Raw genomic sequence first — 287,533 nt, forward strand, 5'->3', positions numbered from 1 at the left:
GATGGAACTAGAGGGTATTATGGTAAGAGAAATAAGTCAGTCAGAGAAAGATAATTATCATATGATCTCTCTGATATGAGGAATTTGAAAGGCAAGGCAGGGAGAGGTCATAGGCGTAAGGAGGGAAAAAATGAAACAAGATGGGATCAGGAGGGAGACAAACCATAAGAGACTTAATCTCAGGAAACAAACTGAGGGTTGCTGGGGGTGGGGTGGGGAGGAGTGATAGGATAGGTGTTATGGTGAGTGTGGCGAATTGTCTAAGACCAATGATTCACAGTCCTGTACCCTTGAAGCAAATAATACATTATATGTTAATAAAAAAATTTTTTTTAAGTAAAAATGAAAACAAAACAAACAAAAAACTCTATCATATGTTAGAAGTCAGGATAATGATTACCTTGGGGGAAAGGAGGAGGGTAGTGACTGGGATAGGAAAGGAAGGGGACTTCAGAGTTACTATCATGTTCTATCCACTGCGTTACTTTAGCACAATCACCAGTTGATCATTTACTGAGCTATATACCAGTAATCAGTGAACTTTCTGAATGCGCTACACCCCATCATTATTTGATCAAGCAGGAAGTTATAAGCATTCAGAGACTGCCGTTGAAAATAATTAACGGGGTGCCTGGTTGTCTCAGGGGGTGGCACATACAACACTTGATCTCAGGGTCATAAGTTCAAGCCACAAGTTGGGCATGGAGGCTTCTTTTAAAAATAATAATAATTAACAGACATTGTTTCTGAACATATAAAGTTAAACTTTAAGAACCAAAATGTTTGTTTATGTCAGAAAATGCAGCCTTGGCCATGGAAACTAACCAGAAGTACACTGCACCAGTTGCAATGGCAATGATTCATTGAGGGGATGTATATAAAGTTCTTACAACAATGCTAAGTACATAGTGCTATATGTTAGCTATTATTACACTTTTTAACATGTAAAAGCATTTCCAGATGAATGAAGACTTCAGTTTAGGTCACAGCAAATTTCCTTCATTTCCTTTGCCCTTAACCTTTTCAAAATAGTTATGGAGTCCACATCACCACCTGGTTTGTTTAAGTCATGCCTGAGGAATTCAGAACTCCCAGGCTAAGAATCATGGAACATCTGCACTGAAAGAGAACACAGCCTCTGGTCCAATGATTCTCCAGTATGTGTCACTGGGGCACTTGTTAAAAGTTCAAGATTCGTGTTCACTTAGTGTGCGAGCAGCACCTAGGAATTTGCATTTTTTTAACCAGCTCAAGTGATTCTGAAGGTGGTCTACAAGAAACAAGGAACTTCTTGTCTTGTAGATGAATAAAATAGAGGTCAGGGAGGGAAGGGACCTGCCCAGAGTCTTCTTTCTGGTTAGTGAGTATGCCAGGACTAGAACAAAGGTAGCCTTTTACCAGTCCAGTGTTATTTCCATGAATCCATGCCCCAATAACGTATGACCCAGAATGAATCTGTCCTAAGTCTTGGTGTCTTATTCCACTGAGCCCTCTGTCTTTTCACCCATGCGTTTCGTTAACTAGACAGACAAGAACACCCATCTATACATTCTTAGGTATACAGAAACAGTTACTTTAGAAACCTAGTTTCTAAATCAATCATTGCTCTGATATTTTTACACACTGTGTGACACTGAGATAGTTATTTGATTTCTACCTGCTTTAGTTTCTTCCTTTATAAAGCAACAAAATAACACCTATGGTTTGCAGGATATTGTGAAGACTTATGTAAAATACTAGCACAGAGCTTGGTAAATAATGAGGTTCCAGTAAACAGTAGCTATCATTAATGCCATCTTAAAACATGGCCCTACAGCCACATTCTTCAGACTAGAGGAGTATTCTCAAGTGTGGTTCCCTATAAACAGAACCATCAAGAAGTCCTCATTGTTTTTAAAATACAGACTTCTGATACTCACCCCTCACAAGACCTGGTGAATCAGAATCATGGGGGCGAGACCCAGAAGTCTGCATTAACAAGCAAAGTACCCCAGGTTCTTCCTCTATATACCAAAGTTTGAGTAACACTGGACTAGGGCTGTGGACCAAATGCTTCTTGTCAGTGAAAACCCTCCTTATCAATGAGAGCCAGCAAGCGCGGGGAACATACACTCTAATACTAACAATTTTGTTAATAAGAGGTAAGTGAGTGCCACCTACTGTCTTATTTTAGAATGCAACCCTCAGACTGGTTCAATTCTCTCAGTAATTGAATTCACTGAAAAATAAATCAATCCAGAACAAGATATCCAAACAATAGAAAGCATTGTTGGAAGGAGACATGAAAACAGTCTTTATTTAACTAGAAGAAAACTTTCTCAGTTAAAGGGTTCTTGGAGTTCTAGATTAATGTATCTAATAAACTTCTGTAATTCTAAGTTACTGCTAAAACAGTAAAGGAAAATACAGAATGCCTTACCCATTGGCCTATGCCAACAGTGAAAGCAAAAACGCAACTACAGAATGCCCTAAAATACATGTATCTATGCTCACCTCCACCACCACCTCCCCAGTCTCAAGAAAAAAATCAAAGGAAACAAGGACAAGCTTTCTTACTCTGCAACATTCTACTCAACGCCAGTATCGACACTGCCACCTGCAGGTGGCAAGCTTACATCCCCTTCCAAAGGTACTCAGAAAAGCCTTCTGAATTATACTGTTTAAAGCTGATTTCCCCTTCCAAGTTGCAAATGCATAAATAAACCCAAAGGTTCAAAAGGGACGGGCAAAGCCTTATAAATATTCATATAAAATTAGCACTTTTACTTCATATTGCACTAACTCAGTACAAACCATAAAAAGCATTTGTCTTTAATTTCTGGTTGATAAGAAATAAATGGCAAAATAGATACACTGCGGAGTCTGAAAGCCCATCACAGAGTGTGAATAATCGTCCGGTTGCGGAGCTCCTGAATATACTCTTTGGCGTGGGTGACTGCCGTCTTCGGTGCCTCACGTGGAGGTGGGGGACCTTCCACCAACTTCACAAAATAATGGCAAAAAACCTTCTCCATGATCCCGAAGCGACCTCTGCCATGGTATCGGATACGTTTCAGGTACTGGCCTCGCCCTGACGTCGACTCAGCTAGACAGGGAAGACAGAGAGAGTTACAGGAAATGACTGCATCCCCAAGACTATAGCTCATCACCTGAGCAGTATCTGTCCTTTCCTTGACCGGATTCTAAGACTCCATGAGTTCGCTGGCGGATGAGAGCAGATCGGTCTCAAAACAAGTATCTCTGGAGTGCTTATTAAGGACCAGCCTCTATTCTAGGTGTGGAGAGAAAAGAGTGAACAAGACTAGCCAGGGTCTTGCCTCCACACAGTGTACATTCTAGAGGAAAAAAAAAATAAACATGATCATTCCAGTTAGTGACAAGTACCATGAATTAAACTGTGATGTGGGAGGGGCACCTAGGTGGCTGGGTACTTAAGTGTCTGCCTTCAGCTCAGGTCATGATCCCAGTGCCCTGGGCTTGCACCCCATTGGGCTCAGCAGGGAGCCTGCTTCTCCCTCTCCAGCTCCCTGTGCTTGTGTTCCCTCTCTCACTCTCTGTCCCTGTCATAAATAAACTTAAAAAAAAAATCTTTAAACAGTGATGTGAGAGAGACTGATGGGGTGCTGGAGGCAACATCAGACCAGTGGGTGTCAAGAAGCATCTCTGAGGGGGTGCCTGAGTGGCTCAGTGGGTTAAACCCTTTGCCTTCTCCTCAGGTCATGATCTCAGGATCCTGGGATCGAGTCCCACATAGGGCTCTCTGCTCAGCAGGGAGCCTGCTTCCCTCTCTCTCTCTGCCTGCCTCTCTGCCTACTTGTGATCTCTGTCTGTCAAATAAATAAATAAAATCTTTAAAAAAAAAAAAAAAAAAGAAGCATCTGTGAGGAAGAGACATTCGATCTAACTAAAAAGCATCTCTGAGGAGGAGACATTCAATCTAACTAAGACCAGAATCCATGCAAATATCTACGGGCATGGTATTCCAGGTAGAGGGAAAAGCAAATGCAAAGACGCAATGGTGGGCTTAATTTTTTATTTAATATCTAATATCTAATGTGCTTGGCTTGTTTTATTTTTTATTTAAATTTGATTTAATTAACATATAGTATATTATTAGTTTTAGAGGCAGAATTCAGTGATTAATCATTTGCATATAACACTCAGTGTGTATTACATCACGTGCGCTCCTTAATGCCCATCTCCCCCGTTACCCTATCCACCACCCACCTCCCCTCCGCAACCCTCAGTTTGTTCCCTACAGTTAAGAGTCTCTCATGGCTGTCTCCCTCTCTGTTTTCATCTTATTCTTCCTTCCCTTCCTCTATGTTCCTCTGTTTTATTTCTTAAATTCCACATAAGAATGAAATCATGTGATACTTGTCTTTCTTTGACTCATTTTGCTTAGCACAATACCCCCTAGTTCCATCCATGTCATTGCAAATGGTAAGATTTCATTTTGATGGCTGAATAAAAATGGCATTGTATATATGTATATATATATATATTTTTTCTTTATCTATTCATTTGTTGATGGACATCTGAGATATTTCCATAGTTTGACTATTGTCAACACTGCTGCTGTAACACTGGGGTACAGGTGCCCCTTCAAATCCCTATCTTTGTATTCTCTGGATAAATACATGGTAGTGCAACTGCTGAGTCTAGGGTAGCTCTATTTTTAGCTTTTTTTTTTTTTTTTAAGATTTTATTTATTTATTTGACAGAGAGAGATCACAAGCAGGCAGAGAGGCAGGCAGAGTGAGAGGGGGGAAGCAGGCTCGCCGCTGAGCAGAGAGCCCGATGTGGGGCTCGATCCCAGGACCCTGAGATCATGAGCTGAGCTGAAGGCAAAGGCTTTAATCCACCGAGCCACCGAGGCGTCCCTATTTTTAGCTTTTTGACAAACTACTCCATACTGTTTTCCAGAGTGGCTGCACCAGTTTGCATTCCCACCAGCAGTGTAAGAGGGTTCTCCTTTCTCTGCATCCTTGCCAACATCTGTCATTTCCCGACTTGTTAATTTTAGCCATTCTAACTGGTGTGCTGACTTGTTTTAGAAACAGAAAGAATACCACCCTGCGAAAGCACAGTAAACAAGGCAAAGAGTGGTACAAACAGGGGAAAGAAATCAGTGGTGAAGACAAGGTTACCAAGAGCCCTAAAGGCTGAGGTAAGGAGTTTTTATTTCATTCCAACTATGGTGAGAAGGCCCCTGGAACCAAAAGTTCCCAAATGCTGGTCCTCTGGCTACATCAGACTAACCTATGAAACATATTTTAAATGCAGCTGCTGAAACCCCATCTCTGAAGATTCTAATTTACTGTATTTGGGGTGTACCTTGGAAACTACCTTTGAACAAACACCAATCCTCTTCCCCCAGTAACTCTGATTTATGGCCAGTTTTAGGAACTCCCACATCACAACTGCTCCCTCATCTCCCCTCCCCAATTCTGCGCATCAAAGTCTGACCCTGTAAAATTAAAAAAAAAATTTCAAATACTAGTTAAGAAGAAATCTATTCACCAATTTTCACCCACAGTGAATCAGAGGAATATCCACCTTCTGCTGTTTTCTGAGTTTACTCAGTCAGTTACTCCTTGAGTTAATAAAGCCTTTTAAAAAGCCAAAACCTATAGAAGACATATCAAAATAATCCACTTCAATACTCACCATTCTTATATTCTTACTGTGAAATAACTTTATAAATACAGGGACAGTGTCAAAGTATACGCTTGATAACCCTCTAACTACAGTCCTCTCGTGAAATGGGATTCGGCAGAACCATCCTAGCTTGACCAGAGAGAAAACTAAGGATGAGAGTGGTTAAGAAAATTGCCTAGGGCCTCTGTGAGATAAGGAAAGAGCACCTGTCCTTACACCAACTTCATCACTGGGCAGTAAAGAAATGTGTTTGAGGAATTACCAAAGAAAAGGCCAAATTACACAAATCACTTTAGAATGAAGTACCATTAGTTCCTCTGGATCCACCTGTCAGGAAGAAACCCACAAATAAGCACAATGACACTAGAAAAAGTGTAGAAATCCTCTAAAAGGCATTTTACAAACACAATGGCTGCTTCTATCCAAAATTGCAACTCTACTCAATTTGAGCCCCATTTCCAAATAGCCTGAGGAAAAGGAACACTACTCCAGTGAAAATAGTATCTGAATTAGCTAACTATGCAGTATCACATAACCTATCCAAGCACAATGATCGGCCTACCAGGGTCTGTGTTAACCACCATTTTCCATCTCCCCCAAATAAGTAAGAGCAAACTTCAATAACTGCTAATTGCCAGTCATGATTTCATCATAAAGCCATGAAATACCATGTGCTTATCTTGGAGCACATAATGCCACATTTTCTTATGTCAATTCTTCTGAACCACCAGGATTCTTTAATACACTGTAATGGTAATGTGCAACACAGCCACCATGAGGTCAGAATGAAATCAGGACTTAGAAGTCTAGTTTGCAAATTGGTTTCTGGTCTACCCTCCTCCAGTCTCTTTTACGAATTCTGTATGTGAGGAGTTTAAGTGCATTTATATAGAACCATTTCAATGAAAATGAAACAATAAATAGAAGCCCACCGTGCTGTGGCTCTATTCTAACCGAAACATGAGTGGGGAGAGATCCAAAACTGTGCCATTCACTCACTCACCAAATATTTCTAAGTTCCTGCCGGGTGCCAGGCTCCACCCTGGGCTGCACCCTTGCCCACAGCACAATTTAAAAATCTCTGCTTTAGAGTTAATAGTCTTAAAACATTGCCTTAGTAACGTAAATCTCCGACCCCAAAACTTTCTGTGCATCCTCTTCACTATCATGTGAACCAAATTCCACAACCTGCCATGCTCAGCCCTCTGGATCTAGGCCCAATACACCTTTCAGTTTTATCTACTCAAGGTCAACCCTCTGCTTCCTTCAACTATTCTATTCACTGGACCACACAATTACTGCTCATTCCAACCTATGTGCCTTAGCTCCTGTGCTTACTCCACTCTGAAAATCTTTCTCTTTCGGATACCCAAACACTTATCTTCAAAAGCTAAACTCTTCTAGAAAATTACCATCACTTTTCTAACCAATACTGCCCTCCTTTTCTCTACTCCTACTATTTACCATTATTACTCTTTTTGGTCTCAAACCATATGCTACCTTATCTGACTGTTCATGGCTAATCTGTGAAAGTCACTTCTTCAACCAAACTTTTGTATGTCTTTTATATTTCCCCTAAAGTTCATATACAACAAGGAATAGTAATGATTTTGAAAATTACAACCTCTGCTAATTAATATTTTTTCAGTATAGCTATCTGATAAATTTGCTCAAATTCTAAAATAAAGTTTCAAAGTTTTCCAAGTACATATAGTACTAGTGACATGTATCATTTGTTCCAACACAGAAACACAATTTATAGATCCTTCCAAAGGACTAGTACTGTCAAAGAACAAAACTATATAAACTAAATGTCTTAAGTTGCTTTAATAAGATACACCATCACCTAACTGTATGGACAGTATGCACGTGGAAGGTACTCAAAAACTTTCTGAATCAGAGAAAAAACATTAAGACCCCTCAGAAATGGGAACAGCCTATAGATTATGCCAACTCCCTGCTCAGCAGAGAGGCTGCTTCTCACTCTCCCACTCCCCCTGCTTGTGCTCTTTCTCACTCAATCTCTCTCAAATAAATGAATGAAATCTTAAAAAAAAAAAAATTATGCCCAAGATAATGCTCATCTAAAGATGATGCCCCATAGGTATCAAGAATATTTAAAATACTGTCAATATTTTCTATATACTAGTATATGTATATACACATATACTAGGTAAATGTGAATCTTGACATTTTAAAATTGGAAACCCTCTTCCCCCTTCATCACTCTTCGCCCAGAAGACTGATTTACAAAGTCAGTCAATCACTTTCCCTAAAGTAAATCACTTTAGATACCATGAATCACTAAGCAGTGACATTTTATTAGTCCATGTCCACTTGTTAAGGTCTATTCACAGTGCCATTAGTCATCATTATAAGTTTGAAAAGGAAATGAATTTTCAAAATCTGTGGTTATGCTACACCAGGTATTAACTTTAGACTGATGACAGGCATTTGAAGGAATTACCATATAATGAGACACACACTACCAAAAAACCACTTCCCTTAAAAAGCCTATACTTACTTATGTCAAGAGACTGAGGAGCCACTGCTGAGCTGAAATCGTAGCCAACAAGTGACTACTCTTTCAAAACTCTAGAAGACATTTATCCATGGAATGAAATGTCTAGGCCTTTTCCAAGAATACGATGAGAAAAATCATTTTCTTGTATTTTATGGTACAAATCACTGGGATTTTCATTCAACAAATAGCTCTCCAAGCCTCTCCCCTGAGGTTTCAGACCCAGTGGGTCTGCGGTGTATCCTGGGAATCTGTATATATTTTTTTTTACTAAGAACCTCACATGATTCTTATGAGGACAGTTTGACAAAACCAAAGATAAAATGACTGACACGTCACGGTAAGATACTTCATCTTCCTAAGGGTACTCCTCTCTTTTACCTTCATAAAAGAATTAGGCAGCAAAATACTTAGCAAATGAGTTTTTACAATCTTAAGACAAATCAAAATTTATCAGCCCTACTCGAGAAGAGATTTTTACACAAAACTAGATGAAAAAAGGGCACAGGTACAGTAGAGATTTTTCAGCAGAAACATGCATAAGGAGACGGATGAATTAAAGGCCCATTCACGTAGGACTGGTTAAGTTTACTTTTGAGGACTTTGCTTCATTTGGGAAGACAAGATTAAGCTCCTCACCTTTTCTCACTTTACTAAAATTACTGAAAAGGATTTAAAGACAAATTCTATTTCATTTGTATCTGAGTTCCATTACAAAGTTTGTCTGTCAGCTAAGAAGACCATATTCCTATGGAAATGAATAAAAGTAATTAAGTCGGATTTGATATGCAGTCATAAAGCAGGAAAAATCACCAAGAGGTTTTAAGCAAATGGTCTTGCTCTTCATCCATTTCATCTCTTACAAGTGATTCTGGGCCCTCCCTGCATTATTTATTCATGCTATTCTCAGAAGAAAAGGCTTATGAGTAACTACTATGGCCCTGCATCTTCTGAGATGCCATTTTGATTTCTCTCTATATCTATTCATGTATCAGAATATCATCAGTTATACAACATTCAGCTTTAAAATAAGATATTTCAGTTGAAAATCATAACTCATTTGAATTTCAGGAGTAGGTGTGGTTGCCAGCATCAATTCCAGGTGAGCTGAGGTTAAGATTTTAACTTCACCAGAATAAACATCTCCAGTAAGGTGGAATTGCAACAAAACAGAAAATTAGATGATTTGTTTTTACCCTAATTGTTAAAAAATCATAATGTACAACTAATTTCTCCCATAATGATTCAGCTTTTTTCCCTCTATTTGGAGAGTAGCAGTAACCCCTATCTTCAATTTAAACTATCTTCAGTTCTCCTTACACATAGGTTTGGCAGACTGCGAAAATTTTGCTTCGACATCAACATTACTGTTTGATTACAAAATTGCTGAGGTTAGGAGTAATTGCTGCTGAAGTGAGAGGAAAACAGCAACTCCACTCACCGCTTCGCTTCACTCTGGTGCTGAGAGGAGGGCAAGGGAGCTTTGTAATAAGCTTTGTAATAAGCATTCATCTCTTTCTAGAAAGAGCTGTACGAAGGTATGCGACAAAAAAAATCCCTCACATTTGTATGGTGCATCATGCTCCCCAAAGCATTTTCACTTACATTAATTTAATTTGATATGGAACAAGTACACAAAACCTGAGATAATGCTTCAGAATGTGGTAACAAAGGGAACCAAACACATCTGGATCATCTGAGCCTTGGGTTTTACAATTCAACAGATTTCCCATTCTGGTGATTGGAAGGTTAAATTATGGGACACCTTTATGGATTAGGCACCTGGCTTGGCCCATCATAAATAAATACTCTTTAAAATCCACCTGTGATTCTTTATTTACCTCCTTCAGGATTGACAAAGAATTTATTTTTTAAAAAATTACTCTGGGGAGCCTGGGTGGCTCAGTCATTTAGTGTCTGCCTTCCGCTCAAGTCGTGACCTCAGGGTCCTGGGATAGAGTCCCAGGTCAGACTCTGCTCAGCGGGAAGTCTGCTTCTCCCTCTTACTCTCCCCCTCTGCTCTCTCTCTCTGCTCTCCCTCTCTCACCCAAATAAATAAATAAAAATCTTTTAAATAAATAAATAGTCAGTTCTGTTCCTTCTTCGTTTTATCATGATTTTTTTTTTAAAGATTTTATTTATTTATTTGACAGACGGAGATCACAAGTAGGCAGAGAGGCAGACAGAGAGAGAGAGAGGAGGAAGCAGGCTCCCCGCTGAGCAGAGAGCCCGATGCGGGGCTCGATCCCAGGATCCTGGGATCATGACCTGAGCCAAAGGCAGAGGCTTTAACCCACTGAGCCACCCAGGCGCCCTCGTTTTATCATGATTAAAGGACCACTCCATGTACCATCATCTTGGTACCCATTATTAAGTAATTATTGGCAATAAGTTTCATGGTCTCATTCACATTACAGGACAGGTAACAATAAAGCAGTGAGGTTATTACCATTTGTAATAGACTAACATTAGCATGCTGAAGGCGGAAGAATAAGCTATTACCAGCAATTTTCACTGGCAAACCCAGTCCTAAATAGTTAGGTATCAAAGACTATTGTTAGATAATGAACTCAGCCTCACTATTGGAAGACATTTCCCAATGCTAAGAATATTAAACATCTTACCTATATATAAATTGGATCTGAATTCCACATTGTGGTCTCTCACTGCCATATCTTGTGCTTCTAAGAGAACCTTAAACAAAGGAAAGACAGGCATTGATAGGCTGACCCTGAACTAAAATGGAATTAAATTTCTCATCTCTTACTGTTATCTCTATAATATGATCGCTAATCACATGCCTCTGTTTTATAGCCAATTTAAAAAAAAGAATATTAAATGATAACAGTACTAAGGAGAAGGGATACATTGAGCTTTCCTTCTTCAGACAAGAACCGCAAATGCAGACAACACGGTCCATCCTGCTAAGTGTACAATGGAATGTATGAGCTGGAAAAGAGGAAACAGCAGCACTGATAGCAGTACTGTTGGTGATAAGCATTATGCCTCTGAGTCAGAGATTGTCAAAAAGTTCAAGAAGCTTAAGAGTTAAATCATATGGAAAATTCTTAAACTTTGGATCCAAAATAACCATTAAACATCAAACAAGTAGAGAAAATCATACTTGAAAATCTTAAGAATTATTAAATTTACAATTTTTAATTAAGTTAACCTGCTCCAGAACACTTTTTTTTTTTTTTTAAGATTTTATTTATTTGACAGAGAAATCACAAGTAGGCAGAGAGGCAGGCAGAGAGAAAGCTGGAAGCAAGCTCTGCTGAGGAGAGCCAGATGCGGGGCTCCATCCTAGGACCCTGAGATCATGACCTGAGCCAAAGGCAGAGGCTTAACCCACTGAGCCACCCAGGCACCCCATCCAGAACACATTTTTAAAAATAACAGAAACCATGGGGCGCCTGGGTGGCTTAGCTGGTTAGGCAACAACTCTTGATTTCAGCTTAGGTCATGATCTCAGGGTCATGAGATCTCAGGAGACTCGGTGCTCAGCAGAGTCTGCTTGGGATTCTTTCTCCCTCTGCCACTCCCCTTGCTCGCTCATATACGCAAGGGCTCTATTTCTCTCTCTCTCTCTCTCTCTCTCTCAAATAAATACATAAATCTTTAAAAAAATCAAAACCTAGATCTTTCACTCATTTAAAGATAATGCAATACAAAGCTGAGTACACACACAAAAATACTTAATCATTGCATTCTGAACTACATTAAATATAGGCATTACAATGGAACCCCTTGAAGTCTGAACCAATCGATCTCAACTGCTGAACTACTAAACTAAAAAGATCTCATTTTAAGTGAGAACTAACTGATATGGAGAAAATACTGCTGATATCCCCAGATGTCCTCAACCCAGCATTTTGAAATAAAAACATCATGTATCCACACTGAGGAACGTAAGAAGTGCAGGGACATGATTTAGGGGAGAAATGGATTACAGGTGCTGCAGAGGAGAGGGAGCCATTGCTGCAAATAAGAGTGAGAGAAGAGTACATGGGAATGCACAAGAATGTTTCCCCACAGCCACTGGCTTGGAAAACAAGAGGGGCTGAATTCTGTGAGTTCTTACAAACAGTGGGGCTTAATGCCTGGAGTTTTAATGGTCATCAGGGTTGGCTGGGAATAGACCCCAGAGGGTACTGTACCATCCCTGGAGAGAAGGCAGGTAAACAACCCAGGGGAAGACATGATGGAAATAATGATCTCAAGAGCACCCGGGGCACACAGTGGGGAGATTATTCACTCTTCTCAGAGCACTTCCCTGAGAGGCAGCATTCATAGAAAAATCTGTGAACAAAGGAGTGGGTAGTGCCATTTCCCTCCCCAACCCTCAGGACAAAATCAGAACCACCTCAGGGAAGCACTCAGCACCAACAATGACGGCCTAATTTGCCTCCACCAAGCTTCAACCCCCTGTGATCTGGTGGGACTGCCCCTCTCAGTGAAGCTTGCCTCAGACCCAGTGGGGCAAGCCCTTCCCCCAGAAGACCAATACAAACCCCTGTCTACACCATGTCTCCCTGTTTTGCAGGGACTTAGTTCCAGTGGAGATTGTGACACGTCTCATTTCACAAGCAGATCTGAGCACATCTAGTCAAAACTTGCCACATTCAGGCAAGGGACCAAACACTGCCCACAACAGGCAAGGAGAACCTCTGCAGAAGACCCAAAGACTAGGACAGCCAGAGCACAACAGAAGAAGACACAAAGCACACACCAAAGACACTCCCTGAAGCACCAAGCCATGGGCACTACTTCATCTCTTCTTCATAAAGTCATTACTTTTAGGAACAGGAGACATAACTAGCTTTTCTTACACATAAGAAACCAGAGAACTAAACAGAATTCAAGATGGAGGAATTTATTCCAAATGAAAGAACTAGATAAGGCCATAGCCAGAGATCTAAGCAAAACAGATGTAAGTAACATGCCTGACAAAGAATTTAAAACAACGATCATAAGGAAACCCGCTGCACTTGAAGAAAGAATGGAAGATATCAATGAGACCTGTAGCACAGAGATAAGAGTTAAAAAAAAAAAAATCAGAGATGAAGAAGATAAAGGAGATTGGAAACAGGCTTGATGCAATGAACAGCAGGCTGGAAAAATCAGAGAAATGAATTAGTGACATAGAAGACAAAACAATGGAAAATAATGAACCTGAACAAAAGAAAAAAAGCATAATTACAGGACATGAGAACCAACTTAGGGAACTCGGAAACTTCATCGAACATAGTAACATTCATATTGTAGAAGTCCCAGGAGAAAAGAAAAAAGAGGGGGAAGAAAATTTACTTCAAGAAATGACAGCAGGGGCGCCTGGGTGGCTCAGTGGGTTAAGCCGCTGCCTTCGGTCATGATCTCAGGGTCCTGGGATCAAGTCCCGCATCGGGCTCTCTGCTCAGCAGGGAGCCTGCTTCCTCCTCTCTCTCTCTCTCTGCCTGCCTCTCTGCCTACTTGTGATCTATCTCTGTCAAATAAATAAATAAATAATCTTTAAAAAAAAGAAAAGAAAAGAAATGACAACAGAAAACCTCCTTTATCTGGAGAAGGAAACAGACGTCCAGATCCGTTGATTTGTTGATGAAAGTCAACAAAAGGTGGCCAATACCAACACATATTATAATTTAATTCACAAAATATAGTGATAAAGAAAAAAATGTCAAAAGCAGCGGGACAAAAGAAGCCCTTAACCTACATGGGAAAACCCATAAGGTTAGCTGGAGATCTCAACAGAAACTTAGCAAGCCAGAAGAGAATGACATGATATATTCGATGTGCTGCATAAGAAAAATCTTTAGCCAGGAATACCCTATCCAGCAAGGGTATCATTCAAAATAGGAGAGACAGGTTCCCAAACAAACAAAAACTAAAGGAGTTCATGACCACTAAACGAGCCCTGCAAAAAATAGTAAAGGGGACTCTTTGAGTGCAAAGGAAAGATCAGAAGTAACAAAGCAAGAAAGGATCAGAGAAAATCTCCAGAAACAACAACAAAACAAGTAATAAAATAGCAATAAATATACATTTATCAATAATTACTTTAAAAGAATAAATTATGGGCTCTCTGCTCGGCAGGGAGCCTGCTTCCTCCTCTCTCTCTCTCTCTCTCTCTCTGCCTGCCTCTATGCCTACTTGTGATCTCTCTCTGTCAAATAAATAAATAAAATCTTTAAAAAAAAAGAAAGAAAGAAAGAAAGAATAAATTATTACTTTGAATATAAATGGACTAAACGCTCCAATCAAAGACAGAGTGTCAGAATGGATTAAAAAAAAAAAAATCCCATTTATATGCTGCCTACAAGAGACCCATTTTAGTCCTAAAAACATCTGCAGTTGAAAGTGAAGGGTGAGGGCACCTGGGTGGCTCTGTGGGTTAAGCCTCAGGTCATGATCTCAGGGTCCTGGGATTGAGCCCTCTATTGGGCTCTCTGCTCAGCGGGGAGCCTGCTTCTCCCCCTCTCTCTGCCTGCCTCTCTTCCTACTTGCGATCTCTCTTCTGTCAAATAAGTAAAATCTTTAAAAAAAGAAAGAAAAGAAGAAGAAAATGAGGGGTGGAGAAACAATTATCACACAAATGAATTTCAAAAGAAAGCCAGAGTAGCAATTCTTCTATTGGACAAACTGGAATTTAAAACAAAGACTATAAAAAGAGACAAACAAAGGCATTATATAATCACAATCCATCCAACAAGAAGATATAACAATTGTAAATATTTATGGACTGAATATGGGAGCACCCAAACACACAAAACAATTAATAACAAACATAAAAAAACCAATGGATAATAATACAATAATACTAGGAGACTTTAACAGCCCTCTTACACCAATGGATAGATCATTTAAACAGAAAATCAACATGGAAAAACAGTTTTGGATGACACACTAGAATAGATGGACTTCACAGGTACATTCCAAACACTCCATCTTAAAGCAGCAAAATATACATTCTTTTCAAGTGCACATGGAACATTCTCCAAGAACAGATCATATATGAGGTCACAAAACAGGTCTCAACAAACGAAAAAGACTGAAATCATACCATGCACCTTTTCTAAAGACTGTAACACTATGAAACTAGAAGTCAACCACAAGAAAAGATTTGGAAAGACCACAAATACGTGGAAGTTAAACAACATGCTACTAAACAATGAATGGGTCAATCAGAAAATCAAAGAAGAAATTTAAAAAACACAGGGAGAGAAATGAAAATGAACACACAACAGTCCAAAAACTTTGGGATGCAGCAAAAGCAGTCTTCAGAGAAAAGTATATAGCAATATAGGCCTACCTCAAGAAGCAAGAAAAATCCCCAATAAACAACTTAACCTTATACCTAAAGGAGTTAGAAAAAGAACAAACAATGACTAAAGCCAACAGAAGGAAGGGGATAATAGAAATCAGAGCAGAAACAAATGATACAGAAACTAAAAAAATAATAGAACAGATCAAAGAAACCAATAACTGGTTCTTGGAAAAATCAACATGACTGAACCTCAACAGAAAACAAAAAAACAAACCAACAAATGCCATGTGTCTAAAATGAGTCAGCACAAATGCCATTAGCACATTTGCACAAACTGATTCAGCTACATTCAGGTACATTCAGAGATGGAAGGGTCTTCAGAAATCTTTTAATCCAATTCCACCCAGTTTACAAATAAGAAAAATGGAACCAGACAGGTTAAGTGCTTTGCCCATCATCACATTAGAAACTGTCACAGAAAAGACAAGAATAGGTCTCCTGAGTCCCAAAAAGTGCTCTTTCCATCCAATTACGTATAAAATCATACGCTCTCAGTTATGGAACTGGCCAAAACAAACAAAAAATCAATCTTCTAAAAAAATCTATCAAGTCCCAAATCACTAAAACAAAGATTTATCATACAGATACAGTAAAAAATGAATGAATGTCTGGTGCAAATAAAAGCATCTCCAGAAAAAAAAAAAAAATATTTAAGGTACAACATTCCTAAGGTACAAGGACACTAATAAAACTGAGTGCCCTGAATCTGTATTATATGAACTATGCATTTACACCAAGGAGTTCAGGATTTAGGCTAAGCTTACTAACACCAGCAAGACAGCTATGCACTCCTTCCCCACATATCTTAATTTACCTCTTTAATTATCTGGGCCCCCTTTTTGTCATTGAATTCTAGTTGAGCCAAAGCCTGGTCAATGGACATTCCTCGTATCTAGAATTAAAGGGTAACAGACAAGAAAAGATAAATTAGTTTACAAAATCAAATCTCCCTTTGCAATGAGAAGAAAAGACTTACATAATACAAACAACTTCTAAGAATAGTTAACTAGTTATATGTCAATTATATCTCAATAAAAGTGGAGGGGGCACGATTTTAAAAATTAGAATAAAAATAGCTAACAAAACATAGGCAGAGAAGAAGAAAACAAGTTTGAGAAGGGATGCCACCCTCTTTAAGTCAAAAATCAAACTTAAATATTATAACCCTAACACCTCGATTATAAATGTTTTAGTAATACTGAGAGAGCAGACATAACAGAAATCACAGAGCGGCGAGCACCACATTAGGTGTGAAAGTCATCTTCTACAGGATAAGTGTATTTTATTTATCTGGGGCTTTGTCTTCTCTCACAGATTAGTTTTATTCTCCGAGGAAAAATCTTAAAAAGCAATGGTTTTGAAATAGGTTGAATTAACTTTTAAGATAAATGAGCTTGCTTCCTAGATTCTCTTGGCTTACAGATTCCTGATGCTTTTGGGCTAAATATCTATGTATCCAATGTGATTCGGTTTCTCAGAAGAAAGGTAAAAATTAAGCAAAATCACTCATCTCTGAGCAATCATTTGTGGATTACCTACCAACTGTCTAAACATGTAATTATATTCCTCACTTTTTGGAGAAATCAGGACAAATTTTTTCAGTTTTTTAAATCCTGGGGGAGAATTCATAGCTTCTTATTTCTTAAGTATTATATGGTAATGTCATTTTGGCTTACCAATTTTGCCAAATACCACATCTTATCTTTGCTGTATTTTATTTGCCTTCGACAATGGTAGATTTCCTTGCAAATAGGGAAAAGAAAAAAAAAAAGAAAAGTTAGCAAATTTATCAAAGTAACAGTAACGTACACTGTTAATAAACCTTTAACTTTTTATGCCTAATGAAAATGCTGCCACAAGAAATAAAAACACTAAGTTGTATTTTTCCCAAGTCTCATTATGTTAAAAAGATCATTAAGGCAGTGAAAATGGCTACTTGGTGCCAATATTTGCAACATTTCTATCCAGAGGAATAATAAAAGATCTAAATGAAAACATTAAGCTAGATAAAAGAACAAAAGAAAAGGTACAAGAAAAAAAGTTTCCTTTCAGTGGGGAAAATAAGAGAATATGGTGAAATGGACAAAATAACTGGTTTCACAGACACTGAGATATTTGGTCAAGAGCACAGGTCCTAGAATCAGACAGCCTGGGTCTAAATTCTAATTCTCTCATCTACTGGCTACAGAACCCAAGCTCTTTAACCTCTCTGCCTAAGTTTCCTCTTCCTTGAAATGAAGATAATAATACCAACCTCATAAAAATACACTGAGAATTAAAGAAAATAATCTATGTAAAGAAAGCATTTTGCAGTGCCTAGTACCTGGTAAGATCCTAGTAAATGCCAGTTTTTATTATCTTCTATTTAGAGTAGTAAGGACATCCCATTTCATTTTTTTAATCAATCATCGATTATACAATTTACAGTTAACAGAGTACTTTTCAAGCCGATTATCTCATTTGATCTAACTCTAGAGTTGGGAAAGAAAACACTTTATGATCCTTTTATAGGGGCACCTGGGTGGCTCAAGCACCAGACTCTTGGTTTCAGCTCAGGTCATGATCTCAAGGGTGGGATGGAGTCCCATGCTCGGCTCCACACTCAGTGCAAAGTCTGCTTGAGATTCTCTCTCTCTCCCTGTTCTTCCTCCCTCCTCTGGTCACTCACTCTCCTACTTTCCCTCAAATAAATAAACACATCTTTAAAAAAAAATCATTGAACATCTTATCAAAAACTAATGATGTACTGTATGTTGGCTAATTGGATTTAAATTAAAAATAATAATAATAATCCTTTCACAAAGTAAAAACCAGAAATAAAAAATCAGAAAAATCAAATGACTTATCTAAGACCACAAAGTTTGTGAGAGACAAAGCTGGAAGTCAAAGTGCCATACCAGAAGTATATGAAGTCTCTAACACAATGTCTGACAAGTGTATCTTTAAAGTTTCCCCATGATTATAAAACCCACATTCCTTCCACTACACCATATCACCCCTTTAAAACAATTAGAAAACATTTGTCATGGCAAACAATAGCAAAGAGACCTCAGAACTTTCTAACATTCTGACTCCTGCTGAAAATTCTCAAATGCCTTAGAAACAGCAGTTTCTCAAGTGGCCATCTTTTAATATGTAGCAGATTTCACTTCAGTTGCAATAGAAGCTGACAGGCTGAAAACTGTAGCAACAGCCCAATTACGTTTTCAGCAATAAAGTGTCCAAGGGAGCACTGGAGAAGAAAGAAGAACTGTCATGACTGATAATATTCATCTGCAAAAATTAATATACACAATAAAATCTTTTATATAGAAACCCTTCAATTCTTGGTTTCCCAAGATGGGCTACCTCCAAACATAAACTGTATATGATTATCTTCAAATTCTGTAAAAAAGATATTGTACTCCTGGAAGGCGCATGGGGAAAAAAGGAATCAAGTATTTACCCAAAAAGAAGAAAGTTATCCAATCATACTCTTTTAAAACAAAAAAGCTCAACATTTCCTTTAGGCAGGTGCAATGTCTAAAGGCATTTTCTAAAGATAAACCAGACAAACCTGTCATAGCAAATCAATCAAGTGGCAGAGCTGGAGGTCAAGAAATCCAGTTAAATGTCACTATTAACCAACTTATACAATAAATTAGATAAAGTTAGGATACAATATGCAAGGTAGTAATTCAAATGAAATAAAATTAAGCCTAAATTATGAAATGTCTAAACCAGTAAAGTAACCTTTAAAGAAACTTATTTTAAAAAGCATATAATAACTCCAATAATTTAAAAAAAAAAAAAGTGTCACCTAATGACACTAATGACCTAATGAGCTTGGGTGGCTCAGTCAGTTAAGTGTCCAATTTGTGATTTCAGCTCAGGTCACTATCTTAGTGTCAGAAGACTGAGCCTCATATGGGGCTCTGTGCTTGGCGTGGAGCCTGCTTGAGATTCTCTCTCCTCTCTCTGCCCCTTCCCCTACCCCACCTCCCCACTCCCACACTCTCTCTCAAAAAAAAAAGTGTCACCTAGGGGTGCCTAGACTTTAACTCAGTGGGTTAAAGTCTCTGCCTTCAGCTCAGGTCATGATCTCAGGGTCCTGGGATGGAGCCCCACATCCCCTCTCTCTCTGTCTGCCTCTCTGCCTACTTGTGATCTCTGTCAGTCAAATAAATAAATAAATAAATAAAATCTTCAGGGGAAAAGAGTGTCACCTAGTAAGAATCCAAACTAGGGCCTTATGGGATTCACATGACTTATAAGTATGACTTACTATCAGTATGTCAATCCATAAATTAAAAACATGCCTCCTACTGAAAGGGCTGTTCAAACAGTTTTGATATAGGCTCACTATATTTTTAGTTTATTTAACATAGCTTTCTTCATAGATATTGCAAAAGTAAACCCAAGCCCAAACTAACAAGGGCTGACTATTATGAATAAAGCCATTTAATTTCTCTCGGACTCATTTTCTTCACCATGATGAAGCCACAGGTAAGATAAAAGTCTACCTAGGTGGGATGCCTGGGTGGCTCAGTTGGTTAAGCGGCTGCCTTCGGCTCAGGTCATGATCCCAGCATCCTGTCGGGCTCCTTGCTCGGCAGGGAGCCTGCTTCTCCCTCTGCCTCTAGCCTGCCACTCTGTCTGCCTGTGCTTGCTCTCTCTCTCTCTCTCTCTCTAACAAATAAATAAAATCTTAAAAAAAAAAAAAAAAGTCTACATGGGATTCTATATTGTTTGGAAATTGGGGCTAGCTAAGTTGGGAAAATAATCTTAAAGATAATAGGAATGGCCTAAAACATACCTAAACTGGTGACATTCATTTTAACTTACTGCTATAGATTTACTCATGACTGATCCACTGTCCTTCTTTTTTAAAGATTTTATTTATTTACTTGAGAGAGAAATGAGAGAAAGAACATAAGCAGGAAGAGACAAAGGGAAAGGGAGAAGCAGGTCCCCGACAAACAGGGACCCCAATGTGGGGCTCAATTCCAGGACCCTGGGGTCAGGACCTGAGCCAAAGGCAGATGCTTAACCAACTAAGCCACCCAGGCGCCCCTGATCCACTCCACTTTAACTGTATATTTCAATGCTAAAAATCAGAATGAGTTAGAATGGTAAATATTACCTGACTCCTCCTGATTTTTTTTCTAAGATTTTATTTATTCATGAGACAGAGAGCACAAATCATGAAGAGGGGCAGAGGGGGAGAGAGAATCTTAAGCAGACAACTTCTGAGGGCAAAGTCTACTTCTGGGCTCAATCTCACATCCCTGAAGTCATTACCTGAGCCGAAACCAAGTGCTGGACATTTAACCACTGAGCCACCCAGGCGCCCCTGTCTGACCCCCTTCTAAATTAGAGATAAAACTAATTTTTAAAATGTTTGCAGTTAGCAGATTGGCAAGGTCACACTGCACATAATGACAGTATAAGAACCATGTGGCTAGGTGTGCAAACTACTCCATTTTTAAGCTAGTATTTAATGAAAGGCATTAATATTTCAATCGTAAAAGGTATAAATGATGTACCAAGTCAATTTAACAAGCACTATTTAAAGTCAGAAAATGTTAAAGTATTTTCTAAAAGTCAGTTTGTTCCCAAAAGGATTATTCACACAAACAAAATCTGTGATCTACTGTTAACTACCTGAATTTTGCCACTAGAAATTTATCCTGAAGTGCACTTAGTTTAATATTCAAAAAGACTAGTACTATAAATTCAAAAGTTTGCTTTTAGATTCTGGACTTGTCAAATGTTATGATTTCTTTCTCAATTAATATCTAAGTTCAAAGAGCTCAAGCAAGAAATAAAGAAAGCTCGTTAATAATAAATATTTTTCATGGGGCGCCTGGGTGGCTTAGTCGGTTGGGTGGCTCCTTCAGCTCAGATCGTGGTCTCAGGGTCCTGGGATCCAGCCCCGCATCCGGCTCCCTGCTCCGGGGAAAGGTTGCTTCTCCTTCTACCTCTGCCTGCTGCTCTGCCTACGTGTACTCTCTATCTCTGTGTCCAAAAAAAAAAAAAAAAAAAAAACTTAAAAAAATAGTAATAGGAAATATTTTATTTATATTTGTAGAAATGTGTAACTTTTCCTAAACTTTGGTTAATTATAAAATGGAATTAATACCTAACAGCACACATTCTGTCACAAATCTAATTTTTAAGTTCTGATGGAAAAATAAAATATGAAAGTTAGAAAGTTATTTGTTTAAACTATTAGCATCTCTATTCCCCCAATGACGGGGGAGCTCTTTAAATCAATAAATTAACTCCCTAAATAAGAAAAAAAAAAAAGAAAACATAAAACTGTACTAACTCAGACCAATACTTACAAATTGAATCCTAATGAAAGGCAAGCTGTCAAATCCATATAAAAACTAAGCAAATGACATTACTTAGATGATACTGATTATACGCCAGCCTTAAATCCCAAAGGCCTTTAAAAGATGTTTTCTGAAGTGAATGATTTATAATTAACACCACTGAATGTATTAATAAGTTATTAATTGATTAATTATTCTATTTTGAAGCACAATTTATTTTCTTAAGGATTCAAATGCTTCCATCTTGTTTATGGCTAGCATTACTTGTTTAAGCTTTTTAACAGATGCCTTTGTATTCTACAGCAAATTCACATTAAGCTAGAAATTAGTCTTGTATCTCAAACTAGAGCACTCACAAGCAGTTTGGAGAGGGTACAAGAATTCCAAGCAGCTAAAAATGAGATAAAACTCAGTATCTCTGGGGAGCCTCGGTGGCTCAGTGGGTTAAAGCCTCTGCCTTCAGCTCAGGTCATGATCCCAGGGTCCTGGGATGGAGCCCCACATCAGGCTCTCTGCTCAGCGGGGAGCCTGCTTCCTCCTCTCTCTCTGCCTGCTTCTCTGCCTACTTGTGATCTCCATCTGTCAAATAAATAAATAAAATCTTTAAAAAAACAAAACAAAACCTCAGTATCTCTGAAAGGAATCCAATGATTAAATTCAAACTAGACAAAAAAATCACAACTAAGTGTGTCTATATTCAAATTTAAGACTTTGGAAAACCAAATATACAATTTTAAACATAGTCAAGGATTTAAGTCATCTTTGCCAACTCCTCATGGTTCACTACCAATAATGCATTAGCAAGCCTCTTAAGGGTCAAAATCTGTCAGTATGTCTCAAGCTATTTTTTTTTATTCTAATAAAACTTTATTTTTTCAAACACAGCCACAGAGGCAGGACCTCATGTTGAACACACACAGACTTAATGGATTTTTTTTAATATAAAACAAAGTTTACGAAAAAATTTTTTCCACTTTTTGTATTTGTAATCCCATTAGCACAGGGACTTTGGCAGCAGGTGGGAGTGAAGGGCAGCTGGAGCTGCCACTGGGCAGTCACCGGGCACAGGAGGAGAGCACCAGCCTGGGAGTGGCTTCACTCACACACGCAGGAATACTCACCTACTGGTCAGCCACACCACACACACAACACAGATGCAGATGTCTACCCAGCGTCAACCACAGCCCTGTAAAGGTGTGCTCCACTCTGGGTAAGTCCAATATGTGAAAATTGAATAGTCAAAACAGCTAAAGTAGAGGGAGGTTGCTTGCTTTACAAAAGAAGCAATCACACAGGCTGCTTTTAAAATGGTCAGCAGTCCAAATGCATCGCAAAATAGCATCTGGCTTACACAGAACTGTTGGAACAGATCTACTGTGTAAAGCAAAATGAACCATTTCTTGAAAAGGCTTGTACCAGGGTCATGGGTGCTTAGACTGGGAAGCAAGATGACAGTTTCAACTAGTTTAACTTTCCAGATGTTAAAGTAATAGAATTCAAATATGGTATCTGTAGACCCTCTCCTCTAAGGACTGCACCCCTAGGGCTTTGGGGAAGCCAGAGTAGAGGCAGAAACTGCCCTCATTTCTTCAGCTTAGGGCTTGCAGAGATCCCACTGGCCTTGCCAGTGGCCTCCTAGAAGCTAGCACAGCCAATATGCAGCAGAGAGCCCAATGTCTCAAGCTATTAACTTAGTTACAGAGTTAAGGCCCCCAAACAGAGGGTTAAGTCAAGACAAACAAGTAAAACACAGACGATCTTTAAAAACTCCAAGAAGATAAATATAGAACGTCCTCTGCATCAATCTAATGATCACACAAATTGTGGTGTATTTTTTCCCTTTCTTCACGTAGGACAATAAATCAATGCTAGCCACGTAAGAGTAAGTGCTCTAAGAGATAATTTCTTAAAAAAAAAAAAAAGATTTCATTTCTTTTAGAGAGAGAAGGCATGCGCTCGAGGAAGAGAAGGTAGAGGGAAAGGGAGAAAGACTCTGAAGCAGACTCTGTACCACGCTGCACCATGCAGACTCAATCCCACAACCACGAGATTGACCTGAGCTGAAACCAAGAGCTGGATGCCCAAATGACTGAGCCACCCAGGCAACCCAAGAGATTATTTCTACCCACAAACTTACTGCTGGTCTCCGAGGTTCTCCAGGCAACTGTGGAGGATAAACAATTTTATTCTTCTTTTCCCATTTTCGAGAAATATCCAGAGACCCACTTGTATGGATATGTGATTGGGGTAACACATTATGAGATGAAAGAAGCCTGTAAAACAAAAGACACTCAGAGTCTTTTCCACAAATCTCCTGAACCACATCAGCTCCATTTTGATCCAAACTCTTTAAGGATCAAAGTGGAAACAGTCTAGATGTTCATTAACAGAGAACAATTTTACATAAAATACCATAAAGAACTAGTTCACTGAAAGCTAAGAGTAAAAACTTGATAACCAGCATAAGTCAAATAATAAACAGATATTAACTCAAGATCTCTTGCCCTGACTGGCCAAAAAATACCAGCTCTCTAATAAAAGCCAGCTAAGTCCTAAAACAGACTTTTCAGAAGCATACAGTAGATTCCTAACTTAACCTGTGGGATTCCCATTTTGTGGAGTAGGCAAGACAAATCACAGTATTTTGTAAACCCTAAGAAATTAATAGATAAAGCTGGCATCACATGCCTCCTGAGGAAAGAAATCCTTACCCACCATCCACAAAGTAGTCTTTCTGCAAGAAACAAACCTGAATTAATGGAGCTTCTAGATTCAATACAGGAAATGCAGAGACAGGGCGCCTGGGTGGCTCAGTGGGTTAAGCCGCTGCCTTCGGCTCAGGTCATGATCTCAGGATCCTGGGATCGAGTCCCACATCGGGCTCTCTGCTCAGCAGGGAGCCTGCTTCCTCCTCTCTCTCTCTGCCTGCCTCTCTGCCTACTTGTGATCTCTCTCTGTCAAATAAATAAATAAAATCTTTAAAAAAAAAAAAAAAAGGAAATGCAGAGACAGGGAACTTGTTAAACAATATGAGATGCATATACTCAGCAAAATCCAGGCTGTACAAATTCTACATGACAAACAGTCTACTTTCACCAACAAATAAACTACAAGGGGAAAAATAAAGAGCTAAATAAAGAACCTACTGATTAAGAGACTTAAAATATCAACTAATTTCAATATGTTGATTACAATTTTAAAAATACGACAGTTATTTAACCATTGGAAATTTGAACATTAACTGGCTATTTGATACTTTTTAACAAGATATATAGTGAAATATTTATGAATTAAATAATATGGTATCTGGGATTTGTTTCAAAATATGATGGGGGGGTGCCTGGGTGGCTCAGTGGGTTAAAGCCTCTGCCTTCGGCTCAGGTCATGATCTCAGGGTCCTGGGATGGAGCCCCACATCGGGCTCTCTGCTCAGCGGGGAGCCTGCTTCCTCTTCTCTCTCTCTGCCTGCTTGTGATCTGTCAAATAATAAATAAAATCTTAAAATATATACATATATATGGGAGATAGTAGGGGCCATAGATAAAACAAGATTGGCCATGAGTTGAAGCTGGTTGATAAGTTCATCATATTACCTACTTCCCCCAATTGGCAGGGGGCGGTCTTTAAATGTCTGGATATATCCAAATAACACACAGACTTGGGGGTTTCCCTGCTGTGCAGAATACAGAGTCTAAATTCCTAGTAAGACACAGAAGACCTTTTCTAATCTAACCCTGGCCATCTTGGTTCATTCACCTTATGGGCTGGCCACACAAACTTTCCTTGTTCTCTGAACAAACCACATACTTTCATATCTTTTTTTTTTTTTTCATACTTTCATATCTTTATACTTTTTATTATATTGATTTTTCCTCAATCATCATCTCCTGAATGAAACGCTTATCCTGTTTTAAGTTCCAGCTCAAATGTCACCTGAATGCAAGGCATGGACTGATCCCTTCTCCCAGACAACCAACCATTCTCCCCACTAGCTTCGTACTCTGTTCTTGCCAGTCATGCAGCAGCAAGTTGGGACTATGGTACTAGAAGGTGGCTGTAGAAGAATGAGTTCCTGTAGTAAATGTGCATCTGAGCATACTGAGGGCAAGTATACCATCCTCTGTAATCTAGCACGAAGGACAATATCCGGCACATGGATACCAAGTAAATATTCAACCCAGACTTAAATATTCAAAATTGTTGTAAACTAGCAGATTTTCACACAATTTATGCAACTGGATAATACACTTAGCAAGGCCTTTGTTTTTAGTTTTTACAGCATTCAGACTAAAAAGAATTTTTTTATAAGATTTATTTATTTCATAGAGAGAGAGAAGGCAAGCAAGTGTGAGCAGGGGGGAGGAGCAGAGGAAGAGAGAGAATCCCGAAGCAGACACCCCCCTGAGTAGGGAGCAGAATCACCCAGGCTCCCTCACACTAAAGAACTTTAAAGATCTATTTTCCTGGGGCACCTGTGTGGCTCAGTGGGTTAAAGCCTCTGCCTGCAGCTCTAGTCATGATCCCAGGGTCCTGGGATCGAGCCCCACATCCAGCTCTCTGCTCAGCGGGGAACCTGCTTCCCCCCTCTCTCTCTGCCTGCTTCTCTGCCTACTTGTGATCTTTGTCTGTCAAATAAATAAATATAATCTTCTTTAAAAAAATCTATTTTCCTCCTAGCTCATTTCTCCTGCTCTACCTCAAGTTCACCATTTTACATCCTGATATTAAGATCAGTACCATCAAAATACTTGACAAAACCCTTGCCGTCCACATTTAGGTTTCGCTATTTTAACTGAAAAGCACAAGACTAGGATACATGATGTTAGCAGAATTTCCTTAAAAAACAAAACAAAACAAAACTATAAGCCAAGGGATGAGAACAGAGACTGTGGAATCAAGTAAACCGGAGTCTAAATCTTTTTTTTTTTTTAATTTAGTTTCTTTTCAGTGTAACAGATTTCATCGTTTATGCACCACACCCAGTGTTCCATGCAATCCGTGCCCTCCATAATACCCACCAACAGGCTCCCCCAACCTCCCACCTCCCTCCCCTTCAAAACCCTGAGACTGTTTTTCGGAGTCCATAGTCTCTCATGGTTCATCTCCCTCTTCAATTAACCTGAGTCTAAATCTTAACTCTAATATGATATAAATGACCTTAAGGAAGTCACGTAACTTTACAGAGCTCAGTTTTCTCATTGGTAAATGGAATAATAACCATAATTACCTCACAAGCTTCTTAAGGAGCTCAAATAAGATACTTTAAGTAAAATACTTAACCTGACACTTAAAAGGGCTCAATAAAATTGATGTTATTACTTTTAGAATGAGAAGAATAATGCCCACTTTATTCTGTCGCTGGTGGATAAATAATTAATGTACTGCACCCTAGAGTGCCCAGCACATGATAAACGCTGATTAATATTTATTTTAAATTAGACCCTCTGAAGAGTTCCTCTCTCCTGTTCTCTAGAAAACTAAACACTGTAAACTTTATATTACACAATTTCAAACCTTCTTCTCAAGTTTGTAATCATGACTGCTTGCTTCTATGCTGCTGTAATTCAGGGGTACACTAAGTTCATCAACTCTTTGGGCCTCCAGTTTTTTATGAAAAGCGGAATTGGAGTACATCATCTCTAGGGGCTCTCTGAACCTTAATTCTATCTTTTATCTCATGGTTGACACAGGATTACAGGAACACAAATCCCTTGGCTTCTATTTAATTCTTCTTCAATGAAATCAGTTACACCAACCAGTCTGAAAAAATGCTCAAGGGTAAGACCTGTGCTTTCTGTATCCATCATATATAGCACAGTGTCTTATACTCAAATCAATACACATTCAATGAATTAAATATGGTGCTTAATAAATTAAATACATTATGACTAAATAACGACAAAGATGTCTAAATACCTACAATACTTTCAGGGCTCAACTGGCTCATAAAATGAATTATCAAGCAAATACTAAACAACTATAATCAAATTAAAGTATTACTCCAGGGGCACCTGGGTGGCTCAGTGGGTTAAGCCTCTGCCTTCAGCTCAGGTCATGATCTCGGGGTCCTGGGATCAAGCCCGGCATCAAGCGAGTTCTCTGCTCAGCAGGGAGCCTTCTTCCCTTTCCCTCTCTGCCTGCCTCTCTGCCTACTTGTGATCTCTCTCTGTCAAATAAGTAACTAAAATCTTTAAAAAAAAAAAATTACTCCACACACAGCACTTAATTCAGGAGTGTATTAAATCAAAAGCTCTCTCCTGATCGACTGTTGGAATAATACCAATTAAAGCAGAAAATGAAGAAATTATAAAGTATATCAAAAATCTTTAATTCAACGCTTAACTACCTAATTCAAAACCTACAACTTTTAAGACCTTTTTAAGTAAGAAATACCATGAAGACTCACTAGAGAAAATGAACTCACGAAAAGGAAATTTGTGGAATTAACAAAGGAGAACCTGAGTTACTGCTGAAATCCATTTCCTTCTGTAAAATTTTTTCCAACAAATATTAAATTTTAAGTCTGCCTAGCATCCTAGTTCATTGTTGGCATTCTAAAGAATCAAAACTAGTTAAAACATTTTTTAAAAAATGAAAGGCATCCAGGACTAACTTTTAGTTAACTTTCATTTTGAAAGTCAAGTATCATTACTGATATTTATTATATCCTTTCATTTATTGGGAAGTTCAAGTCCTTTTAGCTTCAGGAAGGTAGACCTGAACCAACTCTCCGAAGTCCCTGTATATACATGCTGTGTGTACACATAGGTGCCCACACTGTGATGAGACTGTCAGACCTCAAACAGAAAGTGGTGGTAAAGGTGCCTGGGGGGTTCAGTGAGTTAAAGCCTCTGCCTTCAGCTCGGGTCAAAGATCCCAGGCTCCTGGGATCGAGCCCACATCGGCTCTCTGCTCAGCAGGGAGCCTGCTTCCTTCTCTCTCTCTCTCTCTCTCTCTCTCTCTCTGCCTCTCTGCCTACTTGTGATCTCTATCTGTCAAATAAATGAATAAAATTTAAAAAAATAATAAAGTAGGTGGTATACTGAGACTAGCATATGAGCTTCCTTACTCCTGTTATTCTCATGTCTTCCATCTACCAATATTTAAGGATTCAGTTTGAGTGTCACTTTTCAAATTCTTCCCATAGTCATTAGACATGGAAAAGTTGCAGACACAAAGCCAACTTTAGGATTAAAAATTCAGATAAAACAGTATCTGAGTTTCTAAAGTCACAACATGAGGGGCACCCAGGTGGCTCAATCGCTTAAGCATCTGCTTTCAACTCAGATCATGACCCCAGGGTCCTGGGATCTAGTCCCACATCAGGCTTCCCGCTTGGCACGGAGTCTGCTTCTCCCTCTGCCTGCCACCCCACCACAGCTCATACCCACGTGCTCGCTCTCTCTCTCTCTCTCTCTACCAAATAAATAAAAAAATTTTTTTAAAGTCACAATTTGAGAAATAATACTTCCTATCTATTGCTCAAAGTTCATTTTGAACTTTAGTACAAGGTACACCCAAATCCCAAGTGAAGATAATACTGGTCTCTGGCTCAACATGAGAATATCATGTTATTGTTATTACATGCACCAGGTAAAAAAATTCTTCGTTTTCAATTTACTTCAGCTAACATTAAGTTAATCGCACACTTGAGAGTGAAATAAAAGAACATTCTCTATCTTGCCTCAGTTAGAATCTAAAATAAAGGACTGAAGTGATACATGTATTATCATAACTCAATATAATTTCATTTTGTGAAAGTCAAGGACAAGAGTTTAGCAAACAAACCAAAAAAAAAAAAAGAAAGAAATTCCAGCAACTTTGAACCATGACAAACTCAGAAGTTTCTCAGCCTCTCTAATATTTACATTTTGGGCCAGATCATTCTTTGTTGTGGGGACTGTACTGTGTCTTGGATGTTTAGTAAAATTCCTCACTTCTAGCCACTAAATGTCAATAGCACCCTCTGCCTGAGTTGTGACAACCAAAAATGTCTCCAGACATTGCCAAATGTCTCTGGGGCTGAAGGTAATGGATGGAGGCAAAATTGCCCCCAGATGAAAGTCATTATTAGCTAAAGTGACAGGAAAAAGGGGGGTGGGGAAGGGCAGACAAGGGATTTTGCAGACTAAGGAGCATGAATTCTCTGTTCCAAAAGGTTCTTGTCATGTCATGGTTAATAAGCCAGATTTTCAGGGAGCCTGGGTGGCTCAGTCAGTGAAGTGTCTGACTCTTGATTTAGGCTTAGGTCATGATGTGAAGGTCCTGATATCAAGCCCCACCTCCAGCTCCATGCACCATGGGCAGTCTGCTTGGGATTTACTTTCCTCCTCCCTCTTCCTCTGCCCCTCCCATCTCTCTCTAAAATAAATAAATAAATATTTTAAAAAAGAAAGTCCAGAATACAGATTCATGAAAGTATATAATTTCAGGGCTAAAAAGAGCCTTAGGGATTATTCAGCAAAATCCTGTATTACATAGATAAAAAGACTGAAGACAAAGTGCTTAAGTTGCTTGCTCAGCGCTGCCAAGTGTAAGTCAGTGCAGGACAGTTTAAGCCAACAAACATTAACAAAATATTCACTTTGTGCAAGATCCTAACCTGGAACTATAAAGAGAAACGAGAACTGTTCATACTTATCCAGGGTATACAAGCTGGTAAAGGGCACAAAAACATAACATGAAGCCACTATTCGAGACACATGTGCTAAAAGAAGAGATTTTCTTTCCTTTCCAGTGAGATCTGAGATTATCTACATATGAACAGGGTTTAAATAATTAGAACTCATATTATAGACAGGAAGTGAAGGCACAGCATGAAACCCAAGAAGCAAATAAATAACAGCATATTCAGGTGAAGTATGTAAATTAGCATAGCTAGGATGGAATAATAAGAGACAATCTTAAAAAAAAAAAAAAAAAAAAAAAGCAAAGTATAGACAAATCCTAAGGGGCGCTGCCTCCTATTTTCTTCTCTAGCCCACCTCCTGGGTCTCCTGACCAAATAACTGGAAACAGAGCTAAATATAATGTGAACTCAGTAACAATGTGTAATGATTAAAAACAGTAATGGCAGTTAGAATTTAGAATGGAATTGTTACATGCCATACACAATACTAAACACTTAATATGCATTACCTCATTTAATCCTCATAAAAAATCTTTGACATAGGTACTCATATTACTCTCCTAGCATATGTAAGTACTAAAACTTAGGAGAAGTAACTTTTCCGAAATCATACAGTTTAAAAAGTGGATACACACCCAACTTATCTGTCCCGGAAGCCTATGAACTAAACCAAAATAAATTCCAACAAATGTGCCGATCAGATCATTTATACTCAGAATCAATCTCCAACTATCAATAGCTGTACTGCATAAGAGGGTAAGAGGGACGAGAAGGTGACAGATAAAGACTCCTTGACAGTTCTAACTTAACTGCATTCCCTAACCTTAAAAAAAACGCATTTGTCCTGAGGTCTAAGAATGCTCTAGAGAATACAGTATAAAGCTTTAAAACTTCCAGTGATTCGGGGAGACTTAGGAAAGTCATTTTACTCTTCAATTTCCTTGTCGGAAAAATGGGCCCATCAATACCTACATTATGTAAGATATTATGAGAATGAGATGATGCATAAAAAGCGTTTAACACAATGCCAGAGACGTTGTAAAGCGCGGTGATCTACAGCACAGTCCCTGCTCAGGGAAGCAAGTAACCAGAGAGGTAACTGGAAAGGTCGGACGCTCCCAACACGGTTGGGAGAGTGTAACCATGTTCAGAGATTATTTAGAGATGAGATTTACGACGTCCCCAAACAAGGTATCCTGATTCCCTCAGAGCTACGGCGATGGAATGATGGAGTGACCAAGCAGAGACTGCCTATCTCGTTCGCTTCCCCAGCCCCGGAGCCTCAATGCCGTGGGTGGCACATTGGCGCCCAGTAATTAACTGACAAACTGGGAAGAAGGCCTTGAGCCCTCTGAAACTCCGATGTGAAAGACTTACCCTAAGGCCAGCTTCCCCCTCAGATTCTGCATCCATAATGTACCTGAAACATTAACACAAGTGGTCAATTCAGACTCCCACCTCCACTCCCCTCTACCGCGCCTAAACCACTAAGAAATCCCTACCCATACGTTCCAGCACGGACGCCGCCATCTTTCTGCCCCCGCTCTACGGGAGCCTCCGAGTTCAAGCACTGTCTGGACAAAGCGCATGCGCAGTCCTCAATTTGCCCTCCCCCGCTGGAGAGGCCGCAGTATTTACACCCGGGATGCTGTCATGGAGACCGCGAACACACCGCCTGCGCTTTGGGCGTGATACGGCCAGCCTTGCATGGGAATGAATGACTTTAAGAAAGCCCAAAACTAGTGAGTTTCCGGACATTCATCGAGATGAAGAAAGATTGAGAAACCTCACCTCACAAATGGCCGGAAAGATTATAGAAAAGAGACGGTGAACCAGCCACCTAACCTGGGTGGGCCTCAGTTTTCTTCTCAACAAAACAGAAATAACTATCCCTACAACACAGGCTGGTTGTGAAGATCACTAGAGATCGTGTGGAAAGCTCTACAAAGTACAAACAGCTCAAACACAAAGTATGATTACTAATTCCCATATTAATCTCCAAGCTGACCTCCAAGAGATAAATTAATACTCATCGGCAACTTGCTACCATATATGCCCGGCAGGCGTTTCACTAAATCTATGTATTCCTCGTAGCAATCCAACAAGGCATGGATTATCATCTTCCTTCAAATGAGGAAACAGATTAGGATAGATTAAAGTCTCTCCAACAACTGGCAAAACCACTAATTCAATCTGGGGCTGGATGCCTCCAAAATTGGTGCTCCTACCCACAGCCAAAATACATACTTGACCTCTCTACATAAGGACGGCCATTCACATACCCTATGCAAACAAGCAATACAGGAGTAGGAGAGTGCAAGCGCAAAATCTGAAACTTCCATTCCCTTTCCTCCACTGCAGTTAACCACATACAATTCCCTTCACAGAGTTGGCACTCAATCAACAGTCACTCTGCTCTGCTCCTCTTCGAATAGTAAGACTTCAGAGCCAGAATTTCCACCCAAACTAACTTTCTTTCCTTTTGATTTGATTCGAACTTTTATCTTTTTGTTAACTGGCTTGTTGTAGATGCTTTGAATGAATCTCTAGAGCTGGCAAAGTGCCCTGGCACATAGCGTTCAAAAATAGTTGATGGGATAGTGGTTGAACAGGTCCAAAAATAAAACGTTTGCGCGGGGCGGTGACTCCACTAGTCTAAGCCCTTAATTATGTACTTTGCTGTAGGACCTGAGAATGCCTAACCCCGGGCTAGGCTCAGGTTGCACCAGACCTTCTGGCCGCGGTAGGCTGGGAGGCAGAGCCCAGCGCTCGCGACTGCCTCCCTCCCAGTCAGCCGGCGGCGGGGCGGGGGGACGGAATGGGGGGTAGAGAGAGCGCGCAGAGCTCGCGGTGTGGCCTGGACCTCGGCGCGCGCCGTAGCGGCGGGCCCGGCGAGGCGGGGCTCCGAGCCAACCCCGCCCCCTTCCCGGCTACGGCGTGGGGCTGCGAACGGTCTGTCCCTGTGGTTCATCCTTGGTTCATCTCTACTGGCCTGTGATCATGGGACAGGATCCGCGCACGCTGCCGCCCTCTCCTAACTGGTACTGCGCCCGATGCAGCGATGCCGTGCCCGGGGGCCTCTTCGGCTTCGCAGCGCGGACCTCTGTCTTTCTTGTCCGCGTGGGCCCGAGCGCCGGCGCGATCCCTGGGACGCCCCCATTTCGAGGTAACCCCCCACCTCTGGGCTCCGGCCTTCCTGCCCTTCTGGGTTCGCCTGAGGCGCCCGGTCGGCTTTTCTAGCTACCTTTCTCTACAGATGGGCAAACTGAGGCCCAGGTAGGCAGAATGATCTGCTCACAATCATTACTACGCCGAGGTGCGTCCCCGTCTCCAGGATTGAGCTACACCACGTTGTGGCTGAGCGGTCCCGCCTCCTGGCGCTCTCAACGTAGGATAGATAGCTCGCTCACCGAAGTTACGCCTTTGTAGACTCAGGCATTTAAAACGTCTGTGGCCTCCCTCCCCAACGCAGCGCGCGCGGGCCCCCGCGAGCCTTTCTGGGTTTAGGGGCTGCCTACAGCTTCCAGGCCCTAAAGCAAGATCCTGGAAATACATACTTGTTTCTGTAAGACGAATGAGTTGAGCCAGATGCTTTCATGCTCCAAAGTAGGTTTGATTAAACTTTGGGATATGGCAAGCCAGGTATTTATTCTTTCCCAAATGACCTCTGGCCATATCTAAACAAGAATCACTTTTACATTCTTCATTTGAGCCACTCCTTAGCCTGTGAACTGTGAACATCAAGGGATATCAGCAGCATTTTACGGTTGAAAAGAGTGAGGCTCAAGGAGATAAAATGACTGGGCTGAAGTCTTGTGGCAGAGCCAGAACCAGCACTTGGAATTTCTGATTGTGAGTGCCTGGATACTTTTTGTAATACCACGGGATAAGTGAGGTCCCACTCATCTAACTACAGTATGATTCTGCCAGGAATTATAGGTAGCACTCTAACCTGAATTCTTGTTTTGCTTGAAGTCATAGGGGAGTTGGTGGGACACACCGAAAGGGTCTCTGGCTTCACATTTTCTCATCACCCGGGTCAGTACAACCTCTGTGCCACCAGCTCTGATGATGGAACTGTGAAAATCTGGGATGTAGAGACAAAAGCAGTTGTGACAGAACACGCACTCCATCAGGTATCATGGCTTACTGGTTTCTCAGACCATTACTGTCTATCTGCTGGGGGTTCTCTTGTTTCAAGTATGCTAGCTCATCTGTGCAAGTTAGCTTTTATAATCATGTTCCTTAACTGCATGACAAACGCTATATTGTAAGATGCCTCAAAACTTTTTTGGAAGAAGATACATATAAACCGGAGGTCAGCAAAATACAGTGCTGCCTGTTTTTGCAAACTGCTTTATTGGAATACAGCCACAGTCGTTCTTAAGTATTGGCTGCTTGGATACTAAAACAGCAGAGATGAGTAGAGGTACCAGAGATAGTATGGCTGACAAAATCTAAAATGTCTGCTCTCTGGTTCTTTACGTGAAAAAGACTTCCTGATGTAAACTGTAAATGAGTGAATGAAACTTCTTTTTAAATCAGGCAATTACTTGATAAACCTGCCTTTTGAGAGAATGTAGAAAAGGGAAAGACTCAGTTAATCTTAATAAGAACTTTGCATTAAGCTATTAAAGGAAGGAATGTTTTTAAATGGTTCTTTGATCCTTAGGAGGGTAAATTCTTCTTCCATTTGGTTCATGTACGTTTGGTATTACAAGTGGCATTGGTAGTATTTATTAAGTACCTATCAATGTGCCTAGTATTGTACAGGTTAAAAACAAAGTAAAAATTTAGTACTGACAAATGAGAAGCGAATGTATTTTTTTCTTGTTTTAAAGCATACAATATCAGCATTGCATTGGTCTCCTCAAGTAAAGGATTTAATAGTATCTGGAGATGAAAAGGGAGTAGTTTTCTGTTACTGGCTTAACAGAAATGACAGCCAGCACCACTTTATAGAACCCAGGACAATTTTCTGTCTTACTTGCTCACCTCATCATGAAGATTTAGTAGCCATTGGGTAAGTACTGTATCATCTCTTCCAGTAGTTTATTTTAATGAGCATATTTGCATTTGCTTTATCTTCTCCTGTCCCCTTCATTCCTCAGAGGAAGCCATTTATAGGTATTAACCACTCCCTGAGCCCTTGGTAACATTTATTCCTGTGACTTCCAGGCCCTTACCATCTCTCTCACTTTCTGTTTTTATTTCTTTAGTTTCTACAACAATGTACTTTCCTCATTCTTCACATCTGACTTCTTCAGTCAGCCTCCAAATGTAGGAAATACTCTCATTCCCCCTTTTCCTCCCTCAGATACTTGCTCTTAGAGATAACATTTACTCCCCGAGTGTCAGAGAACTCTGCTCCGTCCCAGTTCTCAGCCCTCCGTCTGGATGGGGAGAACGGTCTGGCATTGGGCTCTCTGCCTCCACCTCCATCACCAAGGGGATGTTTCACATAAACTACCCAAACAAGCACACCCCCCTTTCCCTCACCACTCCATCTACTTCTCTCCCAACGATGTCTTTTCACTCTAGTTTGAAGATTGGACATAAGCTCTAGAATGTTGGAGGAGAAAGTCTGGCTGGAGTGGATTCAAGAAACTGGGGGTACAGTAGTCAAGATACACGTGGAGACTTTTGTTTGTTGTATAAATGTGCATAGACAGGAAGCCAGAGGAGGTACATGGGAGTCCAGGGAATATTAAATAGAAGATAATAAAGGCATGTTTTTATATTGATGGAAGAGGAAGAGCTGGTTGCACAGATAGTGATCAAGACAGCAGTGATATTGAGAAGTCAAGAGGGGACTGGCTCCAGATCACAAGTAGAAAGGACAAGTGAGAATATGGAAACAGGTGCAGGTACGTTTGTTGATCTGATTGTAGGAGGAGGGTGTTTCATTCTGATGGCTTCTGATTTTCTCCATGAGGCATAAATCAGAAAAGGTAGAGTCAAGGTCAAAGTGGGGCTGGGATACATGCAAGAAGATGTGAAAATAATCATCTCAGAGAATAGGAAAACGAGCTTACTGAGGGAGAGTCCAGTGGTCCCTGTTGAGTGTGAAGCTTTATATCAAAGTCATGAATTCAAAATAAACTTCAGACTTCTTGAGAAAGGGTGTGGTTGGATTTGACAAAGTTTGGTGTTTTGTGGAGTAAATACCTCTGAAAGAGACAGGACAAAGGAGCTAAGGGTGTTTTTAAAGGAATGATTATAATGGTGGATGGTGAAATCTGCGGCATGAGGAGAAGGAGAGGAAGACAGGTGTGGGTACGTAACAATGAAAACGGGAGGGGTCGTGGATCAGTGGTCTGCTGGTGAAGTGGGAGTGCTAGAGAGGAAGCAGATTGGGTGGTAGGCAGGGATCAGAGAAGGTTGAATCAAAGTGACCTTGAAACATGAGCAAGAATTCACAAGAAAAGAAGAAATCTTTCAAGTAGAAGGAACTGCACATTCAGACACAGGATGGAATCAGAACGATTTGTTTTTAGAGGATCTTCAAAATGGTGATCATTCCCTGAAGGGCTGATTAAAATTGCAGAACAGCTTGATCACTTGACTGTTAGGTTGCAAAACTTGATGGTTTTTGAAGTCCACTCCTGCAGAGATTGATATATGATTTTATTCCTTTAAATAAAGCTATAATGGGGGGGAAATGTTTTTAATAAAAGGAGAAAAATAAGTAGAGCTGTAATGGTGTGTTTCCCTACAGAACCATCTAGCACGTAGGAAATGTAAATAGGTACAGCCACTTTGGAGAGCACTTGTTCACTTTCTAGGAAAGTGAAGATAGACACATCTTACATTTTGGCACTTCCACTACTGTGCATCAAATCTGAAATTGTCGTAAGTGTGCTTAAGATTATTAATGGCATTTTTGTTTGGTTTTGTTTGTAATAGCCAAAAACAGAACCCCTCCAAAAGAAAAATTGAATAGACTTGTGCCATATTCACACAACGGAGCGCTGTCCAATCGTATAGTGACTGACCGGGAACCAGGGTCACACGCATTAGCGTGGGTGACTAACAATAAGTGAAAAATAACAAGCTACAGAAAAACAGACTGCATGACACCATTTGTATGAAGTTTTAAAATAAACAGAATCATTTTCCATCATCTTTGGGAATGCAGACAAAGAAAGGCTAGGAATGACAGAACAGAAAATTCACAAATTTTCGCAAATAAACAAATTCTCCAGTTTACCTCTGGAGAAGAGAGGGAGCAAGGTTTGATTGGGGTGGGATGTACAAAGGACTTCAACCACAGGGTAATTGGAGGTTTTTTTTTTCCTTAAGCGGGTTGGTGGACTACTTTATGTGTATAAAGTACTTCGTCTTTTTTGTTTAAAAAGCTATTCAAATTTCTCAGTGTCCTCTGAATTAAAAAAAAAAAAAGAAAAAGTGGGGGGGAAGGCAGGGAGAGAGGTGTAAGTGTGTTAGGACAAATTTATTTCTAGTCAGAGGGCTTGCTGGGCGCCACAAATAACCATTCTTCTGGGAGGTCCCTTTGAACACTTTGAACTGTATGCCAGGCAACGTATACATTATTACTTAGTGCCAAGAGTTTGATTGGAGGGGCAGGGAGATCCATGTGTTAGAACCATACCAGGAAACAGAAAATGAACATTTTGGAAAAGGGACAAAACAAGATTATTTCTTGCTTTTTTCCCCTTCTCCCTCACCCAAATACACTTACCTTTTAGAGTGCACAGTGATAGCTCCTAATCCAAAATGTTTACTGTTCTGTCTTCATTTTTCAATGTTTCTAACTCTTGTTTTTTAGCTACAAGGATGGCATAGTGGTTATAATTGACATCAGTAAGAAAGGAGAAGTTATTCACAGGCTTCGAGGCCATGATGATGAGATCCACTCCATAGCCTGGTGTCCCCTGCCTGGTGAAGACTGTTTATCCATAAATCAGGAGGAAAATTCAGGTAGAGATAATTTAAGAAGGTCAAGTACTCCTCAGACTTAAAGAACAATGTGGGTTAAACTGTATCATTTGAATTATATGTAAAACTTCAGGTTTTACAGATCAGATCTATTGACATAATAGCTAAGTTTCAGGAACCTTGCAAACTAGTTTTTCTTTGACAAGTTCACGTTTCATACAAATTAAAAATAAAACGGCCATCTCTACCCTAGAAGAACCTGAAATTCCCAACGGTAAAGTTATAGAACAAACTCCAGTAACAAAAGGCTGCTACTTAGCCACTGGAAGCAAAGATCAGACCATTCGAATCTGGAGCTGCTCTAGAGGCCGAGGTAAGACTGATGTTTGAGATTTCTTTTGTGATATAACCTACAGTGATTGGTAGAAGTAGAAACTTTTTTTACTGTGTCTTGTTATCCTAAGGGTGTGTCATCATCTGCAAGAAGGCAGTTCTTTACTTTTTCTATCCAGAAAGTTGCTCCTCCCAGTCTGACTTTGGTTTTGGAGATGAGGGTTTCTGTCCTAGAAGGGGCACCACAGAGAAGGCAAGATGTCCGTTATAAGGATAGGAATATTCCAACTTAGCATGGTCTGGATCAGAGAAATGGAAAAGAGCTAGAGGTTTTAATGCACAAATTCAGGATAAATAATCTATACCTAGTGTAAAAGCACATGTTTAAATGTTAAGGCTTAGTTTATCCAAACTACAGGGACCTTCAGTCCTTCAGTTTCCCAACCTTCTCTCTTTGAACAGAACTTTCACCTTTAATTTACAAATTGAGAGGAACTCCAGGCAGAGTGGTCTTGACCTTTATAGTGAAAATCGAGCCTTTCTCTTTATAGCAGTCTTCTTTCTCCACTTTATTTAAAAACCATGAAGGTTAGCCAAGTGCACTAATGCATATAAAGCAAACAACACAGTACTGGCACATAGTTATAGCTTAGTCAGTGGTAACGAATAGGGTAATTCTGGAAAACAGAATTTTTTAAAGAATTGTGGGCTGCTTTTGGGCATACTATAGCTGATCCTCCCAAGTGGGGACAACATTAGGCCAGGAATCCCTCCAGAAGGGCCTCTAAGCCTATGGAAATCTTGATACAACGGTTTTCGATTCTAGTCATGCAGCAAAATCACCTGGAGAGTTTTTGGAAAATGTGGGTGCCTGGACCCCACCTCAGATCTACTGAATCAGAATCTCTAGGAGTTGGGCCCTCACATATATATTTTTAGAGGCTCCACCAGTGAGTCGTTCTGATATATAATAGGGATGAAGGACCACTGGTGAGTAGCCTGTTGGGGGTGGAGGGACTTCCCACGTTGACCGCCATATTTGCCCCTTTTGTTGGCTTTCTTGCCAACTAGAAGAAGGAATCCCACTCTCGGTCCTGCCAACTTTGGAGAATCTGGAGTTGTGTTACCCCCTGGGTTCACAGTTCAGTTGAAACCTCATTTTCCCAGACAGACAATATTCTTAATGTGCTTAGGTTGCCAGAACAGCCTGTGAAAGCTTGTCTCACTTAAATTAGACTGTGTTAAAACCCTGTATAACATTTCCATGAGCAAATGAAGTCTGAATTCTAAGTAACCAAACTAACAGACTTCTAAATCGCAAACTATGTTGTGAATTGCTGGGGACTTACGTTGTTTCACTGTTTTGAGCACCCTCTGACCTTCTTTTAATCTGCAGGGGTGATGATTTTGAAATTGCCCTTTCTCAAGAGAAGAGGAGGGGGTATAGACCCGACTGTTAAAGAACGCCTTTGGTTGACACTCCACTGGCCTAAGGACCAACCAACACAGCTGGTATCCAGCTGTTTTGGGTAAGTGTTTTTTTGGTCACACTCTCTGACATACTTTATTTTCCACTCTAGCTTGAGGAATTTGTAGGCTTCTCTTTCTAGACAAGATGGAAAAAGCAATAGTTAAGGCTTTTATTACCATGGGCCATTTGTAATAGAAAAACCATGAGACAAATTCCTATGCCTTCTTTAATAACAGTGCTGAGAAAGAAAATCCAGTAAGCATAGCCTGGTGGTTCAGAGCATGAACTCTGAAGTCAGGCAGAACTACATTTCAGAATCAGTCTCTTATCTTCTATGTGTTCATGAGCATGACCCTTTACTCTGAGCTTCAATTGCTTTATATGAAAAAGAGGGAGCTTACAGGATTTCCTGTCTCTTAGGGTGATTATAAGCCATTCACTGAACAAAACGTTTTGGGTACTGGCTTCTAGCCGCAGACAAGGAAGGGCCCTGCTTTTAAATGAAATGAGTTAAAGCATATAAAAATCCTCCGCCCACCCAAAAAATGTTGGTCTTGGCCCTACTCTCCCACACTGCCCCCCAAAAGAGAGAGTATGTCTTAAAGCTCCAGGGCTGTGTAAATTATGATGGCATTTTACAATTAAAGCTGTTAGGAAAGTCTGCTGCAAAGGTAATACAGTACATTCGTGTCTTTCAGAAGAAACATAGGGAATTACTTACTCTTCCTACCTCAGTCTTCTCAAGTGGCTAGAGTCCCTTCTCCACGGTCAGTGGCTCCTTGTCTTGTGTGGGTTCTTTCTGAGCTATTTTGTGCATATTGCAGGATATGCGGTTTCTTCTCCTTAAAAGAACAGTTAGCAGATCATTTTGCAACAGAGGGCCCCTACGCCCTGTCCCTAAATCACTTGTTTTCAGATCATTTATGAAAGAGAACTCGTGCTTGTTTTTCCTTCACAGAGGCGAGTTGTTACTATGGGATCTCACTCAGTCTTGGAGACGGAAATATACCCTCTTTAGTGCTTCATCAGAAGGGCAGAATCATTCAAGAATTGTATTTAACTTATGCCCTTTACAAACTGAGGATGACAAACAGCTGCTGCTTTCTACATCAATGGACAGAGACGTAAGAACTGCTTATTTTGCATTCAGCATTGTAGAGCAGTGATTTAGGACTTGGATGGGATTAGAGGGCTTTTCAAACCATCCATCAGTTCTCATGCCCCACCTTAGACCCTTCCAGTGTCCAGAGACCACCTTCATTTTTAGTTAGGGTTCGCCAAGTGAGGCAATTACCAATACTATAATACCGTAGAATGGAAACGCCAGTGGATTCTGGGATGTGGGAGCCCTGGGTCTGGTTTATTCATTGTGTGACCCTAAATTCGCTTGACATCACTGGGAATAAATGTATTCTAAGGTCCCTTTGAGCTCTACAACTTACTCCTCTTTTTTTAATCTAAGAGGTACTTTTTCCACTACCTACTGGAATAGTTAAATTACATTATTCTTACCCATTCTTGGAGTCCATCCAATTTGAGATGTTAAGTCTTTTTCCAGTTTCTCTGATCTTTTTTTATATTTAGACCCTAACCCTTGATCTTTTCAGGTAAAATGTTGGGACATGGCCACCCTTGAGTGCTGCTGGACCCTACCTTCCCTCGGTGGGTTTGCCTATAAACTAGCTTTCTCTCCTGTGGACATGGGCTGTTTGGCCATAGGCGTTGGGGATGGCATGATCCGCGTATGGAATACACTGTCCATCAAGAACAACTACGATGTGAAAAATTTTTGGCAGGGTGTCAAGTCCAAGGTTACAGCGGTAAGGGTGATTTCTTTGAGCTTACTCTGAACTTCTTTCAAATAAGTAATTCTTGTAGTAAGAAATTAAAAATGATCTGGATGTGCATTCATAGAAGATATATTTAAGTTATAATACAAAACATATTCAATGGTGTCAAACTATTAAAAATGTTAATGTGGCTCCTTCTTTGATGTGGAAAGGTGTTGATGATTCATGGAAAGTGAAAATTATAAAACATGAATTGCAGATTATACAACTATATATGATTTTTGTTTTCTCTATTTATTTAGTCTAAAAGCAATAAATGTTTGGTTAAAAGGAAAACCATTCAGAATTGTCAAATCACTATGTTGTACACCTGAAGCTAATTATAACATTGTATGTCAACTATACTTCAATAAAAAAATAATAACAGGGACTCCTAGGTGGCATAGTTGGTTAAGTGTCTGACTCTTGGTTTCAGCTCAGGTTGGGATCTCAGGGTCCTGAGATCCAGCCCCATGCAGGCACTCAGCATTCAGTGCAGAATCTGCTTGAGATTCTCTCTCTCTCAAACAAATAAATCTTTAAAAAAATAATAACAACAGAAAAAAAGAAAACCAAACGGTATAGAAGTGTAGATTGCAAAAAATCATCCTACCCTCCACTCTATTCTCCCACTTTTTTTAAAAAAGATTTTATTTATTTATTTGTCAGAGAGACAGAGAGAGTACAGGCAGGCTGAGTGGCAGGCAGAGGCAGAGGGAGAAACAAGCTTCCCACTGAGCAGGGAGCCTGATGTGGGACTCAATCCCAGGACGCTGGGATCATGATCTGAGCTGAAGACAGCCGCTCAACCGACTGAGCCACCCAGGTGTCCCTATTCTTCCACTAGTATAAAGCAGAGAACCACTGTTGCAGATTATATGAATAGAATCCTATTTTCTAAAGTATTATGGAATCTTTTCTCCCCACTCAACAGTGCACATCATTTAAATGTTTGAACCTATTTTTGTTTTTTTCAACTGTATATATTTAACTTTATTCACAAAAAAAAAAAAAAAAAAACCCGGGAAAGATACAAAATTGGCAATGGGATGTTTCAGATGGTGGGCTTACCAGTGACTTGTACTCTGCTTTATTGCTTTGCTTCTTTTAAATAATGAGAATTTGTTACTTTTAAAATTAGAAGATACCAAGAGCAAGAAAGTTGTGCATTTGAATACTGAAAGGATAACCCAATGGTTCCCTTGACAGTTTTGCCCCTCTCCTCCTGTGTTTTGTAGCTGTGCTGGCACCCAGCCAAGGAAGGCTGCTTAGCTTTTGGGACTGATGACGGGAAAGTGGGATTGTATGACACCTACTCCAACAAGTAAGATATAGAGTGTTTGACCCACTGACCATAATGTCATTGATGGAGTTAATTTTGATGCATAAACCTGGATGTACATCAGAATTGGCCTGGGAAACATCTTTAAGATCCTGGCTGTGAGACCTGATGCTTACAACATGGATTTATATTTTTTTTAATTTTTTTCAGGTGATAGTGATTCAGGCTTTCAGACCTGTGGTTACCACAAAAATAAATCATTTGCTTTTGCTCTCCTTCAGCTTTTCTTACAGAAGTTTTTAGGTGTCCATGAACACTGAAAGCCTAGTACAAAGAACAGCTCTGTGCCTTCCACCTAGACTCACAGTTGGTTAACATTTTGCCATACTTGCCTTATCTTTGCACACTTAAAATTAATAGTGATTCCATAATATGATCTAATATCCAGTCCATATGCACTTTTCTTCAGTTGAGCCAAAAATGATTTTCCTAGCTATTTTTTTTTTCAAATTCATTTCAATTAGGGTTCAACCCATTGCATTTTGTTATGTCTCTTTAGTCTCTCTTACTCTAAAAGAGCACCCCCACTTCTTTCCATAACATTGCCTTTTCAGATTGAAGATACCAGATAAGTTTTTGGTGAAAATATTCTACATTTTGGGCTTACCTAGTTATTTCTTTGTGGGGATTTCTAACTCATTTCAGTATTCCCCATATTCCCTGCAAGCTGGAAGTTCTATCTAGAGCTTCATTGTCCATTCCAGTAGTCCTTTTAGCCACAGGTGACTATTGGGCTGTGCTGTAAGTGTAAATACAGTCAAATTCAAAGACAGCCTCCCCCCGCCTCTAAAATGTAAAATATCTCAATAATTATTTTATTTTGATATTTTAAAAGATAATACTTTTGTATATTGAGCTAGATAAAATATACTATTGAAATTTAATTTCACCTATTTCTTCTGCTTCTTTGAATGTGGCTATAAGAAAGCTTTAAGCTGCATATGTGGCTCATCTGTATGGCTCACTCTATGAGTCTGTTAACACACAGCTATCCTAGATGCTTGATTAGATTCCAGACCTACGCTGTTCATTTTGGTAGCCCCAAAATGCTATTTATATTTAAAATAATTAAAATTAAATCAAATTAGCAGTTATGTTCCTGGTTTCTCCTGAGCCACATTTCGGGTGCACAAGGCCCAGCGCTTATTGAACAGCACTATTCTAAACCCAGGATTGGAGAGCCACAGCTCATAACTTAAGAATGGTTCTACCTTGGGGCGCCTGGGTTGCTCAGTGGTTTGAGCCTCTGCCTTCGGCTCGGGTCATGATCTCAGGGTCCTGGGATCGAGCCCCGCGTCGGGCTCTCTGCTCAGCGGGGACCCTGCTTCTCCCCCTCTCTCTCTGCCTGCCTTCTGCCTACTTGTGATCTCTGTCTAGCAAATAAATAAATAAAAATCTTTAAAAAAAAAAAAAAAAAGAATGGTTCTACCTTTTTAAATTATTGGGGGAAAAAACCAAATGACTACTATTTCATGACATGAAAATTACACAGAATTCAGATTTCAATGTCCGCAGATAAAGCGTTATCAGAACCCAGCCAGACTCATTTGTTGACACCTTATTGGAGGCTGCTTTCATAGCACCAGAGCACAGTGAGAGGAGATGGGTACTGGCTGGCCCTTTTCAGGCTAAGTTTGCCAATCCCTATTCTAGATCATTCATTTCTAAGTAGGAATTATTAACTACACTGCAGAGGCAACCTTTTTTATATGCAATTTTTTAAGTATATACATAAACCTATGTGCAGTCAGCTCATTGCATTTTCTGTTCTGCAGTTAACTCCATTTTTTAATTCGCAAAAAATAATAATATACTATCTCAAAGGGGCACTGAAGAAAATAAAACCAGATTTCAATTTAAATAGCTCTGTGTCTTCACAAAATTGTTGACTAATTCTATTAAATTAATATCTTCTGGTTATTACAAGCTGAAGATCCAAACACACACAGGAAGGGTGTATAGTAGGAGGAAGGGTGCTGCTGTAGATATGCTGTTAGGCAGTATTCAGCCAGAATCACTTGTTCTATTTCTTTGAGCCCAAAGAAATTGGGGTTTATTGTCCAGAATGATGATGCTGCATGTGTCAGAAATGTGGAAGTAAATAAGACAACAGCTAGTTCGGTCGTAGGTTCTGGACCCCAGGAATTCACACATCATACAGAGAACACGGTTTATGGTGAAGGTAACAGCCATACCGCCCTTTACTGACACTTCATGTGTCTTTAACCACCCCAGCCTTCCACATGACCCTCAAGAGTAAGATGTCTTCAGTCAAAAACTTTGAAATCAGACTTTTCTAAAATCTTGCCTTAGTTTAAGAATGTGTTATTAATGACAGGGTAAATCTAAAATGACTTCTGATCTTTTACTTGAAAGTGAGGTGGGTCCATCTGTATGATGATAGCAGACACTTAGCAGGAACCTTAGTTCTGGGTTGAACAGTTCACATTTTCTGTCTTGTTCTGTTTTTCTCTAGTTGTCATAACCTTGACCATACTTGTAACTACAGTAACATTAGAATATATGACATTTAAGTGAAGTGGACGGCTGGGGGGAGAGGGGGAAAAAAATCCCAAACTGGTTCCATAGTGGGGAGAGGGGTAGTGGGGAGGGATAATCTGTTTTTCTGGGTAAAGTACTTTTGGGACTTAATCATTTTGGTGGCAGATATCATTCCATGGTATGTTATTTAAGGGTTGGCTTCTCCAAAATCAACTATTTAGAGAAGGATACTGTTAAATTGTTTTTCTCTAGTATCAGCAACTAGTAGGTAGGAACATTTTAAAAAAAGGTGGGTCTGTTTTCCACTGTGCCTTCTTTTTAAATTTCTGTTTGTCATCCCCTTTCCCCCCAGACCTCCACAGATTTCTAGCACATATCATAAGAAGACTGTGTACACTTTAGCCTGGGGGCCACCACTACCCCCCATTTCGCTTGGTAAGTACCTGAGCCATTCTCTAGCAAACACGAGTTCATTCTCTTTCTTTCAGTTTAATTGTAAGATACTCAAGCTAGAAAGTCATAAATATTCTAGTACAGTGACTGCTTAGACAGACTGCTATGTCTCCCCAAGGATCCATAAGGGTAGTCACAGCAGGTAATAAGTTAGAATCCATTCGCCCATAATAAGAATCCCCAAACTCGAAAGCATCATTTGGTCTCTTCAAGCTGAATTTTTTTCATGGTGCATGTAGTTCCCTCATGCTGGCTTCTGGTCCCCAGTCTAATGCTTTCTCACTAAAATTTGCTATTTCTTTTTAATTTTATCAGAATTACCATGAATGTTATTTGAGTACAGAAATGGAGTACTGATAATCTGTTTTCACCTACAGTTAAAGCACACAGAATTCCTCAAATGATCTCTTTGGCATCACTGTAATCTGGCCCTTTACCTCTTCTTGCTTCTCAGCCTTATCTTTATTACCCCTAAAGTGATATCCATAGTAATGGCAGTACACAGAGAAAATAATGTAAATCATCAGAACCCAAGCAGCATTGCAGTTGGAGGTCATTCCTTCATTCAGTCAACAACTGTTTTAGTGGATCCTTGATTTGGTGCCAGGCATATAGTTCTAGCAGTGGTGAAAATAAAACTTGTCCTTAAAGAAACCCACAAGAACCACTGTTTGCTTCTTAAAAGTCAACAAGAGGATTGCCGGAATACTAAACCATTGCTTTGAGGACAGCCCCTTATAGTTAGTCATAGGAAACCCGTATGTTTAAATGTGCTCAGAATGGAGGACTCATTTCTGAAAGGAAAGGTAAATAAATTCTCATAAACATTGCGAACATGTTTTTTTATCCCAGCTTTAATACCCATACTATTTGAATAGGAGAAGAATGGCTAAAACAAATATGCTATATTATAAATATTACTGCAGAATTAGTATATGTTTTTATTTGTCCCAATAACTGTGTTCATATGCAAGGAACAGTGAATTTATTCCAATGTGTTAACAAAATTCTTTTAAAACAACTCATAGTATGCAACAGTATAGCAACAAATAGTTAAGCTGATGAAATGCAAAACTAATAAACTTTCTTATCTTCTATAGGAGGAGAAGGAGACAGACCTTCCCTCACTTTATACAGCTGTGGAGGGGAAGGGATTGTCTTACAGCATAACCCCTGGAAGCTTGGTGGAGAGGCCTATGATATCAACAAACTCATCAGGGACACCAATTCAATCAAAGTGAGTTCTTGTGTTCTTCTCTGAATCTCTACATATTCTTGCTTTCCCATCTTGCATAAAAATGCCATTATTAGAGATATCCATTATGCTAACAGATTTCTTAGATGTTCCTAAAAGCATTAGTGAATTTGTGATTTATAATACGTAATGTAGAAATCTTAATCCCGGAGTAAATCTAGGAACTTAACCACACACACACACACACACACACACACACACATACATACATACAAATAAAAGTTTTGTCTCAGTTGCCATGGTGATAGATGATAAATATTCAGATCTTTTTCTGGCCAGCATCCTTTTCAGGCCAGCCACTATGGAGGTACATAGTGAGACTTTGGTAAAAATTAATATGGTGACCAAGTATGGCTGCAAAGTACTTTGCTCAAGACAGAATAACCATTTTATTTTTAATTTTTTGGTGAAATAATTACAGAATTTACACAAGAATAATACAAATAGTTCCTTATATCCTTGACCCAGAGACCCAAATCACTTTTTAATCACTTTCTTGAATCACTTTTGCCTTCCCATTTTATCAATTTATCTATGCCAGAACTGTCTTTTGAAGGGAAACCGTAAATGTTGAAAGTTCCTTACTCCTGCAAATGAGCATTTTTTTTTAAAGATTTTATTTATTTATTTAACAGACAGAGATCACAAGTAGGCAGAGAGGCAGGCAGAGAGAGAGGAGGGGAAGCAGGCTCCCTGCTGAGCAGAGAGGCCCGATGTGGGGCTCAATCCCAGGACCCTGGGATCATGACCTGAGCCAAAGGCAGAGGCTTCAACCCACTGAGCCACCCAGGCACCCCAAATGAGCATTTTTATTGGCACTCATTATTTTTGAATTTTTTTTTTTAAGATTTTATTTATTCATTTGACAGACAGATCACAAGTAGGCAGAGAGGCAGACAGAGAGAGAGAGGAAGAAGCAGGCTCCCTGCCAAGCAGAGAGCCCAACTCGGGGCTCGATCCCAGGACCCTGGGATCATGACCTAAGCTGAAGGCAGAGGCTTTAACCCACTAAGCCACCCAGGGGCCCCTATTTTTGAATTTTTGAATAACAAGAATAACATTTAATCAAACTGATTTTTATCAACTGTATTCTTTTATTAAATATTATCTCAGTATTAACATTCAGCAGTGAATAAAAGAGATAAAATTTCTGTTCTGAAAGAGCTTTTAGTTTTGTGGTTGAATATGTGCATCTGAATTTCATGCAAGGAGGGGCACCTGGCTGACTCAGTCAGTGGAGCATGTGACTTTATTTTTTTCCAAGACTTATTTTTTCTTTTCTTTTTTTTTTTCAAGATTTATTTTTTCTTTGAGAAAAAATTTTAAAAATAAATAATAATAATAATAATTTAATTAATTATTAGATTATCAATATAAATAAATACAAAACACAAGCAGGGAGAGGCAAAGTCCCCGCTGAGCCAGGGACTCGGTCCCAAGACTCCAGGATCATGAACTGAGCCAAAGGTAGACGCTTAATCAGCTGAGCCACCCAGGCACCCCCCAGAACACGTGCCTCTTGATCTCAGGGTTGTGGTTTCAAGCCCCATGTTGGGTATAAAGATTACCTAAAAATAAAAGCTTAAAAAAAGACTTAACACGGGGCACCTAGGTGGCTCAGTGGGTTGAGCCTCTGCCTTCAGCTCAGGTCATGATCTCAGGGTCCTGGGATCGAGGCCCGCATCAGGCTTTCTGCTCAGCTGGGAGCCTGCTTCTCTCTCTCTCTGCCTAGCTCTCTGCCTACTCGTAATATCTCTCTCTCTGTCAAATAAGTAAGTAAAATCTTCAAAAAAAAAAAAAATAAAGACTTCATACAAGTAGTTTAGGCTGGAGTTAGAAATTTGGAATTCCTGGGGCACCTGGGTGGCTCAGTCGGTTAAGCATCCAACTCTTGATTTTGGCTCAGGTAATGATCTCGAAGTGATGAGATTGAGCCCTGCATCTGGCTCCAAGCTGGGTGTGGAGCCTGCATGGGATTCTCTCTTTCCCTCCCATCTGCCTCTCCCCAAATGCTTGAGAGCTCACTCATTCTTTCTCTCTCTTTTAAAAAGAAAGAAATTTGGAATTCCTTCAGATGAATGGTAGCTGAAGAAGCTGTGGGCATATATGAAATGGTCTAAAGAGATAAGAAGACAAGAGGGTGTCCCTTGGTGAAACACCAACAATTGGGAGAAAAAAAAATGTAGAAGGAAAAGAAACAGAAATCCTTTTGTTAAATGTAGAAGGAAAAGAAACAAATCCTTTTGTTAAGGAGATATGACCCCCCATGTTACCAAGCCAATGGACATGTTACCGTCTCTTCTGTGGCATAAAAATCATTTTAATGAAGTTCAAACATAATGTAAATGAAGTTCATTTAATGAAGGTTAGATACTGTAAACTTTAATATTTACTGACTTCTCTTTTTTGTCCCAACTAAGCAAATTACAATTAGAATGCTTGCCTTTAGTAACACTTGTGGTAACTCTATGTAGGTTATTTACAGGTTGCATAATTAGAACATTTTTAACTCCAGGAATTTTTTTTCTCAAGCTGTCATTGATTTGTAAGATACACAGAGAGAATAACAGTGCTTTTAGTCAAGATCGGTTTGTTTTGCTTTCTAGTACAAATTGCCTGTACACACAGAGATCAGCTGGAAAGCAGATGGCAAAATCATGGCTCTTGGCAATGAAGACGGGTATGTGTTTGTTTCTTTATTAAAAAAATAAAATAAAATAAAATAAAATTATTTTATGCTTCACAAAATGCTCATCTACTGCACTGGACTGTCTAAATCTTCGTTTTTTTAATGTAAGCCTGGGCAGAAATGCTTTTTAGACCTCACTGTGCTCTTTCTGATGTTGATTATAGCACATAGTCCTAATTTAGCCATTGATTCATTAATTCTATTTTAGCTTTTCCATAGCACCATTTGTCACAAGAGGCTGAGAAACACAACTTTACAGAGATTGTTGGGATTTTCTTAAAGCTGAATATACTTGTTGAAAGAACAGCCTTTTGTTTCTAGTTCTCTGTAAGAGAACTTTGCAGTGATAAATAGGGTTACCCTATTCCATTTCACCTTTATTTGAGTGATGGAATGAGGGAGATACCTATTTGCATTAGACTGTAATTTGAGCATCCGTCTTTCTTCTCATGTGTTCGCTATTCCAGATCAATAGAAATATTTCAGGTTCCCAACCTGAAACTGATATGCACCATCCAGCAGCATCACAAGCTTGTGAACACCATCAGCTGGCATCATGAGCATGGCAGTCAGCCGGAGCTGAGCTACCTGATGGCCTCTGGGTCCAACAATGCCGTCATTTATGTGCACAACCTAAAGACTGTCATAGGTACCTTTGGTTTCTTACACTGCTTTGCACTCTTTACAATCCAACTACTTTGCATTCTAAGTTTTTTTGTTTTGTTTTGTTTTTTTACTTGCTTTTTGGTATTAAAATGTTATTCTTGTTTGTTTTTTTCTGCTTTCAAAAGTAACATATTCTTGGGGCGCCTGGTGGTTCAGTCTATTAAGCATCTCCCTTCGGTTCAGGTCATGATCCCGGGGTCCAGGGATCAAGTCCTACATTGGGCTCCCTTCTCAGGGGAGAGCTCCCTTCTCAGAGAGAGCTTCTCCCTCTGCCTGCCTCGCACCCTGCTTGTGCTCTATCTCACTTTCTCTCAAATTAAATAAATAAAATCTTTTAAAAAACAAAACAAAAGTAACATATTCTTCTTCATTAAAGTAAGACAGGTGCCTGGGTGGCTTAGTCGGTTATACATCAGACTCTTGGTTTTGGCTCAGGTCATGATCTTAGGGTGGTGAGAGAGAGTCCGCGTACATGGTTAAAAGAGCCCCTTTTTTATTTTTTTTTTTAAAGATTTTATTAATTTATTTGACAGAGAGATCACAAGCAGACAGAGAGGCAGGCAGAGAGGGAGATAGAGGGAAGCAGGCTCCCTGCTGAGCAGAGAGCCCGATGCGGGACTCGATCCCAGGACCCCGAGATCATGACCTGAGCTGAAGGCAGCGGCTTAACCCACTGAGCCACCCAGGCGCCCAAAAGAGCCCCTTTTTTAAACACAGAAGCAGTGAGATTACTTTTTTCCTAATTTCCTAATATGAAGAAATTATACTCTAATACTGCACTGTTTCCAGAATACTGCCAAGTGTGTGCTGTCAGCCATAGTGAACATAGTTGACATTTTTATTTTCTCTAGAATTTTCCATAGTTTTCTGAGAATCCTTATCTGTAACAACAACAACCCCCAAAAACAAAAAACAAAAAACAAAAAAAAACGATTCTAGCAGTGGTTCCCTCAAGTTAAAAGCAATATAGAAAAACTGTTAGAAGTATAGGGGCGCCTGGGTGGCTCAGTGGGTTAAAGCCTCTGCCTTCGGCTCAGGTCATGATCCCAGGGTTCTGGGATCGAGCCCCGCATCGGGCTCTCTGCTCGGCAGGGAGCCTGCTTCCTCCTCTCTCTCTCTGCCTGCCTACTTGTGATTTCTGTCTGTCAAATAAATAAATAAAATCTTTAAAAAAAAAAAAAAGAAAAACTGTTAAAGTATCGACAGACTTTCCTAACAATAAGTAGTAGACAGTGTATAACTAATGAGCATGACACATTAGACAGCTTTTCCTGGTCCTTATTATTAGTGGGATACCAAATTAAGCATCCACTTTGGCAGAGGGCATTAACTGTTCAGAGCAATCTTTGTCTACACTAACATCTCCATTTGTTTTTTATTTCACATCTACTGAATAACAGAAAAAGACCAAAAAGTGACCAGAATCAATATTACTTTATTTCAGGCTTAGAGGAAAGATGCAAGAATAATACAGAGAACTCTCATACACCCTCTCACACGTTCAGTAACTGTTAACCTTTTGTCATAGTCACGTGGTTCTGTGTATGTGTGTGCCTGAGTACATATTTTTTCCAGACTGTTGATGTTGCATGCATCATGCCCCCATGTCCCTTAATATTTGTGTATTTTGTAATAAGGATATTCCCTTACAATCTACAATTCCATTATGAACTTCAGTTAATTTAACAATATGTATACAGTAGTTTAATCTACCATCCATATTCTAGGGTTTTTTGGTTTGTTTGTTTGTTTTAAGATTTTATTTATTTATTTGTCAGAGAGATAGAGAGAGTACAGGCAGGCAGAGTGGCAGGCAGAGGCAGAGGGAGAAGCAGGCTCCCTGCGGAGCAAAGAGGCCAATGTGGGACTCAATCCCAAGATGCTGAGATCATGATCTGAGCCAAAGGCAGCCACTTAACCCACTGAGCCACCCAGGCATCCCTCATATTCTACTTTTGTCAGTTGATCCAGCCATGTCCTTTATATCTAGAATAGTCTCTAAGCCTTTTCTTTTTTTTTTTTTTTTTAAGCCTTTTCTTTTTTAATCTTTTTAATACTGCCCTGTTATTTTGTAGATGTCCTCTTAGTCTGGGATAGCCTGGTATGAAAATATGATTAAATTCACATTATGTATCTTCAGCTACCTTAAAAATGATGACACATCCTTCTTGATATTATATGCAAAAGATACCATTTTCATTTTGGTGGCTTTTAGAAAGACAGAATGACAGCTGACGCTTCTTGCGGTAAACCCATTTGGGAGGCACTGCTTACGTGCCCATTGTCTTAACCAATAAATAATACTGCCTGCTGAAAGTTGTCTAGAAAGCACATGGCAAAATCTTGACTCTCCATGTTAACTCCGCTGTGTCTTTTTGTTGTTGCTGGTAGAAATGACATCTTCCCCTTGTCTCTTAGAGAGCAATCCTGAAACTCCAGTGACCATTACAGAGCCCTACCGGACCCTGTCAGGGCACACAGCCAAGATTACCAGTGTGGCATGGAGCCCACATCATGATGGAAGGCTGGTATCTGCTTCCTACGATGGTACAGCTCAGGTACTATTGTGTCCTTGATTCTGTAGGTTTTTTACTATATACGCTAACTGGAACTCTTTCCTCTTTTCCCCCAGCTGTGTACATTTCTTCCCTGGCCATTATTTTCTACAGAAAGGGGTATTCTGAGCTTTGGAAGGCATTTTAGTTCATCCCACGTATCTGAGCCCTTGGCAGGCTAAATTGGGTTTTGGGGTTTTGTATTTATTTTTGTTTTATTTAGATGACAGGGAAAGTATTGATAAGAACTGTTTTTTAACATTTCATTCTTATTGTCATATGATGGACTAAATTGATGTGAGAAGTACTTGCTCCTGTTTTTAAACACAGAAACGGGGGCTATAAATCAATAACAGTTTTTAATGATAAACTGGTGAGTCAAAAATCTTCAAACTGAAAAAATAAAGATGAGATGCCAAGCCATAGCTATGAGGTAGGACTTTCAGATAGCAGAACCAGAACGTGAGGAACTGGAGAGCTAACCTCTGATGGATGTCCATCTCAGTGTTGAGTTGTAACCGAGCTATTTGCACAAAGCTAGGAACCAGGAGGGGCTGCCCTCTGTGAAATGGAGATGGGGTAATTCAAGAAACTATAAAGAAATTGATAATCTCACAGAGATGGGGACAAAAGAATCACCTGTGAGAAGTCAGAATCATACACATGCCCTCCACATGCAAGTATAGGCTCTAAATTAAAATTCTCTTCATGAGGGGCGCCTGGGTGGCTCAGTGGATCGGGCTGCTGCCTTCGGCTCAGGTCATGATCTCAGTGTCCTGGGATCGAGCCCCGCATTGGGCCCTCTGCTCAGCAGGGAGCCTGCTTCCCCCTCTGTCTCTGCCTGCCTCTCTGCCTACTTGTGATCTCTCTCTCTGTCAAATAAAATAAATAAAATCTTTAAAAAAAAAAAAAATTCTCTTCATGACATCAGATTCCCCAGCCCAAAAAACATAGAATGCTCATTTAGTACAGTGAAATCCATAGGGGCACCATTAGAAGCCCATTCAGAATCATCTCCATAAGAATGTCTCTATATCCCAGAGTGCATAAGCCTTCTACAAGAAAAAATAATTCTAAAATTTGAACTCCTAAGAGAAAATAATAAATCATAAGGGGAAATAAGAGTATACATATTTTTTTAAAATCTTTTTTAACTTAAATCCCCCAAAGTAACAGATTAACCAGAATTTATCTATGCTATTGTGTGACTTTGGGTTTTAGGTGTGGGATACTCTCCGAGAAGAGCCTCTTTGCAATTTCCGAGGACATCGAGGTCGACTGCTTTGTGTGGCGTGGTCCCCACTGGACCCAGACTGCATCTACTCAGGGGCAGATGACTTCTGTGTGTACAAATGGCTTACTTCCATGCAAGAACATTCCCGGCCTCCTCAAGGTCAGTTGGAACCAGGAGCCTGTAAATGCTTGTCTAATTCCCTTTCTCCCTTCCTCAGTAATTGAGCTGATCAAGGTCAAGAAAAGAGGACATTCCTGTAGAGTCGCAGTGATAGTATGGTATGGGTTGCCTTCCCAACCAAAGAATACAGCCATGAGGACAACATACAAATACTAATGAGTTATACCTAGCACCCAGATCTTGGTTTCTATGTATCATTTTCTGTTAAAAGAGACCAACCAGGGACGCCTGGGTGGCTCAGTTGGTTGGACGACTGCCTTCGGCTCAGGGCGTGATCCTGGAGTCCCGGGATCGAGTCCCGCATCAGGCTCCCAGCTCCATGGGGAGTCTGCTTCACTCTCTGACCTTCTCCTCGCTCATGCTCTCTCTCACTGTCTCTCTCTCTCTCTCAAATAAATAAATAAATAATCTTTAAAAAAAAAAAAAAAAAAAAAAAAGAGACCAACCAGAACTTCTTAGAGAAATGCCTAATTCCAGGTTGGGAAAGGAAAAAATAAGATATGGGCCTCGAACATCATCTGGTGCCACAAAGGAAGGAAGTGCTCAAAAACTGAGATATATCAAGAGGACAAAGAAGCCAGCTCGCAGGGGCTCCCACTAACCAAATCTGGGACAGTCTAAACTTGAAAATAGTGAGAAAAAGAATTCCATTTCTGGCAGTCAAAGATCAAGGTGCCAACTTGCACACCTGCCATATACAGCTAGAAAACTAGACAGAGGGGCAGGGCACCTGGGTGGCTCAGTCAGTTAAGTGTCTGCCTCTGGCCCAGGTCATGATCCCAGAGTCCTGGGATCAAGCCCCACATTGGGCTCCCTGCTCAGCAAGGAGCCTGCTTCTCTCTCTGCTGCTCCCCCTGCTTGTTCTCTCTCTCTCTCTCTCTCTGTCAAATAGATAAATCTTTTTTAAAAAACTAGACAGAATAATATACGAGTAAAAATGATCCAAATAAATGAAAAGATATAGCCATATTAAAAATTTATAAAAGAATGCTTATAGCAGGGGCGCCTGGGTGGCTCAGTCGTTAAGCGTCTGCCTCTGGCTCAGGTCATGATCCCAGGGTCCCAGGATCAAGCCCCACATCAGGCTTTCTGCTCTGTGGGAAGCCTGCTTCTCCCTCTCCCACTCCCCTGCTTGTGTTCCCTCTCTCGCTGTGTCTCTCTTTGTCAAATAAACAAATAAAATCTTTTTAAAAACAAACAAATAAATAAAAGAATGCTTATAGCAGCTTTATCTGTAATCGCCACAAACTAAAAACAACCCACAAGTCCATCAGCTGGTAAATAAACTATGGTCTATCCCTAGAGGGCAGTTCTACTCAGCTATAAAAAAAAAGTAACTACTGATAAAAACAGAATCCCCAGAAATGTTACACTGAGTAGAAGACACTGGGCACAAAAGACTACATGCTGTATAATTCTAATGTATAATAGAAAATACAATCATATATAATACGAAATTCTAAAACAGGTGAAACTATAGTGATAGCAGATGAGTGACTGCCTGGGACTCAGAAAGTGCATCTTCCTGCAAAGAGGCAGGAGGGAATGTTTTGAGATAATAGAAATATTTCGTGTTTTCTTTGTGGTGGTGAGTTACATGATTATACATCTGTCAAAACTCACCAGAGTATTAAAAAGTGGGTATAGTATGTTAAACTATACCTCAATAAAGATGACTTTTAAAAAGCAAAGGATAAAGGGCTTAAAACTTAGAAAGTAGGGGCGCCTTGGGTGGCTCAGTCGGTTGAGCATCTGCCTTGCCTCGGGTACTGATCCCAGGGTCCTCAGATGGAGCCTTGCGTCATCAGGCTCCGGCTCAGTGGGAAGCCTGCTTTTCCCTCTCCCTCTGTCTGCCCTTCCCTCCCGTTCATGTGCTCTCTCTCTCAGAGAAACAAAATCTTAAAAAAAAAAAATACTTAAAAAGTAAGTAAGTAGGGGCGCCTGGGTGGCTCAGTTGTTAATCATCTGCCTTTGGCTCAGGTCCTGATCCCAGGGCTATGGATTGAGCCCTGCATCAGGATTCCTGCTCAGTGGGGAGCCTGCTTCTCCCTCTCCCACTCCCTCTGATTGTATTCCCTTTCTCGCTGTCTCTAGCAAATGAATAAATAAAATCTTTAAAAAAAAAAAAAGTCAAATAAGTAATAACCAATTAAAACAAAATGGGAATCCATGAGTCCATATTGAGGGGGGAAAAAAATGAAGGTCTAAATAAATGGGGAGAAACAAAAGCTCTTGTTCATAATAGAATGCCAACTAATAAATGTAGAATGAATGATGGAATCAGCAAATTACCATTCAGCAGTCATCACAGTAACAGTTTGTGGTCCAGAAACATCAATGGAGGGTGCCTGGGTGGCTCAGTCGATTGAGCATCTGCCTTTGGCTCGGGTCATGATCCCAGGGTCCTGGGATAGAGCCCTGCGTCAGGCTCTCTGCTCATCGGGGAGCCTGCTTCTCCCTCTCCCTCTCCCTTTGCCTGCCACTCTGCCTACTTGCGATTGTGTGTGTGTGTGTCAAATAAGTTAAAAAAAAAAGAAAGAAACATCAATGGATCCTAAAACTAGTGGATGCAAATACTTAGTAATTACAAAGGAAAATGATTTTTCAAAAAGAAACCTGCAAGACACCCCCTTAACCAGGTGGTAAAAGTAAACAATCCAATAATGAGACAAACAAATTTTGTGCTACCTCCAATGTTGTACTGACAGCATCACTCCTATATATGCCAGCCCAAAATGCAAAACCTAAATTTAATCATGACAAACATCTGGCAATCGGGGAAATCAACAAAGTAACCGTCCTGTAATTTTTACAGAACAAGTTTCAAGGCATGAAAGTTAAAGGAAAACAAGCCTGTCTCAGGCTGAGGGAAACTAGAGAGGCATAACAAGCAAGAACATTGTGTAATCCTGGATTGTTTCCTTTTGCTATAAAAGACATTCTCCGTACATTTGGCAGAACTTGAATACAATATGTAGAGTAGACAGTAGTAATGTATTGAAGTTAATTTCCTGATTCTAATGGCTGTGCTGTAGTAATGCAGGAGAATGTCCCTCTGTATAGAATACATACTACAAGTGTTCAAGGATAATTGGGCATCATATTAATGATTTAATGAAATCCCGCAAGGGTTTGGTTACTATGTTGATAATACAGCTCTAAAAATTTTATTGGGAAGGAAGGGAAATGGTGAGAACACTATCAAAAAGAAGAGTGATGAAGTTTTGGAGATTATCTCCTACAGTACTTTTAACCAAGAATATATATTTTATCTACAGCCATCTCACCTTGAATGCACCCCATCTCCTCTGATCTCGGAGGCTAAACGGGGTCGGGCCTGGTTAGTACTGGGATGGGAGAATATATATTTTAGTCTGTCCTTGTCTTAACTGTGATTCCTCTAGGTAAGAAAAGTATTGAATTAGAGAAAAAGAGGCTCTCTCAACCTAAGCCAAAGCCCAAAAAGAAGAAAAAGCCTACCTCGAGAGCCCCCGTAAAGCAGGAAGTATACGATGGAAATGAAGACGAGAGCATCAGGGAGAGCTCAGGACCTGTTGAGAATGGCGTGTCAGACCAGGAGGGTGAAGAGGAAGCCCGGGAGCCAGAGTTCCCCAGTGGCGTTGCCTCAGTGGGTATGTGGCCAAATCCTGTGTTTCCCAGACTCTGGCAGGTAGCAGGCATGAACAGCAAACTAAACCAGGTCCTTACTCAGTTCGAAACTTCACTGCCTTTGACCTACTTACTGTCCCATCCCTTTAACTTAGGTTGTATCTTTGGTGCCGTCAGAAACTGCATTAGTTTCTTATAGAGTTGTTTTAAGCCTGTAAACCTCTGAAGTGTTAAAGGGAATCTGGTGAAGGCCTGGGATAGAAATAGTGAAGGTCTTCAGAAAAAACTTCTTATTGACGAGGACAAGACTTTGGGGCAAAGAGAAACCAGGGCCGTCTATCCATAGACATGCATATGGGAGAAGTTTTCCCAGTCCCAGATGTCTAGGACATCTAGACAGTTACTGAAAGAAACCACTGTGTACAAATATATGGCCTAGAAGCTACCACCACTCTGGAAACTTACAAGTTCTCACCCTTCATAACTGGGTTTGTACCTAGTGTGTCTGTGTTGTTGTTTCTGAAAAAAAATATGAGTTAGGTTCTTCTAGTTTGGTAAGCTATCATGGCAGTTAGATTTCTCACAGAACAGTTTTTCAGGGCTTTGTCCCTAATTTCTAATGTAGTCTGTTTCTAGTTTGAAGAGAAAAAGTGTTACTGGATGAAATTTTAGTACTTTCTTTTTTTATATGTTTACCTTCAAGTTGTGGTGCCTATGACCTATTAAAATGATTAAAGAGCAGAAAGTATAAATAGAAGCAGTGACTCATGTTTAATTCTAAAATGAAATATTTGGATGTGACAGAATTAAAATGGCCAAAGTCTATGGTACAGATACATCCAGACCCTTCCATCCCAAGGAATGGCTGTTGGACTCATAGTTTAGGAAAATAAAGAGCTAAAAGTTTAATGGGTTTATTTGTTTATTTTTTTAAGGCTCATCAAAATACCTCTTTATCACAAAATGGTTGCAAAGTGTCCTTAACCCCTATAGATCAACAGTGGGGCTTTTTTTCTTTTTTAAAGGATTGTGACTCCATATCACATACCCTTAATATTCTCTATTGTAATTAAGCATGCTATTAGTACTTTGTCATCTAAATAGATTAAGAAGTGTTGTGCCATCTGAGCAAAGTTTCAGAACTCCTGGGCCTGTGGTATAAAACTGGGGGGGGCTAGAAACAACAACTTCTTAGCCCAATTAGTCAGAGTTCCTAGGACAGACAGTTTGTGAGATGGGAAAAGGAAGACTACACGTTTCCTTTCCAAAGTATCTTATCTCCTTTTATGGAATACATAAAATCACACTTAATCCTAGTACACTTCTTAATTATTAAAAAGAACAAGATTCTGCATTGTCCTCCAAACTTTTTTTCTTTATCCCCCATGATGTAGCTTCTAGAGAACCAGTTACCTGCACCCCGGTTTCGTTAGGCTTTGAAAAGTCAAAGGTCACTGTTAATAACAAAGTCACTTTACTGAAGAAGGAGCCACCTAAAGAGAAGCCAGGTTGGTGTCTAATGATTAAAATATTTTATGAAAGCACCCTCAAATATCACATGCAACCACAAACTCCATAGTGTTTGGTTCTTATTGTTGTTGGTTTTTTGTTAGGGTTTTTGTTTGTTTTTTTAGGTTTTAAGTATTTGTTTGTTGATTTGATTGTTTCAGTTTTGGATCATGTTTTTAAACAGCTTTAACACTTAAACAACTTTAAACACTTTTTAATGTTTTCCTGGCGAAGTGTCATTTTGCAGCTGTTGATAATGCTTCACAGGGTGTTCACAGCGACGTGTGTGTGTGTGTGTGTGTGTGTGTTGTAAACACTGCCCCCAGCTAATTTAACTTGAAAGCTTTGTAAGCATAGGAATTTTTCTGATGCCCAGCAGTATCCTTTCAGTAGGTTACTGTCACTGATTCTGGTCAGCTCTTCTTCAGGCAGTCTGTATTTTTATTACATTTCAGAATCCTTAACCAAGAAGCGAAAAGCTCGTTCCATGCTTCCACTGACTACCAGCCTGGACCACAGGTCCAAGGAGGAGCTTCATCAGGACTGTTTGGTATTAGCAACTGCAAAACACTCCAAAGGTACTAAAACAGACTTCCTTGGCCCATCTGTAGTCTTCTGGGAACTAGCTCATGAGAGGTGCTTGTATATTTGTTGAATGAATGTGCAAACCAGTGTCTAAAACTGTTTGTATTTCTACATTCCCTTCCAGGTTTCCCTCCCCACCCAGGCCGCAGTGCCAGGCTGCTCCCCATTCTGATCCGCTGTCAGCACTCCCCAGTGACTTTGAGAGGCAGTGCTCTGATTTATTTGTTATAAATTGAGTTGTTACCAGCCATCTATGTGCCAGAATTTGTATGATGGCTTAATTTAGCTCAGCATGAGTCAATTCCTTCAACTGTCTTTTCCCCAGGAAACAGTATCTTCATATGGGGGGAAAAAAAATCTTGCTTATTAGAAATATACCCATAAGATGGCAGCTCCTTTTTTAGAATTTTGATGGAAGTTTTTGTTTAAGGTTTTTTTATTTTACTTTTGCAAAGCCCTCATTCAGTGCCTATTATTTTGATATTTGAGCAACTATTTTTTTTTTACTTTTGCATTTTACATATTAAAACAGGATGCATATGATAAAATGATACTCAAAGATTCAAAAAGAATGTAAATCTTTTTTATATTCTCTGATACCTACTTCTCCCATTTCCCCTTAAGGCCACACTATTACCAGTTTCTGTCTCTCTCCAGGAATATTTTATGCTCTTCTTATATACATAATCCTCTTTGGGGGATTTTTTGATGACTTCCTGTAACTTAAAACATCTAATCATATAGTTTTACATTATTAACCTTACTGGAGAATTGCTCATGTGACTTTTTAAAAAAACAAAATGAATACTGCATCCCTCTGTGGTAGATCCTAGTGAATGTTAAGGACCTTTGTTAGTTTTTTTTGTTTTGTTTTCTACTGCATTCAAAATACATGTTGAATTTGGGATTCGCTTTTTACATCCCTTTTTTCCCCACATCTTTATTTGAGCAATCTGTAAATTAAATTATCTCATTGGATTTTGCCAAGGCTGAGTTTAACAAACTCAAAGTATTCTCCTATTTTGCTACCCTTGTAACCAGCAGGGGTCTCTGTTAGGGTAAATAAGGTCTCAAGACTCTTCTTTTCACTCTCTGAAATGGGTGTTCTGGACATATATTTGGAGAATTGGACAGAAAACAGTAACCTCATTTTCTTTGTCTTTTTGAATTAGCAGAACTAAATAAGGAGGTGTCTGCTGATCTTGAGGAAAGATTTCACCTGGGACTTTTCACAGACCGGGGGGCCCTGTACAGAATGATTGAAGTCGAAGGTGAGGCAGATCCAGTCAGCATAATGCAGTCTGTCTTTATGCTTTCCTAACTCCTTATCCGTATCTCTATTTTGACTGTCTTCCTGGAACATCCTAATGGCTCATTTTACATGTCAGCTAACAAGGTTTTGAGCTCCCTGGTCTGCACATTCCCATATACCCCTCGCATCTGTCATAGGTCCCGGAACATACAGTGTTCACTGTGAACATAAGTGAGCGAGCGGGTGGACAAGGGACTGAGTGGGCCTCACACCACATTATGAACGCTCTGGAAGATGACTCTCCCAGCAGCTGGCAACAGCGTATTCTAGGAGTTTGTTCCTCTTTCATCTGGTCTTTCTTACTCTAGAAGTCTGTGTAGACAGAGGTTTCTGAAACATTTTCCCAACATTCTCTCTCCTCCAAACAGGAAAAGGTCACTTGGAAAATGGCCATCCCGAGTTATTTCACCAGCTAATGCTTTGGAAAGGAGATCTAAAAGGCGTTCTTCAGACTGCAGCAGAAAGAGGGGAGCTGACAGACAGTCTTGTGGCTATGGCGCCAGTTGGTATGTTCTTCTCAACAACAGTTCTTTCACCTTGAGCTTAAGTCCGCTAAAGATGAACACTTCCAGTGCCTGGATGGCTGAGTTGGTTAAGTGTCTGCCTTCAGCTCAGGTCATGATCTTGGGGTACTGGGATAGAGCCCCGCATCAGGCTACCTGCTCCACTGGGTGTCTGCTTCTCCTTCTCCCTCTGCAACCCCACCCCCACCTCTGGGCTCATGCTCTCTCGCAGACACTCTCTCTCAAATAAATAAAATCTTTTAAAAAGATGAACCCTCTCTTGCAGGACAGTTTGGTCATGTCTAATAACCTTAACTTAGCAATTCTAAGTGTGGGAATTAACCATACTCACACATGCAAAATGACAGGTATACACGGGCTATCATTATAGCAGTATTTGTAATAGCAAAAGATCCCAAGAACCTCTCTGTCCATCAGGAAGAGACCAGTTAAATCTCATACCTCTAGACAGTAGGAGCTCCTATGAAAGAATGAGGCAACTCTTTGCATTCTGATATGGAATGGAGCTCCAAAGTGTAGTAAGTAAAAAGAGTCAAAGTGTAGATGCACAACAATATTTACTACTCTGTCATTTTTATTTAAATATGTCTTCACAGACTATTTCAAAAAGGTTAAAAAGAATCTAATAATAATGGTTTTCTTCAGGGAAAGAAATCTGGACGAGCTTGGGTGGGGAGATGCCAGGATAACAAGGAAAGCTTTTATGCCATACCCAGTTTTTAACTGTATTCAAGTATACTATTTATATATAAAGAGAGAGAGGTACACAGGTCATTGTCGTGACTGACAATGAATTTCACAAACTTGAATACACCCTTAAAACCGACACCCATATCCAGAAGAGTAACACTACCAGCACGCTGGAAGCTTCTCTCATGCTGCTTTTCAGTCAGTCTCCACACACCCCAACAAGGGTAATCATTGTCCTGACATCCATACTCTTGTACCTTTTGAATTTTACACTATCTTGTATGTGTTATTTAATCAAAGAAAAAATTGATGTTTTAAAATGTAGAATTTGGGAGAGTAGATGAAGCAGGGGATCTGTAATGGCAACTCAATTAGAATCTAAGTGTACTTAATGCAGTTACTAAAACAAAAGCATTTCCAACCCAGATGTCTGTATGTGCTTTTTTTTCCCCCCTTAACCTGATTTTTATTCAACCACCTTTTTTTTTTTTTTTTTTAAGCCGGCTACCATGTGTGGCTGTGGGCCGTGGAAGCTTTTGCCAAACAGCTGTGTTTTCAAGATCAGTATGTCAAGGCTGCCTCTCACCTACTTTCTATCCACAAAGTATACGAAGCTGTAGAGCTGCTCAAGTCGAATCATTTCTACAGGTTTGTATGACCCTCAGTTGAACCAGTAGCTGGATAAGATGTGAAATTTATCTGCTAAACAGCTCTGCTTACTGATAACCAGCACAAACCTTGTTCTGTAATTAAACATCTCAAACATACAGAAATAGGCATATACTCGTTTAACAAGCATTAATGCACCCACAACCTGTACTCAACAAATGTTAATTTTTATCAGTGTTTGCCACTGATTGTTTTTTCAGAACTTCTTTATCCCTAAAGTAACACAAATAGAGAAAACAGTGTAATACAAATGGGACAGGATCTTGCCATCCACCCCATAAAGCTCCCCGTGCCCCCAGTTTTAAGTATAACATTCCAGATTTGGTTGAATTGCCTTTCTCCAATTCTGTCCTCATCCCTTCTCTAGAAATACCTCTCTCCTGAGACTGGTATGAATCCTTCCTATCCAAGTCATTACACTTCCACCATAATAACATTTGTAAGTAGTGACAAACAAAAGAAATGGAATATTTCTTGTAAACAGCATACAACTGGGTCTTGTTTTTATCCAGTCCAATGGTTTCTGTCTTTTGATTGGAGTGCGTAAGCCATTCACAATTAATGTAAATATTAGTGTGATTAAAATTTATCATCTTGCTACTTGTGCCATCTATTATTTGTTCATTTTGTCTTTTCCTGCTTTCTTTTGAATCAGTAGAATATTTTTTTTTATCTCTGGCTTATTAGCTGTACTCCTATTCATTTATTTTATGGTTGCTTGACAGCTTGTAATGATTAGCATTTTTAATTTATCACAGTTCACTTTCAAATGGTATTTTAGATTTTTTTTTTTTTTTTTTTTTTGACAGAGAGAGATCACAAGTAGGCAGAGAGGCAGGCAGAGAGAGAGAGAGAGAGAGAGAGAGAGAGAGGAGGAAGCAGGCTCCCTGCTGAGCAGAGAGCCCGATGCGGGACTCGATCCCAGGACCCTGAGACCATGACCCGAGCCGAAGGCAGGGGCTTAACCCACTGAGCCACCCATTTTATTACTTCTTATAGACCATGTATTTCTTTCCTTCCTCCCTGTCCTTTCTGCTGTTGTCATGTATTTGACATGTTACAGCCCCACATTACACTATTGGAAGTTTTGCTTTAACCTGTCATCTTTTTTTAACCAATTTTAAAATGCTTTTTTAATATTTGCCCATATATGTATTTCCAGCATTTTTCATTCTCTTATATAGGTCCTCCAAGGTTCTAATTGCTATCAGCTCCTTCTTGACCTGAACAAGATCTTCACTCTTGTAGTGTGATTCTTCTGGCAACCAATTCCATCAACTTGTTTGTCTATAAAAGCCTTTAATTTTGCCTTCATTTTAAAGGATCTTCCTCTGGCAGTTTTTGTCTTTCGCGGCATCAAAGATGACATTGTTTTCTCTTATGTTGGTTTTGACTTGACTACTGCATTTAATCTCATCTTTTTATATAGGAACTATGTCATTTTTCTCTTACTGTTTTTAGGACTTTCTCCATCACTGATTTTCAGTCTTTTAATGTGATGGCTTTAAAGAGACTTTCTTTTTCTTTATTCTGTCTTAGTCTGTCTTCCTTTAGAGTGAGTTGAACTCTGTTTTAGAGAGCATTAAAGTTGCTATGGACCTGGGGAGTCTGGGTGGCTCAGTCGGCTAAGCAGCAGACTTCAGCTCAGGTAGTGATTGTGGGGTCCTGGGATCGAGCCCCATGTCGGGGTTCCCTGCTCAGTGAGGAGCCTGCTTCTCCCTCTCCCTCTGCCCCTCCCACAGCTCGTGCTCGCTCGCTCACTCACTCACTCCTTCAAATGAATAAATAAAATCTTTAAAAGTTGCTCTGGATCAGCTTGATCTTTCCATGGCTTTCTTAGGACAAGTTTAGGGAAATCTGTACTCTAGAATTAGTTTGTCCTTCTACCTTCTGGTGTCTTTACTGAATTGCCTTGTGTATTCAACAAATCAGAACTCAGATGTCCGGCTAGTCAAAACACAAAAGTCCCCAAGGCCCCAAAGTGAGCTCTGGGAATGACTGAGCTTACACTTCCCTGGTTGGTCTTTGTCTAGCCTTGAAGAGTTTCCTACACATGTATGGCCTTTGTGTTTAGCCAAAGACTCCATGGGATCCACAAACAGAGTTCTATAGACCCTTCTCTGGACAGCTTCTTCCTTCCTGTCATCCTGGCCCTCAAATTCCAATTGCTTTGTCTCTCCTCCACTTGATGAGACTGCTGAGGCTCTGCTGGGGTTCTCTATAGGAAGATGGCTGCAGGGGGTCCCTGACAGGGCTCATGTCCTTGGTTCCCCTCTCTCCAGGATGACAGTCCTGCACTAGACACATTTTGTCTAGTTTTGTGGCAGGAGGGTAAGTCTGGTCCCTGTTACTCCATCGTGGCTACAGGTGGTTGTCTTCAAAATACCTCTTGAACATTCCTCTGCCTAGATCAACTTAATCCAAAATATTTCAACTCCAGCTACAACTTGGTTGGTGCAACTCAGAAGTTGTATGTCACCTGGAAGATATTAGCTCACAGAATTATATAGATACTCCAAATGTCAACACATTTCATTATAAAATAACCCCCCAAAAAAGTCACATTCTTTAATATCACCATCAGTGTCTTCAGAAGAATCTTGAACTTTTGGGAATTGATCAGGCCACAGCAGCAGGCACAGATTTCCTAAAATTCTAGTTTTCACTTGAAAGCTCAAATTTTATCACTGGCGACAGTATAGGTGGTGGTTTTCTGTGAAGTGACAGGACTTGGGGACCCCCAGGAATCCACAAACCATACTTTAAAAACTGCTGACCTAGGGAAAGAACTGAGCTCAGCATGTGGTTTTAAATTCTTCCATAACACACTAAAACGGTTTTTCTTAGGCTGTTGGAACTTTTGAACAATACAAGAGGGACAGTTTGTCCTATCTTCTAGCCTTTTCAAATTGGCCAATATCTGTTCTTGCCTCTAGGGAAGCTATTGCAGTTGCCAAGGCCCGACTGCGCCCAGAAGACCCGATCCTAAAGGACCTGTACCTCACCTGGGGAGCCATCCTGGAAAAAGATGGCCATTATGCTGTAGCCGCCAAATGGTAAGCCTGAGGGAACAGGCATGAATCTGAACACAGAGGAACAGGGTAAGAACAGTAAGTGAAGGGTGGGGGGGGTGGCAAAGTGACTAGAAAATAAAAAGGCATATGTGCATTAAACCCAGCTTCGTAAGATTCATCAGGACCTGTCTCCTCAGTATTTATCTGAATCACCCTAACTATTTAGGAAACCTCAGTAGCAGACTCAGGAGGTCCCCTTCTTCTAGTGATGTCTTTACCATCAAACAGAGAAACTGGAAGGGAGTGAAGACTCTTCAGTTCAGTAAATGTTGAGGTTCCTTTATATCCTTATCCCGTGTGATGCTATCACTTAGGCAGTGGAAGAGGGAACAGAGATCTGCTTGTGACACGTTGGGGTTTTCTTCTCTATCACAGCTATTTAGGGGCTGCTTGTGCTTACGATGCAGCCAAAGTTTTGTCCAAGAAGGGGGACGCAGCATCACTTAAGACGGCTGCAGAGTTGGCTTCAATTGTAGGAGAGAATGAGTTGTCCTCTTCCCTGGCTCTCCGCTGTGCCCAGGAGCTGCTTTTGGCCAGGAACTGGGTGGGAGCCCAGGAAGCCCTGAAGCTACATGAAAGTCTAAAGGTCAGTCTGTTACTGTATCTCCTGGTATTTAAGAGGGAAGGGCCCCAAGTCCTTTTCTAGTTCAATTCCGAATTAATAACCCAGTTGAACAAGCTATACCAATTAGGCCGGTCTCCTCAGAGGTGTCTAGCAAGTCCTGGCCCTACTATCCCGTGGAAGTACCGTGACTTGTCAGTTGCCGTATTCAAAGAGAGAACATAATCATTCGCAGTGATTCTCCTCCCTTAGCAGTTTGTGTACAACATGTATGAGTAGACTTGAGTTCGCTCAGCCCTGGGCTCCGGTCTGGTGTTTCTTCGTTGGTGTCATCAGGTCTTCTTTGAAGAAGGAGAGGAAGAGGGATTAACATCTGACCGAAATCATGGCTCTGTCACTGCACTCCATGTTAGCTTTAACCCACAGAGAAGTGTGGTAAAATCAGTATTTTGTTAAGTGTCTACTTTATCCCTTTCTGGTTAAAAATGAGTAATTTATCACTCAAAACCAAGATTACTTTAAAAGCATCAGCACTCTGAATTTCCAAAACATATAAACATTTGATCCATTTTAGACAACTTTGCTGGCCAGATACTAATATGAACTTTGTAAATTCCTCTTTCCCTAGTAGCGTTACTGGGCCTAAAGACAGTTCCTAGCTAAATATTCATAGCCCAAGAAAAACAGTAGCCTTCTGGGAACTGCAAAATAAAAACAGAGGCAAAAGTAGTATACCCTCAAAGATAGTGTCATTTGGTGTATTATTTATAAAGTGACCAAATCTTGAGAGAGTTATTTGTGCATAGCAAAAAAAAAAAAAATTTCCAAAAATGGTTATTTAGCATTTCTTTTTTTCTCTTAAGCAACATCCTCATCAAAGCAAGAGAACCTTCAACTTTATGCTAAGTGCTATTGATAATGATGAGGCTATTTTGGCTCATCAACAGAGGCCTTCCCAAGCCTAACTGAGAAGATATTATAAGGGTACACACGAATCTCGTAGCAACTGAGAGTCTAGCAAAAAGAAAATCTTTCTTTTTGCTAGACAAGGGCTTCTAGCGCTTCTCTCTGAGCTTCTAATCCTCTTCTTCTAGAAGAGCTTCTTCTCTTCTAGCTGACTCCCTCTTAAACCTGCTGAGACAGGCTGCCTTAATACCTACCCCAACCCTCAGAACTACACAGCTTATCTGCTCTAGCACCTTCTGCCCATTACACTTTACTTCTGTATCCTTTAATCTAAAGTTTGGGCAGGGGCTAAGAACTGGATGAATCCAGGCCATCTTTTCTCAAACTGGGCGACAAGTCTTGGGTGGCTGGCCAGCATGTGGTTTACGTTATAGTGGGAAGAGCTACAGTTGGGGTTCTGCATTATAAAAATGTTTGCTTGGGTCCCGGCTACTTCAAGGATCCCTGCAACAGCGTCTGGAAAAGTGTCTATTAGATCACATCATTTTCCCCCCCTCACTCATGACTCACAGTATCCAGAGGCAGCCCACGAAGGGGTTTGGTTGCTGCAGATATAATGGGGAACACACTGAGAAATGGAGAGCTCTCAAGACAATCAGGCACTCCCGCTGCCTAACAGTTCCTGTTCTTTGTTGTTGGGTTCCAGGGACAAAGACTGGTGTTTTGCCTTCTTGAGCTACTGTCCAGGCACCTGGAGGAAAGGCAGCTTTTAGAGGCCAAAAGCTCTTCCTACAACACCTGGGCTACAGGCACTGCGGGGCCCTTCGTGGAGAGGGTGACCGCTGTATGGAAGAGCACCTTCAGCCTGGAGAGCCCAGAGCAGTACCAGGCAGCCCTGCAGCAACTGCAGAGTATCAAGTACCCATCGGCTACAAATAACACTCCCTCCAAACAGGTACCCTGTCTGTACTCTCTAATAAGACTTCCGTAGTCCGTGTCCGGCATAATAAGGAAACAAGCTGAATGCCAGTTTGTGGTTCAGAAAAGACCAAGGCAGGCCAGGCAACCTGGAAAGATCTCTCCAGACTGATTAAAGCCCTTTGGCTTTGAAGTTAGCCTTGCTCAGTCTTCTCTTAAAAAAAAAAAAATTAGAAAAAAAGTCTAAAAATACAGAAAAGTGTAGAGAAAAATAGAATACCCATCAATCAGAATTAACAGATGGTCACATTTTGTCAGTTTTGCTTCATAGTTTTCTGGTTTTGTTTTGTATGTACTAGTTTTTAGTAAAAGAAATGCAGTAAGGTTGAAGTTCCTGGTACCTGTTCCTCTTTGCTAGCTCACCAGAGGCAGCCCCTAAGTCAGGCCATATGTATTTTGTACCTTGCTTCTTTCAGTGAGCAGTTTGTAAAATCACTCCATATTGATGCAAGGAGATACAGTTGATCCCCTGTAACAGCTGTACCCGTGCTATAAATAGATAACCAGTTTATCTGCTTGTTCTTTGGAAAATGAGGGCACAGTATTTATGAGACACAAGACTTCCTCAAATGATACATAGCACTTTGCAAAACAGTCTGGCGTTTTTTATGAAGTTAAACATAGACATGCTCAATGGCCCAGCATTCCCACTGCCTAGATATTTCACTAAAAGACAAGAAATCAGGTATCCGCACATACTTGTACACAAATGTCTGTTGCAGCTTAGTTCACAACAACCAAAAATGAGAAACAACCCAAATGTCCATCAGGTGGTGAATGGATATGCAGACTATGTTATATCCATACAGTAGAACACTATGCAACCCTAAAAACGACCGAACTAGTGACATACAGATACTCTCAGCAAATCCTGAGACTATTATGACAAGTGAAAGAAGGAAGACACAAAAGACTATATACTCTGTGGTTCTATTTATATGAATTCAAGAAAAGACAAAATTCATATGGTCAAAACCAGATCAGTGGTTGTCGGGTTGGGGAGAGGAGAGTGCGTGCAGAGGGGTACACGGGGATATTTTACAATGATGAAAATGTTCTAGGTTTTGATGGTGGTGGTGATTGTAGCATTTATATCTATACAGATAGATGTGTTTATCGAAACTCATCAAATTGCTCCCTATAAATTTTAATTACACTCCAGCTTGGTTGGTTGAATCATAGCTCTTAGTCCAAAACTCAGTTTTTGTTTTAATTAAATACAAATGTCAAGGCATTTTTTTTTTTTTTTTAGCATGAACAGACTTTGACACCAGACAAGGTATGTTACTGTGCAACTAGGTAGGAAAGTTTCTCAGATACGGAAGCAAAAATGGGTGTTGGAGATATCAGGAGCTTTCTTAAACGTACATTGTCTGTACTTGCTCCAGGTGCAGTCAGTAGGAATATTCTGGTATCATCCAAGTGCTTGCTGTGGGAGAATGTTTAACTGAAACTCTGGCTCCTCCCTCCAGCTTCTGCTTCACATTTGCCATGACCTGACGTTGGCAGTGCTGAGCCAGCAAGTGGCCTCCTGGGACGCAGCTGTGGAAGCCCTGCTTCGGGCTGTGGTCCGGAGCTACGACTCGGGAAACTTCACCATCATGCAGGAAGTGCACTCAGCCTTTCTTCCTGAGGGTAAATGACCCCCACTTCTGCTGGGGCATGCCTACTAATGGAGGAGAAAACCACCACCAGTGGTGTGGCACTAGCCGACATACATCACTGCAAGTTAGAGACCAGCCGGCTATGTCATTTAGCACCAAGTTTGAATTCTCTTACCCAAGCTCCTTAAGAGGTAGCCAGAATGACTGAGCTGTCTTCCTTTACCTGGCCCTACCTGCCTTATCTACCACACTGTCGTCTATAAATTCTCCTACTCAGTTTGAGAGAAATAGTAATGTGTTCACCAGTCAGTTAAGAATGGAAAAGCTCATGGGGTGATTGGCTGGCTCAGTTGGAGGAGCAGGCAACTCTTGATCTCAGGATTATAACTTTGAGCCCCACACTGGGTGTAGAGAAACATTTAAAACAAACAAATGAATTTTTAAAAAAATAGAGAAGTACAGCAGAAAGATATTCTTTGAGCTGCATAGTCACTAAACTAAATCACTGTGATTTTTCAGAAACATAGTGAGATACTACCCCCCCCCAGAGCTTTCATAGGAGGATGGATTATTTTTTCTATAATGCTTTGACACATAGACTACAGCAACAAGAATACTGTCCTAGGTCATGAGATGTTTAGCTCTGGTTGACTTTTGGTGAAGGGCATGTGGTCCCATGGATCACGGCTGTCCTTTATTGAGATCCTCTCCGTGGGTGATAGCAAACATAAGGGGAGGGGCCAGATTTCTAGCAGATAAAGAAACACACAACCCTAAATCCTTTTCTTCTTCTTCTAGGCTGTGACCATCTAAAACACAAACTGGGTGAACTTCAGTCCCTCATCACACCAGCTTTCAAAAGTTTGGAGGCCTTTTTTATTTATGGACATCTGTATGAATTTTGGTGGTCTCTCTCCAGGCATTGCCCCAAATCCAGTGTTTGGGTAAGAGCTTCTCACAGAAGGACAGCCTCTGTTGAGCAAAGCCAGCAGATAAACAATGCCACCCCTGAAGAAATGGACTCCGGAGATTCTCAGCCAGAGCCAAACAGGCCTCCAGAATTAGATGTGAGACTCACAGAAGAAAGCAAGCAAATGCTAATCACTTGTAAAGAGCTCTTTTCAGAAAAGCACGCCAGTCTCCAAAACTCACAGAGAACCGTTGCTGAAGTCCAAGAGACCTTGGCAGAAATGATCCGCCAACACCAGAAAAGTCAAGTCTGTAAATCTACAACCAACGGTCCTGATAAGAATGAATCTGAGCAGGCAGCAGAACAGTCCCTTTCTAGTCCTCAGAATGAGTGGTAAGTAATGAATCGGTATAAGGTGGAATTGGAAATACCCTGCTGAGTTCCCACATCATCATCAGATAAAAATCAGCACATGATGAGCCTGATGAGGTCACTTGCCAGCACCATAATGTAGCATGCACCAGCCTCGGAGTCCAACCTGGGGTTCTAATCCTGGCTCTGCCGAGTGACCTCAGGCAAGATTCTTAATGTTCCTGAGCTTTCGTTCCCTCATCTATAATTGGGAGTACCTACTCCTACCTCGCTTGTTGGGGCAATTAAATAAAATCAAGAATAATGTCAGTAACAGTAGGACAGACAATAAAATCCTACCTTTGAGCAAAAAGTAGATCCCCCCACCAAAAAAAAATTAACCATGTAAAATGGGGAGTTGAATTATCACATCGTTAATGAAAACCAGTTTTTCAACCATTCTGTGCTATCCCAGAAAATACACAAAAAGGATAGCGTACAAAAGTGCATGCTGAATTGAGAAAATCCCAAGCGATCAGAATGCTGTAGCACCCTCATTTCTTTTGAACACAGGGGCCAGGTGGATGACGGGCCAATCACCAATCACTGTAAAGCTCATTTGCACTGTTACAGGGCCTTCTGCCTTGGGCATTTATAGTGATTAACAGTTACTGATTGGTTATTATACTGAGTGCCTTTTACATAGACAGTCTCCCAAGCAAGGCTTAAAACATAGTAATTAGTACCATTAATAAATTGATAAGTGATACTTGTGTTAGTAACTGAAAAAAATTAATTGCTGTATAAACACTTATACATTTATTGCTGTATAAACACTCCGATGGGCTGGGGGGGAGGCTCCCACTGAAATCTTGAGTCAGAGTTTTAAGTCACTTCTCCAGTAAGCCACCACATTCTAGGCAGCGTTAGGCTTGGTTTTAGTAACAAGAAAAACACTAAAAAGTTCTCCAGCCCTGCAGCTCTTAACCTCTGAATCGCATGACTCCTTTAACAAGCTTAAGACACTCTTCACAGAAAAATGTGCATCCGTACACCTACGATTAGGAGCCCCAGCTATGTCTAACTGTTCCCCAGAGAAATCCAGGCTTTCTGCACTTGGCTGCAGAACTGAATCCCCTTGAGGTCCTAAACTTTCATTAGAGCTAAGTGTCTAAGAAGTGGGGATTTGGAAAATAGTGAGGAATGGTATTGCATTTTGAAAACTTAACATCACATTAAATTCCCTCCTCTTGACCTCTGTATTAAAGATAAGAGATTAAGAGATAAGACCCAGATGACAAAAGAATTTTACTTATAGGATAAGTTAAGTTATGTGGGGCAAGGCATATGACTTACACTTTTTTTTATTATTACTAGTAAAGAAGAAAAAAATCAGCCACTTTCTCTGCCTGAATTAACCAAAAGGCTTACAGAGGCAAATGAGAAAATAGCTAAATTTCCTGAGAGTGTTAAGGTAAGATTTATAACAATTCACTTGGTAAAACATGATTTTTTATATTATCAATTGACTATACTAAATTATTTAAGGTCATCTGATTCTCTGTACCATTTCTGAAGTCTCTTCACATCTGTATATGCTTAAAAGTTTAGGATCTCATTGTGTCTGTTAACTAAAATGTTTTGTGAGAATAGGATTATTGACAACACAAGCAATTTTATACCTCATTCTTTAGCAAAATGGAACAAATTTTGGAATTGGAAGGTAAAATAAAAATTGGTACCATGTATTTGATAACTTACAGATGGACTGGGTGTATTTGAATGTGGCTGTGCCATTAAAGGAGAACCATGATTTAAATTAACTAAATAGGGCTGTAGAGACAGATTCTTTCATTTGAGAAAGGATATCCCAGTAACCATCCCGGTTTTGATTATCCTCTATCCTTAGAGTAACTGATGAAGAGCCTTATAAGGGAAATGGCTCAGTCATGCCTGAGAAGTATCACTAGATGAGACTTCGAATTGCTGGTACCTCTAAGCAGGTATATGTGGCTCTTTTGTAAATGCTTCCTTCCCATGTCATCTTTCAGATCTGGCCCTTCCCCGATGTGCTGGAGTGCTGTCTTATCCTGCTTCACATTGGGTCCCAGTGTCCTGGCAGCGTGACCCAAGACATGCAGCAACAGGCCCAAGAGCTCCTTCAGAAATACGGCAACACTAAAGTTTACAAAAGATACTGCGAGACCTTCTGCACGTGAATTTTCAAGGACCTCTAAGAAAACTGTGCCAAATTCAAAACGTATGACACCCTTCATCTCTACAGTTATACCATACCAGACATTCACTCTCATCCCTAGGTGTTTTTGCAGTGATCAAAGTAACACAAATGAGGGTCAAGTTTGAATGGACTCTGTTCTACCTTACACATCGTGGAATCAGACTTTGGACTCAACTGTGGTTTCCTCCTGGAGCAAGGATCATGAAAAGCCAGCAGTAGGTTTTCAGAATTAACACCTGCAGTGGAATCGTTGGTCAACTCTAAAGCCTTATGTAGGTTTCACCCAAAGAGGAGAAACTTTTTAATTACCCAAAGTGTTATGTTCTTAAACACAAGCTACCTTTATAAATACTTCACCTGATGGTAAACATGTCATTCTTGTTGGAGACAGAATTGCTACATTTTATGCCTTGGTATCATTTTTCTCACTTTTTTGTTAATATGAGTTCTCCTTTTCTGTTCTTTCGAAGACTTCACTTAGAATGTGAAATAGGCCTTTACACATCATGTTGACTCTACCATCCATCTGAACTTTAGGTCAAAAATTCGGTTTTATTGTTTTTTGTCACTGCTTATTTGAACAGATCATTTACTAAAGCATTAGAAGAACAAATAACTAAAACAATGTGTCTTATCCCTTCAGTTTTATAAAACGAAATGGTGATCAAAAGAGCTCAGGAAGAAATTACTGTTTCAGTGGCTTATAATCTTTTCTGGATCATAGGACCCTTTGAGAATCAAAACCACAGAGAGTCTTTGAAGAAAAATTAATTCTGCACATATAACTTTTGAATCAGTATGTAACTTTTGGATCAGTGGACTCCAATTTCAGCATAATGGGATCCTACATACTATTTAATTATAAAACCTGTTCATTCCCCCCCTTCCATTATTGAGCATCCTCTTGAACAATGTCAGAAATAGATGTTTCTGTAATATCCCAGTTGCTGGGGCATAAAAATCAGACAGATGGTGTAGGCCTGGGAGGGAACACTCTTTTCCAATAGTATAACTATCTTCTTTTGGGATTCATTGTGAAAACTTTTCTGCTTGAGTGTCCGGCTTATTTTCCAATTATTTTCTAAGTTGGGATTGTTGTGGCAGCAAGAATAAAATTCATTAACAGAAACTCTTGGAAGGAAAGAGTTTAAGAGCCCATTATTTAAAGATCTGACTGACCAGGGGTTTTGTTTGTTTTAATTAGACCTAGCTTTAGGGTGCCTGGCTGGCTCAGTGGGTTAATAAGCCTCTGCCTTCGGCTCAGGTCATGATCCCAGGGTCCTGGGATTAAGGCCCACATCGTGCTCTCTGCTCAGCCTCTCTGCCTACTTGTTGATCTCTCTCTCTCTCTCTCTCAAATAAATAAATAAAATCTTTTAAAAAAAAAAATTAGACCTAGCTTTAGAATTTAAAAATGCTAAACCCCAAAAAACAAATATTGTAGAACTTAGATCCTCATGACTCTTTATACAGTTACTTGAACTTGAGGAAGAAGATGCATTGTTACTAGGGATAGAAAATCTTGGTTGCAATGATTATACACAGGCATGGCTATGTGGAGAAGTAGATACCAGCTCTACAGTCTTCACTGAAATGAACAAATGCTTCACTTGCAGAGACAGAAAAATATTTATTCCCTTCCACTTAAAGAACAGTATTATTAAACTAGAAATTCTAAACTCCTTCACAGTTTATTAGAACCATCATCTGTGCTTGGAGGAATCATACACACTCCTCAATTACTGCTTTAGTAAGAACAAGAGTTAGTACTGGACAACTAAGCAATGAAACTACCCAGAACAGAAGTGACAAGATTCCATTTCCTCCCAAATTCTTTCCCATATTAGATAATGTAGTTAAGCCACTTCCAATTTGAATAAATGGTTTTCATTTCTATCTCCCTAATTATCAGAACCACAAAGAGCCAAAGCACTGAGGAGGTGACTCAAGCTAAGTAGATACCAATAGGCAAATGAAGAATTAGTGTTGCTCCTTTACCCGATCCAAACCTTCTAATACAAACCACCGCCTCATTAATCAGATGATTGCTCTCACCTCCCACTGCCTCTCAATCTGCTCTTATTACTGATTCTCCATATACCAATGACAAGTCCAAATTACAAATCAAATCTTATCAACTTCCTGTTTAAAAAAATTATTTCACTACTGTCCCATTGTAAGTGGAATAAAAAAATTATTTCAGCACTTCCCCATTGTTAGTGGGAAAAAGATCACCTTGCAGGGCTTCCAAGGCCCTGCCTGATACTAGCGTTTACCTCTTAGCCTCTTTTTACACACTTTACCTTGTTTCTAGATTCCACCCACACTGCTCTCTTAGGCTGTGGTAACCCACTGGTTTTTCTTGTCATCTCAGTAGTTTTGCCCATGTTGTTCTCTTGCCTGGTCCATTCTTACCCATCTCTTAGATCTCAGCTTAAGTGTTCCTTCTCAAGAGACTGCCCCTGAACCTCAACCTAAAGGACATCAGTGTCCTGTACTTCACAGGTCACAAATTGTACTTTTGTGAATTAAGTACTCTTTGGCTACACAGACTGTAAACTCCATTGAGGGTAGAGATTTTGTCTTCCATGTGCTGTTTTATCCCTAGCTCCTATTTACAGTGTCTAGAAGGTGTACAGTGGAAACTTATGGAGTAAGTTAGGAAATTGAAAGAATATTAACAGCTTAGATTTAAGACTCAAAATGAGCTCATTCATACTGGCACTAGCTGACAATTAGGCTTGTAGTTGATAGTCAGCCTTACTCTAGTTACCAGAAGACAAATTTAATAACTTTTGGCAATTTATGTGGAGGGGCTTGAATTTACCTGTAATTAGCATTCTCTGGTTACCCTCTACAGGACGATCCCTTTCTGAGCATAACCACTAACAAAGTCCTACATGTGATCATATATATGTATATGCCAATTCTACTAGAGGTGTGCCCTTTCTTTAGCAACACTTTAATGAACTGTCTCATCCCTCCCATGCAATGACCAAATCCCCGGCTCAACAATGAGTTAATTCAACCATTCATCTCAACATTTCTCCTGACATACAAATCTGTCAACTGTGGCAAAGATAAATTCCCTATCTGAATCTAAATTTAGGACATGTGGGGGTATCTTGGCTAAGCTGATAAAGTGTATGCTTTCAGCTCGTCATGGTCTCAGGGTCCTAGGATGGAGCTCTGTGTCGGGCCCCCTGCTAAGCAGTTAGTCTTTCTTCCTCTACTCCCCTCCCCAACACTCATCCATACTCTCACTCCCTCAAATAAAATCTTCTCTTTTTAAAAGATTTTATTTATTTGATAGATAGCAAGAGCTGAACACAAACAGGGGGAGAGGGAGAAGCAGCCTTCCTGAGAAGCAGGGAGCCTGATACGGGGCTCGATCCCAATAAATAAATTTTAGGCCATCTGTACAGGCCCCACAATCACCAGCATGCCAAAGAACTTGGCTGAGAATCTCTTCCTGTATGTGAACATCCCAATGAAAACTTAGATCTGCTCGTATACCACACTTCTTAAAACTCCTTGTTTTATGCCAGCTGAAAGGGTGGGAAATAGTCTGGAGCCAGTGCTACAATACCAGAAGTTCAGTTTGTTTTAAAAATCCACTAATTAAAAAGCTAATCCACCAAATGGAATGGAGTGGTCCCAGGACAGAATTAAAACTAGTTTTCCTATTAAGGCTGGACAATCAGTCGGGGCTTGTGAAGTGAGGAGACAATTCCATTTACACAGTTAGCCATTAAAAACTTCCTACAGGGATGCCTGGGTGCCTCAGTCGCTCAAGTGTCTGTCTTTGGGTCATGATCCCAGGGTCTCAGGATGGAGCCCTGCTTCTCCCTTTCCCTCTACCCCTGGTTCGTGGTCTCTTTTCTTTCACTCACACTCTCTCTCAAATAAATAAATAAAATCTTAAAAGAGCAACTTCCAAGAAAGTGAGACATTTTATATGCAAGCCAACTTGTGGGATATGGAGACAAGAGTTTGGGGGCAGGTGAGATGCTTCTAATCACTGATTGCAAACAGCTATCTTCTACAGTCAGCAATTAATAGCTATGAAAGATCAAACCTTCATGCCAGTGGTTAAAAAGAAATCTTTATTTTACAAAATTAAAAACATAAATAATATTTACAAGCATCTTAAATACCAGCTTATAATACTTGACATTTTTGAATCATGTGAAATTGAGTTTTCCATAAGCTTTTAAAATGTAAGACTATTCATCCACTTCAGTGAGTTACCAGTTTTCATATTTCAAAGGGGTTTTTGGTTTTTCTAAATTGTCCGTACTGTAGTCATTCAAAAAACAATATAATGTACTTTTTAAATGACTAGTTTAAGGAAAAAAAAAAAAAATCACAGTCCTGAGCTTCCTACCCCAGTTGTGGGATATTACTCCAAGAGAACTCTAACCAAATTCCTTACTGCCCTGTTTACATGTACCACTATTAACTTTTCAAAGACTCACATTCCTGGTACTCACATAATCAGTCTCCCTAACTTCTCCTCAGGTTTGCCAAAAGGAAAAGCAGGGAGAACAAAGAGACGTGGAAAAATACAAAAGACCATCTGAAATCGCATTACTGAAAATATGAGTTATGGTCCAAAATTCTGATCTTAATTCGTTCAGGAACAAATATAGGATATTTTATTATATTAAGACTTAAAATGATTGCAAATGATAGACATGTGACAGCAAATCTCAGTGGCACAATGGAACACAGACTTAAAGACACATAAAGTGGTTAACTTAATACCCATTATCAATTCTGGAGTTCCTCATGAATAAAGGGTAAACAGATTCAGAAGAATTTTGTTTTTAATAAAAGTTTTCATTATCTGGTCTTCAAAATTTCAGCACTGAGTAATTCATTTCCACATAATAGCATATAATGAAAGACTAACAAAGTGTAAGGAAAGCAAGGACTAGAGAAAGGTTCAAAAAAAAAAAAAGAAGAAGAAGGAAAAGACATCTATAAACCAATTCACAAACCCCCATTTTGTTCCACTTTCCCTGGAAACCCTCAGCTCAGCTGAGAATCCCATCAAAAAGTCTTCATCCTCAGAGAGCAGCAAGACTTAAAAGAAAAAGGATGACAACAGATAAAGAGTTATATATATATATTTTACTAGTCTTTTTTACTTGTCCTGGATATTTAAAAAGGTGTCAAATGAGCCATTGATGCTGGTGGCAGGAAGCAACTGGAGGCAGGCTTGGGGATGAGGAATAGGGAAGACTTGTTTACAAATTCAGAGTCAACTCCCCTCTTCTGGATCTAAAATAAAGACACCTTTTGTCTTCAATACAACAAAAGTCTTTCAACGTGGATGGTAAGTACAGTTTGCTCAAAAGAAGCGTTTTCTCTTGGGGAGGAAGGGAAGTACACAGTCAGCAGAGAAGCACCACTCTGGATCAGGCCCGCCCTACAGAGCCTCGACACCATCACTGTTGCATGTTGTTGATGATAGCCAGAATGCTCATCTTCTCCTGGGCAGAGTCCACATCCTCATTCTGCTTCTGGGCCACTCCTGTGCCTAGGCCATAGAGCCGCCCACAGTATTTGGCATCATCAATACTGTCCTCAAAAAACAACTGCGGGATAGGACAGAGAACCCATGGTGAGAATCCCGCCAGGAGTCATGCCAAGTCTCAACACTACTACGTCAGCACCTCCCAGCCGTCTCCAAGCCCTGACGATCTACCCAACTAGGAAGTAACTTCATAAAGAAAGGCTCCAAATCTCTCCTCTTACATAGTCTTTTCATGCTCCCTTTTTTTTTTTTTAAGATTTTATTTATTTTCATGCTCCCTTCTTAATATATAGGCTCTCCTTTCTGAGCAGACTTCGACTCTCCAAGAGATCTTCTACTGCCAGATCTGTGGGCTGCTGCCACTGTTCAGTACAACCATCTCCATCTCCTCCCTTCTCTTTAACAAGCAGTGCAGTGCTTAGGAGCTTGGGCTCTATACTCTGTGTGATCTTCCAACTCTCCTTCAGCCACAGTTCCCTATCTAGAAAATGGGCCAATAGGAGGCCTTTACAAGTGAGAGAGTGGATATTACACACTTTGGTAGGGTACCTCAACCCTGGCCCTACTGGGCAGGGCGATTCCTTGTTGGGGGCGGGGTGGGGGTGGTGGCATGAAAGGAGCTGTCCAGTGTACTGTAGTACTGAAGAATGTTTAGCGATGTCCCTGGCTGATAGTGGGCCTCCCTTCTGCTTCTCCAGACTGTGACAACCAAAAATGTCTCCAGCCATTGCCTAAGCAACCTCGGGGGAGCATGCCACCAGCTTTGTTCTTCTTTCTCAGGACTTCTATAGTTCCACACAAATTATAAGATCATTGTTCTACTTCTGTGAAAAATGCCACTGGAATTTTGATGGAGACTGCACCGAATCTGTAAGACTGCTTTGTAAAGTACAGACATTTTCAGAATATATATTCTTCCAGGGGCGCCTGGATGGCTCAGTTGGTTAAGCACCTGCTTTCAGCTCAGGTCATGATCCCAGGGTCTGGGACTCCGCCCTACATCGGGCTCCCTGCTCAATCAGTAGTTTCCTTATCCCTCTCTCTCTCTCAAATGGATAAAATCTTTTTTTTAAAAAATGGATATTAATTCTTCCAATTCATGAGCCCTAAGTATCTTTCCGTTTATTGGTGTCTTCTTCAGTTTCTTTCATCAATGCCTTATAATTCTCAGGGTACAGGTCTTTTATCTTCTTGGTTAAAGTGGTTCCTCGGTACTTTATTGTTTTTGATGCAGTTGTAAATGGGATTCTTTCTTAACTTCTTTCTGACAGCTCATTATTAATATACAGAAATACAAGATATTTGTATACTGATTTTGTATCTTGAAATTTTACTGAATTCATTAAGAGCTTCTTGGTGGACTCTTTCGAGTTTTCTATGTATAATATCATGCCATCTGAAAACAGTGACAGTTTTACTTCCTCCATTCTAATTTGGATCCCCTGTATTTCTTGTGCTTGCCTAATTACTCTGACTAGGACTTCCAATACTATGTTGAATAAAAGTGGCAAGAATGAGCATGCTTGTGTTGTTCCTGATTTTAGAGGAAAACCTTTCAGCTTATCATGGAAGATGCTGGTTGCAGACATTTGACAACTCACAGAACTTAAGCATAAAATAAGTGAGTGTACAAATGTGTCCATATTAGAGAAATCAGAAGAAAAGCAAATTACAACAAGAATGAGAACTGCAAAGAACACCAAGTATATGTCTAGGCTTGAATAAGCTGAGGGAGCCTCCACTTCAGGATAACTTTGCCTCCCAAACTGCATATAATATACTGAACATTAACAAACAAAACAACTACTTTCAAAGTGATCAACTTCCATCAGAACTATAAATTTTCAACAAATCTCAGCCCACAAAGATAACCCACCTCCCTTACCTCTTTCATCCTGAAGAACGCCATTCCTGTCAGCAGCGAGTCTGAGCCTGCCTGGTGTTGCCTTCCAATTCTCTGCAAATCCAACTGATCAGCAACTTCCTGAAGACCACCCTGCAAATGTAAAGAAAACAAAGAGAGTATTTCAGACGCACCTCTCCTCTACTGAATCAACAAGTCCACTTTTTAGTTTAATTCTTTTGGTGATGACAAGTGGGAACAGGTCATTTACTATGGCCTTACCCCAGCAATATCCCCTTTTTAACCCTCCAAAAAATACAGTGTTATATTTCACTTTTCATTCCTTCCTTTTACATATCATTAATTGTATCAGACTTCTCCCCCATTTTAAAGTCCTAATGGCTATAAAACAAGATTGAGGAAACAGTAAATACCAATCTAATTCTCAACAGAAAATCTTTTATGTCAACAATTTACTAGGGTGCTGAGTTCTCGAACTACCTAGGGTTAAGAACCTCTGAGTCTGGTACACTACAGACCCCATCCCTAACAAACTACATACACACCTCATGCCGCCAACTATTTCACTAGGTTTGTGAGCCCTACGTGACAAATGCCTCCCCCAGAATAAGAGAAGCAGAGGGCTCCCTTCATCCCTAGATGAATACATTCACCACACAAATCCCTGTGCCAATCAGCTCTACATACACCCACTTCAGTACAATGCTGGCACCTGGAAGGCACTGAAGAATGCGTAAGGAGCAATAAATAATAATAATAATTTAATTTCTAAAAATAGTGATAAAGCAAAATGACAAGCCTGTTTTGTCTTTTTTGTTGCTATTTATATTAAGAAAAATATTGTGTACCTTAAGATTTTTGCAGCTCTTCATCAGGTATTTCACATCATAAATGGATGGGAAAAAAAGGTTCAGAATATGAAAAAATTCATGTTCCTCTTCTGGCAAACGAGAATCCGTAAGTAACTTTACCATGTAGCCAAAATCATAGCCACTACAAGAGAGAATGAGGCAATGAGCTGAAAAAGCAGCAATTACCAGACCCCCAAGTTCAACTGCTTTATTTCTCAAAACTTAATGGTGCTACCTTGTAACTTTCAGTTTTCTATAATCTATCCTACTGTAATCTGAACTTTCCCTCAAATACCAACAAACCAGACTAAGATGAGAGACTTATAAGAGAACCCAAGGGGTTACAAATGTGGGTTTTATTCATCATAAACTGGCCAGCTACTTACAGGACAAGAAAAAGATGATCAAGTGCTTTGATCCTCCCCACCCTCCATCCTTCCACCTGGAATGTACCTACTGATAGCCAGCCACATGACAGAGCCCAGTACTGTGTGAAACAAACCAGTATAAGCTCCAAAGTCTTTTTTGAAACACTGAAACATGGTTAAGTTACCATCTGAACTCCGTAACTACCAATAGGTAGTTTAAAAAAAAAAAAAAATAGCCAATTGAACTACAGCAATAACTTAAGAATGCAATTTCCTATTCCCAAAGCAAGGAAAATACACATTAACTGGGACTGACCTATGAAATGAAAGCCATTTGACGTTGTCACAGAGAACCACCCCTGATGTCATAAGCAGCTCTGCAAAGTGCAATGTGTCAATCCCTTCCTCTTCATGCTTCTGAAATTGCAGTCCTGAGTTAGCGAGGAGATCTATGGAATCCTGGGAGTACATGTCCTCTCTAAAAAAGAAGGTATTCACTTCTTAATCTAAGAGACGTAGAGGGCAGCAATATTAACATCACCTTGTAATTACAGAACGAGTATTCCTGAAATGCTTTCATAATTTAGTAACAGATAAATTCATTCTGTCCAGCATTACAGCAAGCATGCAAAGTAGATAATCTTATCTCTGTGGCCGATAGAAAAGTGAGACTTGCCCCCACAAAATAAATTTCTTTATTATAAAAGACCCACATTTCTCCCATTATTTATAGAAAAAGAGAATCAACCAATACAAAAATACTTAAAATACCAGAAAACTTTTTAAAATGTCCTTGTAATATTATATCATAGAAACAACTGCTAATAACTCAGTTTATATATCCTTGAAGGCTATTTTCTCTACATACACATACACAACTCCAGTCTTATATCTACACAGCACAGACCATCTTTCCAGACCAATGCTCAGAGATATACCACATCCTTTGCAACTCTGGCATAATATTCCCCTGCAAAGATACATCCATCAACTTAAACAGAGGAATATTCATAATACCACATATCACAAAAGTAGGAAAATAAATTATGTAACTCCTTTCCCACTAGATTTCACTGTTATTTCACTTGTTCTTCACATAAACTTAGGAGAGACAACTAGGAAAAGAAAAACACGATCTTAATTTTTTTCTATTAAATTAAAACCAGTGTTGAATCATTCTGTTTTCTTTCACCTAAAATAAGCATTGTTTTAAACACACACATAAACTCTTACACTAACAAACAACTCTTATTTTCCTTTGTGTATTAATTACCATTAAGGCATAAATAACAGGCTTTGAAAATGGACTGGGGAAAAAAACGCAATTAAAGGAGATATCCAGATCATCTCCCCAAATTATTCCTGAAACTGAAATCTCCAAAGCAGATGAACAATCAAAAAATTATTCCTGAGCTATCAAATCCTCCTGGTGCTGCTAAATAAAGCAGTACTTGAGTACTATGACCCAATCAGAATTACACTAAAACTACCTCATATAATCAGCAAAATGACAGTCTCCCCAAAATTCTCCCCTTAAAATATTACATCTTCCCAGGGCACCTGAGTGGCTTTCAGTTAAGCATTCAACTTCTTATTTCGGCTCCGGCCATGATCTCAGGGTCTGAAATCAAGCCTGACATCAGACTATGCACTAACTCCAGACTCCCTCTATTCCTCCCCAATCCTCCCCCGCACTCACATGTACAGTTTCTCGCATGCTCACTCTCTTAAAAAAAAAAAAAAAAAAAAAATTACATCGTCATCAAAATATTAAAAACAGAACTACCAAATGATCCAGCAATCCCACTTCTGGGTCTATATCCCAGAAGAATGAAAAGCGCAGTCATGAATACGTTTGCACATCCGTGTTTATAGCAGCACTACTCCCAACAGTCAAGAGGTGGAAATAACTTAATGTCCATTAGTGAATGAACAGATAAAAAAATGTTAGGGGGCCTGGGTGGCTCACTGGGTTAAGCCTCTGCATTCGGCTCGGGTCATGATCTCAGGGTCCTGGAATCAAGCCCCGCATTGGGCTCTCAGCTCAGTGGGGAGCCTGCTTCCTCCTCTCTCTGCCGCTGCTCTGCCTACTTGTGATATCTCTCGGTCTATCCAATAATAAATAAAAAGTCTTAAAAAAAAATGTGGCCTGCTTCTCTGCCTACTTGTCATCTCTGTCTGTCAGATAAATAAATAAAATCTTTAAAAAAAAAAAAAAATGTGGTCTACTATACAATAGAGTATTATTCAGTCTTTGCTATAGTCTATGCCACAACATGGATGAACCTTAAGGATATCATGCTATGTGAAATACACCAGTCACAAAATGACAAATATTTTATGTTTCCACTTATATGAGGGAGCTAAAATATTCAAATTCATAGAAACAGAAAGCAGTATGGTGGTTCATCAAGATCTGGGGAAGAGGAAAAAATTGTTTAATGGGTAGAGAGTGCCAGATTTGAAGATGAGAAAGTTCTGGGGGTCTCCTTCACAACAATGCCACCATACTTCAACACTACTGAAGTGTGGACTTAAAAATGGTTGAGATGGTAAATTTTGTGTTTTGTGTTTTTTACCACCCTTTTAAAACATCAAAATTCCCTTCAGTTTCAATTACCCTTAATTAACATCAAGTCCTTATTTCCTTTTTTCTTCTATTATGAAAGATAATAATAATCCTGTTTTACACATAAGGAAACTGAATTATAGAAGGTAAAATTACTAACCCCAAATGACCCAGCTAAAAATGGCAGAAACGCCATTTATCTCCTAACTGGAGAATTAACTTTTTCATTTTGAAAAGACTTATTGAACTGTAATTCACATACTAAACATTTACTCATTTAAAGTATACACTTCTGGGATGTCTGGGTGGCTCAGTTAGTTAGGCATCTGCCTTCAGCTCAGGTCATGATTCCAGGTCCTAGGATCAAGCCCTGCATCGCGCTCCCTGCTCAGCGGAGAACCTGCTTCTCCCTCTACCCACCCCTCTACCTATGATTTCTCTCTCTCTCTCTCTCTCCCTCTCTCTCTCTTTCTCGGATAAATAAATAAAACCTTTAAAAAAGAAAATCAAGTAGGGACACCTGCGCAGCTCAGTCCTTGAGCATCCGCCTTCCGCTCAAGTCATGATCCCAAGGTCCTGGGACTGAACAGGCTTCCCTGCTCATCGGGAAGCCTGCTTCTCCCTCTCCCCCTCTCCCTGCTTGTATTCACTTTCTTGCCTTCTCTCTCTGTCAAATAAATAAAAATAAAATCTTAAAAAAATAAATATAAGTAAATAAATAAATAACGTATGCACTTCAGGGTGTCTGGGAAGCAGTCAGTTAAATGACTGACTCTTGATTTCGGCTCAGGTCATGATCTCAGGGTCATGAGATGTGTCAGGTTCTACTCTCTACAGAGTCTGCTTGTGACTTTTTCCCTCTTCTGCTACCCCTCCACCCCCAACTCTATACTCTCTCAAATAAATCTTTTTTAAAAACTTAAAAAATAGGGGCGCCTGGGTGGCTCAGTGGGTTAAGCCGCTGCCTTCGGCTCAGGTCATGATCTCAGGGTCCTGGGATCGAGTCCCGCATCGGGCTCTCTGCTCAGCAGGGAGCCTGCTTCCCTCTCTCTCTCTCTCTCTGCCTGCCTCTCTGCCTACTTGTGATCTCTCTCTGTCAAATAAATAAATAAAATCTTAAAAAAAAAAAAAATAACTTAAAAAAATAACTTAAAAAATAAAGTATGCAATTTAATCACCTTTAGTATTTTCAGAATTGTGCAACAACCACCACAGTCAATTATAAACCATTTCATCACCTCAAACAAAACCCATACCCATTATGCAATCAATCCCCAGTACCCCATAATCTCACCACCACCTACACCCTGGACAACCACTAAACCTATTCTGACTCTACCTGTTTGCCTATTTTTGAACATCTCCTATAAAAAGAATCCTATAATAAGTGGTCTTTTGTGTCTGGCTTCTTTTCCTTAGCATGTTTTCAAAGCACATCAATGTACAACATATATTACTAGCTCTTTCCTTTTACTGTCCAAAAACACAGTATGGATATACCATATTTATTTTATCCATTCATCAGTTCACACACATTTGGACTGTTTCCACTTTGAGACCTTTATAAATAATGCTGTTATGAATACTCCCATACAAGTTTTTGTATAAAAGTGTTTTCATTTCTCTTGGGTATATGCCTAGAAGTGGAATTGCTGGGTCACATGGTAACTCTACATTTAACCTTTTGATAAACTGCCTGTTTTCTAAAGAGGCTACACCATTCTACTTTCCCAACAGCAATATAACAAGGATTCTAATTTATCTACACCCCACATTCGTTGTGTCTTTTTTATTATAGCCATCTAATGGGTATAAAGTGGTATCTCACTGTAGTTTTGATTTGCATTTCCCTCTGACTAGTGATGGTGACCATCTTTTGATGGGTTTATTGGCCATATCTATATGTTCTTGGGAGAAATGTCTATTCAGATCTGATGCCCATTTTCAACTGGATTGTCTTTTTATTGTTGCCCTGTAAGAGTTCTTTAAGAGGGACTTTACTTTCTGAGATTCCTTATTCCATCGTCTACTTGACTGCTGTGTCCAATCCTTACTTGGTTTCAATGGAAATAAAACTTCATATTAATAAAAACAGTCAGAAATCGCAGTCTGCACAAATGTGGTAGATCTAAGAATAACACTGAGAAATGTTTCAGACACTTACGTAAGGTTAAATTTGAAGTTGAACTGCCAAGTGTTGATTCCAGAAGGATATTCTCCCTTTTCATTTGTGAATGTAAGGCCCAGCTGGATAATTTTTAGAAGGTCAACATTACACCGTAAAAGCTGATACTGGTAATCTATGGAACTACGAAATTCACCAATTGGTCGTACCACAACACCTGGAAATTCTGTGTCCTAGAAAAGTAAAAGGTCTCTCATCATAAGGTTTCACAAAAGGATGCTGAGAATTGGTAATTCATAAATAAAAATTTTATCTTAATTTATAAAAGTTATGTGACAAGACCCAAGCTTGGGCACAAGTATTAAAATACTAATCTCATTGATACCTACACAAGGAGTACTAGAATCATGAAGTTTTGGGCAGCAAATTGGAAATCCTAGGCAGGATGTGAGTAAGAATAGATGATAACTATAGATTAAGAACATTCTATATTCATATACAGTGAATTTTTAAAAGTTTAGGTTTAGGGATGCCTGTGTGGCTCAGTAAGTTAAACCACTGCCTTCAGCTAACATCATGATCTCAGGGTCCTGGGATCAAACCCCAGTTCAGGCTCTCTGCTCAGCGGTGAGCCTGCTTCTCTCTCTCATGCTCCCTCTATGCACTCACTCCCTCTCTAATAAATAAATAAAATCTTAAAAAAAAAAAAAAAGTTTTGTTTGAGAACATGTATGAATAAAAATACAAATATAGGGAAAGGAAATAGCTATTCAGAAAAAAACAATAGCTACATTTACCGTGAGTAAAAAGCCTGGAACAAGATCACAGACAGTTTTAAATATGAGGCTAAAGACTTACTGCTTATGAGTAATGCAGATTAGAGCAAACTAGACAGTACATGCCTCCTCTAGAAGAGGCCCTCAATATCACCATGACACACATCTGCCTCTCCAGCCACTCAAAAACACGGAAGAATGTGGATCCTGTAATGCCAGATCTTCCCATCTTTTTCCAGAGATGTCAGAAATCTGGACTTTAAAAGAGATCTCTTAATTTTTACATGGTGATAGTTAATTTTTAAAAACCATTTTTAAATACTGTCAAATTCACCCTATCTGCAGGACAGGACAGACCTGCCCTATGGACTGACATAACTTCTGCCTTAAAAACAATGAAACACAAAGTAACACTTACAAAAAAAAAAAATCTAAGATATTATAGGTTACATCCTTCTCAGACACACTGGCTACCACGTTTTATAAAAGCATCACAACCTTCCACCAAGTTTAATTTACCAAGGGTTAGTATTATCCTTTCTTTCAAAATCTCACATTGAACATTGCCTAAGTCCATAGCAGAAGGTGAGTCAAACACAGCAGAGCTCTTTACCATAGCAATATAACTGTAGCTGAGCACAATTTCTCGGATCTTCCTCATCTCTTCTTCTAGATTGCTGGCCCAGACTTCACAGATAACTTGACTATTCTCCACAAGTGCTGCAGGCATCTTGAAGAAACTTGGTAAGTCACTTTCAGCTGACTCTGTAAGAGGGTAAGCCGTTGGTTGATCTGATCTAGATTCAAAAACATATTTTGAAATCACATAAATTTACACACTGGGATAATGTCAACAAAACAAAGATTTAAAAAAAAATCACTTCATCGGTTTAAGCTAAAACATTAAGACAATTTACATTCATTCTTCAGTTTATAAGGTGGGGAAATTTGCCTTTGTCAAGACAAAGACAGACACACAGACATACAGACACACACACACACACACCCCCCACACAGACATACACACACACACACACACACACATATTTCTTTAACCCAAAGAAACTACAAATAAGAAATCTGAAGAAACTGGGGTGCCTGGCTGGCTCAGTTGGTATAGCATGTGACTCGTGATCTCAGGGTTATAAGTTTCAGACCCATGCTGAATGTAGAGATTACTTAAAAATAAAATCTTTAGGGGCGCCTGGGTGGCTCAGTGGGTTAAAGCCTCTGCCTTCGGCTCAGGTCATGATCCCAGAGTCCTGGGATTGAGTCCCGCATCGGGCTCTCTGCTCGGCAGAAAGCCTGCTTCCCCCCCACCCCGCCTGCCTCTCAGTCTACTTGTGATCTCTCTCTCTCTGTGTCAAATAAATTAATAAAATATTTTTAAAATAAATAAATAAATAAAAATAAAATCTTTTAAAAAAAGGAAAGAAAGAAATCTGAAGAAACTTTTGCCCAAGCTGCCCTTTAGCACAGAAGTGAAACCACTACCCTAAATCAGTATTTGAGTCCTTTTTAGAATACCTAAAGATTAAAATAGGCCCTAGTGACCACAAATATTCCCTCATCTGTGACTTTTACACTTTGCACAGAGACCAAATCATGGAAACATTTTTAAGGAATCACTTTAGCCAGTTTGAATGTCTCAGGAACTCTGAAAGCCCAAAAGAATGTAGACCTAAACTCTCACATGTAAGTGTTAACAACTACATTGTGAATATGGTCATGGGACTCCTCCCTCTGCCCCCGATAAAAGGGGAAATTCTTTTTCTCCACAATCCAAAAGTCATATATAAATTAAAGACAATTAACTAACTTAATATAGTGCCTCTTTAGATCTGTGCAAATAGATCATGAAGTGAGGGATTTAAGTGGTAAAAACCAACCCCACTTGCTAATTTGAAACTTTAACCACCAGAATAAAAGAATTGGAATTATTAGTGTCTACTTTTAAACACATAATAATAGAAAGAAACTAAGGCATTCAACAAAAGGAACAGAGAAGATGGCAAGTATAAATAATTCAACTAGAAAGCATAATATGAGTCTAGTGCATATTCTGGGAGGAAACTATGGAGGGGCACAGTATTCTGCAAGATAAAACTCAACATGATTCAGCTTCAGAGTAATGCTGTTATTATAATAATGAGATACTTAGTTACAAAAAGACCAAAAGGAGTTTATCATAATGGCCTTATTTATAAAGGTGACCCCACCACATGCACCCTCAATATAAGAGTGGGCTCCAGTACACAGATATATATTCAAAGGAAAATTCCTAGAAACAGTAAAATGAATCTTTGCTTCCTACTTTCAAGACAGCCAGATGCCAATGATAAGAATCTAGATCAAAACAAAACTGTCGGGGCGCCTGGGTGGCTTAAGCCGCTGCCTTCGGCTCAGGTCATGATCTCAGGGTCCTGGGATCGAGTCCCGCATCGGGCTCTCTGCTCAGCAGGGAGCCTGCTTCCTCCTCTCTCTCTGTCTGCCTGCCTCTCTGCCTACTTGTGATCTCTCTCTGTCAAATAAATAAATAAAATCTTTAAAAAAAAAAAAAAACTGTCATCCTCAAATGTCATCATTTCTCTGAGAAAATTCTGAGAAACTGATCTTTTGGTTTGTCAGCAACCCTAAAAGATCCCATTTATTTAAGTACCCAACACTTTAACAGATGTTTCTCTGGAATTATAATATACTGACTATAATTACTCTGAAACTTAAGGAGACAGTGGTTAAATTCCTAACAAATATGGGTGGATACTTCTCAAAGACAGAATCCATTTCTTCTCATTTCAGTCCTGTACATGATGGGCATGAATTAAAGGGTGGCAAATGAATAAAGAACATCCAACAAGGGCAAAAGTTCAAACTGAGTATGGAATAAATCCCACGATATAAGCATAATTAAGAAAATGTTAGGACTCTGATTAGATTATAAACTGTGTTTAAGATTTTCCCCTGCAAGAGGGCACAAAGCCATTTCTATGCCCATAAATGTTAAATCAGTACCACTCCACTTCCTTATTTTTCTAACTTAAACAATGCATTTCCTTTTTGGTGTCATTTCAAGCACTACCATAAACTACTTTAGGGGAAGTGGGTATGACTGTGAAGACATTTCCATAAAAGCAAAGCACCAAAAAGGACCCAAGCAAAAAAATGCATTAGGTCTCAAAGCAGAAAAAAGCAGGCTTATAAAGAAGACAATTGGGTATTTACACTAAATTCTTAGAACCAGGCTCCCTAGTTAAGCAGCTCTTAAGGTTGTGTCAAAAGAACTCCGGAAATATCCTGAAGAGGCTCCCTCTGGTCGAAAAAAGATATATAAAAGATAAACATATATAAAAGATTATAGGGGGGCCTGGGTGGCTCAGTGGGTTAAAGCCTCTGCCTTCGGCTCAGGTCATGATCCCAGAGTCCTGGGATCAGGTCCCACATCGGGCTCTCTGCTCAGCAGGGAGCCTGCTTCCCTCTCTCTCTCTCTGCCTGCCTCTCTGTCTACTTGCGATCTCTGTCTGTCAAATAAATAAATAAAATCTTTAAAAAAAAAAAAAAGATTATAATAAACACCATTATGAATAGTTACTACAATCAATGTCTTCAAACTTCTAAGACAGTGCACTATGAACTCATGGATTTTTTTTTAAAGAATTTATTTATTTATTTATTTATTTATTTTAAGATTTTTAATTTATTTATTTGACAGAGAGAGAAATCCTAAAGGAAAGTTTCCTTTAATAGAAGTTATAAAGCTAACAAATACAGAATGATAGAATATCAGTTTTGTAGATCCTGAAGAATTCACAGATCTGGGCAATAATCATAATGGCATCTATAAGGAATATTCAGAAAAGGGAAATCTATAAAGGCAGAAAGTAGACTATAGCAATGGAATGGGAATAGACATTAATTGTAAATGGCATGAGGTTATCTTACCGAGGTGAGGGAAAGGTTACCAAACTCAACTACCTGATTACTGCACAACTCCATAAATCTACTAAAAATCTCTGTACTCTAGTTTTACAGTACTTAAATTATACTTCAATAAAAGTTGTTAAAATATCACAATGGCTGTAATAACCACAGAAAGAGACAACTAGATATTATGTGCCTCCTGACAGAACACACCACCACTATGAATTACACGCGTCCAAAAAAAAAAAAAAAAAATCTAACTTGAGGGGTGCCTGGTTGGCTCAGTCAGTTAAGTGTTCCACTCTTGATTTCGGCTCAGGTCATGATCTCAGGGTCCTGGGATAGAGTCCCGCATCAGGCTCTCTGCTCAGCAGGGAGCCTGCTTCCTCCTCTCTCTCTCTCTGCCTGCCTCTCTGCCTACCTGTAATCTCTCTCTGTCAAATAAATAAATAAAATCTTTAAAAAAAAAAAATCTAACTTGAATCTGATCAAACCTCTAGACCAATTTACAGGAAATAAAGAGGGCAGAAGACATGTTAAATGACACAATAGGAAGGCAATCAGCAAAATCCAGAAACTACTGTGGGAAACTATAGGAAAACCCAGCTTCTTCAACAACTGCAAGAAATAAAAATAAAAGACTCTCAATAGACTTATCAATCAATCAAAATCTACAGACCCTAAATAGATCTTTAAACTGTTAGAAATTTTTTTTTAAAGTGACATTTTCAAGACAAAAGTCTGAACAATGGCTGATTTAGGTTTATTGTATGGGGGTTTTGCTTTTTTGTGTGTGTGTTACATTATCATGGGTTTTTTTTAAAACGAGTCCTTATCTTTTAGAGATGATGTGACACGGATATAGGTGGGCAAGATATGAAATGTGGAGTTCTACTTCAAAATTAACAATGGAGAAATCTTACAACTTTGTACAGTTCCTTCCTCTACATTTTCCAGATAAGTGAAATTCAGAGACATAAATTTTATTTTTTTTAAGATTTTTATTTATTTGACAGAGACAGTGAGAGAAGGAACACAAGCAGGAGAATGGAAAAGGGAGAAGCAGCCTTCCCACTGAGCAGAGTCCCATCCAGGGCTTGATCCCAGAACTCTGGGACCATGTCCTGAGCCGAAGGCAGAAACTTAAAGAACAAGCCATCATCCAGGCGCCCCACAGACATTAATTTGAAAAGGCACTATCATGACTTCCATTTCCAAGAAAAATTTTTTAAAAAGCTAAGCAAGGGGTGCCTGGGTGGCTCAGTGAGTTAAAGCCTCTGCCTTCGGCTGGGGTCATGATCCCAGGGTCCTGGGATTGAGCTGCACATGGGGCTCTCTGCTCAGCCCCTCTCTGTCAATACCTGCCTCTCTGCCTACTTGTGATCTCTATTTGTCAAATAAATAAATAAAATCTTAAAATATGTGTGTGTGTGTATATATATATACATATAAAACATATACATGTACATATAAAATATATACATATTTTATATATATGTATATATATAAATGTGTGTGTGTGTATATATATTAAAAATATATTTAAAAAAAAAACTGGGGCACCTGGGTGACTCAGTGGGTTAGGCCTCTGCCTTCGGCTCAGGTCATGATCTCAGGGTCCTAGGATCAAGCCCCATGTCGGGCTCTCTGCTTGGCAGGGAGCCTGCTTCCCCCTGTCTCTGCCTGCCTCTCTGCCTACTTGTGATCTCTCACTCTTGTCAAATAAATGAATAAAATCTAAAAAAATTATAAATAAATAAACTAAGCCCATGGGTGCCTGAGTGGCTCAACCAGTTGGGCGTCTGCCTTTGGCTCAGGTCCTGATCCCGACGTCCTGGGATCAAGCACCATACTGTCATCAGTCACTGCTCAGCAAGGAGTCTGCTTCTCCCTCTCCCTCTGCCCCTCTTGCAGCTTGTGCACTCTCTCTCTCCTAAATAAAACCTTAAAAAACAAAAATCTAAGCTACTTTCAAAAAGCTAACCCTTGTTACACGTATGTGATAAATAGGGAACACAAGTACAGACCACTGGCAAAAATATATAAAGACATCCTCACACCAAACCCTCATCTAGGAAAATTGTCGGGAAATTGCTTGCAATTTCAAAAGGTAGTGCCACTTAAAAATTAAAAATGTATCACATTATGCACATTTAGCTTAGCATAAACTACTAAATATGCTAGGCAAAAAGGAGAGAAATAATAAATGATACCAGTTTTGCCTGCCACTTTCCACTCAGTGAGCACATGCTCCAGAAGGATCCTAAGACGGGAATCACAAACACATTGTTCTCCTTAGTTATTCTTCCTCCTTTTAAGCCTCTTAGTGCCAGCTGCGCACAGTACACCTCACAATACGAAGGGACTACCCCATTCAAATATGTTTATGTGTGCAATACAGCCCCTAAAGGTAAGCTAATTAATTACCTGAGTTGCAACCAGAGAAACAGTAACAAATTTGAAAGTTGAAGGAAACACTGTGCTAGAATGTCTATCTATAACTTTAAACCTTCCTAAGGAATTTTTAAGGATAACTATGATCACATGCAAAGTTTCCCTCACAGGCTGACATTAAACCTTGACTCCCACTTGAGTTACTCCACTCTATGACAATCTGACTACCACACCAGCTACTCCTCTATATGAAAGCAAAAAACAAGTACTGATACCTATACTGGAGGAGTTACTCCACTGTATGAAAATCTGACTACCACACGAGCTACCCTACTCCACTCCATACGAAAGCAAAAAACAAGCACTGATACCTGCTGTTTCGACTCTTCAAGAAGAAAAGATCACACAGAGGAATTACTAAGGTCCCTGCCTTGTGCTAATCTGCAGTAAAATCTGCAGATCGCTCTGGCTAACCTATAGTGTAAACTCCAAAACAAAGCTCCTATTTACCCAGGAAAGCTCTAAAACGCAACGACGAATAAAGCCAACTGAAAACCTTCTCTGCAAGCAATCCAGAGTACAAGGTCTTGCTTAGGAAAAGAAAGTTGGGGTTTTCTGGGGTTTTTTTAGTTTGAGCCTAAGGATGCAAGGAGACAACATCACTTCCCCATTCCGAGAACTGAACAAAGGCTTTGCCGCGCAATGATAAAATGGAAAAGGAAGTAGGAGCAAGTTAGAAGAAATGGCACAGCAGCTTGAAAGAGGGTCCTCTCTGTACATCGTCGCGGCGGCCCTCGCCGTCCTCCATCACTCCCGCCCCCAAAACAGTGTCCGAGCACAACTACCATGGACTGAACCGCAGTTCAACCAGTTCTTAAAAACCAACCATGTGGTCCAGGCCTCCAGAGCAATAACTATGGTTCATAAACAGAACGGCAAGGAAAAGTTGTGGGGCCAAAAGAACCGAGAAGCGGGAGGCCCGGAAGGATCCAAATTCAGGTCCTCCTCCTTACACAGCCTCCTATCATCATTCTCTTCCCGTTCTAGATCACCCTTCCTCTCCAAACAACACTCATCCCGCCCCTTCCCTTGTAGCCACCTTTATTTCCCCCGAAGAAAAGACATTACAATTGTAGGCTTTCAGGCCAGAAAGACCTACATTCGAACCCATGCCACCAACTAGCTGTGTGGCTTTGCCGAAGTTACTTAACCCCTCTGGTGCCTCAGTTTTCCTATCTTGTAAAATGGGTTCAATAACATAAACCTCGGAGAACTGTAGCGGAGGATAAAAAAATGAAGCATATAAAGTGCTTTATATAAAGTCCTGACACATAACACTAGAATATTATTACTGTGTGCTAGTGATTGGTATTATTACCACTATTCGATGGGCCTCTTCCTCTTCTTACACCCCCTTCCCCTCACTCACGCCCCCAATCCCCTTCTTCCCACAGGTCCCCGATGGCCTCCTACACTCTCATCTCACGCTCCTCTCCGGTAAGCGCAAGCCCGCTTACCCTGAGTAGCTGGGCCCGCAAAGCGCAGGCTTGCGGGCTGGCGGGTAGAGTCCCCCGGGAGCGGCGGCAGCGGCGGCGGCGGCGGCGGCGGCGGCGGCGGCGGCGGCGGCGGCAGCGGCCCCTGACCCGGCGCTCTTTTCCTGCCCCGGATCTGCTCCGGGAATCGAGCGGGCCAGTGAGATGGGCGCCCTCGTGCCCAGAGCGGCCTTACGCACTGCCCACCTAAAAACCTGGCCGAACCACTCTACCCATTGGATCCTCCCGACTCGCCTGCTCCTTTATCGTCACTCCAGACACGCGCGCGCGCGCGCGCGCACCTGGTCAATCCTGCTCCACCCCTTTTGCGCGCCCCGGAGACTCTGTGCGTGTTCGACCAACCCGAGCTCGCGGGAGAAACGCGCAGGCGCAAAACCAAGAGGGCGCCCGGAAAGCAGAGAGGCGGGGCGGCCTCGCAAGACGCAAGTGGAAGGCGACGGGTGCTCGGCTCAGTTCAGTTCGCAAAAACACACTGTTTCGGTTCTCCTTCCGCGCGCCCAAAGGAGGGGCGTGGCCTAGAACAAGCCCCCGCTTGGGGGGCGTGGTCTAGACCCAAAGGCCGAGGATGGGGCGTGGAACTTCAGACCAAATCCCTTAAACTGTAACGTCCTCGCCACCCTGCTTTGATGGGCCGTTAAAGTCGTTGACGGGAAAGGATCCTCACCCCCTTTCCTGTACTAATGCAGCTCCCTGGACCCCTCACTTACAAAACGTTTCTCTCTCGGCTTCCTTTCTGGCAATTAGTTGGGGGTGGGGCAGCACCCCAAACCGAGTCTGGGTGACGTCCGGCGAGGCCCGCCTCCCTCCTGTCCGCCTCACTGAGAAGGCGAGCAGCGTTACCACAGCAACCGGCCCGCCGGGGCCTGCTCGACTTACAAAGGAGACGCGGCCTCGGGTGGGGAAGGAGCCCGGCCTCTGAGGAGCTCGGAGGCGGCGGGCGCTAGGAAGGCTCTGCACGTTTTCCTTGCGAGAGCCCTGGGCTTGGGCTGGGCTTAGGAACCCCTAGAGCCTCCATCCGTTCCCGCGATCCTCTGAATCCTGCGTGGACAGAGGGCGGTTTGCCAGCGCCTGTCCTCGGCCGCAGGGGGCCTCGCGTTCTCCCGCAGTGGCGAAGAGGACAAAGCACTGACTTCCCGCACACAGCTCTCTATCCTCTCCCGCGAGAGCGCCACGCTGTCTGCGACAGTTGCGGGTCGGCCCAAAGCAGGGGTCTAGCCATACCCTAGGTGCCTTCCCTTGAAGGGGGCTGGTAGCTGGATAGCAAATATCCAAGTACTGGACCTTCTTGTTTTTAAACGTTGCCTCCTAAGGGGATTTTGAAAAATCCTGCTTCCATTTCCAAGGCTGGAGGCAGAGCAGGCCTTCAGTGGCAATTTCACGGGATTCTCAATATTTATTCTCTGGGGAGATGAACTCCCACCTCCCCTCCCCAGAGTAGAGCATCAGGTGCAGTTTCTGAACCCCACTCTCCTTCTCCCCTCCAGTGTCTGTCTGGTGTGGTTTTGGAAAGCAGGTGAGATTGGGGGAGGGTGGGTGGAGTCCGGAGCCCAGGACCAAGACATCTTTCGTGGGTGCAAAATGCTGGTTTATTTAAAACACAGGGACAAATTGCACAAACAGAGCTGCTGCACTGGGGTTATGAAGGGTGCCTGATTATGTACGATGGGGTTGGGGGGTAAGGAACAGGAAGATTTCAAAAGAACTTTCTTTTTTTTTTTTTTTTTTAAAGAATTTATTTATTTATTTGACAGAGAGAGATCACAAGTAGGCAGAGAGGCAGGCAGAGAGAGAGGAGGAAGCAGGCTCCCCGCTGAGCAGAGATTCCCAATGCGGGACTCAATCCCAGGACCCTGGGATCATGACCTGAGCCGAAGGCAGCGGCTTAACTCACTGAGCCACCCAGGTGCCCCTCAAAAGAACTTTCTGAAGGAGACCTACAGGATACGGAAGGCCTTGCCATTGTCAAGTTAAGGTTGTTGTCCCGTGTAGCAAGGCATCAACATTAAGATAGTTGGGAGATTCCCGGAAGAATGTCACACAATTCCCACCCCAGAGTCGGGTTGAGGGAGAGGTTGCAGGCTGTCAGCCTTAGCTTTGTCCTCAGCCAGCCTTCAGCTCCTGCATCCAGTCTGCTTATCTGTAACCCAGGGATGTAACTATCTCATAAGGTTGTTGCTGTATTAATAAATGGAAAAATCACACCGCACTGAGCGTGTCAGTCTACTCAATAAACAATTGTTTCTGGCCTGTCTCTGTTGCTATCCCAAAGATCCTTGTTGTTTATTAGCTTTGGTGCAGGCTCAACAATCAGTCCATTGAGCAATACAGGCATGAAGAAAGCAGGCAAAACACTCCCACACCCCACCCATCTCGTGGGTTCCTAGTGTCCTTTCACCCGCTTGTAATTAGATTCTAGAGAGGGCAGCCCTATGGGGAGCTAGTCACATGAAGAGTAGCCTCCACAATCCTTTCTTAGACTTTTGTTTCTTCCTGCAGCACTGGGCCTGGTGTTCATGGAAACAAACAGGAAACACAGCATCTCCATGTCGCCAAACCCACCCCCCACCCCCACCCCCCACTGCCCTCGACCCAGAACTGGGTGTTCATTTCTCAGGTTATTGAAGAGAAATGAAAAACACACAGATGGTTTGTACTTCAGGAGGCATTTGGAGTGTTTGTTGGAAACAATTGGGGTTCATACTGTACTTACGCTACTGCAAAATTAGAACAATTGTACAAATCACTATTTCTCAAAGGGAGGGAGGCTCCAAACAAATGAGAGGGTAGTTGGAGAAGAAAATATCCAGTAATATAATTTACTGTTTGGGGAGGAAAAAAACCAGGGAGGGAGGCTCCAAACAAATGAGGGTAGTTGGAGAAGAAAATATCCAGTAATATAATTTACTGTTTGGGGAGGAAAAAAACCTATTGTTTTTGGTCTACAAACTATAAAAAGGCTTGAACAAATCTTCTCAGCTAGGAGAGTAGAAAGACTAAATGAACTGAAACACTGGTTGTGAAATGGTTCTCCTTAAGAAGCAGACAGGGTGAAATCCTTGGCCAGACAAGCCTTTCTGTTATTCTGCAATCTAAATACCAAATCTAATGGCATGCATTTCTTAAAGTATGTGTAGGAAGATAAATTTTTGTTTTATTTTTAGGATTTTTCATTTATTTGACAGAGAGAGATCACAAGTAGGCACAGAGGGGGGGGGCGGGGGAGGGAGCAGGCTCCCCGCTGAGCAGAGAGCCCAATGTGGGGCTTGATCAAAGGACCCTGAGATCATGACCTGAGCCAAAGGTACAGGCTTAACCCACTGAGCCATCTAGGCACCCTAAAATTTTAAAAATATACAGTTGACCCTTGAACAATGCAGGGGTTAGCGTATAACTTTTGACCCCCCCCAAAACTTATACATGGATTTTTTACCATATGGCACAGTACTACAAATGCATTTTCTCCTCATTATGAGTTTAACATTTTTTTTCTAGCTTACTTTAAGAGTCCAGTATGAAAATGGAAAAGAAGGTAAATGCCTCCAGGTTTCATTCCAATATAACTACCCTCTGAGCTCAAATCTCAGAAACAATTTTACCATTTAGAGTGCTGATAATACCTAGATGTCTGTCAATTGATTCCATTGTTAATAGCCACCAACACAAACCAAGTTTAGCCAAGGTCTGACACTTCGTATAATGCCTTTTATCAGATAATACATTTACCTTTAAATTCAAATGAAGAATGCCCCCAGCTGGCTTCTTTCCTTGGTACAGATGGAGTTAACTTCCTGCTTTTGAAGCGTGTTGTCCTTGCTTTGTTTACATAATAGAAAACCCTTCCTCTGACTCTTGTAAATTATCAAGATCATCAGACTTCCCCTAAATATAAAGCAAATGTCACGTTTCTTGACTAAGCATTTGAGTATTGATTCAGGATTTTGATTTCAACCTAAAAAAAAAAAAAAAACCTCTGTTCTTTGATGAAATCAGAAATCAGAGTTCTTTCTTCTCTGGAAATGGACATCAAACCTATTTTATTCATATCTCATTTGATTTTTTTTTCCTGGATTTTCCTTCCCCCTCAAGAGTCTACTAACATAACAAAATTAACCTTAACCTTTAAATATCCAGATCTGTGAGGGTCCATAAAGATGTTCCAACTAATATATTCCCCCAATTTAACAGAAAGTAACAAGTCACCCAGCACCCAGAGACAGGACCGAGATTTGAGTCTTCTGATTTCCCAGTCCAGTATGAGATTAGGTGTTCATCCCGTGGGCTGTAGTTATGGTCCATTTGCTATGTGCTGTGTCCTTCGTTGATGCTGGAGAATGTGCTAGAAGCAGATGAGGTCCCTAGCCTCATGAAGCTTAATATTTGGTGCCAGGGACTGACAGTAAAACAAGTGAACAAGCATTCGAGTAGGAAATAAAAGGATGATGAGAACTGGTGATAGCTATGATGAAAGAAACTGAGGTAAAGTGACAGAATAATTGGACTGAGGGAAGATAGGGGAAACTACTGAGGGGTCAAAGAAGGACAGACTCAGAGAAACCAAGGTCATATAGTTGGTGGGTGGCGGTTTGAACCCAGACCCACTTTCTTCCAGGATCTCTGGACCTCTCCTCAAGAGCACTTCCTTTAAAGGAGAGCACCCAGGAGGAGGATGTTTTAGACAACCTGGAGATAACAAGAAAGCCCAGCAATTCCTCAAAGATAGGATGGAGAGAAAACCCAGGAGGACCAGAGAGAACATCTCATTTATGCAGGCCCTGCCAAGGACCTACCATGTGCCAGAGTTATGTCATGGAAATACATAAAGCTCCCACTTGAAATGATTATAGAAAAAAAGTGCCTGCTACTCTAGGGAAGCACTGACCACATCAGCTAAAAAACTTCAGAAAGAAAAGAACCAAAGGTAGATTAATGGACAGGATCAGGAAGGAAAATCTGGATGGAAAGTCTATGAGCAGTGACATAGAGGTAAGGATAACAAAGTAGAAAAAAAAAATTTTGCACATAGTTAAGTGATTGGTAAATGCGTGTGACGGTGATACTCAGAACATTAGAAAATAGGAAATAGTGGGGAATAATGTTATATGAAAGGAGCTAGATTAAAACGGGCACTGGATCAGGTAGCAAGGTTTGAGCAGTGCAGGAGACAGGCTTGGTTGTGGGGGAATATATACATTATATAAATATCTGGAATATTGAAAAAAAATACTGTTACCTCCAAAAGGAGAGAGGAGAGAAAACATAAGCAAGTTGTACAAAATGTAATTAATTTGGGACCAGGCATTGCATGTTACCTGAGCTCTTGCGTTGTGCCAGGAATTAGGCGAGGAAAGGAAACTAATACATGATCCTTTTTTTGCCAGATAATGACACATCTAGGTAATGGGACAGCATGCAGTCATTAAAAAGAATGTGGTAGCTCTGAAAGGAACTACAGGGAGCAATTTCCATGTTTGTGTGCTAAGTGAAAATAGGAAGGAGCAGAAGAAGCATATATGGTGTGCTGTTTCTAAGGAAGGTGGGGAGATATGCATGCTTGTGTTTACACTGACAAGCTGGGTATACAAACACTGCTCAAGGTGGGGGTGTCTCAGGGAAATTAGGGGGCTGGGGAAGAGCGAAAAAAGTTTTTACTATATACTCTTTTATCTTTTTGTATTTTATATCAGTTGCACATATTGCCTCTCCAAAAATAATATTTAGAAAATTACAAATAAAGCTCAGTTCTTTTTCAAAGGTGTTTACCATTTCATGTTATGGATCCTCTATCCTAACGTTACCTATTTCAGTTAACAAGCACACCTAACCTCCACAGGTGTACCTTCCCTGCACCTAGATTCACTAGTATAGTTGATGCATCTTTCCTCCTTTGCCTGCCCTCAGCAGCAACAGAAGTAATAAAAAAAGAGAAAATGAGATTCTCTGGTCCATGTAACCTTTTTATCTACTTGGACTGCCCATCACAGTATCTGATACCTGAATCTATCTGTTTTGTTGTTGTTGTTCTATTTTATTTTATTTCTTTTAGATATTTTATTTATTTGACAGACAGAGATCACAAGTAGGCAGAGAGAGAAAGAGAGGAGGAAGCAGGCTCCCCACTAAGCAGAGAGCCTGATGCGGGGCTCAATCCTAGGACCCTGGGATCATGACCAGAGCCAAAGGCAGAGGCTGTAACCCACTGAGCTACCCAGGTGCCCCCTTTCTTTCTATTTTAAATTAATCTTCTTGCCCAGATCTTTTATTCTTTATTTACTTATTTATTTAATCTTTGTCCATTTTACTTACTTACTTATTATTTATTTATTTATTTATTTAAAATTAATCTCTTTGCCCTAGGTGGGGCTTGAACTCAGGACTCAGGGTCGGTAATTGCAGGCTCCAGGTGCTCCATTTCTAAAAAGTTTATTTTATTTACTTATTTATTTTTGATATCCACATCTTTTAATGCACCTGCCTCCTTGAGACAGTAACATCTTCTTAAGCTGAGGAAGATGAAGGAAGTTTTTAAAAAGAAGATTTTAAAAAGCTCGGAGTTTGGCCAAAGGCGCTCCTTCAAGCTCCTGCTTAAATGCGCATTTCCTCTTGGCTTTAAGGAGATGTCCTTCGGCCAGAAGGGCGTTTTTTGTCTCCGGTCTACGCAGACCCAAACTTTTTCTCTCATCACGTGCCTGGCCCGAGCCAGTCGGCTGCTCCGTAACTCGATCACTGTGACCGGCCTCCCCGAGCCACCGAGGAGCCGCGAGAGTGGGCTGCCGCGCAGTGACAGCAGCCGCCTAGGTAGGGGCGGAGGAGAAGGGGAGGCGAGCGTGGGCTGTGGACCGGGACCTCGGAGGAGCTGGGACTCGGGCCCCTGCAGAGGTGAGCGGGAACTGCCGGGGAGGGAGCTGTTCGCCACCGTCTGGGCGCTTCCGAGTTCCCTTAAAGAAAGATAAAGTGCGTTCTTCTCCCCTCTGCTCCCTCTCTGTCCTCCCCCACGTACAAAACAGGTGAGATTTGCCTCTGATTGTTGATCTGGGCCGTCTTCTTGCTGCCCAGAGCCCCCGACAAGGCCGTTGCTGATGTCTGCAGACTCTGCCTTTGTGCCATCCCCTCCTCTGTCCTCTTGTCCAGCTAGCACCTGACAGTCTGTCCTGTCAGATGGTCAGGGTTTGGCTTCACAACCCTGTATATAAAGGGCAAATTCTCAAGTCAGAACTCCGAAGAGGAAAAGCCAACTGCAAGTCTGTCGGGGAAACCACAAACTGCTTCTCTGACCTGTCGGATCACCTGGAAGGCACATAGCAATTTTAATGGTCTTAAAACAAGATCAAGGTGTGAGCTAGAGATGGGCAACCGTGTCCAAGCTGTCTTGTCGCCACATACAAAGATGCATCAGTGGTCTTAGAATTACTGGCCCTTCCGTAGTTCCCGGGAAGGACTCCCACAGAGCTTCCTGGGTGAGAGGATGTAGTCTGTGTACCTCGATGGGGATGAACGATAAGGCTGGTCGTTTCCAGGGGCTCATACAGACCCTTTGGGGCTTCAGGCAAGCAAAACAGGATACAGACTGCGGTTTGCTTCAGTTCCATGCACAGTTCCAACCACATCTCTTACATTGAGAGATCATGATTCTAAAATCAATATGATTTTAGAATCACTAGAATGATTTTAGAATCATTTAGTTCAGAGCTCTGAACTCCAGCCTCTGGCCATGGAAAGAAAAGGCCTTAGTCCCAGGGAAAGGTGCTGATACCTTGAAAGCAAATATTGGACACCTTCTGAGGGCAAAACACAGTGCTTTTTTTTTTAAGGTTTTGTTTATTTATTTGACAGAGATCTCAAGTAGGCAGAGAGGCAGGCAGAGAGAGAGAGGAGGAAGCAGGCTCCCCCCTAAGCAGAGAGCCCAATGCGGGGCTCAATCCCAAGACCCCAAGATCATGAACTGAGCTGAAAGCAGAGGCTTTAACCCACTGAGCCACCCAGGTGCCACAACACAGTGCTTTTTATTCAGTTCTCCTTTCCTTTATTCAGCAGATACTGAGTGTCTGCCACATGGCAGGTTTGTGGACCTCACAGTAAACAAACAGGCAGGCTCATTTTCACAGGCACGCTATCAGGCGGGACAGGCGGTGCTTAAACGATACACATACCCCGTAGAAAAGGCAGGGAAGGGAACGTTGGTAGAACAATCCTCCGTCTTTTGGCTCGGAGTCTCACCTTTCTTTCCGGCATTTCGTCTTCTGGAATGAGAATCTTTTCATCCACAAAAGCCTCATTTGTGCTTAGACCTTGGTCACAGCAGCTCCTCAAGTCTTCCTCACCACAGGCTTTAAGCTGGACAACTACATTTCCGGTCAGTGTCCTCCCCCTTAGAGACAGTCGGCTGAGCTTTTTCCAAGACAATGAACAGCCTGAGAGCAGAGGCTGAGGTGGTGGGAGTTCTCGTCCTCCTGTCGGTCGCCCTCTCCCGATGTCGTTTCCCACTTAGGGAAGAGAATTTGTGCTCTTCCAAACACACACTCGGCACCCAGCGAAGTCTCAGGAAGCCTGGATTTTCCCAGAAACTAGAGTTTGGAATAAGTCAGTTCTGCTCGTTGAGGCTAATCTTTGCTTATAAAATAGAAGAGGTGGAGTAGACAATCAACAAGATCTCACTTGTTCTTTTTTCTCCTTTGAAAGTAAATAATTCTAATAATTTCACAGTATGTTTACAAAGAAACAGTACATAGTCATGTAAAGATGGTATATCTTACACCTATAAAATAGGAACCCTCATCAACCAAGCAGAATATTCAGGGACCTAGAATCTGAAAGAGGGACACCTGGGTGGCTCAGTCAGTTAGGCATCTGCCTGTGGCTTAGGTCATGATCCCAGGGTCCTGGGATAGAGTCCCGCATGGCTCCCTGCTCAGCGGGGACCCTCTTTCTCCCTTTGCCTGCCTCCCCCTGCTTGTGTGCTCGCTCTCGCTCTCTCTCTCTCTCTCTCTCTGACAAATAAATAAATAAAAGCTCTAAAAAAAAATCTGAAAGTGTCAGCCTGCAGAAAAAACTTAAAGTCTCTACCCCCCCACACCCTCACCCCATTCCTCTGTTCTGTCTCTTGTCTATATTCAGATTCTCAAGGTCATGAACACAGCTTTAGCCTCATTGTATCATTTTCCTAGACCGAGAATTCTGTAATAAATAGCTTGTATAGTCAGAATCAAAAGAACCATACTTAAAAAGTATCTAATTTGGATAATCTCACAATATGTATCAACTTCCCTTTAAAGGGAATACTTCGTTGTTACGAAGTATTAGAATATTTTTCTTTGGTGCCTTTCTTTCTTTCTCTTTCCTAAATGCATTCCCATCCTATGCAATTTCATATTCTCCTCCTACATACTTTCTCACTTGAAAAATCAAAGCTATGCAGTATTACTTTATTAAATACGGCAAGAAGCATCTCCTATTCATCTTTGTATCTATCCCCTATGGCTACCTTTGTATCTTACATACAGTAAATGTTTCTTGAAAGAATTATTACTATTTTAGAGAAAACATGTTCTGTTTCCCCTCTGGTATTAAAACACAGGCACGCATGCTCGCAGTATCTAATCCATTATTCATGGCTGATAGAGGCTGATCTCATTCCTTTGTGTTCCTTTACAACCCTGATGCCCACCCTGCATGCACAACATCAGCACATTCTACACTTTTTGCAGACTCAGTTGGTATAATAAGCACTGAAATCAAGTTCTGCCACTAAATAGCCTTGTAATTTGAAGCTGAACACTGAACCTTTCTATGCCCCCATGTCTTCCAGTGGAAAACAGTAGCATCTGACTTGAAGGGCTCTGAGATCACGTCTAGTTGTTGGATGGGAGACTTTAGAAAGGTAAAGGAAAAGGTCAGAGAGAAAAAGCACAATAAAAATGGAGTGATTATAGCACCTGAACATATCAAATATTAATAATCGCCATTGGCTTTATTTGCCAAAATCTCTAACTTGAGCATTCCCACTGGCAGTCAATGTGAAGGAACTTCTGCGGTTGAAGACACATCTGCCTACCATGTTTGGGGACTTCCCTAGAACCTTCCTACAGATTCTGTCCACTTAAAATTGAAAACACATCTGCCAGCAGGTAGAGAGGCACAGAAAACAAGCTTCTTTGGCATAAAATATTCAGCAGAATATAGGCTTGTGCAGCTTAGAGGAGTCAGCCTCCTATGTAAATATCTTAGGAGATAGTATGTGGGCGTATTAGCTTAGCCAAAGAACACATATTTGGAAATGCTTCTTTGCCTCCACTGAGATCAGATGTAGACAGAAAAATGTTGGGACCCCTGCAGCCAAAGAGGCCTTCCCAGCACCAGAAGATAAACAGTCACCTTTCCTTTGGCCAGAAGGTTTACCCGGAGCCGAGGGTTCCCGCATAGAACTTAGATATTGATCTCTCATTGCTCAGTCCGGTGGCACTCAGTTTCCATCCCATGGACACAGTGGGCGTCAGCACTCTGCCTTTGTTTTTTGTTTGGTTGGTTTGGTTTGGTTTGGGGGGGGTTTTTTTCTGTTGTTTTTTTTTTAAGACTATTTATTTGAGAGAGAGAGAGTATGCACATGAGTGGAGAGAGGAGTAGAGGGAGAGGGAGAAGCAGACTCTGCTGACCAGGGAGCCTGATCAGGGATCCAGGGCTGGATCCCAGGACCCTAGGAACATGACCTGAGCGGGAGGCAGACACTTATCCCACTGAGCCACCCAGGTGCCCCAGGATGCTCTCTGCCTTTGGAATCAAGCAGAGCTGCCTCCTTCCAGGGTCAAGGTCTCATGGTACAGACAGTCATCCTCATCTCTCTTAGTTCTTGTTTTTAATTTTAATATCTGGTTCTGTTTATTTATACTTTAGACCCAGTCTCCATCTCAAAAGAGTTTGAAATAGCTTCCAATAAAGGATATATACAATTGAACAGCTGCAAATAGGTAAAACCTGATAAGAAACCATCCGGCACAAATAAATACCTTTCGTACTGTTCTGAATTGTGATCTGTAGAAAAAAGAACCAGAAGCTTTGCTGCTATTGCTCTTCTTTGGGACCATGTAAAGTTGTTAACCTTTCTCCTGATCCCCTCTGCCTCCCCCTCCCTGTCACCACAAAAAAAGGAGAAGAAGAAACAAAGCACTGGTTCTTTTTTTTTTTTCGATGTTATGTTAGTCACCATACAGTATATTAGTTTTCGATGTAATGTTCTATGATTCATTGCGTACAACACCCAGTGATCATTGCAATACATACCCTCCTTAATATCCATCACTGGGACCCCCCATCCCCCTACCCCTTCCCCTCTGAAATCCTCAGTTTGTTTCCTAGAGTCCACAGTCTCTCATGGTGTGTCTCCCCCTCTGATTTTCTCCCCGCCTTCATTTTTCCCTTCCTTCTCCTAATATCCTCTATGCTATTCCTTATGTTCCACATAGAAGTGAAACCCTATGATAATTGTCTTTCTCTGCTTGACTCCATCAGAGTTACCTTTAATAATCTAATGAAAGCTATGGACCTTTCTATCCTGAAGAATGAACGTGGAAAAAATTGGCCTATACTTTCAGGGGCAACAGACTTCTCAAAGGAATTGAAATTAATCTAATTTTTGAGAAAGGGAAAGTTAATTAAAGAGAGAGCTAATTACTCTTCAAATTTTCAATAAAATGTTTCCAACAAATGGGCATTGAATTTATTTTAAAAACTTTTAACAGTTCTGTAATTTTCTAAATAGGTAAAAACATACTCATGGTACCAAATTCAAAAGGTCTGAAACAGCATATAGTAAAAAGATAGCCTTCCTTCTACCCTGTCCCCTAGTGGCCCAGTTCACCTCCAAAAGCCACCATTGTAAACAGTTTCTTAGATACTCTTCCAGCAGTAGTCTAATATTCTATGTATTATCCCATGCACACTTAAACAGGACACACACACACAAAAATATTCCATGCATTGTTTTTTTTTTCCCACTTAATACTTCTAGAGAGTACACACAAAGCCTTATTCCTTTACTGGATGAAAATTGTTTCACCATTGGATGCAATATAATTTTCTTAACCAGCTGCTATTGATAGACATTTAACTTGTTTCTAATCTTTAGCCATTAAAATCTGTTACATTGAACATCTTTATATATATATCATTTTTTATATAGGACTGTATAATCAAAAAAAAAAAAAAATCCCCCAAAGCGTATTTGAGCATTAAATTTAACTCTGAGCTTAATCGGCAGCCGAAGCAAAAAGGCGCACATGGAGGCACCAAAATGGATCGCCTCAGTTTTGTTTTGCATGTTACAAAAAAAGCATACTACTTCTTCCAAAGAGGAGAACTGTACACTAATTTCTATGTAGAATTTAGCATCTGTATATTCATACAAAGTACATGGCTTCCTTTGGAGAATGAAATAATGGAGTAGGGAATACCTACAGTGGCAGTAGTGATATTCATATTCATACATCTATCTTGATTTTTTTAAGTTTTTTTTTTAAGGTTTTATTTATTTATTGAGGAAAAAGAGTGTGAGCGAAAGAGAGAGCATGAGCAGAGGGGAGATAGAAGGAGAAGCAGGCTCTCGCTGAGCAAGGAAACCGATGCAGGGCTCAGTCCCAGGACCCTGGGATCAAGACCTGAGCTGAAGGCAGATGCCGAACTGACTGACCCACCCAGGTGCTCCTATTTTTTTTTAAAGTTTTTATTTAAATTCCATTCAGTTAAAACAAAAAACAAGTAAGTTCCAGTTAGTTAACATACAGGGTGATATGTCAGGCGTACTGTGTACTGACTTAGCACGTCATACAACACGTACCCTCCTTCATGACCGTCACCTGTTGCACCCATGCCTCACCTCCTCCACCCAGCTCATTCTTGATAGCTAAGGTTCAGTTTCTTGGTTTGCCCTCCCTCTCTTTTTTTTCTCCCTGTGTTCATTTGTTTTGTTTTTTACATTCCACCTACTAGTGAAATCATACGGTATTTGTCTTTCTCTGATTTATTTCACGTGGCGTTATACTCTCTAGCTCCATCCACGTTGTTGCAAATCACAAGATTTCACTCTTTTTGATGGCTAAATAATATTCCACTGTGTACACGTATGTGTGTGTGTGTACATACGTGGATATATATATATAGTTTATCTGTTCCATATATGTATATATAATATATATATAGTCCATATATACACATACACCCCACATCTTTATCCATTCATTAATCGATAGATGCTTGGGCTGTTTCCATAATTTGGCTATTGGAAATAGTGCTGCTATAACCATCGGAGTACATGTATCCCTTTGAATTAGTGTTTTTGTCTTGAATTAGTCTTTAGTCTTCAGGTAAATACCTAGTAGTGCGATTGCTGGATCATAGGGTAGTTCTATTTTTAACTTCTTTTCTTTTTTTAAAGATTTTATTTGTTTATTTGAGAGAGAGAGAGAGAGAACGAGCTGTGGGGAGGGCCAGAGGTGGGGAGAGAGAGAATAGCAGACTCCCTACTGAGAGCAGGAAGCCTGATCCGGGGCTCAATCCCAGGACCCGGAGATCATGACCTAATCTGAAGGTGGACGCTTAACTGACTGAGCCCCCCAGACACCCCTATTTTTAACTTTTTGAGGAACAGCCATACTGTTCCCCACAGTGGGTGTACTAGCTTGTGTTCCCACCAACAGTGCAAGAGAACTCCCCTTTGACCACATCCCTGCCAACAACTGTTGTTTCTTGTACTGTTGATTTTAGCCGTTCTGACAGGTGTGAGGTGATCTCTCAATGTAGTTTTGACTTGCATTTCCCTGATAATGAATGATGTTGAGCATCTTTTCATGTGTCTGTTGGCCACCTGGATGTCTTCTTTGGTGAAGTATCTATCCATGTTTTCTGCCCATTTTTAAATGGATTATTCATTTTGGGGCATTGAGTTTGGTAATTTCTTTATGTATTTTGGATACTGACCCTTTATCGGATATGTCCTTTGCAAATATCTTCTCCCATTCCATAGGTTGCTTTTTTAGCTTTGTTGATGTTTCCTTGGCTGTGACAGAACCTTCTTATTTTGCTGTAGCCCCAGTAGTTTATTTTTGCTTTTGTTTCCCTGGCCTCAGGAGACCTATCTAGAAAAAAGTTGTTACAGCCGATATCTGAGAAATTACTGCCTGTGCTTTCTTCAAGGGCTTTTATGGTTTCATGTCTCAAACTTAGGTCTTTAATCCATTTCGAGTTTTATTTTTGTATGTGGTAAGACAGTGGTCAAGTTTCATTCTTTTGCGTGTAGCTGTCCAGTTTTCCCAACATAGTTGACAAGATAGTCTTTTTTCCCATTGGATATTCTTTCTTGCTTTGTTAAGATTAATTGACCCTATAATTGTGGATTCATTTCTGGGTTTTCTGTTCTGTTCCGTTGATCTGTGTGTCTGATTTTGTGACATCTTGTTTTGTTTTGTTTTTTTAAGTATGATGTAGGGGTGCCTGGGTGGCTCAGTCAGTTAAGTGTCTGCCTTTGGCTCAGGTCATGATCCCAGTTTCCTGAGATCGAGCCCTGAATCAGGATTCCTGCTCACTGGGGAGTCTGCTTCTCCCTCTTCCACTGCCTCTCCCTGCCCCCCCATCTTGTGCTATCTCTCATATAAATGAAATCTTTTTTAAAAAAAGATTTTAAAAGTATGATCTAGGGGCACCTGGGTGGCTCAGTGGGTTAAGCCTCTGCCTTCCGCTCAGGTCATGATCTCAGAGTCCTGGGATTAAGCCAGGCATTGGGCTCTCTGCTCAGTAGGGAGCCTGCTTCCCCCTCTCCCACTGCCTGCCTCTCTGCCTACTTGTGATCTCTGTTAAATAAATAAATAAATAGCATCTTTTTTTTTTTTTTTTTTAAAGTATGATCTAGGGGCACCTGGGTGGCTCAGTGGGTTAAAGCCTCTGCCTTCGGCTCAGGGTCCTGGGATCGAGTCTTGCATCAGGCTCCCTGCACGGCAGGGAGCCTGCTTCCTCCTCTCTCTCTCTGCCTGCTTGTGATCTCTGTCAAAGAAATAAATAAAATCTTAAAAAAAAAAAAAAAGTATGATCTAACTAAACCCCAGCATTCCCTGAATAAACTAAAATGAAATCAAGGAGGAAAAGCTTCAGTTTTGAGGTTGGAGATCATGTGTCTGAGTGCAGAGAAAACCTGGGCATTGTCCTCCTCTAAAGATTTCTTGGGTATGCCGGCTCTCCTGCCCTGCTCAGTATTTTCTTAGCTCTGGCGCGGACTTCTAGCTTAATACTTTCCATACAGATTTTGGAATGATGGGTTTATGTAAATGAGGGTTTCTCATTTATTGTTGCATCTCCACGGTTCCTTGCACAAAGTAAGTTCTAAACAAATGTCCCTGAAAGGAACAGATGAGTTTTTAAAGATCAGAGACCATGTCCCATTAGCTTCTTGACCTCTTGGCAAAGATAATAGGTGATGCTAAGTGGGGGAAAAGCTAGGATGCGGCTCTGGCTTATAAGTCAAGTTCCTACAGCAGAGCAGTCCCGGAAGCTTACCAAATAAACCCCCAGTCCTTTTGTTTCCTTCCCCAGAAGGGATGGTTATCTCAACAGGGTCAACAGAGCCTTTCACAGTTCCCAGCAAGAACTGAGGATGGAAATCCAAGGTGATAGAAAAGGTGATCCAAGGTGATTCTGCCAGTCTGCAAATAACTTGTACACATTGAGAGTCTCAGCTCAAGGTGCTTCCTTTGACTCTTGGTTCCTTATCATTAAGACACTTGGTCGGCTCAGCCCCAAAGGTCCTAGAACCACTACCTTCCTTATGCTGAAAGATCTGTGCTTTTCAGAATTCCAGGCAGCAAGCTGCCAGATTGAAAAATGACCCTGTCTTGTCCAAGAATCTATCCCCATGTAAAGGGTGACTTCTTGGAACGGGCCCCTAACCACATGCAGGATGTGGAGCAAACTTGGAATCAGGCCAACAGGAGCTACTCAAGACAGGGCAGACAGAGAAAACTGTTATTTAAGGGAGAGTTTTTGGAAATGCTTTAACACCCGGATTATTAAGTAACATGTGCTGTCCGAGATGGGGTGCAGGGGTGTTCACCGCAGTTGGGGCTGACTTCCCATCCTGAAGTGCCCGCTCCGCTATCCTTTTGGAAGCCTTGGGTGGTGAGGAATAGGACTTCAGAGCACCCAAGAGCACGCAAGCAAGCAAAGGACTCCTGGCTGCCATCCTGGGTCAGACAAGAGAAAATGCTGGTGGCTTTGCTCCAGTCCATTGCTTCTCTTCCATCGCTTTCCATGAGAACTCACAGTGAGGCAGAGTTCACACCTACAGGCCTGCTAACAGGCTCTCCTCTATCATCTGGAACAGAGGGAGTTGGAAGAAGGAGCAGCGGTGGCAAAGAAGCTGGCCTCCAGGGGCGGGGCCAAAGCGTGGCTGAAACTCTTTCTCCTGCGTCTAGGTGGGGATTGGGCTGATTGACACCACACTACGCCCTCTGGTTCCTTTCTTTAAATCAGATGCTGTCTCCCTGACTGGATATCAGATGTCCCAGTATTCCTGCCTGACAGCTTTTCCTCTGAGCTGACCGCATCCCTCCTGCATACTGTCGTCCCAGTGAGATGGTGAGGAGCTTGCATGTCACCTCCTCCTGCTGTCCTCACTCCTCAGACCCTGGAAGGCACTTCATAGGTCACTGCTGTCTTTCTCCAGCCTAAATAATCTACAAGAAATGTGGATCATAGAGAAGTATTTCCTAAGGTCATAGTTGGTCAACATGCACCTAGAATGATACAAGCGAGAACAATCAAACTCAAAAGAATAAAATATCCTTAGAGATACTGAAAGCCAGGCTTTGATCCTGGCTGTGCCATCTATGAACTCTGGGAGGCTGTCAGCCCTCCTTTATTGAATTTCCTTCATCCTCATCACAGAGCAGGACCAGATGATCTGTAATGCTTCCCTTCAGCCAGCTTAGGACACCCTTCCACAAGGACAATAAACAGTGTTGGTGAGGATCTAAGATTAGAGCCCTCATACATTGCTGCTGGAAATGTAGAAAGGTGCAACCACTTTACATTCCTGGAAAGGTTCAGTGTCGTGACTGTAGGGCCCAGCATGTCCACCCTGGGCATGTATCCAGTGAAATAAAAACATGTCCATGCAAAAGCTTGTGCATGAGTTACCATGAGAACTACAGAGTGGCAGCAGCCACTGTCTATCTACCCACAGATGCTGTCTACCCAGCAGCCATCTGTCTACCCACAGATGAATGGATAAGTGGAATACGATACATCCACGTAACAGAATGTTACTTGGCAATCAAAAAATGACGTAGTGGTCCATGCTATAACACCGATGACCCCTGAAGACATGCCCAGTGAAAGAAGCCGCTCACAAAGGGCTACATAGTGTATGATTCCATTTAACTGAAATGTCCAGAATAGGCAAATCCAGAGAGAGAGAGAGAGTGGATCACTGGATGCTTAGGGCTAGAGTCGGGGCGGAAGGAGAAAGGAATTGGAAAATGATGAGTAAAGGGTGCAGGGTTTCCCTTTGGGACAATGAAAATGTTCTAACATGAATCATGGTGATGAGTGCACGACTCTATGAACATACTAAAAGCTGAATGAATGCACATTTTCAATGGGTAAATCATATGGTATGTGAATTGTGTATCAATAAAGACATATATTTAGGATTTTATTTATTCCTTTGGGAGACAGAGAGAGCACCGGTGGTGGGAGAGGCAGAGGGAGAGGAAGAACCAGACTCCCCGCTGAGCTGGGAGCCCAACGTGGGGCTCCATCCCAGGACCTTGAGATCATGACCTAACCTAAAGGCAGATGCTTAACTATCTGAGCCACCCAGGAGCCCCAAGACTTTTTTTTTTTTTTAAGATATTGTCAGAGAGAGCACAAGCAAGGACAGCAATAGGTAGAGGGAAAAGCAGGTTCCCCACGAGCAAGGAGCTCAGTGTCGGGGTCGATCCCAGGACCCTGGGATCGTGATCCCAGTAGAAGACAGATGCTTAACTGAGCCACTCAGGCACCCCATGTTATCTTTTAAAATTTAAATGCCTTTATTGAGGTACATCCAGGTAGCTCAGTGAGTTAAGCATCTGCCTTCTGTTGGGGTCATCGGGTTCCTTGTTCAGCGTGGAGCCTGGTTGTCCCTCTCTCTCTGCTGCTTCCCTGCTGGTGCTCTCTCTGTCAAATAAATAATATCTTATTTTAAAAAATGAGAACAAATACAATTTTATTTTTTATTTTTTTAGAGGTTTTTATTTATTTTTTATTTATTTATGTAGGCAGAGGGAAAGGGAGAAGCAGGCTCTCCGCTGAGCAGGGAGCCCAACATGGGACTCGATCCAGGACCGTGGGATCATGACCCGAGCTGAAGGCAGCCGCTTAACTGACAGAGCCACCCAGGAGCCCCTAAATACAATTCTAAAGTCCCCTCAGCCTTACCAGCAGAGCATGTGATCCAGCTGTTAGATTGTTGCCATGCTGGTGGGCGAGAAATAATTTCTCATTGTAGTTTTATTTTTTTTTTTAATGTTATATTTATTTGAGAGAGAGGGAGACAGAATGAGGAGTGGAGCAGGGGGGGCAGGGAGAGGGACAAGCAGACTCTGCACGGAGTGAGGAGCCTGATGCCGGGCTCAGTCCCATGACCCTGAGATGATGACCTGAGCCAAAACCAAGAGTTCACCACTCAGCTGACTAGGCCACCTACGTGTCCCCTCTCATTGTAGTTTTAGTTCACATTTCTCTTATCATCGTGGAGGTTCAGCGTCTGCTCAGTTCAAAGTGCATTTACACTGATTTCCTCTTATCATATGTTACATTCCTATATATGTCTGTTTCTGGACTTTCTCATGCATTATATATGCCTGCCTGTTCATGTGCTCGCACCACACTTACTAGAGCTTTGCAATAAGACCGGTAGTGAGATACTCAACAAAATCAAGCTGGCTGGCAACTCAGGGCAAGCGCCATCCCCAGCCACCCAACAACCAAGTCCAGCCACTGTCCCAGGCCGCCATTTTCCTGGAGAAACCATGGCCTTGTTTCAGATACGGAGAAACGCTTTAAGTTTGTTGCAAAAACACTTAAGAGGAATGCCAGGAAGCTACTGGAAAAGGCCAAGATTAAAAAGGGCATTCAGAAGGGCACACAAAAGTTGCAAGAATGCATACGAAAGACACAAACCATCAGAAAACCCAAGCAATTAAAAAACAACAACAACAACAAAAACAACAAGCAATTAATTTCTTGAGGTTAAGGCCTAAAGTTGATGCCATGACAGCCTGGGAACAAACTGCAGTGACAATGAGCAAAGGCAATCTGTGGCCAGTGTCGTAACTATGGGTGCCGCAATGAGGAGTATGAATGCGGACAAAACATTTTCTGCCGGGAAAGATAAATAGCATAGATCTTTTGAGAGAGAATGAGATAGAGAGATCACTCCCATTTACATAACTTATTGCAGTATTTTGTTATAACTGTTCTGTTTTATTGTTATTAATCTCTTATTGTTCGTAACTTACCAATTAAGCTTTACTATAGGTACATACATGCATAGGAAAAAGCATAGTACATGAATGGTTCAGTGCCACCTGCAGCTTCAGGCACCCTCTGGGGGTCTTGGAATGTATCCCCCACAATTAGGAGGGGACTACTGCACCCAAAAATAGTGAGGATTTTACCTTTCTCTTCCCAATTCTTTACCTTTGCTTATTTTCTCTTGTCTAATTGTGTTGATGAATGCCCCATTGAATGTTAAAAGTAGTGCTGATGGTGAACATAATTCTTTCGTTCAAGACTTTCATAGGCCTGTGCTATCTTGAATTTGGCTCCAGCTCCACCCCCGGTTCCTCTCTACTCCCATCCTGGGGCCTTTCCTGCCATTCTCTTCTTAGTTGCTGGACTTCAGCCTGTATTGCTAGGCTTGCTTCCAGCTGGACTATGTGCAACTTGAAGGCTGTGTCCTTGCCATGGTTTTCCCAGTGTGCTCTGCAGTACCCATGAAAGGCCATGGGGCCTGGTACACAGAAGGTCCCAGTGGATCGCGCTTGTTTGATTAAATTACGTGGGTTGGATTTCATGATGTCATTGGTATCTCCCCCAGTGGGTCAACTTAGGGAAGTTCCGTTCTTTAGCAGTGCAAACTTCTAGCTTCTGCTTTCTGCCAAGAAGAAGGGATGGGAGTCGGGACTGGGTGAGAAGACATTTGCCAGAGCCAGCCTGTGCCCCATAGACCTCAGGTGATGGCCTTTCCCTTTACCAACCCACAGCCCATAGCTTACGTCTTCCAGAACCACATCAGGAACAAGTCCAAAATGCAGTTTCCTAGCCTCTGCCCTAAGAGACTCTGATTTGGAGCATAGCCTGGAAATCCAGGTTTCGACCAATCCCCAGGTGACCGATGTAGGAGTTCCCGAGGTCCATCTGGGCCAACACTGGCCCAAAAAGCCAGATCCTCTGATTCATCCCCTCAGTGTACATGGGCTATGCATGTCCTGTGCGAAGGCCCCAGGAAGGGCACACCAGAGAGCCCGTCCTCATGGCCGTTACAGTCCCCCAGCAGAGATCACACAACCGGGGACCCTGTTGTTGTTCTCATTTTATGGCAAAGGAAATCGAGGCTCAGAGAGGACATTTTGACCAAGGTCATAAAACCAGTAAGTGACAGACCCATTGAGGATAGAACCTTGAGAAAGGTGTCAGATTTCCAGACTCACTGTCTAATGATTCCTGCATGTAAATATACCGTTCATTCAAATCCTGTTGAACATGTTACAAAATGCTTCCATTTCAGTCAGTGTTACAAAAACAGCCCCTGTGTGTGGTAGCCTGAGTTCACAGAGGTTACACCAGCTGTCCATGCAGATCATGGGCCTGGCCCTGGCTTCAGTCCAGGTGCCTTGGGGCTGTAGGCCATCAGCAGTTAGGGTGCCATGGAGGTACAGAGGAAAGCTTTCTCCTGAATGAGACAGGGTTGTGCTGAGGCAGGGAGTAAAGCTATTCCAGGGAAGAATTTGACACAGTTCCTCTTGTAGAGAACCCTTTCCTTGCCGATGGAGTCCCCCACTGCCAACTCTGATTCATGTTACCTGTGCCCACACCAATTCCATCTCCAGATGTGGGAGCCCAGACAGAGGTTATCAACTCCCCAGATGGTTTTAGTCAGTAGCCAGCTTTAAAAAACCACACCTAGCCATTCCCCTTGACATTCTTCAGTCAGTCTTTATACTTGCTTGGTTGCCTCTGAACATGACCTCATGACTCACTGGTGCTTTCTTGTTCCAGATGAAGGGAGAAGCTGGAAGAATGCAACACAGTGACAAGCCAAAGCAGGTAACTCCTGGCACCCCACCCACGGAGCTAGTGAGAAGACAGCCACTGGCTCCTTCCATAGCTGCCCATACTATGTATCTGGGGTCTCCACCAAGGTCTAGGGGTTGCTGACACCTTGGTGGTGTGCTCATTCCAGTAGCTGGGCAAAGACCACTGGATTCCCGGCTGCCATATAACTCAACTCCTTCGCCCATGCGAGGTGAGGTAGCAGATGCCAGGAGAAGACCTAAAAAGCCTGAGGCCATCTTCCCATTGTCTCCTGGCCCTGAGGAATGCCCCGTCCCTCGGGCCTTTGAAACCACCCCTTTTTATAACTGCTCTGGAGATAGGAGAAGCGCACTGGGGGCTGGAAACTGGGATTGGGAACCAGCCCAGCGGACTTCTGAGCTGACTTCTGCCCTGTGCTCTTGCATGGCACAGACACCTTTGGCTTGTTTATAGTCCTTTCACTTGGGCTGCCAGAGAGAGATAACACAATCTCGCCCCCCAAAAAGTAGCTACTCTTCTATGTGAAATTGAGGTTTTTTATTTAATTTAGCTTGATCTGATTACACCCAAATGAAAAATTCCTAGCGAGTCTGGAAAAGTTCGTGAAAAGGGTCCTCTGAATACTAAAAAAGGAATAATTGCCAAGCCTGAGTTAAATGTTTGGCAAGCTTGAGGGTGAGTGTTCCATGGCCTGCTTAAAAGAACAAGTTCCCTTGATTGGTCCATCCAGCCCTCAAGGAGAGAGGGGAAAGTTCATTTCCAGAGCTCAGGGCCCTGAGGGGCACTAGTTTCAAAAACTTTTCACTGGCCACAGAAAATAATTTTATTTTCAAAATTTCATTGAAAAGTTTCAAAAACTTTTCACTGGCCACGGAAAATAACTTTGTTCTCTTTGGTCTTTCGATCAGAAGTGCGAGAAGGTAACACTGAAAATAAACAGACAACTCAGTCCAAACAGCCTGCTCCTTCAGAGCTCCAAAGTCTGAGTTAAAACATGGTGTCCTGTTAGAGCAGCTTCCTGTAGCCAATGGCCCCTGAGCCTGTGTCCGTGGTCCAGCTCGCTGACTGCAGGAGAACTTCGGGCACACAGCTGCAGGGACCAGCCAGCTCTCTCCCGGGAAGGGATATAAGCAGACTCGATCTGGGCTTCGAAATAGGAGAGGGAAGGGACTTTTGTTATTTCTGTCCACGGTACAGTGGAAATTGGTGACACAGCCAGTAGCATTTTCCTTCTCCAAATCTGGCAGCTCGTTGGACCATCAAGTTTGCAATGATCTCTACTTTAGACTTTTTGGAGGAGACTGGGTCAGGGACCGCCCAGTGATGGCCAGGGGTCCGTTCTTTCCCTTAGAACTGCTTGTTATCCTGGGCAGGGGCAGCCCAGGCTCCTCCCACTAGAAGCAGAGGAATTATTAAAAGTCAGAACATGTGTTCATTCGTTCTTTTTTCTTCCTAAGCAAGAGGGGAATGGGGATGGGGAAAGAGGTGTGGCCCATGAACAGTTTCTGCAGATGTTCCTGTGCTGGCTGGCTCCGCCTTGCCTGCCCACTGGAATTAGCTGGGGAGCTTTAAAAATAAAACAAAAACAAAAACAAACAAACAAAAGAAACAGAGAGACCCAGGTCTCACCCTGGAGCCTCTTATGTAATCAGGCAGGGAAGGAATCTCGGGACTGGGATTTTTTTTAAAAGCTCCCAGGTGATTCCAGTGCCCCGAGAATGGGCATCTCTGTTCACAGGAGGAGTGGTACCGGAGGCCCACTGCTGGGGAAGGCGTACCTGTCCTTCTCAGGGTGACAGAACTGCATGCTAGTTTCTCTGGAGTCGGGTTTACTCTCTTCCCTTCCCCAGCCTTGAACTCTCATTTTCATGAACACACCCATATACAGCCCCAGAGCTCTTGATAAGGAAGAGCCTCCCACAGAAGCTGGGGAAAGGTCAGCAGATGTGTGATGCTGACGTGGTTGAGATACTGATCCCACATCTTCCTGCCAGGACTAGTTATGAGCTGTCTATAATAGCAGGAGGCTCGCTGGGGCCTGACACTTTCTTGTCCTCTAGGAGGGACACATCTGGGGCTCCATGAGGAGGACAGCTTTCATCTTGGGCTCTGGCCTTCTCTTGCTCGTGGCCTTCTGGAACTCAGTCACATGGTGAGCTGCCGGCTTTCCTTCACGACCTGGGGACAGTGTGCTGGGGGTCCTGAGGCGGAGCGTGCGGTAAGAAACTGTCCACCCTCCAGTCTTCACCCAGAAACCTCTATGACTTCTCTTCCAAGGCATCTTCAGAGATTCTGGGGCGCTTCTGGCTATTTTTGGCAAGCCCAGTGGGAGAGGCTGCTGTCGACATTCGAAGGGAAGGAGTGGGCCCTCTACATTATAGGTGAGCCTTCCAGACCCCGAGTGCTTAGGGTTTGGGTACACGATCACAGCTCAATTCTTGGTCTGTGGTTTTCTTCTCTACTTTGAGATTTCTCAGCTCCTTATTCCAAGGAATGAAGACGTTTATGACAGCGGTAATCCCAAAGAGGGCTAATCATAGGCAGTCTGAAATGGTTGCCTAAGGATTTCTAAGAAAAGAACCTGAGACTCCCCTCCCCCTGAAAATAGAAAATTTTAAAAACAAACTGTGTGTCTGAAAATGAATGCATGATTCGAGTACCAGTCCTGCTTCTGGATGTCGGGTCCACAAGCACAGAGAGCCGCTCCATCTCCAGTGAGACTGTGTCCTCATCCCTGGCATAATTTAGATCTTGGGGCTTGACAACAAGTGGTCACTTAATATTAATATTTACCGATGTTGTGAATGACTCACAACAAGCCAAAGAAAATATGGTAAAAGAAAAAAGACATTTTAACATAGATATTTATATCAGCATTATCGACAATGGTGAATGTCCTCAATCACAAGTTCATTCACGCAAAGAATGTTAATGTTACTCTGCCAAATTTTTATGGAGGATATAGAGATACTTAAGATGAATTGTTTATCTCATTTAAAAACTATGTCACAGGGGTGCCTGGGTGGCTCAGTCAGTTAAGCATCTCCAGTTCTTGATTTGGGCTCAGGTCATGATGTTAGGGTCCTGAGATGGAGCCCGGTTTCAGGCTCTGTGCACCGTGAGGAGTCTGCTTGGGATCCTGTGCCTTTCCTCCCTCTGCTCCTCTCCCCACTTCCCCTACCTCCAACGTGTGCACTGTCTCTCAAAAAAAATTTTTTTTTCTAAAAAATAGTAATAAAGGGGCGCCTGGGGGGCTCAGTGGGTTAAAGCCTCTGCCTTCGGCTCAGGTCATGATCCCAGGGTCCTGGGATCGAGCCCCACATTGGGCTCTCTGCTCTGCAGGGAGCCTGCTTCCTCCTCTCTTTCTCTCTCTGCCTGCCTCTCTGCCTACTTGTGATCTCTGTCTGCCAAATGGAAAAATAAAATCTTTAAAAAAAATAGTAATAAAAAACTATGTCACAGTCTAGAAGAGGAAATTAAAAAAAAAGTGCCAGTTGTCACAAAGCAAAAGTACAAATCAAATGTCCTTGACAATTGTTTTCAGCTGGAAGAACTCTGAAAACAGGCTAAACATTAAGTATGACAGGTTCAGTGCAAGCTGTCATTGAAAAGTCATTAGAAAGAAAATGTAGATTGCAAACATATGTGGGGAAGTAGTGGGAAAACATTTGATACATATACACACACACACACACACACACACACACACATTTGTTACAGTGATGGGAAAACTGCCTTTCACCCCAATGATAAGCATATTCGAAGGAGATCAAATTTTAAGTGTTATAGCTGGAAAAAAGTTCAAGATCTTATCTTGTTGGGCTTTTATTCTGTATTCCTTCAGGAGCCTTTGGATCTACAAGGAGGCACTACCTTGATGGTTGGCCCGCTAGGCAACCACCAACATAACATTATTTTTTTCCAAATTAAGAAAGCATGTAATTTCTGAGAATAAAAGTAAATACATGTTCATTGTTAAAAATAAACATCAGACAATTCCAATAAGCATAAAGTGAAAGTCACCCACTCATATCCAAGAATAACCACAGTTAATATATTAGTATAAGTCATATAAATAATGTATAAATTAGTATAAATATAGAAGAGTCTATATTGGATATATGGTTGAACTTAGACAATACCAACTATTTTTTTATTCTTTTTTATTGAATAGATTGTGGGCATCTTTCCATGTCAGTTCATATAAACTGACTTTACTATTTTAAGCTGCCCAGTCTAGTCCGTTATATAGATACTCTAATCTGTTTTTTTCCATTTCCTATTAATAGACACTCAGGCGGGGCGCCTGGGTGGCTCAGTGGGTTAAGCCTCTGCCTTCGGCTCAGGTTATGATCTCAGGGTCCTGGGATGGAGCCCCGCACCGGGCTCTCTGCTCAGCGGGGAGCCTGCTTCCCCCTCTCTCTCTGCCTGCCTCTCTGCCTACTTGTGATCTCTGTCTGTCAAATAAATAAATAAAATCTTCTGTTGCTCTTCTCTTCTTTGGATACTGCCAGATTACTCCCTAGGATCCTGTATTAATCCTGTTTCCCCACAGCACTGGCCAAGGGTTTTTCAGGTCCCAGTGGACACAGGCACTTGGGTTTCTGGTGGGAGCAAGAAGGGTACAGGAAGAAGAGTACGGAGACACAAAGTTAAGTAAAATGCCCTTGGCCCTTGGAATATTTAGAAGGAGGCAGCAAAACACGGACAAAGTTACTAGTGCAAGAGTTAGATAACATTGTATTGTTATTCCAATAAATGGCAATCCTAGTGGAGAAAGTGCTTGTTTGTTTCTAGTCAGAGATCAGAGATTCTCAGAATAACTTTACTGGAAAGTGGGATGCGGAGCAGAAAAAAAAAAGTCCTATCTAAATTTTGCAAGTGTGGATCACCAGTTTGCTGAAGTATCTTGCAGAGCATCAGTGCTGTGGGATGTGAGTGGGTGGGGTGGCCGTACAACTTTTCATCCAACGAGGAACATTTGTGAGACTAGATGAGGTGGTGTTAATAATTACGCTAGACTGCCTGATGTAAATTCAAACTGTCCTGGGCAAACGGGTACAGGGCCATCATGTTCTTAGGTGTTCTGAGAAAACAGAGTTCCTGGGTGTAAAAAAGGATTGGGAAAGGCTGGGCTTAATTAACCAAGTCAAATGGGTTTCTCTTAGAGCCACTAGCAGGCTATTCTGGACCATGGCTTTCCAAGAAAGTGGGTATGAACACTGTTTAACCAAGGATGCCTTGAGAGAGATGAGTTTTCCACTTTGGGAACTGCTGGCTAGATACCTGAACTCCCACTGCTTAGTTCATAGGGTCATAAAGATTAAGGTTCTGACTGACCCTAGTCTAGTGTTCATTAGGAACCCTGTCCTACCAAGCACTTCCTCTGCTTCTCCCTCCCTTGGAAATTCATAAAGTGTTCAATGGGCACAGACTTCCAGCTGTCAACCTAAATTATTTGTAGTTTGTTTATTCATTATTATATGGATTTTATATTTATTATAAATTTTATTTCTATTTAACAATTTTTTTTTGTCTTCAACAACCTTGAAGGTTGTGGTCTCCATTTTACAACTAAGAAAATAGAGACACTCCTTAAGTGACCTGACCAAGTTCCCCCAGCTAGTCGGTCACCCCAGGACTAAAGTTAAGACCCTCTGGCCAGGAGCACCAAGACCTCCCCAGCAAGGGACCGTCTACCACACAGCCTTGGTCCCGTCAGGCTGTGTTCCGTTAATACATGTGCTGTGAGAACCCAAAGTGCCCTGATTGTTTCCTTCTGCTCCCTACCCTCAGGCGCCACCCAAGTGCCAGTTCTGCTCTTCTGGGCCTTCAATGGGCTTCTGCTGGTGGTTGACACAACCGGAAAACCTAACTTCATCTCCCGCTACCGAATTCAGGTTGGCAAGAATGAACCAGTAAGTGTGGCAGTGGCTTCTCTGGGTCAAAGCAAAGAGGGCACGAGCAAAAGCCACACTCACAATGCTCACCACGGGCCTGGGAGAGAGCATGGCCTCTGCGAGCCAAGTTACTATGGAGAAGGTTGGAGAGAGGAAGCAGTCTGCCCCAGATCTCAGAGCCACCCGGGCAGGACGAATATCCTGGTCCTCTGATTCCCATCCGTGGCTCTGCACCTGCCTGCGCTGCCCCACAGCACTGTGATCAGCATTTGGGGAACCAGAATGATGGGCTCAGCCTAGAACCCGGCTGAGTGCAGAGACAGCAGGCAGCTTCCTCCTCAGTGGCCGGGGTAGGGACGGCCATGGCCGGATGCCGAAAGCACAGAGGAGGACAGCTGTTGGCACAGTGGTTGGCCCACGATGGATAGAGGGGTGTGATGTGTGGGCGGTGGCTGCTTTTCAAGCAGGTCCTCCTTCCCAGTCATTCACTTCAACTGCGGGTGTGTAGCTTATCACCAAGAAACCAGTCCTGGACCCTGCTTACAGGGAACTCCTAACCCAGTACCCAGGTCTTCCACTTACATGGCACTGGAAGGGAGCCTCCCCCCCACACCTGCACCCCTCCTACCCCTCCAACCCTTCCACCCCCACCCCTAGACCGGCCTTCAGCCCAGTCTCCTGCTTGTGCTTTGACAACCTCCAGGAGCCTTTTCTTATGCAACAAGCTCATTCTTAACTCCAGATTTTTTCCCCAGCTCCAACTGAAACTACATTCTGGCTCCCCTCCCAGAGAACACACTCATCTTCTAAATGCCGGCCCAGGTGCCTAGGTGGCTCATCTCGGCATCAGGGCATTCTGCCACAGCCCAGCACTCTGGAAAGCAGAATGGGTGAAAAAAAATGCCCTTTACCCAGGATTTCAGAAGAGCCTCTTCCTGAACCAGAGCTACTGGCCAGGTGCACTGGCTCCGCTCATTTGAGACTGTCCCGATCCGGGGGCTTCCTTCCTCCGGGTCCAGCTTTGCACGCATGGGCTGGGGCTGTTGTCAAAGCCAGTGCTGGGCTGTTGAGAGCCCTTCATCTGTCAGACCGTGGCGGTCTCCTGACTGGGCACCACGGAGTAAATGCTCAAGGCCAGGGACTGTGTAACCTTCATGGTTCAGACGAGGAAACAGGCTCTGAGGTGTGACATGGGTAGCTGATGCATGCTCCAACTCTGACCCCAGGGCTCACGCTTTCACCCCCAGGCCACATGAGCTCTCAAGAGTATCCCCCACCTTGACAACATTCATGGTGACAGTCTACAGTGGTTCGAGAGCAACACAGAGAAGGTCTTTTTGCCTGCTGCCAAAGCCGAGGTTCAGAAAGGGGCCATGACTTGCTCAAGGTCAGAGTGTCACTAGGAAACACAGCCTGGGCCCCTCTCATCGGACTCCAGGTCTGGTGTGCTCGCTTCGGCAGCACATATACTAAAAAATGGGACTCCAGGTCTGGTGCTCCCGCAGTGTAGGCCTCCACAGGCGCCCAGCTCCCTGGCCTGTTTGCTCCCTTGCTCTCCTGGACAGCCGGTTGCATCTTCCCCTCCCTCCTCACATCCCCAACACTTCCTTCCCTGACCTCCAGGAGGAGGACAGCCTCGCTTCCTCCTTCACTAAGCAGAAGAAAGATCCCACCAGCTCTCTCCACCTCAGCCCGCGAGCAGTACCTGCAAGCAGGCTGTTGGAAAGAGTTGTCTGTAGGGTTTCCAGCTCCTCTCGTCCACTCTTCACCCAGCATATTGTAATTACCAAAAAAGGTAAACATAGATACAGAAGTTGAAACAAACCAGTACGATGATCACTCATTCACATCACCTGGATTCACCACTTTTAAACATTTTACAGTATTTGCATTATGTAGATGTAGAAATACAAATATGTACGCACCTGTAATTTTTAGCTTAACCATTCGGAAGTAAGTCCCAGACATTACAGATCTCGCCTGCAGTGCTTCGGCTGGTATTTCCCTGATAGCCGCAAACCCACCGTCTCCCCTCTTGTGTGAACCTGCTCAGGCCAGGCCCTCACCCCCGCCGCTCCACCCCAAGTGCTCTCAAAGGTTCCTCTCATTAGCCCAGCAGGCTTGTCTTCACAGGGGCTTGTCTCTGCATCGTGCTGCATCTTCTCCTACCTGGCTTTCCACTTCTCCTCCCATCTTAGTGGCCGCTCCTTCACGGTCTCCCTTCTGGTGTCTCCTCTGCTCCCCCGCCTCTTAATGCTAAGCATCCTGGGGTTCAGGCCTTGCTCCCCACCTCTGTCTTCACTCCCTCACTTTTCTCTTCCAGTGTCATGACTTTAAATACAGTCTATATGCCGACAGCGCACAGATTTCTATCTCTAGCCGGGGCTCTCTTCTGAATTCCAGGCTCGGATTGCCAAAGGCCTCTTTGACATCTCCCATCCAGAATGTCCCCACGAGAACTTCTGATCATCCCCCTCAAAGTCTGCCACCCACATTCTGGAAGGGAGTTCATGGCAGGGCCGCCCTTCACTACCCCCACTGGTCCGAGCGGTCATTCTCTCCTGCCTACAGGACTGTTCTCACTCGTCTCTCTTGGTCTAGTCTTACTCCTCCAGTCTGTGGTCAGCGCAGTGACTGGAGTAATCCTGTGAGAGTTTGTCACGTCTCTTCCCATCATGACCCCGCATTTCCCTTGTAAGAAAAGCCAGTTTTCCCAATGACCTACAAGGCCGTCTATGCTCTCGCACCTCCCCACCATTTTGGCCTCACCTCCTACTTCCCACACTCCTCTCCGGTCAGAGATGCCCGCGAGAGGCAGACAGCCTTTCACCAGCTGTGCCCTTCGCCTGAAGACCCCCTGCAGCTCTCCTTTCCTTCACCTTCCTCCTCTCTTTGTTCAGATCTCACCATCTCCACAAAGCTCACCCTGACCATTCTATTTAAGATTCCTGGTGCCAGGAATAGAAACTCAAGGAGGGGAGAAACCTTTGTTTTGCTCATGCTTGCTTCCCAGCACACAGGACACCGCCTGCAGTGTCGAGGGTGCTCAAGACCTATCAGCCGAATCACTGAAGGAGTAAACATGCTGGACACCCTCCTCTGGGTCGTTTCCAGAAGGTGTAGGACTTCATCTACAGGTGCTCCCCAAAAAGGCTGGCCTGGCCTGGCTTCACGTGGGATGGAACTGAAAGCTTAGAGAGTGGATTCGAGTCAGTTAGTCCATGCCGTGCCGGAGAAAGCTGGAGGAAGAGCAAAGCTGAAGCCTGACGACCACTCAGAACCCCTCCAGCTCACGGGGGCAACTCAGGGAGAAATCCCTTCTGACCAGTCCCCAAACTAGTTTGTCAGGACCCAGGAAGTGACCCGTGGTCATGGGGCTATTCCAGGGAGCCCCAGTGCTCTGAGGAAGGGAAGGGTCAGGTACTGATTCTTGGGCAAATGCTGGCTATAGTATTGAGGCCCAGTATTGAGGGTGAGAGATTTTGGAGCCAGCTCGCCAGAGAAAACCTGGACAGAGTGCTCAGGCAGGTCCCATCCTGACAGCCCCACCATGAAAACCAGGAAGACCAAGTCACAGGAAGTTTAGTCAAGACCTGGATAGGCAGTTCTCTAGCTCACCTTCTCTTCACTCTGGGTCTGGTCAGGAGGCTGGGCCACAGGAGGGGGCAGGTGACCTTGATCTCTGCACCTGCTATGGTCAAGCCTCTGTGGATGAGGAGGGGCTCAAAGGCTGAAAAAGGAGATCAACCTGAGAGTTGACAGCCTTCTCCAAGCACCCTGGAGGCACCGTACAGTGCCTGTCAGGAGCATGTCTGGGCCTGGCCGGAGAAATGGGGAGAACAGTGGTGACACTTGGCAGGAAGAAGACAGGTTCAGGCTGACTGGAGGCTGCTGAGAAGGGAGTTTCCAAAAGCAGGGTTATCACCGGATGGGCCACCCCAGGGCTTGGGCAGCAGCTGAGGGCTGCTGGCTATGGCCAGACGTCACAACGAGCATCCACCCCAGAGTGAGGGCCCTCTGAGAGCGGATCACAGCGAAGGCATTTCTAGAATGGAAAGACCTCCTTCCTTACCTTGGGCAGGTGGACGCCGAGAAACTACGCCAGTCTGTCCGCACAGTTCTCTTCAACCAGTGCGTGATCTCTCTGCCCATGCTGGTCTTCCTCTATCCCATCCTCAAGCTGTGGGGAGACCCCTGCCGCCGAGAGCTACCCACCTTCCACTGGTTCCTCCTGGAGCTGGCTATCTTCACTCTGATTGAGGAAGTCCTGTTCTACTACTCGCACCGGTGAGCTGGTCCCGGCCCAGACACAGCTGGCTGCTCACTCTCCCAGGGCTCACTTGGAAGGGAGGAAATTGAGGCCTCAGAGCAACACCACCTGGCCTCAAAAGACACCTCTTAGTTAACGTGGGCACCAACTGTTCCAAAACTGACAACTTGAGGCAACTGACAGACGTCCAGCAAAGAAAGCCGCTGCATTCATGTGCAGTGGGGCGCTTTCCCATCTGTTTCCTTACTCAATTCTTTGTGGGCACCATTCCCGCCATCCCCACAGCTAGTACAGCTGAGGTAGAGAGAGGCAAAGTAACCCACCCCCAAATTATGCAGCATAAGAGGCGGGGTTAGAACGCAAAGGCAGGTCTGAGTGCCAATCCAATGTGTTTGCAACTTTGCTCCATAGGTGGAACTCTTAGCTCCTACCTTTGGCTTCTCATAGTCTGGTGGGAAAGGGAAAAGGGAGACTGGCAGATTATTAACTGCTAACTATTTTTCCAGGCTCCTTCACCACCCAGCATTCTACAAGAAAATCCACAAGAAACACCATGAGTGGACAGCTCCCATTGGCGTGATCTCGCTCTACGCCCACCCTATCGAGCATGTGGTCAGTAGAGGTCTCCTCTCCAGAGGCAAAGGACAGAGAGCCCCAACCACCTTCCCAAAGGCCTCCCACAGAGAATTAAGACCACAGTGGCCCTTTCTTCCTTCTTCCCATTCACCAGCTACCATTTATTGTTGACCCAGTCTGTGCTAGGCTTTGTGAGATGCCCAGCAGAAGTTATCTCAAACAGTAACTTGTCTGAAAGTTAAAAAGCTGAAGGACTCCAGTGAATCAAGGTCCTGCAACTCTTTCAGCTTCTCCAGATCTGAGTCAAAGAAGTCCTGCTGGTACCACCCTGGGGCAAAGTGGACACCCATTGGGTCCCCTCCATCTCCCTGGGGCCCACCTTCAAAACAGCCCTCCCTTTGCAGGTCTCCAACATGCTGCCGGTGATGGTGGGTCCCTTAATAATGGGCTCCCACTTGTCCTCCATCACCACGTGGTTCTCCTTGGCCCTCATCACCACCACCATTTCCCACTGTGGCTACCACCTACCTTTCCTGCCTTCACCTGAATTCCATGACTACCATCATCTCAAGTAAGACCTCTTTCCCCACTGTGGGTCCTTGGGCAATAGCCTTCACCTTCTCTCCTGGAGATTCTGGGAGCAGACATGACCCAGGTATCTTCAGTTTCCTTGTGATGGTACTCGTGGAGGGAGAGTTCTAGAGGTTGGCAGAATAAGGACCATGCTGGACCCAGATCACCTTCCTCTCTTCCTTCTTCCTAACACTGGGTCTTCTGTGGGTTTTTGACCTTTACTTAGGTTCTGGGCCCTTTGAATATCTAATGTAAGCTATAGACACTGTTAGAACAATGCATATACACCTAAGAATACTGCACACAATTCACGGGGAATTGTCCATTTCCACAGCGTAGTGGTTATCATGTCCACCTCACAAGGGGGATTGTCCTCTCTGAAAGCCTCCAGGCTTTTTCAAGTGTGGTCTACAAACCTCCAGCGCCATAATCACCTGAGATAACCTTGATAAAATGCAGGTTTTGGGGTTCCGCTGCACATTGCTGAATCAAAGCGTGTGGGGCAGCAGGACTCGCAAACTGCATTTTAGTTCAATGTTCTGGGGCATTCTGATGGAGGTGGCCCCTGAACCAACCTGAACAAGCCAAGCTCTGCCACACATTCTGACTTGTGTGCAGCGGAGTCAGATAGCTTTTCAAAAGGAGAGCATAGGTTGTCAGTCTGGAGTGGCCCCAGGAATGTGCACAACTCCCTGGGATGTTCTGATGGAGGCGGTCAGCATGTTGGGGATGGGTGTTTGGGGTCAGAGGGCTTAGAAATGTAAGGCTAGCATGAATGAAAAGAACAGCACACCAGTCTCCCGTACTGTTCTCTCTCCTCCAGGTTCAACCAGTGCTATGGGGTGCTGGGGGTGCTGGACCACCTCCATGGGACCGACACAGTGTTCAAGCAGACTAAGGCCTACGAGAGACACATCCTCCTGCTGGGCTTTACCCCACTGTCTGAGAGCATCCCGGATGCCCTGAAAAAGATGGAGTGAGAGAGGGCCCCAGGGCCATCCTGGCTTTCCCCCTCAGTAGACTGCTTCGATGGCCTGAGGCATTCTGACTGCACCAAACTTGCTCCTCCAGCCATTCACTAATGACAGCACCACTGGGGCAGGGGGTTAAATCAGCTTCCCAGAAAAGCAGGCCAAGGATGGGGTCAGGGCTCCCCCAGCTGCCCCTGTTGTCCCTCAGAAGGAACAAGAAGTTGGCTTAAGGAAGGGGGTAAAACAGCTCCCCAGAATGGAGGCCAGTGAGAAGAAACCACTTTTAAGAGCGGTCCTGGTGAGTCCCCCTGGTCGTTTGCTGTGGAAGGGAAAAGATGACCCCAGATGACCTTTTTATGACCTAGACAAGATAAAGAGAATGTAAAAGTGGCGGTGAGATAGGAAGCTACTGCCAGCTCTGGGAGATCTCCTCCGGGTGCCAGGGGGTGAGGGAACCAGAAGGTATTACTTTGCCCCTTCCTGTCGCTAAAAGCTTTTCTCATATCCTACTCTAGCCAGGGCTAGGACACCCTCATTTCCAAAACACACACACACATACACAGTCAGCTAACACAGGCCCCATTTCAACTCTGCCCCATTGCAAACATCATCCCTCTATGAAAAGAAAAAAGCCTATCACAGAGCGCCCCTCCCTGGATGAAAACCGGGATATCAAAGAGATGCACGCCAACTCCCACCTTCAGTCAGATGTGGAAACAGAAACCACAGGCCAAACCCTGCTGACCTGCTAAGCTGGAGGTCCTTTTATCCACAGAAGGGAGGGTCAGAGTTCCAGACCTTTGGAGACACCCAACTGAGGAGGCTAGAACCCTCTCAGAAAAGGCAAGAAAAACATGGCTGACCAAAGGGCAAAACCCTTTTCCTTCCCCCAGATGATTAACCAGTTGTCTCAACACCATTTATTTCTAAAGAAACTTTGTCAGGAACCTTATTATCTGAAACAAAACCAAAGACCTGCGTGGGCTGCAGCAGTCCCCGGCCTGGCCTTCCCTCAGCAGCCAGACATTGTCAGGAACCCTGCAGCTCCCAAGGACAATCTGAAGACCACCATTATCAGTTACTAAACTCTTGTTCTTTGGACTTTCAGCTGTCAAGAAAACCATCCGTTGTTTTATTAACCACCTTAATACTAGATAGAGCCAAGTCTCCAGGCAGATCTAAGACTCCTTCCTTCCTATCAGCCCTACAACTCCAGACCTGCCCAGTACACCAACTGGGCACTTACCAGTGTCCTCCTTGGCCTTCAAAACCCCACCCACCCCATCCCCTAGTCTGACTTTGGTGGGCCTGGCCCCATCCCCACAAACCCATGCCCTGAGCTTAAGTCTAGCTTCTGGTGCACCCATGGTCTGAGCTGCCGCAGCTGCTAGCCCGCACGCACAACTTATTCTTACAAGTAAACACTTAGGAAACAGCCCATCTTCAGTATACTTAATAGGGTAGGGAATGAGGAATGTGGAGGAGGAGGAATAGATGCCTTTCTTCCTGTGAGGGCTTTAGACTTTGAGGTACTGTAGAGGGTCAAGAGGCTGACAGTCTCTCATACCTTTTGGCAGCCAGGTGGCTGGGCTCTGAAAGAGGGGCCTGGGCCCGTTCTCTTCTTCAGCAAACAGAATGGCCCGGAGGTTGGTGACCAAGTTGAGACTTACAAAAAGGCAGACGTCACCAAATTCCCAACAGACCTTGTGAGGGTGAAAGTGGAAGGCATGGGAAATAAACTTATCTCTTAATTCCAGTAGGCGCTTCCATGTTTTCTGACTAGTCCGGACACTCCTAATCACGTGGCATCTGGGAGCCACAGCCGTGCAAGTAAACCATCAGTGGCCGCTCTGAGCATCCTTACCAGGCTGTGGAAGTAGGGTGTCTGCCTGTCCCCAGATCCGCCTACAGAAGCCCCGGTTGCTACCTCGACTCTCCTTCAGCCCACAGAGGCAAGCAGTGGTCCTAAAGCACCCGCCCACGGAAATAATGGCGGAATTCTTTGGAAAAACACTTCTGCTGGGATGCTCCAGTGCTAGGCATGAGAGTCTCGGATTAATGGGTAGGGAAGGTCATGCCTCACTTCCAGTTTTATGATTCTGTATCTAGGCCAGACTGGCATTCCAAATGTTTCTTCTGCCAGGGCCTGGCCTCACAGGTCAGGGAAAAGCCACTGAGAGCCCAGGGGCCGGTCATGGGTGGGGTGGGGTGGGCTATAGTCATCACTCCAGCTTCAACCCTCCAGGCTCGCGGGTTGGCCTGGATTTCCCTAAAGCCACAGAGCACTGACCCATTAGTCTTCTACAACCTAGCAGGGGAAGTCTTCAGTGAGGGGTGGTGCTGGCTGTCCATGAGGCATCCCAGCAACCCTGCTGGCTGTCTCCTTACAAGATGCCAAACCACAGCCAGAGGACAGAAATCCCGGGAGCCATGCAAGGGGGGCAGAACCCCCAGAGCTGCTGCCTGGCAGCTCTCCATTCTGTGGCACCGACTACCGCTGCCACGTCTCACCTGAGACCCAAGGTGGCCATGAACTCAAGGCTGGCAGGCGCCCTCAAAAACCACTGAGGACGACTTCAGCAGCAGCTCTGGGAGTCTGCTCCCTAGGCAGACTCCTCACAAGCCCGACAGCAGAGTCCTGCAAAAGCTTTCATCGCACATTGCACATTCCAACTGCAGGACTCCCTGGATCTGAGGCTCCATCCCTCAAGAGCTGTACCCCAGATGGGAGACCAGCCAATGTTTTGCCTTTTCAAGTTTTTATTTTTATACATTTTTTTGTATTAAAAAGAAAAGCATAATTACCACAAATTACAAAGGACTAAAGCAGGACTAGAATAATGAATGAATCACTTCAGCCTGGAAAGCAGATGCTCTCAATAATATTAATGTTATAATACAAGCTCATTCAAGTATTTTACATTTTTTTTGTCCTTTTAAATGTGATATCCTAGCACATGGTAAAGATAATGTACTATGAGCGTAAGGTGGAACCTTCTCCGCAAAGCCAGATGACAAGTTTTCCTCGCCAGTGAGAAACGGGCTAGAAGTTCTGATCTTCTCTGCCTCTGCCATCGACATGGCTGAAGGAGAGGGCAGGGGCTGGGGCAAATCCAGGGGCCCTTCCACACAGGACATACTTTGGGTCCCACTCACGAGGGCACCAGATCATCCACACCGCTGTACTCAGGCTTTTTGGCAAAAACAAAACCAAAACCCACGCCCACCCGCCCTTGCCCCTTGTCTAGTCGTCTTCCTTGCCCCTGCTCCCCACTTCCAGGGCCTGCTGAGCAGTTTACTTTCTTTTGTAAAATCAATCATCAGGAAAGGGGGAAAAATGAGCTACAATGGAACAAAACAAAAACGTAACAACTTTGACATGGGGGCTCAGCACCTGGGCCTGAGCCCCAGGGGTCCAGGCTGGGGCAGGGCCAGGCAGCCACTCTGCTGGAAGTGAGTCTGCCACCAGGTTCAGAAGAGGGCAAGAGAACCCTGCCCCTTAGCAGGGCTGAGGCACTCAGACCTTGTGATGTTTGATGCCCAGAGGTCATACTGGCGTGGACCACTCGTGGAGGGGTACAGGATGAGTGGAAGGGTTTGGGCAGGCTGCTTTGTGTCTCAGGTCTTGGGACCCCCACGGGAGGGTGGTGGGTGTGAAGCGGCAAGCCCCTGATGGCTCCGGCCGCTCCCGGCATGCCTGTCACAGATATATCGGTCCTAAATTCAAGTGTCTTCAGAAAGTGAAGATGTAAACTACTCTTTGCAACATTAACTCCTAACATGTTACAAAAAAAGAAAAAGAAAAAGCCCCTCCCCCCATCCTCAGCCTGTGATGAGATGAAGTCCTCACCTCCCCACCCCAAAGGGGCTTCCTCTCTCTGGGGTGTCTGTGGGAGGATCAGGGAGGGGATGGCAGCCCCCTGGCCTGGGAGTAAACTCTAGGTAAGAAAAGCCTTTCCTCACACCCCCAAGGCTTCCTTGCGCCCCCAAACCCAGCAGAGGACAAACACTGAGGTTCTATGGTGCTGGATACAGTACAGGGCTGAGCGACCCAAAGAAAGGGGGTAAAAAGGGAAGAAGGGATGCAGGAGTCCAGCATCTGGTACAACGCAGGGCAGGCACCAAACAGCAGGGAAGGCCTCAGATCCCACTTACAGAGCAAAGACCAGACACTCATCCTTGACTTTCGAGACAAACCAGGTCACAGGAACTGAGGTGGGCTTCCCACATACTAACCACTGGGAGCACAGAGATGGGGAAGGGTACAGGCCGAAAGCAGTGAGGTGCCCGTAACAGAGGACAAGCCCTTGCCAGTCTGGGATACTGTCTCCTGCTCCTGATCTTTGGGCCCAACAGAAGAAACAGTTAAAAAGAGGGCCAAGGAAGTGTCAGCAATGGAGCAACACTACTATCAACTTCTCCGTGCTGCCCGGTCCCCACTCCGGGGAACATATCGTCACGCCCGCACCCGACACACAGCTCAATCTGTGTGGGTTAGTCCTTCGTCACCCTCCCTAGTTTCGGGTGCCAGCGGACTCCAACCATGCCACTGTCGCTCAGCCCGACCCCAGCAGTCAGTGGCTGGAGAAGAGAAGTCAGGTATACTCTATGTCCACATATACCTTCCTGCCGCGGGGCTTCTCCAACTGGCAGGATTCCCCCCAGCCCTCAAATCCTCCTCATCCCTCATTCCCAGGCAGGGTCAATTGGGAGGGTGGGCAGAGATGGCTTGCAGAGGGGGGGATGCAAGATGGGGAGACCCCACCAGACCCAAGGGAGGCAAATGGCATCCTTCTCCGCCTGTTAGGAGACAAAGCCTCCTTGAGGTCTCAGAGCTTTCCAAGCAACACGTTCCCCAGCCTCGGCTGCCAGGCATTCACCTTTCCCCTTGGAGGTGGGGGGAGACGGTCAAGCTGAGGCCAAGTGTGTCCCAGATCCAGGCCGATGCTCTTCTTCAACAGTTTGAAGCCAACCTGGCCTTGGGGTTCCCAGGGTAGGATGAAGGGTGTCACGGCAGGACGGGGCCTGTCATGAAGCAACAGCAAGCAGAGCGAGGACACGACAGTGGCAGCAGTGTACAGACACAGGACGTCAGCTTCAAACGATGCAACAGCAGGGGTATTTCAGGGACGGCTCTATGTGAGCTGCCCCCAACTCTCTTGCCTACAGGCAGGAGGCACTGTACATGCAACTCAGTCCAGAGGAAGATTCTAGCCAATCCAGCCCAGGCACATCCAGAGAAGGTGTGAGCTCTTCGAGTTGACTCCACCGAGGAAAACAGGCATTTGGGTATTTCAGATTCCCGCTCCACAATAAGGCAACTTTTAAAAAAATATTATTTCCAAGAACAAAACAAAACAAAAAACAAAATCCAAAGGTAGGGGAAAGACATCACTTTCTGTGGATTAGGTGGGGGTTTTCTGATTTATTTTTTTGGTCTTTTATGGTCGATTTTGTCTTTTTTTTTTTTTTTTTTTTCCATTTTTCCAAGGATGGAAAGGTCAGAGAAAAATAAAATAAATCATCTTTCAATAGTCTTTTCTGGTATGAGCAGCGTCTCTCTGGGCTGGGGACTAAGGGGTATGGGGAGAGGGGGGTGGGGAGAGGATGAAACCTTCCCCTGCCCCCACTTCTAGATCCTTTGGTTTCCTTCTCCCAGAAGATGGCAGAAGGGCATGGTGGGGACAGCAGGGGGAGAACATGGTGATGACAAGCCCCAGATGATCAGGGGGCTGATGCTTGGGGCCCAGGGACGCTGCCAGAGCCTTCCATGGGACAGTGCTGGGCAATGGGGCCCACAGGGCCTTCTTGTGGGCTGCATAGTTGGCTTGAGGGGGAGCAGGAGGCTGTGGCTGGGAACCAGGGTGGCGGCCTACCAGCCGCGGGCAGGGCTACAGAGTGATTTTGGTAATCCAGACGAACTATCAATAATTTAAAACTTGATATATATATATATATATATATAAAAAAAATCTCCCCCCTTTCCCTCCCCCCCTTAGAAGAAGCTAGGATGTGAAGAAGAGTCATGGAGAGAGGAAGGGGAAGAGGGTGTGTGGAGGCTCCTGCCCAGGGGTACCTCTGATAGCCCAAATGGTGTACACGTTGCTACTCAGCACGAAGGCCCATTCTAATGACTTGAGGCCTGTCCCTTCTCTGTCCCCTCTCCTGGGACTGGGCACCCCCATGGACTCTTGCCCACCCCGTCCCCACCCCCCAAACCCCAGGGCTAATGGGCTTTTCACTTTCCCAAAGTCTGTGTGTCCGAGTGCTGGCTCGTCCATTTGGCATCTTCCCGGACGGGCTGGCCAGTGGGTGGTGTAGGGGGTTGGCTGATCATGGTGGCGGGCCTGCTGGAAGACTGGGAGGGGCATCGCTTCCTGCCCTCGCCGCTGCCACCTCCTGCCGCCACTGGGTGTCGCTTGTGGTTGCCCTCCTCACCCATGGGGGGCTGTAACAGAGGAGGGGATCACGGTCATTAGCAGCCACGACCCAGACCCCCTTCCTTGCCAGGCCTCTCTAGAGACTTACCTTCTTACCTCTAAATGTAGGTAACAGGTGTAACCTTAAAAACCAATTACCTGTTTTACAAAGCACATATCTGTGCCAAGATGCCAAGCCCCATGCTGTTTTCTGCATATTCACTCATGGGGTCTACACTACCCTTTGATGGAGACATGATCATCTCCAAAGTAAAGCACAAAAAAAATAATTTGCCCAGGGTCCCATAGATTGTAACCGGTAAAGACAAAATGTGGACTAGACCCATCTATTTCCGAAGCCCAGGCCTTCACCTACGCAAGTTTCTGCTCCCCTTCTGAGAAGGGACTGCTGCTCGGATGACGATGCGTGGAACGTGGCCTGCATACCCCGGGACGTCTCAGCTCAGAAGGCCCGGATACTCCTGGGGATTGCCTCATCTCCTATGAAGCTCCAAAGAGGACACTGACCTGGGGCGCCTGGATGGCTCAGTGGGTTAAAGCCTCTGCTTTCAGCTTGGGTCATGATCCCAGGGTCCTGGGATTGAGGCCCGCATCGGGTTCTCTGCTCAGCAGGAAGCCTGCTTCCCCCTCTCTCTCTCTGCCTGCCTCTCTGCCTACTTGTGATCTCTGTCTGTCAAATAAATAAATAAAGTCTTTTAAAAAAAAAAAAGAGGACACTGACCTAAGAGTCAGACCATGATCCAGTCTGAACTCATGGCTACCAAAGGTGACCTCGACGACATGCCCTTCCATTTCCGGGTGTCAAAGCTCAGCCCTTCTTGTCCCCACCTCCAAAGGTTTTCCTACTACAAGGCTTCTCTGCACATGTGCCTCCCTCTAGCCCCCAAACGAGGAGGTGCTCAAGGATGGAAGACAACAGATTCCTCTTTACACTGGGAGGGCTGAGCAGCACTGCCACCATCTCACTGGGTGGTCATGGGCTCCCATTTACCCACTGGTTCAGCAACAGTAACAATAAACCCTGCCTCCTTCACCACATTATAAAGGTTAAAGGAGCTCAATATAAAGTGCCCAGCACAGTGCCTGGCACATGGTAATCACACAATCAATGACAGTTTTTTAATACATTTGAGGAGTACTATTGTTACTTACTTATATTTATCTTTTTGCTAAAAGGCTCCAAAGGGAATAAGATGATTAGCATACCTCTAATATATTACAAACTCTGTGAAAGAAAAAGTTTCATTTCTGGACTCCCTGAAGCACATGTAACACAGAGACATTCATCACTCTAGTGCTTCCCTGGATATGTCTAGCAGCAGTAACTCTGAACCACCACTGGATGTCACCATTGAGTCACTGCTCTGAGAGGAACAGAGCGTGGCTGTGGTGGTGGGGTGTTAAACAGAATTTATAAACTTCTAGGGCTGGAACTGGCGTCTTCCAGAAAAAACGACATTTACTTGAGTACTCACCCCAGTCAACTAGTTATGGGTGACCAGGGCTCACCAGTAAGGAGGGGTAGGAGATAAAAGGGAGAGGGCATTAGGATATTTAGCTACTAGAACATGGGAGGGAGGGAGGAGCAACCATAAAAACCCCTCCAATTAGGGGTCAGAGTCCACTTCTCACCCTCTATTTTACAGCTGAAGACCTGTAAGAGTCCCTAAGCCAGTGGCACAGCTGGGACAAGAACCCAGGTATCCTGATCTCTGGTCCAGTTTTCTTTCCAGGACAGGGGTCAGAAAAAGGAGAGACTTTCACTCACATCCACTCGGAAGTCTTCCAGACGTCGGAATTTGCCGAGGTATTCTTGAAGTTTGGGGTCAATGTCCAAATTTTTGGCTTTGGAGTATTTCAAGAAGGCCCAGAACTTCTCCAGTCCATAGAGTTGGCCTACAGGAAAGAAGAGGCAGAGTCAGAGAGAAGCCAGGCTGGTGAGGAGTTGAGAATAAAGAGGCTCAGGGAACCAGGAGGTGGGATGTGACCTGGGTTGACCCAGGGAGGGAGAAGGGAAAGAAGGCCTGGATGACCAGGCCTTGCAGAGCTCCAACTCCAGCTCTCACCAGCTTCATAGTCCTTCACCGTTTCCTCCTGAAAATCCTTGAAGATATCCAGCCGGAACTTCTTTTCCAGGCCATAACTGTAGTATCGAAAAAGGCACTCCAAACCATATCTGTAGAACACAAGCCAGTAAAATTGGGACACGGTTTCTGTATTTGTACAACAGGGAAATGTACCTGCATCACAAATGAACTAGGAAACCATTTAAGCATAAGGATTTTCAAGAAAATGCTAACTAATCTTCAAGAAGACTAATATTTAATGCTAGTCTAAGTCGGGTCTAGCAGTTTATGGTTTGCCAGGGCCAGCAAACTCCAGAAAAATGAACAATGGCCCCTGCCCACACTCATTTGTTCATGAACATCACTGGCTTCTTTGTGCCAGAGGAGCAGAGCTGAGTACTTGTGACAGACAGCTCCCCCTCCAACGTCTGGCAAAGCCTGAAATATTTCTCATATGTCCTTGTACAGAAAAAGTCTGCCAGCCCTTGGGACGAGTTCTCTACAAAGTCATGTGGCCATGGTAGTTAGTAAGTTTGCTTATCTGACTTCAGAAACTTTACTTCTAGGGCACCTGGGTGGCTCAGTTGGTTAAGCTTGCCTTTGGCTCAGGCTGTGATCTCGGGGTCCTGGAATTGAGTCCCGTGTTGAGCTCCCCGCTCAGCAGGAAGCCTGCTTCTCCCTCTCTGCACACTCCCCAACTTGTGCTTGTTCTCTCTCTCTCTCTCTCGCAAATAAATGAAATCTTTTAAAAAAATAAAAATTTTACTTCTACGAACAGTATGCCAGGGAAATGACAAAAAATACATTTTTGTATTTGACAGATATATAAAATTAATCATAACATTATTAAAATTTAAATATCTTAGAAAAGCACTTAAGAAAAATCATGGTAAATCTGTACAACAGAATATAAATTGTTAGGAATTATAACCCGAGGTACCCACATGGTGCAGTCAGTTGAATGTCCGACTTTTGATTTCAGCTCAGATAGTGATCTTAGGGTTGTGAGATCGAGCCCCATGTTGGGCTCCATGCTTAGCACAGAGTATGATTGGGAGTCTCTCTCTCTTTTCTTTCCTTCTGCCCCTCACCACCTTGTGTGCTTGCATTCAGTGCTAACTCGCTCACTCTCACTCAAATAAATAAATCTTTCCAAAAAATTACAACTTAAGGGGCGCCTGGGTGGCTTGTGGGGTTCAAGCCTCTGCCTTCATCTCAGGTCATGATCTCAGGATCCTGGGATCAAGCCCCGCATCGGGCTCTCTGCTCAGCAGGAAGGCTGCTTCCCCCTCTCTCTCAGCCTGCCTCTGTGCCTACTTGTGATCTCTGTCTGTTAAATAAATAAATAAAAACTTTAAAAAAAACTTTAACTTAAATCTATACCAAGGAATACTGAGATGCTTATGATAGATGATCAAGTGGAAAAATTGTGTTTCAAAATGTTATGTGATAATGAGCCCACTTTATAAACAAATATGTAATTTTCACATCTACACAGGTATGCAAAGTCTGGAAGGGCACATACTTTTTTTTTTAAGATTTTATTTATTTGACAGAGAGAGAGATCACAAGTAGGGAGAGAGGCAGGCAGATACGGAGAGGGAAGCAGGCTCCCTGCAGTAGAGAACCCAATGTGGGGCTTGATCCCAGGACCCTGAGATCATGACCTGAGCCAAAGACAGAGGCTTAATCCACTGAGTCATCCAGGCACCCCCTGGAAGGGCACATACTTAAATATATTAACACTGGTTATCTCTGGGAGTTGGGATTTTCAAATGATCTTATCTATATTTTCTAAACTTTCAACAAAAAGCATGCAAGAATTTCTGTAAGACAAGAAAGTTAAATATTTTAATGACATGGAAAAAAGCAATGTTTATAAATGATAAGACACAAACAGGAGGGGCGCCTGGGTGGCTCAGCTATTAAATGTCTGCCTTCAGCTCAGGTCCTGATGCCAGGGTCCTGGGATTGAGCCCTGCATCAGGCTCTCTGCTCAGCAGGGAACCTGCTTCTCCCTCTCCCTCTGCTGCTCCCCCTGCTTGTGCTCCTTCTCTGTTTCTCTCTCCATCAGATAAATAATAAAGATACCAACAGAGGCGCCTGAGTGGCTCAGTGGGTTAAAGCCTGAGGGAGTGCGCCTGAGTGGCTCAGTGGGTTAAAGCCTCTGCCTTTGGCTCAGGTCATGATCTCAGGGTCCTGGGATCGAGCCCCACATCGGGCTCTCTGCTCGTCAGGGAGCCTGCTTCCTCCTCTCTGCCTGCCTCTCTGCCTACTTATGATCTGTCAAATAAATAAATAAAAATCTTAAAAAAAAAAGAGAAGATACCAATAGGCATTCATGTGATGATCTAAATGCATTAAATATGGCAGGACATTAACACTGGTAATCTCTGGATTGAAGGGTTTCTCTCCCCACAGCTTCTTTAACATTTCAGAGGGGCGCCTGGGTGGCTTAGTCGTTAAGTGTCAGCCTTTGGCTCAGGTCATGATCCCAGAGTCCTGGGATCCAGCCCCGCATCAGCCTCCCTGCTCAGCTGGAAGCCTGCTTCTCCCTCTCCCACTCTCCCTGCTTGTGTTCCCTCTCTCGCTGTCTCTGTCAAATAATAAATAAAATCTTAAAAAAAAAAAAAAAATTTCTATACTTTTCAAATTGCTTACAGAGAGAATCTTTTATATGGGGGAAAGAAAAGTTATTTTTGTTTTTTTTTTAATATTTTATTTATTTGAGAGAGAGACAGTGAGAGAGAGCATGAGCGAGGAGAAGGTCAGAGAGAGAAGCAGACTCCCTGTGGAGCTGGGAGCCCGATGCGGGACTCAATCCCGGGAATCCAGGATCATGACCTGAGCCGAAGGCAGTCGTCCAACCAACTGAGCCACCCAGGTGTCCCAAGTTATTTGGTTTTAAAAGTTATTTGGTTTTGTTTTTAAGATTTTATCTTCTTGACAGAGAGTGCGAGCATGGAAGCAGGGGGAGCAGCAGGCAGAGGGAGAGGGAGATGCAGGCTCTCCACGGAGCAGGAAGCCCGACCTATGCATCAATCCCAGGACCTTGCAATCACAACCCGAGAGGAAGGCAGATGCCTGACTGAGCCACATAGGTGCTCCAGGTATTTGTTTCTTAATAGCAAAATACTGAAAACAACCGAAGTATCTATTAACAGGAGACTGGTTAAATAAGCTGGGATACATCCATACCGCGTAAGCCTATACTGGCTATAAAAAGCAATAAGAAAGTGATTTATATATGGACATGGAATGATCTCTAAAATACAGTATTAGGAATGCCTAAGTGGCCCATTTGGTTAAGTGCCTGCCTTCGGCTCAGGTAACGATCTCAGGGTGCTGGGATCAAGTCCCGCATTAGACTCCCTGCTCAGTGGGGGGCCTGCTTCTCCCTCTGCCGAACACTCATGCTGCTTGTGCTATCTCTGACAAATAAATAAATAAATAAAATCTTAAAAAAAATTTTTTTTTACTTAAAAAAGTGCAAAAAAAATCGGGGCGCCTGGGTGGCTCAGTGGGTTAAGCCTTTGCCTTCGGCTCAGGTCATGATCTCAGGGTCCTGGGATCAAGCCCCACATCAGGCTCTCTGTTCAGTGTGGAGCCTGCTTCCCTCCTCTCTCTGTCTCTGCCTCTCTGCCTACTTGTGATCTCTCTCTCTCTGTGTCAGGTAAATAAATAAAATCTTTAAAAAAAAAAAGTGCAAAAAAATAAACTGCAAAATAGTATCTAATAGAGACTAATCTCTGGGTAAATAACAGGGACCTAGTGGGAGACGACGGGGATATCCTTGCTTACTCAAGCAAAGTATTTTTAGGAAAGCCCACAGGCTTCTGACCATGCTCACTGTCTGTGGGGAAAGGAACTGGAGGCAGGGTGTGGCTGAGGAGACCGCTCATGATACAATCTTTGACCTCTCTGCTGAACCACGTGAACATTATTACTCATTCAAAAATTATCATCCTTTTATGAAGTATATTTGGGATACACACCAGAGATTTTTGGTTACAGTTCTGGAAGCAGACCCACCAGGGATCCCTCACCCCCCACACAAGCACCAGCCAGCCCCCACCCTGCACCCCACATGCCGCTCACCTGTAGCCTTCTTTGGCATCCTCCAGAGCCAGCTGCTTGAACTCCTCATACATCTTCTTGTTGAAGTGATCTCGGAGGAAGAAGGACCAGAAGCGGAAGAGAGTGTTCATCTCCTGAGACTGGCCGATGCCCAAGCGTTTCCGCTCTGAGGGGGGAGGAAGGAGGAAAGACGTGTCAGGGCCACACTGCCTGTGATTCAGGGGACAAACGTTCTTGGGCTCAAGGACTTGGTCCTTTCTCCTATACCCCCTACCCCGCCAATTCCCTGGCTCATCCCTGTCCTTCTGGTGTTTGAAGAGACAGTTACTGAACATGATCCTGTGTCAGGCCCTGCTGCGGGGCACCCAGAAGCAGGTGGCATCGGTTTCTAAACCAAGTCACCACAGTCTAGCTTTTCACCTCAAATATGACTGCTCTCAAGCGTAGCTGAACAAGGAAAAGCATCAACAAATAATTTGGTAATCTAACAACTTATATTAATTATTCATTACCAATTATTATTTGAGGAATCCTAGATATTGACAATTATAAAAGAGTAACATTAAAAACACACACCACAGAACAAACAACAAAAGAGGAGATAAATTTAGTATCATTAAAAAAAACCACGGGCGCCTGAGTGGCTCAATCAAAAATCTGCCTTCGGCTCAGGTCTTCGTCCCAGGGTTGTGGGATCAAGTCCCACATCGGGCTCCCTAAGCCTGCTTCTCCCTCTGCCTGCCACTCCCTTCCCTGCTTGTGCTCACGCTCTCTTGTTCTGACAAATAAATAAAATCTTAAAACTACTAAAAAAAAAAAAAAAAAAAAAAGTTTTCCTTAAAATAAAAATAATATAAAATAAAAACCTCTGTGCTTCAAAGGACACCATCAACAAAGTGAAAAAACAAGCCACAGAGTGGAAAACAGTATTTGCAAATCATGAATCTGATAAGGGACTTGTACCTACAATATATAAAGAACTTATAATTTAATAATAAAGACAAATAATCTAGTTAAAAAGTAGGCAAAGGATCTGAATGGACATTTCTCCAAAGACATACAAACGGCCAATAAGCCCATGAAAAAAATGTTCAGCACGAACAGCTATGGGGTGGGGGTGGGGGACGCAAATCTAAACCCCCAGGAGGTATTACTTACCACCTCACACCTACTAGGATGGCCACTACCAGAAAGACAGACAACAAGTGTTCGGGGGACTCAAAGCCATCAGAAGCCTCACGCTTTCTATCAGGAACAACAAATGGCGGCCCCTCTTTGGGAAAAAGTCTCACAACTCCTCCGAAGGTTAATCAACAGAGTTATCACATGACTCTGCACATGAAAACCTACGCCCACAGAAAAATGGACATGTTCATGGCGGCATTATTCAGCAGAGACAGGAGTGGAAACCCAAAGGCCCATCGGTGACAGAGAGACAAATGTGACGTGAAATGTCCCTCTACTCAAGTGCTAGCCGGCCTCGCACAGGAGTGAAGTACTGGTACCGTGCTACCACAGAGATGGAGTGTGAGAACAGCAAGCTCGGGGAAGAGGCCAGCCACAAAGGACCGCTGATGGGATGGTTCTATTTACGGGAAAAGTCTAGAACAGGCAAATCCTTAAGACTGCAGGTTGTGCAGGCCTGGGAGGAGCTGCAGGGGAGGAGGTGGGAAGTGTGACTGGTAAGGCGCACAGGTTCTCTTCCGCGATGCTAATGAAAATATTCCAACATCGGTGCCGGGGACAGACACACAATGCTGGAATATACTAAAAGCCACTGCACGATAGCGCGCACTTTAAATGGATCGACTGTGGATTATGTGAATTCTATCTCAAAAAAGCAGTTACCACACACCCAAATACACAGGGGAGTAAGGCAGATGAGCGAAGCACTAAGCAGCCATGTGCTGCTAACTGAGAAGGGGTGTGGGGGGGGATTAAAAGTACAATTCCGCAGGAGCACTGACATTGCTTCTGAGCATCTTTACAGCCAAACCGACAATCTACAGTTAAAAGAGATCTCACTGTGTGATAAAAGGAAACACATGGGAGTATCTAGACAGTCTTTCCTTACACCATCTTCTAAAAGCAGGGGTTAGCAAACTTTTTTCTATAAAAGACCAGAGTAAATATTTTAAGCTTTATAGGCTTCATGTGGTCTCAGTCGTAGGTTCCTCTTTTTTCCTTCATAACCCCTCAAAAATGTAAAAACTGTTCTAAGCTCAAGGGCCATACAAAAATAGGCAGCTAGCTGGGTTTGTTCTACAGGCCATGGTTAAGCTGCCCCTGTTCTAGAGAATCTATGCTGCCCCATGCACACCCTTTTATGATCAACAGTGGGCCACAGTGGACAAGAGCTGACTTAACAGCCATGCCAGAAATAGGTAAACTTTTGATACCTTTTTATTGTCAATAGAGGAAGATCAAGGAACAGAAATGTTCTGAGTATCAGATTCTTTTAGCTTTCTGTATTCCAAAACTACGTGGCCTGAGTCTAACTCCAATCTTTCTTGCTCTAAGGTCAGAAGAAAGCGGAATCACCTGCTCCACCAGCCCTTACACTCTGGCCCCCGAGGCTAGGCCCCTCTGCCCCTGTGCTACTTACCATTAAGGCAGCGCCTACGATACTTGTGGTAGACGTGTTGTGTGAAGCCATTTTCCTTGAGCAGCTCATGGGAAGGGTGCTGGAACTTGGGCAGAGACTGTGGGGTACAGCCATAGCTGCCAACTGCAGGTGTCCCTTCTGAGGGGCTGGAGCTAGAGGCCAGGAGAGAGACAGTGTCACCAGGTTCCCTGGAGCAGCTGGCCATCAGGTAAGGAGGGGCTCCTCTGGTCCATCAGCCAAGATCTAGCCTCTCAAAGGGCAACAAAGAGACCTAAGTACTATGGCAGGCCAACCAACATCCTTCAGCCCGATCTCTCTTCCGAGTCGACCTTTGATGGGTTTTACAAAGCAGCCACTGAGGCTCACACAGACTGGGAGACTTGTCCTGGGCCATGGACTGTTTCACGTCCCAGATCGGCATAAGGCCCAAACCTGAGCTTACAAGCATTTATTTATCCCAGGTTCACATTTAACTTTGTTTGATGAACTATTACGGGGTAATCCATCTGTATTTTTCTTTGGAACCACACCTATTCCCAGTCTGTGCCATCTGTGCAGGGAGTTGAGTGCACAAGTCAGTGGCTCCCAAATGCTGCTCTTGAACAGGGAAAACTGGGCCAATTTTCCTGGGGGTGGGGTGGGGTGGCGACCTGAACCCTACCCCCAAGAAGCTGAGTCAGTAGGTCTAGAGTGGGGCCCAGGAATCTGTATTTTTCTTTAATGACCTGGCTATCCTGAGGCAGGCAGCGGGTATCTACCTCCAAAAATCAATTCACAGATATTCTCTGAGAGCCTCTGGTCTGAGGGGCTGTGACACCACTCCTTTGGGAAAATTTTCCCAGGCCCTGGATTTACTTCTCTAGACTTCTTCAGATTTTTGGGTTTATTAGGTAAGGACCCCTTCTTTAATTTACAGACCAAAGAGGTTCCTTCTTCTTGGTCCCATCCACGGCCTGGCCTTCCCGCCCACCCTGCCATCAGCCTCATCTCTCCTGTCCACTGCGCCAGCACCTGATGGATGCCGTCCGGGGCCTGTGCTCTCGGGAATCCATCACCCAGCCCACGTGACTCTCCAAGGGCGGGTTTGAGCTGTGTCTTGTCTTCCTTTTTCGAGGCATCTGCAAAGGTCAGTCCAGAGTATGTCATTAACTCACAGAACTCTGAGAAACACCAAGCATGTGTAGGACTAAGATTCCTTCATGTGTGTGAGTTCTTCACAATTTACAAAGAACTTCTGTATCTAGTCTCTCCCACATGAGGTCCACAGCTCTGAGCCAGAGACCGGTCACGTCTATCCCACAGGGGAGAAAACTGAGGTTTGGGAGCCCAGGGAGCCAGCTGCTCAATCCTCCTTGTGCCTTATCATGGCGACACGGGGCCACCACTCTCACACCCAGTGCCTTCCTCAGATGTGGCCACCCGATCCCGAGGCAGCCCACCATCCTAAGAACACAGAGCAGGCCTGGGATTTGGCAGTCTCCTGGCTCAGGCAAGGGAACGCAGCAAAGCAATGGAATGTGGTCAAGTGAGCCCAAGACTCTTAGCCGCGCAGCAGGAGCCCCTCACCTTGGCATCTAGCGTGCGTCCTTCTTTCACTACTGGGTAAAACCGTGATGTCTGACTTGAGTCTTTGAGCTGTGGTGTCCGGGGAGTGCGGGGGGTCCTGGCATTGCGGTAGTTTGGCGACTCTGGGACAGTGGTTGGTAGAGAACGGGCAATGGTGGAGGGCTCAGGAGCACCAAACAGTTTGTTGGCCAGGGCGTCGGTGGGGACTGCAGAGAGAGAGTGGGCCAGTGAGCGGGGGTGGGCCTGTGACTAACTGCACCTGGGAAGCCCCCCGTCAGACGGCTGTACTCTCCCACCCAGGCCAGGTGGTACCCCTCTCTCACCTTGTTGGAAGCGGGGTGGCCCAGGAGGGACCTCCTGGTTGGGATCCACAGGGGGCTCTGGGGTTAGTGTATCAAACTGCTCCCGGCTGATCATGTTGACTTTCTTGAAGTTCTCGACTTCTTGCTGTGGAGGATACAAAATGGGTGGGGTGTCGGTGTTAGTAAGAAGACTGCCCCAGCCTGTTTAGGAATCAAGACGTGCAGGAAGTTGCAGGGGGCAGCTCCCACGTCCACATACGTGGAATTCTGGTCCCCAGGCTCTCAGCTGCCCCACACCATTCCCCAGCCCCAGTTACCTGGACACCAGCGTGCCGACCCAGAAGGGCTGAGTGCTGGCCCAGCCCTCTTTACAGCAAGGCTAGATGAGGAGCTCCGCACAGGCCGCTGACTCTCCTCTTGCCACTGTCTCCTCACCTCCACCAAACTCCCTGCTGCTTACTACAGCACAGGCTCACCTCACAGCTACTCTGGACAAACCTGCAAGTTTTGACTGTTTCCAGTCAGCAGGGATTTTTTTTTTTTAAAACCTGTCTTTTCTCTAATTTCCATACTCAAAACAGGCTCCTGAAAACTTTTATATAGGCCTAAATTTTTAAGAAGAGAAGTAATAATCCAGTCTGTTCTTCTCTTCCCCACAAGTGTGGCTGTCAGGACACTGAACATGGATGCTGAGGCAGCACAGTGATCGCCTCTCACAGTGACACAGCTTACAAAGTGTCTCTCCATCTCTCCTCACTTCATGCCCCCACGAAGTGTCGCTTACCACCCTCTCTTCATACACAAGGATACTGAGACTGTGCCCAAGGGCACACAGAGAATCAGCCTTCCTCACTCCCGCAGATTACAGACACCCCAGGCTCCACCACCACTGCTGTGTCCAAGCCTCACCTTGATCTGGGAATACTCAGGCTCAAACTTCTCGGTCCACAGGTCCTGCTCGTAGTAGAAGAGCCCATCGTTAATGACCTTGGCCAGCTCCGCGCTCATCTTGGCACGCGAGGTATGGTTGCCTGTGCGGTCCCCCCCAGGGTGCCGACGCATGTAAGGCGGCGTCTGGGTGACAATGAGGATCTTGTTCACATCCCGGTCATCAATCTCATAGTCAGAGTCCTCATCAGACCAGGCGGTGAAGGTGTTCTTCCGCCCATCCATTTGCTCCATCTCCTCGTCAAACAGGAAATCGAGCTCCTCTTGCTCCTCCTGCTCCTTGGACAAGAGCTGCTGAGAGGGCAGCTGCTGGGGCAGAGAGGTCGGGTGGAGGAACCTGGGCTCCTCGGACTTCTAAAATGGGGAAGATGAAGAGTGCGGGGTGAGATTACCAGGGGGTCTTGGACTAGCCTCTGTAGCTGTCGCCGAGAGAGAGGCCCTGGCAATGCCAGCAAGACACAGCTGCCAGCCTTGCAGCCTGTCGCCTACGACTCTAGGCTTCCGCTCTCCCAGCTGACATCACAGTCATTCTCAAACGGTGAGGGGACAAGGCCCTGCAGCCACCTGTGCTCTCATTTACTTAGCCTGGGAGTGGGCACACGATTCTACCCGTTGATCCATCCATTCCATCTATCCAAAATCTCTCCAAGAAAAGGAGAGCTTCATTGGACAGGGACCACAGCTGCCTTGCTTTCCATCATATCCTTAGTACCCAGACTGGGACTTAGCAATAGCAGACGTTCAACTCTTTTTTTTTTTTTTCTTTTCCATTTGACACAGAATGAGAGAGAGACAGCGAGAGAGGGAACACAGCAGGGGGAGTGGGAGAGGGAGAAGCAGGTTCCCCACTGAGCAAAGGGCCTGATGAAGGGCTCAATCCCAGGACCCTGGGATCAGGACCTGAGCTGAAGGCAGACGCTTAACTACCCCAGATGCTCAACTCTTTGATGAGTTAACAAGAACCCACTGATACCAGGCCCTATAGAAGACACAATTCTTCAACTTAAGGCAGCTCACAGTTTGGCGGGAGAAAAGTCAAACCACCAGCCAGCCAAATGCAGTGTGGTATTGGTCAAGAGTAAAAACAGAATTTGTGGACTACACAGGGATCGGCACTTAACCAGCTAGAGGTGGGAGTGAGGACAGTCAGGGAAGGCTTCCTGGGAGATGTAATGACAGAAGAAGGAGGAACATAAGTAAGCCAGATGAAGGCAGGAACAAAGAGTGTATGAGGCAGAAAGGACAGCATGTTCTAGAGGCAAGAGAAAACAGGCTGCTTCTGGCAAAAAGAAAATATTTCAGAGTGTTGCTAGGATGAATTTATCTGAGACCTCAGGGCAGAAGCATTTGTCTACCCCACAATTTCTATCCAAAAGATCAATTCTCTCCTATGCAAAAAACTTGCCATATAAACTCCAAACCTACTCTCTCTTAAGCTTCAGGATAGGCCTGGTGGGAACAACAGGGCTCTAATTGTGGAATGGGGGCTAAGCCTGCCTGCCTTTCCAAACCTTGAGAGCCTATAGGCCTGGAACTCATAAGGTCCCTCTCCAATGTTTTCCTCGTGACTCTGGCCTGATCCCTGACACTGTGTGAAGGATCACAGCCAGAACAGAGAGGGAAGTCGGGGTATGAATAAGAGGGAGGCAGTCTCAGTGGTACAATGGAAAAGGGGACACAGCATTTCAGAGACCCACAGTCCAAGGTCATCTGTGAGGCCTCCTCACAAGCCCTAAACCAAAGAGATCTCCCAAGAGAAGGTGGGGAGTGGGGCAGATGGAGCACACATTTGCTCCTGGAAAGGGGGCACTAGTTTTAGTTTGAAATGGAAACACTTCTCAGAGTGGACTCAAAGTGTACTGCTGGCGTATTGCTTTAAAATTTCGAGAGCCGTCTAACCCCTTCTTTCTTTCCTCTGAAGATGGGAACACTGAAGACTTGAGATACTAAACAAGCTTCCCAAGGTCAACAGCCATCAGTGATAGGAAACCTGTGTTCATGTCTAGACTAACTCTACATCCAGGCTCTGTGTCTGCTCTTTCCCTTCACTCTTCACAGAGCCTGAGTGGCTTATATAGGGGACAGTGAAGACACGCTCGGGCACTACGGCAGCCCCAGTGATTTCAATGGGGCAAAACAAAGAGTCAAACACAAGAAACCAGGGACACTGCTGCCAGGGGCCATAGGAGTTCCTCCTGTGAAGAATGCCACTCAGGAACTCACACAGTGGGGGCTGTCCTGAGAGGTGATCCTCACTGGAAGGGGACACGAGCCCAGCAGCTTTCCCACAGTCACTGCTGACCTCGGCTCACGTCACAGCCAAGAGCCAGCCAGCCTGTGGGCTTAGCCCCTCTGAGGCCCAGCCCCACCCACCTTGGGCCGTGCTGGGGACGGCCGCGGCCTCTTCTTTACTTCGATCCAGTTCTCAGAATCCAGGTCAGGCAGGCTGGCAGAGAGGCCCTTGGGCAGCGTCTTTAGGTTGCTGACCTCCTCTGTTTTGGTTGGCACTGGGGTGACGGCCCGGGGAGAACCAGGCGCTGACTCTGAAGGGTGGAAAGGTGAGGTCCTCAACCTTCCAGTCCTCCTGACACCAGCTCTGAGGAGGAGTGCTGGCTGAAGGACAAGGACAACAGGAAGGCGCCCACAGGCCAGCAGCACCTACCTGTCTCCTTCTGGTAATGCTGACGGGGCACAAACTCGGGGCAGTTGAGAAGCTGGGAGAAATCAGTCTGGGAATAATCCACTATTGGGGGACCAGGAAGAGGCCATTTCTCTGGTTCCTCCCTCCTGCGGACTTTCTCATCAACGATCTCCACCACCTTGCTGTCCTTTAGGGCCTGTAGGATAGAAGAGGAATGACTCAGACAGAATGAGGTCTGGGCGGCTGGCAGATGGATGACTGGGCCCCACGAGCTCAGTTAAGAGTCTGGTGCTGACGGGGGTATAAGAAAACTGGCACCATCTTCCACAACTGGCATCGGATTACGAAATGTTCAAACTTATAAGAGGGGACCAACATGAAAAACACACCTGCCCCATGACCTTGCCATTCGATATCTAGCAATCTACTCCCAGAGAAATAGGGCCATAGACAGATTACATTATGTGTAAAGATAAAGATAAAAAGCCATTCACAACATTGTCTGTAATATGGAAAACACTAGAACTACCCAACTTGCCACCACACCAACAACTTAAAATAAAATATGGCACACCCATTCAGTGCTATACGACTCACATGTTAAAAAATAGCTTCATAGGTGCTAAGGGGGAAAGAGCCATAAAAAAGCAGGCCTAGGTCAATGTGTCTAAGATTCCACTGGTATTTGAAATTTTAAATAAATACAAACAAACTACATACACATTCTTCTAGGATTCACAGGTAAACGCCTATGGGTGTTCACCTCTAGGAAAAAGGGTCAGAGTGGAGAAGGGAGGAGAGTTGTCTTTAAGAATCTTTTGCAGTGGAAATGGGAGACATTTCCACAGTGCGACACAGGACAATACGCTCTGTCGGTGAGGCCACAGCTAGAGGCGCTCTGCTACACTGCTGGCGGGAGTCCCTGAGGAAAGGGAACCCAGCAATTTTCCCCATAGCGCAGCCTTCTCACTTCTAGAAATCTACATCAAAGATATACTGGCAAAAATACAGCGAGATATATATGCAGCTCTAAGCAGGAATGACGCACATCCTTCTCTTATGTACTACCATGCAGTCAGCTCCCAAATGTATTAAGTGAAAGCAAAAGAACAGGTGAAGAAATGCATGCATTACATGGTGCCACCCAACTAACACAGGGGAAGGATACAAATACACCGAGTGGCATTTGCTAATTTTTTTTTTAATGGAAGGATTCAAAACAAGTTCCCTTTGGGGAATAAAAGGAAGGCAGAAGTGAAAGAATTTTAAATCAGACTTCTAGGAGGATACCATGTTAACTTTAGAACCATGTAAATGTTTTACCTAAATGCAAAACAAATTAGAAATTAGAGGGGAAAAAGCAATCCCTAAAACTTGAGAGCAAGATGAAACTAACAAAACAAATATATGTCAAATTAGAGACAAAACTACACAAAGATTATTCCAAGTACTTGAGAATACAGTCATTTGAGGTATAAGTAGCAAAAACCTCTCACATTTTTAGTAGTAGTAGAGGTATTATTACGAGAATAAGGTATATAAACTATCAAATAAAACAAATGAGGAATTACGTTGAGGTCAACAGCAATGAGGACTTGGGGTACAGGAGAAGGGAGTATTAGACATAAAAGATCACTGGTATTGGATGCCTGGGTGGCTCAGTCGGTTAAGCGACTGCCTTCAGCTCAGGTCATGATCCCAGAATCCCAGGATCGAGTCCCGCATCAGGCTCCCAGCTCCATGGGGAGTCTGCTTCTCCCCCATGCCTTCTCCTCACTCATGCTCTCTCTCACTTTATCTCTCTCAAATAAATAAATAAAATCTTAAAAAAAAAAAAAAAAAGACCATTGGTATTAAGTAAAGACTGTGTAATCCTGAACTTTAATAGAAAATATCAGTGTAATTTCCTGATGTATTTTTTTTTTTTAAAAAAGAAAGCTCTAGAAACAATGACCAATCAAAGCAGCAACAAACATTCCTATAACTCAGACTGTGTGGTACATAAACACCACTTCCCCAAAAGAGAGGACCTAGGGCTCCTTGAAAAAATGGCCTATTCCAGATCTGAGGCAGGAAGTGTACAAGATCAAGCGGGGCTCCGCTAGCCACGGAGGGAAAACTGGATTCAGCACAGGAACTGCAACGGGCTGAGACTGCAGTAAGGCTGAATCCGCAGGTTTGGGATGCTACCAAAAGACACTAAAGCAAAACAAAAACCAACCAAACCAACCCAAGCCCTTGAAAGTTATTAGGGATCAACTCATAATTCTGACAACTGGTTAACAAAGGGAAAGATCGGGCTTTTATCAACCCTTTCTGTACAAACCATACCTCTTGGTAACTGAATAGCCGATGAGGCAAAGTCCCTCCTTAAAAAGGTATTCCGGCTAACAAATGAAGACAGAGCGATAGAATTAGAATTTCACCACTCCACAGTCCCTACTGAAATAGCAGGCAGTGATCGACAGCAGCTTGCATCACAAGGGAACAAATGAAATGCTCTGTGCCACCGAGAGAACATATCATTATCTATAAAGGAGTCTTGACAAAAAGGGGAGGAAAACCCCCCAAACCTGAATCTGATCAGGCCTCTGCATCAGCAGTTTACACAAAATTTGGAATACAGATGAACACGTCAGATGCCACCACTGTGTCCCATGAGAAATTAGACAAGATACACAACCCAGTTTTATCCAAATAATGAGTTGCAAGGAAAAAGACAGGGGAAGAGGACACTTAGCAAGACAACACATGGGTCTTATTTGGATCCCGATTCTCATCGAGTACAAATTTTTTTTTTCCCCCCAAACAGGGTGAATTGCAATGGACTGTTTGGATATATAAAGGAATTGTTAATATCTTTATATGTGATAATGATACGGTGACCACGTTTTGTTTTTGTTTTAAACCAGGTATTTATCTTTTAGAGATAAGTACTGAAACATGGATGAAATGTCAGGTTACCTGGGATTTTCTGCAAAGTAATTTGGAAGAGGAAACAGATGGGGGATAGATGGAGTAAGACAGGCCATGAGTTGACAATTGCTGAGGCTGGGCGATGGGTTCATCATACCATTCTGTCTACTTCTGTAAATGTCTGCAATTTTCCATAGTAAGAGGGAGAGAGAGGAGAGAAGGAGGGAGGCAGAGAGGCCAGCCAAGCCTTGAAGCTTTAGCAGAGGTCATCAGATGAGGACTCCTCCAGGGTTCTCTGCGGGGGCCCACACTCCAGCTCCGTAAGTAAGGACCTTTCCTTCCCCTGCACCCCAGCCCCAGGGAGGGAGACCTACCGCAAAGATGAGTGAAATGTCAGTGGTAAGGGCCTGCACTCGGTGGAAGGAAGCAATAAGGGTGATGGGAAGGAAACCGTCAGCATCCATTTTCCGTCGCAGGAAGAAGTCTCGCTCTAAATTGTCCACGCTGAAGTAGTATTCACTAGGTGGAGGGGAGAAAATAGAGGGTTGCTGCGTCACTTAGGAGACTGCCTTTCTCATCCTGTACACCCCGGCCACCTCACATAGCCTCTGACTGACCCTGACCCTATTGTACGTATGTACAGTAACAGGCTGAAAAGAAATGTTATCCTGTTGTGGCTCCCTAACCTTGGGTCAGACCCATTCCCCCAGCCCTTCAGCCTCGCTGTACACCTGGCAAACCCCTCATCCGCCTTTACAGCCCAGTTCCACTGTTACCAGTCACTTTCTCTTCTCCCAAAATACTGTCACACTCTCCTGAAATGATCTACTTCCTTGTATGGCTTCCCCACTGGACCAAGGGACAATATATGGGAGTGGTTAGGAGCTAGGGTTTTGCCATCAGACGGAAATGGATAGAATCTGTGCCTTGTTGTTTACCAGCTGTGAGACTCTGGGCAAGTTCCAGGGTCTGTCTGCTCATCTCTGAAACGGAGGTAAGACCTAGCTCACAGGACTAGTGCAGGACAAATAAGACAATCCTGTAAAACACTTAAGACTGCACCCCACCAACAGGGAGAACCCTGCACGTGTCTGCCAGCATTCTGACCATGCTGCCATTACAAAGAGAACTGCTGAGTGGGGTAGACAACGGACATTCCCTCTCCTTTTTGTTGGTGGTATTTCTAATTTTCTTAGGGCAGATATGGTATTACTTTTGCAATAAATATTACCTTTATGAAAATTCAGCTTTTAAAGGATAAGCAGCAGTTCTCTCTCTCCCAGTTCCAGCCAGGGGCAGCCCCTGGGGCCAGCAGAGCACCAGGAAGACCTGCCCATCGCTGCTCTGCCCGCCAACCACCCTCTGACAGGTCCCGACACCCTACGCCTCTTCAGGAAAAAGGCTCCCATCCACTCACATCTGCCGCTTGATGTAGTCTTTGAGCAGCTCCTGGTCCACACTGTAAAGCTCAGTGCTGCTGACATTGTCAAAGTAGTAGGTGATGTTGTTCATGTACTTGGGGGTGCGAGGCCCCTCTGCACCATCAAACTTTCGGTAGCCAAACTGGTAGTCAAAATGGGCTACGGGGCAAATGGGTGCCATAAGGGAAGGGAGATCCCTGCCCACCGCCCCCGCCACACTCCCTCGGACATCCCGGAGCCCAAAGGGGCCTCACGTACTTCGAGTGCCACCCCGGCCGCGTCCCCGGCCGCGACCACGCCCCCGTCCACGGCCACGGAAGGAAGCCCGCGCCCCACCAGCCCCATCACTCTTCACACTCGATGTCTCGTCCTGGTCGTGCCAGGCAGGCTCCGGTTTGGTCTCTGGTTGCCAGGCTGGGGTTGGGGGGGCCATGGGCACAGGCACGTAGGTGGCAGGCTCAGACCCTATGGGGAGAGGGGCACTGGGTCACGCCTGAGTGTGACCCCCGTGCCCAGGCGCTCCCCAGTGGGCGGTGCATACCTTTGATCTCCCCTCGGTTGGCAGCTGTGTGCCGCGGCTCTGGCGGGCGAGCAGGGCGTGAGACCAGTTTTTCTCTGGGCACTTCAGGCTTCATGTCTATTTGCAATGGAACCCACTTGTGTTTGTTCCCTGGAGGACGGCATGAGGACATGAGGAAGTCTTGAAGGAGAGGTCCCTTCTAGCCATCCCTATCTCTGTTACTCCTCTGTCTGGAGCAAAAGTTCTGATTCCAATCTGATGACCTTGGGCAAATTCCTCCTCCCACACTGGACCTCATTTTACCTCCAAAATAAGGAAGCCATGGACCTCAGAGTGACAGTCAGTCCTGGCTGACTCCTAATATCAATTTCCCCATGGTCCGAGAACCCCCTTCTGGGGCCAGACACATGGGAGCCCAAAATCGAGACTGCACTTCCAGGCTCCCTTTAGACATGTGCCAAAATCCTGTCTACAAGAGCTACGTTAAAGTAGTCAATTCCAGGCTGAGTCCTTCAAAGGGAGCTACTTTCCCCCTTTTCCACTCCTGCTAGTTGAAATGAGAAGCAAAGAGTGAGCCACCCTAGACGAGAAGAGCCAACACACCACAGCAAGAGGAAAGGAAAACAAAATGAAATGGTCGCCATTCTACAGCTGGCCTACTGACACCCAGCTGTCAGGTGAGAGAAAGAACCTTCTATCTTGTTTAAAACACTGTGACTTTGAATCTCTGTTAGAGAAGCCAACCCATAACCCTGAACACCTTAGCCAAGGAAATGGGATCTCTTGCCTTTAAACAAAATCTTACATGGGACAGCAATACAGCGAAATACACTCATTATTCTGAGGCGGGGACCTCATCTGTTCTATGCACTGCTAGGAGCCCAACTGTTGAGAACAGGGCCTACCGATGCTTGTTAAGTAACACAAGGAACTGACAGACGGAAGGCAGAAGTGAAGACTGCAGGCCCAGAGGCCTACGTCAGTCAGCCTCCCAAGGAGTTCTCGGGACTCCGGAAACCCATCTGGCAGCCCCAAGTTCTGATGCTTCACAGTTCTGCCTGCCACTTCTCCCAAGCCCTGCTGCCAAGTCACTCACCTTTCTTCTTCTGGCCCCCTCGCTGGCAGTCCTCGTCCCCATTCTTCTCCTCCCCAGATTCATCTGATTTGGTTTTCGGGCTCTCTTTACTATCGCTTCCCTCTCCTTTCTCCTGTTCCTTCATGTCTTTTCTGGGTGGCAGCTTCCGGGCAGGCTGGGACTTGTGGGACTGTGGCTGCAGCGGGAAGCAGAGTAACAGGGAGGTGACGTGTACCTGAGAGCCTCCTGGGATGGGACAGGAGGGAACCCCTGCTACTAGAGACAGGGCAGGAACTAGGAACTGAAGCATGTGAGGAGTTGGCCTAGATGTATTTTAAGGTCCCGTTTTTATGCCTGAGAGGCTTCCACTGGAGAAGCATGGTCAGGCAGGCAGCAGGTAGGAGACAATCTGTCTCTCCATCTTCCTTGAGTCTTGAGAAACAACCCTTAGGACACAGGGGCTATGTATTTACTCCCCACAAGACCATACTGTCCTGGCAGTCTGTGGCATGGAAGAGCTGCTGGCCCTCAGCTTGTCCACAGCAACCCTGTCTACGGCATAAAGGCCAGAAGTCACAGCTAGTGAGGAATCTAGGCCATCAGCCCAGCACAAAAACACCAGAAAGACAGGACTGATCCGGAGTTCCTCCTCTGCTGGGACTAGAGTGCGCTACAAAAGCTTCCCTAAGACATATGGTCTAGAGGTGGGTACTTGGCCTAATGGCCAGTCTCCTGCTTCACTCACTAGCAACCCAAGTACGGCTGATGGAAAACACAAGCTCTGGAACAACGTAACATACTTGACTTCCAATCCCCACTTGACCATCAAGGCTGGTTATGAGCCTCTCCCAAGGGCTCACAGTTATTATCTTCAGTGGCCTCATCTGTAAAACAGGAATTGCTAAAGGACCCGTCTCTAAGTCACCGTGAGGGACAGGTAAGCAGCACTTGGCAGTTCCTGACATACAGGGCTCAAATGATGATGATCCTTAGCTATTTCAGTGCTGCCATATTATACCAACCACTCCTCCTAAAAAACCGAGTAAGGTAAGATCCAAGGCTCTGACAAGAAACCAAATGTGTGTCCAGAGCATTCAAACCTGCCCATTCTTCCCCACAGACATACCTGTACACTCTTGTGGGCTATCTCTCCAGGTGTGGGCCAGTTGATTGCATCTCCAAAGTCACCAACCTGTAAGACACATTCTATGAGGGCCCTGGGGTGGCCTTGTCTCTGCCATTCAGCCCCTCACCCCACATACAATTCCCGCAAGAGATCAGAAGCCACAATCAGTCTGTCCACTAAACCATCCACACTGGAGGCCTGGAGGGCTCCGCCACTACAGAGAAGATCCAGAACTACCCGGAAGCTCAGAAGAGGCCACCACCTCCTTCTTCAAGAAAGTCCCCTTCGGTTGCTTAGGTCTCCTTACCTTGCTGCCTTTGCGCTGTTTAGGAACTGCCGCCCTCACCACTTTGGCTGGAGCAGAATGTTCTGTGGGAACAAGAAGGGAGAGGTGGTTATGCAAAACCCATGGACGGAGGCCACCACTAGCTCCTCACCCTCTTTCCCATCCCTACACCATCAAATAATGTGCAGGTTTCCAAAGGAGGGAGACGTGATGAAGAGGGTAAGGACACAGCAACAACTGTACCAGCCTCTCAGAAGCAACCACAGAAAGTGAGATCATGGACACAAACAGTAGCCAACAGCCCAGGAACTCAACTCTGAAGCAGAAGGGCCCTCCCAGCTCTGCACCTTCCCATAAAGAGGGCCCTGAGTCCTGGGGAGGGTAAAAGTCCATGACTGAGGCCATGCCAGAGCTGGCTCTATAGCAGAAGGCTCCCTAATCCCAGCAGATTCCAAAAAGGAAGGATCTGAAAGGCCTTCTCGGGCTCTAATACTGTGGAAGCCTGTGGGTGAGCAGGCCCAAACGAGTGATCACGGGGAAGGCAAGATAAAAACCCTGAGCTGGCAATCAAGTCTAGGGCTCTCTCTTCTAAGCTTCCCCATCCCCTCACCCAGGCCAGCTCAGTCCTCAATGACTGCAGTCAACAGAAGGGTTAGCCACTCAGGAAAGACTGCTCTCCAAATTCCCAAAGCAAAAGTGAGACCCACTTGACTCAATGGTCCTGCCTTTAGGAATTTATCCCAATCATACAAATTAGATGCATGTTTGGAGTTACGTAAAAACCTGTTGTACATAACAGAAGTTGCTATGTCTAACTTTAAAAAATTGAAAACCTTTCAATGTCCTACAGCAGAAAAATGGCTAAAGAAATTAGTTCAACAATTTTTAGAGCAGTCATTAAAAAAGATAATGCTCTCTGCCAGAGATATAAGATATGAAAAGATATACGCAATAAATGAGAAGAGTTGCAATCTTATTTTTTTTTAAAGATTTTATTTATTTGTTTGACAGAGAGACAGCAAGAGAGGGAACACAAGCAGGGGGAGTGGGAGAGTGAGAAGCAGGCTCCCTGCTGAGCAGAGTCCAATGTGGGGCTTGATCCCAGGACCCTGGGAACATTACCTGAGCCGAAGGCAGACACTGAACAACTGAGCCACCTAGGCACCCCTGCAATCCTATTTTTATAAAGCAAATAAAAAACATGTATATTTAGGAGCACCTGGGTGGCTCAGTAAGCTGAGAACCAATTCTTGGTTTCAGCTCAGGTCATGATCTCAGAGTTGTGAGCCTCACACGCTCAGCGAAGTCTCCTTCAGCTTCTCTCTCCCTCTCCCTCTGCCCTTCCCCCTGCTTGCTCAAGTTCTTTCAACTATTTTTAAAAAGCCCCATGTATATGTACATACACACTAGTAGGACTATCTAGAAGGCCATATAACCAAGTATTAGTAGGAGTAAAGTAGTATGTTAACAGTGATTTAATTCTGTTTGGAATTTTCCAGTCATTTCAACAAAGACATGGGCTTTTTTTTTTTAATGTATCCATAGGGAGTTTTTATTTCTGATTATTCATGAAATTGAACAGAAAACACATATTGCAAGGACATGGGCTTTTTATAAAAAGAAAAAAGAAATTTAAAGGAAATAACTCTAAAAGGTCTGGTCCCTTCTACACCTACACTTATTTTCCAAACACACTTCCGAAGAACAACGGTTTCTGAACCTTGCCACCACCAGAGATCCATGGGAAAAGGTACATCCTGGGGCTCTGCTCACCCACTTCTCTCCAATCACCTTGACTCCATTGTTGGTCAACCATGCCAAGGTAAGAGCTGCCCCCAGTCCCTGAGCAAAGAAATCTCCCTAGTTGGTCTCAAAAGGAATTTTTTACCCTTTGAACAGACCCATGTTCTCTTAATGAGTAGAAAGAGCCCGTGACTACTGTGAGGCCGCAGTATTACTTTTTTTTTTTTTTTAAGATTTTATTTATTTATTTGAGAGAGAGACAGTGAGAGAGAGCATGAGTGAGGAGAAGGTCAGAGAGAGAAGGAGACTCCCCAGTGGAGCTGGGAGCCCGATGCGGGACTCGATCCCGGGACTCCGGGATCATGACCTGAGCCAAAGGCAGTCCTCCAACCAACTGAGCCACCCAGGCATCCCTTGGCCACAGTATTCTTGACTTTCAAACCCTACCGGAGCCACTGCCCCTCAAGATACCCGACAGACCTTGAGAGCTGGAGCTGTGGAACCCAGCCCACAGCCTCTTCCATCCTTGGTGCCGGACAGGGGAAACCCAGAAAATCTCTCAGTCCCAAGAGGATGAAGCTTGTAGAACCAGGGTGCTACTATGCACCAACTTTCTTGCCAATCCTGGGTGGCTCCAAGAAGCTTACCACCACCCAATTCCTCAACTGGGCTGCTGCTTGAAGCCAGGACCCGGCAGAAGCAGCTGATACAGGATTATCTCCCTTGACTACACCTGAGTTATGGCAGTAATCACTTCTCCAAGGACCCATGCTCCAGCCCCCAAAACACTCCCTGCATGCTATCAGGACAAGAGCAGGACAAGAGCAGGCCAAGGGGCTGCAACTTCAAGTTCATTAACAAGGAGCAGGAGAAGAGAATCAGGCTCAGAGAGCGAGGTGTTCCTGGAGACTTTCCTTGAAAAGGTGAGGAGAAGTTCTTTAGGTCATTATTTCTTTTATCTTCTTAAAATTTTCTTAAAATTGGGAGGAGTCCTATCCTGTGATCACCCTGCCTGACATTTCACCCACCAAGATCACAAAGGGACATGTAATGTACTGAAAGTTGGGGCTTCAATTAATGGGAGAGCCATCTTGCTACTACAAGACCACAGTGAATCCCTAATTCCCTCACCAACCCCAAGATGACTTGAGAAAATATGGCTGATCTGGACATACACAGGAATATTCTTCAAGGAGTCCTATGTGCAGTTTGTTGAAAAAGCCCCATGCCCAGCTAGCCCCCTGCTGCTCCCAGGACCCATAGCACCCTGCTCTTGTTCTGCTCACAGCTAGAATTTTAGACTGCCTCTACTCTAAGGAAGAACAAAGTCTCCTAGAGACATAAGGGTGCACTAGGGAGAGAGAACTACTTCTGCCGTTATGTAAAATTCCTAGATCTGTTAAAATCCTGTGGGGGCCTAGGAAAAGCCGGGAAGGCTCGAATGCACTGCTGTCAGGCCCTGTGGGAGACTAGAAAAAAAGACTAGGCTTTCTGACTTCAATTACACATCCCTTTCTGGGTCCCCATCCTCCTCACCCCCCAGCATCCTCCCTCACCAGGCAACCAACCAACACACTCTTCAGCTTCACAATATATACAGGGCTTGGCATCTGAAATGGCTCCCAATGAAAACCAATCCTTTGCGCAGGTGCTAGTCCCCATGTCCAGTATCATCCCAGCCAAAACAGGGAATAAGCCCCCTCCTCCCGCCTCTGCGTTCTGACACTTGGGCCAGCTGCCACTGACCCAAGCCCAGCTCAGGAAACACTAAACTCGCCACCCTGCACCCGGACAAGAAAACAGTCATAGAAGGTTAGAGCAGCAAAAAGGACCATGGTTCTAATCCCTTCTGTCTGCAGATAGGGAACAGAGCCCTGAAGGTGCCTCCCTAAGAACAGCCAGGATGAGAGCCAGAAGTCCCAACTCTCTTTGTTCAAGTGCTCTTCGGGCTTGCCATGAACCCCAGGTGTCCACCGGTAGGGTCAAAACTCCTTCCTGGTGCCATCTTAGGGCACTTTTGGGGTTTCCTGATAAATGGAGTTACTGAAGACAGAGAGAGGTTCTCAGGTACTGGAGGTACAAGTGTGGTAAGGCAGGCCCTGCTTGAGGCCCACCGTTCTTCGGGAGCAGGATGGCAGAAAGGCGCTGCAGGAGGACCTTCCTCCTTGATAAAGGCAAGTCAGGAGCTAACAGGTAGCTAGAAAAGGAGAAAAGCCACTTTCTGTCCCATAGGACCACCCTCAGCAAAGAAGTAGGTAATGATTCTAGTTCCAGGGGGTGAAGGGGCTTCCTAAATATACACCTGCATTTGGGTCTTAAATGAAGCCCACCAGAGCCTCTCCTCTACGTCTGGTTGTGGTCGTCGGGGTGGAACACCAGGAGATTTTGTGAACCTGGATCCGCATGGCCAACTCACCATTTTCATTCAGGTTACTGAGAGCGGCAGGCAGCAGGGGAGCTAAACCACCAGGGCTAATGTGGGATAGCAGGGAACGAGGTGGGCAGAGGTGGGTGCTGAGGGTGGGGAGGGCAGAGGGCAGCTTCCCTGCAAAGTGGAGCGGCTGACTGCGTAACACCCCGAGATTCGTGCTCTCAGCCTCAACTGCCGCCCCTTCATTCAAACAGTGGAGGAGAGCAGACAGCCCATCGTAACTACACAGATTTATTATCTACTACACATTCTCTGCCCCCGGACAACCCCTCTGAACTTGAGTTTCCTCATCTCTAAGACTGAAGTCCTGATTATCTCACAGCACAGCCGAGACGGTTCCCTGAACAGAGCAGGAGAGGGCCCAGCACACAGCAAATGCAAAATACTTCAATTCAGATTCACACACAAAGTTTACTACTTCTAAGTAATCTTCATCCTCATCATTAAAAAGGAAAAAACAATCTCTCAACATGAAAAGAATCAGACTGTGTGGAGAAAAACTCCTCAGGATCAACCGGCTCAATTCCCTGATTCAGATTACAAACGCGCACCCCGCTCCCGCCAACTCCAGCCTGGCCCTTCTTCCGGACCCGCCCTGCATAGACAGGCTGGGCTCCAGGGCAGGTTTCCCCAGGAAAGAGGAAAGAAAGAGCGGGAAATTCACCACAGGTCCCCGGGGGAGGCTTTGGCATAAGCCCCTGCCACGCTAGAGGAAGGAAGAGCACAGGGAAGGCTTGGAGTTCTGACTTCAATTACAAATCCCTTTCTGGGTCCCCTCCCCACCAGCCTCAATTTTTTACATAGCATGGAAGGAAGAGAGCCTGGCCCCCAGGAGTATCTCTCAGCCTAAAACGGGACCAAACCCATAATCACCTGGTATAAAGCCAGCTAAAACAAACAAACACACACATTTTCTATACTGTCTTGTTCTAGAAAAATCCTAATACTACCGACCCTTTGCAATAAAAGCAACCCAGAGGGGCCAGATCCAGGAGACCTCGATAGCAAAGGCTTGGTCTCCCAGTGAGAGACTAGAGGCTTTGGGGGAGAAGGCACAAGGGTGAGTCGAACTCATCAGGTCATGGTAAAAAGAACTGGTAAGAGGGAGAAGCTAGAAATGAAACTGGGGGACAAACGTGGGTAAAAGGTGAGACCAGGCGGACCGGATGGGAGAGACACTACAGGCCTGAGTGGGTGGCCAGAGAGTTCAGCCTCAGTGCCAGCAGAACGGACAAGACCTAATGTTTATGTTGGGGCTGGCATCACTGCCTGAAGATTGGCATCTGAAAAGGGTGTTTACCCGGACTGGCAAGAACTTCTACCTGGGGGAACAGGAGAATTTATTAGGTTAAAGAAGAGGCTGCATTACCCGAGTTCACACTCATCCACCTGTGGACCTTCACCTGGCCATTAGGTCACTCTCCCTGGGGAGCCCTCTCAGACCCTCCACTCAAGTGCCTCTGCTTCATGCTCTCCCAGCACTATAGCCCTCACTCCCTGATTACGTGGCTCCTTGAGTGCCACATAATCAGTAATCCCAGTGTCTAACTCAGGGCCTGGGAACATCTGTTGAATGAATGAGTTCACAAACCCATCTCCTCCATGATTTTATACCGAAGAAAAGAGACTTTGATTTCCAAGTGCTAATTCCCAAGGCTACATACAGTCTCACCCTCCCACCTTTAGTCAGACCTCTCCCCAGGCAGAGAAACAAAAAACCTAGGCACTGCTGGCTTCCAGAAGAACCCCACACCCAGCCATGCCTTGATTCTGAGGCACCCGATTACCTGCAATCAGGGCTGGGTCCTAATCCAGACTCTGGCACTTGTATAACCTTGCCGGGGAGCGGGCACTACCTCCCCTCCTGCCCAAGCCTGACCTTCCTCAAATGAATGGAAAGGTAGTAACATGAGGTCTAGAGGTATGAGGGGAGAGAAGGCAAGCCCTAGACCACTGAGATTTCTCATGCAAGCAATCAACTGTGGTCAGAATAGTAACAAGTGCTTATGAAATGCAGTGAGCCTTTACTAGATGCCATGCATTGCTGGAACACTAGCTAGTTTCTCTAATTGGTCTCATTTTACAAATGAGAAAACCAAGGCACAGGGCAGAAAGATTTGCCCAAGATCACAAGCAACAAGCAGGACGACAGGATTCGCCGACAGGATTTGATGCCAAGCAGTCTGACACTAAAACCTGTGCTCTCAACCACTAGAAGGCCAGTCCAAGTTCCCTGCTCACTGTGGCCAACAGGGCAGGCCCTCAGTGGCAGGGATGTGGGGTTATCATTCTACACACTGGGGAAAACCAAGGCTCACTGCAGGAAAACCCAAGGTCACAGAGCAGGGCAAGTCACAATCCCATGACAGGACGCCAACAACCTGACAATCCCTCTCTCCCTACACAGAGACAGGCAAGGGAAAGTGCCACCATGCACCCAGCTGAAGTCCCTATTTCTGGCACCCCAGCAGCCCTGGTGCAGAAAGAGACACAGCTTCCAGGCCCAATTCCCAGTTCTTCCACCTGCCTCTGCTCCAATGTAATGAGGTTCTGGGGGTTGGGGGTTTCCAGCTAACATGGATTCTGCCCCCACCTATAGCCTCCCAATATGGGGAAGGCCACCACTATCTGCATACGCTGCAGCCTGGGACCGTGAATGCAGAAGGCAGCAAAAGCAGCTAAGAAGGTGGTGAGGCAGGAAGAGTCTGGGTGACATCGCCCACCTGTGCTCATCCCTCCTATGCCAGCCCAGGGGGCACAGTCTGAAAACCTGGTATATTCTCAGTTATCACCCACCCTGGAGACTGGGGTAGGGTCACGGAGGAGTTTGGTGACCATAAGCCTCTCTCTGACCCTAACAGCCCTTAGGCAGAAACCTTCCAGAGTAAAAAGGATGCTGAGCTAACTTCCTCCCCCTGCTCACCAGTTCTTGCTGCTGCCACTGCTGCCACTCCTCAGAGACCTCTCTGCCCAGCCCTCCCATCCTGACTCTACCAGACCTGTGGATGAAATGGAGAAAGGGGCTGGAGGGCATCCCTATGTGGAGGTCTGGGGGTGTGGGGAACCTTCAGAACATCAGACCATTCTGAGGCTTGGCTCAAAGGAAGCTGCCGGCCACAGTCTGTGCCCCTTGGCCTGGGAGGAGGGACAGGGCCACTGGGCTCCAGTCACATGGAGCTGCCTGGCCTGGCCCAGGCCCATCCCCAATGGACTATCTTTAGCCTGTGGTGACCAGGCAGCCTGGCGCCCCCATTCTCCCTGACCAGACATGGACCTTGCCCCTAAGGCTGGTGCTAGCCCCTGAAGTCCTAACTAATAAACTAATAACTAGCTAACTAATAAACATCACAGCTGCGACACACAAGCACCGAGCGCCAGCACCCTAACCCGGCCTTGCTGAAGAGCACATTTGGTTCTAGGTTCGAAGAGCTGTAGTAACAACTCCTGTTGACTGGGTGCTAGTCTAAGTGGCTTTGTAGGTGTGACTTTACTAAGCTGCCTCAAAAAGACACTACTATTCCAGTTGCTCAGAAAGCAAAATAGCCTAGTATATATTCCAGATGACATTACTCACAGACCTCAGCATTAATTTCAGATTTCTTCCAAGGAAGTCTTTTCTGCGAGTGCCCAATGTAAGGAGCAACCCAACTAGGAACTCTGGAGAAAATTCTAATTCAGTCTGTAACTTGGGGTCTTCAGAGCCACCCCCAGAAATGACTGCAACTTTATCTCAACCCCACTCATCACTTACTGAGGCCATATTACATCCTTGCAAGGTGCCAAAGTTCCCCTCTCTTGTTTTTTCTAAGATTATGTTCATTTACTTGACGGGGGGGGGGCAGGCAGACAGGGAGGAGTGGGCTCCCCACTGAGCAGTGAGCCTGATGTGGGGCTCAATCCCTGGGATCATGACCTGAGCCAAAGGCAGACACTTAACCAACTGTGACCAAGGCGCCCCTCAGATGCCAAAGTTCTTTACATACAGCAGCTCATTTGTTTTTCACAACCACTCAGGGGTAGGGTTAGGATGATTCCCAGATCACAGATGAGGACACTAAGGCTGAGAGGCTAAATGACTTGTCCAAGCTCAGCAAGCTACCAGGTTCCAGAGTGGGAGAGAAATCCTCATAGAGACTGACCCCCTGGGCCTTGTCAGCCTGTGACACACCTTTTGTGGACAGCGACCACCAAATACATGGGGTAGGGATCTTTTCTGTGTAACCCCAGACTGCAGCACATACGTGGCAGGCCCACAGTCAACATTCTACTCAATGAAGGAATATACCTAAATATGGGTGCATCTCAAAGAACTCCCAAAGCGTTCTCTTCTGGGAGGAAAGGTGAATGACCCCTCTGCATCACGCCTGGAGAGCACAGTGGTATGGTCCGGCACTGGCAACCCCTGTGGAGTCTAGACCTCTGTTCTGTTCTCAGACTTGGAATCGGTGAGCTTTAACCCAAACCAGTTTGTGGAAAAGACACAACAAGAGATGGTATGCAGCAAAAAAACACAGCACATGAACCTCCCAGACGTTCAGCCTCCGGGCCTTAGGCCGTAGTAGAAATCCCAAGGCGGGCTGGCAGCCTTGGCAAGCCAGGAGGCACATGTACCAGCTAAGGGGGCAGCAGAAGCACCTGCTCAGAAGGAGCCAAGCTCTCCCCTCCAACAACCTGGTGTTGCCAGGACTTCTGAGTTTTCCCAGAAAAGCAGAAAAATAAAGTAGAATTTCCTGCTTTATAAATACTGCTAAACAGTTCACCTTTTTAAAAAATGGTCTACAAGCCAAATTCCACTTCCAGGCTCCCGCATGCTCTCCTAAGCCCTGGATTTCAGGAGCCACCAGTCTTGGGAAGGTTCTGAGGCACAAGCGATGCTCTGCTGCCTGCCTGACTCCACCATCCTGATGTGGGAGGCTACTAACCTGACAGCTGATTTTCCCGTCCCTAGTGCTCACCCACCATCTCAGGTAATACAAATTCATTTTTTAGAAAGATTTTGAGAGAAGAGAGAGTGAGCTTGTGCACTAGCAGGGGAAAGGCAGAGGGAGAGAGAGAAGCAGACTCCCAGCTAAGCAGGGAGCCCGAAGTGGGGCTCAATCCCAGGATCCTGGGATCATGACCTGAACTGAAGGCAGATGCTTATGCAACTGAGTCAGCCAGGCATCCTTCATTTTATTGTCTTAACCTAATTCTCTGCTTCAAGTGGCTTCTCAGCCTCCCCTGTCCCAATTACTTCGATTATCACTTTTATTGGAACCGAGAGGCTCTGAGACCCAGTCAAGACCAGAAGGCATCTCCTTGTACAGACAGGAAAAGTGAGCCCAGGAGGGGCCAGGCCGTGCCCACAGTGGCCAGTGAATTGTTGTGGAGCTGACGCTGAATACCCAGCTCCTGCCCCCAAGTCCAGAGCTCTCCCAGCTGGTAGGGAAGCCAGTTTCCTGCTGAAACAGACTATGCTCTATGCACCGACACCCACTCATGGGAAGGGGGCAGGGCATGCGTGGGGGCTGGAGGGCAGGCTTAGGAACCCAAGCGTTAGAAGAACTGCCCCTGTTTTTCAGAAAACAACTTCTCACATGGAACTGGAACACAAGACAGAGGAGGAGTGCTCTTGCTGAAGTGGATCTAGGAGGCAGAGGTCATTTCTACCTCCCAACTTTTTCCTCCACACCTCCCCAGGGCTCCCTCTGCAAGACAGGATGCAGGCAGACAGGACTGATCCCTTATCCGAGTGGCGAGGTAGGGCAAGGCACCCCGCCAGTCCTCAGTTTCCTGCTCTCTGAGATCACCGAGCCCTAACAGCTCCAGCCCTGCAGGCTGGGTATACCTGGCAAAGCGCTACTCCACGGCACTGGAAGAGACCTGCCAGGAATCCTGGGAGCGGATGGCAAGCTGGAGTTCTTGGGTAGGGACTAGTTATCCCAACCCAGGTCAGCCGGTCAGCCCTTGCTTCCCAGAAGCAGCTGATCTGTCTCTTTTGAGGATTTTGGGCTGGGGGCCCCTTTAGAGCCACATGCTCCACCCCTGCTGGGAAAGAGCAGAGTCCTGGGAAGCCATGGGTGAGGAGAGGGGGGCTGCACCACTGCTGAGATGTCCTCGAGCCACTGGCAGATCCCTTCCCCTTCAGCAAATGAAGAAGGTGTCTACGCTCTCTATCCAAACCCCAAAGCATCACCAACGTACTAGGCTGGGTCTACCCAAAGCCGTTCTAGCCATCAGTTGACATCAAGTAGGAGAACCCATAAGGCCAGGGGGCACGGTCAGATCTGACTAACCTTTCATGCACTTGTAACTCGATAGGCATTAACCACGCCATACAGGAATGAGGGCCAAACAAGCAGGTCTGGGATGGAGGCAAAAAGGCAATTTATATGGGAGATCCCAGAGCCAGACAGGATCTCTAACTGTGAGGTTTATGACAGCTGGTAGCTCACACATTTAACAGCTTAAATGAGGTCCTCATTAAACACACAATGCATGCTATTTTTTTTTTCCTCTCTTCAAGGTAATTCTTCTATCTGTCTGGTGCCTTAAAAAAAACGTGAGATGGATTATGGTTGCCAGATTTAAAAAAAAAAAAAAAAATCTCAGAACGTACCTAATTAAATTTGAATTTCAGATGATCAGCAAGTAATCTCTCAGAGTAAGTATGTCCTGTGCAATATTTGGGACACTTTATACTAAAAAATCATGCACCATTTATCTGAAATTCAAATTTAATTGGGAGACTTGTATTTTTACTTATTTTTACTTGCTAAATCTGGCCACCAGGGGAAGGAAAGACCAGGAAAGAAGGACCACTGCCCCATGTTCCAGGACAGTGGGGGTGGTGAGCAAAGCCCTGGGCTGGGAGTCAGGGGATGGGAGGTCAGCACCAATGCAGGTGCAAGAGCCCTTGCTGTGTGAGCTTCAGGTGAATTCCTATCCAGGGGTCTTCAGTCCCTCCATTCAGAGGCCTATGGTTAGGATGGAAGGGAACCTGTCATCTGCAGTCCTTCCAAGCCTAACATCCTTTGACTTTTATTCCTACATTCACTGATCACCCTAACTACAACTTTAGATGAAGCTAGCTTCCCAAGGGGAAAAAACCTACCATCAAAACCACTGCTACAAAGGATAGCAGTTCTAAAATTTCATTTTTTAAAAGATTTTATTTATTTATCTGAGAGAGAGAGAGCATAAGCACAGGGAGGGACAGGCAGAGGTGGAGGGAGAAGCAGGCCCCCAGGCTGAGCAGGGAGCTCACAGTGGGACTCCATCCCAGGACCCTTGGGATCATGACCTGAGCCAAAGGCAGACACTTAACAGACTGAGCCACCCAGGCGCCCCCTCCCTTTTTAAAGATTTTGTTTATTCTACTAGCTAATTCTAACGCAGGTCTTCTCTGGACACATTTAGGAGTTATTTTATTGAACGCAAAGAGTTTTAATTGTTAAATTCTCATACAGGTTACCCAGAATTACAACACCGCATCTAACATTTTAAAATCATGGCTGCACTTCTTAAACTGGTAGTGGGTACATGGGTCTCATTTTTATATATATATATTTTTAAAGATTTTGTTTATTTGAGGAGAGAGAGAAGAAGCAGGGGTAGGAGTAGAGAGAGAGGGAGAAACAGACTCCTAAAGCAGGTTCAACCTGAGAATTCTGGGATCATGAGCTAGACCAAAGGCAAATACTTAACTGAGCCACGCAGGTGCCCCTATTTTATATTAATTAAAATTAATAATACATCTACTTATTCATAATTAAATTTAACATAGATTAAAATTAAAACATTTAATACTTCTACATTTATGTTCTTTTTAAAAAGTATGTTGAATAACTTTTCTAAAAATATTTTAAGTAATCTCTCTACATCCAATGTGGGGCTTACAACCCTGAGATCAAGAGTCACATACTCTGACTTGGCAGAGCTGTTCTGATGGATATGTATCCCAAGCCCCCTCCCCCTTTACCTTCTGCTCAGCCAGAGAAGCCTGTATGAAAAGCCCTCACGTCACAGCTGTGGAAACTGGGACCAGGGAGCTAGCAGGCTTGCAACACCACTTGGTGGAGAGGGAAGGCTTGGTTTATGCACATTCCTGGATTCCCTCGAGCTCCAGGAATCAGTCTGAGGAAGACAGAGCTTGGGCATCTACAGTTTTAGCAAGCTTCCTATGTAATACAGGTGCCAGTTAATGTTTGAGAACCGAGCTGCCTGGGAATAAGAGTGCTGGGAAGGAAGCCCAGTCTCTGACCCTCGGACCAGGGTCTCCCGTCTGCAGACAGGAATGAACAGGCTCACAACAGCAGGACGTAGCACGAGTTCATTACACACACAAACAGCAGCCACAGAGGGATGCAGAAGGAGCACAACCCCTCCATTTACCCACAAGTTCAATCTCTAGCATTGGGAACCAAGACTCATCAGGCCAAGAAGCCATGGGCTCAATGTCTTGACAGACGTTGAGGTCACAAAGGATCAGTCTGGGCTGGGCTTGGGGTTCAGTTTCACAATGAGCTCCAAACTATGGCTGTGCCAGAAGGAGAAGAATGAAGGCTCTTTAAGGGAACTGTTTGCCTGCCTCCCTCCTTCACAGCCAAATAATCTCCACTCTCTTAGGCTAAGCCTGTTCCTTGCTCATCCAATGGCCCCAACATCTGGGTCCGCTACACAATAACGGCTGCCACTTACTAAGCTTTCACCACGCAAGCTTCTGGCTGCAAGTTTTCTGTGCATCATGTCTCCTGATCCTCACAACAGTGGAACTCAATCCGGGTTTCAGAGGCTAAGTGGCTGGCCAAGGTCACGTGAGAAGACATCTGACCCTAAGGATACAAAATCCCAGGCTACCCGAGGCCTCTTCTGGCAGTGCAGGAGACAAACATTAGGTTCCTCAAGTCCCCAAAGGGCTCCAGCTCACGTGCACTGGCTGAACAAGGGGCTGAGGCCACCAGCGCCAGAATCTGCTTCTCTGAGCCTATTAGCCTACTTACCTGCCATCAGGTGGGGATGCCATCACGCAGTGTAAGGGAAGAAGGGCAAAGCACCGTCAGGAATCAAAGCACTGTTCAGTGAAAGGCAATGCTCTAAGGCCACCTGCAACCCAAAGGCCTGAGCTCCAGCCAGCACCAAGCCCAGGAGGATTTTGCCGCCTCCAGCAGATCAGAAAGGAAAGGATGGAAGAAGGGAAAGGGAGGTGGAAAAAACAGGGACTTTGTACAGGCCCCGCTCTGGGGCACAGAAGAAAGCTGAACGAAGCATACACCACCACCCATTCAGGTAAACTCTCCTTCGCCTGCTGACCAGGACTAATGAACTTGTAAGACACTACCTCACCCATCACTGGGTCAAAGTCTCCAACAGTCTGAGGAAGGGCAGACGTGGTTCTCCCCATATCACAGAACAAGAACTGAGAAAAAGAGCGCCCTGACTTGTGCTAAGAATATCAACTTGTTTTCTGAGGTCCCTGTCCTGGGTTCCCACCACCCTACCATGACACCTGACCACGGATAATGGGGCTATGGAGGGACCTGTGTGCCAGGCACTGGGGAAGCAGTGGTGAGTGAGACAGTTCCTGTCCTTTGAGGGCTCACTTCATACAAGGGCTTTAATCTTAACCTCCACATGTGACTGCTTCACCTACACTGCGTGGGATGTAGTAAATGGGCTCAACATCTGCTGTGGGCACCCCGTCTGCAGTGACTGAAAAATGCTCTTCTCAACAACAAGGTAACACACACTACTGACTGTGGATACAGAAATTAGGTAACACTGCCAAGGGTCCAGCCCATGAAGCTAGTAGCGGATGCTGGCAGCAGACATGGGCACTGCAGGGTCAATGCTCTTTCCCTCCAAAAGCTGCTATGTCCCTACCTCAGAAAAGATCTACAAAAACCCTTGGGCCTGGGCTCTTCTGGAGGCATTAAGCCAAGTCCCAGGAAGAACAAAATGCAGAAACACAAGTGAGAATTATGGGACGGGTGCCTCTGTGGGAAGAGCACTGGGCTAGGAGTCAGGAAAACTGCCTACCTCACCCCAGCATCAGCGTGGTGCAGTGGGTAAGTGCCTGGGCTCCAACACCTGTTCCCCCTTGGTGACTCCGGTTTCTGTAAATGGGAACAGTTTCTAACCTAATGGGACTATAAGGACTAACTGAGCTGCTATTTGTGAAGTGCTCAGAAAAAAGCCTAGCACACAGTAAGCACCAAACACTTGTTAGCTACTATCTTGGAACTTTTTTTTTTTTTTTTAAGATTTTATTTATTTATTTGACAGAGAGAGAGATCACAAGCAGGCAGAGAGGCAGGCAGAGAGGAGGAAGCAGGCTCCCTGCTGGGCAGAGCCCAATGTGGGGCTTGATGCCAGGACCCTGGGATCACGACCTGACCAAAGGCAGAGGCTTTAACCCACTGAGCCACCCAGGTGCCTCTATCTTGGAACTTCAGAGGCCATCTCTGTGTATCCGAGCAGGCTTCATCCCTGGTTTGTCCCATTACAAAGCATGCCTGTACAGCTTTAGTTTATTTTTCATAAAGGAATGCCTCTATGAATTCAGTAAAAGTCACTGCAGAATCAATCTTCTGTAGAAGGGCCACTGGCAAATATTTCCACACACCCCCAAGCTCAGTTTCTAAGTGAGCCTCCTATTAGATACTTAGTCCTGGAAGCTTGCGAAGTGCCTTCAGTCTTCCCAGAATCATGTGTTGGGCTCTATCTTAAAGAGCTCACCGGCAGGGCAGAGTATAAGGGTGGACCTGTTTCCAGGAAATGCAGAGCATTTCTGGGCAACACCTCCTTGCCTTTTGAGGGCTCAGGGTGTGTCAACGGCTGGCCCACGTGGTGGGAGGGAAGAGAGCAGAAGGCTCAATGCCTGGAGGAGCAGGAATGACAGCATGCAGATCGGTCTTGGGGGCTGGTGCTGCCAGACCTAGTCCTCTTCTCATCTATGCTCCTGTAGCTCCTGCCATGCAAAGGGGGCTCCCATTTTTCTTTCCTTGAAAGAAGAAAGCAGAATGAAAAGAGACCAAGCACAGGCATCATGATTCCCTTAGTGCCATGTGGGAGACCCTGGCCAAGAGACGGCCTCAGTTTTCTATAAAATGAGAAGTAACCTGATGGCTTCCTAAGTCCCTTTGGATTCTGGCCTTCCTTGAGGATCTCCAAAGTGCTGCCACCTCCGAAGGGCCGTGGCAGGATGACGCAAATCAGGGGGTGGGACTGAGAAAGCCTAGAATGGCAAAGAACATTCTAGATCAACTCCAAGCCCAGCAGCAAATGGGGAACTTGAGTAGCCTCTCCACTCCCAGCCAGCAGTCTAGCATTCCCAGGCGGTGGCTGCCCTTGTGCCCCTGCCCCATGCCTAGTAGGAGGGCCTCCAGCTCAGTGGACAAACTGCTGTGCTCACTGCTCCTGGAAAGATGGGTGGAGTTGAGTATCTTTTTAAAAAAAGTGTTTCTAGGGCGCCTGGGTAGCTCAGTGGGTTAAGCCACTGCCTTCGGCTCAGGTCATGATCTCAGGGTCCTGGGATCAAGGCCCACGTCCGGCTCTCTGCTCAGCGGGGAGCCTGCTTCCTCCTCTCTCTCTGCCTGCCTCTCTGCCTGCTTGTGATCTCGCTCTGTCAAATAAATAAAATAAAAAATCTTTAAAAAAAAAAAAAAAGTGTTTCTAGAGCTACTACTGAGCCCTTAGTATGAACTCTGTGCTAAGTAGCACCCGCCCTTGCAATATCTTACTTAATAGGAAGACGGTTATTATCTTTTCTTTATTAGTTGTTGATTTAAAGGAGAAAAAAAAGAACAGACTGGCCTCACAAGTTTTTAACTCTGACCCTGGGCAGGTCCCTTAATCACCGTTAAGACTATGGAAAAGGAATTTCTCCTTAAGAGAGGGCCAACTACCACCCCCTGAAAGGCACTTATGAGATACGAATAAAGAAATGTTCTGTGCAGTCTTCTAAAACCTTAAGGGCGATCCCAAAGGCAGTACCAACTCTTAAAATCCAAGAGTTGAATAAGAGTTGCTGAGTAAGACTAGACCCTAGATAAACTGATGGATGATGGCTTCAAATCCTTGGCTTTGGCAGGTGCCACCCTGGACAGTATCCTACACCTCAGGGCAACAGAGCTCCCAAAAGAATGCAGACCAAGTCACCTCCTCATCCACTGGAGCAGGCTGCACCCAGCCTGTGCAGACTTGGCTCAGCATTCCCAGGTGCCACGGTAATGGGGGAGAGTCCGGCTTCCCTGGATCTATCTACTCAGTCTTCCAAACCTCAATCATCAATATGTCAGTTCCCTTTACCTGAGGGCTAATCCAAGGTCTGCTACTTGTCCCCAGCTGTCCTACAAAGGGGCAGGGGTAGCCAGCAGCATGTGATCTACTTAGAAAGGAACCCCATCTTACAGTCTGAAAAACTGAAGCACAATTTTGTGTGTATGGGGGGGCAGGGATTGAAATAAGGCTCCTACAAATCTCAGAGCTGCCAGAGAATGAGGTACTTGCCGCAGAAGGGGCCTGGTGTGAAGCACAGACATCCCTGCAATAGCACTGGAGGGAGGGGGGGAGGGGGTTTTTGACAAAAAGATCTTTAGAGATTTCTAAGTCTGAACCCCTTCCAGGTCAAACCACGTCTCTTTCTGCATCCACTATGACCTAGCTGGTCTCCTCCATGGGGCATGTACTATGGGGCTTGGGGAAGCCCGGAACAAACCTAAGTCGCACTGATTTTCTTTCTGTACTCTGGCTAGTTGCAAACCAAGCAGTAAGCTCTTGGAGGGCCGATTAAGTGTGGTGGAAAGAGCACTAACCTGGGGATCTGCGTGCTTGGGTTTTAAACCTTGCACCCCTGTTCGGCAGCCTTGGTCAGTAGCCTCCCCTATAAGGGGACTGCTTCATTCAGCACAGTGCATGGTGTGCGGGCATGTGCACGTGGTCTATGTGAATTCTGGACTGGGCTCAGTGGGCTTGGGTCCACTCCAGGTGCCTGCAGGGGGGCAGTGGAGGGGGGGAGCTTCAGGGGCAGCAGAGCTGGGCTGTGTGCAGTGACACAGAACAGGCCAGCTCCTTAACCCTTATCAAGAAAATGCTACCTTCCTTACCAAGAGTTGCTCTGAGGATTATAATAAGCAGGTAAGTGCCCTTTAAAGCTTATGTTTCTAAATGTTAGGAGAGGAGATGGGACATAGGTCATGAGATATTATGATCCTACTTTTTTTTAAAAGCAGATACACACACACACACATACTCACAGGCAACAAAAAAAAAGTATAGAAATGTGCTGTCCAACGGTCACTAGCCACATGTGGATGCTGAGCACTTGTAATGTGAGTAGTCCAAACCAAGACATGTTTTAAGTGTAAAAGACACACCAAATTTCGAAGACTTAGTACAAAGTATATATTTCACTAACAATTTTGATGTTGATTGTATGTTGAAATGATACTCTTTTGATTATTTTGGGTTACATCATTTTAATTGATTTCACCTATCTTTACTTTTTTAAAACTATGGCTACTAAAAAATTTAAAATTATACACATAGCTTGTGTTGTATTTCTATAAGGCAACACTAGTCTAAAAGGATGTGGTTGCTTAGTAGTGTTGATGGTGGTTGGTGAACATTTTTCTACAATGAATTGGTGTTGCTTAAGTAAGTTGAAAAGATTTCCCCTTTGAAAAGAAGTTAAAAGGCCCAATACCTAACAGTATTTTCCTCTGAGAAGAGCCAGAGAGCCTCCCTGTGCCTGCAGAGAGCCACCCCCCACCCCCACGACTGGCCCCAAGGCCACGCCTGAGAAACCACAAGGTCAGCACGGCCCTTTCCAGAGGGCTGCACGCGGCCTGACAGAGCTGAATAGGAACATCTCTGGGGGAAGAGAGAGAAGATCAGAAGTTCCAGGACCTAGTTCATGCCCACTAAAGGTGGTCAGGGAACAGAAGCAGGAAATCCAGGCTGCGGCACGAGGGTCCTGTAGATTCCTGCTGCCTGAAAATTTGTATGAGTCTCTTCCAGAAAGGTTTCCAGGTAGGGTACGTATACATCTGTGGTCTGGAAGGATGCACAGCTAGATGGCAAGTACTGCACCAACTCTCGAGTCAGCATGCCAGGCGCTGCAATCCCAGCTCCTCAATAAATGCTGCGTACAGGGCGCCTGGGTGGCTCAGTCGGTTAAAGCTTCTGCCTTCAGCTCAGGTCATGATCCCAGGGTCCTGGGATCAAGCCCCGCAGGCTCTCTGCTCAACAAGGAGCCTGCTTCCTCCTCTCTCTCTCTGCCTGCCTCTCTGCCCACTTGTGGTCTCTGTCAAATAAATAAATAAAATCTTGAAAAGAAAAAAAAAAGCTGCATACACTTAAGCAAATTACTGAACCTCTCTGAACGCTTCTATTTTCTCATCCATAAAACGAGGATTAGAAGATTGTAGCCAGATCCCACAGGGGTTTTGTGAAAATGAACCTAGATAATCAATGAGATGGTATGGTGGCTCAGTTTGATAATCATGTCAGAAGTGGACGGTCTGGGGCAGTCTGCCCTGGCCCCTTGGGACATGTGTCCTCAAGGCAAGCTACCCATGAGGCAGATTCTAGGCTATGCCCAGGGACATGATAAAGGCACACAGTGATAGAAGAGCAATGTGTTCATAAGTACACACCCAATCCCTTCTTACAAGTTGTGAGAAATGGAGGTCCAGCCAGGAGAATGGAGAGAGCAAGGCTAGAAACAGAACTTGGATCCACAGATTTCAGCTTGCTCTGACCCCTCCCTGAAGATCTTACCTGGAATTAGAAAGCCCCAGAGCCAGGAGAGTATTGGTTGTTTCCCAGCTAGGCGGCTTCCTTTGGCCTATCTCAGGCTCCAGGTCCCAGGGTAGGGGTGGAGGGAGAGTGTGGGTAAATAGCATGGGGGCACCAGGAGCTGGGACTGGGATGGTGGGGCCTGGGGGACAGGGAATGAGCCCCAGCCCTCCATGCTATTTACCCACACTCTCCCTCCACCTCCACCCTGGGACATGGAGTCTGAGAGGCTTACCAGGAACCCAGGTAAAACAGCTGCCTGCCTCAGACCATCCTCTTCTTATTTATGGGCACCATACAACAATGATTTGGCTTCTGGACAAACAAGAGGAAGTACGAAACAGCAACCAGAAAACTTACTCTTTAAGTGGCCTAGTCTCAAAGGAAAACTGTAAGGTAAAAAAATCAGGCCCAGTCACCATGCCATCGTCCACTCCTTTCCATCTCTTCCCTAGCTATTGTACAAGTCTCCAAGGGCTCTCCCTGCCCCCCACACCAGTCTATTCTGCAAAGGACAAAGTAACCCTCAAGCAGAAATCTTATCACACTACCTCTTTGAGCGCCTTCAGAGCAGAATCCAAACTCCCTAGGCTGGCCTCCCAGGGCCGCTCGCTTCTGAGTTTTTGGGGCCCTCACCTCTCATCCTCACAGCCTCTTGATCTGTTCCTTGCCTAGTACTTGCTGTTCCTCCAGGCAAGAATGCTCACCACCATGCTCCTTATAGTCTCACCTTGGCTCATCCTTGGAGGTCTTCCTGGACACAGTGTTTAAAGCTGTCCCCAGCCACATATTCCCACCTCTCTAGCACACTGCCTTACCTTCTTTCACAGCACTTAACCATGACTGGCAGCCACCATGTTGTATTAAAGATGGCTGCAAGCTGGCCTTCCTCCCACTGAAAGGCAGGGCCCATGACCCCTCCCCTTCATCTCAGCAGGGTCTGTGGCCTCTTATCATCACACGGTGGTGAAAGTGATGATGTGCTAGTGCTCAGGCCCAGACCTTAGAATACTGACAGCACCTAGTTCTCGTCTCTTGAAAAGCTCCGTCAGGGAGCACTAAACTACTGTACAGTAAGTCCTACCACTCTGAAACCACCAGGCTGGAGAGGGCACCTGAAGGCACTCAAGTTCCAGCTGAACTCAGCCTTCCAGCCACCCCTGCCAAAGTACCAAAAATGTTAGTGAAGCCTGGTGGGCCCTCCAGACCAGAACACCAGCTACATCCATCACTGCCATACAGAAAGACTCACCTGGCTGAAGCCTGTCCTAATCCACACCACACACAAATCAGTGAACAAATAGTTGTGTTTTTTTTATGTTACTAAGTTTGGGGTGATTGGTTAGGCAGCAAGAGATAGCAAGAACTACCCTGTTGGTTTACTGTGTATCCCCACTAAAAGGTAAACTATGAAGGCAGTCCTCCTGTCTTGTTCCCATCAGTACTCCCATGGTCTAACACTCAGTAGGTTACTCAAGTATGTTAAATGAATGATTTTCACTTTGCTGGTAGCCAACCAAGTTAGTTCCTTTCACACAAAAGGATAGGCTCAAGCCCTGGTGCTCCTCCTGATTAGCCTGTGGACTCTGAACACTCAGTCTCTTGAGATGGGCCAGCTTCCCTTCCACTGAGCTGGCTGACACTTTGACCCTGGCCTCCGCAAGACACAGGTTCTAAATCTCAGAGCCAGAAGCAGGGGGTGGTCTCAGCAACAACCCAGCACAGCCAGGTACAGAATGGCAGAATCTTCTCAACTACACTTCTGTCAAGAGAGGGCGACCACTGTTTATACACTGTGACGGGTACTCATAACCTTCTGCAGCAGCTCATTTTAGCCCAACATTTTCCAGAAGCCTAAGCCAGAAGAGCTCATGCCTAGGTAGAAGAATCCCAAAGCCTTGGGCAAGCTCTCAAGTGTAACCCTAAAACCAGGCGAGTCGGGTGGGGGGAAAGCAATTCCCCTTAGATGGAATCTTTCTCAATCTAATGTAGTCTTCACCTCCAATTTGATGTATCAAACTTTATCCCAGCAGGAAAGGACCTTGAAAGATCTTCTGGCTTAACCATTTTCACTTACAGAGAGGAAAAGGAAACCCAAACAGGCTCAGTAAATTGCCCCAAGTGTCTTAGCAAGTGAGCCAAACAGCTGGGACTAGAAGGCTTGTCTCCAGTTTCCTGCTCAGAGTTCTCCATCCTAGCCCTACCACAGGGCTTACACCAACAACCATGTGAGGAGCAGGCCAGCCTTGGGGAAGCTTCCCTCCAGTGTTTCTTCCCCCAGAGAGAATTCAATGCTCCAATGACACAGGACCTAGTCAGGATCTTTCTCCTTTTCAGCTGAGAACTAGTAACACCTGCCTCAACCACCCTCACACCTAGTGTCGGAAATGAAGGGGCGAGAGAGACCAAAGATACCATACCCATTTCAAAGAGGAGGGGAACAAAGGCTCAGTGGGACCTAACACAAGACAGTTTTCCCATCCCTTCGCTCCCAGATAGCGTTCTATCACGGTCCTGGGGTCTCAGGGCCACAATGCCCAGTCCTATCAGGTCTCCCTGTGGGTAAGGAGTTCCCCTAGAGACTCCCAATTCCTGCCAGGCCTTCCCCCCAATCCTCTCTCAAACTCCTCCCATGAGGATGCTCTCAGCTTGCAGGCTGGACAGACTGCTGCCGGTCTCTGCTTTGTATGATCAAACACACGAAGTCTAGGCCCCGGTGATGCACGCTGGTGTCCCAGTCTAAAGTGGGGCGGGTACTGCCACTCGATAGCACTCATCAGCACGGGTCAAAAACCAAGTCCTCAAGAACACAGATTCAGTGTGGCCAGCTCTTCTCATTTTTTTCTCTAACAGCTTTACTAATATCACTCACATACCATGCCATTTATCCATTCAAAGTACAAAATTCAATGGGTTTTGCTTGTTTTTTTGGGGTTTTTCTACATATTGAGTCTGCCCTCTTAAAAATAAGCTGCAAATTTCTGGGCTTTCAGATTTTAAAATATAGGTGATTACTCTAAATTGTGTTTTTTTTTTTAATTTTTTTTTTTTTTTTTTAAATAAACATATAACGTATTATTGGCCCCAGGGGTACAGGTCTGTGAATCGCCAGGTTTACATACTTCACAGCACTCACCATAGCACATACCCTCCCCATGCTTTAAATTGTTTTTAAACTGAAGGCCAATCAAAACCCATCAGTCAGTTCAAACTTTAAAAAAGGGAGGGGCGCACTTGGGTGACTCAGTTGGGCGTTTGACTCTTGATTTCCCCTCAGGTCATGATGTTGGGGTCACGGGACCAGGCCCCATGTCAGGCTTCATGCTCTGTGTGGGGTCAGCTTGTCCCTGTCCCTCTGCTCTTCCCCCACTCCCACGCGTGTTCTTGCTCTAAAATAGATGAATAATAACAACAACAACAAAAACACGCAAAAAACCTGTCAGTCAGCTGGAATGGGCCTCAGGATGTAAGATGAGGAATACTATTTCGGGACTTCTCCCTTTCAGAATGTAAGCCCCATCATGACAGCCCCTAAATTGTCTATCCCTGAATTTCAGGGACTGGCACCTACAAGTACTCAAAAATTTCTAAATGAACAAATCTGGGCAACTGCTTTTGCAAATCTGCAGCTGCACGCCCCTGGAGCACATCACCAACCAACCTGTTAAAGTATTATCACCACATCAAGAAATTCAGTACACCTCATGAACAGCTGAATGCATCTGGGGACACTGCTGAAAGTTACTTCTTGACCTTCTAACCCCCCTGCCCATCTGCATTCAGAGCTTTACCCAATAGGGACACAGGAAGCAGGTCTATTCAAACACTGTATTTCAGAACATTTCCACCCACCCCAAGCTTTGATTCTTTGGACAAAATAATCCTAGTTCCTTCAACCATTCCCTCCTCACAGAAAGGTGCAAGCATCCCTGTGAGCTGCTCTGTGTTCCTGATTTCCTGTCTCCCTCCCACATTCCCTATCGGCAGCATCTGGCTGCCCACACCCAAGAACCTTGCTCTTACCACGTCTAAACTCTACCCCTACATTCAGCTCCACGTGGGGCAAAACCCAAACCAGGCTGTTCTATACACATAATAGGTATCTCTTTCTCAGGCTGCTGTTAATACATATACACAGAACAGGAAAAGCAAAGACCTCCACTCCCCCCCAACCAACCCAAAGCTGCAGAAAGACATCAAAGATGGAGCAGCACCGGAGTCCATTTCTAACTGACACAACTACCGAACAGGACTGAACAGAAGGGATCGAGATGCAGAGGATCCAGGAAGAGACAGAAAGTCTGGCTTTGGCACCTGACCTCTGTTAGCACATGAAGACACAGGTCAAAACCAAGCCCTTGACACTCTCAAACTCTCTCTTCTTATTGAGAGCTCCAGCTGAGCTCTCATGTTCATCCCCCTCATTTTCAACAGGGACTCCAGCGTGTGAGTACCCTAGGTAGAACACATCCCATTCACTGAAGCCTAGACATTACCAACCTGTCCAAGGACACTTGGTTGCTAAGCGGCTGGCATGACCTCAAACTATGCTCGACTGACTCCCAAGTTCCTGATCAACCACCTCATCTACCTCTTCCTCCAGAGGTGGAGTGAAAACAGAACCGGGGTGGGAGCCAAGAAGACTGGGTTCAAGTCTTGGCGCTCCTTTCAACTGTGACCCTGGGCAACTCCCCATTTCCTTTCTAGGCCTGAAGCACATAACCTGTAAACAAGGGGTTTAGATTCAGTGACCTCAGGGGTCCCTTCCAGCGCTGTATACTCTTTCCGCTCAAAAAGAAGGGAGCGGTGCCTGGGTGGCGCAGTTGGTTGAGCTGAGTGTTCACTTCTGGTTTTGGCTCAGGTCGTGATCTCAGGGTTGTGGGATCGAACCCCACGGTGGCTCCGCAATCAGCATGGACTGCACTTAAGACTCTCTCTCTCGGGCGCCTGGGTGGCTCAGTGGTTAAGCCGCTGCCTTCGGCTCAGGTCATGATCTCAGGGTCCTGGGATCGAGTCCCGCATCGGGCTCTCTGCTCAGCAGGGAGCCTGCTTCCCTCTCTCTCTCTCTGCCTGCCTCTCCGTCTACTTGTGATTTCTCTCTGTCAAATAAATAAATAAAATCTTAAAAAAAAAAAAAAAGACTCTCTCTCTCTCTCTCTAAAATAAATAAGTATTTAAAAAAAAAAAAAAAAAGGGAAAGAGCACAGCAATCAGGACAGAGCTAAGCTGCCAACTGGGCACTGGGCTGGGTGAGCCTGATGAGAGTCCCACGTTCTCAGGGACACCTGATAGCAGCCTATCCATGGGCAAATGCAGACCCACCACACTCCCCTCAAGAGTCAAACCAGCTGAAGTAAGCTGAGGGGAGGCGGCTCTGATGCAAGAGAACCTTGTGCACAAGGCTATCTGTGGAAAAGCCTACAGAGCCAAGCTGCAGAATGGTTGACAAGAGGCAGCCCGCTGAGCCTAGCAAGTTCTGCCACAGGGGTGCCTCCCTGCTGGACCTGGGAGTCGCCACACCAGCCCACTGGCCAGCTTGTCCCCTGCTACTACTTCCAGGGCTTCCTCTTCTTTGTGCCTGTGCTGCTGCATCAGGGTGAAGCACCCTGGTGGTTCCAAGCTCCAGCGTGAACTCAGCTGAGGCCAGTCCATCAGAAACTGCTTCTTCCGGCAACTGAGCCGCATTCCAGCTAATGTGGCCTTCTGAAAGGTCAGAGAAATCCCATAAACTGGAGCCGCTCCCTATGCCTAAAGGATGACAGCTGATAATTGCCCAACACTTCAGCAATGACTTGGAAATCTGCTCCCTTTTGTAATCTGGGAAGCTTGCCCCAAAGGATCAGACAGAAAACCCCAAACCATCTACTCTTAAGAGGTTCTCACATGGCAGAATAATCTTTCAAAAGAAAAAAAATCTGACCCGCCACTCTCTCATTTAAAATCTTTAATGGCTTCCCTCTGCCTTCAGTTAAAAAAATCACAGTTTATCTAAGTCATCTACACTACAGCCACAAGGAATTTACTTAATTCCCTGAACACTAGGGCCTTTGCTTCACCAAGCATGAGCTCTCTTTCCAGGCTTTTTCTCAAGTAACTCCTACCCATCCTTCCCATTTCAAGGGGTTCAGCCATTGCTTCCTCCAGAATGAATTCTCTGACCTAGATTTGAGTGGGTACCCCTGCTACCCACACTCCCAGAGAATCCCATCCCTTTCCTACATAGCACCTTTCATACTGCATTGTGCGCACATGCGCTCCTTCCCAACGTAGATTTTTGTTATTCACTGTGGCATTTTCTATGCCAAACTCAAAATGTGCTGTGTGATCTGTCAAAGTAGAAGATTTATCCACTCATTCACTAATTATATAACAGGAACCTGAACAAAGTGACGGTGTGAGCCATGTGGCTATCTGGGGAAACAGCATTCCAGAACTGGACCCCTGAAGCAGAGAGAACACGACATAATCTAGGAAACGCAAAGACCAACGCTGCTGGTTGGGAAAAGCGGTGAAAGAGAAGGTCAGAGCTGGGGGGGGGGGGTGTCGATACGAATGGGTGGTGTGGGGAGCCATACCAAGGGTAGATTAGAGAATACTCCAAGGACTTGGGGCTTCATTCCACAAAGAGAAGCCATGAGAGGATTTTGAGGGAAGAGTGACAGGAGGCCAGGTGGGAAGCTGCTTTAGCAAGGATGACCCAAGACTCTTAGTCCACACAATTAGAATGGTAGTTGCTTACTAATTTAAGTCTCACTTTCCTCATCTGTGAAGGAGGGTACTACATGGGCTAGAATACATCAAGTATCCAGTAAGGGGTAACTACGGTATCACCATGACTTATCTTGGGATCAGCAGGAACTTAAGTAAGCTGCTGTATGTGAAAAGGAGAGCGAAAACCATACAGAGCCCAGGTGGACCATTTATGCAGATGGCTCCTGGCCACGGTGGGACTCAGCTTCTCTGAGAAGCTTCTTGTAAGTTCACTTTAAGGCAGAGAAAAGAAAAGGCTACCTTGAGTTACTGGAATGGACGTCTGGAGTTAGGTAAGGTGGTTATCAAAAGTAGAGAGGATTATTATTACAAGTGTCTGCCTTTGGCTCAGGTGATGATCCCAGGATTCTTGGGATCGTGCTCTGCACTGGGCTCCCTGCTAATAAGCGAGGAGCCCGTTTCTCCCTCTCCCTCTGCTACGACCCCCACCCACTGCCGCTTGTACTCTCTCAAATAAATAAGATCTTAAAACAGTAAGTCAAAAAGCAAACAAACGAAAAACAAAGGGTCCTCTAAACAAGGCCTCTGATGGAAGGGGTCAGCTGGAGTATCTCATACTGAGATGGGGAAGCCCCTCACTACACAGGACCGATCTATATTGCTGGCTTTACAAAATTCATCAACAAAGGCCTACACTCCTCATACCCCACACCTATGGCTTTGCCAGTCCAAGGTGCAGCCAAAAGAAAGATGCCAAGTCAACGGTGTCCCTGTGATTCTCAGAAAATCCCTCAGGGAGACACCCTAGGCTATCTGCCATAAGAAGTTGGCCAAATGGCCCTGGTAACTTCCGCAAATAGCGTTACTTGAAAATTAAGCTAACTCCTGATTATCCATCCTCACTTAGGAAAGTTATGAATAACCCCGCAGAAGGGATAACTGAAATTACATATATCTGGCTCTGTAATGCATTTTCTGGAACATAAACCACTTATACCTGCGTGGGACATTTTAACTAATGAATGGGGCTACCCCTTACTCAAATTAATTTGATCCTCAAAACCACCTCAGCACAGGGATTAGTCCCATTCTGAGACTAAGAAAAACAGTAGGCCAAGTCACCAAAAGGGCAGAGAGAGGTACTCTGCCCATGTTCTGATTTAAATCCTATCACTACCTATCCTTCTGCTCCCTCACTCAGCTGTTCCCTATGCTTCCATCAGCCAGATAGCAAAACTTACTTCCTTTCATGAACCCCCAGCAAGGTAAGGCCATCCTCTCTCCTGACCACTCCACCAGGTAACTCTGGACCAGCCAGGGATGTTTGTGAGCCCAGACTGAAGGACCTGTGAGCCCTCTCAAGGCCCCAGCACCCTAATTACCCCCTTTGTGAGCTTGTCTTGGATTTTGCAAACAGTGGCACTCCCATCCGCCAAGCTCTCCATTTTAAAGAGGTTTTTGTGGTTTCAGACCCACTCCTCCTCTCCCCGCCTCCCTCTGGGAGGGAACCCAGTGCTGAGTAACAGCTCTAAAATGCTTACTCTAGCCTTGGTCCCACTGCAGACCGGGGGTGGGTCAGCCAAGACACTCCACACCTCAGGAGGTTCAGGGTTTGAGACTGCAGAGACCACCCCGTACCCGCCCCCCCAGCCTGAATGGGTATAACTCGGTTTCTAGCAGGCACTCATTTCCCCAGGGAAGTAGAAAACTCAAATACCTTACCCTGAAGTTTCAGGGACAATCAGCCTCCTCCCACCTCCCTTTCAGAGGGTCCTAACAGTGTGCTTTCTTTAGAAGGGGAAAAAGTAATCTGCAATGCAGGAAAACAGCTTTAAAGCCTCATTTATGGCGGCTAACCTAGCAGTTCTTAGCTGAGGGTGCGCCATATAAACAGGGGGCTCATCACACCTGACAAGCAATTCCTTTATCATTATCTAAAGGGATCAGATTTCCCCCATTGTCACCAAAATGTCTTTTTGAAACTGGTTCAAATCAGGATCCACACAATGCATCTGACTGATGTCTCAACTCTTTTTAAAAAAAAATGTCATTTATCGATAACCTGTCCTGCAGAATTTCTCACACTCAGAAACTGGATTGCTACCCCAAGGTCCATTAACTTGTTCCTCCATGCCCACAGATCTAGGGCTCTGCTAGGTTTGGGTTCAATTCTTCTTTGGTGGGTGGAAATGTTCACAGGCAGTGCTGGGTACTTTCTATCACGACACTGCAAGGCATATACTGTCTGCTTGCTCCACAGTATCTGATATGCACCCCATGCAATCCGTCTAGGTTCCTAAAGCCAGAAGAGTCCAGCCCTCACAGAACTTGTATTCAAACTGAGTTCTTAACTGCTACAGCAAACAGAAATAAACACATATTAAAAACTCTGTTCTGGGGGCGCCTGGGGGGCTCAGTGGTTAAGCCGCTGCCTTCGGCTCAGGTCATGATCTCAGGGTCCTGGGATGGAGCCCCGCATCAGGCTCTCTGCTCAGCAGGGAGCCTGCTTCCTCCTCTCTCTCTCTGCCTGCCTCTTTGCCTACTTGTGATCTCTCTCTGTCAAATAAATAAATAAAATCTTAAAAAAAAAAAAAACACCTCTGTTTTGGTTTCTTTCTTGTGTGTGTGTGGGGGTGGTTTATTGAAAAACTTTTTTTTTTAATTATTCTATTTTTTTTAAAGGCTTTTATTTATTTAACACAGAGAGAGAGAGAGAAATCACAAGTTAAGCAGAGAGGCAGGCAGAGAGAGAGGGGGAAGCAAGCTCCCCGCAGAGCAGACAGCCTGATGTGGGGCTCCATCCAGGACCCTGAGATCATGACCTGAGCTGAAGGCAGAGGCCTAACCCACTGAGCCACCCAGGTACCCTACTGAAAAACTTTTGATAGGAAAAATATTTTAAGGACATTTAGACCTAATTGGATTCCCTCATTCTGAGATGAAGAAACAGAGGCAAAAGCAGCCCAGGGCATGCTGGTATCCACAATACTATTCAATAACAGAATCAGAAGTGGAATGAACATGCTTCATAATGGTCATCATTTATTATAAAAATTTTAAAATAGCAATTATTGGATAAGTAGCACCTATTGGATGGTCTGTGCCTGGCACTATGCTAAGGGCTTTATAAACATTATCTTCTTCAATTCTCACAACCTTTAGAAGTAGTAACTATCATTATTCTCATTTTGGGGATGAGAAAATGGTGGCTCAGAGAGGCTGAGTAATTCACCCGAGATTGCACAGCAAGTTAGAATCAAAACTCAATATATACAAATATTGAAACATTATGTTACTGATCTGCAACTAATAGTCAATTATACCTCAATTTTTTAAAAAAGCAGCAACAGCAGCAAAAGAAGTGAAGCTGGGACTAAAAACTGTAGACTGTAGGATTCCAAGGCAGAGCTGTTGCTTCCATAGTCCACTTCTCATCGTGGGAAAAGGAAAAGGCAAGGGTCTGACGAAGCTCTAAAAGCCATACTGAAAATTGATACCCCAGATCCACACAGTTACCCCTCCCTAGTGACTAGGAGGAGCCTGAAAAAGGGCCTAAACCTAAGAAGAAAAGTAGAGAAAGAGAGTAGAGATTTATTTGGGGCCAGCTCCCTGTGGTGGAGGATTCCTAGGGCTGCTCTGGGTTAGCTGAGATTTTGCCTCTTCTTTACTTTGTGCCACCAATTAGCTACACTTCAAATGAACACACAAAAACTGATGCCCAGAACACAAATACTCATGTCAGAATATTTGGCTGGATTTCCCTTTAAAGTCAAGAACACTGTGGTGCCTGTATGGCTCAGTCAGTTAGGTATCTCCCTTCGGCTCAGGTCATGATCCCAGAGTCCTGGGATCAAGCACCATGTCCGGCTTCCTGCTCAATGAGGGGATCCTTCTTCTGCCTCTACCTACTGCTCCCCCTGCTTGTGCCCCACCCCCGACAAATTTTAAAAGTCTTTAAAAAAATAAAATAAGAGTAAAGAACACTATACCACTGCTTAATTTTCTTGTTACGTGAAGTCAGAAGTCCTACACGACCAATCCACCGATTCCCCCTGCTGGGGTTGGCAGAAGCTTGTGGTGATGATACACTCTCAGGTCTCAACCCACTGCACGTGCACTAGCCACAGCAAACTTAATTCAGTTATGGTCTTTCCCCACAGCCTTGAGAGCGTATGTGCACTCCACCAAAGGTAGTTTTTACAAAACGCAAATAAACAAATTCGAATATATTTTTAAGACATTCATCATACCACATTCCAGAGCAAAAATAGCCAATTCCTTGGGTCAGCAACCTTTAAGATTACAGACAATATGCCCTTCCTGTCTATGGATAAGCAAAACTCCATTTTCAAGGAGATGGATCCCATATATTTGAGTACTGACACAATACCAAAAAAGGAAAGTACTGCATTCTCCACCCCCCCTCCTCTTCCAGGTGGAGAAAAAGAAGACCCAGAAAAAGTCCTGGAAAGCTCCAGTCTCCCAGACATGGTAGAACAGCTACCACATGCTAAGCATTGGGCTATCACCACAGTCAATGCTCACAACCCCATGAAACAGATAAATCATAATTTAATCCCTTTTTTACAAACCAAGAAGCTGAGACACAGAATGGTTAAGTGCCTTACCCAAGGAGGCACAGCCAGCAAGTGGTAGAGCTGGCACTTGAACCAACGCAGTTAAAACTGGGGTTAAACCCAGATAAAACCCCAGAACGTTTGCTGTGGATCATTTCCCATCCTGCTTCTTTCATACTCACAAGAGTTGTAGCTAGAATAAGGAAAAAAATTTAAAGGTCTTCAAAATTGTCTAGGGGAGGGATATACAAAAGGCCAAAATGCAAATCCTGACTTAAAATGAAAACTACAAATTTAAGATGTGGACACTTAAACCAGAAGAGAGAACCCTACAAGAATGGGGGGGGGGGTACTGAAAAACATCTTTTATTACTAGTTACTGCATGTGTCCCTTAAAGCACTATAACACTAGCATCAGGGCCAAAAGGAGGGCTAAAAATAGGCATTTGCAGCAAGCTCTGGAAAGCTTTTAGCTTGCTTATGAGGCACTCATTTCTGTAGACTCCCAAAAACATATGCATCACAGAACACAAAAATTCCCAAGACCACACCGCCACTCCACTGGTGTCACATTTAAACTTGTCAAAGCTCCAAATAAAATCAGGGCTGAAAAAACGGCCGTAGCAGTCCATGCACTCTCCAAAAAAAGAGCCTCCATCTAACCTTACTAGACAGACGATTCAATCAGAATTCTCCCTCAAAAAGCAACCAAGCCCTAAAACAGACTTAAACAGAAAAGCTACTGGATCAATTCAGAGTCAGTCTGTCAAAAACTAGTCCTCAGCTTCAAAAACCAACCAGCAGACAAGACACTTTGTTGCCTTAAGATTCCAGAAAAACAAGAACAGAGCAAAACTACCAGACTCAGAATTTTGCTTTGGGCACTTAAACCAAGCTGGCTTCTCCACTCAGGGAAGGCGAGATGCCAGCCAAGCTGTCTTCTTCCCACGATCAATAACCCCAGTGACGCACCCTATCAAGGGCCCCTGCACTTGCACAAAACGCCAGCTCAGGCACCCAATACCACCTGATGTCATGGCTGATTTAAAACCCACAAGGCAGGTTCACCATTAGCTAAGCAGCAGCAGCCAGGGTGAGTAGCCCCATTTAAACTTCTGAGGAGTGCTCTCTCCTGGGGATGATTATACCCCTTTGAGTTTAAAGGGGGGGGGAGGACTAAAGAGTGTCTTAAAGTTACATTCCCTCCCTCTGTGGGTGGATCAGGAGGAATATGCAAGAAAATGGAGGTTTCAGCACTGCCCTTTGCATAATAGAGTTCTGGAGGGGAAAGGGGGGAAGGGGGAGAGGGCAGAAGGAAGAGAACACGGTTTGAGGTATTATTAGTAAACCCCAAATGTCCCCTCCTCCAAATGAAGCAACCTTAAAAGAAATAAAAATTGCAACATGATATTTTCCGAATTGGCTGTTCAAGTTTCTCTAAGACTATGAGTGATCTTAAACCGTCGAATGTAAAAGCATTAATAAGCTCTCTCTTCAACTTTCCCCATTTTGATGGTTTAAACTAGTCAGTCTCAACCAGCGACTACAGAAGGGAAGTTTTGAAAAGCACTAGGGCTATGGCCACAGGCCCAACATTCTAGCCGCAAGCAGGTTTTGATACTGATCCACTTCAAAAGGACCCAAAACAGATCCGCTGAGCCTCCACGCGCGGGCATAGGGAGGCTGCAGGGCGCGCCCCCCACCCAACCGACGATCTCGTCTCGGCGAAGGGAGGCCGACGCGAGCCTCCATATTCTTCACCGCCTTTCCCTCCAAGCTGACACGGCTCCTCCGGGATGTCCCAAGGGACGGGGTCCACAGGACCGAAAATCCGAGCAGGGAGAGGGAGGGCGCGAGGAGCGCCGGCCGGCGGTCACATGCCGCTCCCCGCGCGGGGAGGCACCACGTTGTCCCGGCTGCGGAGGAATGCCGGGAAGGGGGGCCGCGCACTCACACTCGCGCACACGCACACTCCGGGCCGCGCCGCCAGCCCGCACCCGCCTTCCACCCCGAGCGCGGCGGCGGGGGCCGAACGCACAGGCCCAGCGGCCGCGAGCAGCCCGCGGGCCGGCGGCGCGGCGCATGGCGCCCAACTGTCACCCGCCCGCCCAGCCCGGCCACTCCCTCCCCCGCCGCCACACGCCCCCCTCCTGTCGCCGCATGCCCCCTTCCTCGCCTCACATTTTCCGCCAAGCCCTAACTGGATCCCCGCACACTCGCCATCCGGCTCCCTCTCGAGGCGGAAGGTCCCCGGGATCGGGAAGGGAAACCACCGAATTCAATGACACGTTGGGTTTCCTCTTCTCATCATTCTCCCCGTAACCGACCCCTCAACCCGTCGCCAATGGCGATTCCACCATCTAGTATCATCTACCAGAGAACAAAACTTGTTAACTTTTAAAGCCCGAATCCGTGTGGTCGGTATGAACTCATCACCGCGCGCTTCGCTGCCCGTGACATATGCTCATTAAACATTTACAACATGGGGACGATCGTAACGCTACCAAAACGGGGAACGTGGGGCGGGGTGGGAAGAGGGGCTTCCCGAGAAAGGGTTAAGCTAGAAACCGTCTTCGACACCAACACGCGGGAGGGAGGGCGAGCGCTTTTCACCGAAACCAGCGCCCACCCTCTCCTGGCGAGGTAGGCCCGGACCACGCCGTTGCCCACTAACCGCTGAGGCCCAGGCGGTGGCCATGGGCTCCCAGGGGCTGGGCCCTCCGGCAAGGGCGGTTTCCCCAGTGTGTGAGAGGGAACCGCGACACAAACGAGCCAGGAGGCAATTAAAAAAAAAAAAAAAATCCCGAGTCACCACGACCAGTGGCGGACCCCCAGGCCCTGAAGGCCGCTGGGGGAGGGGACGTCCAAGTCCCCGGAAGAGGTCCCCGGATCCAAGAGAGCAAGCAGGGAGACCCACCTGGAGGGGACTGTCCGTTCACCGTGGCCAGGACCGGCGGCAGCGCGTTCTTAGTCCACGGGTTCACCTTGGGCGGAGGGGCCTCCACGAAGTCACGACGCCCGGCGCCCGCGGCTCCAGCCGCTCCTCCGCCAGCGCCCGGCTCACCGCCGCCGCCCTCCTCCCCGTCGCTGATCGCCAGGCCCTCGGCGCCCGGCGGCTGCGGCGGCCGCGGGCTCTCGCGCTCCAGCTGCCCGGTGCCCTCCTTGTGTGGCTTGGCGCAGGGCGGCCGAGGTCTCCGGGCGCCGCCGTCCGGCTCCCCCCCTCCGACGTCGTTCGCCCCGGGTTCGCCCTTGCCCTCGGGCTGTGGCGGCGGCGGCTTCTTCCTCACCAGACCCCCGTGCTCTTCGGCCTGCAAGAGGGGGGCGCCCCCCGGCAGCAGCGGCTCCACCTGAGTGGCCATCTGCGCGCCCGCCCCCCCGGAGAAGCCGGGCGCGCCCGAGGCTGCCTCCCCCGCCTCGAACTTGGCTTTCAGGGCACCCGCGACGCCTTCCTCCGGGGCGCTGGGCCCCAGTCCCTGCGGAGAAGGGTCGGGGTTCACGCTAGGCGCGGCCCCCCTCGCGGTCGGATGCAGCCGCCGTAGATCCGAGGCCCGCTGGCGGGGCGGGGGGGGTAGGAAGGCCCCCCACTCTGCGGTCCAGGCCTCCTCGGCGCGCGTCCCCCCCCCGCCCGTTCCTCGCAAGGCGCCCCCACCCCGAGCCTGGCAGGCTTCTCGTCCCGTCCCTCCCTCCCCCCCCGCCGCCGGGGCGGCCCGGGCTTCCCGGCTCGGGGGCTGCAGCAATATGGACGGACTGGGGAGAGGCGCGGCGAGCCGAGGCGACCACGCGATCCGCGGCAGGCGGCGGGCGGGCGCGCGCCTCGCGACGCGGCGGGCGAGGGGAGGGGACGGCGCAGCGGGAACGCGCCCGCCGAGGCCGGACCTTGGCCACAGGCGGGCGGGCGAAGCCGGCGGGAGCGCGCGCGCACGCAGCCTCGCGGCCCCGCCCCTCGCCCCGCCCCTCGCCTCCAATTCCTCGGAGCACCTCCCGGACTGGGGGGTGAGGGGTGCTCTGACCGGACGGGGGCGAGCACGTGCCTGATGCAATTCGGAAGGGAGGGCAATGGGGGGGGTGGGCAGGAGAGATGGGTGGGTGAAGAGGGGGAGGTGTCTTAAAGGGCCAGCGCGTCAGGGAGTCCGCAGGTGGAGCACATGGGAACGGGCCACGCGGCCGACCGGGCCTGGCCGCGCTCTTTAGGTTGGGTGCGCCAAATTCGGGAGAAGGAGCCATTAATGTCACCCTTGATTTGCAGGGTGAAGGAGAAGGGTGCCCATCTACCTCGAACACGTACCGATACTGCCGGCTCCCTGGCGCCCCATGGGCCTGGCCCCTCTGGGCGCCGCCTGGGTGACCTTGGGCGAGCCGCCCTCACCTCCGTGGGCCATGCTCGGCTCCTCCCCGCGGGCTCTGGCTGGGACACTGCCCTGAGTTGGGTTCGACGCACGACCCGAAGGCAGGCCCTTACCCCTTGGGGACAAGGGTGCCTACAAAGTGGGAACGAACTACCAACGGGCCCCCCCGCCCCGCCCGGCCAAGCCCCCTAAGCCGAGTGTTTATAGGCAGGAAATGTTTTTTTCTTTCAACTGCATTTCGTTTTTTCTAAATAATTGCTTTGGGCGGAGTTAAACCTATGCCCGATTGGGACTCAGAGATCTGAGATTTTATCCAGGCGCTGGCCCTGCGCCTTACTAACTCTGCAGCAGTGGTCTCCTCAGTGGGCCTCAGTTTCTCTTCTGTAAAAGGAACCAGTTGTGTAGGACAGTGATTTCAAACTTGGGTGCATTTGGTTAGTAAATACTTACTAACCTTGTACTGTGGGGGCCTGTAGAGTTCTAGAAAACGGGGTTCGGCAATCAGTCAGGCTAACGAGGTCTCTATCGTTATGAACTTTACACTCTCAGGTAGAGAAAGAAACTGGTAAACAAGCACTTGTCTAGTATCTATGAAGACAATAATTACTACAGTGGTAGCTTGGACTCGACCAGCTACTTCAGTTTGGATGATGAGGGAAAACTCTGAATGCAGATTCCAAATGTTTTAAGGATTAAGTATGTATGGGATGGACCTAGAAACCTGCGTGTCTAAGAAGCTCCCCTTGGGTACTTACAGATCAGCCGGTCCTACACTTCCCTTGGAGAATTCCTGGCCTCTCTGAAGGGCTGTGATCCCACCTGCTCAAGACCTAACAGCCTGGGATGTTGGCCATCTCCATGGCAAGAATTAGAGCACATGGTGGTCTGGGTATGGGAGAAGGCTTATTGAATAGCCTCTTGGAACTGCCCCAGGGGATAAGGCTGGTTGTAGGATGGCTGTAACCAGGACTACTGGGGAGAGGAGCTGTTGGGGACAGCCAGACAATCTGATGTCTAGTCCCAGCTCTTCTCTAACTTGCAACTCAGCCTCTACACCATGGTCAGCATTCCACTCTTTCCTGGGTACACTTTCCTGGCAGAGAAATGGGGTAAATTATGCCTGACTTGCTTCTACCTTCCCATCTTTTGTAAGGAGTCAAGTGAGACACTGTTAGTCAAAGTACTGTGTAAATTATACTGCGGCCAGTGCTTCAAAAGAGGTACTAAGAAACGGTACCTCTTCCTGTAATGATTACAGGAATGTCAATAAATTTTAAGCAGGATTCTTCATAATTGCATTATATATGCCCTTAATCAGAAGGTAAATTATTTCACCTTGTCCCTCAAATGCACTATTGTTTTTAATCATATTTACTGTTAAGTATTTCCTAAAGAGGTAATTCACACTTGGCCTTATTTGTTAATAAGGGGCATTATGGTCACTGTTGGTCATTCTTTTCTATATTCCTGTAATTGGAGGTAGAAAGTAGAGTTGCCCCCAGACAACTTGTAAGGGAACCCGGACTCTGGATGAGTAACCTGTTCACACCACCCAGCACTCAGTCTGAGCTGAATAAGCACCTTCCAGATTGTTGTTTAGAGGCTAGAGGGGCACTGGGATCTGCACACCCTGGGCCTGCTCTGTCCCAGAAAGGGGCTCTTAAATATCAGCATGCCATTTTACAGATGGGCAAACTGGGGCCAGAGACAGTAAAAGAAAAGACTGCATCTTAAACTGAGGCTGTTAGAACTGGAAAAAGGAATCTTAACGATTACTCAATTTCCTCGTTTTGCAGATGAGGGCAGTGAGGTTCAGAGAAGTGAAGTTACTTAACCAAGGTCACACAGCTAGTTCAGGACAGAGCCAGGTCTCATACCTGAATTTCTTGACCCTAAATCCAGTCATTTTTTTCAATATAAAATGATGGAATTGGGATTCAAGTTCAGGTCTTTAAAATTCCTGATCCCCTGTGACATTTAATATTCAGTTTTAAATATTAATAATGACTAAAACCAGTTAAGAGTAGCTGCTTTTATTGAGTACCTACTATATCCTAGGTACTATGAAAAATCCTTGACATTCATTATTTCAATTAATTCACACAATAACCCAATGAGATACATATTAATTCTTGCCACAAATTATCCATTGAGTCCCTACTATGTACCTGGCATGACAAGGTCCTGTGGCTGTACTCGTCAATCACAAAAGGTCACTGAAGTTCAGAAAAGAAAGCATGGTGCATTGGGGTGCCTGGGTGGGGCAGTCGGCTAAGTGCCCAACCTTTGCTTTTGCCTCAGGTAAGGATCTCAGGGTCATGATCTTAGGATGGTGAGACTGAGCCCCGTGTCAGGCTCCCACTCAGCATGGAGTTGGCTTGAGATTCTCTCTTCTCCTTCTCCCTCTCCCACTCATGCTCTCTCTCTCTCTCTCTCTCAAATAAATAAATACATCTGTTTTTTAAAAGATTTTAACTTATTTATTTGAGAGAGAGAGACAGTGACAGTGAGAGAGAGCACAAGCAGGGAGGAGAGGTAGAAGGGCTTGATCCCAGGATCCTGGGATCCTGACCGGAGCCAAAGGCAGCCGCTTGGCCGACTGAGCCACCCAGGCTCCCCAGATAAATAGATCTTTAAAAAAGGAAAGTAAGGGGGCGCCTGGGTGGCTCAGTGGGTTAAGCCACTGCCTTCAGCTCAGGTCATGATCTCAGGGTCCTTGGATTGAGCCCCGCATTGGGCTCTCTGCTCGGGGGGGAGCCTGCTTCCCTCTCACTCTCTCTGCCTGCCTCTCTGCCTACTTGTGATCTCTGTCTGTCAAATAAATAAATAAAATCTTTAAAAAAAAAAAAAAAAAGGAAAGTAAGGTGGGTGCCTGGGGTCACGGGCAGCAGCTAAATATCAGAGTGACCTGTTTCAGGGCAGTGTAACTTCCCAGGCCTTGTTCTAACTCACACCACGCTGTAAGGCCTGCCTCTCTCTTCCTCCCACTGCGAAACCCACAAGTAATTATACAGAAACCATCAAATATATTGTCCTGGGAAAGATGCTAAAAATGTTGAATCTTGTCTCCCCAAAAGGCAAACTCCAACGACAGGGAGAGGGGCAAGCAATTAAGCAATATGTGACCCTAGGCTAAAAAAGAGGTAAGACAAGATTTGCCTTGGGCAGAAAGCGACAGGGATCAAACTAACTTGTGTGGTTTCAACATACCAGTGCTTGAAAACAGAGACAAAGCGTTAGAAAATCAAACTTAAAAAATAAAAATTGTCGGGTGGGTCCAAATATTTATTTGTATTTAATTATGTGCTTTGTTTGCCTCCAGTGCTGACAACTTCCTGAAGAGAGACAAAGGAAGCCACCCCAGGGACTGAGGGACCCCAGAGAGCTGGGAGACCTAACTGATAAGCTACCGCCCGTCTCTGGCTTTGCCCGTCTCTGGCTTTGCCCAATGACTTTGGGCAGCCTCTCTGTCTTCCTGGGCTTCCATCTCTCCATCCGCAAAATGGGAAGCGTAATCCCTATCTATGTGGCTTATGGATGTGAAAGGTACAGTTTCCAGGAAGCTTCATTCTTCTGTGGGGAGCATAGGGAGAAGGTAGTGTGGAGGTTCCTCCACTTAATCTGTATTAGCAAGAAAATTTTTAGTACACGTAGATATACAGTTGTACTCCTCTTTCAGTTTGATTTTCCAAAGGAACTTGTGTTTCTGGAAGAACTTGGGCTGCATAACTTATCTTCTGATATCAGGGGCTCCTGGGCAGGAGGCCTCTAGGCAGACACGGAGGAGTGGGTGGGGTCAGCAAGGGAGGGGCCTGGGCCAATACGAATGGTGCCAGCCGCCGCGGAGTGCTATTCCAAACTCTGAAAACTCTTGGGTTCTTTGGCACATGCCAAGAAATTTATTTCAGTTCGTGGGAGGAGGCTCAGCCTAGACTTCTTCTTGTGAAGTCAGTACAAACAGCAATAGCTCAGTGGGGTGAGGACGGGGGAATACTGATTGGTTCCATAAGACCTGGTTAACCCCCAGAGCAACACTTTTGTGTAAGTAGGATTATCCCCATTTTACAGATGAGGAAGTGGGCTCAGAGGCAGCCCAGCCTCCCCAAGGGGGTTAGGAAAAGAGGAGAATGGGTTTGTAAGGAAGGTGGTCGAACAGAGAATTTAACTTCTAACATAGTCACCATTTTGAGTTAGAGACCAGGCTCATACTGGCCTCATCCCAGCCTCTTTCTCTTCCATACTATTCTCTTTCCCAGGCCCTGCTCCCCTCCCCGGCATGGCTGCACTTCTCAAATGGTCTCATGATGAGCTTGCCCTCTAACTTCTCCCCACTGCCTGAGCCAGTTCTCTGACTCTTTCCTGGACTTTGAGGAGCCCTGCCTCTGCTAAAAATCTCCCTACTCACACCCCACCCTGTCCTGCCACTCTACCACACCTTATATTCCAACAGCAGGGGACCACTCACTGTAGCTTTCCTTCGACAAATATTTATTAAGCATCCATGATGTGCCAGGTACTGCCCAGGCCCTGGAGCTGGACGAGTGAGCAAGATAGGCAGGTTTCCTGCCTTCAGGAATCTCCTGGTCTCACCCTGTGGGCCCCACGCTTTCCTACCTCAAGTCATGAAATTCCCCTCACTGTGTTGTTTCTGTTGAGAGCGAGGTCCTGAGTGCAAATCCCAGCTCAACTATCTGGTGACTTCGAGCAAATATTTAACTTCTCTCTAAGCCTCAGTTTCCCCATCTGTAAATTTGAGATTATAATAAACTACTTATCTCATAGACCTTCAGTGACCTTTAAAGGAGAAAATGTGTATAATTTAATAGCACAATGCCTGCACATAGTATATGCTAAGTAAATATTACCTTTCATTACATGTATTATTGCCAGTAATGTCATTCCATCTCCATTTGTCCAGAATTCTACTTGTCTTTCAAGGCTCAGCACAAAATGCCAACTGCTTCACAAAATCTTATTTAGTTTCCACAACTAGAAATAGATATCTCCCCACTCTTAGTTCTTGGTGGTAACTTCCCTAAAGCACATGGTATTTTTTACTTTCTTTTTGCCCTCAATCATGGTTACTTATGAGTATGCCTTATTCTCCATCTAGATTATAAGGTTTCTTGAAGGTAAGGATTGCACCCCATTCTTCTTAGTGTCCCTTATGGCACTCACCAGTGGTGCCTTCTGCACAGCTGGCCCTCAGTGTATTTTCTGGACCAAAAAAAAAAAAAAAAAAAGAATTAATGACTACAGACTCACTCCTAATCACATCAATGTTTTGGTAGCTAGACTGACACTGTCAAGGGCCAAGTGCTAAATTTTATAGATACTTAATATATATTATATATAATAAATATATTAGTTATACATAACTAAATTACATATGTACTTTTAAATGATAAAATATGAAAATAAAATGTGGTAACTTTAACAAATGGAAAGTATTTTAAGTCTAGCAAAGCAAAACCCGCATATAAGCCCACAGCCCAAGGGCAATCATTGTCAACATGTTGATGTATTTTCTTCTAGTCTTTTTTTCTATGCATATTTTAGATATTTCAAATAACTGAGATCATATTGCACATTCAGCAGCTTTATTTTTTTGTTTCCCCACCTTAACACTGTACTATGAGCCCTGTCTATGTACTATGAGCACTGCAAATTTCCTACCCTCAGTAACTTGTGCCATCTATTGAGCACCTATGGTTTGCCTTACTTCACAGCTGCCTGCCTTCTGTTTGTGCTACACTGCATTTCCCAAAGGGCTTTCATGGAGAAGGACAGGTGTGACTGTCCCCAGTTGGCAGCTAAAGAACTGAGGCTCCCAGAAGTTCGGTTAATTGCTTCAAGATGCTGGAGCAACAGACTCAAGGTGAGAACCCAGGTCATACCCCTCCCATTCCAGACCCTTCCACAACCCTACAGGAGACACAGCACACTTTGAAACGCACCCCCCCCCAACCAATCAGACAAACTAAGACAACCATGCGAAATCATTCCAGGGTCTGCAAACATCCAAATTCATGGAGAGAGGTGGAAATTAGCAGCTAAAACGAAGACAGGAGGCAATTTTCCTGGCAACATGACTGTAATCAGTCACAACTACTGAGCTCCCAGAACAGAAGGGCCCTGACCTAGGGACTAGAGTGGAAACAATAAAGGACAAGACATGTTCTCTGTCCCAGGGAACAAAACTCCATATACTAGCAGTGTTCTCGTCACAGACCACTTGCCTGTTCTTTACCTATAGCACAGGCGGAAAAAAGGGGTAAAGGGTTTGAGGTCAAAAGAGTTAGGTTCAGATTCAGGTTTGCCTACTTCTTAGCTGTGTGATGTTAGGCAAATTCCTTTCCTTCTCTGAGTTTTACTGTCCCCATCTATAAAATGGTGAAAAGGTCCCCATGTATAAAATACTTGCCTGAGAAAATTCATTATGCCTTTGAGAAAGCTCCCTGGCCTCTGTGTGGGTTTTCTCATCTGTAAAATGGAGATGATAACAGCACTGACCTTTAGGGTAATTGTGAGGATTAAGTTAGTAAATACATGCAAAGTACTTAGAACAGTGCCTGACAAATAGTACACACTGAATGAATGTTTGCTATTATTATCATTGGCACAGAATCAAGAGAAACACTCTTCGAATCCCACACACAAAACGCAGAACAAGTGTTACCCTGATCTGTAGATGAGGAAACCAACTCTCAGAAAGATGAGGCATTTATCTGGAACCGTGATGCTAGTCGATGCTAGTCCTGATGCCAGGACTGCTAGATATTCCAAATGCAATGCTTTCCCTCTCCAAATCATATTTTAGCTGTCGCAAGCTGTCAGCCTTCTGACCAATTTCAGCCCACAGGCATGTTTTGTTTGGTCCACACAGTTTAGTTTTTTTTTTTAATTGAATTTAACTGTGATTTGATGGGCCTAGTACACACTAGTGAGCGTCAGGCCTAACCCTTCCTCTGGTGTTTGTTACTCCCAGTCAAGCAGCAAACGACCCACATTTAGATCCTTGCACAGGCTCTTACGGTACCAGTCACTAAACACATGGTATAGACAAGTTGTGGAGACTAAAGATGAGGCAAAGAGGGGCACAGGCTGGAGGAACAGGGAAGAGGTAGTCAGGGAAGCCTTCCTGCAGGTGGCTGTATGTGGGTTACAAGTTAATATTAGGGAGTGGGCTTTGTCCAGAATGGAAGGGAGGTTATGAGGTAGAGAAGATTAATTTAGCATTTGGTGACCTTCAGGGATGATGAGTTTCCTCCCCAGCACTTCCCCAGGTTTTTCCCTTAGTGGAGAAGAGAAAAGAAATACGCTGCCCCTTATTTCATATGAGGCCATGTGACTTAGGAGGTCCAGAGTCAATACGCATTGTCTGTGTTTGTTGATTAATTGATCTGTGTCCTCATCCCTGAGTAATCAGCACCGTGCAAGATACCTGGAGAGAGATGTGATCACACAAGCCGAAGTATGAACTAGGGCCCCTGCCCTCAGTGATAATACCAAGAATAATAAGGATAATGGCAGGGTCTACAGACAGGGTTTTTCCCTTCTTGTTGTTGTTTAGGGTGGCACTTCCCAAGGTAAATTCTCCAGAATGTAAATAGATAGTCCACTAGGATGGAATCTGTCACCAAACCATTTGGGAAGACACTGTGTTTAAGCAGTGTTAAATAATGGGGCACCTGGGTGGCTTAGTCGTTGGGTGTCTGCTTTCAGCTTGTCATGATTCCAGGGTCCTGGGAGCCAGCCCAGCATTAGGCTCCCTGCTCATCGGAAAGCCTGCTTCTCCCTCTCCCTCTGCCACTCCCCCTGCTTGTGTTCCCTCTCTCGCTGTCTCTCTCTCTGTCAAATACATAAATAAAATCTTAAAAAAAAAAAAAAAAAAGCAATGTTAAATAAATGTTTTGCTATGGGATAGATCGGGGCTTTTACCATTCATGGTGAATCTCTCAGAAAGAGCGTATTCCTCAAACTCGTGTAATACAAGCAAATCAGAGCTGGATATTTGTGGAACCCTCTTTGAGAAACACTGACTCCCTTTCTGCTGGGGTGGTGTCAGACAAAGAGGTGTGGGAAGAGGTCTGCCTCTCAGCTCTGGCTCTGTTTCTACTTCTAGGTTCTATGGAACCTAGAAAAGTCTCTTTTCTTCTCTGTACTTTAGTTTTCCATTAAAAAAAAAAAAAGTCTGAATGCCGTGGAAGTTTCTTCGTATTCTAGCAGTCTTTTTTTTTTTAATTTTTTTTTAAAGATTTTATTTATTTATTTGACAGAGAGAGATCACAAGTAGATGGAGAGGCAGGCAGAGAGAGAGAGGAGGAAGCAGGCTCCCTGCTGAGCAGAGAGCCCGATGTGGGACCTGATCCCAGGACTCTGGGATCATGACCTGAGCCGAAGGCAGAGGCTTTAACCCACTGAGCCACCCAGGCGCCCTGTATTCCAGCAGTCTTGATAGCAGTTTCTAACATTTTTTTTTTAAAGATTTTATTTATTTGGGGCGACCGGGTGGCTCAGTGGTTTAAAGCCGCTGCCTTCGGCTCAGGTCATGATCTCAGGGTCCTGGGATTGAGCTCCGCATTGGGCTCTTTCCTCGGCAGGGAGCCTGCTTCCCTTCCTCTCTCTCTGCCTGCCTCTCTGCCTATTTGTGATCTCTGTCAAATAAATAAATAAAATCTTAAAAAAAAAAAAAAAAGACCCTCCAGCGACTCCGTATCACAACAGCAATGAACTCCAGACCTGTCACCTTAGCCTGCAAGACCCCAAGTGCTTCCGACTCCATCCACCTCTGACTCCCTGTCTCTGCTCCTGTTCCTTGCCCTTGACCTGCGCCAACTTCTCAAGCACACGGAGTTCTTCCCAGTCTGGGGGCTCTAGGGCCCAGTTCCCACAGCCCAGAACACATGGCCCCCAGCACACACACACAAAGGCCACACGTAAACTTCCCGTGTTCCAGCCTCAGCTTATGCTGCCCCCCTTCTCAGAAAGACCTCCCTTGATCGCCTTGTCTGAAGTACTCCGTGTTCTCCATACCACAGATCACAATCTCTGACTTTATGGGCTTATCTTCTTTTGCCCTTTTCTCCAATTATGTATAAACTCCATGGGCCTGGAGCTTGTGGCTGTTTTGTTCACCCTTCATTCCCAGTCCCAAGTAGAGTGCTTCACACAGTAGGCACTTAATATTTGGTTGAATGAATGCTGTGTGGCCTCTGGCAAGTGACTTTCCCTCTCTGGGCCTCTGTCTCCCCACGTGTAAAAAGCGGTGTTTGAATGAGGTGCTGCTGAGCGCCTCGGCAGCTCGGACTGCGGCTCTGTGACTAATACCTGGGCTCCGGGCCCAGGAGTGAGCCTGGTATGTTCTGTTGCCACAGCACTGCACACAGCACGCTGATTTAATCAGGTGGCAGACACCCTGTAATTTTGTGTTCTGCTGTCCCTCCTCCCCTGTCCCTGGGCTGGGAACCACGCTATAAGATTTCCAGCATGAACCCTGCACAGCCACCTGGGAGACGACGTTCAGTCTGGAAGTTCAAAGGCCAAGAAGACTTGTCAGTGTCCCAATAAGAAAGACTGGGCTCTTTGGGAGTGTTCAACAAATCCTGTAATCTCTGGTTAGAAAGGACCCTCCGGCCATTCTTTACAGTGCCCCGCTTGTCATGTGATACACAGTCCTTCTGCACATATCTCAGGAATAAAGAGAAACAGCTTTCGCTCTTTATGGGCATCATCCTTTTTAGGTCTCGCAAAGGACGGGATAGTCGTTTTGCTAGAAAATACGGAATTGTCATTCCTTCAGCAATAAATATTTGCATCTCAAATATTAAAAAAAAAAAAAAAAGGACGGACCCTCCGGGACGCTTGGCCTGGCCATCTGCCTTAAACGTAACTGCCCTCTAACCCTTGCTCAGTAGTGAGCATAATCACCTGAATTCCCCTTGAAGTGCTTGGAAAGAGAGGACTCACTAACTCTCAGGGCCCCCTCATCTCACCAGTGAAGATTTAGGAAGCCCTTTCAGCAGCGTGATGGAACACGAGGCAGTGGAGTATAGAGGCAAACAGTCTGGGCTCTAACTGGCCTGGGCAGAATCCCAGCTCTGGAACTACTTGCTGTGTGAGCTTGGGCAAGCCATGAACCGTCTCTGTGCTTCCATTCGTCTTCTGCAAAGTAGGGAGAACCCTTGTTGGGCTGTTGGGGAAACTATAAGCATTAATACTCAGTGCAAAGGCAATAAATGTCTGTTTCTGTTAACTGCTACCTAGGAGTGTTCTCCTTGTTATTATCGTTTTTAGATCTCCTTCAACTCTGTTCTTGGGGCTGGTGGATTTGTTTGCAAAGACAGACAGCAGGGGCCAGCCCAAAGATATGGGGCTGGGAATCCAGAGCGGTGGGCTCGCTTGGGATTATGAGAATTGATTTTACCATTCCAGGTTTCTGGACTTCACCTGAAGAAAGGAAAGAGAATAATCCCTGTCCTGCTTCCTGTCATAGAACTGATGTAGATCAAATGAGAAATAAACAAGAAGCTTTGGAAAGTGCAAAAATGGTCCATGGATGTGAGGGATTTGTCTTATTTTGTTGGAGAGTCCTGTCCTCTTTTAGCCAGGCCCATTAGCTCCCACACAGCAAAATAGCTAAACTCAACCTATTTGGCAAACAGTGTGTGTTTGATACTTGCTGTGAATTTGAAGCTAATCCCTTCAGAATCTTCTTTCATTAATGCACTGGAGCAAACAAATTTGAGAAGGATTTATTTATAAGCACTTGGTACATTCCTACAGGACACAGGGCTTGGTTTGACTGATTTCTGACATCTTTGTTTATTGTCATAATTATATCTTATGTTTCTCTTGTTTGGGAATCCGATGGGAAGGATCTAGGTTGGGTGCACTCACTTTGTAAATGTAGGCAGGACACAGGAGCTCTGCATAATTTCAGGAAGACTGGGGTGACTTCTGGTCAACACCTGTCATGTCATGTGGGGCTACAGCGGGAAGAGGCCCCCAGAATGTGTCTTACTGTACAAATCAGAGACAGAAGCTCAGAGAGGGGAAGGCACTCACCTGAAGTCACACAGCTTGTTTACGGCAGAGGCTTGACCAGGTAGCCAGGTCTCCTGACTCCAAATCCCATACTCTTTCCAACAGTTCTATGGAATCTTGTGATTTCTCTAAATTAGCTGATTGTGTATCAAAATCCTGTAATTCGTGGGGGCTAACATTTGTCAAAACTCATTGAACTGGGGGTGCTTAGCTGGCATTGTGGGTGGAACGTGTGACTCCTAATCTTGGAGTTCTGGGTTTAGGACCTGCTTTGGGTGTAGGGATTACTCAGAAATAAAATCTTAAAAAACAAAAACAAAAAACACAACCCAAAACTCTCATCGATCTGTAACACTTAAAACCTAAGCAGTACTGGGGTTAATTTTAACTCAGTTTTTTTTTTTTTAAGATTTTATTTATTTATTTGTCAGAGACAGAGGGAGAGAAAGCGAGTGAGCACAGGCAGACAGAGAGGCAGGCAGAGGCAGAGGGAGAAGCAGGCTCCCTGCCGAGCAAGGAGCCCGATGTGGGACTCAATCCCAGGACCCTGGGATCATGACCTGAGCCGAAGGCAGCTGCTTAACCAACTCAGCCACCCAGGCGTCCCTTAACTCAGTTTTTTAAAGTGATAAAATGGTGTGGCAGAGTTCTTTTTCATGAGGGAGTCAGTGTCTAAGGCCAGTGTTAAGGCAAAATTAAGCCCTTCGGAAGGGAACACGCTGAGGCCAGTAGGGTCTCTCAGCCGGTGTTTCTGCAAGCATTGTAACAGCCTGCTGCTTCTTCAGAAGGTCCACATTGGATACCTGCTGCCACGCAGGGGGCAGGCTGTGAGAGAAAGAATGTATCTCTGCAAAAGGAGGCTATGTGGTGTGGTGAAAGGCACAAGTGGGAACCAAGACTGCTAAGGGAATGGTAGCTTTTGGTACTGCAACACACACACACACACACACACACACACACGACCTTCCCGAGCAGATGCTGGAGCAAGTTAACAGAGGGCCTGAAGCTGTGGACGAGGATCTAAGGGTTCCTGGGACCCAGAATGTGAGTTAAGTCAGGAGAATTTCGGGGCCTCTGAGGGGCAGGGCTGAGGGTAAGAGGTTGGAGGAGGGCTGGAAAAAGCTGACACGATGGAGAACCTCTCATTCAAGAAGGGAGGGCTGTGGTGGGAACCAATGGAGGAGGAGATAAATAGCTGGAGGACACCAAAGAGAGGCTTTGGAGGTAGCCGAGTTATTGAGGAGAAAGCAAGTTGCCTAGGTTGACCTGTGGCACTATTGCACAACGAGTAACTATCTTTTAACAACTAAACACCCCCAAATGTGGAGGGATGGAGATGGAGGTGGTTAATCCACAAAGCGGAGTGTGTTTAATGAGATTAGATCTGATACGCTTCAGAATAGTTTGTTAGTTGTTTATGTATAAAAAGGAAGATTTCCAGGCTGCTCAGTGTTAAAAACGTTTAGGACTTGAAACATTTTTCCTAGGGCTGTATTAAAATGATACATTTGTTCACCTCACACCCCTTTGGAAAGCTATTATCAAAAAAGAAAGGAAGGATGGATGGACAAGTGTTGGTGAGGATGTGGAAAAATCGGAGCCCTTGTGCCCTGCTGGTAGGAATGCAAAATGGTGTGATTGCTATGGAAACCAGTATGCAGCTTTCTCAAAAAATTAAAAACAGATGTGATGCTTGGGTGGCTCAGTCGGTTAAGTGTCTGCCTTTGGCTCAGGTCATGATCCCAGAGTCCTGGGATAGGGTTCCCTCCTCAGTGAGGAGCCTCTTTCTCCCTCTGCCTGCCCCTCCCCCGACTAATTTTGTTTTGTTTTGTTTTGTTTTCCCTCTCTCTCTCCCTGACAAGTAAATAAATAAAATCTTTAAAAACAAAACTAAAAATGGAGTTCCTATATGACCTAGAAACCCCATGTCTGGGTATTTATCCAAAGGAATTGAAAGCAGGGACTCGAAGAGATATTTGTACACCCATGTCCATAGCGGCCATTTTCTAAATGGCCATGAGGTGGAAACAATCCACGTGTCTAGCAATGGATGAATGGACACACAAATGTGGTGCTTACCTATAAAAAGAATATTATTCAGCCTGAGAAAGGAAGGAAATTCTGCCACATGGATGAACCTGGAGGATCCTCTACTGAATGTAAGCCAGTTACAAAACAACAGATAGGTATGATTCCACTTATATGAGGTATCTAACAGTCAAATTCAGGGGCGCCTAGCTGGCTCAGTCAGTGGAGTATGAGACTCTTGACTCCATGTTGGGCACAGAACTTACACTGGAAAAAAAAAAAAAACCAGAAAAAATAATAGAATAGGGGCGCCTGGGTGGCTCAGTGGGTTAAGCCGCTGCCTTTGGCTCAGGTCATGATCTCAGGGTCCTGGGATCGAGTCCCACATCGGGCTCTCTGCTCAGCAGGGAGCCTGCTTCCCTCTCTCTCTCAGCCTGCCTCTCCATCTACTTGTGATTTCTCTGTCAAATAAATAAATAAAATCTTTAAACAAACAAACAAAAATAATAGAATAGTCAAATTCATAGAAATAGAAAGTAGAATGGTGGGTTCCAGGGACTGGGGAAACGGGGAGGAGGAGCTGTTTCATGGATATAGGGTTTCATATTTGCAAGATGGAAAGCTCTGGAAATCTGTTTTACAACAATGTAAATATATATAACACTACTGAACCACACACTTTAAAATGGTAAATTTTATGTCAGATGTCTTTTATTACAACAAATAAACAAGAAACCAATACATTTGCCTGTAGACCTCCCTTTACTCACTGAAAAACTGCTGGTTATAAAATAGCCTGTTCAGTTTGATCCTATTTTTGTCAAATGTCCCTTTTTTTTTTCCCAAATGTCCCTTTTTATTCTAATACATATTCATTATTCAAATATACACCAAATGATTAACAATGGCTACTTCTGAGTACTGATTTTGTTCTTTTTACCATCTGTATTTTCTAGCTTTTTTAAAAAAAATATTTTTATTTATTTATTTGAGAGAGAGATAGAATGAGAGAGAAAGAGAGAGAGAGAGAGAGAGAGACCATGAGATGGGGGAGGGTCAGAGAGAAAAGCAGACTCTCCACGGAGCAGGGAGCCGGACATGGGACTCTATCCCAGAACCAGGATCATGACCTGAGCCAAAGGCAGTGACTCAACCAACTGAGCCACCCAGGCGCCCTTTTTCTAACTTTTTTAGAGAAGCACTTTGTTCCTTATTGAAACAGCAGCAAAAACCTGATCCCATTCTGGCCCTTGTCTTTACGTCCACAAAATTTTCATAAGCAAAACTCACATTCCTGAGGTTTTATTGTGTATATAATTAGAAATCACTGCTAATAATTTTAAGAAAACAATAGCAACAGTAATATTTCCTGTGTAGGGCAAACTTAATCTGTGCTCAACACTTGGGCTTCTCATGAATTATCTCAGACAATCACCCTTCAAAGTAGGTACCACTATAAACCCATTCTGCAGAGGAGGAAACAGAGGTTAAGTAGCTGGTACAAACTCATTTACAAACATCAAGGCTGTGTTGACATTCACAGCAGTCTGATCCCAAAGCCTGTGTTTCTGATAGCCTGGCTATTCTGCTAAACACACATGATGTACTCACCTGTTACCCTGTGCGCGGGTCCATTCAGCTGCCATGAACATGTAATTTATGTGTCACTTACAATGTTCAGTCAGCTCTCCTACCACTCTCCTGGTGGTTGTAGGATGTTTGTTTCTCAGATAAGGCAAAGGTCAACCGCTCTCCAGAAATCCCAAGCCACATTACATTCCAGATAGGTCCACAAACAGCAAATGAATGAGCCAGTCCTAGGGACTCTGAGTGGTTTGGGCTTGTGGGACTGTGTCCTGGACACTTAGCTTATTCGTGTAGATATTAACTCCACTACCCACTACAACCAAGCAGGACACACACCCACCTCCCAGGACCAACTTCAACCTGAGGGGAAGGCAATGGGCAGACAGGAAAGAAAGGCTGTCAAAGATGGTAACTGTAATAATATGATTTCAAAAGAATGATTATGATTATGTAATTAACACTTTGCATTCAAACATTTTCATCTCTAAGGATCTCTGAGAGTCAGGTTGTTTAAATATATATCACATACATTGTTGGAGACAAAATTTATAGTTTTATTTTTTATTCATTTTTATTTTTTTAGATGGAGAGTGGGGGGGGAGGGGAAAAGGAGAGGGAGAGAGAGAATCTTTTTTTGTTTTTTAAAAAAGATTTTATTTATTTATTTATTTAACAGAGTAGGCAGAGAGACAGGCAGAGAGAGAGGGGGAAGCAGTCTTCCCGCTGAGCAGAGAGCCCAATGGTCCCTGAGATCATGACCTGATCATGACCTGAGCTGAAGGCAGAAGCTTAACCCACTGAGCCACCCAGGCACCCCCGGGAGAGAAAGCATCTTAAAATGGCTGCACCCCGACATGGGGCTCAATCTCACTACCCTGAGATCATGACCTGAGCCCAAATCAACAGTCAGATGCTTAACTGACTGAGCCATCCAGGCACCCTAAAGACTTTAGTTTTAGAGTTTTAGAAGATAACTAAAATTCCTTTGCCTTTGTAATTAGGAGAATTCCCTGTGGGATGAATATGATACCACTAGACACCTAAATAGAGCTAAACTCGGAAGAGTTGAACTTAAGGCTGGAAAGGATCTTGATAAGCAGTTTATTTAAAAAAGACAAACAAATATGTAATAAACATAAAATCAATTTCAGATTCCCTGCTTATGATGGAAATTAATCAGTCACAGCACTCTTTCTCACTAAGCCTGGACTTAATCTCAGAATCTTTCTCAACATAGCAATCTCAGCAGCTACCGCCACCTAATCAGACTCAAATCCTATTTGCCGTCCTGGAAATTGGTCCATTCCCATCCTTCCCATGTGACAGAGAGGGGACTGGAGTTCAGAGAGGTAAATTAACTTGCTCAAAGTTACACTGCTGGTAATATAAAGCTGAGGTTTCCAAATTCTTTTTTTTTTTTTTAATATTTATTTATTTCACACACAGAGTGTACAAGCAGGGGAAGTGGCAGGGAGAAGGGGAAGCAGGCTCTCACAGAGCAGGAAGCCTGATGTGGGGCTCAATCCCAGGACTCTGGGATCATGACTGGAGCCGAAGGCAGATGCTTAACCAACTGAGCCACTTAGGTGCCCCCGTTTCCAAACTTTTGCTTTTTTCTTGATCTCCACCCCTGCTTTTTTGCTCTGTTCAGAATATACTTGGTAGATCATATGTTTTGCACTAGATTCCTCTATCCTGGCTGAGTTGTTTAGAATGCACCTATCAGTGATTTGCCAAGGCAGGCAACCTATCCCTTTAAATTTTTGTGTTGGGTGTTTTCAAGTTGAAAATGGAGACAGTCGTCTGGATTCATATCCTTGCCTCTCTTACTGGAAATCTGGGTGCTCTATTGAGAAATGTGAGCTGTTGCTGAAATTTCTATGATTGTAGGCAAAGGGTCAGATATTTTGAGAGCACCTTCTCTAGGTGCAAGGTGTTTTTGCTCCAGACAACAAAAATGAAGTAAGACAGTGGCCGGCTACAGTGATCTGGCCGTGGTGAGGCTACTTGTAAGGAGATGGCATTTGAGTAAGACTTTGGAGATCAAATGGCCTAAATTATTCTTCAACTATAAAAGTAATATATGGTCATTTCACAATTATTTGAAAAGATAGACTATTGAGAGGTAAAATCATTCCTAGTTCCTTTATCCATAAGGTATGTCAACATTTTGTTTTATTTTTCTCTTCTAGTATCTTTTTACTCCACGCATAGATATTTGGGTTTTTCCTCCTCCTTTCTCATGGTTGTTAATTTATGTGTGTCAAATATTTTGATTTTTATAAAGTTTTGTTTGTTCGTTTGTTTTAGTAGAGCATGGAGCCCAATATGGAGCTTTGAACCCACAACCCTGAGATTAAGATGTGAGATGAGATCATGAGTCAGATGCTTAACTGACTGAGCCACCCTGATACTCCTTGATTTTAAACTTTTAATATATTATGAGAGTGCTCCATAACCCATTAATTCTAAGAATAACCAATGTTAATTCTAAGAATAACCAAATATGTACATACCTATGTTCACCCAAAGGCATATGGAAGCAGCACTTTTCAAAACAGCACCAAACTGGAAACAACCCGAATATCCATCGATAGCATAGATATATAAATTGTGCTATACTTCCCTAATCAAAAAGTATACAGTGATGAAAATAAACGATAGCTACACCTAGCAACACGGATGCATCTCACAGATATAACGTTGAGCAAAAGAAGCCAGGCACAAAAAAGAACATACCTTACAATCTGGTGATATAAAGTGCAAAACCAGGCAAAAGTAACCATGATGTGGTTAAGACATCAGATGTCTGATTGTAAGATGTCAGAACAACCCAATGTGACGAGCCCTGGGTGTTACACGCAACTAATAGTAATTGGACATTGCATTTGAAACTAATGAAGTACTATAAGTGGCCTAATTGAATATAAATTAAAAACAGATGTCAGGACACTGTTTACATTTGGGGGCATGGCTAGTGACTGGAAGGGACCGTGGGGGTAGGTATCTGACTGTAGGTAAGACCATATAAACACTTGGTGAAATGTATCATGCTGTACATTTCTGGCTATGTGCTTTTCTACATATGTTCTACAAGTCAATTAAAACACCAATTAATTAGAGAAATCCCAGGTAAATACATCCATCAGGTAAAGAAGGCCAAGGATATCACTTCAGGCAGAGTAAATAGCACAGAGAAAGTTGCAAGAGTGCAAGATTGCAAGAAGCAGTCCAGCTTGCTTGCAACATTGGTATTACAACATTTTGCCATAAACAGAAGACCCTAAAACTTAGGGCTTAAAAACAATGACATTTATTTGCTCAGAATTCTTAAAGTTGACAGTATGGGCTGGGCTTAGCCCGACAGTGCTGTCTCCTCTAAGGTCACTCAAACGACTGTAGTCAGATAGACTGGGGCTAGCGAGCCCAAAACAGCCTGTGCTGTTTACCCTTTTTGCCTGCTCCAGGAAAATTAATCTGGGCCCTTTCTAAATTTGTTTTCTTTGGCAGCTGGCAGGATGCCTCCTTCTTATGGGTAGAGGGAGCTGGGGAGACATTTAAGTAAGAAAGCATTTTGCCTCCTGGTTTTCATGTGCCATCTCATCAGCCTCCTGGCGTGTGTGTGGGTCCCCATGCCTAGCTCCTGCAGTGTGTGGCTTCTCCAGCATCAGGCTCTGGCAGGGGACAGGGGCCAGCAGCATCTGGCAGCCAACAGCTTCCCCAGGAATCTCTCTTCAGTGATTTTGTAGCAAGGTCTCTGGAGAGACACTTCCCTATGAATGGCTTTCCTGGAACATGAGAAGACACAATTCCAGCAACTTCCAGGGGATCGCCTGGCATGGTACTACAGGGACCTCTCTGCCATTTAGAGGCCACAGCCACATCCTCTGTGATAAGAGCTGGATCTCAGCCCTGGGGGCGGCAGGGGAAGCTCTTCTTTGGGTGTTCTACGTACCTCTAGAGATACTAGCTGCCCCTTGTATTTGCTGTTCTTGAATTCTTTAGAATTCTCTTTACTTCTTGTTAGTCAGTCCCTTGTTACATCAACCTCCTTTACAATGAACAATTCTTTAAACTTTTCCAGTTTGACATACTACACAGTTTCTCTCTCCTGGTTGGACCCATGCCTCACTTATCTGTCTGGCTATTGACTGTGCCTTTTTCTCCAAATGTCTCCAGCAGAATAGTCTTGTTTTTGTTTTGTTTTTTTTTTACCATGGCAGCTGTATCCCAAAAGGTGAATGCTGAAAATGTAAGGCTTCTTGAGGCCAAGGCTCATAAGTCCCATAACATCAGGTTAAGTGGTATCTATCAATCAAAATAAGCCACAGAGCAAGCCCAGATTTAAAAGGAGGAAAAATAGATCCTATCTCTTGATTAGAAAAATGGCAAAGTCACATTGCAAATGTGCATGGGCACAGGAATGGTGGGAATGTTGCAGCCATCATTGCAATCAGTCTACCACAGTCCAACAGCATTAGAGACAGCAGAACACTCTTTGAAAGTCTATTCCTTGACTCTGCTCTAGAACCTCTAAATCCAAACATCTGGGGTAGGATTTGGGAGTCTAAAATTTTAACACTCCTTCTCTCATCCCACTCCAGCCCAGGTGATTCATACCCATACTAAAACTTGAGAACCATTAACCTATGCTCACATAATATCTGTTCTCATTCCCCACTTTTGAAGATGCTGTTCCATTGCCTTCTGGCTTTTATTATTTCTGGTGAGAACCTGTCAGTTTCATTATTGCTGCCTTCAAGATTTCCCCTTATCTTTGGTTTTCAGCAGTTATACCATAATAGACCCTAGTTTAGTTTTCTCTTTATTTATTCTGTGTGCGGTTTAAAGTAATTCTTAAATCTGTGGCTTGATGTCTTTCATCAGGTTTGGAAAATTACTATCCTAAAATATTGCCTCCAGTATCACTTCATTTCTCTGAGTCTCTCTTCCTTTCTCTTCTCCCTTCCCTCCTTTTCCTTTTTTCTATCCCCATACCTGCTTTGTTCCCACTCTCCCTTGGGACTTCAATTATACATAATTAGACATTTTCACCACGTTCCATATGCCTCTCTTCTTTATTATATGTGCTGTAATCTGGGTACTTTCTACTGACCTATCTTTCAGTTCACTAAGTTGATCTTCAGCTATGCCCAAGATACTGTAATGTTATATCCATCTAGTGACTTCTTAATTTCAGTTGTTGTATTTCATGCTTAGAATTTTCACTTGATCAAATTTTATTTGACTCTTCCTTGGTAGATTCCAGTTCTCTGATGAAATTCTCCATCCTGTCAATTAATTTCTTGATTACATAAATCACATTTTAAAGTTCACATCTTAAAAAAAAAAAAAACAGTCCATATCTTATAATGCCAGTATCTGGATCTTCTGTGGACCTATTTCTATCATCTATTTTTTCTTCTGGTTTTTGGCCATGTGGTTTGCCTACTAAGATTTTTTGAAAAATTTTTTATTGAATGCTAGATATTATATGTGAAAAATATTATAGGAAAATTTTATCTTCCTTCAGAGAAATTTTTACTTTTTGGCAAGCAAGAGTCTTAGAAGTCGTGTAAGGGACTAAATTGATTATATGCTTGTCTCCAGTTTTGTGGGGTTGGTCTATTTCTGATTTGTCTCTTATCCTAAGGTCTAATCCTTCAGGGGTTCCATTTGAAAGCCTTGGTGTTTACTAGGGACACTCCTACTTGGTGGACACTGAAATCCACTTTTTATATCTTAGCTTTATAATGCCTTCAGATGTTTAGCTTCTGCTTAGCTTCTTAGTCATCTCTTGAGAAACAGCATATGCCTTGAAGAGCAAAGTGGCCCCTGAATATGGACTATACCTTTCTGCATTTCTCTCTCTGGAATCTTGAACCCTCAGGTCCTTGTTGCTTTGGTAGCTCTCTAATGCTAATACACACACACACACACACGCACACACACACACAAACACACACGCTTATTTTGTTCAGCTAACTTAACAATTCTCAATGTAAGGGTTGGTCTTCAATAAGCTATTGGAAATACAGAATTATTTGTAATTATTGGAATTACAGAATTATTGGAAATATAGAACCCTTGCTCATCTAACATTTATGTTATATTTTTTAAAGGGGAAGAAACCATGCTTTACTCCACTCTGTACTGCCAGGATAGAACCTGTGTCTTCAGATTCTCCCTTTCCCCACCTTTGCCCACAGCACCCCTAAAATTTCTCCTACTCTAGGGTTAAGGCATTATTTCCCAACTTTCCCTATTGCAGTACATGATAACATTTGGATACCACCTAGGCTATGCTAATGAGGCTATTAGAGGCCTGCAGGTGACTGTCTCATCAGATTTGGGGGCTTTGGCTGCCCTAGGCTCCACCTGGACACTCGAGACCTGAGGGCTCTATATTTCAGCATAATTATAACCTGTCTGGGGCCCTCTGCACTAAGAAGTTGACAGCCCCACATAAGAGCCAACACTGCAGTGCCCAAAAGTGACACATTAATCCATTTTTGGTAAATCAGTCCTGGATCAGTTACTCAGTCTTCTGGTAGGAGTCCAGAGGCCAGAACCCAGAACATGGAGATTGGGAAAAAAATCAGATGTCAGCTTCAGTCCCGGCTCTGCCTCAAACTCATGTGACTTTGGGCAAGCCATTATCCTTCTCTGGCCCTTACTTTTCCATCTGGAGCAGAAAAGAATTAGACTAGAGGAAAGACCTACCTGGTCCCTTTTGGCTCTGACATCTGTGAATTCCAATCACTCAGCAGTATTCTTTTCCTGGTAACCTGGTTCCTGCCTTTGGTTCAGATTAAGTGTAGCAAATAGTAGACTCTCTCCGACTGTGCTGGTGCTTGCAGCTCTCCCAGCACGTTACTGGCTGGTCTCTGAAATTAACCCCTGCCTGGTCCTGACAGAGGGCAGAGCCACACCTATCCCCGGAGAACTCCCCTGAGCCCTGTGCATGTTCAGCTTCCTCCCGCCCTCCCAATCAGCAGCCTCTGGGAGAGAAACACTCCTAGTTTCCTGGACCTTCTCTTCTTCCCACAGCTCCCAGGCTGTGGGAGAATCAGATGGAAAAGGCAGAGAAGACTCCAGCGGCAGGAGCATAACAGCCTCCGGCATGAGGAAGGAGGGGTGCCGGGGGAATGGGGGGAGGCTGGAGGTAGATCCCGAAGAAGCTGGGCTATGACTCTCTGGAGGCTGGAGTTGGCCTGGTCTTTGGGGAGGAGACACCAAGGGCCTTGAAGAAGAAGAAGGTCATGGACACAGTTACTAAGTGCTTGGGGGCAGAAGTGGGGGCAGAGAGAGAGGGAGATGGGGGGCTGTCTGAGAATGCAGGCCAGAGACTATAACATGGCAGTAGGGCCAGCAAAGGGGAGGAACTGAGGAGGTCAGCTGGCAGACTGGGTGACTCCTGATCTGTGGTTCAACCACAAATCTGACTGTGCCGTGTCAGTTACATGTTACATGTCAGTTATATGGTACACGTTACATGCCAGTTACATGTTACATACCAGTTACACATTACATGCTACACTGCCATGAGTCATAGGCACGATCTGCTCTGTCAGTATGGGGAACAAGACCTTAAGGAAGAGTAGAGAAAACAGTCTCAGGCTTAGAGACAGACACATTAAAATCCCTTCAATAGCACTTTATGACATTTTCTTAAGGAAATGTTTTCTCATTTGGCCCTCCCAACCCTTGTCTGTTTTGCTAATGAGAAATGTAAGGTAGGGGCACAATTAGAACCTCAAATTCAGGTCTCCTGACTCTTGGCCCCATGTTTGGCCACTAAAATGGTTTCTCTGAACTGACGGCAGGCAGAGGTGGTGGGAAATTTGCCCCTGCCCAGTTGCTTCCCACTGCCTCCCCTGCACTCCACAGCCCCAAGCCTGCTGCCAAAGGTCAGTGTTCTTCCAGCACCTTCACGCCCCTGCTCAGGCTTTGCTCTTTATCATATGAAGAGGTGGGTGGAGCCAAATGAAGGTTCTTGACATTCAACAGGTGAAACCCCCCCTTTTTTTTAAATGAAGGAATCTTACAGATCACTAACCTGAACTCAAAAAAGAACCTTCTCAGGCTGAGGCAGAGGTGGCTATTTGGTTGGCTGGTTGTCCTGACTGCCCCCACCATCTGGCAGCCTCCATGACACTACCAGAATCCCCAGGGTTCCACGGCCCCCAGTTTGTGAACCATGGACTGGAGGCCTCCTACTTCAGCATCCTAGAATGAGGGATTCTCCACCTGGATCCACAAATAGAATTCTCCGAACTTAGAAGGAAAACATTCCATCTTTATTTCACTGACCTCTAACTCAAGTTAAATACTTTGTTCCATTATAAATGTCAGCAGTGGGGCGCCTGGGTGGCTCAGTGGGTTAAAGCCTCTGCCTTTGGCTCAGGTCATGATCCCAGGGTCCTGGGATCGAGCCCCGCGTCGGACTCTCTGCTCACCGGGGAACCTGCTTCCTCCTCTCTCTCTCTCTGCCTGCCTCTCTGCCTACTTGTGATCTCTGTCTGTCAAATAAATAAAATAAAATCTTTTTAAAAAAATAAATAAACAAATAAATAAATAAATGTCAGCAGTGACCACACTAATAGAGACTGTTCCTGTGGCTCTGTCACTAAGAGAAATCAGATATTTTTGTATCACATTATAGTTGTCATAGATCTTTCAAAACATCATTTATGCTCATTACTCGAAAATGACAATAGTTATTATATCTGCTGCCAAATCTCATTTTAAAGTTATTAATAAAGAAGTACATATTATTATGCATACAATTTAAAAATTTTCTTGATGCCTATATATTTTCTTTTGTGCATTTAAAAATGGTCTGGAAAGGGGTCCTTCCGGCTTCACAGACTGCCAGAGGAGTCCGGGGCATCAGTAGGTTACGAGCCCCTGTTCTAGGACTTCTCTTCCAGAATGGAGGGGGCTGGGAGCTGTTGAAGGCTCTGCCAAAAGAGGGCATGTAGGACCCAAGGTCCCCGGAGGCCCTATGCTCCAACTTGCACACTCTGAGCCCGAGGAAAATGAAACAGGAAAGTGGGGCAGGAGCAAAGGGACTCCGAGAAGTGGAGCAGAAGCCAATGGGCCAGGATGGCAGGGCTCAGTCTAGTGGGACAGAACTGAATTCCTTAGCCCCGACCCCAGCCAGACTTCCGAGGGAGCCAGGACTTGTGGGTCTGAGTCCTGTTTCTCATTTCCCTGCCCAGTCTCAATTGTCTTCTCTGAGCTAATATAGCAGAAGCAACAGTGAGCTCAAGGTGAAGAGAGACCTGTTTCCAGATGGGACCCTTCCTTGCCTTGCTGAGTAATTTTGGGCAAGTCACCTCCCTCGCCCAGGCAGTTTTCGGGGTGGTGTAATTGCCTTCCTAAGTACGGTTACAAGCCCTTGCCATGCCCACTGTAGACGTTGCTGATAGATCTCAGCACACGATCATTCCATGTTCACAGGCAGCTTCAGAAGCCATCTCAACACTCTACCAGTTGATTGGAATTAGCAAATGAATCATATCTGGTATTGCTTGACCAGATCATCTACACATTTCTATCTGGACTAGTCTGTCCATGTCTCTAAAGATCTGATTCCAGGAACTCAAGTGAGACAGTAGCTAGAAGTGCAGACCTCTCAAGCATGGCTATTTCTCACTCAGACGTGTGTGTGTGTGTGTGTGTGTGTGTGTGTGTGAGAGAGAGAGAGAGAGAGACAGGAAAGAGAACATTCTTAGCTGGGCTATAGATTTTCTCTTGTACACTCTAGAGCAAAAATGGGGTCAGAAGAGGACACTCGGATGTTGAAATCTCAATCAGACTTCTCAGAACAGATGAGCAGAGGCACATGGAAGTCGAACTCTGAGCAGTGTTGGGAATGGGCATCACGCCAGGACCAGTGCCACCAGGCCCTACCTGTCCCCAGATGTCTCCTGTCACAAGAAGCAACAGACACGTAGTGCAGCAGAATGATGATGACAAAGAGTGAATAACACCCACCACTCCTAGTGTCATTTACAGGGCCTGACATCACGCACAGCTAGGTGGTCAAGAGTGGCTGTGCTGTAGATACGTGGTTTCTCTCCCAAACGGCACAAAAAGCCAGTTAGAAAGTCATTTCCAAGTGTTCACTAGCCTAGGTTACAGCTAAAGCCCAGACAAGTGTTATAACTTACTTAAGGTCACAGCCAGTTCAAGCGCTAGGACCAGGGCCCAGGTCTCTGCAGAGAGAGTGTGCTGGGTAGATAGTAGGGAATGATGGGAACCGTGTCAAATTAGAGGTCACGTGTTCTGTTGCGAGGCAGCCGCTGATTATCAGTTTAAGCTGATGGTTGGCATGGGAGGGTGTGTACCACCTAGAGGGCCCCATTCTCCTGATTTTAAAGAGAAGTCAGAATCGAGATTTTTTTTTTTTAATTAAACAACTCCATTCTCAAATGTTGGTGTCTAAATTTTAAGAGGTTAAAACAAAACAAAACACTGGGTAGACCAAACAGATTGGATCTGGGGACTTTAGAATTTGGCCTGATTTGCAACTTCTGGGAGAGCAGGTGAGAGCCCAGGCTCTGGATTCAGCAGTACAAAGACCTGAGTCACGGTTCTGGCATTTTGTTAGCTGAGCAATCTTACTCAAGATCTGTAGCCTCTCTGAGCCCCACAGCTTTCATCTGTAAAATGGGGATACTAGAATGGACTAGAGTATGGATTAAGGGACGTGATGAATTGTAAACAATTAGCCCAATCGTCCGATCACAGTAGGTGCTCAAGAAATGTAGCTCCTCCACCAAAGTACCTCTAGGCTTCACGGTGATTGGATGAACCCCACAGCCCATCCACCTCAAGCTTATTTCTGCAAGGTCTCGGAGCTCAGTGCCCAAGGAACTCTAACATAGACACGCAAGGCCCTCAAACTTGCTCACACATACCCTGCACACACCCTTGGGAGGATTTGGAGATGCCAAGTGTGGTTACCAAGGAAAGGTGTTTAGGAGACTTCCCTGGAGTGTAGCCACAACCCTCTAGTGTTGTTTAGAAGAGAGGCCTATACAGTGCAGAGGGTTGCCGAACGTGACCTGTTGGGGTTTTTCACAGCATTGGAATTTTTCAACTTGAATTTTGTTAGCTCATATGCACCAGTACACACGCACATATAGGCTCTCACACACTATCTGCCCAGAACCTGGGCAAAAGGGGTTGCCTTTCCTGTTCCTGGGAAACTTCTATTCTAGCTCTTACTCCTCTCATTCTCCTGCAGGCTCACTGGGAAGGGAGGTACCATCCTGACCCTTGAACCAGCATTCCCTGAGACCGATTGGCTCAGCAGGGAGCTGTGAGAGAAGGGATAGGGCAAAGAAGCTCAAATGACTGAATAGAAGGGCCTTGGAACCTAGTCTGGGCCCCTGAAGCAAGAAGCAACAGCCCTCGGGACTTAGGGGAATGGACTGGTTCCAAAGACCCACCTATCCAGTGTCTCCAGGAGTCTCCTGCCACCCCCAGATGATGGCCCGACTATGAGGGTCTCTACTTCACAGATGGGGAGACAGACACGAATGTCTTCCTCTGAGTCAGTTTATCTAATACACGCCAAGGATCAGGAGCCCTCCCGATCTGGGACTCTCTAATGGATCAAGTATGTGTGTGTTCTGAGTCTTGTCCTAAGCTGAACCTCAGCTTAACAACAACATCGCTACCACTTAGCCAGCAACACTCTTGATATTCCTCCACTCACACCTCATATTAGAATTTAGAAGACATCGAGGCAGAGAAAAGTGACTTATACCCAAGGTTACCGGTAGGTCTGAAAGTCTGTATTTGAACTCAAGATTGACTTCAAAGTGCATGTTCCAACCACACATCACACCACCTCATGCATTAAGGCCACGTTTCCGGCCTGGGGTTCAGTTCCAGGAGTCATTAGAAAATACCATGACTCAGTGAGCTGTTTCCCCCTGCTTTGTGTTTATATGAGTCTGTATTTCAAAAAAAGCCCCAATAAATGATATTGTAAAAAAGCAAAAGAACTTAACAAGCAACCACAATCCCATCATAATTGGAATACTTCTTTATCATGGAGGTCACATTTTATAAAACATCCATTACTCTATTTTGTCAATTCTAAAATGCATGCCTGTGGGGTTTTTTGTTTTCAATCTTTGAGTTTGGGAAGCACTTAAAACTCTGTGGTCTCTGAGCTTCCATGAAATACACTATTTTATTTGGCCCTAAGAATAATCCTGGTAGGCAAGCATTGCCAAGATTACAATCCCCATTTTACAGCTGGGAAAACCGAGGTTCAAAGAGGTTAGGCAACTTGCCTGAGGTTACAGAGCCAGCCAATGCAGATTAGCCCTGTGTCCTGATTCCCAGCACAAGCTGGGTCCACCTTCCGCTCCTGGACTCCAGATACTGTGCTCACACCTACCTGTTTCCATCACCCCACTGGCCAACCCCTAGCAGAGGACTGAGGGACACCTCAGCTCTCCCACCCAGGGCTGTCCATCCTCAGGCAGAGGGGGGAATGAACCCACTGTGGGGTCTCCTAGGAGTAGTCCAGTCCCATATAGGAAATTTTCAGGCCACAGGAGCCCTCTTTCAAGAACACATCCCACGTGTTGTAGAGACCAAAGCTGGGCTGGGGTATGAAGGCGGTATTTCTGCCTGGTTCCCTCATAAACCATACAAGCCAGATCTAGAGGCTCCCACCTAGGTTCCCCATTCCCTGAAAATGGCCCTATTTCTCGTATTTCAAAAGGCCAAATGAAAAGCAAATATTGACTCTAGATAAGCTCGCACAGGCAGCCTAAAACACCGCATTTCTTTGCTTTTGGTTTAACTTACATCAGCTCAGCGGTATCACCGCGGTGCGTTCCTGCCGCCCAGAAAACAGATTGGCCAGTATAGGGTCCCAATTAATGACATTATGTAACAGGTACAGCTTGGCCCACAAAAATCTTTCAAAACAGGGGGTGTGACTGGGGAAAATAAGAAAAGGAGAAAGCTGACATGGAAATTTGAGCTTCTCATTCTCCCAGATGGAGAACATGAGGCTCAGAAAGCTGGAGTGATTTGCTCAAGGTCACACAGCAGGGCCCAAACCAGCACCCAAGGTTTCTGGCCCTCGGGAGACACATCTCCCTCCCCCCCTCCCCCAGACCCTGCTGGGCTGAGGCTCAAGAAACCCAGACTGTCTGGACTCACCAGGGTTGCTGCAGGGGGGTCACGACAGGGAAGTGGCTTCTCCCTCACACCTGTGGGCTCCTTCCTGGCGGGCAGTTGCCAAGGCCACGCTGTCTTTCCTTCCTGGGTGCCTGCCAGGGCAGCTAGACAAGGGAGCCTCCTGGAAGGCCAGCTCTGGGCAAAGGCGAAGGTGGCCTCTCTGAAGACAGCACCCACTAGGACACCACCAGATGACCAGGCCCTGGGGTCATGGCGTGGCCACGGAGGGCTTAATTACACCTAGCTGGCACAGCTGCCTCCGGCCCCCACCTGGGAGCTCTCCAGGTGGCATGGCTGGTTTTCCAGCCAGTGGCTGGGTGCCTTTAAGAGCATGACTGCAGTTCATTGGCTGAGCAAGGCTCCCCCTACCTCTTTACCTGAGCAGGTGAGAGAAGCAAGGCTAGGGGAGGGCTGGGGACTCAGGTGAGAAAACAAACAGTGACAATGAGCTGGCTCTCCCTTCCTCCACACACAGCCCTTCCTTCCTGGGCTTCCTTCCTTATCCCCGCCCCTCACCGCCCCTCACCGCAGGACCCGCTGGGGAGGTAAAGAAAGGGCAAACATCCTGCAAAGTGCCTAGTGCCATTAAGTTCCCCAAGCTTCACCAGCTGACAGTAACCCTAGACCAGAGTTACCCGTATGTCTTCTCGGTCGATGGAGAAACTGTCCTTGGAATATGAAATGGCTTGTCCAGCTCACGCACCTCTTGGAAGGAAGGGCGACCGAGTAGAAGGGTGTGAGGACCCAAACGTGAGTCTCCTGCTTTTGACTTTCCATACACTGCTCCTGGACCACACCACATCCCTCTCAGTGAGGCCTCTGGCAAGCCGCTCACTGCCCCAGTTTCCACATCTGTAAGATGGTACAGTCATGGTTGTATGTAGGTCTCTACTCAATTTATTGAGTGTCTCAGAGTCTTAGAGCTTAAAAGGACTCAGGAGATGATCTAGCTCATCCATTCATACAGCAGGCATCCCCTCATTCTGCAGGCATGGTTCTTCAGCAACTATTAGTGCCACACCTGTTTTACGTCCTAGGGCTACATCGGTGAACGGGAAAATCAAGGACCTTATTGAGTTTACACTCTAGAGAGAAGAAGGACAGACATAAACAAGTAAACAAGCTAGATAGGTAAAAGTACCATGAAGAAATAAAATAGGTTGATATGAGGGGCGCCTGGGTGGCTCAGTGGGTTAAAGCCTCTGCTTTCGGCTCAGGTCATGGTCTCAGGGTTCTGGGATCGAGCCCCGCATCGGGCTCTCTGCTCGGCAGGGAGCCTGCTTCCTCCTCCCTCTCTCTGCCTGCCTATCTGCCTACTTGTGATCTCTGTCTGTCAAATAAATAAATAAAATCTTTAAAAAAAAATAGGTTGACCCGATCCGAAGGCAGAGGCTTTAACCCACTGAGCCACCCAGGTCTCGGGGTCCTGAGATCGAGCCCCACATCGGGCTCTCTGCTCGGCAGGAAGCCTGCTTCCCTCCTCTCTCTCTGCCTGCCTCTCTGCCTACTTGTGATCTTTCTCTGTCAAATAAATAAATAAAATCTTAAAAAAAAAAAAAATTTTAAAAAAATGTTATAAAAAAAATAGGTTGATATGATAAAGTAACGGGGAGGCTATTTTAGAGTATGTAGTCAGTGAGGCCCTCTCTGAGGAGGGGATATTGAAGCTGAGACTTGAATAACAACAAGGAACCAGTTATTAAAAGAGCTGGAGCGGGCGCCTGGGTGGCTCAGTGGGTTGAGCCGCTGCCTTCGGCTCAGGTCATGATCTCAGGGTCCTGGGATCGAGTCCCGCATCGGGCTCTCTGCTCAGCGGGGAGCCTGCTTCCTCCTCTCTCTCTGCCTGCCTCTCTGCCTACTTGTGACCTCTCTCTGTCAAATAAATAAAAATCTTTAAAAAAAAACAAAAAGAGCTGGAGCAAGAGTGTTCCAGGCTTTGGGAACTGCAAGTGCAAAGGCCCCGAGGCAGGTGTATTTAGAGACTACAATGAAAGCTGCTGTGGCTAGAGCATAGTCCAATTCCTGCACTCCCTTTTTAATAGATAAGGAAATGATTCAGAGCAATGGCTTGCCCAAAATCCCCTCTTGCCCATTTCTCCTTCCTTTCTTTATCCTCATTCATTATGGAGGGAAACTGAAGTGTGGAGTTCATCAGCACATTTGAGTCACCAATAAAACAATCATTCCACAAGCCTACACTGCTTTTACTTCATGTCTCTTCCACTCTGTAGACATATGTAAGCTCCCAAAGGGCAAGGGCTATGATTTCCGGTGTTTCCCACATTGAGGAATCAAATCCTGACCAACAATATGGGACTAAAAATCGCAGCAGCAACGCAAACTGCCGTATGGTGACACAGGGCGAGCACAGCCCCTTCCCATTCAGTGCCTTTCCATTTTTGTTTTCAGAATTTTTTACTCTGATTTTTATTTTTTAAAAATATTTTATTTATTTATTTGACAGAGATCACAAGTAGGCAGAGAGGCAGGCAGAGAGAGGAAGGAAAGCAGGCTCCCTGCTAAGCAGAGAGCCCAATGCAGGGCTCGATCCGAGGACCCTGAGATCACAACCTAAGATGAAGTCAGAGGCTTCAACCCACTGAGCCACCCAGGTGCCCCTTACTCTGATTTTTAAAAAGGGCTGCCTGTTTTCAGCCATCATGTTTGTGGTGGGAACACTGGAGTTGTTAAGGTTGTTATTCTGAAACTGTCGGATGGGTAGTGTGGGTTAAAACAAGTGGGTTTCATGTCGGTAGTGCTGAGAACCAGGACTTCTGATGTGAGAGAAAGGAGAGACAAATGAAAGACAAAAGGGGTGAAGTCAAAATTTTACAGTCCTGGATTTAAATCAGAAGTCCCAGTGTGAATTTTTGATGTCGCCGATCTGAAAACAAGCACCATGTTCCCTAGCCATGCCTACTGTTGTCAGGGGTAGAAACAACAACCAACATTTGAGTGAGCACCTTCAGTGCCCAGACTGTGGTCTCTAAATACGATGTTCTGTAAAGGAACCCAGGCTCCTCAAAAAAAAGGTGATTCCAACTTTGGGACAGAAAATGTACAACATGTACATCAACTCTTGATGCCACAAATCAAGGAAACTGGAGTCACAGCAAAGGGACTCAGGAGACAATCAGAAGAGACTCCTATATGCCAAAGTCCAGACAACTTCATCGGTGAAGAAAATAATTGCAATGAGTAGAAAACATTGAATATATTTCAATCTGTGAGTTCATAATGATATTTTAAAAATAAGCAAAAAAAACCTCACTGATCATCTCTGTAAGGGATTAGGAAATCAACTCATTATATTTTGAAACCTGGTAAATAAAGGGAGACAATTAAGCATTTATTCTGTCCTTCCTGTAAGAACTGTGCCTCAGGCAACCAAAGAGTAGACGAGAGGAAGGTGCTTTTTATGTAAGCATTCCAATGAATTAAATGAAATAGGAAAGAAGAAGGATTAACTCAGAATATTAGCATTTTGCAACTCCTTATGAATTAGTTGATCTAGCTGATAATCCTCCAAAGAAAGAAACAACCAGACTTAATGGGCCTCTTGGTGGAATTAACCGCCACCTCCTAGGAAGAACTCAGGCTCCAAGAATCAAGCAGGAGTCTGATCAAGCCTTTGGAGTAGGTAGGTACTGGCCAACTTTGTCTTTAATGGGCCAGGTAATTTAAACGTTACAGGCTATGTCTGGTCTCTGTGGCAACGACTTTGTTGTTGGAGCACAAAAGGCAGCTGTGGACAATAGCCAAACAAATGGGCAGTTTGTTCCAACAAAATCCTGTTTTTAAAAAAGGGTAGATATTAGATTTGGCCCATGGACCATAGTTTGCCAACCCTTGTTCTGAACCCCACTACCAATTTACAGGAAATACCAGGACGAGGAACACATGAAATAACACCATCGGGACACAATACACAAAAGCCAAACTGGGGGAAAGTCTAACGGGAAAATCAACTTGATTTCTTTAACAAATGAATGTCAAGATATTAAAGATGTCTTGAGGGGCGCCTGGGTGGCTCAGTGGGTTAAAGCCTCTGCCTTTGGCTCAGGTCATGATCTCAGGGTCCTGGGATCAAGCCCCACATGGCATCCAGGCTCTCTGCTCAGCAGGGAGCCTGCTTCCTCTTCTCTCTCTGCCTGCTTCTCTGCCTACTTGTGATCTCCATATCTTGAGAGAGAAGAGTACCTCTAGAGTAACAGAAACTTAAGAAATACTAGCCAATCACATCGTATGAACCTTGACTCTTAATTCAAGCAATTATTTTTTAAAAATATGGGATAATTGGATAAATGTGGACAATGACCTGAATACTTAATAATATGGAGGAATTCTTGTTAACATTTGGAGATATTTGATGATACACTGTGGTTATGTTTAAAAGGGGGAGTCCTTATTTTTTACAGCTATTTGTTAAAACATTTAGAGATGAAATGGAGTGATAACTCGGATTTGGTTGAAAAGAATGGGTGGTGAAATCTAAAGGAAACAAAATTGGAAAGGGGTTGGAGGTGGGTGACAGATACATAGAAATTCATTCCCTAATCTCTCTTGTTATTTTGTAAATACTTAAAACTTTCTGCTATGAAAAGTTAAAATATATTTATAACATTTCACACTTAACCAATTGACAAAATTTTTTAAATCTGACAAACTCAAAGTTTGGAAAGGATACAGGGAAGGGAGCTCTCACAGAGGGTGGGGATGTAAATTCCTACAATTTTTGACCCATCCGGATCTATACTCAAGAGAAACTTTAGTCCATTAAGAGACATACGGAAGCATTTTTTAAATAGCAAAAATGGAAAACAACCCAAATGAATAATTTCTGACATCTTTGGACCACGAGAGGTAGGGGGAGGATATGACATGTAGGGATTGGAAATGGCAAGTCTATATGGACACAGGAGCCAGGACCCCATCAGGATAGACTTGGCTCAACACGTTGACTTGGTACCCACTCCTGGGCAGGAGTACCCAGGAGCACCCAGGCACCCACTCCTTTTCTGAGTGCTGGGAATACAGAGGCGATGTCCCTCAAGAATTTTAAAGTCTAGATATAAGAGCTAGAGGGGGGCTGACTCTGACATATCATTGAGCTCAATCTACCCATTTTACAGATGGGGAAAATGAAGCCTAGAGAAGTTAAATGACTTGCCAAGGCACATGGTTGGTTTGTGGAGGAACCAGGAATTGAAAGAGGTCTCTGATGCTCTGCAGAATCAGATCTTGGAGCCATTCATTCTTCAGCGGAATCCCGGCCCTGTAATTTATTAGCTGTGACCTTGACCAAGTTATTCTCTTTTCTCAGAAGTATAGAAATACTTACTTCATAGGTCAAAGTGAAGATTAAATGAAATGATATACATAAAGCACTTAACCCCATGACTGTAAAGGAGTCAGACCTCAGTGAGTAGGTTATTTACTTTTACTATTATTGATAGAAGGAAAGGCAATGGCAAAAGGACGAAATGCTACATTCTATGTTGCCCTCAAGTGGTTAGATCTGTGTGGGTTCTGCTCCACCATCCTGAAACCCAGTTCCTTGTAAAATGAGGATAATAATAGAACCTATGTCATGGGGGCACCTGCGTGGTGCAGTCGGTTAACCGTCCAGCTCTTGGTTTCGGCTCAGGTCATGATCTCAGGGTTGTGAGATCAAGCCCCATGTCAGCCTCTGCACGCAGTGCACAGTCTGCTTGAGATCCTTACTCCTCCCTCACCACCCTCTCTGCTTCTCCCCCTGCCCCCTGCTCAAACACTTTCTATCTAACAAGTAAATAAAATCTTAAAAAAAAAAATAAACAAAAAAAACGAATGTCATGGGGTTGTTGTCAGGATGAACTAATGCCTAGCACATGCTACGCCCTCAATATACAGAAGCTGTGCTGCTGACGATGAAAGACATCTATGCCAGGGTGTCGGGCTCGGGAGACACAAAAAAGAATCAACTGTATTTCCTTCCCTCAGAGTGCTTCAGTCCAGTGGGGGACACGGTCAGAGGCCACTCCTTCCTTTCCATCTCTCCCCATGCCGTTCCATTTCAGGCCTGGATCAGGGCCCCGGGGGGCCAAGTGATTCTGACTATTTTATCCCGCAGGCAAGCTGGCTCTAAAAATGACCAGGCCAGACCTCTGGGTCTGAACGCACACACGTGCTCACCTCTGCTGCCGAGAACCCCATTCTCCCAGCTCTGCAGATTCCCTGACTGCCTCGGGCTGCCAGAGCCAAAGCATCACATGCTCTGAATAATAAAGCCATCCAGAAAGTTCCCTGTGGTGAGCTGGGCACCACACTCTGGTCTGCACCCTTGGGGCCAGGCAGCCAGAAATATCACAAAAGCCTGCCCTCAAAGCTGAGCTCCCGTCCCCAGCTTGCTGGAGCCACAGAGCATAGGGAGTTTCAAAAACCAGTTCCTTCCCTTTCCTGATGCCTTCTCCTCTCAGGGAAACCATGTGTACAGAGCCCAACAAAACATTCTTGGTTGGCTCAGTGACCATTGGTCCCAATTTCCCCAACCCTACAGGGTGAAAACCACCGAGGGTCACAGAAAGACACAGTCAGACCAATGTGAGGCGAAGGGAACCGGTTAAATATATTTGGCTCTGTGGAAGCAGGAGTGAAGTTGTCCTTTGGAGCAGATATCAAAGCTGTCACCTTGCAGCTGCTCACAGGCAGCAGGCTGGGGACACAACCTGTCCGATGGTGTGGGTCTGATGCACAGTGATCTCCTTGTGAGCAGGGGCTGGACCTGGTTCCCCACTCTGCCCAGCACTCAGCATCAAAGCCAGTGCCCCAGTGAGCACTCGATCATAACAGTCCTAACAACCCGAACTGTTCCCTCTCACTGCTTATCGTGCTTGTAATTAAATAATTGCATGTGCAATTATTTATTTAATGCAGGTCTCCCTGACAAGACTGTCAGCAACCTGGGGGCAGAGACTTCCCCTGGTATCGTTCACGATTGTATTCCTGGTGCTTGGCATGGATCTGATACGCAATGTTTGTTGAGCGAACAAATGATCACAGATGGCAAAGATGGCCATGGCCACTGGGTCAACTCACATGCCAATCTTGAAAGCATACACTGCTCTAGGTGCTGAGCACTCTACCAGGCCAAAGGAAGCTGCCCTTAGGCCCTTCACTTCAAGGAGCGAAGAGTATTATGGGAAAGAGGGGGGTGGGGGGAGCAGCGGAGGGGTTTGCTAACACCCAGGCTCAGCTGCTCTTAGAAAGAGCCTGCCTCCTAGAAAGTCTGCCCATTTACAAAAGAGACAAAATGGAGTGGGAAGCAGCCTTGTCTAGTGGTTAACTGGGGCCTTCTCTTTGCCTCTAGTTGGTGATTTGGGACAGTTGGCCTGGGAGCAGATGGATGATTTCAGCCTGGAGTTCATGGAATCTGTTACAGGACACAAGGAGTAAATCGATGTGTAAATATTTACTATAGGACCTGACAGTGCCCCAGTGCTCAGGAAGGCTCTGTGGAGTTACTGTTTTTGCTCTCAATCATCTGCCCTCCAAGGCTGCCTAGGGATGAAAGGCACCTTGGAAGGAGCCCTTCAGGGCGTTAGCCTGGCGCTAGGTGCCAGGCTTCCCCACGGCATCTCCCGGGCCCAGCGTGGACAGACCACAGGCAAGAGGGAGTGAATCATCTAAGGGACAGAAACACGACTCAAACTGACTTAGACAAAGCTGGCCCACACATCCCTTAAGCCCAGACAGCAGAGCGGCTTTGTGCACAACTGATCCAGGAGCTCAAACACTTTCAGGACGTCTCCTCCCTGATTCCATCCCCCTATACGGTCTTCTGTGTGAGCTTCAGTCTCAAGAGAGGTTCAAGCTTCCAAAGTGGCTTCCATCCTACCTCGGATCCACAGAAATGAGAAAAGGTCTCCCTACCCCAATTCAGGTCAACCTCCCAGAACTGAGTCTCATTGGCTATAACTGAGTCACATGCCCTCTCCAAAGCAATCACTGTGACCAGGATTTGCAAGAATTGGCAGAATTGAGTCCCATGCGCACCTCAGGCTACTGGCCTGAGTCCACTCTGCAGACACGGAGGGGAGGATCCCCAAGCAGCCCAGAGTTGCTGTTGCCAAAGAAGGGAGAATGTTGCTGGGGCAGCAAAATAAATATGCACTGCAGATTCCAAACCTCTCTTCAGGTCAGATGACAAGAGCAATGTTACAGTGAGGCCAAACAAGACTCAATTCTGTCAGACAAACTGATAGGATCTGGAAGGATTCCCAGAGGGCAATGGGCCATTACTCAGCCACGTGCCCCAAAACTTGTTTTATCAGGGCCCATATCAAGGTGCCTCCGGCACTAAATAAGGGACCTCCCCCAAACTTAGTAACCTAGATAAATAACAAGCAAATGTAATATTTTAAAAACCAAAATTAATGCAAAAAAATCCATGACAAACAAAATTAGGGGTTTAACACCAAACTTGGTGCATAGTGCTTGATAGAAGTTTGCCATCATCATTTTTCATTCTGGAAATTCCTAAGTTTACTGATGAATCATCTACTATAGCAAACGTACAGTCTTCATTCATTCGACAAATGTTTAATGGGTATTTAGTATATAAATTTGGCACCCTGAGAGAAACACAGCTGATCTACAGATCAACTGATTCAACACAGTTGAACCCCCAGGAGTTCATAATCTGTAATCTGAATGAGAAGATTCACTGGTATACGTCACCTCCGTATATTGTGATTCATGTTTTAATGAAGGCCCAGAGGGCACCGGGGTGGCTCAGTTGGTTGGGTGACTGACTGCCTTCCACTCGGGTCATGATCCCAGGGTCTTGAGATGGAGCCCCACATCAGGCTCTCTGCTCAGCGGGGAGTCTGCTTCTCCCCTTCCTCTGCCTGACACTCCCCCTGCTTGTGCTCTCTATCTCTAATAAATAAAATTTTAAAAAAATTAATGAAGGTCCAAAACTTCGCCATGGGAGCCCAGGAGGAGCATTTAAAAAACCTTTTTATAAAATAAATAAGTCCTAGGGCTATACCATATAATATGGTGACTGTAGTTAATAGTACTATATGCTTGTTAAGTTACCAAGAGAGTTAAAACTTCTCATGACAAGAAAAAAAAAACTGTAACTGTGGGGTGATGGATTGTAACTAGACTTATTGTGGTGATCATTTTGTAATATATGCACAGACCAAATTGCTGGTTGTATACCTGAAACCAATCTCAGTGAAGACTCTTTTCGTTATGGAAATGTGGAAACCTACAAAAAAGGAGATAGGACTGTAAACTGAATACCTCCATGTTGATCACACAGATTCAACAACTGAATATTTCACCGTATTTACTTCATCTAACTCTATGTTCAATTTGTGGCTAAAACATCTGAAAGTTAATTACAAATATTCTGGCATTCGAGCCCTAAACACTTCAGCGTGCATCTAAAAAAAAAAAAAATCTCCTCCATAACCACAATATACTCACCTCAACTCACAAACTAACAATCATTTCCTTACATCATCTGATGTCCAGTTCACAGATTTCCCCCATTGTCTGAATACATGGTCTCAGCTTAAGGGAAAAAAATGAACAAAGATATATATAATCAAGAGTCACATCTTTCTTAGATCTCTTTAAATCCAGAATCTCTCTCCCATTGCTTTTGCTTTTGTTTTGTTCTCATGACACTGACTTTTAAGAGAGATCCCAACTGTTGTCTTATAAACTGTCCCACGTTCTGGATGTGTCTGGCTGCTTTTCTGGGTGTTATTCACTATGTTCCTCTGCCCCTGAAATTCCTGTAAACTGAAGCTAGCCTTAAAGACCTGATTAGATTTAGGCTCAACATTTCTGGCAAGAGCCAAAACAGGTGGAGCTGTGGATTCTATTGCATCCTATCAGAAGGCAGGGAATGCTGGCTGTCCCATCACTGGCCACGCTGTGTGGTCCCTGGGTTAAGGAGGTAACAGACACATTGAGGAGAAAGGAACTGGGAAGGGTGGTTAAGTCTTCCCAGTGACATTTGAATAGGGCTTTATAGAGTCTTTAGGAGGCTCCTGGATGGAGACAAAGGAAGAGGAAGGGTTTTCCAGGCATACATGGAGGCACAGTGTTGGGGAAGAGAATGACCGGCTTGAGGAAGTAGGAGGTGGTAGCTGAATGTGGCTGAGAATAGTTGTAAGGACTAAACACTTAAGCTGAGTTTACTGCGTTCCAGGAACTATGCTAAGTGACTCATTTAATTCTTCACACAGTCCTATGGAGTGGGTGCCACCACCTCCATTTCCCCATTTGAAGGGTGTGGAATCAAGGTTGAGTGATACGTGGTAACTTGTCTAAGGTAACGTAGCTAGAGACAGGCAGACTCAGGATTTGAATCCGGTTGCCTGACTCCTGAGCCTCTGCCTTTAAGAAGCACTAAGCTCCAGTGTTACGGTGACAGGGGCAACAGAGTTGGGGAGGCAGGCTGGGGACAGGTGGAAACAGGCCTTCTCAGTCATTCTGAGTTTGAACATTATTCCGGCGGCAAGTGCAGGTTTCCTGGTCTGGGCAGCAGGGCTGTATCTGGGAACATGCACCTTGGGAACTCAGCCCTGTGAAGGATGAGTGGACAGCTGCTGGGGGGAGCTCTCAAGGGCAAGCCAGGTGTCCCTTCAGGCCAGCGGGACCTGGTGAACAGAGGTGAGCAGAGATGAACAGGACCTGGGAGATGCCTCCCAGGCCTGTGTGCGGATTCTTACTTTCCTGGTCATCAGGAGGCCTGGGAGGGAGAAAGGATTTCGGGGTGGGTTCTGTGGGACACCTGCAGTCTTCCCAAGGAGGCAGGCAAACACCGGGTTGGCCCTGCACTCTGGACTCCCCAGAGCCTGGCAGACTGCTTTATCTCAGCCTCATCCCAGAGATCAGCAACCTGTGGGCCATATCCCAGTGAGACGTGGTGAGCTGCAAAGACCCGCTGCAGCCCCAGCCTTAACCTCTGAGAGCCAGAGAGGAAAAGCGATTGGCCCAAGGTCACACAGTCATATCTCAGCAGAGACAGGACTAGTGGCACTGTGTCTCTTAATCCCAAGTGTGCTACTCTTTCAGGATGGAGTCTATTTCAGCATCAAAGAGGGACAAAGACACAACCGTTTTGGATTAGCCACCAGGTTACCCCATACTCTGGGGAACACTTCGTTTTTTAATTTATATTTTCCCACTTTGGGGATCCTCTCTGAGGGACGGGGCATCCTCCCGGTTGGTTTTTGTCGCACAGCCCTTCAGACAGGGAACTATCCCCTGTCCCGAGGCCCCATCCCCAGCTGGGGGTGCAGACTCCATGCTCCCTTCCAGCCTAGGCGAGGAGGGCACACAGATGGAGTGACAGAACTGTTCTGGGGCCATGCTGCCTGTTTTAAATCTCTGTCCTCACTCACCAGCTGAGCAACCTTGAGCTGCTCGCGTCCCCTCTGTGCTTCTGTTTTTTCATTTTTAACTTGGTGAAAATAACAGAGCTTCATAGGGTTCGGTATGAGAATTAAATAACATAAGTAGTATTTAAGGGCCTAGTAAGGCACTTGCCACATGATAAAGGCTGGTTATTATGATTAACCTGGGACTCAGGAGGCACGGGTACCTGCCACTAATTTACTTACGTATTGGACAAACCTTCTAGATCCGGAATAGAACCTGCCTCCTCTACAAAGTCCACCCAGATTAACTGCCACAGTTTAAAGGCCTCCTTGATTTCCAGTATTTAAAGCACAGCTGTACTAAGACTGGGTGGGGAAGAGCATCCTGTGGACCCCTCTCCCCACGGCACTAACATAGACTCAAAAGGCCTAGGCGTTGTCGTTCAGGCACTGCCTCCCCCCACCTACTTGGGTAAATCACTTCATCTTTGTGATTCAGTATTCTCTGTCAAATGGGGATAATAATCCTTCTTTTATCTGTTTTGAGCAGATTCCTGACTACTTTGAGAATGGAAGGAAACAAACATACAAAGTGTTTTTTCAAAGCATATTTAATAACCAGGAAAAGTGATGCCAATATACAAGGCTTACTTCCCTATTGTGAATTTCTTATTTAAGGATTTTACGCAAAGACGCATAAATACATTCTCATGGTAACATATTCATGATGTAATGTTCATCAGAAAAGAGCAATCCAGTGTATACGAAGTATGACCCCTACTACATTTTTAAAAAGTGTAAATACACTGAAAACAAAAATAAATAATGGTAAGGAAACCCACCAACACGTTAAGTGACCTCTGGGTAGTAGGGTTACTGATAACTATTGTCTTCATCTTTATTTTTCTCTATTTCCCTCTTTCTAACAAGTATACTATTTTTATAAATAGAAGACGACGACAATGATTTTTAAAGAAAAATAGTGTGCTTGAAATTAGTCAAGGCTAAGCTGAAACGAGTTCGAGGTCACCCATCTGTGGGCAATCAGAACTGTTTAGGATGACAATTCTGCCTCTAGCAAGCACCCGTCCCCCAGCCTGGGTCAGTCCATGTTTTATTTTCTTTGAAAGCCCCATGCAGGGGCGCCTGGGTGGCTCAGTGGGTTAAGCCGCTGCCTTCGGCTCAGGTCATGATCTCAGGGTCCTGGGATCGAGTCCCACATGGGACTCTCTGCTCAGCAGGGAGCCTGCTTCCCTTCCTCTCTCTCTGCCTGCCTCTCTGCCTACTTGTGATCTCTCTCTCTCTCTGTCAAATAAATAAATAAATAAATCTTAAAAAAAAAAAAAAAAAAGAAAGCCCCATGCAGAGCTCCCCACTCCATCGTCTTCCAGAATTTCACCAGCCTCCTTGGCCCAGAGTTTCTGCTTCTGAAGTCAGGCCTAGCCTGGCCACGGGAAGCTGCGGGCTGTGCCCTGGGGAGCTGGAGATGACCCCCAGGTCCCTGCAGTTACCAGCTTACTTGGTGAGCTGAGGAGGCCTGTTATTTACCAGTTCAAACAAAAACCCGGCTGGGGCATGGGTTCTCCCCCACTCTGGGTTATTATGCTTCTTCGTGTGTTCTTTATAGGCCTCAAGGACCTTCTCGGAGTACCCCCCCCCAGCTTTACCGTGATTTACAGTAAAGGTTTACAGCTCTTAATCCTTCAGTGATTCCTCATTTCCCTCAGGGTGGGCATTTGCCAACCTCCTTAGTCTGGCCTGTAAGTGCCCCTACCATTTGAACCAGCTTCCCAAGCATCTCCCATGAGTTGATCAAACGGTTCCCTAGCCAACAGGACCTGTCCCTTCTCAGGGCCAGGCAATGGTCCTTTAGTGGTATCTTCCAATTCTTTTAAAGAAAATCCGGAAATCTGGATCTTTATGAGAAATCTCCTCTTTTTTTTTTTTTTAAATACTGGCAGCTAATTCACCAAACACATTTGGCCAGTCGGCCGATCGTAATTTGTGACTTCACATAGGAACACATTGAACTTTTCTCCCTCTGTACCTTTGCTTTTGCTATTTCCACTGCCAAGAACACCCTCCCACTCATCTGGGTCTGATGAACTCTACCTATTCTGTCAGACCCAGTTGGGACACCACATCTTCCGTGAGCATCCCCGGATGACCCTGGCTAGAAGTGACCTCTCCCTCCTTGGGGCCACACCAGGCTCTGTGCCTGCCCATCTCATGCCACAGCTGATTTCAGGGAGTCCAATCTCCCCTGGTAGACAATGAGCTCCTGGAATATTTGACAAATATTTAAGAAGCACCTGCTCTGTTGCAGGCATCAAACTAAGACTGCGGCCTAGAACAAGACAGATAGACTTTGCCTTGATGGAATGTAGAGTCTACTGCGGGGGACAGAGCTTTAAAAAATTATTCCCAAGATACCTAATTCCAATTGTGATGCGTTTTTGTTTGTTTTTGGTGATTTGTTTTTTATGGAGTTAAGAAAGTTTGTAAAAGGAGCTTAATCTAGGCAGGAGGATTAAGCAGGTCACGAGGCAGCCTGGGCGAGGAAGCCTGGGTGAAGCGTTAGCACTCCAGGCTGCCACATAAGGTTGCACCTCCGTATACTGCACAAAGGTAACCAGCTGAGAGGGCAGATGAAAGCTAAGTCCAGATCCTGCTTGCCTGCCCAAGCTGTGCCCTTTTCTACTTTGCAGAAATGCAGGGGCAGTGTTTAGTTTCTCTGACCACCCCCCAACTCCCCCTAAAAGCTGCTCTAAATAAATGTAGAATCAAAATTAAAATGGTGACTTATCTATATGGACACAGCCTCAAAAGAATTCCCCGCTTTGCTTTCTACCAGAATATATTTCCCAAATCCTTACTTCAGAGAGTCTGGGGATCAAGGTGGTTATCTCTGAGAAAGTGATATAGTGATATACAGGCAGGTGGAAGTATGGGAACAACAGCACATACCAGGCCTCTGAGGACAGAAAGTACCATGGCTGAAGGGCCTAATACATGGGTAGCACGGCTGCAGTGTGGACAGAGGGGAAAAGCAGCAAAGGGTGGGCTGGGTAGTGACCATCCCATGCAAAGCCTGGAAAGCCATTATTAGGGGGTTTGATTCTTATCCTGAAGTATCTTCTGTATCCCCCTCCCTGACCAGGTTGCTGTTGGGGGTCACTGCTTCTGGGTAGGCCTACAGAGAGCATGGTTAACAAAAACTACCTTTGCAGAGCACCTACCAAGAGCCACACATTTTGCTGGGGCCACATGTCTAGCCCATTCTTCCTCTCCTATCCTCCTAAGGAAGTATCCTTTGATTCCAATCGAACAGATGAAAACATTGAGGCACACAGAAGATAAGCGGGAATATCATCTGGCTACTCAGGGGTGGGCGGGGACCCACACCCAGATCTCTGGGATTCCTTTGGTTGCCAGGTAGAACGACGCTCAGGAATAAACTAGAAGGCACAAGGAGTATGACACCTTGCCACTCAGAGTGGGGTCTGGGGGCCAGAGGTACTGGTATCACCTGGAAACTTGTCAGAAATGTAGACTTTCAGGTACCATCCCCGTCCTACTGACCTCAAATCTTACCCGACTCATGTACACATCTCAGGCTAAGAATACCGAGACTAATCCAAGCAATGACAGCTTTTGCAACCCTTACACAACAGTCTCGAGTCTCACAGGCAGGACTCCAGTGACTTGAAAACAGCTTATTCTAACCAAATTTGCCAGAATTGCCAACTGCTCCATCCATCCACCGCCTCAGTTTTGCCTTCTGTTGTGACTCCAAAAGACAGACCAAGAATGTTCCATCAACTCCAGGGAGGGGCCGCTGAAACACTCTGCTTCCGCTCAATTTCTTAGTATGATCTGCTCTCATCCAGGAATAAATGGGAAGCGATTTGACCCTTCTCCTGGTTAATTACTGCTCGAAATGATCTTCCATTTGGGGTGCACTGACCCCCAGATCATGTTCTGGGACCCACCTTTGGCAAGACAATTCCCTTTCTCAGTCCGCATACCAAAGGAGGCAAGATGGTTTGCCGGAAAAAGATGAGTGGGTGAGAAAAAGCTGGGTTCTCTTTCCCCGTTAAGGCCACATGTTCTGCGACCCTGGGAAACTCCCAACTCCACTTCCTCATTGGCATCTGAGAAATGGGTAGGATGGACAGGGCAGGAATCACTAGATCCAGGGCTTGGCTCGTAGCCTCAAGGAAGTTTAGGGGCCTCGGTGAAATAGGAAGGCGTCTTGGGGACTGTAGCGAATGAGAGGATGCATTACCTTGACTAAAAAAAGGCGGCCTCACTCAGCCTTAGGCTATTGTTGTACTGGAAAATAGGGGACCGGTGTCGCCATGTAATTCTAATTTTTCAAGGGTTGGGAATCTGGTGTTCCCCCTACGGAGTATCACACGGTGTTTAAATACGGGCATCTGCTTCAACTTAAACTACACTCTGTGGGTCAAACGCAGATCAGGTGCAGGGGAGATGTGCCCGTGGGCCGCCCGCTCGCGCTGCCCGGCCTGGATGCCATCCTAATGGTGTAAGTTTATGACTCCATCCTACGTGTAGCTCTTTCAGAATGCCGCACAGCCGCTGCTGCAAGGGCGGCGGTATCCGCGCCCTCCGGGACCGCCCGCCCCTCCCCGCCGCGGCGCCGGCGCCCATCGGTGCCCCCTCCCAGGCCTCTCCCGCCGAGGGCCGTGCGCAGGGACTCGGTCCCATCCGTGGTGGCGGCGACGGGCGCACGTCGCTTTCTTCGCACCCTCCCTACCTGCTCGCCCGCCGTCCCCGCAGCGCCGCAGCGATGACTCAGCCTCTGGCGGCCCGGGCGCGGCGGGGGAGGGGCGAGGGCGAGGGCGGGGAGGGGAGGGAGGAGGGAGGAAAGACGGGAAAGGGAGGGGAGAAGCGGCCGCGGAGGGAGAGAGGAGGAGAGGGAGGCGGAGAAGGGAGGGAGGGCGGAGAGGAGGGGCCTGGGGGGGAGGGGAGGGGAGGGGCCCGGGGAGGGAGGAGGAAGGAGGGGAGGGGCTGGGCGGGGGGAGGGGGAGGCCGAAGCCCCGCCCCCCTGCTCCCGCAGCCCTACGGAGGTCGGGCTGGCTGGGTGCTGGGGGAGCTGGGTGGGGAATAGCGGAGGGGCGCGGCTGAGACGCAGAAGGGAGGTTCGTGCGCTCCCCGCAGAGGAGCCCCACTCCCGAATGCGCGTGTGGACGCGCGCTTCCCAGCCACACCGACAGGCCCACCCTTGCCGTTGGTGGATTGGCGAGAGGAAATGCACCTTTAGCCGTGGACTTTTATGGAGCACCTCCCGGTGGGGGCCTTGGGTCCTGGGCAGTTAGAGACCAAGATGAAGGAGCCTAAACTCTGCGTCGGGGGGCGGGGGTGCTTGGGGCGAGAGAGAGCCCACACAACTACCCTACAAGTGCAAGTTTAAAGGGAGAAATAATCTACTGGCTCGTTTTGGGGGGCTTACACAAATAGCTGTAACACAAAGTTGAATTTGGAAGGTGCCCCAAGGAAGTTTCCTTAACAAATTTTTGATAATATAAATGAATCTATGAATGAATGAAATGTGCAGTGGGAGCATGTATGCGTGTATATGAGGGCACAGTTATTTTTAAATGCCTTTTTATATGAACATGTGTTCTTGTGTGTTTGGGGGGATGTATAGGAGTGTGTGTGTGTGTGTCTTGAATGATATGTGTATATGCGTGCTTATACATGTAAGCATATTGATAGCTGTGTATGAGTCTGTGTGCCTAGAATGTATCTCTGTGGATATGCACAGCTGTTTATGTGCCTCAAGGTTAAACGTGTGTACGTATGAGATCTACGGGCATCCCTAAGTTTGAACGTAAATGTATATCTGCACATGAATTTGTAGGTTTGTGTATGTGACTACATGTTCTTGGGTATGTATTGCTTTTATGTGCTGATGTTGTGTGTGTATGGGGGACTGCATGTGTCTTGGTGAGATTGTGTTATGCAGCTGTGTGTGTCCGTAGGAGAATACATCTGTGAGTCTGTGACCTAAGCTGGAGTGTGTCTTCAGGTGGCATGTGTGTGTCTGTGTGTATAAGTGAGGACACATTCGTTTTTCAGGGTCTGAATGGATACAGTTGTGTACGCGTCTTGATGCCTCTCTCTAGTCATTCTCCTGATTTAGTCTGAGATAAGGGGCATGTGATCCTTTCCAGTTTTATTGAAATATAACATACATCATTGTCTTAAGTGTCAGGTGTACAGCGTGATGGTCTGATTTACGTATATCGTGAAGCGATACCACAGCAGGCTCAGCTAACATCTATCTTCTCATGCAGATACAAGATACAATAAAGGAAAAGAAGGAAAAAAGGAAAAGAGAATTTCTCCTTGTGATGAGAATGCTTAGGATCTACTCTTAACAACCTTCCGACGTATCACCGAAGATATTAGCTATAGTCCGTGTAGGACCTCTCTGGTGCTTACTTACCTCCTCGCTGGAAGTTTGTGTTTTCTGACCACCTCTTCCATTTTCCCTTCTGCTCTCCCTCTGGCAACCACACCTCTGATCTCTTTTTTTATCACTTGTTTTTTGTTGCTGTTGTTTTTAGATTCCACATTTAAATGAGATTATACAGTACTTCTGTTCCTCGGACTGATTTCGCTTAGCATAAGGCATACAAGATCCATGCCTATTGTGGTAACTGATAGGATTTCCTTGGTTTTTTTTCAGGGCCATGTGATTCTTAAGGGTTGGGCTACTGGAGATGCCTCCTGGAGGAAGAGGCCCTTGGTGCGTGTAGTGGGGGTTGGGAACCGTGGAAGGAAGAAAAATCCCCTGTTGTACCGGCCCAGGGGTCATTCAGAGCAGTGGGAGTCTGGGGGAACAAGGTAGGCTAAAGCAAGACCTCGAATGCCAGCTCCTCTGGCTTCTGGGGGCCCTCTCAGGTGCTTGGTCTCTTTGTCTCCAGGCCTCTTCCCTGGTCGGTTCATTTTGTCAGTGAGGGACAGTGGTCCTCTGCAGAGCTCATGAACAATAGCAATGTGGGGGCTCACTGGCTGTATGAGCCCCCACAAAAGCAGCGAACTGGCATTGGTTCAATTCTGGGAGGCAGAAATCTAGTATCCACTGTTTCATAGGGGAAACTAAGTTGGTCAAGTGCCTGCTGCTGTTTCCATAGCTAGGAAGGGTGCCTCCGACTCCAGAGGCTGGCGTGCCTTCTCAATGGCTAGACCACGGGCTTGCAATCTCAGCACTATTAATGTTGGAGGCCAGAGAATTCAGTGATGTAGGGCTGCCGTGGGCACCGTAGGATAGTCACCAGCCTCCGTGGTCTCTATCCTGGATGCCAGTCACACCTTCCTCCCTGGTTGTGACAACCAAAATGTCTCCAGACAAGTCCAAATGCCCCCTGGGGACAGAATCACCCCCTGATTGAGAATCACTGTGCTAGACCTGTCCTGCCTCCCTGGCTAAATGTTTCTTGAGGGGCTGTACCTTCTCCACCTGGTCCGGTGGCTTCAGCTGCCCCCTCTTCTTCCACAGGGATCATCACTTTCATGCAGGTAGCCCCTCGCCTGTGCCACAAACAGAGGGTTGAGCAGGGCGGCCACCTTGCTCAGCAACTCAGCCTCTCTGAACTCCAGCCACAGAACACTTGGCACTTCACTGATACATCAACAGCTCTTACTGTTATCCTGCGAGTCACAGGAGTTTCCGGGGGTCAGAACGTGGAGAAAGAGGGCCCCAAGCCAGCCAGTTCTCTCTGGCCCAGAGCTGTGGATGCTGCTGGTTCTGCGAGTTTGCTTTCCTGGTTCGGTGAGAATATAATGCTAGAGTGTTGAGCCAAAGCTGGTCCCCTTTGACGCTGTCATAATTATGCTGTTCTGTTTTTGCAAATAAAACAGCTTGACTTTCCCCACCAGCAGGGCCTGATTTTAATGAGCAAGAGCTGCCTCACAGCCAGAGCAGGTGCTCAGGAAGGGCAAAGCGGAGCCCTGTGCAGGGCCTCGGCGTGTCCAGGCCTGGGCAGGGTGTTTGTGCTGCTGGGCAGGCTTGGGTGGCAGGTGGAGGAGAGAGCGGTAGCTCTGCCACAGGAGCCGGAGGCCTCAGGCTCCTGCTACAGACGAGACAGAGCAGGCCCTGGTCGCAGAGGACCTCCACACCACCGCCGTCTCCGCCGCCCCCGAAGCTCTCTTCTTCCCACGGTCTGTTCCTTTGCTACCCCGGCTCTCCCTCTGCTCCGTCCATTCTCCCGCAACCTGTGCAGCGTGCCTGTGCTTGTGAGGCCTCGTTCCATTTCCTCTCGGGAGGCTGCAGAGTGGTTCAAGGTGGGGATTCTGAAATAAATAAAATCTTTTTTTTTTTTTAAAGATTTTATTTATTTATTTGACAGAGAGAAATCACAAGTAGACGGAGAGGCAGGCAGAGAGAGAGAGAGAGGGAAGCAGGCTCCCTGCTGAGCAGAGAGCCCGATGCGGACCCTGAGATCATGACCTGAGCCGAAGGCAGCGGCTTAACCCACTGAGCCACCCAGGCGCCCCTGAAATAAATAAAATCTTAAAAAAAAAAAAAAAAAGGTGGGGTTCTGGCATCTCATCGTCCAAGTCTGGGTGATCTTGGGTGCGCATTTCACCTCCTCGTGCCTCAGCTTCTTCGTTTCTAAAGTGGGGATACTGAGAGGTGGGTCTGGCAGGACTAGATGAGGTGGTACGTGTAAAGGATGCAAGGTATGCAGGGAGCCCCTAATAAACAGCGGCTCCCACTATTGCCATTATTCTTTAGGAACAAGGAAAGGCACGTGAGCACTTGTTAATTGCCAGGCCCTGGGCTCAGCCCTGGACAATTTTTTTTCCTCCTTTGATCCCTTCAACAGCTCTGTAAGGAAAGAGCTATTATTAGTCTCACAGCAGCGAAGGGGAAGCTCAGATGTGATGATGCTAAGTGACTTACTCAGAGTGACGGAGCTTAAGAGGAATCTGAACCCAAGTGTTGTCCCTGCAAAGCCTAATCACCCTGATCTTCTCCGCTGAAAGCAGATTTCCCCATAGGAAGTGGGGCTCCTCTCCAGCTGGGGTGGGCAGCAGAAATGTGGGAGACGTGGAGAAGGCAATGGCGGTGGAGGTCCCTGGGCAGAGGAGGGGTTTGACTTAAAAGGCATCAGGGCATCTGGGTGGCTCAGTCGGTTGGGCATCCAACTGTTGATTTCAGGTCAAGTCATGATCTCAAGGTCATGGGATCGAGCCCCATCTTGGGCGCCATGTTGGGTGGGCAGCCTGCTTAAGATTCTCTCTCTCCCTCTGCCACTTGTGCTCTCCTCTCTTAAGAAAAAAAGATAAAAAAAATAAAGGGATGAAGTTGCCCTTTTTCAGCTTTTGATGAAATCCCTAGCACAGTAGGCCGTGACCTTAGTGGTCTCATGACCTCTAAGAAGTGTTGCCAAGTTTTTATTAGTGCATAAAGTTTTTTTGTATTCTGAGCCAGGGTATATATTGTTCTGGTGCTTTTGTTTGAACTGGGTTGTAGGAAAGGTAAGGAATGCATTAAGTCACAGGAACAGATGGGCGGCCCATTTTAGAGCTGATGCCAGAGAAAGACGGTGTGCGTATCAGGAGCTGTGAGAACGTGGCCAGGTGGTTCTGTGCACAAGTGTTAGTTCTTCCAACACTTGGCCAAAGGGGACAAAGAGAGTCATGTGGTAATTGTCTTGCTTTCTTTTAAAGATATTCAAGGCGTTGTTTTTTCTTGTGATTGTATAGTTGTATTAGTTACTTACTGTTATGTAGCAAATAACCCTAAAGTGTAGACGAGCACTACGGCAGTAGAAAGGGCATTTGATTCCTGTGTGACCTGGGAAAAGTCATCTGGAAACCACCTCGATGTACCTAAAACAAATATTTATTATCTCGCAGTTCCTGTGGATTAGGAATTCAGGAGTGATTTAGCTGCATGGGCACTGGCTTGGGGTCTCTGATAAAAGTACTCACGTAGGTGCTGATTAGGTCTTTTTTTTTTTTTTTTAAGATTTTATTTATTTATTTGACAGAGAGAGACACAGTGAGAGAAGGAACACAAGTAGGGAGAGTGGGCGAGGGAGAAACAGGCTCCCTGCTGAGCAGGGAGCCCGATGTGGGGTTGGATCCGAGGACCTTGAGCCGAATGCAGCCGCTTAATGACTGAGCCACCCAGGTGCCCCTAATCTAGGTCTTTTGTAAAAGCAAGTGGCGTAACACAAACTTTCCAAAAGTAAGGGACAGCTATATATATATGGACATGCCATAATTAGCTAACTGTTTCCCCTACTGTTGTACACTTAAGCTTCCAAGTTTTTCCTATTCACAATGAGGTGTCAGTGAGCATCTTGGGAGCCCAAAGCCCATCGCGTGCCAGGGGCTGTCCTAAGTCCCTGATGTGGCTGCACCTCACTTAATCCTCCACAGCCAAGGGAAACTCAGCTAGACAATGACACTTTTAGCTCTTGTCTAACTCAGAGTGCGTTTTAAGGATGGATAATTCCCTGCTTTCTCAGTCCTAAAGTTCTTTATTCCAATAGCGCCCCTGAGGAGTACTTGTCTTTGCTCTGCAGCAGGTTTGTGAGTGGCACTGGACGCGAAAGAGGCATCGGTTTGAAAGGACAGGTCTTGGTAGCTTATCACCAGGCCCCCGGCAGCATGGACACAGCAGACACAGCCCCATAACAGACACGATAGCCCAGGTTATGTTGCCGTGACAAACTACCCCAAGACAGGGGCTTAAAACATTCATTGTGAGCCTGCGACAGGTTCTGTTGCATGGTCAGCCACCAACCTGACCAGTTGCCATTCCAGGAGGCAAGCGAGAATGTAGTCAATGGCCCCCTGGCTCTTCAAGCCTCACCCGGAAGTGACTTGTCGCTTCCTGTCACTTTTTTTTTTTTTTTGGACAAAGCAAATCACATTTAAGGTATGCTTAAGAGGGGAGGAGAGGTTGTTTTCGTCCATGCGCTCCAAGTGGGGAGAACTGAACAACACTGATGCCCCCCACAGGCCTTGTCGTCTGCTGACCATTTAGAGACAGTTGGACAGTCTGACAGTCCTAAGCACGTTTTGGAACCATTAAGTCCAGGCCAGAAGTGCCTGGGCATCTGTCAGCATTCTGACCCTGAGGAAAGACCCTGGTCTCTCATCCCCCTCTTGATCATACTGTGAAGTCCAGTTGCCCTAAATTTCTGGGGCTCCAGGATATAAGGAGAACAGAGGAGTGTGGGTCCAGGGAGACAACTGGATCCCACCTGTGACCATGGGTGACCGTGATGGAGCTCTGAATTCTGAACTGTATCTCCCCCAGAGGGAGTATGTGCCTGGGCCACTGGGCAGTAGAAAGGGCATTTGATTCCCGTGTGACCTGGGAAAAGTCATCTGGAAACAACTTCAGTGTATCTCAAAGGAGAACGGCTATACCAGCCAGAACACTGAATACTAAGGAGAAATGATTCACAGTTTATATGCAGATGTACCTGGAAAATACAATGTTGAGAGGGGAGGAAAATAAGCAAGTGACAATGACAGGTATAGTTTTGTACCATTTATGTAATTTCAAAATACATACACTAAACAATACTACACATATTGTTATTTGCATTTGATAGAGGATGGTGGGGGCCCCACAGGGGAGTGGGGAGGAAGGAATGGGTCAGAGATGGAGGCCAATGGGGCTTTGACTCTGTTTGTAATTAAAAAGTAAAAACACAGGATTAAGCATTTATCACTACTTCCTACCAGTTGTCAATTCTGAGTAGAAGGACTTGGAGGTTTGTGATCTTACTGCTTGTATTTTTTGTGTTTTTAGGAAAAAAGCTTGCTCGGTCTTTCTAGGCCTCACTTTCTCCATCTCTAAACTAAGGTTGTTCAGGACGCCTGGATGGCTCAGGTCATGATCCCAGTGTCCTGGGATTGAGTCCCACATCAGGCTCCTTGCTCAGCGGGGAGCCTGCTTCTCCCTCTGCCTCTGTCTGCCTGTGCTTGCTTTCTTGCTCTCCCTCTTCCTGACAAATAAATAAATAAGATCTTTTAAAAAAATAAAATAAAGTCGTTCATCTAGAATGTGGGTGGTTATCAGATAATAGGTTACACGGACAAATGAAATTTCAGGGAAAAAAAAAAATCGGCAACAGGGATGTCTGTTTTAAATTTTGCCCAGAATGGGTTTTTTAAAAAATGAATTATCAGGGATGCCTGGGTGACTCAGTCAGTTAAGCATCTGCCTTTAGCTCAGGTCATGATCCCAGGGTCCTGGGATGGAGTCCTGCACCAGGCTCCCTGCTCAGCGGGGAGTCTGCTTCTCCCTCTAACTCTCTCCCCCGCTGCTGCTCGTGAGCTCTCTCTCAGATAAATAAATAAAATCTTTTTAAAAAGATGAATTATTGGGAGAGGGGAGGGAAAAAATTTAAAAATGAATGATCTATTCTGATCATGATTTCAGAAAAAGAAAGAACATTTTAACATGAAATTAGAAGGACACAAGCACAGAATAGAGAATTGGATAAAATTTTATTCCTGTTTTCCAAGAATAAGCACATACTGTTTAGTGAAAGAAACACATACTCGTTGCAAAACATTTGGGAAATTTATCACAAACAGAATAAAAATTACCCACCCTTATTCTCAGCACCCAGAAGGGTAATTACCATTAACATTTCAGCTGTTTCTTCACAGTATTTATTAAACATATATAGTGTATTTCTAATTTATATATAAATTCTGTTCCTTTTTTCTTATTGTAGAAGTAGTACATTTATGGAAATGTAGGAAAAAATAAACAGAAGAAAATGGAGATATTAATATTAATTAGGCTTTCTGCCATATTAATTTTTCTTATTGGACCTTGAATCAAAGAAAACTTCCACAAACAGATATTTGGAAATAATGAATAGATGATAAATGGTATTTGTTGAGTCTTCCTACATGCCAAGCCTTGTACTAAATGCTCTACAGGGCTCTACTTAATCCTCACCATAAGCCTCAGAAATGGAAACTATTATTGGCCCACTCACAGATGTAGAAGTTGAGGTTCAGAAAGGTGACATTTACATATCTGAATTTACATACCTGGAAGCCAACCTCCAGAGAGGTTAAGTCAACTATGGCAGTTCCCACTTTACTTCCAGGTAGTTTGCTCTCTGCCCACCCTATGCCCTGAGAACCAGTGGGTAGCCTGCCCTGAGTTTGAAGTTCAGTCCAAAGTCAGAAGACAAAAGCGCAGGTCCCAGTGAGGTACAGTCAGGGGTGTGGTGGCCTGACTAGAGAGGTCTTCTCTGAGAGGTGTTCTTGTGGCTTAGCAATGGGGTCTTGAACTTGTTCTCATCAGCCAAGGCCTTGTGCTGTCCTCCCTCTGAATCACCCCCTGCCGCCCTGGGCCACTGGTCTAGGGTCGGCCCCTACCCCCACCCCACGGAGCCCCTGGGAGAGCTCCAGGCCAGCCTGCTCATGCACTGTGCCATTCCTGTCCTCAGGACTGCAGGCCTGCCCCATGCCAGGTGCTGCGTGAGTGCTGGGGGTCTGGTCGGGGTCAAGAGGGACAGACCCCCACCCTCAGAGACTTTGGTCCTGGGGAGAGAGTTTTCAAGTAGCAAGAGAAAAGGCGGTAAGTGCCTGCTGTTTGCTCAGGGCACTGGCTGGGGACCAGGTGAGGCTGCTAGCAATGTGTCCTTCCGTCCGTCCGCGAGCAGATGAGCACAGCACATGCGTCTGGGGCTGTGGGTGCAGGTGTATGGAGGCCTGGAGCTCATGCAACCATCAGAGCCTTCCTCAGGAAAAGGGGCGCAAATTGGGAAATTCTAAATACAGAATTCTAAATAGCGTGTGAAAAGAAAGCACAGCAAATAACACATTCCATAAACATGACAAAATCCAGATAAATAAAATAACACTTTTATTAGTTAACTGCCTGATATACCCTTCTTGTATTTGGGCTTAGGTTTCTGGCCCCTCACCCTCTAAATCACTCTGTGAATGCATTTTGAGGACCCCTCGCAGGGGAAGAATTAGGGCAAGTGAGGACCTCTGAAAGATTTAAGCTTCTCACTAAATCCACCCCAAGATTTAATTCTCTACACTGAATCCTCACAACAATTTTATCTTGTAGGCAGTTATAACCCCATTTCATAGATGGAGCAACTGAGGTTTAGAAAGGAAACGGTTTGTCCAAGGTCATCTGCTCTCCACTGTGACCTTCACTCTAACCGGCCCTGCACACCCATGACTCTTGGGTTTGGTAAATAAATTCAGACACATCCCCAGAGCACTCCCAAGCTAGAAGGAGAAGATCGGAAACCTAGAAAAAATAAGTACTATTATAAGGCCAAACATATTTTGTGCCTCACACTCCAAGCCCCTTTTCTTTCTCTATCCAGATCTTATCAACTTCTGTCTCCTCCAGGAAGCCCCTCAGGACTCCATGGGCCCACTCTGGCCTCCTTCTATTTGGATCATTAGATATGTATGTCCCTATTCTGCTCGGCTATCACGGTGGTGTAGGCCAGTATAGTTCCCCCTATGGGATGCAGTTTCCGCAAATGGAAAATGAAGTCTAAGTGTCCTTGAACTATGGAATTACAGGGTGCTGGGTTTTTTCATTTTTTTGAGAGAGCCTTGAATCCTATGTCCCAGCATCAAGGGGGCACGTCCACCCCACTCAATCTGTCACCAACCCCTGACCACTGCTCCCAGCCCCCAGTCATGGCCCCGACCAAGCTGCCATCCGCCCCCACCCCGGACTATGGCAGCAGCCTCAGTCTCCAAATGGCTGCCTAAGCAATCTTAAAGGTAGAACAGGTGCACCTGGCTGGCTCAGTTGGAGGAGCATATGACCCTTGATCTCAAGGTTGTAAGTTTGAGCCTCACATTGGGTGTAGAGATTACTAAAACAAAAAAACCCAAAAAACCAAAAACAAACCCTCCAAAACAAAGACCAAAACCAATTACTGAACAAAAAGGATAAAAACAGAATAACACAAAGAGCCCCACCATGGCTTCCGGGCTTTTGGACTGTAGCTCCTCTTTCTCTACCGCCCTCTACCCTTGCCGGTTCCACTGGTCACATGGCCAGCTCTCTGTCACCTCAGGCCTTCACACAGGCTGTTCTGGGACTCGCTTCCCCACCCCTCCCCAGGTGGGGTGCAGTATCTCCCAGGCATCCTTTCCAGCTCAGGTGCAGTATCTCTTCTCTGGAGACCCCTCGGTTTAAATGAAGTGGCAGGGAAAAGAAACTGGCGCTCCCTACTGTAGAAGGCTAGTAAATGGCCCCCAAAGTTGTCAGGCCCTAGGGGTGCCTGGGTGGCACAGTCAGTTAAGCATCCAACTCTTGGTTTCGGCTCAGGTCATGATCTCAGGGTTGTGAGATCAAGCCCCCCTTGCGCCTTGCAGTCAGCGTGGAGTTTGCTTGAGGTTCTCTCTCCCTCTTCCTCAGCTCCTCCTTGGCTCTCTTGCTCTCTCTGAAATAAATAAATAAATCTTAAAAAAACAAACAAACAAACAAACACCAATAACCCAAAAAACTATCAGGCCCTAATCCCTGGGACCTGTGTTACCTTGTTTAGAGAAAGGGAAACATTTGCAGATGTGATTAAATTAAGGACTGGAGATTCGGGAATTATCCTGAACTATCTGGCAGGGGGTAGGGGTGGGGATGGGGGGTGTGGAGTGGGGCTAAAATCAATCACACCTATCCTTCTAAGAGACACAGGGACAGACTGGACACGTGCATGGAGGAGAAGGGGGCACAAAGATGAAGCAGTGAGAGATGTGAAAATGTTGGCCTTGAACACTGCAGTCACGTGGCCACAAACCAAGGAACACCTGCAGCCCCGGAAGCTGGAGTGGATTCTCCTGTAGAACCTCCAGAGGCCATGCAGCACTGTGAACACCTTGGTTTCAGTCCAGTGATACTGACTTTGGATTCTGGCATCCCGGACTGTGAGTGGATAAATGTGTGTTGTTTCAGGCCACCCAGACCATAGTGATTTGTTACAGTGGCCTCAGGAAACAAATACACCTACTCAATATTCTTTCTCCCTTTCATTCTGCTTACAGAATTCTAATCTTGTGAAGGATGCCCAGCTCATCGCTTCATTTCCCAGTCTCCTTTCCAGCCAGGTGTGGATATGTTCCTAGGTTCTGGCCAGTAAAATATAAGTAGAGGTTCTGTGGATTTTTGTGAAGATTCCTTAAAAGGGGGATAGAGAACCAAGGTGTACTCTTTTAATCTCCCATCCTTCGAGCTTTCTGTCTGGAATACAAACATGAAGGCTGATGCTCCAGCAGCCATCTTGGGAACATGAGGTACAACAGAAACTTCTGCTGCTGAATTGCTGAACTAATATTAGCAGTCACTACCTTCAGACTCTTATGTGCTTATGTAACTGTCTTTAAGGTGTTACTAACAGCTGCTCAAAATGCCCACTAAAAAATCTTCCCTATTATTCCCTCTCACGTCATTCAGGTAAGTCATCAGAATGTATGATAATACTTGTATTTGTGTGTTTATTTATTTAATGTCTGCTTCCTCTACTAAACTATAATTTCCATGAGGGCAGGGCCCATGTCTGTTTTGTTCATACCATAGGACCTGGCTCAGTATGTATTTGTTGAATGAATGAATGAACAAATGAATGAACAAACGCATCTCATAGTAAGGTCCCAGGCTCATTATAAGACAAAGACCACAATTCACTCCTCTCTTATTTCTAGCACAGCCCTGGGGCCCAAGTGAATGTTTCCAGAGTCCCGATTAAGCAGACTGGAATACAAAGAATTGAAAGTATCTGGGCTCCAACCTGCTCTGTGGCTTGGTGACAGTGAGTGCTGCATAAAGTTGTGTTGAGAAACTCAGGAGCAGACTGGCCCTCTGGAGAAAAACAAGGAAGTTTGGGGATGGCATCCTAATCTGGGACATGAGACCCTGAGAATGGGGTGTCTGCTGAATCCCCAATGAGCCATCAGTTTGCAAGGCAGGTAGAGGCCAACTCTGTCCCACCAGGATGTGCCCATGTTAAATTCCTGTTAGCTAAGGCTCAGATGAGGACAGAGACTTGCCTGAGGTCACCCGGGACTCTGGCAAAGCCAGATAAGGCTGCGCAGCTTCCAATCCAGCCCTTCCCTCTGTTCAGTGTTTTCTCCTCTGCAACCTGCTGCCTTCCAGGTGACAAGACAAAGGAGGGGCGTGTGACTGGGGCTTCCCAAGTTCCCGCTAGAACATCGGCAAGCCCGGGTTCAATCTTCCCATTCACAGATGCCGTCGCTGAGGCTCCGTGAGCTGCGGGTCCTGCACCACAAAGAGTTTGCAGAGTCCAGAAACCCGGACCAGGAGACCCCACTGTGGAGTTTTCTCACGCTGGTGTCCTGTCTCGTGACCTGGCCATGGCAAATGTCACCTCCGAGGCTGGGGGCAAACGGCTGCATTCCTACTGGTGTTCTCAAGCTCCAACCTCGAGGCTGGCAGATTTAGGATTTATTGTTCACACTTTATCCACGTGTTAGCAGTTCAAGGTGCCCGAGAAGTCTGCTTGACTGACCATGCCTGTCCTTCAGGTGAGGAAGCGGAAAGCCAAGAGCATCCCAGGGTCTAGTCCAGGGTCACACAGCAATCAGCCACGGTGGAACCAAGGCCAAGGTCTGACATGTGTCTCTTGGCCAGTGTTCAATCCCCTGCGGTTTAGCAATGACCTCCAGCAGGGCAGACAGAGCCCTGGTGAAAAAGACGATGAGTATTAGCAAGCCCAAGGTCAAGGGCATCTCCCTCCACAAATGTAGCCAGTGCCTTGCACTCCCAGAGTTGTTCTAAAACTCTTTGGTCTCAGAACCCCTTTGTACCCTTAAAAATGATCAATGGCCCCAAGGATCTTCTTTTTGTGGTCATTATATCCAACAACATTTATTGTATTAAAAATTAAAACTAAGATATCTAATAAGTACTACTTAATGTAAAAATAACATAAACATTCTAATATAAAGAATCTATTTTATGAAAAATAATATTTTTGAGAACAAACAAACCAAAAAAGATTGCAAAGAGTAGCATTGTTTTACATTTTTCCAAATCTCTTTATTGCCTGGCTTAAAAGAAGACAGCCGGGTTCGCATACCTGCTTCTCTATTCAGTCTGTCGTGAGACAGGACACAGAGCCTCTTGGAAAACCCCCTGTACACTCATGAAAGAATGAGAGTAAAAAAGCAAATAACACCTTGGTCTGATAGTGCAAACAATTTCGACCCCTTTCCTGGATCCCCTGAAAGGGTCTCAGGGAACTCAGGAGTCCCCAGGGACCATGCTTTAGAAACCCTGGTCTACACTATTGACTTAATTTTCACTACACCGTCAGAGTACATCCTGTTGTTATTTCCATTTTGTAGATGAGCAAAACGAGGCTCAGAGAGGTTCCAAGGCTTGCTCCAAGACACATAGCCAGTGAGCAGTGGTATCAAGATCTGAACCCAAGATCATCGACTCTGGGAAAGTGAGTTCCTAACAGCAACACTGTACTGCAGCCCCTAGCTGATGGACAGATGTCGTAGGAGGAATGGATCAGGAAGGAGCAGAGGTTCTGGGGGAGACGTAGCCTGGTGGTTAAGATAATGGGCTTGGGAACAGCACTTGGACACACACCCTGGCTGTGCCCTTACATGCTGTGTAGCCAGGGGCAAAGTGCTCAACTCCTCTGAGCCTCAGATACTCCTGTAAAATGTCACAATATGATATTTACATCATGCAGTCATGGGGAGGATTCAATGTTAATTCATGCAAATTGTATCAGTGCTCCATACATATAATATAAATCTATTACACATCTTTGAGTTGGTATAGGTTTGGAAACAGGGCCGTGGACGTGGTTTTGCTGAAGCTGGAGAGAGGCAGGGGGCAGCTATGGCATCCGTCCTGAAGGCAGTGCCACGGCAGGGAGAAGATGAGGGGGCCTGGAGGGGGAGGGAGGGGTTTCCAGACTAGGAGCATGTTGTTCTCAAGCGGGGGGGTGGGGGTGGGGGGCCGCACAGACTGGCCTGAACCGCAGGGACTCAGGCTTCCCGGCCAGCAGAGAGATGCAGCGTGAGGGGAGGGCCAGCCTCACGCGCTCCCAGGCACAGAGGCGGGATCCCCTGCTCAAGGCCACAGGCTTCCAATTCTGGGCCCAGAAGAGCCACCAGACCACCTCTTCTCCTGCCCTGCTTCCAGGTGTGAAGACTCCAGCTCCCTGCTTCGCTCCTCATCCCAGCTCTAGAACATAGTCTAAACCACAGTGTTGGATAATCTGAGAACTATCTTGCCAAACCGTTCCCTCTCCCTGCTGGTAAGTGAAGAACCTGAGTCCCAGAGAGGGGACCGGATGGCCTACATCACACAGCAAGTGGGGACAAAAGGCCCAGGCTAGCTGGGCGTCTGACTCAGGCTGTGTCCCCTGTGCCACGCTGTCCTCCTTGCTCAGCAGGGACTCGCGAGCTCTGGAGCTTGACTGTCTGGTGCCAGTCTCAGCCTTGCCATTTCCGGGCTGTGTGACCTCAGGCAAGAGGTTTAACCTCTCTGTGCCCCAGCTTTCAATTTTACCTTTCATTGGCATACTGTGTGGACTAAAGCAAGTTGATCCACACAAAGAACACTCCCTAGCATTGGATGCCAGTAGTTACCTCTGGGAGCAAATCACCACTGCCATCGTGGCCCTGCTTTGTTCAAGGCCCCGGGAAGAGACGGGTGAATGAGGAGTTGTGTTCTGTTTTCTGCATGGAAACTGATTCAAACGGTGGTTTTGGCACACTGTTTGACAGGTCTGGGTCTCTGTGGCCCCAGCTGGAATGGGGGTGGGGTGAGGAAGGGTCCATTTAAGAGAGATCTAGTGTACCTGTAGCGTCATGACATTCCCCTGGCAGTAATAATTGTGAAAACGTGCATGGCTATTTATTGTTGTATCATTTATAAAGTAACAGTAAACACTGAGAAGCCATCTCAATGTCCTTTCCTTGCTGGGATTTTAAACACCTGGGAATAATGGCCCCACACTGGAAGCGATCCGGATGTTCTCCAGCAGGTGCACAGACCCACAAACCGGAGCAACCACACCACAGAACCTTTTCAGCAATGACAAGTGATCACCTCTAGGTCACACAACAACATGGGTCAAATCTCAAGAACACTGTGCTAGATGAAGCAGCCCCGGCGAGTGCCTCCTGATGAATCCCCTGAAGTGAAATTCTGGAAAAAGGAAATCTAAGGGATAAGGGCAAGAAACAGTCCAGGGGTTGCCTGGGGCAGGATGTGGGGGCAAAAAATTGACTATTTCTGGAGTAACAGAAATAGTCCAGATTTTGACTATGGCTGGTGGATTATATGACTGTGTAATTTTTGAAAGTCACTGAAAAGTACTCTTAAAATGGATGTATTGCACTATGTGCAAATCATACAATAATAACATTGATTTAAAAAAGAAATGATGGATGGGGACGCCTGGGTGGCTCAGTTGGTTAAGCGTCTGCCTTCGGCTCAGGTCATGATCCCAGGGTCCTGGGATTGAGCCCCGCTTCAGGCTCCCTTCTCAATGAATAAGTGAATAAGTGGATAAAATTTAAAAAAAGAAAAGCTAAGATAAATGATGATTCACACACACAAGGAAAGCTCTGGATTTGTCAAAAAGAGGGCTACAACTTTGGCATCAATATGGAGAGATGTCCACGTTGTAGTGTTAAGTGAAAAAAGAAAGGCAAGTGATGGGACCACCCTGGGTAAATGGGCGGCTGTGGAGAGTTCAGTGTGGGCCAGACTCAGGCTAAGGCCGCACAGGCATTACTTTATTTAACCTTGACAATGTCCATATAGGAGAGACAACTGAGGCTCAAAGAGACGAAGTCACATGCTTGGGTATGAAGCCCAGGAGCCACACCGCTAGGACCTTGGACACACTCGGGGCCACCACACTGACCTCTATGGAGTGACTCTAATCTAGCAAATAATTGGCAATGTTAGTCTACATGCGGACAAAATCTGGAGAGATGACCCCAATCTGGGCCCAGGCATTGTGTCTGGGAGGTGGATTTATAAGCACTTTCACTTTCAAAACTATCTACTTCTATTACGTTGAACTTACTCTAGTCCAAATTACTTTCCTAATCAGAGAAAGCAGTATAGATTAAAAAAAAAATACTGAAAAACATCCCTGTCCTATATCTCCTCTGCAGCCTCCCCACACTGCTCCCTCTTCTAGATGGGGGCCACATGCCTGCCAAGAGCCCCAAGTTCCACTGATAAAGACAAGGGCCCACTGAGCCCCGTATCAGGCCTGAGCAGCCCTGACGGGCCCATCCATCTGGTCCCCCCAGGGAGGGAGGGCCCTGTTCCAGAAATCAGCAGGCTCCAGGGCCCTGGAGATAAGAGGACCTTCGGGCTTGGTGGTGAGGACCAGTGACGTGAGGGTCTGCAGCGGGGAGGTGGGGTGGGAAGTCAGAAGGGTTGGTAGGTATCTCCCCGCTGGGCAGACAAGGCTGCTGAGACCCAGAAAAGGTGTGACCTACTTGGGCTATATGGACCTGGCTCTGTCTGCTGCACGGCCCTGGGCACACTTCATGCCCTCTCTGATCCCCAGGTTCCCTTGGGATCCTTTGGTTCCAGCTTGGTCCTCTTTTAGGAAGTGACCTGGACCCTGAAGCCATCCTCGATAGTCCCCAGTGTATGGACAGACAGCAGAATAGACATGATGTCCTCGGCGCCCAGCTTCAACTCTGACTGGACGTGTGGCGCTCCAAGGCACCCTTGAGACGCTGAGCGCAGGTGCACCTGAGTGTCTGGGCATACTCACATCTGCAGGCCCCAAGGACGCAGAGCGGGGCCACCCTGGGCCAGGTCAAGGCTTGTTTACATGTCCAAAGGTCGGGCACAGCCTGCCAGGGAGGGCCTCAGCTGGTGAGAGTCTGCAGCTGTGCGCCGGGGACGCAGATAACGTGTGTCCCAGGGAGGGATGGGACAAGAGTGACCCCCAGGATGCCCTCCCTGGTAGAGGCTCTGCCAGGTCTGCTCCTGCAGGCCCTGCCTGGGGGGAGCTCCACCTCCCCTGTGAGCTTAGGGGCACCCTGGAGACCACTTAGCTCTGTTTCCCTGAGCCTCTGCCTGCTTGGTACCACCCACACCTTCCCCTACGCTGCTCTGTGCCTTCACCCCCTGGAGCCTCAGCGGCTTCGTCTGTGCAATGGGGGACAATCACAGCTCTTTCCAGATAGGGTGCAGAGTGGAGCGTGGGGGCTGAGGTGGGGTGTTGCCAGGTGAGTGGGCAGGGCTTCACCCCTCTAATTTTAGGGACAGCTCCACATTCTGGAAGCCCCCGCTGCACTGTAAGGATGCCTAGGAATACCCCCCCCCCCCGCGGCCCCCTCTGAGCCTGAAGTCACAGGGTGGGGCCTGGAAGTCTTTGCCTCCCTTTCCATGTTCTCCCCCACCGCCTGCAAATCCTACCTTCTCCTTGGAGCCCATTGTCCCCTCTCCTGGCCGGGGTCACCATACGTGTTACTCAGCTAACATCACCAGAAGCCCAAAGGCAACCTAGAGGGCTTCCGGGCTGGGTGCAGTGCTGGGCTTTGCACACTGCAACCTAAAAGACCAGTACCCAGTGCATACAAAGGGCGTGTGTGCTCAGCCACAGTCTCTGCCCAGGAGGGGACATCTTCTCTCTTCTTTCCCCCAGGACAGTCTTGCTTGCTCAGACTCTTACTACTCACCAGCAAGGAAGGAGGAGGCTCAAAAACTGACCAACAATTCTTTATATTAAACTGGCAGAAAGTGTGAACACGGACCACCTCCAGGGTTGGGGGGTACAGAGGAGACAGGCTCCGCCCTCAGCGTGGGTGAGAATGACGATGAGCACAGCACCCAGGGGGGTGATAAATATCTTTACCAACACACAACCACACACACAACCCCCAACCCAGGGGTCACATTCCTGGGAATTCACGGGACAGAACCCCTCTCCCCCTGCAGAGTCATCTGTTCATGTGTGTTTGTGAAAGCTTTTGGGGAGGGGGTGGGGAAAAAGCAAAAACAATGTTGGAAGTATTTCACGTGACCCTCCACAGTCAGTTATTAGCCACACATTGTGTGATCCAGCCACCCTATGGAATACCAAGGCGTGGAGTCCCTTGGAAATGTTTCCAAAATTCACCGCAGGTGAAGACTTCAGGAACTCTGAAAACCATACATACATGACTTAAAGCTACTCGCCCTTTCTTAATGAATGCATATGGCACCTCAAGTATATTACCATGGAAAGTTCTGGAAGGAGTTACAACAAATGCCGTTTCTAGCTGCGTGAACTTGGGGAAGGACAGCTTGGACTGTTTCCCCCTTTTTAAAGCAGGTAATAACAAACCTCATAGGGTTGTGATGAGCATCAGTATAACTAATTACTGTAAATCATTTGGGCACTTAACAAGCAGTCCATAAATGTTTAGGGAAGTAAAGCAGGAATCAACTTTCAGCCAAACAATTGTATTTTCAGGAGTCAATTTTCAGTGCTGGAGGCTCGCCTGCCTGTCTTTGCTGCCACCTAGTGGTCATAGTGAGAAAGTACACATTGGAATGCATTCTCCCTTCCTGCCTTTATTCACTCCAGTCCCGTTTATCAAGGGTCTAGAAGGTGTTAGACACACACAGGTCCTGTGCCTTGCAGCTGGGCACGGACAAGCTCGAGAACGGTCCCACGCTTCTGTGAGACTCAGCTTTCTCATCTCAAGAGGGGGAGTAATAACAACACACTTCCTACCTTTGTGAGGATCAAACGCAATAATTCATGTAGAGCATTTAACACTGGCTCCGACACAAAAGAATGTCCGAGAAATGGTAATTATTGGTATTTACACACAGATCTCTTTGCTGCTTAGGAAAGCAGTATTATATCCATTTCACAGATGAGGAACTTGAGGCTCAGAAAAGTCAGGGGAACTTGCCTGAAGCTACTTGGCTAAACCAGTAATGGCTAAGACGAGAATCCAAGTCTGGCCAGGAGCCGCCTCTCCCAGCTTAGGATACCATTCCACATGCTCATCTGAATAGGAGTTGTAGGGCACAGGTTTTGTTTTTGTCTTTAACGACCAACGACCACTTGTGCCTGAGTTTTAGATTCCACATACCAGGAACTTAAAAAAAAAGTAATACCTAGATGTGATTGACAATTGCTCTATAACAAATTGCTTTAAAACCCATTTTGTATCCTAGATGCCCTACTGCCCCTAGTCCAGCCCACAGCTGGGCTCTAGTAATCTTTTTTTTTTTAAGATTTTATTTATTTGACAGAGAGAGAAGGAACACAAGCAAGCAGAGTGAGAGACGGAGAAGCAGATTTCCCACTGAGCAAGGAGCCCAATGCTGGGATCATGACCTGAGCCAAATGCGGATACTTAACCGACCGAGCCACCCAGGTGCCCCTGGGCTAACCGTAAGGGCACTAACTGGGAAATGACCTGCTTCCAAGGTCATGTGGCAGCTGCTGGCAGGATTCATTCTCAAGGACAGTTGGACTGACATCTTCCCAGCTGCCGGTCAGAGGCCACCCCCAGCTCCTGGCCACACCACCAATTTCTCCCACGTGGGAATTTGCTTCATCAGAGTGTAAAGCAGGGCATGAAGGCAAGAAAGAAGTCACAATCTCCTGTAGCCTCATCGTGGAAGTGATTCTTGCTGCATTCTGTTTGTTAGAAGGGGGTCACTGGACCCAGCCCGCCCTCCAAAGGAGGGGAGAACACAGGGGCTTGAATATCAGGAAGAAGGGATCATAGAGGGCCGTTCTAGAGCCTCTCCGCCACACCAATTATCTGCTTAGAAAATCGGTTCCCACCCCTGGCTACCATAATCTCACAAATGAAACAGACCTTTTTACTATTCGTCTAGGTACAGAAGGTTTCAGAATAAAGGATAGACCTTGTGGGTGAACATATGTGGCCCCGTGTGAAATGCACACATGGTGCCAATTTTTTTTCACTCTGCAGAGCCCTGGTGCCTGGCGCAGCCCCGGGAACGTCCTGCCCGGAGGGGGAAAGCATACCAGCTCAGGGAAGTGGAGAGAGGAGGGGATGGGGCTGGCCTGAGCATGGCTAGGGCCCACACAGTGCCCAGCACCCCAAAACTGGCTGGCTACATGAGTGAAAACATCAGTGAAAAACCTCGTGGAGAAGTGTCACATTTGCCTGCAACTCCCACACAACGAAACCCAGCCAAGCAAGGCTAAGTGACAGTGGGGTCTAAGGTTTCAGGCTAGAAAGGACATTGTATTTGTAGGGTGCTCTATTCGCCACAAGTCCCTTCTGCATCCATTAGCTAAATGGATAGTCAGAAGAAGGTTGCCACTTCCGGCGTTAGTACTGAGCAAACAGGTCCAGAAAGGGGGTGACTCAATGTGGTTACGGGAAATGGACCCAGGGGAGGCCCAGGGAAGTTAAAACAAAACAAAACAAAAGCAGCAAGGGGTTATTGAGCAGGACGGGTCTGATCTGGGGTCACTTGGCGAGTCTCCCAGATTGGGGGGTGTAGTCAATCCCAGGGGGGTGACTCTGGTGTTGGTGCTCTTTGACACTCAGCCAAAGCCACCAGCCGTCCTCATCTGCAGCAGGTGGCAGGCAGGATACCCTTGAGTCAGACGGCCCCAGTGCCAAGGCAAGAGACCCTCCAACAAGCGGCCAAGTCAGCCCCAGAAACACAGAGCTTTTTCCATGGCCCCTTTGGTTGGGCCAAACCTGCCCCATCCCAACCCCTCCTCCGCCTGGTCCCCTGTGTGCCTCTGCTGGTGCTGTTTTCCCATTTGGCCCTTTTGCTTTATTTTTATTTGTATTCTTTAAAAAGAGTTTATTTATTTATTTGACCGAGAGAGAGAGCACAAGCAGGGGGAGGGGCCAAGGGAGAGGGAGAAGTAGACTCCCCGCTGAGCAGGGAGCCCTCTGTGCGGCTGGATCCCAGGACCCTGGGATCATGACCTGAGTCCAAGGCAGATATTTAGCCAACTGAACCACCCAGGTGCCGCCCACTTGACCCTTTTAAACTGCGTATCATCTGCTTTAGTTACACCCTCCCTTCTTGAGGAGCACCCCCTGGGGCTCCTCTCTGCACTGCCCCCAGCCCCCAGCTGAGCACTTGACCAGTGACAGCCCTGGCGTAAAATGGCCACCTCCGTCTGGGATGCATTGTACCCGGAAGTAGCCCCTCTCAACGCACACACCAAACCCTGAGGTGAGATGCTACAGTCATCCCTTCCTACGAAAGAGAAAACCACCAGGAACCGAAGGTTGATGAACGGGGCAGAATCGCGCAGCTAGTACTTGGTGTCACAGCTGAACGGTGGGGGGGCACATTTTAAAATCCTTCCTCCTGCACGCAAGGCACTGGGCTGACTGACACTTTCATAGGCATCACCTCCCTGAACTGCCAGCACACCGCGGCCCCCGTCATTAAATCCGCTTTACCTGCGAAGGCACGAAAGCTTCACGGGGCCAAGAGACCTGCCCAAGTGTGTCGGGATGGAGTGTGGACGGAGCCTGCAGCTGGGTCTTCAGCAGAACCGTCCACCGCCTGCGAACCGCGGGCAGGTGCACCTGTTCGCTACACGATTAGCAGCCGGCTCCTGCTTTTGGCTCCTTGGGTGGCGGTTGTTACCGCTTCCCTGGATGGGTGCCGTGGCTGGCGGTGGGAACTCTGGAGTCAGCTTTATAAAGGCAATTAGAAAACTTCAAGGAAGGATGCCAAACAAAACAAAAAAAATCTGATAAACGGCAAGATTGATCACCACCATTGATGAAAGAAGACAACTCTTCCCAGTTTAGCAGTGCAAAGGAATCCCATCAAAACACCACTGAGGTCTTCTGCAGGATTTAATACACTTATTTTAGAATGACACGGAAGAGTGAACGACCATCAAGAAATTCATGGAACTGGAAGATCTGAAAGGGATACTCCCGTCAAATAGCAAGGCTGAGTATAAGGGCTTTTCATCTATAATTAAGAGAGTACTGCTCCGGGAATACAGATGAAGAAAAGGAAAAGCATCAGGAAAACCAGTCGCCTTTCACCACTTTGATCACAAAAGAAACATAGATTAAAACAAGATCACCTTTTATATCCATCAGTCTAGCAAAGACGAAGAACGATAGTTTCCAGTGGTGGGGGTTAAGTGGGGAGACGGAGGCAGACCCTTTCTACGCTGCTGTGTGCGTGTGTATGTCGGGGGCACTGAGAATGAGTCAAACCTTCTGGACAGAGATTTGATAATATTAAGATGTAAGGGGCCATGCTCTCCGACCCAGAGGTTGTTCCTCCAGAATTTATCCTTATGCAATGAAAGCTGTCTCTCACAGCATTGTTTATAACAGGAGAATGTTGGAAGCTGCTTACATGTCCATCCATAAGGGAATTTGGTGAAATCAATTATGGTATGCCCATACAACACCAGATCATAAACGATTAAAAACGAAAATACAGACCTTTAGCACTGACACAGATTACTAAGTAATAACAAAGATGGCCTTAACCCTACCACTCAGAAAGAACGATTGGTAAACATTTTGCTTTTATTTTCCCAGCCTTTTTCCTGCACATGCCCACACAATATTTAGATATGGAATCATACCATATGTACTACTTCATAACCAGCATTTTGCTTAACTATATATCGAATACTGTAATTTTTTTTCAAAAAGCGTAACGATATGCTAAAAAAGCTACCTTAGTTTTTAATGTGGCCAAGTGCCTTCTCATGTAACCATGCACAGATCACAGGTAAATCAAACTCTCCGTCCCTTCCTTCCCAGAAACCACCCTGTTCGGCGTTCATTTTTGCAGATCTTCTCCCAAACTTTTCAAGCTATTTCTATTCATATACGTGCACATGCAGATGCGGAATTCTGTATTTCTCTTTCTCCATAGCTTGGTTTTGTAGATTAGCAACGGGACTTGGAACTCGGTGGGGAACCAGATAAAGCTTACTATTTCATTTGCTGTCTTCCACTCCGTTTTCTTACCACTTAACAGAAAAAAAAGAAACAACAAACACAAGCATAAAGCAAGGTAAGGAAGGAAGGGGGGAAGGGAGGGAGAGCAAAGGAAAACAAGAATCTTCCGGGTTGCAAAGATTTTAAAGCTCCCTTGATTGCCGCTAGAGGGAGACAACGAAACACAGAAGAGGGGTCGCCGGCGCCGTGCGCGCAGCCTTCCCCGGTATTCCAGCATTTTCTAGCCCCTCCTCCCACCGTGCCGGCTTTTCAAACTCGCGCCCTCTCCTCCTTCGGATTCGGGGCTACGAGTCTTTGCGGGGCGTTCCCCTGGAGGAACGGGTCGGCGGAGGCGCGGCCCAAGTCCGGGAAAGCGGGTCGAGTGCCCCCAGTGCGTGCAATCTCGAGAACCCCTACCTCCCGGGTCCCCAGCTTCAGGCCTTGGGGTTTGTCGCCCCCTCGTGGCGGCATTTGTTAGCGCGCCCCGCTCAACCCCGCGCGCTCTGAGCTGATCCCGCAGGTGCTCCGGGCCAGAACAGCTGAGGTTACGGTGATCGCGGCGCTTCCAACACACCCGCTCCGAGAAATCCCCCCACTTTCCAGGATCCCCAGAGTGGGTGTGCGGGGAAAGGAGAGATACCGAACGCCATCGGCCAGGCACAGGGGAGCTTCCAGTCTTAGCCAGAGAGAACAAGTTTGTCCGCATGCAGTTAATTTCCACCTGTGGCACGTGCCCAGCTCCGTGCTGAGCGTAGGGGTGTGTGTCCGTGGGGGAGGGAGAGTGCGAAATAAGATCGGACTCCGCCTCTGTCCTCCACCTGTCCAGCGTGTCTGCCCTCTGATCCCGGGGCCTGGCTGACCAGTCCCGGCCAGCCTCCTCCCCCCACCTCCCGGACAGACAGCAGCAGCAGCACGCCATCGGTGAGGTGTCCTAGGACGGCGGCAATCGCCCTGGGCAGGGATCCCCGAAGGCTGGTTCTCAGCCCAGCCTGAGAGCTCCTTGCTGTGGGACCTTGCTTGGGTCTGGCCCCCACCTAGGTCTCTGGCTCTGGCTCCCTGGGAGATCCCCTCAGATTTCACACACCTGCCCGTGTTGCCGCTCACCTGGGTGATGATCTCTGGAAGCAACTTTGGTCGCTCATTGGACTCGGTGTTCCTCCTGGTAAGGCATCTGAGCGGGGTCTGAGCTGGCTCCTCGCCCCAGGGGGCATCTGTTCCCGGAGGGAAGGAGGAGGAGGAGGGCCAGAACCTGCCGCCTTGCTGTTCTGAGCAGAAACCCAGAGGCCTGCATCAGGCTCCTCCTCTGGGGAGGGCGCCCCCACCTCCCTGGGCTGATAGGAATTCCCTGAGGAATTCTGACTCAGCGCCTCAGTGCTCAGCTTAAAGTGATTTTCTGGATTAGAGGCCAACATTTGAGAACATTCCCACCTTCTTTCGTGAATCTCCAAACTTGGCTTCCCTTGACCTTGACTTTCTAGGGGTGGGCTGAGGAGTGGCTGCCCAGAGCAGGTGGTCGTTGGGGGCTGGTGAGGGGGATGAGGCTCTGGGGTGTCCCCAGGCTGCTGGTTTGCTGCCAGACACCCCCTGCCAGCCCTGGACACCACCCACATGAGCTGCCTGGCCCTGTGGGCCCTGGGGCCCCTGGTCTGGCCAGGCAACTTCTCAGAACAGGGACAGCATCTGTATCCCCAGTGCCAGCACAGGCCTGGAACACAGTCATAACACAGTGACCATTTGTTGAACAAATGAATGAGTAAACAGACCTTTCTGACTTTAAATCTAAATGTACATCCCTCACCCTGGCATTCAAAGCCACCTTGATCCCATCCCAAGCTCCCGATGACGATGACAGTGACAGAGATGGGACAGGATCGCAGTAGCCTGTGTGTGACTTTGCAGCCCTTTATAAAATCCCACTTAACTCCTGTCCATAGGCCTTTGGGGTCTGTTCTATTTCCTCCCAATTCGCAAATGAGGAAGGCAAGGCTAAGAAAGGTAAAGAGATCTTCCCCGGGGTCATGGGAACCATGTGAGATGCCTGCTAAAACGCAGCTTCCCAGCACTCCTTCTTCAGGACTTCTGGCTGTGGAGCCTGGGGAACCCACATCGCCACACGCAGCCCAAGGAGATCTGATGTGCCAGCATGTTTGGGATCCTTGCCTGTTCGAAACGCAAACAGAAGCCCTAGAAGAGCCTCTGTCCCCCCAGGGACCTGGGAGACTTCAGGCAGAGATGGGGCATTTGTCCCCTTACAAATTTACCCAACCACAGACCCCTTGCTGGGCACGCAACATGAGCAGAGCAGACCCTGCCCCTGCCCCTGCCCTGGAACCTTCAAGCCCAGTGGAGAACATGGAAAGTCATCAGTCCGCAGTGCAAAATGTGCTCTGAAAGAAAGATCTGGAGAGGCAGGAGAAGCGGTCAGAAAGCCCAGATCCTGCCTCGGGCCTCAGGGAAGCTGAGCTTTGAGGGAGAAGGATGTAGGAGCTGGCGGATCCCCGCCACAGGCTAGGGTGTGAGGGTCGGACATTCGGAGTATAGAGAAGGAGGCACAGACGATGTTGTGTTCCCTGCCATTTATACTGCCTTATGGACTCCTGAAGCAAGTCGTGTCCGGTTTCTAGGCCTCACTCTCTGTACCTGTGAAATGGGTGCAGTGGGTGATGTGAAGAGACTGGACAAGATTTTATCATCTCTTGTCGATGTGGAAAGGGAATGGGAATCAAGCCAGGGAGGGGCTGCCTTTGTTCCCCCTCTTTCTGGCTGGGCAAAGCTTAACACACTGCAGGCCCAAGGCAGGCGGGTTCTCCGGTTATCGCCATAAATCTCTCCCTGATCTTGGGATGCTGATTAGCACTCCTGGCAGGGGAGTTCACTCGGGTTTGCTTTCAGCCCCTGGCAGGCTGTGCCAGAGAGGCTGCCCCCCGAGAAGCTCCTTCGGCTGGCCTGGCCCGGGGTGCTGCCCTCAGCCAGGCCACGGAGAAACCCTGACCACTCCCAAGCCCCTTCTGACATTTACGAGGTGCTGCTGAAGGGGGGCCTCCCCAAACCTTGAAGGAATGTTAATTGGCTTAAGCTGTTGTCTATGCACCGGCTGGGGCCCAAGTTATGACTGTTTTATTTTTATTTGTTTTCCTCTAGAGGCGCCTGGGTTGGGCTGGACGACTAGTGGGCCAACTCTCCGCACTGAAGCCGGAGACGGGAAGGGGCTGGGGTGGGAGGGGGCGCGGAGGACCCTCCACGTGTCCCCAGCTCCCACTCAGCTTCTCCCTCTTGCTGGGGTCTCAACGCAGAGACAGGGTACGGGGAAGTTCTGGAAAGGGAATGAAATGCAGAGGGGACAGACAGCAGAGTTTGGGTGTCATACCCACGAAGGACAAAGAGCTGCTCTGCCCTCCTGGGTCGCAGAAGGTATAACCTGTCTGATACAGTCATATTAGACTTTCTTTAAGTGCTGGCCTGAAGAATAAAGGAGAAAAGGAGCCTTCTCAGCACACAGTGGTTACAGTTATAAGAAAGGCCGTCTCTAGGGTGGGGACAAGACAGCCACCGAGTGAGTCACCGCTGCATGGAGCCTTCCAGAGTGTCTGCCTTACCATCCAGAGGGAGAAGCAAGCCCAGGCAGGAAAGAGATGCACGTGGAGTCCTTTGCCGCAGATGTGACTTGGGGGCCAGGCCTTTCCTCAATGTCCAGCAGAGTCTGAGGGAGTGAGCCCCCAGAACCTTGGTGGGGGGGTGTCACACTGAAAAAAATGACATCCCACTGGCTTCTCCCCAGAAGGTACTCTGTGAGTTCTTCACTCTGCAGAGAAGAAACTGAAGCCCAGGAATTATAATAGCAATACTGCTGCTAATAAGAAGAATAGCTCTAATTTATTGAGCACTTACTGAGTATCAGACCAGGGGCCAGGCCCTTTTCATGCATCCATCCAGTATATACTTACGCAGGGGTCAGTCACTGAGCTGGGTGCTGGGCTGGGTGCTGGCAATGGGACAGCGGATTAAACAGAGCACGACCACCTGCAGGTTACAAGAGGGGAGTGGGCTTGGGGAGGGACACAGGAAATAAGCAAGTCAACAAGCCTTGCAAACTGGGGAAGCCAGGGGCTGGAACAGAGAGCAAATGCGACCCCTTCTGGAAGTCAGGGAAGTGACATGGGCTCAGACCCAGAGAGATCTGCCTCCCCATCTGATGAACTAGGAAACCGAGACTCCCACAGGTAAAGTAGGTGGCTGAAGGTCACCTAAGCTAGTGGGCGGAGGTGCCCAGACATCAGTTTGCTCCCAGTGGTTGGCACCTGTTCTGTGCCCGGTCTGTGGGTCTCCACGGACTCCTCTATCCTTACACTGAGTGCTTCATCTTGTCGCTCATGAGAAGACTTGCAGAGTCAGGCCTGGGGCTTGGGCTCTGACTCCTCACCCAATGCCATGTTTCTTCCTCAAGATCTAGCCAGGAGGGACACCTGGGTGGCTTATTCAATTAAGCGTCTGCCTTCAGCATATGTCGTGATCCCAGGGTCCTGGGATCGAGTCCCACATTGGGCTCCTTGTTCAGCGGGAAGAAGCCTATTTCTCCCTCTGTCTGCCACTGCCTCTGCTTGTGCTTTCGTGCTCTCTCCCTCTGACAAATAAATAAATAAAATCTTAAAAAAAAAAAAATAGCCAGGAGCTCTCCAGCAGCAGTTCAGAGACCCCAGTGACCCCAGTGACCCAGAAAGAACCTCTAGGTGAACTTCTCAGACATCAGGTGCTTCTGACAGGACCCCAAATTCGAGATGCCATGTGAAACAACAACTTCACGATGGGACTCTAGCCTGGACAGAAACTTACTTAGGAAGTTTAACCAAAGCCAGCCCTCATTTAATCAGGGGTCTCATCAAAAGGAGCCTTGGTTCTCCCCTACTTCTCTGGCAGTTTTGTGTGTGTGAGTGTGGGTGGGGTAGGAGGTCTCTGGGGTTCTTCTGTCAGCCTGTGTGGCTCCCAAATGGGAAATGTCCCCACCAGGAACCCAGGCTCCGCAGAGGGGCATGTCTGAGCACCCCTGGGCCCTGGGATCCCCTGTTACGGAATTTACAGCATTCAACCTGCCCAAAGCCTGTCTTATGCTCACGCTGTGAGACCAGAGTTCCTGGACAAGGGGATAACCTACCTCACTCTCAGACGGCTTAGTAAAGTCAAGGTAACTAATTTCTTTTTCATTGTGAACATTTCCAAACATATACCAATGCAGAGAGTACAGCTGGCATCTAGGTACCATCATCCAGCTTCAACAACTCTCTGCCCTTGGCATACTTCCTCTCTCCATCCTTCTCCACCTTTAATGCTTTTTGTGTGGAGTGCTATAAGGCCAATCTCAGGGGTCGTGTCTTTCACTTCTAGATTCCTCAGTATGCATCTGAAAAAACAGACACAGTTTCTTACGTGACCACAAAGTGGCTGTTGCACTCACCAAAATTAAAATTTCCCCCTTATTCAGTTGCTTTATACAAACGAAGGTCCAAACAAAGTCTACTCATCGTATTTATGAATTTTTCTTAAATATTTTAAAAAGTCCTTAAAAATAAGTCACAGTTTCCTTTCCTCCCTCCCCCAGTCTTCATGACACTGATTTGAATTTAACTCATTCCAACAAATATTTATTGAGTGAAATATTTATTGAGTGCCTGGCTGCTCTCTCTACCAGGAACTGCGCTAAATGTTTTGTTATTATTAACAGTAACAGTGGTTGCCCTTTCTGTAGTTACTATGTGTCAGGCTTTATGTTAACATTTTGTATATTTGGTGTCAAAATCCCCCCAGACAGAATTTATTGTCTTTATGTTCCTTGTATTGTAGCTGACCTCATGGAAACCAGAGAAGCAAGTAACCAAGGTCACACATCTAGCAAGTGGCAGATTTGGGTTTTAAACCAAGTACCGATGGCTCCAGAGTTATTTTTCTCCCTGCCTCCGGTGATGCACAGAGGGAAACCGCATCCTTAGTCAGAAAGAATTGGGGGGGATGCTTTTGAAAAAGCCTGGTGAGGTGCTCCCCCACGGTCAGGATGAAAGACTGCCTTTACCGTGATGTGCGGGAATAAATGCTGCTTCCCCAGACCATGTGCAGTGGGGCTTCAATAAGGGAAAAAAAGCAGGAAGTTGGACGCTGGGAGTTGGACAGTGCATCCGAACATGGAGCTTTACAACGAAGTTCACACTGTGAATTAATCAAACTCTTCGAGCTGTTAAGGACAGAAATCCAACTGTAATTTTTGCTCAAGCAAAAATTATTTAATTATTTATTGGCTCAGTTAACTGAAAAGTTGTGGGGCAGGGGCACATAGCTTCAGGCACAGCTAGATCCAGAGGACCAACAAAGTGAGCATCATCATATATGAAGCACCAAGGAAAACTTTTTTTTTTTTTTAAAGATTTTTACTTATTTATTTGAGAGATAGAGCACATGCACAAGCAGGGGGAACGGCAGGCTAAAGGAGAGGATGAAGGAGAGGGAGAAGCAGACCTCCCGCTGAGCAAGGAGCCCAATGTGGGGCTCAATCCCAGCACCCTGGGATCAGGACCTGAACCAAAGGCTTGATGACTGAGCTACCCAGGTGCCCCAAGGCAAACTCTTTATAGTGATCCTCATAACATCTTCCCAAATAAGCATCTCCACGTTCCCATTCTACAGTTGAAGAAGCTGAGTTCCAGGGAGATTAAGCGACTTTCACAAGGTCAATGCAACTGGCAAGTGGTAGAACAGGAACTCAAAGCCAGTTCTGTCTGGAATTTGATTCCAAGGCTGTACCTTTTGCCACTAGACAAACTCGGGCTCCCTGACTTACGGAAGGCCCTATGACTACGACACAGGTGCTACGAAAGCCCATGGCAAGTCCTGCTGAACAGATCTGCGACCACAAGCAGATGCCTCCTAATCCAGCTTCCCGAGCCCCCCAGCTGTGGAAAATAAGCACTCTAATGCCAGCCATTCCTAATCTCTGCTAACCACCACACTTCTCTTTATTCTTTAGGGGCATGATGTTCTGGGGGATACAAAGGGGCTTCCAGTTTGCCCACCTTCATCTGTTGATATGTCGAACAAATATTTATTGAGCACCTACTGTGTACCAGATGCTGGTGCTAGGTGCTTTCCGTGTTGTGACTCAAATCAGCCCCGGGAGGTGTCAGTCCCCGTTGCTTCTACATTACAGATGAGAAAGGCAAGCTGGGAGCTTGCCCAAGTTTGCATGGTTGCAGAACTGCTGTTTGAACCCAGGTGGTCTGACCCAGAGCCTGTGGGTTCTGTTCAAAGAGCTGACAATTGAACGAGGAACTGGAGACATGAAAAGACAGTTGTGAAGGGGAAACAGGAAAAAGGAGGTGTGGAGTCAGTGGGGTATGACCACCCTCCGCTGTGCTGTGCCGGAGTCAAACAGGACCAGTGGGTGCCGACTTGTAGATGTGTCTCCTCGGTATGCTACTGCTGGAAAATCAATTCGTGGAATAATAGACACAGTTTGATACCACTTATGCAAAACAAAATACTGTAGTCTTAATGCATCGAGACACTTCTGGGGAAAAAACACACACCAAACAGTGGGACTGGTTGTCAAGAGGACTTAGCGTCTACCTGCAGTGTTCTCAGTGTTTACAAGGAAAATGTGTTTATTTTAGAATAATATAATAATAATTTAGAAAATAATAAATTAGAAAATAATAATTTAGAAAGGACAGTCGACATGATGTGTTATATACGCTAAGAGAGAGGGAGAAGCTCAGAGTACTGGGGATGCAGGAGGTGGTCATCAGGGAAGGGGGGGGACCCTTGCTTCCTTGAGGAGGGGAGACTGAGTTGAGTTTTGAAGACTGAATAGGTCTCATCACCATAGAAACCTGGACAAAAAGTGTCGTAAGCAGTGGGAACAGTATGTGCAAAGACCCAGACGGGAGATTGAACATGATGTCAGAAAGGACCAGGTTAGCCCTTCCTAAAGCATATCACCTGGGATGAGGATTAAAAATGCAAATTTCCTGGGGTGTCTGGGTGGCTCAGTGGGTTAAAGCCTCTGTTTTCAGCTCAGGTCATGCTCCCAGGGTCCTGGAATCGAGCCCCATATAGGGCTTTCTGCTCAGTGGGGAGCCTGCTTCTCCGCCTCACCCCCCGCCTGCCTCTCTGCCTACTTGTGATCTCTCTCTGTCAAATAAATAAATGAAATCTTAAAAAAAAATAAAAATGCAGATTTCCAGACCTCACTACAGACTCTATGATGGGTCCAGGAATCAGCATTTTGAAAGACTCTTTAGATGCACTAGTTTTTTTTTCGATATGCAAAAATCAGTTGTATTTCTATACACTGGCATGGAAAGATTGAAAAGGAAATTAAGAAAAATAATTCCATTTAACAATGGCATCATAAAGAATAAAACACCGGGAGCACATTTAACAGAAGCATAAAACATCACTGAAGGAATTGGAAGGTCCAAATAGAAAGACATCCCATGTTCATGGGAAATATTCCCCCAAACTGTCTGCCAATTCAATGCATTGCCTACAGAATCAAAGCCAACTCCTTTTCAGAAATGGACAAGCTGATCCTAAATTCATATGGAAACACGAGGGACCCAGAATAGTCAAAACAATCTTGAAAAGTACGAAGTTGGAGGACTCACACCTGCTGATTTTAAAATTTACTACAAAGCTATAGTAAAAGCAGTGTGGTACTGGGAAAAACGGAGACATTTCCCCAGAAGATATACGCAAATGCCCAGGAAACCCATGGAAAATGCTCACCATCATTTAGCCACCAGAAGACACGAATCAAAACCACAGTGAGGTGTCACGTCCCGCACAGTAGGATGACTGTAATCAAAAACGAGGACTGGAGAGGACGTGGAGAACCTGGAGCCCTCCTCTCGTGCCCGTGGGAATGGCAAATGGGGCAGCCTCCATGGAAAACGGTTTGGTGGCTCCTCAAAAAAATCGAACGTAGAATTACCATATGATAAAGCCATTCCATGTCTGGGTGGAGAGCCAAACAACGGCAAGCACGGACTCCAACGATTATTTGTATGCCCAAGTTCACAGCTGCATTATTCACAACAGCCAAGAGGGGGCAGCAGCTCAAATGCCCATCAGAGGATGAGTGAACAAATATTACGTGGTATACGCAGCCGTGCAGAGGAATATTATTCCGCAGTAAAAAGAAAGTGCCAAAACAGGCTACATACGAATGAACCTTGAAAACATTATGATAAAGGAAAGAAGCCAGACACGAAAAGTCACTTGCTGTACAGTTCTATTTATACGAAATGTCTGGAACAAGCATATCCATAAAGACAGAAAGTGGATTAATGGTTGCCCAAGGCTGGGAGGTAGGGGGGGAAATGGGGAGTGATTGCAAAGGCGGTGAGGATGTCCTGGAATTAGTGGCGATGACGGTTGTGCAGCTTTCCAGATATACTAAATACCACTAAAGTATACATGTTAACAGGGTATGTGAATTTGGTTTCCATAAAACTATAGGTTTTTTTTTTTTTTTTAAGTGCCTGTGAACCACTGGGAGAAAAGGGTCTGGAACTCAAGGCTAGGATGGAGATTGGGGGCTCTTAACCTGGGGGTTAGAGGCAATGAGGGGATCTAGGAAGAGGTTTCAGGAAGCCCTGGCACGAGTAAGTCCCATGGTCAGTGGTATAGGGTTACGCTGTGTCCTGGTGGGGTCTCTTACTCTGGTAAGGTGCAGAGGCCATGAGCAGGTAGGACGTTCGTTGCTCAGGGAGAGACAGGAGGAGCACCACTGAAGCTGGGGGGAACATGGGGCTCAGACTTACCACCCCGAGATCAAAGTCATATGCTCTACTGCCTGAGCCAGTCAGGCGCCCCTGAATGGAACTCCACTCTGAAACCTAGGGAACATTTAGTTTGATACCATCATTTTAAGTAGGAGCAAACTGGAGTCCAGGGAGAGGAAGAAACGTGCCAAATGTTACAAGGCAGTTAGTGGCTGGAATGGGGTCTCTGGACCACTGTATCCCCAGCAAGCCCTTCCTAATCATGCTCTCTACACTGAACTTTCTACCATGATGCGCCCCCCATCCCCCTGATACCCTAGGGGGATTTTCTATCGTTTTGTTTGAGCGGCTGCTGTCCCCCTGAATGGTGGGTCAGTGCAAGTCCCGGGGGATGAAAATACTAGAAAGCAGCCATTTAGTTATTGAGGCCATTTGATGAGACACTTCCCATGCTTTCTCTCAGTCCTCTTGACAATTGTATGAAGTAGGTTTGGTATTTCTCTCTCTCTTTCACAGTTGGGGAAATTGAGGCTCTGAGCGGTCATGACTCCTACCCACGCTCACACACCCGTAAGTGACAGAGCTGGGCTCTTCATCCGGGCTTTCTTTCAGTGCGCTGGGTGTTTTCCTGTGAAGGTTGTTTCGGTTAGGAAGAATGGTTTTATTCCATATGTTGTTTGCCACCTAAATGCGATTAATAAACCAAAATTCAGTTCCCGGAACCATAAATAACAACTAAAATGTGAAGACACACAAAAAGCTCAGGATGTGGGTCAGAAGAGCCCAATCTTGTTTTTCACTGACTATATGTGTGACTTTGGGTGACTTCCTCCACCCTCTGAGTCTCAGTTTTTTTGGAGAAGACTTTCAAACCTAGATGAGCTTAAGAATCAGCAGAGCTGACTTAACATGTTCCATTCTGGGGCGCCTGACTGGCTCAGGCATTAGAGCATATGACTTTGATCTCGGGGTGGTAAGTCTGAGCCCCATGTTGGATGTAAACATTATTTAAAAATAAAGGGGCGCCTGGGTGGCTCAGTGGGTTGGGGCCTCTGCCTTCGGTGCAGGTCATGATCTCAGGGTCCTGGAATCAAGCCCCGAATTGGGCTCTCTGCTCAGCAGGGAGCCTGCTTCCTCCTCTCTCTCTGCCTGACTCTCTGCCTATCTTGTGGTCTCTGTCTGTCAAATGAATTAAAAAAAAAATCTTAAAAAAGAGTTAAAAAAATAAAAATGAAAATAAAAATGTTTCATATGCTGGCAAGGATAAATCTTTATTTATTTTTAAAGATTTTATTTATTTGAAAGAAAGCATCAGGGGGGAGTGGTAGCGGGAGAAGCAGACTCCCACTGAGCAGCGAGCTCGATGCGGGGCTCGATCCCAGGACCCTGGGATCATGACCTGAGCCAAGGCAGATGCTTAACCCACTGAGCCACCCAGGAGCCCAAGAGTAAAGCTTTAAAACATGTTGCTCAATAAGAAGCAAACACAGATAAGTTCATGCATTATTATTTCACTCACATGAAGTCCCCAACCAGGCATAACTAGTGTTAGAAGTCAGAGTGTTTAGTGTGACCTCTGGGGGAAAAGGGAGGGTGGTGTGAACCATAAGGGAGTGAAGAAGATTTGGGCGGATAGACAATGCTCTATTTGTTGACCTGGGCTGACCACATTGGTATTTTCACTTTATGGAAACTACTTGAGCTATAAAAATTACCTTTTGTGCAATTTTCAGGATGTGTTATATATCACAATAAAAAAGTTAAAGCCCACAAAGATTCCTGAGTACCATTCCAGCAATCACCCTAAAATTTGTGTTTTTTCAAATTCTGCAGATGATTCTCCTAGAGCCATGAGGAATTGTCTTGGAGATAAATCACATATAATGTTGCGGTCTACACTGTGATTTTTTAAAAAGGTTTTATTTATTTATTTGACAGACAGAGATCACAAGTAGGCAGAGAGGCAGAGAGAGAGGGGCGGGGGAAGCAGGCTCCCTGCCAAGCAGAGAGCCAGATTCGGGGCCTGATCCCAGGACCCTGGGATCATGACCTGAGCAGAAAGCAGAGGCTTTAATCCATTGAGCCACCCAGGTGCCCCGATATACTGTGATTTTATTTAAAACAGTAATTTTCAAGTTTTGCACACTTTTTTCCCACCAGGGGACCCTGGTCAAATCAAATGGAATTTCAGAAACAGCATTTCCTGGGGGTAAGCTTGTGCTATAGTTTTTCTCTCTTTACCAGTAGAAAGACATTTGGATTGTTTATGTGATTATAAATAAAGCTCTTTACAAACACTTATGTACAAATTTTTGTGTGCCCCTGAATTTTCACCTCCCCTTGCTAAATGCTTAGAAGTGAGATTGTTGGGTTTTGTTGTTCAGTATGTGAAACTATATTCTGAAGTGGCTGCACATTCTGCATCCCCACCAGTGATGTAAGAGAATTCCAGTCACTCCATACCCTCATCAGCACTAGGTATTGTCCGCTTTATTTTTCAATTTTCGCCATTTGAATGAGAGTGTAGTAGTATCTCATCAGTTTTAATTTGCCTTTCTGTAATGACTAATGATGAGCATCTTTTCACCAGCTTATTTATCATTCATATATCTTCTTTGGTGAATTGTCTCTTCCAATCTTTTGCCCATTTTAACATTGGGTTTTTTTTTAATTATCGAATTTTACAAATTCTTTACATATACATGCTAGATACTTGTGATTTATCAGATATATGATCAGATTTATAATATAAATATTATCTCCCTTTGTGTGGCTTGTTTTTTTCATTTTCTAAATAATGTCTTTCAAGGGACACCTGGGTAGCTCAGTCTGTTAAGCATCAGGTTATGATCCTGGGGTCCTGGGATCAAATCCCCTATCTAGCTCCTTGCTCAGCGGGGGCCTGCTTCTCCCTCTGCCTGCCACTTCCCCTGCTTGTGCTCTCTCTCTGAAAAATAAATAAAATCTTAAAAAAAAAATGTCTTTCCAAGTGCAGAAGTTCTTAATTTCAATAAAGTCCAATTTATTAATTTTTTCTTTTATAGATTGTGTGTGTGTGGGGGGGTGTCTAAGAACCCTCTGAGAGAACAGAATTCTTGACATGGTTGTACCACTGACTGGCAGTGTGATTTTGAGCAAGCCACCTCCTTCTCTCCAGGCTTCTTTATCTCCAGCTTACAGTGAAATGACTGCAGTAGAGGTTCTGTAAGAGCATGTCCAGTTCTGCTATTTTAAGTCTACATAGCAGCCTAAGACTAGTCATATCAAGGACCCTATAAGAATACATCTATTTCCATTTTCTGAGCATTTCACAGGTGAAAGGCTTGAGGCAGGGGCCTGTGCATTATCTCTTTTCATTGTCACTTATTCCCACGGGAAGTAAGTACTGTTATTAGTCACATTTTACAGAGGAAGTCCCTGAGGCCAAGAGAGGTCAAGTCACTTGTTCAAGTGCTCAAGCCCACTTGACACCCACCTGGTCAGAACCTAGATGGGACTCAAGCATTATCAGTCTAAATAGCCATGGTGGTGTGGTGCCCTTGATGGCTAGGTGAATGGCCCCACGAGAATTGTGCTGATTATTTGGAGGTGAACCCTGGGGGCGTGCAGAGGGTGGGGAAATACTCCCCATCAAGTGAGAAGGCAGGTGGGGCAGGGGTAGGGGATGGGATTCCTTGCGGAAATTTACAGCCAGCTAATTGCTAAAATGTTTGTGCCCGCCGGTGGGTCACTGGGGTCCTGCCGGACTCCTTCTGATAGCCTCAAGCGGGCTGGGTGGAACCCTTCCTACCAAAAGCAAAGGAGGGAGGCGCCATGAGGCTGGAACGGAAGCCAGATGGGCTCGCCCGCACCCAGGGGGCACACGCGGGCGACAGAGCGTGTGTGTGTGTGTGTGTGTGTGTGTGTGTGTGTGTATAAGCGCACGCGCGCACACTCGATAGTTCGACAGTTCGTGGGCTCATCTGCTTCTGTGCCTGCGTGTGGACGCAGGCGATGTGTGTGCCCGGAGCGTAGTTCCGTTTACTAACTCACCAAACAGCCGTGCAGAGCTAGCTGTGTGTCAGCCCCATGCCACGCTGGGGGGCCGGTGCCAGGGACACAAATGGTTGAGGACCTTGCCCTCCCTGAAGAAGCGGGCACTTCGAGAAGTGCCGAGGGGACAAACCTTAAATCAAGTCAGGAAGAAACAAAATTAACCTCACGGGTCCGTGGGTCTGGGTCTGGGAGATGGTGCGCGCGTGATGGAGGAACCCGGGGTCTGGAGCACCCATTCTCCCCTGCCAGTGGGTGCAGCGGAGGCGAGGCAAGCGGCTGTGCCTCTGACCTTGCGCTCCGAGTGGGGGTAGGGAGCGAGCCTTGAACCTGTCGTAAACCCCAGCGGAATGCGTCGGGATTCCGCGGCCATTCGCCCTGCAGCAGCTAGTCCTCGGGCGCAAGGAGCATGGCCCGCCAGAGCAGCATCCGCACTTGCACGTCTGCCCTGGGGACCCGTCTTCCGCACTTAGCCTGAAGCCAATCCCCGCAGGAAAGCATTCTTCCCCGCCCCCTCGCCCCTGAAGACGCCCCGAAAGCCCCAAACCAAGCTGACCTGAGGGCCGAAGGACACCACCGAGTAACGGATGAGGAAGGGGAGACAGATGGGGCGCGTCCGGGTCCCGAGCGAGTCCGGGCGGCTCTGAGACTCGTTCTCCCTGCTCCTGAGGCCTCCATTCTGCCAGTGGGCCAGTAGGTGGCGCTAGAGGCCAGGGCTGGCCTGCCCAGCATCCCCACCCCCCCACCCCAGCCCCCTGCAGGCCCGGAGATCTTGGACTCTGGGGTAGGGACTGGCACTACTTCTGTGCGCCCAACGCTTGTCTGGGGGCCCTTCACGCATTAGCTTGTTTTACCCTCACATTATCTTATTATCCCATTTTACAGATAAGGAAACTGAAACTCAGAGATTCTTAAGTAACTTTCTTATGGCCACTCAAATTTGTGGCAGGACCATGGCCGCAACCCAGTTCAGAGGGTCAGCTGTGCTCTGCAGGAAGCACCTCACCATACCAGGTAGGGAAGCAGGGGTTGACAGTTGGCCCAGGTCTTGTTGGGAGTGAGTAGGAGGCAGGGTGTGAACTGGTCTCTGATGCCAGCTGATTGTGGGCCCACGGGCAGAGCTGCATCTGGGACAGTAGATGGTGGATATCCCAGGAGGAGGGGTTGGCTGGGAGGAGCTCAGAGGGCCTGAACTCTGCCCAGCTTTCTTTCTTCAGGGCCTCCCCAAGACTTAACCATATTCCACCCTGTGGTCTTGCCCTTGGGACAAGGGAAGGTGTCCAGCCTTCCCTGTGACCCTCTCCTCCTCAACCCCAGATGTACCTGCTGGCTCTGTTCACCACACAGCTCCTCTGGGAAGCCTTCTTTCACCACTGACGCTCCAAAGTCCCTCCCATCCTACCTGCTCCTGGAGGGGAAGTTCAGGAAGCCATCTTTGTAACGAGTTCCCTGGGCATTGTACCATGTGGCCAGGTATGGGACCACCTCCTCCAGGCCCAACCCCAGGCTTGCACCTGAAACCAGCATTTGTTGCCTGCCTTTTTAAATACACCCAGTCTGACCCAGTCTGAGGGTCATTAAGTAAGGAGGGCACATAATATGAGCACGGGGTGTGCTAAGCAACTGATAAATTATTGAGCACTACATCTGAGACTAACGATGTACTTACTGTATGTTGGCTGATTGAATTTGAATTAAAAAATTAAAAAGAAAATTAAAAAAATATACCCAGCGTGTTTGCTCTCCCACAATGGGAAGTATGTGGACTCCTCGGAGCAGGGCTCCTGGCATAGCCTCCTTACCTCCCCAACCCTGGTCCCTGACCAGAGCCCAGGACATCTTGCCAAGTCTATACCCTTCATCCTGTAAATTGCTCTGAGCCTCCAGCCGGTGCCCGTACTGTCCTAACAGCGGGGAGAGAATCTCAGCTCCACCTCCTCATGGCAGAGACAGACAAGAAGCAGAAAACAGGTATGGATTTGAGTCTCTGACCGAAAAATAAAACAGAGAGGGGCAGCTGGGTGGCTCAGTCTGTTAACTGTCTGGCTTTGACTCAGGTCATGATCTCAGGGTCCTGGGATCAAGTCTCACATTCAGCAGAGTCTGCTTCTCTCTCTCCCAGTGCCTCTCCCCTCCCCAATGATGCCGTCTCTCTCTCAAATAAATAAAACAAAAACAAAAACAAAAAAAAAAGGAAGGAAAGAACAAATCCAGAGCAATGACAGTGTGACAGTGGGGTGGGAGGAGCCTCCCGCAGGAAGGCAGCTGGGGGAGCCCTCTTCGGGATGTGCCATTTGAGAAGACACCCAGAGGACAGTCTTTTGAAGGTCTGGAAAGGGGGGTCCCAGACACAGGAAGAGCCAGTTCCAGAGCCCTAGAGTGAGAACCACTTGGGGGCAGCTGTCCAGCAGGGAAGGAAGGCAGGTGTGGCTGGAACACCCCACAGAGAGAGGGCCGAGAGGCCAGCAGGGCCTTGTGGGCACAGCATGGTTTGGTGGTTTATTCTATGTAGAGAGGAAGCCCCCTGGAGGGTCCTAAGCAGGACAGTGAAATGCAACATTTAGCCTTAATCTGTCTGGTCGCTGGTTGCCTTGCCCTGTGTTCCTCCCTGAGGGTCCCAGAACCCCCCTCCTCCCCAGCACAAGCGGAGAACCCTTGGGGCACAGCTGGTAGCCGGGGCCCCTGACCCTGGCCTGCTCTGCTCTGCAGAGTTAATCCCTTGGCCCAGGGCAGCCTCTGATTAGCAGGCCCTGCCATTCCCCGCTGATAAACTCCCAGGCACGTCTCTGGCTGGGAGAGAGTGGAGAAATCCAAGCGGCAGAGGAGGGGGTGCTCCCGCAGCAGCAACGGAGGAGGCCTTATCTCTCCCCTTCCTAAGGTGCTGAGTTTCCTGGGCGAGAGCCGCTGCCGGGTCTGTCCCTCATTTGGCACTTTCGGAGCCACTATCTCAGCCAGGGCCCAGGGTGGATTTTATGGGGCCCTTACTTCAAGAGGAGAAAACCAAGTTTGGTGCAGGCTGTGGGACGGGTGCTGTGCAGTGTGGGGCCCTGGTGAGCATCCACCTCTGACCTCCTGTCAGGGGAGTCAGCCCCACATACAGATGCAGGACTGGAGGCTTTGAGTGCCTGAAGGTGGTGGGGCAAGCGTTTCCTGACTCCCAGTCCAGTGCTCTTTCCCCCATCCAAGTCACCTAAAAATACAGCTGCCCCTTCTCCCTGCTTCAAGCCACAAGGGAAGGGGTAGCACAGGGCATTGTGGAGATGGGTGGGCAGGTAGCTTCCTGGGGAGAAAAGGGTTCATGTTTGGGGGGGCAGTATCAGGACTGGGTACAGGGTCCTGTGTGAGTCAGACCTCCATCTCCTTATCAGATGTTCCAGACCTACATGTTCTGAAACAGCTGGAATTCAGAGCAAGTCTCAAGGACCTGGCTGAGGATCAGAAACCCCAAGAACATGTTAACATGCAGTTTCTGGGGCCCTGAAACAGACCCGCAGAATCAGAACCGCCAAGGGTGGGGCCAGGAATTTCTCTATTGAACACATTTGCTAGGTTCTCCTTCAGCACAGATGAGGCTGGGAAACACTGATTTGACCACTGACCCTGAGTCCTGGGGCTCTGCCTACCTGTGTCAGATGGGGCTTCAGCAGCGGTTATCAAGGACAAAGAGGGTGCGTGTGTGCACATGTGAACCCATGTGCACTGAGGGTACGAGGCCTATGTGCTGTGCCTGGGCTTGATTCTTGCCTCTGGAACTTAGAGTTGGAACCACCTCGGGTTTTCCCTCTGCTCACCTCTGGAAGGGAGTTATTGAGAGTGAGCATGGGAATTAGTAAAACAATTGTTATTCTCTTCTGTTCCTTTAGAGAGCCCGGGCAGTGGGCTGTGTGCACAGTCCTTTGAGGGAGCTGAGACCGTCATCCCCGGGGGGGCCAGATGGAGAAGGTGAGCCCAGAGAGGGGAGGGATCCTGTCTGATACACCCTCCCCCTACACACCACTGCTAACTGGCTGGGCTGAGATTTGAACCCAGGGCTGTCTGATTCCAGAGTGCCTATTTTTAGGCCATTCTTTCCTTCTCTGCTCGCTTTTCCTGTCCTGTCTCTCTCTCTCAGTGACATTCACTGAACACCTCCTCTGTGCCAGTCGGGAAGCCTGGCGCGCTCTCCTTGGCCCTTTGGCGGAACCGGTGGCATGAAGTAGGGTGCATGGCTGCCCTCCGGACACTGTAAAGCGTTATCTGGCCACAGGTGGTGGAGTTCACTCTGCAGCGCTCCCCATGCTTCACTCACAGCTTCATCCCCCAGTTCCGGGGGACTCAGGGACACCTGAGAAATTGTTACAACCCAGATTGCCCGGTCCCACCCCCAGAGGGTCTGGCTTAGTTGGTCAGGGCTGGTCCTGGGACTCTGCATTCTTTACAGCTTCCCAGGCTGTGGGCAGCTGCTGGTTTGAACATTGCATTTGAAGCTGTGCCGTAATAGAAAGACTGATGTCAGGAGAAGGGCACAGATGTCATCCGCTGCTCTTTAGTGTTCGATGATGGAAGTTAAGAAGTTCTTCCCAGAAAAATGTACAAACCCACCTACACACAAGATCTTGCACTGTTTCAGGCAGCTCCTGGATCGTGGAAAGCTGGCCCTGGATCCTTGCCCCTAGCGACAGAACCATCTACTGGTCAAAGCACCAGGCCACTGCTCACCCCTGCCATGTAGGCTCCCTGGACCTCTTGACAGAATTGCTCCTCTGCGTTCACGATGCTTAGTGAGGACATAACTCTATCAGGGTAGCTGTGTCCATATTTGCCTCCCCTCCTGGATTATGGGACTTTCAAGCGGTTGTCCCCTCCCCCCCGCCCCCTGCCTTCGTAGCACGATAAGGTTAGATTTCCCTTTGAGGTTAGCCCTAACCATGTGATTTACGGTAGCTGCTAAAATGTTGGTGATCCAAGCTTTATGAGCCAGTATGTGGCTCACTGGACTCTTCACCTTGCCTGGGATCTTGGAAATGTGCATGTAGTGGAGGAGCCACGAGCTGCTGTACCCGAGCATCTGGGTGAATAGAGACTCCCGCCCACCTGCGTTGGACACACAGCACGATTATGAGCTCGGCCTTTGTTGACTAGCTACTGGGTTGTTTGTTGCTGTAGCGTAACCTGGCTTTTCCTGGTGGAGCAGGCGCTGTGAAGCCATGAGCTATGGGTCTCCAGCTCCTACCCAGGCTGGTACAGAGGAGGCCCTCAAACATCACACCGGCTACCACTTATGAAGACCTCGCTAAGCGCCAGGCCCTGGTCACTGGAATCTCACCTCAAAGTCCCACCAACCCTAGAAGTCAGATGTCCTTATTCCCAGTTTACAGATGAGGGGCGTTTCTGGGTATCGAGTGGCCTAGGAACCCATGTCTCTGACTTCCAGCATCCTATCTGCAGCGCCATATATGACCCAAGACACAAGCAGGCCGGTGGCTTTTCTGGCCGCTCCCTATGCCATTGGCTTCTCACTGAGCCTCAGTGTCCGCAGTCACAGTAATACTCTTCTCTCAGGTCGGCGGTGACATGTTCGGTGCTCTGCACGGTGCCTGGCAGGTCGTAAGTGCTCACTAGTGGTAGCTGTTGTTTTTCATGACGATGCTCCTCTGGTTTGGAGACAAGCTGTTTGAAAGAACGAATTAATGCAGAAGGGTGCGGTGAACTGGAAGTTGGATGAGGCATCTGGGGACACCCTGGGAGCCAAAACGCAAATGTGGCTTTTTTTTTCTTAATGTTTCCCAACCAACCTGGAAGTCAGTTTCCCTCTACTGAGCCCTGGCTGTGCCTGGTTCAGGGCAAGACGCTTCACACACATCCCCTTGACCTGATGAGAGAGGGGCTGTTAATTCGTCCCCATTTTACAGATGCGGAAACTGAGCCTGGGGGCAGTCAAGGATCTTGCCCAAGGACTCACCGCTAGAAGAGGCAGCTCCAGGGGAGCCGGGCGGCTGCCTCTGAAGCCCGGGATAGGAACCTCTTCATGAAAGGGGCTTCCCTTCGGGGGAAACCAGGGCAGGCAAGGCAGCAGCGAGCCAGGCCCTGGGCTTCCGCTCCAGCTTTCTCCTCTGCAGCCTTGTCTCTGCTTCCCGCAAAGGTGTGAAAAGAGCACACGCGCACTGCCCCCCACCCCCGGAGGAAAGCGAGCCAGCCGAGGAACCGCCCCCGGGCCGCCGGCGGCCCCTCCCCGCGGCCCACAGACTCCTTGTCACCACCGTGATTGGTAGACTAAACAGCGGCAGCGGAGCCGGCCTCCTCGCCTGCTCTCGCCGGCGGCCGGCTTTCAAAGACGGGCCTCGGCGGCTATCTCCCCCATCAGCCCCAGCAGCATTTAGCCACTTTCTTCAAACACCCAGCCAGGGCATGATGGTTAACGTCAAATCTGGCAGCAAGTCATAACCTATAGGGCTGGGACATTTATCACGGCCGGGGAGGCCCCTGGGGACTTCAAAGAGGCCTGAGGGGCAGGGGGACCGGGCGAGGTTGGGGGGGCGGGGAGGGGGCTCCCGGCCGGGCTTCTCCACCCAGATGCTCAGATCCCTCAGAGCCCGAGGAATCAAGGGGCTTACCTCTGCTGGCCGGCGCAAATCATGATGATGATCGTAGAAATGCTGTTGACCTGTAATAGCTGTTGCCTATGTAGGGTCAGGCTCCATGTTTTATTTTGATTTTAATTAATTAATTTATTTGTTGAGGTAATCTCTACGCTCAACGTGGGGCTCGAACTCCCGACCTGGAGGACAGGAGTCACATGCTCTCCAGACTGAGCCAGCCAGGCGCCCCCATGCTACATGTTTTATCTCACTGAATGCCCAGAGCCCCTCTGTGAAGCTTTTATTGTTATTTTTGGAGATCGGGGAAATGGGGTGGAGAGACATTATGCCATTTGCCCAAAGCCACCTGGTTCATAATAAAAATAGCATCAACCACAGTAATCCTATCCTCCTGTATGGAGTGATTACTCTGTGTGGGTGCTTTGTGTTGCCTCATTTAATCCTCCAGGTGCTCTCCGAGATAGCTTATTCTCATCTGGAAGAAAAGAAGGCATGACAGATATTAGTGGCTTTCCCAAGGTGACAATGACTGGTGAGTCAAAAGCAATCAGACCTTCTGCTCCAAAATGGGTTCCCAACCACCTTGTAGTGGAGCCTCTGGGGCTTAGGGTCCCCAGGGGCAGCCCCATCCTCTTCATCCTTGTCACTGGCTCCCTGGGGCACTGGGAAGCCAGAGAGCAGCCCTGGGTGTCCCGCTGTCAGATCCCAAGCCTGACAGAAATTCTTGGCGTGCCCTGGAAACTTCCAGCTGGTGAACTCAAGGCCTCTTGGGGCAAGGTGGAGAAATGGAGGAGCTGAGAACATTGCCTCCATCCAGCTGCCTGCCCAGGGCTCTTTCATGCGGGTGGCCTCCTAAACGTGGAGAGTGTCCCGTGTGAGAACGCTCCAGAAGGCTTCCAGGAGGAGGTGATATTTGGGCTGATGAGAAGATAGAAATAAGGCTTACGTAGAGGGAACAGGTCAATGTATCAGCCAAGATTCTCCAGAGAAACAGAACTAATAGGATGTATATACACATACATAAATATATATGATACATATGTCTGAGAATGAGAGAGAGGAAGAACAAAATTGAGATTTTAGGAATTGGCTCACGTGACTGTGGGGATTGGCAAGCCTGAAATCTGTAAGGGAGGCCAGCAGCCTGGAAACTCGGGGAAGGGTCGATGTTGCAGTCTTGAGTATGAAGGCCAGAAACATAAGCAGAATTTCTCTGTTGCACTCTGGAGGCAGAATTCCCTTTTATCCCGGAAAACACAATCTTTCCTCCTAAGGTCTTCAAATGATGGACGAGGCCCACCCACATTATGGATAGCGATCTGCTTTACTCAAAGTCTACTGACTTAAATGTTAATCACATCTGAAAAAATACCTTCCTGGCAACCCATCTAGGCTGGCATTTGACCAAGCAAGCGGTCGCCACAGACTAGCCAAGTTGACACATAAAATTATCCACCACGGAAGGCAAATATTTGTATGGCTCCTTCTATAGGAGGGACTTAGAAGAGTCACATTCACAGAGATAGAAAGTGGAATGGTGGTTACCAGGGGCAGAGGGGAGAGAGGAATGAGGAGTTAGTATTTAATGGGTCCAGAGGTTCAGTTTGGGATGATATGAAAAAGTTCTGGAGATGAATAGTGGTTTGCCCCGAAATGTGAACGTATGTAATGTTACTTCACTGTACACTTAAAAATGGTTAAAATGGTCAATTTTATGTATGTGTATTTACCACACACACACAAAAATAATGGCTGTCACAGACACTTAAGGTCCAGGCTGGAGAGGGGGATGGGGAGGAAAGGCCCCACACGAAGAATATTAACTCTTTCAATTGCTTACCAGATACTGTGTGTTGTCTACACATGCCAGGACCATGCAAGGTCCTGGGGAGACAGCAGGCAATGACATTGTAACTCAGATTCTTTATCTTGTGATTGCAAAGAGCCCAGGAGGGAAGTGTAGCAATATCCCCATTTTACAGATGAGGAGGCTGAGAGGCTTATGATTTGATCAAGGTCAGACCATAACCCAGTGGCAGAGTGAGGGCTGCGATCCAAGTCTGTCCAATGATCAAGTTATCTGTGGGGAGTACTGGATGGAAAGTACACATAAAATAATTTTTGTCCCCAAAAGTTTGGGGGTGAAATAAGGGAGAAAGAGGGAGTGGTAGTCTGAAGGGGAAAAAGAACTGGGGTGGGCCTCCTTTTGGAAGATGGGGAAGACTTGAGAATGTTTGTGGATGTGGGGGGTGAACCACTCCGGGATGGGGAGAAAGGTCGGGGTGAGTGGCTGAAAGCAAGATGGTGGCACATAGAAGAAGAAGAGACTCTTGAAGAGAGGGGAAGGGCAACAGCAGGGGCAGAGTTGAGGAGAGGGAGCCCAGGGATGGGGTGCAGGAGGAGCAAGGTAGGGGCATGGGCTCTTGAATCAGAGAGATATAGGCTCAGAGTTCAAGTCACATCCCTTGCCTGTTAGCCTTGTTGCCTTGAGCAAGCAACGTAAGCACCCCAGACCTCAGTGCCATCCCTCATTCAATGGGGATGGCAATAGGTCATGGGTTATTTTGAATATTAGTTAAGATATGAATGGGACGTGCCTATCCACAGTGGGTACCTGGGTCAACAGGAGAGGAGGAACAGGATGAGTGGGCAACCGAGAGAGCCCAGCTGAGGTGCTGAGAACATTCCAGTCAGCCCAGAGTGCATCCTTCCCTGTCTTGGCTGCCCAGGAGCCATGCGGGGCTGAGCAGGCTCAACCAGGATGGAGGGAGGCCAGAAAAGTATTTCTTCTTGTGGTGCTTGTGACTCAGTCCCCCTGAGACCACACCACTTGGCCCTGTTCAAGGTGGACCTGGGGTAAGGGGAAATGCAGCCTCAAGAAAGAACGTCCCATGGGCCACACGACTGGTACCTAGTAGACACGTGAGGTGGAAAGGATAAAACACTTGGCTCTGCTGCTCTGCAGCTGTATGACCCTGAGCAAGTCTCTTAGCTTTCCTGAGCCTCTGTTTCCTCATCCACCCAAGTGGGGTTTACAACCCTAGCCCAAACCCTCAATGTCTCAGATATCTCAGAGTAGATAGGAGAGTCAGACACTTGTGGGGAGAACTTCACTCCCATGGTGGAGCCAATGAGAGAAAATATCAGCATTATCATTTACAGAGCACTTTTCAGCTTTTGCAAAGAGGTTCAGATTGTTCCAGGATGGGACCTCCCCCTTCCTCCCTAGCTGCTTTTTAGATCCTCCAACTCAGTCAACAAATGTTTCCAAGAGGCTAACTGTGCCAGGCCATGTAGTAGGGGCTGTTGACAGAGGAGTGAGCAAAGCGAACATCTGCCACCATGGAACTTACACTTGATGGGAGAGAACAAACAAGACACCAATGTCTACTATGCTCGAGAGTGAGAAACACTATTAAAAATGTAGGAGTGGGGTGGGGGGTGGCGCCTGGGTGGCTCAGTCATTAAGCGGTTGCCTTTGGCTCAACTCATGATCCCAGGTCCTGGGATGGATCCCCGCATGGGGCTCCCTGCTAAGCAGGAAGCCTGCTTCCCTCCTCCCACTCTCCCTGCTTGTGTTTCCTCTCTCTGTCAAATAAATAAATAAATAAAATCTTTAAAATATATATGTAGAGGAGAGGGGAGCCTGGCTCAATCAGTTAAGTGTCTGCCTCTTGAGTCTGGCTCAGGTCTGGATCTCAGGGTCAAGGTCGTGAGTTTGGGCCTGGGGTTGGGCTCCATTCTGGGCATGGATCCTACTTAAAAAAAAAATAAAAAAGAAAATAAAAAAATATACCTCTGTGTGTGTGTGTGTGTGTGTGTGTGTGTATACATATATTTATTTATTTAAAAAGTATATATAGGAGGACAAAAGTCAAAGAGGGTTTTATTTTAGATGGCGTGGTCAGGAAAGGCTTTCCTAAGAAAGTGGCCTTTGACCAGAGCCTTAAATGATTTTTAAATTTTTATTTTTTTTAATTTAATTTTATTTTTTTCAGTGTTCCAAGATTCCTTGTTTATGTACCACACCCAGCAAAGCCTTAAATGAAATGAGAGCTAAACCAAGGGAATATCTTGGAGACTAAAACAGGCAGATAGAATCCCAAGGACCAAGGCCCTGAGGTGGGAACTCATGGGGCAGCCAGCATTCCTGCACCTGACCTTCAACTACAGTCTCATCTATGCATTCATCCATCCATCCACCCTCCTATTCCCTGTCCATCTATTTTATTTATCTGTCCATCTGTCCATCTGTCCATCTCTCCATCCATCCATCCATCCATCCATCCATCGACCCAACCATCCATCATATACTGGGAACCTCTAGTGATTCATCATTGGGAGGCATGGAGAAGACTTGATAAGAATTAGGCACCATCTCAACTGATATGGAGATCACAGCCAAAGGGGAGACAGGTGCAAACATTTAGTGCATGGGATAGCAGCTGATGGCATGTTTTCCATCACTTACCGTGTACTTTTGCTAATGAAGATCTCTGTGTTTCCTCACCTTCATGGTTTTAGGAAATCTGCTCGGGTTTCACAGCTCAGGTTCTTGCTACCTTCTTCATGAGGTTACTGGTCCTTCCTCTTTAAATTCACTACCCCTTCTGGTTGGGACCTTCACCCTGCACTATGGTGCTCCAACCTCTTTGGACTTCCTGTGTAAATATAAGTCTCCTACTGGCTCATGAACTCCTTAAGATCAGGGTGAACATAGACAACAACAGTACTAGCCTACCATTTTTTAAAAAGATTTATTTATTTATTTATTTGACAGAGATCACAAGTAGGCAGAGAAGCAAGCAGAGAGAGAGAGGAAGCAGGCTCCCCTTGGAGCAGAGAGCCTGATACCGGGCTTGATCCCAGGACCCTGGGATCATGACCTGAACCGAAGTCAGAGGCTTTAACCAATTGAGCCACCCAGGCGCCCCATAGCCTACCATTTATTGAATGGTTAATGATGTGCTTAGCACGTGCCAAGCATATTTTATTTATTTATTTATTGCCAAGCATATTTTAAAAACATTGCCTTATTACTCAAAATACACTTGAAGGGGACCTGCCCATGCTGTGAGAGAGGTGCTATCATTATTCCCATTTCATAGATAAGAAAACTGAGGCACAGAGAGTTAAGTGATTTGTCCATGTCACAAGCTAATAAGTGGCAGAGCTAAGACCTAAATCCTGGCCTCTCCAACTGCGAAGTCCATCTCTTGAATGCTGCTCCCCTTACTGCTTAGTCCCCTTACTGCTGTTCCCCTTACTGCTAGCCTATACCCCTGTCCCAGCAGGGGCACTGAATAAACAGAGAGGGCAATGGTGAATTCAAGTTCACGGCCCTAGCACAGACTACCTATTTTGAATCACATTTTCATTACTGGCACTTAAGTTTTGTGACCTTGGCCCTGGTCAAGTCAATTAATCTGTCTGTTTTTTAGGGGGACTCATAGGCTTATTGTGGAGTAAAAGGAGTAAAAGAAGGTGAATTGGTGCCCAGCACAGGGTGTGTAATCTATATAAGTTAGTCACTTGTCTTATGTAAAGAAGATGGTGAACTCAGTTCCCTCACAGTTTGGCTCTTGGTTCTTTCACAACTGGCCTTTTGTACTTCCTCATTCTTACTTTACACTTGTGACTGAGACTGCCCAAGAAAAGTACCAGTATTTTTGCCTTTGGAACCTTTAAACGCTGCCAAGGGCCTGCAAGAAGAAGGGCAGACTGAAGCATGGACATAGAGGGCCTCACCCGGGGGTGGGGTGAGCAGTGGGTCCCCATCATCAGCTCCCATGGGGACTGGCAGACAGGCCCGTGGGCTCAGGCAGCACTTATCTGCTCCTCCCCAGGGGCCGCGTCAGTCAGGCCCTTGGACCTTCCAGGGCCTCCCTGTAAATCACCCTGGATGATTTATACAGAGACGCCCAGTCCGCTAATCCAGTAAACAGGATAAGCAGGGCCCAGCCGGATTTATGGGCTGCCAGAAGGGCCTTCACTGTGGGAGATGTGTGCACTGTGACCCTTCTCCTGACTGCTGGTTTGGAGTACCCTAATGGGCAGGGGTCAAGTCACTGAGTTCCAGGCCTCACTCTGCTCCCCCAGCTGCTGATGGTAATGTTGGGTTGGTCCCTTTTCCTAGTTGGGTTCCAGGCCCCGCAAGCCCAGGTGTTCACAGAGCAGCTGGCGTACAGTCAGCTCGTGGGGAAAAAACCCGGCTCCATCTAATACTTCCTAACTCTGTGATTCTCTGAGCCATGGTTCCATCTCTCCATGTAAAGTGACAATATTAGCACATTTTCGTGAAGTTCTTATTATAATGATAGTATAAGAGAAGGCATAGGGGACACCTGGGTGGCTCAGTGGGTTAAAGCCTCTGCCTTTGGCTCAGGTCATGATCCCAGGGTCCTGGGATCGAGCCCCACATCGGGCTCTGCTTAGCAGGGAGCCTGCTTCCTCCTCTCTCTCTGCCTGCCTCTCCGCCTGCTTGTGATCTCTCTCTGTGTCAAATAAAGAAATAAAATCTTTAAAAAAAAAAAAAAAGGAGAAGGCATATAAAGTGCTCATCGAGCACCCAGCACCCAGTGAGGGGCCCATAAGTATTGACAGATCACAATTATTTCACAGATAATGGCGCTGGGATATATCACAGAGATTCTCGCCCAGAGGGGGCCTGCCCAAGGGTGTGTTACGGCTTTGGTCAAGCAGAACTAGAAGGAACCTGAGTTCTTCGATGAGCTGCAGATGGGTAATCATGAGGGTTTGGCAGAAAGGAGATAGGACGGACTAAATATTCACATAGCTGGGGGGATGGATCTTGAAAATAGAGTGGAAAGAGATAAAGCAAACAGTAACAATCATATAACTTAAAAATACACATCCCCAGGGGTGCGTGGGTGGCTCAGTGGGTTAAAAATACACATCCCCCCCCTCCACATACAGATGCAGGACAATCTCCAACAAAATCTCCATAGTATTTTTTGTTGAAATAGAAAAGTTCATCCTAAAATCCATATCTAATTTCAAAGGACCCCAAATAGCCAAAAGCAATCTGAAAAAGAAAAACAAAGTTGGAGTTCTCATAGTTCCTAATTTTGAACATACGACAAAGCCACAGGAATCAAAACAATTGTGGCATAAAGATAGACATAAAAACCAAAGGAATAGAATACAGATTCCAGAAATAAATCCTCACATATATGGTTAACTGATTTTTGACAAGGGGGACCAAGACCATCCCTTGGGCAGTCTTTTCAGCAAATGTTGCTGGGAAAACTGGATAGTCCCATGCAATAGAATGAAGTTGGACCCCGCCTTTATACCACTTATCAAAATTAGCTCAAAATGAATCAAATACCCAAAACTCTCAGTTTTGGGTCGAACCCTCAAAACTCTTAGA

The 287,533-nt window shown here is 45.4% G+C and overlaps 5 protein-coding genes and 1 long non-coding RNA gene across 15 annotated transcripts; 3 read left to right on the forward strand and 3 right to left on the reverse strand.

Moving 5' to 3' along the window:
- Window positions 1-2,266: 2,266 nt before the first annotated feature.
- Window positions 2,267-32,036, reverse strand: MRPL22 (mitochondrial ribosomal protein L22). The gene is made up of 7 exons (XM_044230723.1): window positions 31,955-32,036; window positions 31,830-31,872; window positions 23,961-24,096; window positions 17,183-17,248; window positions 16,321-16,398; window positions 10,807-10,876; window positions 2,267-3,085 (listed from the first exon to the last, which is right to left on the reverse strand). The coding sequence occupies exons 1-7, from the start codon at window positions 31,980-31,982 to the stop codon at window positions 2,874-2,876; spliced, it is 633 nt and encodes a 210-aa protein (XP_044086658.1). The 5' UTR covers window positions 31,983-32,036; the 3' UTR covers window positions 2,267-2,873.
- Window positions 32,037-33,397: 1,361 nt separating this feature from the next.
- On the forward strand, window positions 33,398-75,525 carry GEMIN5 (gem nuclear organelle associated protein 5). 6 transcript variants are annotated; one of them, XM_044230735.1, is made up of 28 exons: window positions 33,398-33,618; window positions 34,428-34,588; window positions 35,294-35,475; window positions 38,242-38,393; window positions 38,605-38,724; window positions 40,081-40,213; window positions 41,114-41,279; window positions 41,763-41,975; window positions 43,223-43,308; window positions 46,181-46,263; window positions 47,382-47,518; window positions 50,143-50,216; window positions 50,693-50,874; window positions 53,310-53,449; window positions 54,668-54,839; window positions 58,265-58,492; window positions 59,864-59,977; window positions 60,434-60,556; window positions 61,736-61,834; window positions 62,244-62,381; window positions 63,590-63,737; window positions 66,695-66,814; window positions 67,208-67,418; window positions 69,007-69,255; window positions 70,751-70,913; window positions 71,681-72,185; window positions 73,521-73,617; window positions 74,195-75,525. In XM_044230735.1, exons 1-28 carry the CDS (start codon window positions 33,453-33,455, stop codon window positions 74,360-74,362), a joined length of 4,530 nt encoding a protein of 1,509 aa, XP_044086670.1. In that variant the 5' UTR covers window positions 33,398-33,452; the 3' UTR covers window positions 74,363-75,525. The 6 variants fall into 6 exon arrangements, with proteins under 6 accessions (XP_044086670.1, XP_044086675.1, XP_044086682.1 ...); XM_044230740.1 differs by having other exon boundaries at window positions 61,739-61,834; XM_044230747.1 differs by having other exon boundaries at window positions 38,608-38,724.
- A 2,940-nt stretch (window positions 75,526-78,465) lies between these two features.
- CNOT8 (CCR4-NOT transcription complex subunit 8) lies at window positions 78,466-96,381 on the reverse strand. Its single transcript, XM_044230782.1, has 7 exons — window positions 96,307-96,381; window positions 89,091-89,274; window positions 87,741-87,934; window positions 83,324-83,485; window positions 82,637-82,781; window positions 81,810-81,920; window positions 78,466-79,985 (listed from the first exon to the last, which is right to left on the reverse strand). The coding sequence occupies exons 2-7, from the start codon at window positions 89,205-89,207 to the stop codon at window positions 79,836-79,838; spliced, it is 879 nt and encodes a 292-aa protein (XP_044086717.1). The 5' UTR covers window positions 89,208-89,274; window positions 96,307-96,381; the 3' UTR covers window positions 78,466-79,835.
- Window positions 96,382-103,025: 6,644 nt separating this feature from the next.
- FAXDC2 (fatty acid hydroxylase domain containing 2) lies at window positions 103,026-130,351 on the forward strand. Of its 3 annotated transcripts, none has more exons than XM_044230803.1 (9): window positions 103,026-103,218; window positions 117,640-117,687; window positions 119,736-119,827; window positions 119,953-120,056; window positions 123,472-123,593; window positions 127,657-127,862; window positions 128,352-128,457; window positions 128,826-128,992; window positions 129,818-130,351. In XM_044230803.1, exons 2-9 carry the CDS (start codon window positions 117,640-117,642, stop codon window positions 129,972-129,974), a joined length of 1,002 nt encoding a protein of 333 aa, XP_044086738.1. In that variant the 5' UTR covers window positions 103,026-103,218; the 3' UTR covers window positions 129,975-130,351. The 3 variants fall into 3 exon arrangements, with proteins under 3 accessions (XP_044086738.1, XP_044086746.1, XP_044086729.1); XM_044230811.1 differs by lacking the exon at window positions 103,026-103,218 and adding an exon at window positions 112,925-112,950 and having other exon boundaries at window positions 123,472-123,575; XM_044230794.1 differs by lacking the exon at window positions 103,026-103,218 and adding an exon at window positions 112,931-112,950.
- Window positions 130,352-132,707: 2,356 nt separating this feature from the next.
- On the reverse strand, window positions 132,708-191,849 carry LARP1 (La ribonucleoprotein 1, translational regulator). Of its 3 annotated transcripts, none has more exons than XM_044230843.1 (19): window positions 191,112-191,849; window positions 157,976-158,037; window positions 157,669-157,734; window positions 156,564-156,738; window positions 155,489-155,617; window positions 155,206-155,412; window positions 154,944-155,106; window positions 153,901-154,045; window positions 150,632-150,806; window positions 150,343-150,512; window positions 147,931-148,323; window positions 147,043-147,166; window positions 146,720-146,925; window positions 146,165-146,271; window positions 145,154-145,305; window positions 142,570-142,714; window positions 138,472-138,581; window positions 138,174-138,301; window positions 132,708-136,413 (listed from the first exon to the last, which is right to left on the reverse strand). In XM_044230843.1, exons 1-19 carry the CDS (start codon window positions 191,551-191,553, stop codon window positions 136,204-136,206), a joined length of 3,309 nt encoding a protein of 1,102 aa, XP_044086778.1. In that variant the 5' UTR covers window positions 191,554-191,849; the 3' UTR covers window positions 132,708-136,203. The 3 variants fall into 3 exon arrangements, with proteins under 3 accessions (XP_044086778.1, XP_044086769.1, XP_044086760.1); XM_044230834.1 differs by having other exon boundaries at window positions 155,305-155,412; window positions 191,112-191,621; XM_044230825.1 differs by having other exon boundaries at window positions 155,284-155,412; window positions 191,112-191,621.
- LOC122893661 lies at window positions 190,350-198,475 on the forward strand. Its single transcript, XR_006381667.1, has 3 exons — window positions 190,350-190,837; window positions 195,863-196,086; window positions 198,270-198,475. It is a non-coding gene; the product is annotated as an uncharacterized LOC122893661 (long non-coding RNA).
- The last annotated feature ends 89,058 nt before the right edge of the window (window positions 198,476-287,533 follow it).

This window comes from Neovison vison, chromosome 1 (genome assembly GCF_020171115.1).
Source record: "Neovison vison isolate M4711 chromosome 1, ASM_NN_V1, whole genome shotgun sequence".
Taxonomy (NCBI): domain Eukaryota; kingdom Metazoa; phylum Chordata; class Mammalia; order Carnivora; family Mustelidae; genus Neogale; species Neogale vison.

Excerpts from the sequence above, each read along its gene's own strand:
- FAXDC2 (XM_044230794.1), top strand. Across the intron at positions 117,688-119,735 it reads ACAGTGACAAGCCAAAGCAG|GAGGGACACATCTGGGGCTC; the intron begins GTAACTCCTGGC and ends CTTGTCCTCTAG. Across the intron at positions 128,993-129,817 it reads CATGACTACCATCATCTCAA|GTTCAACCAGTGCTATGGGG; the intron begins GTAAGACCTCTT and ends TCTCTCCTCCAG.
- GEMIN5 (XM_044230735.1), top strand. The coding sequence starts at position 33,453 with ATGGGACAGGATCCGCGCACGCTGCCGCCCTCTCCTAACTGGTACTGC. Across the intron at positions 70,914-71,680 it reads CTCAGCCTTTCTTCCTGAGG|GCTGTGACCATCTAAAACAC; the intron begins GTAAATGACCCC and ends TTCTTCTTCTAG. Across the intron at positions 72,186-73,520 it reads TCTAGTCCTCAGAATGAGTG|TAAAGAAGAAAAAAATCAGC; the intron begins GTAAGTAATGAA and ends TATTATTACTAG.
- MRPL22 (XM_044230723.1), bottom strand. The coding sequence starts at position 31,982 with ATGGCGGCGTCCGTGCTGGAACGTATGG. Across the intron at positions 10,877-16,320 it reads GGGCCCAGATAATTAAAGAG|GTTCTCTTAGAAGCACAAGA; the intron begins GTAAATTAAGAT and ends CCTTTGTTTAAG. Across the intron at positions 3,086-10,806 it reads CAGATCCAATTTATATATAG|CTGAGTCGACGTCAGGGCGA; the intron begins GTAAGATGTTTA and ends TTCCCTGTCTAG.
- CNOT8 (XM_044230782.1), bottom strand. The coding sequence starts at position 89,207 with ATGCCTGCAGCACTTGTGGAGAATAGTCAAGTTATCTGTGAAGTCTGG. Across the intron at positions 81,921-82,636 it reads AGAGCTGCAAAAATCTTAAG|GGTGGTCTTCAGGAAGTTGC; the intron begins GTACACAATATT and ends TTACATTTGCAG. Across the intron at positions 79,986-81,809 it reads CGTTCTTCAGGATGAAAGAG|TTGTTTTTTGAGGACAGTAT; the intron begins GTAAGGGAGGTG and ends CCTATCCCGCAG.
- LARP1 (XM_044230843.1), bottom strand. The coding sequence starts at position 191,553 with ATGGCCACTCAGGTGGAGCCGCTGCTGCCGGGGGGCGCCCCCCTCTTG. Across the intron at positions 154,046-154,943 it reads GACTACATCAAGCGGCAGAT|TGAATACTACTTCAGCGTGG; the intron begins GTGAGTGGATGG and ends CCCTCCACCTAG. Across the intron at positions 145,306-146,164 it reads CCCCGGACGGCATCCATCAG|CTCCAGCCCCTCAGAAGGGA; the intron begins GTGCTGGCGCAG and ends CCTGGCCTCTAG.